The sequence below is a fragment of the Acomys minous genome, assembly GCF_964271855.1.
Source record: "Acomys minous genome assembly, chromosome: 3".
NCBI classification, from domain to species: domain Eukaryota; kingdom Metazoa; phylum Chordata; class Mammalia; order Rodentia; family Muridae; genus Acomys; species Acomys minous.
Genome location: NC_140485.1, coordinates 60,406,640 through 60,694,997, shown reverse-complemented (window position 1 = coordinate 60,694,997; position 288,358 = coordinate 60,406,640). Strand labels below are relative to the sequence as shown.

Below are 288,358 nucleotides of genomic sequence, written 5' to 3'. Positions count from 1 at the left end.
TTATGGTGCTACTCTGATAGGAGAAGTAATTTTAAATTTTTAAAGAAAAATAAAAACGTCAGATGTTTTAATTGTGGTAAGCGAGGTCATTTGAAAAGGAACTGTAGGCAAGGCATTCCTAGAAACAATGTTTTTTTTCTAGAGATAATCCGAAAAAGAAGATCTTAGCCTTCTGGAGTATGCAGATGGTGTGGCAAAGGCCAGCACTGGACTCATGAATGCATACCAACAAGGGACAGGCAAGGTAACCCTTTGCCATTGGGAAACACCCTAAGAGGCCTCCCAAAGGCCCCAACACCAAACTTGACTTGATCATTTCCTGTCAGCGTAGGAGAAACTCATCCACAGAGCAATGAAAAGATTTAATGCCTGTTGTTAGAAGCATCACTGCTCTGGGTGTAATTAAGAACAGAACAGCTTCAATAGATAAAACAAAAAATTCAGGAGAGACCAGAAAACAGGTATTTTGGCAAACAGCTATAAATGATGAGAGACCAAAGCTAAAAATACAAATAAATGGCGTTGAAATAAAATGTTTAGTAGACATAGGAGCAGATGTAACAATAATTTCACCAAAATCTTTGACTTTTCAGGAGGCTTCTAGGGACTGGATCTTTATCTCAGAGAAAACAAAGTGCAAGATGGGTCAAGTGTATAGGGCCAGAAGGACAAACAGGAAAATTAAAGCCAACTGTGGTTAATATAGCCATGAATTTATGGGGGCATGATTTGTTGCAGCAATGGAAAACACAGATTAACATTTCTCTAATCTCAGAAACAAACCATAAAATACAGAATGCTTCTGAGAAAAATATTAAAGGTATTACTAAGAACAGTCACAGACCATTCACGTGTACATAATCAAGACACAAAAGCTATTCGTCTTTCAAAGATACCAATTACTCAATTGCTCTACCTCTAAAATGGCATGAGAAAAAAAAAGGTGATTTACCATAAGCACACTTGCCTTACTACCATGATATGAAAATTGGTTTTTTTAAAGCCATGTGTCTTAATTCTATCTTAGCATGTTAGACTGTAGATTGTTCATGGCCCATGCCATCTTGGACCTCAGCTTTTAAGTTTTCTTCTTAAATAAAAAGGATATTTTTGTTGTTTGGGGTTAAGTAAATTCAAAGGGTTACTACAGTTCAAACTTGTTTTCTAAATCTCTAAGAGTTGAAATCATTTGGAGCTAAGATAAAATATTTGAGCAGGGTGGTGTTTGTTCTCCATGCCTTTGTTCTCAGCAGAGATAGGCGGGTTTCTATACATTAGTTGTTTTCTAAATTCTAGAATTACAGTGAACAAGGTGGTGGTGGTGGCGCACACTTTTAGTCCCACCACCCATGGACGAAATTCAGATTCAGATACTGCACACTAGAGAAATCACATATCATATTTAAAGATTATAAAAGCCCTTTACAGGGTTACTAGAAAGGCAGCTAATTTCCAATGGGGACAAGAACAAAGCAGCTTTTGTGATTGCCAGTAAGCTCGTCCCTGTGCATGCCAACCTGGCCAATACTGAACCAGATGATACCCTAATTATAGATATCATATCTATTGATTAATTGGCAACTGAGAACTCTTCATAAAGCAAAAAGGAGTCAACCAACATATGCCTGTTGGCTTCTATTGCAAGTGCTTTCCATATACGGAGAATAAATACTCTGTCTTTGAGAAATAAGTCTGGATATTTTACTAGTGATAGAGAACCTTACACTTAGTCATTGCCAACCAGATTGGTCTATTCGAAGGCAGAGTCCTTTGCAGGCTTAGCCATGGGATGAAAGGTATAAAGTGGAGCTTGTTGAAGTTATTTTTATATAACTGTTCTTGTTTCTCTTAGCTTATTTCTTAACCTGACTATCACACAAATAATTGAGACTCTTTTATAATACACAACACAATCTGAGCAGGTTAAGTCTGTTCTCAACTCCCTATGTTATTTTGTCTTATTCCCAGCAAACATCTCAGCAATACTTGCCCTTTGCTGCTCCAGCTCCTTCCTCCTGATCTTCCTTGGGCCTCTACTCTTGGCTGAATACCCTGCTTCCTCTCTTGACTCCTCCCCTGACTGGCAGGAAGTCCAGCCCTATTCTCTCCTCTGCTCATCATCAGGGGGACAACTGGGGAGCAGAGTTTATACCACACTCAAAGAGGAAATTCTCAGAACAAAGCTTTCAGCCAGACATATGAGGGGGGCCAGAAACTGACGTTTAAACTATGCAGCAACCTTATGCCTACAGGGACTGGTACCTATCTGGATTCCTTTCTGACCAGGACATAGTAGCAAAAGGGTCTGCGCCTTCCCACACTGAGGAAATAGCTCAGTTGCCTATAATCCCCATCCACAAACCACTTACCCTTCCCCCAAAAGACGCACCTGTTGAACTGTGGGGGCCAACAGAATGGTCACAACACTTGGCTAACTCGTGGTTTACTGATGGTTCATCAACCACTGATGGAACCAAAACCAATGCACGGTAGCAGCCTACAGACCAGGGGGATGGGATGACCAACACTAAGGAAGGAACCACAATGTCAGCACAGCACTGTTGGCTACAAAACAAACAAGTAGAAAGCTGAAGGGAAATCTCTGTCTTCTCCAATTCATGGTGCATGTGCAATGGTACAGCAATGTGGCCATCAAAATGGAAAGCCACTACCAAGCAGATAAACGGCAAAGAGATATCTGCTAAAAGGAGGCACAGATGGAAATGGAAAATCCTAACAAAACTTAACAAAGACATCAAATTTTATGTAGCTCATACAGCAGGACAGATGTAATGTCTGAAAACAATGAAATAGCGGGCAAATTGGCATCATGTTTAATTGAGATCAAAATATTAAAAATTTCCAGGGAACAAATCCAGAATAAATCAGCAAGAATGATAAAACTTGAAAGTTTATCCCTAACACTAAAAAATAAGGGGAACCAGAGAGCCAAATGAATGTGGGGTATTCCTATGAGAATAACTATTATTATTAAAAGGGATCCATAGGCAGACTGTGGTTCACACCTTTAGTCCCAGCACTTGGGAGACAAATGCCTTTAATCTTAACACTTGGGAGGCAGAGGCAGGCCCATAAGAATTATAGTGTTTTAAATTCAAAAGCTGATTGCAAAAGGTAGGCTGAAATTCAAAGTGAATGTCCTTTGTGATCTAAAAATAAATACACTTAAACCTTGAATTTATATATAAAGAGAAAGAGGAATATAAATATATTTACCCACGCATACTTAGGTATATTTAGTTTTAAATTTTCAAAAGAGTTTTAAAAAATTTCAATAAAAAGATAATATTTTTTTTTCTGTTGCCATAACCTATTTTGCTCTAGGACAGATGTAACCCGCCAAAAAAGGGACCCCTGTTCTCCTCCTCTGCTCCTGCCCAGAGTTAGGGTTGGGACAGGGTTTTGTTTTTGTATTTCCAGAAGAATAAAAATATCCAACTAGAGAATCTAGAGACATTGGGACAAGTGAAACATCTGAAGGAAAAGGACAGATCATCAAGAGAAAAATGTCCCAAGAAAAGAGAGTAAACGAGCCAAGTAGTACCACCCATCTCCAGCTTTTCTCTGCTGTCGTCTACAGACATAAGTGGCGAATGGTCTTTATGTGGTCCCAATCCAATTACAAATTAAAGCTGTATGGTGGAGCATCTTTCGGGTATATGGCCAGGAGTGGTATAGCTGGATCTTGAGGTAGCTCTGTTCCCAATTTTCTGAGCAAGTACCAGATTGATTTCCAAAGTGGTTGTATAAGTTTGCACTCCCACCAGCAATGGAGGAGTGTTCCCCTTTCTCCACATCCTCACCAGCATGTGCTGTTCACTTGAGTTTTTGATCTTAGCCATTCAGATAGGTGTAAGATGGAATCTCAGAGTCATTTTGATTTGCATTTTCCTCATGACTAAGGATGTTGAGCATTTCTTTAAGTGTTTCTCAGCCATTCGATATTCCTTTGTTGAAAATTCTGTTTAGTGCTGTACCCCATTTTCAACTGGATTATTTGGTTTGGTGGTGTTTAATTGTGGGGAGCCAAGACCATAGCCGGCAAGCATCTCGGACCTTGGCATAATACATCAAGTGGACCTGGGGCAGGCTGCTTTGCGACCTCTTTCCCTCCTTGCCTCAGAGTACGTTCCAGAAGGCTGCCTTGTAACCTTTTCCCCTACCTCAAAGTACTCTCCAGCTGTACTCAGTATTCCTGGAATTACTGAGGCCTTCAGAGGACGAGTGAAACAAAGTCTGTAGATAACGCCTTGTGGTTCCAGATGCCTAACAATTGCACCCAGCCCCAGAACCGCAGGGGCCCTCGCCCTGCCAAACTTCCTGACTTCGTGATATCTTGCGAAAACCGCCCACCCGGATCACCCCACTCAGCCTCCTGCTTCAATGGTATATAATTGCCTGTGAGAAAATAAAATTTTGTCAGCTTGATGAGACTCTGTTCTTCACGTCTCTTGTCCCCCATTCTCTTCCTAGGAGCCCGAGGGTCCCAGTTGGGTCCCAGTTGATTGTCCGGCGGGTCTGGACATTTAATTTCTTGAATTCTTTACATATTTTGGGCATTAGCCCTTTGTCTGATGTAGGGTTGGTGAAGATCTTTTCCCAGTCTGTAGGCTGTTATTTTGTTCTGTTGACAGTGTCCTTTACCTTACAGAAGCTTTTCAGTTTCGTGAGGTCCCATTTATTAATTGTTGATCTTAGAGCCTGAACTATTGATATTTCATTCAGGAAGTTGTCTCCAGTGCCAATGAGTTCAAGGCTTTTCCCCACTTTTCTTCTAACAGATTTAGTCTGGTCCTGGGCATATACTCGAAAGATGCTCCACCATACAACAAGGACATTTGCTCAACTAGGTTCATAGCAGCTTTATTCGTAATAGCCAGAATCTGGAAACAACCTAAATGTCTCTCAACTGAAGAATGGATAAACTGTGGGACATATACACAATGGAATACTATTCAGCTATCAAAAATAAGAAAATCTTGAAATTTGCGGGCAAATGGATGGAACTAGAGACAATCACCCTGAGTGAGGTAACCCAGACCCAGATAGTATGCATGGTATATACTCACTTATAAGTGGATGTTAGGCCAACATAGATGTCCTCTGAGAGACTCCACCCATCAGGGCATTGGGACAGATACTGAGACTGGAAGCCAGACTCTGGCCAAAATGCTGTGAGTTGTAAGGACTATTTGTGGATAGAAGGAGCCAGAGGGATCAGGAGCTCCACAGGGAGACCATCAAGGCTGATGGATCTGGACACAGGGAGGCTTGTACAAACTGATGCATCAACCAAGGACATTGCATGCAGAGAACCTAGACCCTGTTCGGAGGTAGCTGATGGACAGCTCATTCTCCAAGTGGAGGTGAGGACTGCCTCTGAACTCTGGTGCCCACAATTTGATGACTGCCCCTTGGCAGGAGGGCATTGTGGGCACACAGAGGAAGGGGATGAAGGAAATTCTGATGAGACTTGATAGACTGTGGCCAGACAGTGGGGGAGGAGGGCCCCCCTATCAAAGGTATAGGGGAGGGAAAAAAGGACAGAAGAGGGAGGGAGGGTGGAAATGGGAAGATAAGAGTGAGGGGATAACAATCAGGGATGTAATGTGAATAAATTATAATACATAGAAAGTATTTTAAGCCACGTGGTGGTGGCACACGCCATTAATCCCAGCACTCGGGAGGCAGAGGCAGAGGCAGGTGGGTTGCTGTGAGTTTGAGGACAGTCAGGTCTACAAAGGAGTCCAGGAAATCCAAGGCTACACAGAGAAACCCTGTCTCAAAAAACAAAAACAAAAACAAACAAACAAACAGAATTAAAGATGGCTCTAGCTAGAACTTCAAATTTTATATTGAAGAGATATGGAGAGAGGGAGCAGATTTGTCTTGACCCTGAATTTAGTGGGATTTCTTTGAGTTTCTCTCCATTTAATTTGATGATGGCTATTGGTTTGCTGCATATAGCCTTTATTATATTTAATTATGGGCCTTGTATCTCTGGTCTCTAGACTTTTATCATGAAGGGGTGTTGTTTTTTGTTAAAGGATTTTTCTGCATCTAATGAGATGATCATGCTTTCAGTTTGTTTATGTGGTGGATTACGTTAATGGATTTTCTTGTGTTGAACCATCCCTGCATCCCTGGGATGAAGCCTACTTGATTATGGTGGATGAAGTATTTGGTGTGTTCTTGGATTTGGTTTATTGAGTATATTTGCATCAGGGCTCATGAAGGAAATTGGTCTGAAATTCTCTTTCTTTGTTGAGTCTTTGTGTGGTTAGGTATTGGGGTGACTGGTTTCATAGAATGAGTTTGGCAGTGTTCCTTCGGTTTCTATTTTGTGGAATGCTTTGAGGAGTATTGGTATTAGCTCTTCTTAAAACATTTGGTAGAATTCTGCACTAAAACCATCTGGCCCTGGGTTTTGTTTTTTTTGTTTTGTTTTGTTTTTTTTTTGGTTGAGTGATTTTTGATGACTGTTTCTATTTCCTTAAGGGTTATGGGACTGTTTAAATTGTTTACCTGATCTTGATTTAATGTTGGTAAGTGAAATCTATAAAGAAAACCATCTGTTTCACGTAGATTTTTCCAGCGTTGTGGAATATGGACTTTTGAAGTAAGACGAATGATTCTTCGGATTTCCTCATGGTCTGTTGTTATGTCCCCCTTTTCATTTCAGATTTTATTAATTTGGATACTGTTTCTTTGCCTTTTAGTTTGGATAGGAGGGAAATTGGTATTCAGGCATCTCTGGGACAAGCTGGCAGCCTGTGATGGGGGAGGCTCTTGTGAAGATATGGGGGTGACCCTGGCTGAGACTCCTAGCAGCAGGGGGTACTGAGACTGAAGTGACCATATCCTGTAGCCTGCAGGATTTCCAGTGGAGGGAAGGGGACACCAACCCACCTAGAAAACCCTCAACGCCAAATTTGTTCCGCCTACAAGATGTGCAGGGATGTGTCTAACCAATGAGCTCCACCCCATGGGAGAGATCCAACCCCTGATTAATGATACTCTGCTATGTTTGCAGACAGGAACGTAGCATAACTGTCATCTGAGAGGCTCCACTCAGCAGATTATGGAAACAGAGGCAGAGACACCCAGCCAGACATTTTAGGCAGAGCTCAGGGAGCTTTGTGGAAGAGTTAGGGGAAGGACTGAGGGAGCTGGAGGGGTTGATACCACAAGAGGATCTACATAGCCAACTAACCTGGGCCCATGGGGACTCATAGAGATTAAACCTCCAACCAAAGAGCATGCATGAATGGCCCTAGGCCCCCTACGCTGTAAAAGTAACTTTTATTTTCCTTGCTCAATTATTGTCTCGGAGGATTACTATCCGTGTCTGGTGTCCTAGGCCTAGTCCTGGAAGCTTCTAGCCTCCATACAATCTAACCTGGGCATAGAATGTTTTCAGCCTGAGACTTACTGCTTAATGAGCTCACCCTTAGTTGTTCTTTCTGAGCCCTTGGATGGTTCAACTCAGCTGTTCTGGCTCAAACTCTTCTCCCACCTGACTTATTTAATCTGGCTTGTCTCTTGGCCTGGAATTGCTCTGCTTGGTCTCAAACTAATTCAGCAATCTGTTCTAATCTTCTGGATTCTTCTTATTTTCTGGCCTGTTTTGTCTTCACCTGAGTTCTCTCTCTCTGCAACTCATATCTATATTACCATCCTGGTAAAAACTGCTTCCTCTCTCTGAAAAACTGCCTGTTAAGTAGCTTCCCTTTCCTCTTTCTTTTTGTAAGAGTTGGGCATATCCTACTCTGTCAATTCTTCTCTGATTCATCAGCTTTTCTGCCACTCAATTAGACATCCCTTTCAAACATGGGTGCTTCCTTCTACAAACTAACTTTACCTTTGTTTGGGATTAAAGGCATGTATCACCACGCCTGGACCTAAACTTTTCTTTACCTGATACTTGCTCTATACTAGGCTGGCCTTGACCTCAGATCTGTTTGCCTTTGTCTCCCGGATTAAAGGCATGTTCCTTCCAAGTGCCGGAACTAAAGGTGTGAACCACCACCACTCTGTTCATTGTAACTCTAGAATTTAGAAAGCAACTGACTTATAGGGCTCTGCCTCTCACTGCTAGGATTAAAAGCTTGGGCTACTACTGCCTTGCTCAAAAAGTTTTTTTTATCTTAGCTCCAATTACTTCAACTCTTAGAGACTTAGAAAGTAAATTTGATCTGTACTAAACCTTAAAGTTACTTAAAACATTTCAAATCTCTTAACTGTGTTTTTAATACCAAACAACAAAACTATCCTTTTTATTTAAGCAGAAAATTTAGTCTTATATGCTAATTTGAGCTGAATTACCAAGCTGTCAGATAAACTATCACCTCTCTTTATTCAGGAGATCTCTTCTGTTTGAATCTGATCTTTATCAGTTTTGATGGTATCCACAGCTTTTCTTCTGCTGTGGAAACAAAGGCAAACAAAGCCTCTTCCCCCAATGTAACACAGACCCTGGTTTCCATTCTGAGGCCAACACATCTTTAAGTTCACAGGCTGATTTAATTCAGCAGTTTTTTTTCTATTATCTAATGTCTCTCTGCAGCTGTTGTTCCTTTTTCATTAGCATTTAAAAAATTTAACACTAGTAAACCACTGTATAATTTATGTCTGTGAGTCTTTAATACCCTTTCTGTTTATTAAGCATATCTTTTAAAATACAATTAGATCTTTCTATAACTGCATGTCCTATAGGATTGTGTGGTAAAGCATATCTGTAATATGTTTTATGTTTTAATATGCAAAAACCCTGTCATTTTACTAGAGACATATGCTGGAGCATTGTCAGTCTTAATTTGTACAGGCAACCCATAATAGCCATAACTTCTAGTAAATGTGTAATTAAAAAATCAGCCTTTTTCAGAACATGAAGCAATTGCCCATTGAAATCCTGAGTATGTATATATGGTATGATGCACATACTTTAATTCTTCCAAACTCTGCAAAATGAAACATCCATTTGCCACATTTAATTTCTTTGGGTACCTTTTGGATTACTTCCTGCAGGTGATGGAGTTTGGTTATATAAAGAACAAGTAGGACATTGCCTTATAATTTCCTTAGCTTGTTGTCAAGTGATAGAAAATTCCGTCTTTAAACCTTTGCTATTAACATGATGTTTTTTTGTTTTTTGTGGGTTTTTTTTGTTTTTGTTTTTGTTTTTTAAATGAAACTCTAAAGCCTCTAACACACTTCCTATCAATAGTTGATCAATTTCTTCATTACCTTGTGCTAGAGGGCCTGGTAGATCCAAATGAGATCTTATATATGTTATATACAATGGATGATTTCCATTTCTGATCACTTGTTGTAATTGAATAAACAGTGAAGTTAAGTCAGAAGCATCCTAAATCAGGTCAGCAGTTTCTGTGTACAAAATAACTCTTTCAGCATACTGAGAGTCAGTTACTATACTGAGAGATTCTTGAAAATCTGATAACACCATCAGGATTGCATATAATTTTGATTTTTGAACTGAATCATAAAGGCTCTCAACCACCTTACTTATAATTTCTGACTTATAACCTCTCCTTTTTGATTTATTGGCATCAATATAAAATGTAGGAGCACCAGAAATTTGAATCCTTTTTATTATATGAGGGAGAGTACAATTAGATCTTTTATGAATTGAAGTAGCTTACCTTTTAATTTCTCCAAAAACAAACAAATGAACAAAAAAAACCAAAAACCAAAAAACAAAACAAAAAACCCCCCCTGCAAGATCTCTACCAATGTTCATTGTCTTCCCATAATGAGGGCAGCATTAGTAGAAGGTACCACAATTTCTGTTGGGTCTATTTTTGCTAATTGATGGAGTCTCATTTTTCCTTTCATAATCAATTCAGAAATCTTTTCTACGTTGGTTTTTAATTTTTTACTCTATTACATGCTAAAAATATCCACTCTAAGATATTGTCTTCTCTCTGCATAAGAATTCCCCTGGGAGAATAAGTAGAAGGCAAAATAACCAAGATACAATCTAACTTTGGATCTAAGCGATCCACATGTGCATCCTGTAATTTCTTTTCTACCAGAGCCAATTTTCACCTAGCCTCAGCTGATAATCTTCTTGGACTATTTAACTCCTTATCACCTTGTAAGGTTTGAAATAAGTTACTCAGCTCTTGAATATTTAGTTCCATTGTGGGCTATAGATAGTTAATACCTCCCAGCAATCTTTGAAAATCATTAAGAGTTTGTAATTGATCTTTCCTGCTTTGTACTTTTTGTGGTCTAATTTTCTGTAGGCCTATTTTGTATGTTACATAATTAAAAGAATCTCCTCTATGTATTTTTTTCAGGAGCAATCAATAATCCTCAACAAGGCAAAATTCTATTTATTTCATCAAAAATATTTTCTTATACTTTTGGTTGAGAGCCTAGCCTTTAATGACTGAGCCATCTCTCCAGCCCAATCAAAAATATTTTCTAATATACTTGTATCTGAACCAGCCAATAAAGATACCATCCAGATAATGGTAAATTATGGATTGAGGAAATTTCTTATGAGTTATCTCCAATAGCTGTTGCACAAAATACTGGCACAAGGTAGGACCATTTAACATTCCTTGTAGTAAAACTTTCCAAAGATATCTCTTTGTTGAGCAGCTTCTATCAAAGGTAGGTACTGAGAATGCAAAGATCTCCCTATCATGTCCATGTAAAGGTATCATGAAAAAGCAATCCTTCAAATCAATCACTATAATAGGCCATTCCTTAGGAAACAAGGAAAGCAATGGGATTCCAGAGTGTAAAGATCCCACTGGATGATTAATTTTATTAATCATTCTGAGATCTGTTAACATCCTCCATTTACCAGATTTCCTTTTTATGACAAATCCAGGAGAATTCCATGGACTGGTAGGCTCCTCAGTGTGTTGTGCATTTAGCTGCTTCTGTAGCAGCTGTTCTAGTACCTATAATTTTTCTTTTTTCATAGGCTATTGATCCACCCATATAGGCTTGTCAGTTAGCCATTCTAAAGGTAGGGCAGTTGGTACCTTTGAAAGACCAACACCTGTTAAGTCCTGCTTATGTCCAACCTGGACAATCTGTGACTGTCCTAGATAATACCTTTTAATATTTTTTCTCAGAAGTAGTCTTTATTTTATAGGTTGGAGGAATGTTAACCTGTGTCTTCCAATGCTATAACAAATCACGTCCCCATAAATTCATGGCTGTATTAGCCACATATAGCTTTAATTTTCCTGGTTGTACTTCTGGTCCTATACACCTGACCAATCTTGCACTCTGAGATAACATTCCAGTTCTTAGAAGCTGGATATTTACTTCCTGAAAAGCCCAATCTGGATGCCAAGATTTTGGTGAAATTATTATTACATAGGAATGTCTACTAAGCTATTTATTTTTACTTTTAGCTTATGTCTCTGATCACTTATAGCAGTTTGCCAATATATTTGTTCTGTGGTCGTTCTTGAATTTTTGTTTTATCTGTTGAAGCTATTCTGTTCTTGATTACATCCATAGCAGTGATTTTTTTTTTTAAACAACAGGTATTAAATCTCTGTGGATGATTTTTTCCCTACACTGATAGGGACTGGTTGAATTAAATTTGATGTTGGGACATTTGGGAGGCCTCCTTGGGAGTTTCCCAAAGCAAAGGGTTCCTTTGTCATCTCTTGTTGATCTGCAGGCCTTAGTCCAATGCCTGTCCTTCCCACACCTTCTTCATATTCCAGAAGGCTGGGGCCTTCTTCTTGGATTATCTCCAGAAAAAAAATCGTTCTTTCTAGGAAAGCCTTGCCTACAATCCCTTTTCAAAAGGCTTTGCTTACCACAATTAAAACATCTGCCATTTTTATTTTTCCTAAGTCTTATAAAAATTACTTCGCCTATCAGATTAACATCATAAACATGAGGTCCAAAACCATGTATGTATAATCCATTCCTCTTTTGCATTCTGAATTAGCATTTTCAGAAGCCAAGGTTTCAATGAGTACTTTTTTTTTAAACTATTGAATCTGATACTATTTTATTTATAGCCGAAGTCAATCTTTACAAAAATTCAGTAAAGGCTTCTTTTGGGCCTTGCATAATTTTAGTAAATGACTCAAATCTCTTTCCGGCAACACTACACATATGAAGCTGATGGCCTGTTTGGTCCTCAAGAAAGTCTCCTAAAAATTGGAGCAGGTGCTGTCTGTGACTTGGACTCTGTTTCCTCCCTCTGGATTCCATTTCCCTCAGTGAAGGAGGAGGCACTTAGTCCTGATGTGACTTGATGTGCCAGGGTGGTTTGGCACCGGGTGGTAGGTGGGTGGGGTAGAAAGGAGTATGGGGGAAGTGGGTGGGAGGGTGGGACTAGGAGGAAAGGAAGGAAGTGGGGGTTGGGATTGGGATGTAAAATGAACAAATAAATAAATTAATGAAGAAAAAAATGAAGGCTGGCTTTGGGGTTTGATCATGGCTTTCTCCTTCTCTAAACCAACTTATGCTTCTTTAAGGAAAATATAGAAATTCTGTCTCATATAAGAGCAGCCATCTGGTATGAGACAGAGTAAAACAAAACAAAACAAAAAATAATAATGGACTATTCTATTGCCACTAATCTAATAATCTTTTGGTTTTCGTTAAACTTGAAGCACTTTTCTTAGGGTATAAGTATCTCACAATCTATAAGATTATTATGTATATAAACTTTCTGTCATGATACTAGTAGTCATACAGAGTACTAACTAATTCTAAAAATTAATATGGTATTTAAAAATTTAAGTTTCCTACAATAAACCATGACCATTCCTAATAGTAACCTGTGAGGTCTCCAAGATGATAGGGCCCGGCAATGATCAATCCACCTGGATGTGGGAAGCTAACCACTGGGGAAAACTACCCCATGATTCTTCTGCCACCAAAGTCCACTCAGTGGACACCTTTGAGTTGACTGCTGTGTTCTACCTAGCCAGCATTGCCACTAAGTTGACAAACACCACCCAGGAGCAGCTTCAACTGCAAACTGCTCAGGACATCCAAGTTGATGAGTTCATATGAGATGACACAAACATTTTACAGAACTTTGAACTAAAAAATACTTACTCTGGGGCTGGAGAGATGACTCAGAGATTAAGAGCCCTGGTTACTCTTCCAAAGGTCCTGAGTTCAATTCCCAGCAACCACGTGGTGGCTCACAACCATCTATAATAAGATCTGGTGTCCTCTTCTGGCAGGAAGACCCACATGCAGGTAGGATGTTGTATACATAATAAATAAATAAATCTTTTTAGAAAATACTTCTAATACAACTGAGTTGGTGATTGTGGAAAGCTTGGCAGAAATAGCTTTGCTATTGTAAATAGTTTTCCTGTATTACAGTTAAAAGTCTTTTCTTTTTTTAAGAAAGGGGGAGATGTTGTAGGATATTTGATCACATTGTGAACCTCTAAGGAGGAAGATCAGCTGGGTGCTTTCTCTGTCTCTCTGAGCTAGCAGGCTTTCACCCCAGCATCTGGCTCCCGACCCTTTATTCGTAAAATCAAACGAGTGAGATTTTGTTAAAAATAACACATTGAGGCATGCAGGCACACATGGTGCTGGAGAAGGAGCCGAGAGACGTCAACATCGGAAGCAGAAGGCAGCAGAAGGAGACTGTGTCACACTGGGCATAGGTTGAGCATACAAGACTTCAAAGCCTGCCCTCACAATGACACACTTCCTCCGATAAGGCCATGCCTCCTCATAGTGCCACTCTATATGGGCTTGATTCAAACACATGAGTCTATTCCTATTTGAACAGCCACAATTACAAAATATTAAGGGAGGACAGTAGTGGGCACTAACCAGATGGTGATAAAAATGGTGACAGCAGGTACGCTTCAGCACCCTTGAATAAAGGAAGCGCCAGGCACTGCTCACCCCATGAGCTGCTACACCATGGGCCTGACTAGCTACCAGCCCCAAGAGAAAAGCAAGTGGGGGTAGCTGTGGCCCAGGGTCTGTCCAGTGCTTAACTTCAGACAGCGGCTGGATTTAGTGTAAGACACGTCATGGAGAAGCAAAGCTCAGTGCTGCTGAGGACCAGAGCAAGAAAATAGACACTGGTTTAAGCATTTTAGTTTTTAAATTTTAATTTTTATTTCAATGATACCTCAAAACATAAATATTGTGGGATGCCAGGATGGTCCAGCAGGTAAAGTGGCTTGCTACCAATCCTGAAGACTCGTGTTTGAGCCCTATGACCCACATGGTAGGAGAACTGACTCCTGTACTCACATGCTGATATGTACACACACACACACACACACACACATACACACACACACACACACACACACACGCATGTGCACATACTCACACACAAAAATAAAATGTCATAAAAACTTGAAAATTTTGAGTCTGAGAGAAGGCTCAGGAGCTAAGAGCCCTCTCTGCCTTCTGGGGATGTAGGTTGGGATCCCAGTGCCCAAATGGTGGCTCACTATTGCCTGTAACTTCAGCTCCCAGAGATCTGATGCCCTTGTCTGGCCTCCATACATGCCCTCATGCACGTGTCTCTCTCGCACACAAGCACATATACACATATGAATAAAGCTTAAAATCACATAAAATTGTGTATATGGACTGGCTAATCTTTACTATTTCTACCCATGTGCAGCACATAATGCTGAGTTTTTATCTCCTCAGTAGTTTACTGCTATTGTTTTCATTTTGTTGAGAAATAAGACGAAGCAGGCCTTGCACTTACGAGGCTCCGCCAATGAGCTGCATCCCAACTCTCAAAGTTCCCACTGAAAATCAAAACCCTCCCTGGGGTTTTGAAGCTGCTGACACATTGGCCTTGTTTGTAGTCACCCAGAAGCACTTGCCTGGCCCTCTTGTTACCATCTGCTGGGAACTCAGTACCTGCTGACAAACCTCTCGCTAACTCTCAGCTTCAGCGAAACTTTTTTTTTTTAAAGTATTCTAACACAATCAAGATGCTAAGTGTTTGTCCTTTGTGGCTGACTCCACGGAATGTGACACTCTCTGCTTACATCTGTGTGGTTGTGATGGCAGGGCTTAATGCCCTTTTCATTGCCAAATAGTAATCCATCTCAAAAACTAAACCAAACTTGTCGGTAGTTAGGATTGCTCAAGGTTTAAAAGAATACTAGGTCTCTGTGACTCAGGCTGTCCAGGAAATTGCTACATTCTTCAGTCAGGCTTCAAACGTGCTATCCTCCTGCCTCAGTTTCTTCAGTGTCAGGATACAGGCCTGTATTGCACTTACAGTTTATATGTCATTTAAACATATTTATTTATTGTGCACATGTGAATGGAAGTCAGAGGACAGTTTGCAAAGTCTGTTCTCTATTTCCATTGTATAGGTCCTGGGGGCCAAACTCAGGCTGCTGAGCTTGGTGGCAAGAGACTCTACCAGCTGAGCCATCTCTAAGGCTCTGTTTGCCATTTTTAGAAAATGAAAACAAAACCTTAAAGAAAAAGCTTTAAAAAAAAACTATGTAGGGCTCCGATATGGCAAAGGGTAACTTAGGGGACATCTTCAATATATACCAGTTATGTAGAGGTCAATAAATGCAAGTCATGAGTGGAATATATGCAGAAATAAAAGTTGGCAAATACCAGAAGCACTGTGATGTTAGACTGAAACTATTGACAGGTGCAAAATGCTTAAACATATCAATCGGCGGCTAGGCTTGGTGGTACACGTCTTTAATCTCAGCACTTGAGAGGCAGAGGCAGGGAAATCTCTGTGGCAGATCTTTAAGGCTAACCTGGTCTATGTAAAGAGTTCCAAGTCATCCAGGCTTATATAGTGAGACCTTGTCCCCCCACCTCCAAAGGAAAACAACAACAACAGTAATAATAATAATGATGATGATGATGATGATGATGATGATGATGATGATGATGATGGTGATGATGATGATGCCTGGAACTCTGAACAGTGCTTGTCTAGTTAGCCTGCACAAGTCCTGGGCTTCATCCCCAAGACTACAGAAGCCTGCCATGCAGCCTTCAGGAGGTAGAGGCAAGAGAATTAGAAGTTCAATGCCATCACTGGTTACATAGAGTTGGAGGCCAGCCTGAGTTATATAGTTCCCTGTCTCAAAACAGAAAAGAAAAAGCTACCGCTGATAGGTTGTGGTTACACTGATGTGTCCCAGATGGGCAATGCGCTTCTGAACAGAAATAAAAGAAAGATGTCTTCAAGTATTCTCAGAGAATTTTGCTGAGGAGAGAAGATCCACCCTGTCTCTGGGCAGCACTTCACTTTTCCACAGCCTTTGGTCCCTGACTGAGAGAGAGAGAGAGAGAGAGAGAGAGAGAGAGAGAGAGAGAGAGAGAGAGAGAGAGAGAGAGAATCGGCTGAGCACCAGAGGCCATCACTCTCTGTTTCCTGACTGTGGATACTCGTGGCCAGCTGCTCCAGACTCCAGCCACCATGCCTTCCCCACAGTAGAATCTTTAAGCTGTGAGCCAACAAACCCTTCCTTCCTATAAAAAAATAATAAACTATGTCGGCATTATAAAAACAGGATAACAAAATCATTTCTGCTTCCTACGTCATAATCCTATGTGTGAGGAGAAAAGCTGGCCCTGGCAGGGAGCTCGGAGCTTGGACTTGGGCATTCTGGATTCCAATCTGATTCTAATACTCTGGGAGAGCTCTTTCAACAATGCTTAGCATCCTCACAAGGGTTCAGTTGAGGAGCTGAAATGACATTCGGAAGTGGAGGGGACCGCATCTTGATGACACTCTTCTGTTACATAGGATGGCAATTCTTTTCTCCAGGACCTTTTGGAATACTTAAAGACAAACATTCTTCATTCATTCATGTTGCCGTTTGCAGCGGTTAGGGGCTCGGACTTGGGGGCTGCCTGCTCTGTATAGGCAAGGCAAATCCAGCCAGCTGGAGATTGGAGCCCGCGGGGGGGGGGGTAGCCTGACATATGGAGCCATGCCTCAGGTCTCGGCAGACACAAAGTACCCTAATTAGCTGATGTTATGACTGTGTTGTCCTGAGCCCACCCAGCGCTCCTCAAAGGAGACCCTACATCTGCATTCATTAAAAAATATTTTCTATAGAACATAGGCTCAAATTAATATTCCCTCCCATGGATGAGTTGATGAACTCTTGCATAAATGTTTACGGAAGGGTAATTTGTTTTAATGAAGAATCTTAAGTCACCTGAGTGTCCAATACAGGAAGAGTGAAGTAAATCATCTTCCAATCATTCTGCAGATGAGCTCACAGCCGTAGCGATGGTAGAAATTTATGAGAACACAACAAACACAAATATCTGCTATAACATTTTGCTTGGGAACAAAGACAGACTCTTAAACAGTACACACTTTGTAGTCGGAGATCTACATACACAGTCAGAACAGTGCAAGCGAACAGTGTTACTACAGGGAGGGGATGCTGGGTGAATTTTAGCAGTGCTTTTAATGTCTTGGAGACATGGTGTTAGTGTTGGGTCACGACTACCAGTGATCCGTTATGCAGAGAGGAAAATGGAAGACACTGTTTCATTACACAAACAGAATGCTGTGAGCTTATTTGGTATCTTCAGAGGCAGTGCAAGACCTTAAAACCTGGAGAAACTGCTTAGCAGTTAAGAGTGCAGAGGACCTGGGTTAGGTTCCCAGCATCCCTATCAGGAGGCTCACAAGCATCTGTAGCTCCAGGTTCGGGAGATTCTGTGCCCTCTTTTGCCAGGCAACTGCACCCTTTCTCTGTCTCTGTCTCTGTCTCTGTCTCTGTCTCTGTCTCTCTCTCTCTCTCTCTCTCTTTCACACACACACACACACACACACACACACACACACACACACACACAGTGTGGGAGGTGGACAGAAGTGAGACACTGAAATACACATACATAACATTTTTTTAAAAAATGAAAAATTGCCTGATTTGAACTAGTGAGAGTGGTTTGGGTAGCTAGTGTGAAATTTTACATCCGGGCATGGTGGTGCACACATTTAATCCCAGCACTCGGGGAGGCAGAGGCAGGCAGATCGCTGTGAGTTTGAGGCCAGCCTGGTCTACAAAGTGAGTCCAAGACAGTCAAGGCTACACAGTGAAACTGTCTCGAAAAACCAAAACCAAAACAAACCAAAAGAAAATTTATATCTAATCAACAAACAGTATTATTTTTCAAAAGACACAGCCGTGTGACTACAGACAAAGTGAACTGTTTCAGAGGGTGACAGATGTTCCCCGAGGCTCACAAAGCCTACAGGCCCCCTTCTTCCCCTACTAAAAGGCCCAAATGGAGGGAGACTATTTTGCAGTGGTTGTATGTACCAGACGGAACTATAAGTCTGTTGCTGGTAAAACCATGTGCGCAGCCTGTTTACCTTGGTAAAGAGAAATAAAGCCTCATGGTAAAACTTATGGGGCCTGGGTCTTCAAGGCTAGACCCTACTCTGGGGCCAAGATTGACAGGAATGTTCCAGAAGCCCCAGAGAATCAGAAATCACCTGTCCTTGCCTGCCCTTATTTTTTGTTTCATTTTCCTCCACAATGTGAATATGAGTTTATGTATTCCTCTCACGGCCTCTCTAAATCCCAAACCCCAAACACCAACGCCTTGTATAATAATTTCCCTGTTTTCTTTGCGGCTGGTAATTTATCTGAAGTGTGGTTCGACTGTCTTATCTTCCTTTCTCTCTGTGACCTGTTAAATTGCTTTGGCGGGTCTCGCCTCTCCAGAGACTGGAGACAGGCACGAAGCTTCACGCCGGACCGAGCAAGGCCCCATATCCGCGTGGGCGTGGGATGAGTGCACAGGACAGCAGAGTGAGTCACAGCAATTTAGGGGACAGTGTGGAGGAGGGCTCTGGCACCTCAGGAGACAGACGCAGGTCGGGCATCTTGACGTCAGCCCGAAGCCAGTCTTTAAAAATAGTGAAGACTCATCTATGAATCAAGATGACCCTGCAGGGAGAAAATGAAATCGATGGCGGGAGGTTACATTGCTCTGCAGAAGAAAAAGTAATTTATACTTGACCTCAGGGGGGGGTGTCAAAGATACCAGTCAAACTAGACTCGGAAGTGCTTTAAGTGTTCAGAAACTCCACAAAGCAGTTGGAGTGGACTTACAAAAGCCAAAAGAAAGTTCTAGGGGCCACGCCCAGCATGAGACACACGGCTTCCCACTGCAGCAGCCTTAGGGGGTGTCGTTGGCTTCTGCCTTGGTACACTATACCACCGTCTCCGGTGGGCCCTTCTAGAAATAACTTAGGGCCATGCATCAGAATGTATGGAAAACAGAATTCACAATGAAAGCCACTATCACTAACCCCAAGAAGAGGCTGGGGGATCTGTGCGCGCTGCATGCTCACGAGGCAGGCTCAGCTTGCAAGAGCCAGGCTGTTTACCCAGGAGAGCCCAGCAAGCCAGATTTGGCCCGACTTCAGCAGTATCTGCCTACATGAATTTAATTGGTTTTCTTCTCTTGATGGAAAATAGACATTATTAACTCTTCCAAAATGCCCTTCTTTCCAACAAGAAAGCCTTTGTGGGCGCATTCTGCTATACACGAAATGGTTAAATTCTCCAGTGAGTGACCCCACACAGTCATCTGTCACAAAATAACATTTAAGCAGTCTCCAAAGCTGGACACATGGCTGACATTTAATAAATACCAAAGAGCTAGTTGACGCACATCTGTAGTTTTAAGTAGAAAATCAATTTTGCAATATAACAACAATCACCTGTGGGAAGTGGGGCGTCGGCTTCATCCAGTGATTCACAAGTCGATGGTAATAAATGTAAAAATAGGATTTACCTTAGGAACCAGGCTATTTATAAAAGCCCTACGAAGCCAATAATTAAACATGGTAGTTCTTTAAAACATGATTTAAAATTTTAGTCTCTTCAAATAAGATTTGCTGTATTTTAAAAAATTATTATTATAAAGAAAAAAAACCTAGGAGGCTGATGATCTTTTAAAAATCTTCTTTTCCCCTTTAGGAACCTGGAGCAACTTAATAAGAGAAGCTCATTTCATTTCCTGCTTTTTTATACACACACACACACACACACACACACACACACACACACACACACGTGTGTGTGTGTATTAGTTAAGTAGCTACTGTAAAGCTGAAGGCACACTTGATTTTGTGACATATTTCTCTGTCTATGTGTTTCCACTGCCCTCATATGTCACTGCGTACTACGAGTAGAAATCAGTGGACAACTTGTGGGGGTCAGTTCTCTCCTTCCACTATGTGCGTCCTTGGGCTCGAACTTAGAACTCAGATTTGGCCACAAGCTCCTTTACCCACTAAGCTATCTCCCTAGCCGCTTCGTGTATGCTTTAGTCTTCTGACATCATATTCTTGTAGAACTAAATCCCAAACAGCAGGGAAAGCAGAAGGCAAGTATGTTTCATTCTACCTTCTCTTTGCAAAGGAGGAGCAGCTACATTGTATAGTCAGTTCTGAGGCACTGTATCAAAGAGCGCAGCACCACACTGTTGCCTGGGAGATGGTGCAGCTTCATGGCACACCAAGGGGAGCTGCGTGGGGGATTTCTCTGGACCAGAACATGAAAAATAAGATACTTCAGGTTCCATTAGGCATTTTAAAGACAATTATGGGGGAATATTTAAGAAAGGCGAGGAACCTGGCTGGGTGACTGGAAGAGATGACTCTAATTCTCTAATTACCACCGAGGTAACATCTGAGAGAGCAGCAGGGTGGCATCATTGTCTCTTCAAGTGAAGACTCCCGATTCCTAGGGGGGGTTGAGGGGAGGTAAGCCACATTCTGTGTCATGCAGTAGAAGACAGGCAGTGCCCTTTTCTTCTGGAATCTTCAGAAGTACAGAGCACATTGATGACAAAGAGGCAGCTATTGGATTGAAGCAATTTGGAGTTGCAATAATTTAGAATGGGTCCATGGAAGGACATGATCTCAAGAGCGGCCTTGAGTCCTTTGGAAGTTACTCTCAACCATGGAGTCTCGTGTCAGATGAACTCTCTCAGCCTTCATCATTGCCAAAGATGTCAGTTTGGTTCAGAAGAAATAAAAAGCATCCCCGTCTGGAACACTCTTACCTTTGTGATTATAAAATATTAATATGAAGTGTTTTTTTAAATGTGTTTTTGTAAGAAGGCAATAGAATTCAGGAACTCAGTGTATTATCCACACTGTCTGGCATAAAATAAAAAAATTACCTTGCATAATAAGAAAGGATTATGAAGAGTAATCAAGGGAACCAGAGACAGTGGAAACAGACAGAATTTGCAGAAACAGGAGTTAGTGGAAAAGAACTTCAGAGCACACAACACCTCTGATTAACATGCTAAGAAAAAGAGAGCAGATGCTGCTGACACATGGAAACATAGGTGTGTGTATGTGTGTGTGCATGTGCCTATACACACATTGACATGTATGTGCACTTTTGTGTGAGGCCTCTATGCACATCTGGAGGCCAGCGGTTGGCATCCGGTGTCTTCTCTCCCTCACTGAACCTGGAGTTCACTGGTTGAACTGCTTGCCTGGCTGGTGAGTCCCAAGGATACTCCTGGGACAAAAGGTGTTTTCTGCTTCTCCTAGACTTTTATGGGTGCTGGGAATTCAAAATCAGGTCTTTATGCTCGGGTGGCACACACTTTACCAACTGAGCTACCTCCCAGCACTGCAGTATGGAGTTTTTGAAAATGACTTAGAAGATATGAAATATCTCACACTTCTGGCAATGGTTTCTAATACACTGAGAAGAGTGGGTGGTCAGCGTGGTTTGAGGATGGCTTTGGGGATAATATTGTTAAAGATTTCATCTAACTGTAGTTTTCATGTCTGGACATTGGGTTCTCTCCCTCTCTCTCTCTCTCTCTCTCTCTCTCTCTCTCTCTCTCTGTGTGTGTGTGTGTGTGTGTGTGTGTGTGTGTGTGTGTGTTAAAATCTAGGGGCTTTGCTGGGTTAGGCAGCTATTCTATCTATGGTACCGATCAGTTTCCCAGGACAGTCTTGAACTCATTGTGGTTCAGGCAGGCTTTGAGTTTATGATCCACTTGCTTCAGCCTCCTGAGTAGCAAGAGTTACAAAACTTTACTAAATGTAAGATTTCTCTAAAATCAATAAAACAAAGGTGTATCATTTGAGCTGGGTTCCCACAGCGATCTACTATTCTCTGCATTATGACCAGCTATGGTTGTCTGTCTTTGTCTACTGCAAAGAGAGGCTTCTTTGATGGGAGGTGAGCACTGCACTTAGCTCTGAGTATAAGGATACATTTTTAAAATGCGGTTAGGAATTGTGCTGGTCTAGTCAAGTGGCACTTGTGGCTTCTCTTCTAAGGTCCCTTCCATCAGTAGTTCCAAGTACGTGGTTAGGCTGCCAGTACCAGGAAGGATTTCTCTTCTGTTTAGCAGGCCTTAGGTAGGCGTTGGTTATCACTGAGACATGAGTGCCACTACTGCATCCTTAGTGATATCTTGCTGTGCTGGGTATTAGGTGTTACAACTGGGTGTAACTAACTGACTACTGGTTGCTTCCCTCCTTAGCAACTTAAATAATGACAGCTCCTGCACCCAAGGTTCAAAGAACATTGAGGAAGAGAAGGCAAGAAGATTGTAAGAGCAAGAAGGCCACAAAGTCTACTGTGAGATTGTGTCTCCTAGAAATGGCAGGGAAGCTTCACCTATGATACCTTAACAATATGGCTGCCTACAAAAAGACCTGAACAATGACAACACCAATAGACATGCTCACATGGAAAGAGGGAAATCTCAAGGGGCTGCAACCCTAGACAAAGAGCTACAGGCAACTAATGACCTTGGAAAGAGGAAAAATTAGTCTCTCCATAGTTGGTTACCCAATGCAAAAGTCAGCACAGAAATCATATAACCCAAGCCACTAAAATGGACTCATAAGATAGTACATGTGCGCGCACGCGCGCGCATGCGCTCGAGCGCGCGCGCACACACACACACACACACACACAGAAAGAGATGCCATCAATCAACCTGAGATGGAATGAGAGGGATCATGAGAGCAGTTGGAGGGAGGAAAAGTAAGGGAGAAGTGATTTAATTATATTTTAATTTTTAAAATGTAATACAAATCTTAGCATATATTTTTATTTCTATTGCCTTTTATTTTAAACATTGCCCAAGCGTTCCATTGTAATCACCTATCAGCTACTGTGAGGTGCAGTTTCAGGATTCTGATAGGCTCCTTAAATGATCACGGGCAGCAGATACAAAGAAAAGTGAGGGGCTGGAGGGATGGCTCAGCTTTAAGGGCCCTGGGTTCCATTCTTAACACCTACATGGTGGCTCATTACCATTTGTAACTCAGGTTCCAGGGGATCAAAAGCCCCTTTCTGGCCTTGCAGGCTCTAGGCACACAAATGGTACACAAATACACGCAGGCGAAACACTGATATCCATAAAACAACAATAACAATAATAAAAAGAAAGCAGGAAAACAGTTGTTTGAGAGTGTCAAAACCGATATCGAACTATCACAGCCAAGAAAGATACTTTAACTGCGCTATTGTTATCCTTTACTTTGAGCGCGGTGATGTCTGGGCTTGCCACGATGGCAAAAATTGATGGAGCTTTGGTAGTTAGCCAGCTACCCAGATGGATCCATTAGCCAGGGCTACTAAAAAATCCCTGCTGAGCATCTGGAATTTATGTCTGTCAGACATTCTGCAGTAGCTATGCTGGAAAAAGGGGAGCAGGGGCTGTACTGAGGGTGTCAGCCTGCTGGAGCTTGTCTTGCCCCTTTCGTCTACCCCTCAGCCTCAGCTGGGACAGAAAGATGATAAACAAGTCTCTAAAGCCAGACAGTGCCATGCCCTGTTTTCTCACTCTGGTAGCGGAGAAGCAAAGAAACTCTCCGTTTATAAGGTTCTCAGTAGAGGCTCCAATACAGTGTATCAAACGCACAAAAACATTTCTTTTTTTTCCTCACATCAGAGGTTTCTGGTGTCCAATTCACTCATTTCAATTTCCGGTTCTTTCCAGAGCCTGCTGTCGGGAGCAGCTCTCAAATGGAAGAGGCCATGCGTGTCTCAGCAAACACGTCAGCTACGACGTGCTGTGAAACATGAAGCACAGTTTTTCATCCGGAGCCCGGCGTGTTTTTTTTCTTGGCTCTTTACACCGCCTTCGGTGGCTCAAAGAATATTGCTACTTTGGTCTTTTCTCTGGACAGGTTTTCAGGGCTTTGGTGGGGTCCAGGACACCGGCTTCTTGTCATTGTCTTGTGAACCCAGGGTAGAGGTGAACCAGACAGACTCTGCCCGGTTTCCCACATGTGCACAAAGCCTGGAGGAATGACTGAGCTCTAAGAGATGCTCTCCTCAGGGTTGCCTGGCCCAGGAGCTAAGGATGCTTGTCCTAATGCCTGAATCCTGCTTTGCGGCACAAAAAAACCTCACATGGAACTCACATTTCACACACAGTCAGGACAGTGTTGCATATTCACCCACACATGCTGACTGTGGTGGCTTTTGCGCCACCAAGGAGAAGAGGTGTGTAGCTTTCCCTGGTGACCTTTGGGCCTGCAATGCCTAATTTGTCCACTGTTATAGATTAAACTGGGTCTCTTTTCAACGATGGTGAAGGTGCACCCGAGGTGGGAAGGGAGTCTGAGTGGAGTGAGTTCCTAGCATGCATGAGGCCCTGGGTTGCATCCTTGGCACCACCTAAATGGGAAGTGGTAACGCTTACCCCTAACTCCCCAACAGGGGGGATCCGAGGGTCAAGGTCATCTTTGGTTTTATAGTGAGTTCAAGGTCAACCTGAGATAGTTGAGAGCTAGCCTCGAAGATGAAGATACAAACCAAACAATAAAGGGGACGGCTACTGTTGTGTTCTTATAAAAATGGAAATTTTAGACTCAGGCACAGCACATACATGAAGCTGCAGAAGCTACACGTGAGGCTGGGAGTGAGTTTACCTTTCACCCTCCGGAGGAACCAGCCTTACAGCACCTTGAGTTTAGACTTCTACCTGCAGCCCTGCGAGATGCTAAGTGAATGCTGTGTAAGTCCAACTGTGGCACGTTGTTATGGAAACTAGGTAAACCAATGTGCTGGTCCAGATGTCTTTGGATGGCATCTATACCCACCCCTCACAGCTCACTGGGTCTTAAGAGGGTCTGATGCCAACCAACAGCACAGATACTTCCTCAATGTCTTTTTGTTACCATGGGTGGAAAAGCCATGGGGAGGGACCCAGGTGGGTGCTTGGGGAGAGGCTGTCCTCCCTCAGAACATTCCGGAACTCCCATGTGACAAGCACCTTATTTTTCTCAATAACAAATGAATCAAAAGCTGTCAGTTCAACTCCCACCTGAGCCAGCTTCTCAGAAAGGCTTTTTGTGAAGGGTAAAACAAGGGTGGGTGCGTGTGACTCTCTTTCTCCCAGTGTTTTCAAAAAACACGCTCCATCAGAAGTGCCCAGTGTTAACTCCTGGACTGAGAGAAACTTTTCGCTTCCCATTTTAAGATGCCCAGAGAGCAAATGAGGAAAGTAAGTGGTCTGGCTCCTCGGAAGAACTTGTGAATTTTTGGAGCAACAAAACATGCTTTCAGAACTGGCCTCAGATTAAAATATATAGCCTAGGTTGGCCTCAGACTTGCTGTGTGGCAGAGGGTGGCTGGAACACCTCATCCTCGGATCACAGGCATGAGCCGCTGTGCACTGATTTCAGTTAACAATGTTGACTCAACGTTACTGTGGCTACAAGGTTTCTGATCATTTATAGCTTTCAGATAGGCCAACTCACTTGCAGGCATCTCCGGTATGAGAGCCTAGATGTTTTTAAGACAGAAGCCCGGGTGTAGTTACTCACAAGAGGGATCGATTGCAGAGACGATTTACCGAGGGCCTCGTGGTGGCCAGTTCCGATGTTGGTGCTATGAAAACAAAAGATACGTGGAGGCACACACTCTGACTTTAGTGCATTTCTGGAATCCGTTCTCAGCCCACTTGTGGAGATTAGAAGAGCCTGCAGCTACAGGCCAGCCGGATGGAGCCTAGGAAATGCGACTGATACACTGAGCAGACTTCAGTGTCAGGAGACCACAGGGGGACAGGGATTATACTGTACCTTGAAGGAGAAGATTTAAGGGGGCCAAGGAAGGACATCAGGGCACCCAAGTGGGTACTGGGGACACCAACTCTCTAGCTTCTTGCTACAGCAGGGATGTCTCTTCTTGTTTTGTTTTTGGTTCCTTGCATGGACTCCCTACTAGCTGGTTTAATCACAAGAGACCCGGGCAACACTAACAGAAGAGACACAGCTAGAAAGCATGGGGAGTTCCCAAACATAAACGGCTTATGTCTCCAAAGACTACCTATGGAGATTCTGAAGTCAGAATTCACTTCTCATAGAAAAATTTCTGTAGCTAGCAACCAGCTTCCTGTAGAGAGCTAAGCCCAGAAGTTTGTTGAGGTGAGTTGGGTATCTGTGATGCGCTGGAAGGCAGAAAGCCCAGAAGCTACCATGGTAAACACTTGTGATGCCGCGATCACAGGTCAAGATTCTCAAAGGATTGTTGTGGTGAGAACTTTTAAGGCCACATTCCTTGGGAACACCCATCTTACTTCCTGAGGAAGAGGGAATGAAGGGAGAAAAACCTCACAGAGTAGGCAGAGCAAAGCCAAAGTCATCGCAAGACACCGGTCCTGCTGGCCCAGCCTCAGCCGTCGAGAGGAGCCTCTTCCCTGCTCAGAAGCCATCTCTAGCCCTTTGCACAGATAACACTCAAGTCAATAAACAACGGCTACAAAAGACAAGGGGTATCCCTTGGTTCCGAACCGTTGTCAGGTCTGTGTAGTTCAGAGAATACACCCCCTGCCCTGGAAGGAGGCATATTTTCTTTCTCTGGTTTTATTTCCTCACAGCAGTGTTGCTGCTTAGAAGTCTCCACAGAGCAAATGGCCTCAGCCTTCTCCGTTCTTCAGTTACTTTCTAAAAATATTTATTTATTTTTATTGTATGGATGTTGGTACCTTGCCTGCATGTATGTCTGTGTGAGGGTGTCATACCCCCTGAAACTGGGCTTACAGACAGGTGTGAGCTTCCATGTGGTTGCTGGGAACTGAACCTAGGTCCTCTGGAAGAGCAGCCAATGCTCTTAACTGCTGAGCCATCTCTTCAGCCCCTTTTAATCTTACATTTTTGAGGCAGGGTCTCCTACTGATCTTGGCTTTTAGGTTAGATTAGACTGGCTGGCCAGCAAGCCCTGGGATCTGCCTGTCTCTGCTTTCCCATTGCAGGGAGCACAGGTGTACACCCCAAATGACTGACTTCTACATGACACTGGGGATGGAACTCAGCCTGTCACACTTGCAGAGCAAACATTTTACTGGATGTGTTGTCTTCTGAATCCTTGCATTTATTTTTATTTAAAAATATAACATTGCATGTAAATCGTTACCATTGGTCACTGAGGTTTTTTAACACTTGCTTAAATTTCTTCCTGAACCAATGGCTCTGTTCTTTCAAGTCAGGCATGACTATTCTTGTGACGTCATCTGAACCATGTAGTCCATGGATCCTAGACTAGACCCTTTGCTCCAGGGGGGCCCAGGGGGGCTGACTTGTGCCCTAATCCCAGGGTACTTCTCCTCCAAGGGCATGCTGAAGACCTATACAGGCTTCTCCTCCCCATACAAGAAAACTGACCCAATCCCCCCTGCTTATGGACAACTTGACACACATGGCCAAGGAGGGCCCAGTCAGGAGTTGCAGAGAGCTGAGCCTTGGTTGAGTAGTGGGCAAGAGTCCTGGAGGGCCAGGATAAGGCCATGACATGGTGCTCAGCTACCTTCCACTCCACTGTCCATCCAGTTCCAGATGTGTGGCCACCTCTCTGCTGTCACTCATCTCTGATTGATCAGTGGTCCAGTTCCATTTTAGTTACCCTTATTGGGTTGTTAATTAATGAATTTAATTTATCTATTTATTTATTGCTTACTTTGGAGACAAAGTCTCATGTCGCCCAGGCTTGTCTCCAGTTTCCTAGGTAGTCAAGGACGATCTTGAACTCCTGATCCTCCTGCCTCCACCTCCTGAGTTCTGGAATTACTGATGTCAATCACACTGTCTAGTTTATGTGGTGTCAAGGAAGAAACCCAGGGCCTTGCGCGTGCCAGGCGAGCACCAGTAGAACTCCACCGCCACCTTATCCTTCAGTTGCCACCAATGTTGCCACTGCTCAAGTTCAGTGACCTTAAGCCAACATGTTGCCAAAGCCAAAGGGCTAAAACCTGCAAGGACTCCTGGCAACAAAACCACACCATTTCCCCAACCCCACCCCCCACCCCCGCAAATAACTTGAGGCCTCTCAGCTTGTCCACTTGTGGCTTCAACCCAATTCAGGTCCAGTGTTGCTTCGTGACTGTTCTCGGACTGAGTGGAGAGTAATACATCTTCCTCTGAATTCATTTAGTGGCGTCTTGCAGAGAGCAGACACTGTGACTTGGGCCTGTGGGGTTGCTGTCTGCTTCGCTTTAGATTGCTCCCGCTGAGAAAAAGAAGAAGACATGGACTGACTTTCATAGCCCTTTCCCGGGTCCTGAAATTGCTGGGAGTTTATCAGCTGTTTTTGGAAGGCAGATGAGAAGGAGAACAAAGGCACAGCCAGCTGAGCTCACGTCACAGTAAGAAGAGTGGCCAGGACCTCTCTGATGTGGACAGTGGTGAAAAGGCCAACAGTGGACCCAAAGTGGGTACAAGACGATATGGATGAAACGGAGTCTGACAACTTAGCGCAGGCCTGAGTCATTTCACCAAAGAAGAGGGACTCTTGCCTCCCTGCCTCTGTTGAGAAGCTCTTTGTGTCTATCAGTGCTTTTTCTAGAATCTTAAAAAAAAAAAAAAACCACACCCACAAGAATAGAAGTCAGGCAGGTGTCCGTGAAGAAGCAGCTCGGTACACCGGCTTAGGAAGTTTGCAGAGTAAGAGGGTGTGAGTTCTGCATGGGCCTGGGAGGCATCCAGTGGGTGAAATGCTTGCTGTGCAAACATAGAGACCTGGTCTGGAACCCCAGCACCTATTCAAAAACTGGACAAAGAGACAAGCTTGTGTAAGCTCAGCTCTGAGGGGTAGAGATGGGGGATCCTCAGGGCTTGCTGGCCAGGCAGGCTAGCCTAACAGGCAAGCTTCAGACTCAGTGAGAGAAGAGACCCTATCTCACAGAATAAAGGTCAAGAGTGAAGGAGAAAGACATCCAACATTGACCTCTGGCCTGCACATGTGTCCCTCTGAATGTGGGTGTCACACACACACACAAACACACACACACACACATACACACACACACACACACACACACACCTGCTTTTCCCATTGCTCTAACAGAAGCACCCCACACTGTATCCATCTTGTTTAATTTAAATCACATAACATTCTACTTTTATGCTTAAAATTCAAAATAATGTATGATATATATGTTATCTTGGACACCAAGTTGTATTTCAGAGGGAAAAAAAAACTTTGCAAGATTCCCAACAGCCTGTTTTGCACCAAGGAGGGGAAAAAAAAACCCAACAAAGTCAGTTTTCAGACTAACCAGGGTGAGCTTCCCCAATGTTCCAAAAAGTTTCTGCTCAGCTCCTCCATCTCTTATGCAAACTGGGTGGCACATGATTTAATTTCAACTTATTAAGTCAATTACCTGAAAAATAGACACCAAATTACAATGTGTACTGTTTTTTTCCCCACTCTATAGAGAATCAAAATGTCACAGGTAGGTGGGATACAACAGAATTTCAGAAGTTTTCTGCTTGTGAGTGTGATACATAATTTCCAGTGACTCACGGTACTTGTTGAGCTAAAGACTCCAACCTGGCTGACTCATGCACCAAACTGAAGCTTCCAGAAGGCTTTCCTATTCTAACAAGACTTGACCTGAGTTATCTTGACCATCACATGCCAGGCTGGGCTAGGCAGCATTGAAACAAGCAATACGGTTGCCAGATGATGTGCTTGGTGGCCTCCCCTGGTCTCTCTGCACACCGCTTCCCTGGTGGTAATGGAGTGTTCCAGCACCTTCTAAGAGCGTTTTTAAATGCAGCAGCTATTGTCAGATTCTAATGAAAAAGCGGGGCTCTTTATTCATCTGCAATTTTGAAAATGGCTTCATTTCTGCCCTGAGAACATGCACGGCACTTTGGATGCCTAAGAACACCATGTTTCTTAGAGCTGCCGTGGGAGCAATGCGAGGGTCTGGGGCTGAAAGGCCCAGATTCCTTTATTTGTTTCATTTCCTGTCTCTTCAGAGCCTGGGAGACTACACAATGAGCTTTTACTTGTGTGTCTATCCAAGCAACAGAAAAAGGAGCCCTAAATAAGGAAGACTGATTCACACTCACCGACTTTGCGACAATACCTACTTGCTAATTGGTGACACCTTGGAGAAAAGTCAGACCCTGTGCTTTTCCATGAACTGTTCTGACCTGGAAGGTGGACATTGTTCCTGGGCTCGGAACTTCAAAGGGAGGACTTTAAAGAAAAGGAGAGAACGCAAATGGAGGGAGTCGAGCCGGCAAGGTTCTATCCGCCCCTCAGTCTGTGCTCACGCCCAGGTTTTCTCAGAGAAAACGTCAACTCAGGCATCAGAAAGTTTCCAGGAGGAAGCAGGTCTCCTTTGAACAGTCTGTTTTAGAGCCATCGAGGGCTCTTATATAACCTGTCATTCTCGCCATTGGTATAGCCCTACTGTGTGACGTGAGATCCCCGAGCATGGTAAAACGGCCTGTGGCCTTGGCCTCCTTCGTCCGCGAGAAAAGGCAGATTTTGTAATCTGCAAAGCCCTCTGCCTGACTGCCATAGGCCTCACGCTCCTCTCAGCCTCAGCTCTGATGCTAGCGCACACAGTGTGGGGGTTAGAGGGCAAGATGCAGGAGTCCGTTCTTTTCTCCCACCATATGGGACCTTGGAGCTGAACTCGTGTAGTAAGGCTTAGGCTGCAAGTGCCTTTACCTGCTGAGCCATCTTGTTGGCCCTTAAGTTTTCATTTTGAAAAAAAAAAACAAACCATAAAATAAATTTAAAGTTTTCTTTCCCCCTCTCCCTCCCTCCCTCCCTCCCTTCCTCCTTGTCTCCCTCCCTCTTCTTCCTCCACCCTCCCTTCTCATTCCTTCCTCATCTTCTTCCTCTTCGTCTTCGCACTCAGCTGTTTTTAATGTTTTCTCCCTTGAGACAAGGCCGTGTGGAGCCCAGGATATTCTTGAAGTAACCATGTCACCAAGGGTGACCTTGAACTCCTGACCCTCCTGCCTCCAACTCCCAAATGCTGATGCACCAGATGCGTACAGCGAGGCTTCACTTGAAACTTAAGGTTTTCCGAACAAAACCATTTTAAAATGCAGAATAGCACATTGTGAAGTTCTAAATACACATCAAATACCACCTCCCACTGCATGTAAAACAGTGGCAATTGGAAAGTAACTCCTATGACACTTTTCTTCTTTGCTGCGGGAAACTAATGTTGAGGTAGCGCTTTTTTTCTGCCGTGCTTGGATGTGCAGAGGCTAGGTAAAGTGAGAAGGGCTTGACCCAGGGGCACAGGGCAGCCATAGCGAAACGGCAGTGGTGGCTCCTGTTCTGTTTGCTGAGTTCCGTTTCTGTGTGTAGTAGGGAGACAGGGGAGAGATTTGGGGAATAGTGTGAAAGCGACCTGGAAGCAAGGCTGGCGCTATACAGATAGCCCTGGCCCATCTTGGCCAAGACTGCATCCGCAGATGAGTGTTATTATTCCTAAGGAGCTGTACTGTGTGGAACATACACTTGTCATCCTCCTGCCTCAACCTCTCTCTACTGCTGGGACTGTAGGTATGGGCCACCACAGACACCTTATTCATTTTACGGTTGAACCTGGAACCTGGAGCTAGGGCTTCTGGGAAGAGAAGCGGTGGTGGTGGGACAGGGAGGCCCATTGGGTGGCAGTATTCCTGTATCTAGGGACTTCTGAGTAACGTCGGAGAGTCAGGGCACATGTCTTTCATCTATTCTTGTGGGTGCGCGAGTGTAAATGCACAGGTGTGTGCACGTGGAGGACCACCCCTGGTGCTGTCTCTCAGGCACAGCCCTGTCCTGTTTGTTTGCTTTTGAGACGACCTCTCTCTCACTGGCCTGGAACTTGTGGTTGAGTTAGGCTAGCTCTTCAGCAAGCTCCCGAGCTCACAGGTCTCTGCCTCCTCAGCACTGAGACGGCAAATTCAGGAACTGAATTCCCGTCAACATGTCTGGCTTTTCCGTGTGGGTTTGGGGATGGAGCTGAGCCCCTGCTGCTTGTGTGGCAGACACTTTACTGATGGAGGCAGCTGTCACCTCAGCCTCTGACCTACTCTCCTAACAGTGTAAGGATGTGATTCTTAGCAGATCACTCTCCTAGACTAGAAAGTGCCATGTTTCCTGCCAGCCTTGAGTAGTATGGGCCATTCAAGGCCCATCCTGTCCACTGAACTTGTTTTGTTCACTGAGAGCATTGTTCTCCACAGGCCAATGGTAAAGTCAGGTGTGACGCTGCCTTCGAGGGCCTTTTCCTGGGTTTGTCTTCACTGAAAGTGGCCTATGGGAGACAAGTTGACTCCACCAGCCTGTCTTTGATCTTCACGGTCACTTTAAACGTATGTAGCAGTCCCAAATATTTACTAAATCTGAATTTCGAGTGTGTTCTCAGTCTCTAGACACAATCAGCCACAAACTGAGAATTTATATTTCAACGTTAAATCAATCGAAGGTTAAGAATCAAATGGCCACCAGTGGGAAGGAGCTTTGATGAACTAAAAAGAATAGGTTCTTAATGGGAAGGGAACTGCCCAAAGGGGCTCAAATCCTGTCCTGCAAAGTGGGCAAATGGTGCAGGAACAGAAACTGCGAACCCCAGTTGTGGAGGAATGCTAAGTGAATGTATCAACTGTCAACAAAGCGCTGTTTAGCCAATCAGCTGGGCAGAAGAACAGGAAGTGGAAGGCGGGACTTCCTCGAGGGGAAGAGAAAAGTTTGATGGTTGGAGAGAGACTAGGTTTTTGATGGTTGGAGGAGGACGGTGGGAACTTGATGCGGACCGGCCCAGGGGTCATAGTGGCAAGTACTTGGAATATATGTGTGTTGTAATGGTTTAGAGTAGTTTGTTTAGTTTACGAGTAGATCAGAATCAGTTCAGACTCTGCCCAGCAAAGTGCTGGCAGCTTTAAAGTATGTTTCAGTCTCCCTGTGTTTGCTTTGTAGGCTTTCTACTCTGTAGGTGCACCAGCTGCTGTCTGGCAGGCAAGGCTTAGGGAGGAAGGTTTGCTCTGGCCAATGGGATCACAAGACTGCTGTCCATCATGATGGGCAGGCGTGGCTGCTGGGCCATCTCTATCTGTGGAGCTCCTGGAAGGTCTTGTTCACGTCTTGGCTGTTCAGGAAGCTTGAAACACACCTTGGCTTTGCCTGAAAGGCAGCAGCTTAAGGAATGATACAAGCAAATGGAAAACTGCGCCAAACACAGTGCAAAAATACTAGAAACTTCAAACACGTCAAAACCTTAACGTGTAAGGATGCAAGCGGTCTTTAACAGTGAGGAGACTGTTCCGGAATTGAGACAGGAAGTTAGCAATTACACAGACACTTAGTTCCGCCCCCTGTGGCTCATGATCTGGGTTTTATTGTTACGTAATTTCTAGATGGACTTTTCACTCTGCTCATTCCAAGATCAAAACTTGCTCTGCTTTGTGGAAATCCTGCCTCCAGTTACGATCACACGGGAAAGTGAGAATTCAGAATCGCCTCGTTTGCCTAAACCAAGTCAAAGCACCCTTTTGGGGGTACAGCCATGACTTGCTCATTATTTATTGCTTGTCTAAGTGATGCGTCTAGCTGAATGTACCCTGAAATTTCTTCCACTTTCTCCTAGTTCTTAGGAGGCATTCATTTTATTTTGTTTTTGTGGCGCTGAGGTTTGAACCCAGGTCCTTGACAAAGGTTAGGTAAGCATCCCGCCACTGAGACACATCGCTATCCTTTCCAAAGCATTTTATTTTGAGACAGGGTCTTCCTATGTGGCTGAAGCTGCCTACAAACTTGCAGCCTTGCTGAATCAGCCTTCCAAGAGTCAGCCACTTGGATGCTCCTGGATGGACCAGATGAACTGGATATTTCTTGGGAGGAAAGAAATAACCCTTTCTTTTAAAGGTAAAGGTTTGGAAACCCATCAAGATGGCTCTGCAGGAAAAAGTGCTGTTGACCTGGGTTGGATTCCTTGGACCCACATCATTGAAAGAGAGAACCAGTCATTCAAGTTGTCCTCCGCCTGCCGTATGTGCTGGGGAAGGAGCCCAGAGTTCCACTTCTTGAAAAGAGACTGGGTGCCACACTGGGTGTAGCTTGAACATATGGGACCTCAAAGCCTGACTGCACAGTGGCACACTTCCGACAGCGAGGCCACACCTACTCCATCAGTGCCACATTCTCTAAGGGAGCCCATTTTCTTTCAAACCACTACACCCTGGAAAGGCCAATTGGTTTTTTTCCCTTTGAAGCCACTTCTTTTGAATATTTGGTCTAGGCAGGATCATCTTACGTGACCTTTTCGCTCAGCTTCTTTCACTTGTCTCACTGTGGTACGTGTCCACGTTTCGCTGCCTTTTAGCTGAAGAATATTCCAACACGTTCACGCACACACCCCATGGTGCTTCACCCAGCGCTGCTTTGACTATTCACGTTGGTCCCTGCGTTTGCTTGGTTCTTTGATGGGTTCCCTTGAAGAGGAACAGGGCATAGTGGTCTCATTTTATGTTTTATTTTTAAAGAATTGACAGTGTTTCTGATTTGTTTTAAACTTCTACCAACAAGATATCAGAGTTCTCTTTCTTTTTCCACTCGCCACCAAAATGACTACTTTTTTATCTTTTTTAAAATCATAACCAATGTCCTAAATGTGTGCTAAATGATATCTCATCATGGTTTTGTTTTGTTTTGTGGTTTTTTTTTTTGCATGTGCATGTGTGTGTAGTGTGCATGGCTGTGGGTATGTATGTTCATAACTGTGTGCACATGTGCTTGAGTGTGTAGGAACCTAATGCCCACAGCAGGAGTCTCCCTCAATTACTGTCCATCTTGTCCACTGGGATAGTCTCCCATCAAATCCAGAGCGCACTGATATGACTGGCCCAGCTAGTCAGTCAGCTTGCTCCCAGGGATCCCAGCTCCTCCACCCATGAGCTAGAGTTCCAGGTGAGCTGCCAGTGCCCACCCAACACGTGTGTGGGTGCTGGGATCTGAACTCAGGTCCCTGTACTTGCATGGCCAGCACTTTATCCCCATCTCTCCACCATGGCTTTAACACACACACCTCGTCCAGCTCTTTCTTAATGCTCGCCTAGGATGCCGTCGATGAGGTAGCCTGTGAACAGCTAAGTGAGTAAGAGGTGGTTTTACATGCAGGGTTGTGCTGGACATCTTTTTACAATCCCCACATCAATTCGTTGTTTTGTTCTTCTCTTTCATGCAGCTCTCTGAACCCGTGAACTTCATAGGCACAGATTCAACCAAGCTCAGGCTGGAGATCTTAGGAGGGAAAAGCATATGTCCTAACATGTCCGTTGTCTTTGCTCCTATCAGGCCTGCCTAAATACGCGCAGCTATCTGCACAGTCCCTGTGTCCTACCAAGGAGTCCACGCGGGGGTGCGGGGGGGGGGGATGGGAGTTTGGTTGTTTTTAGTTGCCAAGGGAAGATCTAGTTTTGTGGGCCTTAAAAGTTTTTTTTTTTTACAAGGCAAAGCATCACTCACAGCCCAGCACACTCTGCCTTGAGTTGGTGATGAACTTGACCTCAGCAAGCAAGTTCACTTCCCTGTGTACCTGTGTGGATACATAACAGTTTTTACTGGGTAGAGTTACTTAACACAGGATTTCAGTTAAGATGAGACACCTCAGGATTTATGCTGCCTGGACACTTGCACCAGCCATTGTGTTTTACCAGCTGTGTTTCTTGGGCCCAAATCCTTCCCTTCCCTGTGCCTTGGCTTCTTGTGCATAAGTGAAGGCAATGATAGCTCACTATGATGATTATATTAACTCAAGTGCATATTAAAGATGCCCAGTGAATGGTTACTGTGGCATAGCACGTGGAGGGCTGGGGGTGGTGCTTCTATAGCGTCTCACTGGTTTGTGTTGTAAAACTATGTCATTTAAAAATAAAGAGAGTAAGCTGTTTGGACCGTTAGGTTTTTTAAGCCTACGGGGGACGGTCACTGGTCACATACAGCATGGAGCTAGGGATAAAGTAGCTGACATCACGAAGTTTGGTACCTGTAAAAGGAAGGGCCCGGGGGCTAGTGCTCCATTTGTACTGAGGGAAGACTACCCGTGCCCTGAAAATAGACAAAGTAAGCTGAGATTGTGGCTAGTATAGACAAATTACCTTCAAGAAAACTGATCCACTTTTCTGGCTTTCATTTGGTTTAGATTTGGGGTTTTGTTTGTGTTGTTGTTGTTGTTGTCGTCCAATTCTGAGGGTCAGTCCCAGGGCCTCTCACATTCTGGGTAAGTACAGCATCTCTGGCTCCCTTTACACCCCAGCCCTTTGCAAAAATCTCCATCTCCATTAAAACTGGTAGGGCTGGAAAGAGGGCTCAGTGGGTAAAGGTGCTTACTGCCAATCCTGACATTCTGAGTTCCATTCTCAGGATCTGCTTGAAGGAAAGAACTGAGTCTCACAAGTTGCCCTCTGATCTGCACATGTGCTATGGCACATGAGTGTCCCCACCACACACACACACACACACACACACACACACACACACTTATATGGTGAGCGTATGTAAATCTCTGACATCTGTGCATGGATGGATTTTAACATGTAGCTGACACGCTCTCTCTAGTCATCGTCTTCTTCTTCTTCTTCTTCTTCTTCTTCTTCTTCTTCTTCTTCTTCTTCTTCTTCTTCTTCTAGTTCTTCTTCTTCTCCTTTTGTCTCTATCTTTTTTTTTGTCTCTATCTTTCTTGAACCCAGTGCCCTGTGCATGCTTGAGCCACAGGCCTCCTGTCAGTCAATGGACTAAAATCATACTTTAAAATTATCTCAGGGAATGGGTGCCTATAATCCCTGCACTTGGTCAGTGGAGGCAGGAGGATCAGGAGCTCAAGACCTGTAAATAAATAAATTAATAAATAAATTCCAAAATTGGACCATCCACTTGTGAGATCAGACACGCCCTTGAAAAGTGACCCTGACTGTTCCTTGGGAAAAAAAAAAGTATTCTTCTCTTGTCAGATGATCGTGATCACCCCGGGCTTTAACCTTTGTTTAAGATGTGGTGATTTATGCAGTTACAAGTCACTGAGGCAGGTTGTCAGATGACTCAGGGTAGCCACACTTGCTGCTGAGCCTGACGTACTGAATACGTAGCAAAAAGGGTTCCTAAAACCTAGTACCATTGAAAAAATTTAACCTGTGTGTTTGCACAAGTGTGTGTGTGTGCACTCGCACACACATGGGTGCCCATGGAAGAAAGTGCTGTGTTTTCAGGAGCTGGAGTTCCAGGTGGTTGTGAGCCTCCACACGTAGGCGCTAGGAACCAAACTCTGGCTTACCAGAAGAGACAACTGCTCCTAACCCCAAGCCACCTCTCCTGCTCTTTGTTACAATTATTTTTTAAATAACAAGAGCCTATGAGAGATGACTCCCCAGGCAGGGCGGTTTTGTGATAGGACTCTTCCTATTCTTACGGGAGAATTTAATTCTCTCTTCATCTTAAGCTTGACTATCTCATAGCGAGCACGGAATGTTTTGTACTAGGAAGAACTTGCATAAGTGATCCAATAAAAATAGGAATATAAAGTGGGGATTATGTCTCTTACTTCACAAAGAGAGCCCACAGCATCAGGAATCCCAGGGGCAGCTTTTACCAGAGCCCCGCGTTTCCCACAGGGTGAAGAGCCGGATGTCGTGCTGAACAAACAAGCCGCCTCTCCAAAGAGGCTCCACGGAGCTCTGTTCAAAGACTTAAACCTCTTATTCAAATAATATTGAGGCAATTACAGTCACACAATTAAGTTACATGACTTTCAAATGCACTCAAATATACTTACAAGAAATACCATGTCAAGAAAATAAACCCACACAGTGCATTTAAATACTCCTTTAATAAACCGTAATTTGCTTAAAATCGTTAATAGGAGCTCATTCTTATGTGCACCAAGCACATCAGAATCGGATGAATTTAAGCAGGATGAGATAAAGTAGGGGACACACTTTACCCGTTTCCCACATAGACTACTGTTCAAAGGCAGTCCCTCGGGGAGAGCACATGTACTTTCATGCCATGAAGAGAATAGGTCAACGCAAAAACTTAGAAATCAGGAAAGCGCGTGACTTCCAGCTGTGTTACTAAAGACACAGTGAACTGCTCCATGCAGAGAGCAGCCCTTTGCAGCAATTTCTCCACTTGTGCAGCCGACACCAACTTTTTCAGGCGCTCTCTGGTCTCCAGATGTGTGTTTGGGCATCACTGGAAAGAGTCTGCTCTCCTGCTCCTGGCCTGAGGATTTCGGTGTGTCTATGGCATCCCAGGCAAGGTGCTCAGGTCACCATCTCAGGCTATGGGCGGAGCTCCAGGCACCATTTCTGGCTATGGGCGGAGCTCCGGGCACCATTTCAGGGTATGGGTGGAGCTCCGGGCACCATCTCAGGCTATGGGCGGAGCTCTGGGCACCATCTCTCGCTATGGGCGGAGCTATCTATGCTTGTGGTAGATGAAAGTGACCTGAACACAGGTGTGAGGAGCTGAAATCTCAGTGGGACCTTTTCAAGGACCACGGGCTATCTAGGTGGACTGGGCATAACCTCATCCAGGTATTCATCTAGAACGTCAGCGAAGGCCTGCCTAGGCTGGACGCTGAGTATCTTAGTGGCCGCGAGGTACACATCCCACTGCCCCAGGAACTAGGCACTTCATAGAATAGTGAGACTCTGGTGTGAGGGCCATGGGAGAGAAAGTGAAAGGCAGGGGCGGATAGGGGAAGAGGTCTAAGGGCACTACGTGCATGTATGAAATGTATATGTGTCTATTCATGGACAGTATACATGCTAATAAAAAGAGCCCCACTGAATTACTTTACTCTTTGTGCTAAAAATTGGTCTTGGTGGGACCACAAAGTCAACTCTGGCTCTGAGAGTCCCTTGACCACATCAGGGGTTCCAGTTGGCTTTGCGAGAAATCTTAGTGGGAAACAACTTTCGGGGCTGACTGGAACTCCTGCCCTTATCCATGTATACTCAAGCATGGCTACGTGCTACAGTTTGTACAGGAGAAGGTTACCCATAGTTCAGTGTTCCAGGAAGGGGCGGGGGGAGATTGATTCCTTAAGACAGTAACTCATTTCACTCTGTATTTAGAAGGGAGGGACAAAGCAGAGATGGCTCTGTTGATTAAACACTTGCTTGGAAAACATGAAAATCAAGTTTGATTCCAGAATCCATGTAAAAACACCAGGCATACATAGGATGTGTGTCTGGATTCCCCAAGCTGAAGAGGCAGAGACAGGTAGGTTCCAGGGGCTTGCTGAGCAGTCAGCCTAGCCTCTTTGGGAAGTACCAACTCAACGAGAGAGAAAATAAACTGGAAAAAGAATTCACTGCTACTTGCTAAGAAGCAGAGAGTACAGCTGTCTGGTTGCAGCATCTCTGCTTGTGTCTTCTGGGGACACATCATGGAGTCTCTTTGGAACATCTACAGCCGTGTCACTTACCATATTGCTTCCGAGTGCAGGCACATAACAGCACCCGAAGACAAATGGCAGCCTCGTTATTAGATTTTCACCTTTCCTGTAGATTTCCCTTGGAACACTGGGCTGACAAATCAATGACCTGTTTCACTCTAGAAATGTAAATGATACTTGCCAGTGAAGTTGAACAGATGAGCCCCGCCCATCTTCTAGACATGCCTGGGGCTCACAACCAGTGTTTTAAGTTGCAGACAAAAGCAGTCCTGAAACCAGAAGGAAAGCACGGAGGTGCCTTATCACGTTACTTTTTCTCTATAGGTGGGATAAGTCACCATCGCTTCCCTCTTCCGTCTACCTTGGCATTTATTGCAGAATAATATCATAAGTCACCGGAGACAGTGAGTTCAGGGACAGAAAACTGTTGCGAGTTGCGTCGAGATGCCAGAGGCTGGTAGGTGTCCATCTCAGCCTTCAGCTCAGTCAGAAGTTTAGATAAAGCTCTTCTAGGGCACATTAAGTGCAAGAGTACATGTCAGAGGAGCCATTTACCACCACCCCCTGCTCCTCCCTCAGGACTACTGGAGAAGTTGGCTCATCCATTAAAAACACCGGCTAAGTCAGGGCAGTCCAAATCATCATAAGGGAACGTGGGTTCTAAACATATCTACCACATAGATGCAGATTATCTGGGAATGCATCAAACCAAAAACTACAAAAATATAACCTCAAAGATACAAATTGTGATTTCTACCTGTCTGTCTGTGTATATCGGTGTCTGTCTGTGACGTGTGTGGTATGTACCAGAGGTTACTTAAACTTCTTTATTCCCCACCATGTCTTTAAAATCATTGAATTACTGTTAATTATTCATCTTGTGTGTGCATGCACGTGACATGCGTGGCACATGTGTGGAGGTTCAGAAGACAGCTGCAAGCATCATTTTCTCTTTCTACCATGTGGGTCTCTGATGGAACACAAGTCATCAACCTTAGTGGCAAGAACTTTTAACCACTGAGCCATCTCTCTGGCCTCCTCCTCCTCTTTCTCCTCCTCCTTTTTCTCCTTCTTCTTCTTGAGATGGGGACTCTCACTGAACTTGGAGCTCATCCATGTGGCTAGGCCATCTGGCCATCAAGTTCCCTAGATCCTCATGTCTCTGCTTCCCTAGCATTGGGATTGCATGTGCATATCACTATGCCTGGCTTTTAAATTAAATTAAATTAAATTTTTTTGTGGGTTTCAGGAATCTGAACCCAAGTCCTTGTGTTCATATGACAAGCACTTTACCTGCTGAGCCATCTCCTCAGCCCCTGGAGCTACGTTGTAGAACACAGGATCCAGCAGCTACAGAAGCTACTTTCAAAGATCCATGTCTTGATTACTGGTTCCTCTAAATAGACAGGAAACAAGTGATTTCACGGGCTGGTTTCATAGCACTTCCTTCAGAGCTTGGATCTGACTGCACGCAAACAGTGAAAAGCACAGGTCGGCCAGAAAGCTTATAGAGCGTCAGGTGAAATCTGAGTAGCTCTCCAGATGGTTTTTACATAGAACGAGGCAGATATTAGGTTGAAAATATAATAAATATGTACGTTTGGAATTTTGAAAGAACAAGCAGAATGCTTGCCTGACGCGAGACACTGCAACTCCAGCAAGTCTCAGTATGTGTCAGAGGTGAGCTAAGTGTAATGTAACCAAGTAGGCTATAAACTTTTTGTACTAAATTGAAGGATGATTTATGGACCACAAGAAAAGATACGACTTCGTGGCTTATTCAGGCGTGATCAAATATAATTCAAATACTAAATCCATTTCACTATGTTCAAGAACAAACAAATGCGAGCACAGTAAGAATAAAATTATGAAACTCATATAATTATTATAGTCTTTATTTATTTTTTTTTTTTGAAATGAAACTTTATGTAGTCCAGGCTGGCCTCGAACTCACTATGTAGCCAAGGCTGGCCTTGAAGTCCTGATACCTGTGTTTCTACTTCTCTGTTGGGACTACAGGTATGCATCCCTGTGTCTGGCTGTGGCGATGGTCTTAATATACCTATCTCAGGAGTGTTCTCCAATATGAGACACTGCTGGAGAAAGGCTGTTCAGCTAAGGTTGACATGCAAGTAAGTTTTATAAATAAAGTTTTATTGACACTGGACGGTACCAGCCAATTGACATATGACCTGGATTTGATTTTATGTTTCAAAGGTAGGGACAGCTGTGATGGCAGAGCCCATTTGCTTATTGAAAAGTCTAAAAAATTTCCTCTCTGGCCATTGACTAGAAGGCTTACTGACTCCTGGCTTTTACTTTCATTCTGAACAGCAATAATTCGTGGGTGCTTTAAATGTATGAACTAAAAAAAGTAAACCATTTTGCTTCTGTTTGTTTTTGTATACCCAAAACAAATTATGTATACGTTTTAGAACTCATGGCTTATCGATGCTTAAAAAACAAACAAACACCAAGCTGGTTTCCAGAACTAAACATGCCTCAAGTTGTTTTCCTAAAAATAAATGAGGCAGAGAGTAAAAACAACTTACCGTGGGTACAAATAATAAGATACCAATTCAGAGTTAAAGAGCATCCTCGGGGTGTTAGGCCAACAGTAGTCACAGGAAGTGAAGTTCCACTTGAGAACCAACCTTCTCCCTGCTCGTGCATGGTCATTGGAAGAGTACTCAGCTAGGTGGGAAATAAACCTGCATCTACCCACTTTTTTCCCTCAGAAAGAAGATATTGTTCATGGTGGAGAGTTAAATTTTTAACTCCACAGACAAATACCATCGGTTTCTAAGTTTTATGTTTTCTTCAGTACTATATATTGGTTGTACAGGTAAGGGTGGAAATAACTTTAACGGTCAAAGCATATTGTGTGTGTGTGTGTGTGTGTGTGTGTGTGTGTGTGTGTGTGTGTGTGTGTGTATGTTTTCCTGTGTGCATGCATGTGAAAGTCTGAAGTTGACATCCCATGTCTTCCTCATCTGCTCTTCACCTTATTCATTGAACCTGGAGCTTGCCACTCCACTGGACTGGCTACCCAACAAGGATCCACCTTGTTGTTCCCCACCTCCTGGTTCTGAGGTTATGTGCACACTACCACGCCTGACTCTGTGAGTGTTGGGCATCTCAGGCCCTCACGCTTGTGCGCCACACACTTTACCCGCCGAGACATCAGCCCTGCCCCCCAGAACATTGCTTCTTGTTTTGCCTTGTTTCATTCTGTTTTGTTTTATTTGAGCTACAGAGTCTCATTCTTAAGCCTTGGCTGGTCTGGAACTTTCTATGTAGATCAGGCTGGGCTTGAACTCATAGGGATCCACCTGCCTCTGCCTCTTGGGTACTGGGATTAAATGCATGGGTTGCCATGCCTGGTTTTAATTTTTAACTAGGGACAAAATTCAACATCGGAACACTTCTGTTAGGTGGGTAGAATGCTCTGGAACGGGCAAAGGTCCCCAGTCAAGAGCACCACCAGGGGGCGCCTTGCTTCTTAGGTTTCCCCAGGGGTTGTTCCCTGTGGTTTTAAGATGCCTTAAACCCTGCCTAGAGACTGGAATAGATTGATGGACTCTGAGGCTTGCTATACATTCCTAAATCAGAGTCTCATAGCCCAATGGCTCCATGACACACAGAGGACATCTATGTCCCTCAAATTGGGGAGCTTGAACTTTAGCTCACACAGCCTTCAATCTACAAGTTCTTTGAAGCTCAGTCAGGTGGAGCCCTAGGTTTTTTTCTCTAAGAATCATGTTTAGGGCTAAGATTTGCCCAAGAAAGATCTATTTGTGGAGAATCTGACGGTATAGTTTGGAGTTCTGAGGACAGGAACCCACTTGGCCTCAGCAAGACAAGTCACCTTTTGCCAAATGCCTCGTCTCTTTGGCCATCAGAGTTCCTGGTGTTCCATTTGTGGGACTGTTACAAAGAGCAGCTGGGGCAGTACCTGGTCAGTGTCTGGTACTTCATGCTATCTACAGAGCTGCCTTGGTCCTTTAAGTTTTATTTAAAAACAAAAGGGGAAGTGAGGGAAACCCACGTACCCGATTTTCCACGTCTAAGTCCCTGAGCATCTTGAGGGATTCTTTCAAAGGTTCAAGATAGCTTCCTAGCTTTGGGGAAGCTATGCGTTGGGTTTTCATTTAGTCGGATACTCAGGTCTCCATGGAGCTGAGAGGTAATGGGGACTTTCCTCCAAGTTGATGGTGATATGTTGACTGATATTCCTTGTAGGGGAAGCACTGTCTCAAGGAATTCCAACTTCTGGCCAATGTCATTATTGGTGCTCACATGGGATCTTTGTGCCTCTGTTCCTGGTCATCTCAGGGCCTCTGGCTTTCCTGCTGACTTCCAAGAGACCCTCTGTGCCTCAGTGTTTGTCACTCAACGTGACACTGACCCAGTTCCACAGGAGAGGAAGCTGGGAGCAGCATTGTGCATATCATGCATTTCAGAAAGATATTTTACCAGCACCTCTATTTTCCCTCTTAAAAAATAACTTTACTGTGTACTTGGAAAAAAATTGTTTATTGGTTAAGAGTGCTTGCTGTGAAGTCACAAGGACATGAATTTGGATCCCAGCATCGCATAACAAATTAGGTGACCCCAGAACACTTGTATACATTCATATACGCAATAAGTAAATAAATACATGTACAAAATGAAGCTTTATGGCATTGAGGCAGCGGCACAGTGTGTGACATACTTTCAGTGCAAGTATGAAAGCCTTAGCTCAAATCTCCAACTACATATAAAGCAGGGCATGGCCCTTTGGAGTCCCCAGTTGTAACGATGGCGGTGGTAAGAAGGAAGACATTGGGGTTTGCTGGCTTCCAGTCAGTTTCAGACTCAACGAGAAACCCTGTCTAGAGAGAATGTTCCAGAGTGCCAGAGCAGGGCACTCAATGCCCTCCTCTTGTCCTCACATGTGCTCAGCACACAAAAGGAAGCAATAGCTTCATTATTGAAATAGAATTAACAAAACACAAAACCAATCATCTCGAAGTGAACAGTTGTTGGCACTGAATGTCGTGATGCCCCGTAGCTGCAATATCCTGTAACCTCAGCCCCCGTATTCCCTCACAGAGGACACTCTACACCCATCCACTCTCCAGGCTGGCCCTGGCCCATCCACCCTTAGTGTGTCTGGACTGGCCTGCTGAGCACACTGAGCATCCATCACATCCGCAGAGTCAGACATCATGTGGCATCTCATGTCTCCCTTTCCAGAGACCCATCCATATTAAGTACTTGTCCTCTATATTTGGCTCCTGTTAATGCATGGATGATGCCTTACCAGTTAGTTAATGGACATTTGGCTATGTTTCAACCTTGCAGCTATCTCAAACAGGATGTTTCCTGAACAAGTTTTTACTTAAAAACCTGTTTTCAATGATTAGAGCATAGAGGCCTTGCGTGAAATGGCCATGCCACGCCACAGCTGTGTCCGACTTCTAGAGGAACTGCCTGCTTCTACCTGGTTTACCGTAGCCCTTTCTGCTGCTGAATTACAACAATTTGTTGTGTATTCAAGAGACTCCACCCCCACAATGTTCTCCACCACTGTCTATGTGTCCCTTCACATTCCAGTTCCCTTCGTCCTTTGCAAAAGTCAGGCACATCGAGGTATGCATAACCGCCTAACAGAGCTGTCCTGTGCGCACTGTTGTGATGCTAAGCTAATGAATGCCACCATATGGATGGCTCGGAAGGTACACGCTGAGTGCAGAAGTCCAAACTGAGGCTCTTGTGTGTACTAACCAGTCAGGCATCATCCTCAACTCAAGAACGTTTTTCTCAACGGCAATTGTGCGCTCAGTGTGGCCATCATACTATAAACTTTAGTTCTGTTTTAAAGTGGTAACGACCCTGGAACAGCTGAGGGTGCGGAGTGGGGGAGTGAGTTCTGTCATTTGTGCTAAAGCCACTCCACCTGCATTCTCAGGATTTTCTGCTACGCATTTCTCCTTCCTGAGTCCAGCTTGTAAAGGCATGCTTGTTTCAGACATGGACTCTGCTGTCCCTACAGGAAGGCTGGGGAATGCCAGGACGCCTGAGCTGGCAGCACTGCAGAGGCAACCTCCATGCCCATGATTTTCCACCTCTATTCTCCAACATGCAATTTAAAGAGAGAGAGAGTGTGGAGCTGGTGATAGGGCTTAGAGGCTAAAGGCGCTGGCTGCGGAGCGTGATGAGGTGAATTTCAATCCTGGGTCGCATGTGGTAGAAACAAAGGAGAGAACTGGCTTACTCCAAGTGGTTCTCTCTCTCTCTCTCTCTCTCTCTCTCTCTCTCTCTCTCTCTCCTCCCCCCTCCACCTCTCTCTCTCCCCTCCCCCTCCATCTCTCTCTATTCTCTCTCTCTCTCTCTCTCTTTCTCCCCTCCTCCCCCACCCCCCTCCATCTCTCTCTCTGTCTCTCTCATACACACACACAGGGGGGAAGGGGAGAGAAAGAGCAAGAGGCATGTACACACACACATGCACACATACAGAGTACACACAATAAACAAACAAGCAAATACAAGATATAGGATAAGAGCTGAAATATTCCTTTAATAAGGTTCTTCTCTAAAAGCAAGACAAAACAGGACTAAGGATTTATCTCTTGGTCTCTCAAGAGATAAAGAAAAAATTTTTAAAGAAACAAATATATAAGAAATAGAGATAAGAAGTAGAGACATAATCTGAATAAATTAATAAAAAAAAGAAAGAAATGTAAATAGCCTCACTCTGATGACCCTTCTGCCCTTACCTCAGAAGCATCCTTCCTGAGGCTCCCCTGTCCTGCACTTCAACCAACACCTGGACCCTTTACATGAGGAGGGTTGAGTAAATACAGGTTTTAAAACCAACTGTAGAATTTACACAATCTGTTTCCTGCTGCTGTGGCCCAATACTCAAAAACTGGGTCAAGTACAAAGAAAAGTAGCTTGTCTTGGCTCATGGCTTGTGTGGGAAATTAAGAGTATGGCCCCTGCCTGGTTCTGGTGAGGGCCTTGTGCCCTGCTCTGCCTTAGTGGAGGATGTCTGTGTCTAGAAGAGCCCCAGTTCACCCAGAGCCCTTTCTGTGTTAACTCACCGGCTTATAGATAAGCTGATAAGTCACTCAATGGTCTTGCCTCTCTGGGACCCCAGATGTGTGCATGGGGAACTGGACTTCCAGCAAGTGAAAACTGGGGAGACATTCTCAGGCCATAACAAGAGCTGGGACAAGTTATTAGGACACAGTGGGTAGATGGCAAGAGGATGTCCTCCAAATCCTACTATGAGAACAGCGGTCTGTGTTGGCAAAACAGCCAGTAGAAACGACACCTTGAGGCTCAGGCCAAATGCCTTTCAGTCTGAGTGTGGGTAAGAGAACAAATTGTCAGGGCGTGATGAGTCCACGGGCACGTGCCTCTCAGAGCTTACCTCACAACATTGAGATAATCTGTTGGTGTGTTTGTTGTCTGCACTAGACTGTCATCTCCTCAGAGGCTTGGCCAATCTTTGTGGCCTTGTTTCCATAATGTCCCTGTGATGTCTAAACAGAAAGGGTCACTTGTCATGCGTGCTCAAGGATCCCAGCTGCATCAATTTCCGCACTCAAGACAGTTTGGAAAAACAAGGTCAGCAGGTGCATGCTGTACGGCTCTCTCTCCCTCCCTCCCTTCTTTCCTCCCTCCCTCCCTCCCCCTCTCTTTCTGTCTCTCTGTCTCTATCTCTGTCTCTGTCTGTCTATCTGTCTGTCTGTCTCTCTCTCTTTCTCTCTCTCATTTGATTTTAATTTTTATACTGGGTGTCATACAGACTTGTCTTGGGCTTTCTTGAAACCAAGGATAACACTGACATTCTGGTCTTCTTGCCTGGGCCTTTGGACTACTGGGGTTTTGGGTGGGGACTACCAGGCTACACTTATGTGCTGCCGGTAACAGAACCCGGGGTTTTCCGTGTGTTAGGCCAGCACTCTACTGACTGACATACATCTTCAGTCCTCTCTGTCATTTTGTTTTGATTGTTTGTTTATTTGTTTACTTATTTATGTTTTTTGAGGTTAGGTCTTAGTGTAGTCCAGGCTGGTCTTGAACATGCCAGTGGACTTGAACTGTTTGATTTTTTTGCCTCCACCTCCTAAATTCTGGGATTACAAGCATGTGCCACCACAGCCCGTGCATGTGGGGACAAGGATTGAACCCAGGTGTTCGTACATGCTAGGCCATCACATGTAGGCTGAACCACATGCGTGCCTCTTCAGCACTTATGTCTGCCTATCATAAAATTCATTCCTAGTGATTTTTTTTCAAGACAAGGGGATACTTAGTGCTGAAGCCCTAAAGGTTGATAAAGGAGAAATTAATTAGTTTTGGACAAATTAAAATCAAGGCAAAGTATTGGGTTGGATGATGGGTAGAAAAACATTGCTTTAAAGGACATTGCGGCTTCTGTGGCAGAGGTGGCAGTGGGAGAGGGCACCACACGTATTGTTCGTTCGGCTTCCTGGCTCTCTTGTTCTTTCTCTCTCTCCCTGGTGCTAATGTAGGTAGGAGGTTTATATCAATGTAAGCCTCTTGAATTTGATAAGTGTATTGTGATTACATTAGAGGCAACCTTTCTTCCCCCTAGGAAATGCATATGGAGGTATTTAGGGATAAAAGGACGTGATGTACTAAATTTGCTCTCAAAAGGTTCTAGCAGAGAGCATTTATGATAAAAAAACAAGTGTAGTGAAATTTTTGTGATTGGTGCATTTGTGTAAAAAGGTATTGAAGACTCTGTAATAGTCTTTCAACTTTCATGTAAGTTTAAATGGTCTCCAAATAAAAGGCTAATAAAGTTGTCATTCCTAAGGTTATGAGACCTGCTTGTGGACTAGCTGTGAATAAAGAACTCAGGCATCGGGGGATGAGGATGCAGTGGCTGCAGCAGGATTTTATTTTTCATCCACCCTTCTATTTTGTTCTTCTCTTTTCATTGTATAGGTGTAGACATGAGCTTAGGGCCACTCGCTGCCTTTCCCACTCTGTTCTCTCTTACTGCTTTGGGCTGTTGTTGGGCTCTCTTACTGCTTTGGGCTGTTGTTGGGCTCTCTTACTGCTTTGGGCTGTTGTTGGGCTCTCTTACTGCTTTGGGCTCTGGTGAGGTCACTTGGCCAGATGCTGAATGGTGTTGTGCTTGGGGTGTCCAGGCCAATGGGGGATATTTTATCCATGGTTGCAAAAGCAGGTGATATACACAGAGTGGCTCTGAGCTCTGAAGCCATCGTAGGCTTTGAATGAAAGCGGAGCCTCGAGGTCCTCGCTTCCATAAATCACTTTCATGGGCCTCTCGGCAGACTGTTGTAATTTCCATCTCACAAGAGTCGTCAGGAAGTGGAGACTGGAAATCCAATAGGCATGCTGCCCTCTGACAAAGCTGGCTTCATGAGCAAAGTAACTGCTACACACGCAGGAGAACTCCCAGGGTTCACCGGAAAAGCTAAGCCTGGCAGTACAGATTGTAACCCCATTTCTGGGATTGTAGGCACAGCTGATCCATGGGCTCAATGGCTGTGCAGCCTAGCCTATTGGGAAGGTCCGGGTTCAGTGAGAGACTCTTGCTACAGCAACAGAGATGGGGAGCAAGTGAGGACCACATTCTATGTTGGTCTCTACAGGTTCATACAGATTGCCACCCCAAATCTCCATGGAACAGTAAGTGTGAGGACAGGCATTCACGGGGTGCTCTGACACTTACACCTGATTTTTCACTTAGTTCTCTGGACACTCCCAGCAGCGAGTCATTCACTTCCAGTTTCCTGTGTGAAATTGAGGCACGGAGAGATTAAGTCAGTGGGCTGAATGTTGTGAACAAGGGAGCCAGGGCGGCAGCCTGTCTGACGCCACACAGGCCGCTCTTCTGGGTTGCTGGTGGACAGGCAGGGCTTAGGGTGGCTTAGCTACTGTCACACACAAGGACAAAGTGAAGATTGGCACCTGACAGCCTAGAGAGGGGCTAATTGACATGTATGAGCCACACCATGGCTGTCATCCACATGATGTGCCATTGGTTCACAAGGTATGTTTTTGTGCAAACAGTGCACTGACATCTTACAGTCTAATATGCATGCAAATAAGCTGACTTAATAGCTTAAATGGTATGTAGGATATGGTGTGTTCAATGAGCTGGTTCACTGACATTAACTTTAACCTCATCTTTAAGAATGTAGTTACTAGAGCAAAGTAGCAAATTTGGCTTGTGTTGAACATCTCTTGGCCCAGACTCAGAAACAAAAGCATGGCACCAGGGACTTGAGTTGTCAAGATGTGGTAGCCCGACCGGCTTCAGGAAGAACAGAAGAGATGATGGCGGTTTAGAGACGAGACTCGAGGGTGCATGCATTAGCTGTCACATTCCCATGAGCGCTCTCCTCAAGGCCACCGACTCTCAAGGCTGCACAGAAACCCTGGATAATTGATTCGCATTCCAGGTGACTGAACACGTCCTTTGTACCACCCACCAGAGACTACCAGGAGCTTCTGGGCATCCATGTCCACCACCTTCACCGTGAGGAGAGAGCAAGCTCCTCGCAGAGGGAGGCCCTGCCCTTTGACCGTCAGCACTTCTCTCAACGAGAATGCACAGTGTCGGGGTCAAGTGGCCTCTAGGGATCCAGCTATGCCGGACTAAGTACCTGTGAACTCAACTGCTCACCTATAAGTTTGTCATTTGTCCCCAGGGCAAGTCTTAGTAGACGGCGGGCGGAGGGTGAGAGCTTTGACTAGCTGCAAACTCTTCCACACCTCGCCGCACCTCGATAACTTCCGTGCTGGCCTAGAACACCCACCCCCTCCCGAGGCCAGGCCTCCCTCTTCGTTTGCCCACCCAAGCCCCAGGATTCCACCATTAATCCTGCTAGAACCTCTCCAGTTGTCTCCCCTCTGGTCTCGGCTATGGTCTCCCTCGACTTGGCAGCCAGAAGGGACTCTGCTGTTTTTTTTTTTTTTCCCAATCGGATTCAGTTTAAGCCTAACTCTACACGTAGAGTAGAATTACACGTAGAGCTACACATAGTGGGTTTTTCTATAGCATGTGCACTTGGGGATGTTGCCACAACGCTGGACTTCCTTAGGTGATCGGGGAAAGACTTTCCATCAATAGACTCCTTGGGTTCCAGTCTCACTTGCTCACTGCCTCTTTCTCTGCTCTGCAGTCTAGAAACTTCGCTTTTCTGCTTAGCTTCGCCAGCAGTCCTCTCCACACCGCACACCCAGAGTCTGCCTAGCAGCTTTCTCCTCCTCCAGGTTTGAGATGAGCTCCTCTCACTAATCTCGGACAGTAGCCAGTAGACGCTCCTCACGGCTGTCTTCCTCTGTGTTCTCCTCAGACAGTGTGCAACACCATGTTTTATAGACTGCACTGAGCCCGGCTGAGCCCTGTTGCTCCAGCGGGCCCCTTCGAAGTTCAGGCTCTAGCCAGTACCACTGGGGAGCCGTCTGATGACTCTGCTTCCCTGGAGCAGCTTAGCTGGGATCCTGTAGAAACTGAAGCCCAGGCAGGTCCTGACCCTCAGTTCTGTCTGACTTCTAATTGCTCATAAAAAGGTAAAACTCCCAGGGCAACTACAATTCTTTCTAGAATCTAAACCCTCACTGTGTGTCCAGTGGATGAAGCACTGATCTTCCCAAATCTCGGGGACTGTTTTCTTCTTTACTTATCGTTCAGATGGGGGGGGGGGGTTGGTCAGGGTGAAAGTGTACCAGGGAAGGAAAAACTGGCTAGATGTTAGGGAGAAATAATTGCAGTTTAGCTGTAAAGTCTAACGCTTTAAAGTCTCATCACTTCATGCTTTTCATCATACAGCTCTTTCCAAGTATTAGTCCCAGATTAAATTTCAGTCTTTTTTTGGGAACCCAAGTAGCCACCCGAAGGCCTGACTGACTGTGGCAGGGAAACGTGTTCTCAAGGAGGTCCTTGTAAATTTCCATGCTAGGTGTTATCCTAAGTCCCACGAAGGCAGCGGGCTGGACCCTGTGCACAAGGAAGGACTGTCTGGAATCTAATTTTATCTCCAACTCTATAAACAGCCAAACGGCACCATTTATTATTTTTCATAAATCAATCCTGACACCAAAGTCTTCCTTAAATGTGCCCTTTAGTCAGTTCCAACATGGCTTCAAAAGCTTCGGGTGGCTTGAAACAGTTCTGTGGTCTCTTCCTCTAGGGAGGGACAGAGGTCCCTGCGAGTGGAAAGGAGACTCCTGCCTAGTACAACTGTCCAACAAGGCTTTGGCCACATGAGCCAAAACATCTGGGCAAATGCAAAGAGGTAACTCAATGGCGGGTCTGTTCTCAGGGTGGCCGGGTTCCCTTTCCTAGGCTCATTGAAAATATCTCTTGGAAAGTAAGAGACTGGAGGTGTGCCTTAATCACTGGTAGGAAAACGCATATGGCCCTCATCTCTTGTGATCACACTTGGAAGGCAGCTGGTGTCCTGGCATCCACAATAGATGTTTATTAGCCACAAGGCACTGATGGACACTGGTGCTAAGTGGGTCATACACTTCCTGCGGCTCTAATAGAAAGGATGTGATATTTCGCCTAACGACAATAGGGAAAATCTACTTTCTTCTTCCAGACGGGTTTTTAAAACTAATATAATATTATAATAGAATTCTCTCTTGTATAGGCCCTTATTTTTTATAGTTAAAATTTTAATTTGATGTTTAAATATAATTTGAATACTGCCTCGAGCTCTCGAGAGACAGGTGTTATAGCAACTCCCCAGAATGGGATGACTGTGATTCCCACACGGGGTTGGGTGGCAACTGGGGACATCTATGCTCCATGCGCCTTTAAGCATCAATCATCAATTTCCAAAACACTCTGTGTGCAAATCAGTCAGTAATAAAGCCAAACCACCACCACAACAAACAGCTTCTCTTCTTCCAAAGTCAGGTTCCAGGCTGGAAAGTCAACTTATCTTTTCTCTCCATACCTTCGGCTGGGAGTAAGCCGAGCAGCCCTGCCTTTCCAGTCGGCTCTGGGCTGGCTTCTTTACGAAGGGAGATCAGCTGTGACACTGACTCCTTCCCTGTCTGATTTGGATGCTGAGCCTGGGGACAGCTTCTGTTGCTTGCCTGTCCTTCTCAGTCCAGTGACTCTTCTCAAACGTCAATCCTCAGTTAATCTGCATTGCTTCGAGTTTGACGTCCATGGGTGAGATCATAAACGGCTAAGAGCTTTGAGAACTTCGCGCTTGCATGACTATAAACGCTTTCCTGTTGGATGTTTTGGTTTGCGTTCACTTATAAGCTATTAATTGGTTTTTTTTTTTTGGACACACTTTGTTTTTTAGAGAAGTTTTGTGCTCCTAGCAAAATTCAGCAGAAGATGGAGACATTTCCCATATGCCTCTGCTTCCCACATCTCACAGCTTCCTCAGTGAGCAGTGCCCCCACCATAGTGGTGCATTTGTTATGTATGACGGGGGGGGGGTGTCAGAGGTATATCACCCAAAAATTATAGCTTGTATCAGTATGTACCCTTGGCATAGTTCCTATGATCTCTGATAGATTAAAGACAGGTCTTCACCATTGAAGTATTCTACTTGGTACTTTCAATGCCCTTAAAATCCCTCTTTGCCAACCCCTGGCAAGCAGTGATCCCCCTTCCCCCTCCCCCCACGTCTGTTTTCTCCTTTCTCCGGAATGTCAGGTATCTGGACTCAAACAGTGTGCTCCTCTCCACACTGGCTCCTGTTCCCTCCACAGCTCATTTCTTTTTAGCACCGAATAAAATGTCAATGTCTAGGTGCACCACGGTTTATTTACCCGTCCACCGACGAATGGCTTCTTCCTGCTTCCAAGCATCGACAGCTATGGACAGAGCGCAGTCCGCCTCTGTGCGCGGGCTTTCCTGAGGATGTAGGTTTTCAGCTCGTGAATAAACACCAAGGAGTGTGACCGCTGGGTTGCTTGCTGTGTTTAATTCTATAAGAAGTTGTCAGGGCTCATTCCAAAGCAGCTGGGCCCATTCTCTTTTCCACCAGCACCGAATTCTAACTCCCCCTGGTCCCCTGGCAGCCTTTGGTTTTTGCCAGAGTTTGGGCTCTGGCCATTCTGACAGGCGTGTAGTGATAACTCAGCGCCATGTTCACTTCTGTCTCCCTAGCGAGGTTTTGGTTCAGCACACTTTTTAAATGTACTTACTTGCCACCTGTACACTTCCTTTAGGTGAGCTACCTGGCAAGGACTTTCGTTCATTTCTTCAGTCTAACTGGGTTTTAAAGATTCTTGGGCTGAAGAGATGGCTGTCAGTAAACTGCTTTTCAAGCAGCCGGAGGACCTGCATACGGTTCCCCAGTGTCAACATAAAAGACTGGACATGATAGTCCAGCACCGTGGAGACCGAGACAAGTGGATCCTTGGATTTGCTGCGCAACCAGTCTAGATGAATTAGGAAACTCCAGATTCAATGAGAGGCTCTGTCTCAAACACACGCATGCACATACATATACAGACACACACACACACACACACACACACACACACACACACACACACACACTTTAGAAAAATTTAAGGATACATATTACTATTAACTGTTGTCAACCATGTTGGACAATTGATCTCTTGAAGTTCATCCACTTGTCTGAAGAGAATTTGTGTCTTGCTCTGATGAAGGACACTCCCTCTACACATCGATTTCCATGCACTTGTGATCATGTTTAACCTTTTTGTTTTTGAGACAAGGTTTCACTATGTAGCTCTAGGTGTCCTGGAACTTGCTATGTAGATCAGGTTGTCCTCGAACTCATAAGAGACCCACCTGCCTCTGCCTCCCAAATGCTGGGATTAAAGATGTATGCCACCATGCCTGGATTTTTTTTAACCTTCTAATTCAATGTTCTATTACTTGGTTTTAGCATGTTGAACTAGCCTTGTAATTGCAGCTGGCTGTGATGCATAATTCCTTTATACATTATTGAGTTTTGTTTACTATTTTTTTTTCTGGTGTGCTCTGTCTATCAGCTACTGATTTTTTTTTCCCTAGTGGATCAAAGCATCTTCAGATTGTTGCTTTCTTCTCATTTGAGTGCTGGCAGGCAGACTGTGTCTTTCCAGACACTTGTTCTTTCCAGGTTTTTAAAGCGATGGGCATAGCGAGCATAGACTGTGTATTTAGAAGAGACAGTGGGGAGAGTATCAGAACACACTATATATGTCTCTGTAATGTCTGTGGGATCTGTAGTGATGTCTCTTTCATTTCTGATGCTTGTAACTTGTACTGTCCTTTCCTCTTGGTGCTGATGCTTATAAATCCTAAGCATCTTTTTGCAGAGCCAGCTTCTGATTTCGTTCATCTTCTCTACGGATTTCTACTTTTCACTGATTCCAACTCTAATTTTCATTATTTTCTGTTGCTTAAAAAAATTCCTCTGGTCTCTTTTTCCCCCCACCCCTGGCATACTGAGGAGGATGTCTTCAGCTTGCTCCTCCTGAGCCTCCTGAATCTTCTTCATCTGCTGTGCTATAAGGCTGTGGGAGGCAGTCTTCGTCTGTATCCTGGTTCTAGGTTGGAACCCTCACGTCTCTGCACACCCATCTTCTCAGGGTCACCAAGGTTCTTAGCTCTGCCATCCTGTCTGTTCTCCATCCCCAGGCCCATGACCCCAGCATCTCTCTCACTGGCCCTTGCTCCACCTCAGCAGCAACCCTGCTCCTCTACAGTGTGTGCTTCATGGGTGCTTCTTGGGGAGTGTGGGTTGGGATGGGCTTGTGTAGTTCCCTTTTCCTGGCTTAGTTAGATCCCAGTAAACCCCAGCACTGTGAGTTCTAGTACCTGCTGTCTCTCAGCGGAGGGCCTTGCTAACAGGTGGATGCTGTTAGAATGCTAAAAGTGACTCCTCTTCCCTTCCCCTGAGGGAAGCACAGTGGGGGTTTCCTCCAACCTTGAGAGAAATGGGTCCAGTTCGCAAAAGTTAGGGGTCCTAGATGGCTCTTGCACAGCTGGTTAGTTCTGTCAACTTGACAGAGTCATCAAGGATGAGGTACCCCAGCTGAGGAGTTGCCTCTGTCAGACTGTGAGCTTATCAGGCATTTGCTCCTTTGCTCTGCCTTCCCTAGGCAGGTGGGCCTCGGCTGCATAACAAGGACAGCTGAGCAAGGCAGTGAGCAGCGAGCAGCGTGCTTTCATGGCCTCTGCTTCAGTTTCTGCCTTGGCTCCCCGGCATGATGCAGATGGACTGTCGCCTGTCAGCCAAAATAACCCCGCAACCCCAAGCTGCTTTTTGCCAGTGTCTCATCACAGTAACAGGAGACAATCACAGCGGTGGTCCCTCTTAAGCTTTTTGTTCCTTGGCCTGCCCACACCACGTGACAGTGAACGCTCCACACTGACACTGGTTCCACACACGGCTCTGTGGTCATGGGTGCTGGCTCTACTATGGTATCACTTTCTATGTCTTGGCATTGGGCTAGGCTTGCTACTCACGACAACTCACTGAATCCTCACAAAGCCATCAGAGCTGAGAGTTCCTTGACCCTGCAGGTGACCAAATGAAGGCCTAGTGGGATTAAGTCACAGGTCCAGTCCCCTAAAGATATGCTACCAGGGTTTGGACCTGAAGCATCAGCTTGTGGGTCCCCACAGAGAGAAGCAGTTTCCCATGTCAGACTTACTGTGAGGTGAGCACTGTTTTTTTTTTTTCCAGGCACCATAAACACCAATAACCACCCCCACCCGCACCCTTCCCTCTGCTGTGAAGCCTCACTGGCAATGACAGGACCTGCACTCAGGAAACACTAATTGATGTTTGCGGAGTAACTGGTTTTTATGTTGCTGATCTCGCTTTGAGACTTTTTTTTTTCTTTCCTTTTTCATTTCAAAAAACCAATATTGAACTTCACGTTTACAGTTCAGGGTGTGAAGGGTTTTAGAATTTGCTACTCCCTTCTCACAACAAATAAAAAGCCGAACAAATGGAAAAGCCAAACACTCTTCTTAGATCTATGAGAAGAAGGGCCAAAGGGCAAGTCTCTGCCTCAGTAGATGTCAGGCCTGCGGGCCCTGCTGTCAACAGCATTTGCTCAGACAGCCTTCACCACACATGGGAGGCTCAATATTGGTTTTCTTAAAAAAAAAAAGGTGGAAAAAGAAAAAAGGTACTCTCAAAGTGATATCAGCAATATAAAAATCAGTTTCTCTGTAAACATCAGTTGGATGCCTCGCTTGTGCTGGGTCCTATCTTGGGGGCTGAGGCTTCAGCATAGGGCAACGTAAGGCTGTATACAAGCTCTCTCGGTGTTGGGTGGTATTGTTTACTGGCATATAGAGAGCCTGTAGATGTAAACCAGTGGTAACCCCACAATAATACTGAACCAGGCCAGCAGCAGGTTCAAATCCAGGCTGGGCTACTTGATATGAACAAGCGAGCTCGCACAGCTCAGGTGCTGATGCTGCCTGCACAAGCTCCACTCGGAAGCCTGTTCTGTAATTGACACAGGGAAGGAGAGTGCTGGCTGGGTGGCAGAACCCTTAAGCATGGCCTTGCTGAACTGAGCGGTGTGTGTTGCCAGGTGGTATGGTGGTGAGAGACGGTGAAGAGTGGTGAGGGAGGGGCCAGACCAGGGAGCATCGTTCTTCCACAGGTCCTTAACAGTAGGCCACTGACCCCTGAAGCCAGTAATTTGGACAGTTTGCACTATTTACAGTGATTAATTAATAACTTCTTATTAGATTAAATATTTCTATTGAAATAGAAGTATCTTCTTTTTTTTTACTTACAAAATCAATTTTTTTTCAGAAGGAGGTGTCATAATTCAGCTATGAGTGGCCATGAAATGACTCTGGAAAAAGAAGCAATAGCCATTAAAAATGAGACGTGTGTGCCATCTGAAGCTGGTTTGAGTCTTGCCGTGGGCCATGGATGTGCCACCTGCATGCTTGGCCTGTGTTGGTGAGTGCAGCTATTGAAAATGCTAGATGGAGGTGCAGCACCCTGATGGCTGAGAAGAAGGAGAGGCGAGACCTCAGTGGGAGTGCTGCTGGGGGGTGTGTAGTGAAAGCGCCTCAACTAGGGAGGGCTCCAGGGACAAGGTAAGACAGACGTGAGACCTGTAGGTCAACCAGGCACACCACCAGCTAGACAGAGGGACCAGGGTGACAGACTGGCCAAGGAGGACCTCCAAGTACATGGATGCCAAGAGGTGAGAAATCTCCAGGGCTGCGTGTCAAGGAAGCCTGACCAAAAGCCACTGAGTGGTCTTCTCAAGCTCCTCAACCTGTTCAAGGGCAGGGTCAAACACTTGCATTGGTGAGTAAGGCTTTCGCTTCCCTTTCCTGAACTAATCATTCATATTCTGGAGATTTAAAAAAAATTTTTTTAAGTTTTTAAAAAGGATTTTATTTATTTATTATTATGTATACAGTGCTCTGTTTGCATGTTCACCTGCAGGCCAGAAAGGGGCATCAGATCACACTACAGATGGTTGCTGGGAATTGAACTCAGGACCTCTGGAGGAGCAGTCAGTGCACTTAACCTCTAAGCCATCTCCCCAGCCCCTATTCTGGAGATTCTTAAGGGAATAAGAGTTTCCACCCCTCTCCTGCTTGGAGGGACCCTGTACAGAGCTTCTCTTCAGACCCCTAGATTCAGAGTGTTGGGTTCCTTTCCGTTATACAGTCTCTATGAACATGTAGGGTGACATCTGGTTCTCTCAGAGTCTCTGTGGGACTTGGGGCACAGGGAACCAGTGTAGTCATTGCTGTGAGACTTTGCTTCTTACATTCATATGTTTTCAAACTGGTCATGAACGACTGCAGACACTGAGAGCTTGCTGGGTGGTGGCTGACAGAACTGCCCTCATTTCTCAAGAGCTATAGCCAAGGTGTGGCATGCCTTCTGTGCAAGAGTGAGAACACGTGACAGGTCCTCAGTACTCACATTAGAAAGCTGGGCATGATGGGACATGTTTGTAATGCTAGGGAGGAGGACTCAGGTAGATCTTTGGGGCTCACTGGCCAGTCAGCCTGGCCTACTCAGTGAGTTCCAGGCACTGTCTCAAAACAACAAAAACCAACCAACCAACCAACCAAAAAACCCAAAAAAACCAACCAAACAAACAAACAAAAAACAAGATGGAGAGTGTCTGACCTCTGACTTCCACATGCACATATGGGCATGGGAAACCTCACATAGATCAATAACACACAGACACACACACACACACACACACACACACACACACACACACACACACACACATACACACACACTCCACATACTCACTTTTTATGGAAGGAAGAAAGATCAGTGCCATCAGGGCAGCTGTGAGGGAAGCAAGGCTCTGTGGAGTGAGGTTCGCTGGAGGTCAGACCCTCGGCCGACAGCAGAGCTTGCTCGGGGTCTGAGCTGGCCCTGGGGCTGTTCTGCCCCTTAGAAGACCTGAAGACCTGAGCAATGTCTAGGAGCACTTTGTTGTCATAGCTCTGAGGAGGTGCCCTGGGCCTCCAGTGTGTGTGCCTGAAGGTTACCACTGCTGTTCACCCCACAGTGTCCAGGACACTGATCAGATGTCACCTTCAGCAAGGTCGAGAGGCGCCCTAGAGGCCCTCCTGTTGCCAGTGCCCCTGTAAACCTCTACCCTACATGGATTGGAAGTGAAAGCCAACCTGACAGTCATTTGCCCTCCCTAAAGGACCTGGGCCGTGAACATAATCTTTCAGAAGGCTTTCCTTTGTGTGTAGATAATCTCCGTCTCTATTAGAACATTCTTCAGGGTAATGTGACATTCGCTCTGGGCCGGAAATGGTTAGAGTAACTTAACAGCTGTGACATAACATAACATAACATAACATAACATAACATAACATAACATAACATACCTGTGAAGTGTGCGGGGAAGATAGTGACTGGGCTACCAGGGCCTGGGAAGGCTCTGAGCAGGACGTCCCCAGTGGGTGCGCCTATGTGGAAAGCCATGGTCTCCTCCAGGGTTTTCCCCAAGGACACCAGGGCTCTGTCTGGCATCTTGCATAGTGTCTCCTAACCCAGCCTTTGGTTTCCAACTAGGTGAAGGTGGATGCCATTTGACCCCTGCTTTGGGTTACCAGGTCGAAGGTCTGACACAGAGATCTGCTCTTTGCAGAGCTGGGAACGCTAAATGGAAGACCCTGTGTTTTTTTGTTGGCTCATTCCCCCGGCCCCATCCCAACTTTCTGGTTATTTTTGTTTTCTTCTGGTTAGTCAGAGCTGAAAGGTAGCTTGGCAATGGCAGATAGACCTCAAGCGAGGAGCGTACTTGCTGTGACTCCAGGTGGTCACTAGATTGTGGCCAGCCACTTCTTCCATGCCATCAAGCTTAGGCGGCTTGTATCTGCAGGTCATGGAGTTACCCCGGGGACCCATTTACCTTTGGAGGAAGCAAGACCCCCAGTACCCATGTCTTTACTCTGAAGAGAAGGTCTGTTTTCTCGACCCTCACCCATCCATGGACCTTTCGCATGTGAAGGCAACTCAACACAGAAAACCCTGATGGAATGACTCCGAAGTCCCCACATTTGTCCTCAAGGTCAGAAGTGTGGGTACGAGTGAGGGGCCTGGGTCCTAGACACTTCCTACTTAGGGCTGAAGCAAAGGCTGGTTGGGGTAGGTTGTATAAGCCGAGGCACTCAGACAAGGACCTTGAATCCTCTTACTTGGTCCCGCATTTGTATCCCTCCATGGCACCCCAGTCTCTTTTTTAAAATCACTTTTTCCCATTCTTTCTCTAGACCTGGATGGTGTGCCCAGTACACAGTCTCCTTTCTGATCTCTGATTTGACGCTGGTCAGTTACTGACTGAGACATTATGGCACAGGATAGGAACTGCCATTCGGGACAATGTAAGCAAGGCCGGGGTTGGCCTTTCCCCTATGACTACCCCAAAAGGAGATGCTCAGGAGGGCCTATTTAGTTCAAGGGCACCAGGCCCAAGGCCTCTGCCACACGCCTGACCTTTCCCTTCCAGTGTGCCATGAGCTGCCTGCTGCAGCCCGTCATGGAATTTTGGATGGATGTGTAAGAAGGGAAAAGGTGATGCTCAGGGTAGGAAGTCACACTTGTAACCTTCTCCCTGGGGATGTTGCAGAGTTGTGAACATCAAACTCTGGGACCTTCTAGCTCCTCGTGGCCTTTGCACTTCATCTCCAGGTGCCCTCCCATTCCTTTTCAATGACCCTTACAAGGTCAACAGCACCCAACACAGAGCACATGTGTGTAAACTGCTCTGACACAGTGCTTGGGGACTCATGGCAGGACAAGGAAAGCCTGTGCATGTTTAGGACACATGCATTAAAAAAAATATGTCCCATAGGGTTGGAGAATACTCTTTGGGATGTCCCAAGTTCTTGTTCCCAGGACCCACGTTAGGTGGCTTGTAGTTGCCTGTAACTCGGGCTCTGGGGGATCTGACCCCCGCTCTGGTCTCCATGAGCACCTGCACACAGGAGGCAGACCAGCCACAGATATAAACAAACAAACAGGTGATGGTGGTGGGGGATGAAATCCGGGTGCAGAACACAGTAGTCAGGACGAAGGACATAAAGCTAATTGTTTTTCTAGTTTCAATTCTGGCATTGATTTCTCGTGTGTGTGTGTGTGTGTGTGTGTGTGTGTGTGTGTGTGTGTGTGTGTGTATGTGTGTGTGTGTGCGCGTGTGCATGTGCGCACATGTGGGTTTATGTGTGTGTTAGATAAACGTATAAAAATTGAAGCAAGGTGTAAAATCCAACGTGACACTCTGAAGCTTCAAAACGGCTACTCTAGTTGTATAGAATTCACTCAGATTTGGAGACTTTGGGTCTGGATATGTGCACGTGGTGGGGCACATATTTAATCCCAGCACTTGGGAGGCAGAGGCAAGTGGATCTTTGTCAGTTCTGGGCCAGCCTGGTCTACAAAGAGAGTCCATGACAGGCAAGGCTATTATGCAGAGAACCCCTGTCTCAATGGTTTTAAATATTGTTGTTTGGGCATGGTGTAAGGAGGGGCTCAGGAGACCCTGCTCTTAGCTGGGAAGCTACTGGCAGTTGATGGCTGCTGGGGCCCCAGTGGGGTGGGGGGCATGGGTGTTAGTTTTCTTTAAGGGTGTGTGTCCTGGTAGGTCAGCCATGCTCCAGGGGGTGGCTGTCCATGGGAGAGTATGTGAGTAGCATAGGCCTGAGGAGGAGGAGGAGGAAGAGGAGGAGGAGGAGGAGGAGATGAAGTTAGGGGGAGGTTGGGTATGGATTTGGGAGGAGTTAGGAAGAGAAGTAGCAGTGAAGATGATCAAAATACATTGTACAAGTGTATGAGACTCTCAAAAAATTAATTAAAATGTATATCAGAAATTGCTGTTTGAGTTCATAAGAAGACAGTCAATAGACTTCATTCAGCCTGGTTGGACAGAATTTCCAACAATTCCTGAGACTCCCTAAATATACGTCCTTTTAGATGACATTCTCACTCCAAGCAGTGTGGTTGACTTTATTAGCTGGTTATAAACTCAAAATATTCGTCACCCTGAAAGCACTGAAGATGCCTTATGTCCTTCAGGATCAAATATTCTGGTAGAGATTTAATTCTTTCTTTATCATCAGCATCATTTTGTTTTTTCTAAGACAAGCTGTCGTTGTCTAACTCTAGCTGTCTTGGTTGTCCTGAAACTCATTCTGGAGACCAGGCTGGCCTCGAACTTGGACATCTGCCTACCTCTGCCTCCCAAGGATGTGCCACCACCACCAGGAGAGATTTAATTCTTTATGAAAAAATAAACAAGCACATCCATCTCATTCGTATGCAAGCTTACTTTTGTCTTTAGTAAGTGGTAAACTTAAATTATAGAAAATAATTGTTTTAAAATAAATAGCTTGGGGCTGCAGAGGTGGATCAGTGGCTGAGGGCGCTTATTGCTCTTGGAGAGGATTGGAGTTTGGTTTCCCTGTAACTCCAGCTCCAGAGGATCCAGCACCCACCTCTGTCACTCATGGGCACTGCACTCACATACATAGACACACAGGCATATACTTAATTTAAACAAAATAAAAATACATCTAAATAAAATTTGTGATTTGTTGTCAGTAAATGTTTGGTTTGTAAAACATACATTTAGAAAAATTTCTCAGGGGAGAAAGGGGCTGACAGTGGAAGTTTAAGAAGCTCTGATTTAGGGATCACTGGATGTGGGGTTCTGCCAGCAAAATCCCTCTTCCATACAAACAGAGGAGCCCCTGTTGCAGAGCTCCAGGTGCTTCTGTGGCCTCTGAACCCCCAGGCCCCTGCACAGAGCCCCACAAGCATTCTGCAGGGCCCATGAGAACCAGTTTCCCTCTGTGCTCAGGATTGCCCTCCGTGCTGGCACTCACCAGAGGCCAGCCAAGGGACGACCTGATGTTCTCTTGTTTTTCTCTCTTGGAAAGCTGTGTGTTTTGGAGCTTCAGCTTCATGGGTGCTCTGAGGTCAGGGTCATGTGTGAACAGCCTCTGCCCAGGGTCTGGATGACTATGGCTTGGTCTAAGAGCAGGGCAGGAGACAGACTGCTACCCTCATTAACTATGTCTGACTGATTTGCAGGCAAAGCAGTGGAGGTCGGCTGTGACTAACTGGTGACTTGTGCCAAACAAGAGATGTTGAGCAAGGACCATCTTTGGACCGATTGCTTTGGGGACAAAGGTGATGGAGATTAAGACTCAAAAACAAGGGCAGAGTCAGGAGTCCCCTATGAGAAACACTTAACACTCACGTCCCATGTCGCCTGTGGTCCTTTGGGCAGTTGGTGTGTGTGTGTGTGTGTGTGTGTGTGTGTGTGTGTGTGTGTGAGAGAGAGAGAGAGAGAGAGAGAGAGAGAGAGAGAGAGAGAGAATTCTGGTTGTATTCACGTATGCCTGTCTCTATATACCATTTTCCATTTTACTGATGAAAGCAAGAAAGTTACCAAAGGATACAGAGCTGTCTTCCCTGGCCAACAATGGGAAATTCTGAGCCACAATACCTGCAATTATTTGAAATAAACCAATTATTGTCAAAGTGGTACTTAAAAACTTAAGAACTCATTGGAAGTTGTGAGAGGGAAAGAATATGCTCCCATGATGCCTTTCTGCATCATGAGAAGAAGTTATTAAGTGGGATGTCCTCTACAAAGGGACAATAGGCAGCCCGCAAGGAAGAACCAATGGAACTACAGCAACAGGCTCTTGCTGCCTGCTGAACTAACAACGCTGGGCGATGTTCCTTTGGTGTTGTTCACACCATCAGCTGCAAAGCTAACGGGGAGCGCTACTTGTGACCACCTGAGCATTGAGCATGCCTGAAAGAAGGCATGTTTACACTAGGTGCCCGCTGATGGGATACCATAGCAACACAAAGCACCACCTGTTTTTTTTTTCTTCACTCCTCTTATCATCTTTTCTTTCCATTCCTCCCTCCCTCCCTTCCTCCCTTCCTTCCTCCTTTCTTTCTTTTCAAGACAGGGTCTGGCTGTGTAGCCCAAGCTGCCCTGGACCTCAAGACACCCCTGTCTCAGCCTCCTGGGTGCTGGGCTTACCGGGTGTCACTTGCTACCATGCTCAGCACATGCTCAGCACTGCTTGCATTCCTTTGGCCAGGGGGAAGAGCTTGAATTAATTTAACCTGTGGAGCTCATGCCCAGGACTGGGGGATAGGATGAAGGGTAGAACTGGGGCGGGGGGGGGGGGGAACAGTCCCACAAAGAAGAAATTCTCCTAATCTAGAATGTGGGGCTTTCAGAGGACACACAAGCATGGTGTGTAGATGAAAGTGGTGCAGAAAACATAACAACCAAAACAAACCAGTGAGGAGGAAGAGGCCCCTGATTAAGAGACATGTAGGTGAACCGTAGCAAGAAGCTTCTGCAATCACCAGGGAAGGGCCCCTAAGCCTTGACGTCAGCCACAGTTCTCGCTCATCACATGAGGTGGGAAAGCATCACAGGTGGAAAGCACCATGGCTGCCCGTGCATCTTTAGTGAACAGAGATGTATCCAGGAGTGATGATGGAGAAACTGGTTTGCTTCCTGGGAGTCACCTTTAAACACTCCAGGGTTTGAGTGTTCATCCCTACGGTGGAATATATGTGTCGCCTCTTCCAGGGCTCAGGGGACATACTGGAAGAGGAGGCGGAAAGAATGTGAGAGCTGGAGGATGGGATGGGAGGAGCGAGTGCTGGGAGTGCGGCCTCCTGGACTTAGCGGTTTGCACTCACAGGCTCACAGCAGCTGTGGTCACCTGCACAAACAAGATTGGGCCCATCAGCATTTTGTCTTGTGTGGGGGAGGGGCTTGTGAAGGCTTCATTCCCCACCCTGCCTCCTATCAACCTGCCAGTGAATGGTTGCTGAGGGTGCGGGACATCATTTTTATACAGAGGGGTAGCCACTGGCAAGTTTTCCATGTTTCAGTAAATAAACTCCACTATGCTCATGAAAGTAGCGCTGACTACTAGCACACACACACCAGGACCACTAGAAAGGAGGCTCCTTGGGAGGAAGAGAGGCAGTGGGAGTGGGAGGCAGGGAGAGCGGGTAATAGGGGACGAAAACCACTAACGCACATTGTGTGTATACATGGAATTGTAAATAAATATAAATAAGTTTTAAAAATGTAAAAGCCTCCAAAAAAATAAAAAAACTTGTGTAGATAAAATTATCTATATAAGACATTGAAAACTCCCTGAAGCTGGGGTGTGGTTGAGATACCCAGTTCACTCCACTGAAGAAAGCAGACTTTTCTCTCTTCCAGTAGCTACTGATTGCAAACACCTTCTTCGCTAGGAGTCGGACTTTGTGCCTACTTGCCCAAATCTTCCCTTTCCCAACAGTATTACTGTTTCATCGGTTGGATTCCTCCTTATCACCTGTGTACACACACATGCACACACACACACACACACACACACACACACACACACACACATTCTCATACAAACACACCTTCAGTGACTTACCGCTACTTTGCCAGAGCAATTGACTCTTCAGCTACTTGCAGGGTCACCCCTGGCAGGTATAGTGAAGCCGATGGAAAAGCCAACAAGAGCTTTAAAAGAAGGGAAGAAAAAGTATGCAGCTATGCCGTAGTGCAGACCTACAATCACAGCCATTCAGGAAGCTGAGGCAGGAGGATCAAAAATGAGAAGTTGGAGACGATCACAGGCTGGATAGTGAGTTTAGGAGCAGCTGAGGCAACTTAGCGAGACCTTGTTAAAACCAGAAGTGAGAAGTGGGCCAGAGATGGAGTTGGTGGTGTAACGCCTCATGTAGCTTTTGGTCCCAGCAGTACACAAAGGCACAGACATGACTTGCTAGTCAATTGCCTTCAACAAAATCCTTTAAGACCATGTGCGTTAATCCTGAAGGCAAGCTCCTTTGTCTCATGCATGGATGCTCCAAAGCTGGGGGTTAAGGTCTTGAGGAGTATCTCAGTTTCTAGGACTCTACGCCTAAAGCTGAGCCTGGATCCAGAGGGACCACCTGTTTTGCAGAATTCTCTGTGGCAATGTTGGTCACAGTAGTGAACTTGACAGTACCATGTTTTGGGTTGTTTCTGAGGGAGTGGGTCTGTTCTCTGGCCCTCAGAATCTCTTGAGTGACTTATGGGGTAACCAGAGAACCTGCTAGCTGCTAGGGTCCTCGGGATGGGAAAGATCCAGGGGAGCCCCAAAGTGGGGAGTGAATGAACGCACTCCCACCTCTGAAATTTCAGACGATCAGCTTTTGATATCTTGAAGAAATAGGGATTTCTTGTAACTATGGAAACATAAATCTAGGCATTAAGGAGTCAAGAGAGAAAACTGCTATTGTTGCCTTGACAACCGATAAACCCCCAAGTCTTTGTTTTAGGAATAGAAGTAACATACATTCTATATTCTAGATTAATTTGCTTGTAGGAAGAACTTAGAACAGGCTTGAGTACCTTCTAGAAGCTGACCATGGTGAAAGCTGTGTGTGTGTGTGTGTGTGTGTGTGTGTGTGTGTGTGTGTGTGTCTTTCGGGAGAGTCTTTCTGAGGTCTAGCACAGAAGGTGTGTGTGTGTGGGGGGGGTGCTGCTACAAAAGCTGAGATAACCCAAGTTGGTCACATACTCTAACGGTCTTAGTTCAGGCTCTCACATAGAACGGCTGCTACTCCTGTTCTGCAGAGGTTGACTGACTCAAGCTGGTGTTGAGGGAATGTGGTTGCAAGAGCTGAAGTCTTATTGTCACTAGAGCAGATGCCCAGATGCCCTGTCCTCTCCAAGTTCCTGCCCCTCAGCATTTGCGTATGAGACGTAGGCTTTCAGTGAGATGAACTCTTGTGAGCCCAGGGCTCTATGGTTGCCAGCTGGAACTCCCGACTCCAGCCTGCTGAGGAGTGCCCGTGAGTGGCTATGGTTCTAGGCCACTTGAAACTCTATCTCCCAGAATCTTCTAAGACTTAGAATCTGTCATCATTTGGTCTCTTAATGTGGCATGAAACTTTCTGAGCTGTTGTCTGGACAAACTTTGAAGGCTCCCACCCCTGAGCCACTCTTGGGCACCATGGTGGACGGCCTCCTGCTTTCATGGGGCCAATGGCCCTTCTCCTCTTTGTGCTCCAGCACCAGCTGCCTTGGTGCAGAAAGTGGCAACCAAGACATGAGAGGAAAATGGGAGGAAGAGCTTTCTGAAGGTCATCATATTGCCAAGAGTGGGATTGCGGATGGCGTCGAGTAAAACCAGGAAGACACACATGCAAGTTATTCATGGCATGGCTGATGGGATGGACAGGTGGCAGGGCCCCCACCCAAACTCAGTCCTAATCTCCAAAAGAATTAATTCTCTTCAGTCACTTGGCTATAATATGTCGATGTGTGGAAAAATGTTGAGAAAAGTGGAGAAACTACCAAGGCCAACATTCCCTTCCACCCCAGGATTTACCACCACACCAAAGTTTAGGGGTTTTTTTTCCCCAAGAATTTCATAAATTCTGGACCATTTTGTGAAAGGACACCCTAGATAGGTGACAGTTGTACCTGTCAGAAAGCAGGAGGTAGGGCTTGGTGGTGCAACTCTTCAGTCCAAATCTTGAGAAGCAAAGGCAGGAGGGTTCTAAGTTCAAAGCCAGAGTGAAGCTACATAATGAGTTCTAGGTCAGTCCAGGATCCATGGTGAAACCCTGTAAAAACCCCTGTCCCTACAAAAGCAAAACGCAAACACCCCCTCCCCAACCAGACAACAAAAAGCAGATGAAACTTGGGAAGAAAAAGAAAAAAAGCCTTAGACCAGGCTGAAAGCAAATTGTTTACTGAAATAGCCAATTGCCTACTCCCTGACCCACGAGGTGACCCGGCCTCCTATTTTCTTGATGGGCTCAATTTCCTCATATCAAACGTGGACAAAAATGGAGCCTCGTCATGGAAAATCAGCAGGTTTGTGAATTAGGAAATGATCTAAAAAGCATTAAAAATGCAGGCGATGAATCAATTCTGACATATTGCTTTTTTGTCAACTTCGTGACCATTGAACTTGCTGCCGATCTAAAGGGTATTTCATAAAAAAGCTGCTTTATTAATACACACACACGCACAAGCGACAAGGATTTATCTTATTAAGTCTGGGATAAGAAGCAAAGCCATTCTTGGGTTACTTGGGGTGACAGTTTGAGCCACTGTTTTTCACACACCAGTGAGACAACGGAAATGAATCCTCATCAGCCCCGGGATCCATTTTGCAAGTTACTTTAAAAACTAATAAAAGGAAAGCGTGTGGACAGCCTCATGTGCATCTCATCTGTCCTTGGTGTCTCTCTTCCTGGGCTGTCATCATTTTATGCTGTGAGACACTTTCTTCTTCTTCTGTTTAAAACAATCACCTTCTTAAATAATAATAATAATTAAAAAAAACAGGTTTTCAACCCGGGGATTAGAAATTTGATTATGTAGTGACAGGCAGCTCCTGACATTTCAGGAAGTGGGTGGAAAGCGGGAAGTTTAAAGTGGATGAGTCATGGGGGATTAGGGAGGAAGCCACAGCAGCTGGAGGCAGAGGCTTCACAGCAGATCTCAAGGCTTGTTCTGAAAGGCGACATGGTACTTGCCTTTGTGAAGGCCAAATGGCAGACAGTCACTGACGCACAGAGATCAGGGGGTGGGATGGTGGGTGACAGGGTACAGACCGAAGAGGCAGGTGGATCCTGCCCTGGGGAAGAGCCTTAACCCTCAGCTTGCCTCTGAGGGCATGGCTGCTGCACAGGATGCCAGATTAAAGTTTTGTCTTGCTGGAGCACGGAGCACAAGGGCCGTTCTTCAAGTTCTTTACCTTAAAATATATATATATAATTGGTGTGTGTGTGTGTGTGTGTGTGTGTGTGTGTGTGTGTGTGTGTGTGAGAGAGAGAGAGAGAGAGAGAGAGAGAGAGAGAGAGAGGCATGTGCATCATGCAGATCACAATGGATTGACACTTGAGTGTCTTTCTCAGTTGCTCCTCACTTAGTTTTGGAGGCAGTCTCTCATTGAACCCCGAAGCTGATTTGGCTAGATTGACTGGGTGGGACCCTCTTGTTCGGTGTCCCCAGTGATGGGATTAGAGGCATGAACTTCCTTGACAAGCTTTTAGAGTACGTGCAATGCATCCAAATCCGGGTCCTCATTCTTGCGAGGCAAAGGAACCCTCTGAACCCATTTGTTTTCCGAGACAGGCCCCAGCCTGTCGTCCTGCTTGGTCTCGAACTCACGTTCTAACTGTCAGTTCTGTGATGACCCTCAGTCTCGGGCGCACAAAGCCATGCCTCTTCCGTCACCTTCCTTCTCCAGGCGTTTGTTGTTCAAACACTGGGAAGGTCTTGGAGATGTATGAGGCCATGACAGCTCACTAAGAACCCATGTTGGGGTCACTTATGTTTATAATCAGAGGGACAGGGGTGTGGCCTCAGGTGCACTTGCCATCCTTACTTGGCTGTACCCAAACTTGCCTTCTGGGACCTGGCCCTGCCATCCCGAGTTGATCAGAATGGCCAGTCTAGGCTGGATCTCTGTCACTTGCCATCATAAGAATTCTGAATTAATAGCAAGAAGCTAATACCTGTTAACTCAGGGTGGTCCTGGTGCTGTGGGAAGCAACCAGAAAAGTATTGTGGCTTTCATCACGTGGTAGAGCTGCTGGTAAGTCCCTCACTGGGTGTGAAGCTGGGCTCACTCTGACGTGCCATGGGCCTCCACAGTCTGGGGAAAGAGACAATTTCATGGCCAAGAAAGTGATGGCTCTTGTCAACTCAGGGTTAGGGTTAGAACTGCTGATGTATCTCAAATTTTTATTTATTTAATAATTTATTTTTAAGATAGGTTCTTTCAGGGTGGTGATGGTGCCTGGCATTAATCTCAGCACTCAGGAGGCAAAGGCAGGCTGATCTCTGCCATCCTGGTCTATGTGAGTGAGCTTCAGGATAGCCAGGGCAATACAGAGAAACCCTGGCTCCCAAAAAAACAAAACAAAACAAAACAAAACACCAACAACAAACAACAACAACAAACAAACACAAACACAAACAAACAAATAAATAAAAGGTAAGTTCTCAATTACCCAAGCTGGTCTTGAATTCACTATGTTGAGGCACCAGTTAGCACATCTGGTTTGTGTGGTACTGGAGATGAGGCCCAGAGCTCCTCCTGTCAGGTGAGCACTCACCAGCAGTATTACATTCTCTGCACTAAAACTTGCTGCTTTTTTAAAAAAATAGTTTTGACAGAACCCTAAAAATCTTCAGCATTTTACCAGAGGAAAAGGTTTAACTGAGAAGCAATCTCTGATTCCTCTTGTTAGTGAGTCAGCTGCTGGCCTAGCGTGAGCTCCTGTGTCTCACCTCTTGGTTGGTGGTGGTGGGGATGGTAGGGAGGACTGTCTGTTGTTTTGGGCCGTCTAGCACTCAGTGGCCTTTCCCCCTGGGGTCGAGTAGGGGACTGGGACCTTGGTCTGTGGCTCAGATGGATTGTTCAGCCCACGTAGACAGAAATAACAACAGCTCTGACTGAGGAACAGGAAGCACAGAAGATCTCTCTAGAAGATCAGAGAAAGAGCTAAGCCTCCCTAGGCCTCTGCTTCTTCTTTGCCAAGGCTGCTCCCCAGCTACTAAACTCTCAGGTCACATACAGGTGGCAATGCTCTGCCTCAAAAACAAGAGAATGAATGTGGAAGAAGGCTGGAAAGACATTAGTAACCCTCCACCCCTGATCCCAACTCTTTCCAAAAGCAGAATCTGTTTCTTTACTGCTTTCAGTTGTTCAGGCCTGGGGCTATCTAGACTGAAGAATACCAGTTTTGACAGGTCATCTCTATACCTGCAGATTCCAGCTTGTCTGCATGCCCTCCTTGGCCCTGCTACTCTCCAGGAACCTCCTGCCTTCATCTGCAAGAGCCTAGGACAGCCTACTTAGCCTGGGAAGTTTGGGGATGGAACCTTGTTACTGGAAGCCAGGTTGTCTTGCTCCAGCCCACAATCATATAGCTAAGAAAGTCTGCCAAGATGGGTGACTCACAGGAGTTATATCTGGGTACAGAGCTGATCCCAGAAGAACCATGTAGCTGACCTTCAGGGCCATGAAAAATGCTTATTGTCTGAGGTTATTAAGTTTTGGGGTTATTTGTTACTCGGCAAAGACTAACTATTACAGACATCACTCATTAGGCTTATCGAACACCAAGCAGGCCCCATTGCTGCGGTAAAAGTTGTCTAAACATAATGTAACTACACAAGCCCTGAAGCTTTGGGAGGTCACTGACGTTGAAAGCACGAGGTATTCATTCTTGTTGCCATGGATACTTCCATTGAGACATTAGAGCGCAGAGAGAGAAAACCTGGCGTTGCCTTGACAACAGAGTTGCGAATTGAAATCTGGGAAGGCAAAAGTACTACAAAAAATAAAGACTTTAAAAGCCTTTCCCCAACATCTTGCCTTCATGCCCTTAATGGCCTATCAGAAGCAAGTGTCATCCGAGTTGGGGGCTGAAAAGTGAACAACGGAAGCATTTCCCTCATCATGGTACACCCCGCAGCAGGAAAAAAAAAATGGTGCAGCCAGGAAGCAGCAGGAAGCATGCTGCCGAGTACTTCCTCTAAGAGTTTACAGTTTGTTCGTAGCCAGATTTCACTCCAAGGAGCAGAGCTTGCCCAGCAAGAGGGGGCTTAAATGACCTCCAGTCCCCTGCTCCTGCCTTCCTTTGGCAGGGAGGGAAGCAGAGACTTAGAGGCTGAAGGAAGCTGCTCGTGTTTGGTAGCACGAGGGTGGCACTCAGCCCCGAGGTCAGTCAGACCTGGACATGAGTGCAAGCAGGCCCGTTCCCTAGCTGTGTGGTGCTACGTGGGCCTGCTGGCCTCTTAACTGTCAAGGGAGCTGGGGAGTCATCATAACCTTGGCCTTGAGGAAACACACAGCAAACTTCCCACAGCCTTCAGCCTGCAGTGGGTTTGAGGCCATTGCATGTTGTGTTAATGACAGTTATTGTCATGGTCACTCTGTCCAACTCTCCAGAGTCACTGAAGCCCAAACAGAGGAGAGCCAACCTTACCCAGAATCTTTTAAGAGGGCCCTGATGGCGCCATGTTTCTGGAGCTCAGGGCTTGCCTGTCACAGCCTTTGAGTTTCAAAGCAGTTCTGAGTCTCCGTTTCCTCCCTGATGGGCGAGGAGGGGTTGGACTAGCCTAGCTTTCCACTTTGTCAAGGAAGGAATTGAGCTGCGAGGAGGGTGGAGTCAGCCCAGGGTCCCCAGGAAGGCTCTGGAACTTGAGGGTTAAACTCCCGTTCCTTCAACTGTGTCTCCTTCCCTGTGCCTCACTGCCTCCCTCGGAATGGCGCCTCCACACAGAGGGACAGCTGCTGGGTTTAATAAAGGGTTAGGGGAAGGGTGTGAGGCATCTGTTTGTGAGAGAAAAATCACCAGTCGTGTGTGGAAATCTTATGCATAGCAAATGACAGGAAAGCACCCCTGCGCACAGGCAGAGGCTCACCAGCCCTGTCTCACCAGAACAGCTAGCATGGTGTGCTTGTGGAGGTGTAGGATGTCTTCTTTGCTTTGGTGGAGGTTCTGCACAAGGCCCGGAGCAAGGATCCTGAGGCTGCCAGAGTCACCATCTTAGACCCACGGCAAAGCAGGAGCTGGTGGGCACCGTTTAGGGTGGGCAGGGAAGTCAATTCAAGTATTTTACCAGCACAACAAGGAGAAGAAAGGGTGTGGAGGTGACACAATAAATCCGGTCATGGGGTGAAGGTGTGGGCCCTAAGCCCCCCGGGGCACGGCTGGGTGCACTGCACGCAACATTCACGCGCTCTTGCCTTCCTCCTGTCTTCGCCTTGGGGCATTTGCTTAGTGGCAGGCTTCTTTCACTGAGCACAAAACCCAGTTTGAAAGGCCTGCAGAGCATATTAGAAGTGAGTGCCAGGTGAGAAGATACTGAGTTTTGACTGGAAACTAGTTCAGCTAGGGCACAAGCAGACAACACAGGTCCCCTCCTGTCAGACATCTGCCATTCCCTGTGAAGGTCAGTGATGTTGGTTCAGGTGTTGAGAGTGGAGGGCGTAGGGGAGGGAGGGAGCCCGATGCAAAATAATCTGTGTTGATGGCAACATCAGGTGATTTTTTTTTTCCCCCTGGAGGCTGAGGGAAATAAACTCTCCTGCTAAGGCTGGTCTGTTCCTAAGGTTCTGGGGTGGCGTTGAGAACACAGCTGTTGGTGTTCTATTACTTCTGTCTCCAGGGTCATTTCCTCAGGCTCCACTGGCAAAGAAAAATGGCTGCTGTGCTGCTGGCCTTGGCTGGCCTTGTGTTAGGATGCGCTGGCCGGAAGCACAGCTGGGTACAGATTCTGAGTTTGAATAAAATTGCCACCTCCTTTGTCCCTTGGCAGTGTTTGTTTTTTTGTGTACCAGACTCGCCATCTGTCCAGGGTTAGTTCTCCAAGCTCTGTGTCAATTTGGGTTTTGCAGCCATGGTTAGCCGCAGAGTCTGCCTTTTGTTGATTGGAAGCCTTCAGCTGGGGTTAGAAGCATACTATCTCAGTGAGCTTCTCAGTGGGCTCAGGTGCCTCCTTAGGCAAAGCACACCCTGGAGCATCCCCTTCTTGCCCTGGTCCTCACATTCTAATAATAATAAGAAGAGCCCATAAGGAAACACCAACTTGTAGTGATAAGACTTGGCTCTGACCCATACAGGACTCTTGCCCAAGCAGGAACTGCTGCTTGGAGTATCTGGCCTTCTTCACACTGGGCATGCAGAAAGGTGAAGCTCTCATCCCCAGGAGGCATGAATTCTGACTGATGCTTGGCCCTGGCCATCTCATGCCTTGGATTTGTGCTGGTGAGAGAGTGTCTTTGACCCATGAGACTCAAACTGATGTTTGTTGAGGGCTCTAAGAAAGGCAGCTCAGACAAACACACAAACGCAAAACAAAACCAAAGCGAAAGGTGCTCCAGGGCTGAGAAGCCGCGCTGGAATCGCATAGCTGTGGCTCGGATGCTCAGGACCTTTGCTCACAGCTGTAGCCCAGCACTGAGAGGATCCATGAAGCCACTGGCCAGCCTGGGTGAATCAGTGAGGGTCAGAGGGGAGATGGGAAGTGACCAATGAAGTCACTTGGAATTGATCTTTGCCTCCACATGCGCAAACCCACATTAACGAGTACATGTACCCTTCCACATACAACAAAACAGCACACGTGTGAATGCACAGCAGAACACGCACATATATAAGAAGAAGTATAAAAGCGGAGAGCAGTCGAGTAAGACACTTGATGTTGACCTCTGACCTCTGCACACATATCCCACATGTGTAGTCACGTCAGCACACTCACAGAGCAGGCTCTTGCCTTTGGTTGGAGGTTATGGGTGGTTGTGATGGCATCAGCTGCCTTGTGACTGTGATGACCTGGGTCACAGAGGTTACATGCTGCAATTTTAAGATCAGAGAGATAGAATGGGTCCCCAGGTTCTTGCTAGGAACTAGAGAGCTCCTGCCTTTGCCATCCCTGGTCGTGCCTTGATACCAGTATGTGACACTGCAGAAAGAGCATCCTTCTGGCCATTTTGAAGGGCTGGTTTCTGTTGTTTGGAGGGCAGTGCCCAAAGCCCTTGTTCCTTAGAATGCTCCTTGGATGTGTGACGTTAGCACCCCAGCAGCTTGGTAGAAATGTGGGTCTGAGTTAGGTATGGGCTGCACCCCTGTAATCTCTGAATTTTGGCAGGATTGCTGACAGTTTGAGGTCAGTCTGGACTACATATTGACGCCATGTCTAAAAGAGAGTGGTGGAGGGGCAGGGAGAGAAGGAGAAGAAGAAGAAGAAGGAGGGAGGGAGGGAGGGAGGGAGGGAGGGAGGGAGGGAGGACTGAGGACTGGAGCAGAGGTGGTCTGGGATCCATTCTTTGCTCTTTTGTAGGATGCTTGGGTGACTACACAGTGATGTATCTGTGAACTCCCATGGCAGGGTCACAGTTTTTGTCTCACAGGCCTATAGAGGAGGACTCTAGTTTTGACAACAGTGGGCTCACTCCCTGCCTCTTCAGGATGGAGAGGAAGGCACCGGCTGTGCGGATTGCAGTGTCTCATGGCGAGCTAGAGTTGAGGAAGCTGGAGGCCCAGCAGGCCTCGAAGTTAGGTTCTGTTGTGCCCAACTATTTTTTGTTGATTCCCACTTGGGTATGGCATCGATTTCAATCTTGAGCTGTGAGCACAGAGAAATCTCATTAACTCAGGCCTCACCAATTCTGAGGTGCTAATCAAGGCGGAGGCGGGGCTGCGGTTTATAGTCGGATGCCCTGGAGAGTGGATGGGTTTTATGGTCTTTGGCTCAAAGCGCTGGATGCAGACACGTTCCCAATTCTCGACGGCCCTAGTGTGTTCAGTGGGAGTCATTCTTGAAAATCAATCCATCAACAAACATTCACTGAGTGCTCCTTTGTGGTCAAGCCCCCAGCTGGCTGGACACGCTTCTGGAGAAGTCACTGTTTCATCAGTGCTGGAGGCAAGCTGACGGTTTTAGGAAATACAGTTTCTTACCTGGTCTGTGTCCTTGTCTGCTGCCAGCCTCCCCAAGCACAAAAGCCCCTCCCTTCCTCCCTCATCCTGCTTAATCCCCAGCCCTAACGATGTCCCTCCCCACTGTGCCCCCCCAACTATGCCCCCCCAAAGCTGCTTGTAACCTGCTGTTATTTCCCTCCTTTTAAAGAGGGAATCTCTCCAGTCTTGGTCTGGTGTCTCTCTGGCTACCCTCTTGTTTTGTTCTCTCCAAAGAGTTAACCAATTCCTCCGCCCTCACCCCACCTCCTTCCCACAGAGGGTGCTCCTGTGTGCTCCCTGTGGCCCCCATGCTGCCACAGAACAGGTCTGTGTGCTGTCCTGATGATCAGTGACCTGATCAGTGCAGTTGGTTCCTCTCTGTTCTGGAAGTGGTTTTTTGGTTGTGTTTGCTGGGAACTGAACCCAGGACCTTGTGCATGGCCAGGTAAACGCTCTACCACTAACCTATACTCCTTTCCTTGGTTTGTTTGAAACAGGGTATTGTTATATAGATTATGTGGGCTTCGGACTCATGTAGCCCAAGGTGACTTCACACTTGCAGCGTTTCTGTCTCTACCTGCCCAGTGCTGGGTTACACATGGGCTTGGAAGTGTTGTTTCTGGTTTGCCCTCCAGGTCCAAGATCTGGATTCTCCACCACCTCAGCAGTCACTCTGCTGGTCTCTCTTCTCTGTGTCTCCATGTTGCTGTGTCCGCTGACAGCGTTGCCTGGCTCCTTGTGCTAGGACCCAAGGCCAGGTTTGTGCCTGGCCTTTCCACATCGCAGCTGTCTTTAGCTTCTTTGTTCCTCAGCAGGGAGCTCCCCCACCCACATGTTCTCTGTTTGAGTCCATTCAAATGCAGTGTTTCCTGTTTTATCTGCAGGACTCTTGGGTGAGCTTTGATCTGCTGTCTCTAGTTTTCACCCTCCATCACGTCCACCAGCGAATCCCCTGGCTTTACCTTTAGGAGGTTTTCCATTGGTTGTTTCTTATCCCTCCTTTCACATCTGTGGGTTCTTTTTCTCTTCCTTCTCCCCCCTTCTTTCCTCCCTCCCTCCCTCCCTTTCTTTTTTGACACAGGGTCTTTCTGGGTAGCTCAGGATGTCCTGGTACTTATTATATAGTCTCTGTAGTCACTAGGTAGCAATTCTGCCACAGCCTCTAGATTGCTTGGACTAAAAAGATGTTTGCAACCAAGGCCGAGACTCTCTTCCCTGTCTGAGCCCAGTGAGACCTGGCCCCTGGGTGATGCCCTCTCCTTCGCCCACTCCTCAGTCCTGTCATTTTTCCAAAGTGTGATGTTGTTCAGACCTGAATCAGAGTCTCCTCCCCAGGTCATGAAAGGACCTCAAACCTTTCGGAGGCATCTCTCTTCCCTGGAGAGGGTCCCAAGCCCCCTGTCCAGCCTCTCCCTACCTCCTCGAGCCACTTGAGGCGTCTTTATCATCCTCTGACCTTCCAACAAGTCTACGGCTTGAATTCTGGCTCTCAGCTCCCTGTGTGCCCAGCGTGCTCACTCCTTCCTCCATGGCTCTCAGTTTCTTTGCTCCTAGCATACTTGCTTCTTCCTCCATGCTCAGCACACTGGTCTCATGGCATGTCCTTTTTGACACCTTACTTACTTGGGACCTTTGTAGCACAGAGTAGCTTCCAGAGCAGGCCTTGCTTCTCTGGGCTGGCAACTATGGTGTTTGTTCCTACAATGAGGACTAAGCCAGCTGCCAGGTGAGTGGATCTGGATGTGGGCTGGGCTGGCCTTCTAGCCCAAACGAGAGGAGAGCAGAGTCTTAACGTTCCATGTGCAGCCAGGCACCAAGCTAGGTGCATCTGACGCAGAGTCACAGTCAGTCCTTTGCTCCTGACACCTGAGGCTCAGGGGCCTAGTGAGGAGCACTGCGTGCCTGTGTGTGCATGTAGGTCCAGGCCACGCCAAGTGCCCACAAGCAGGACCAGAGGTGGCTAATAGTTTAGGTGACTGTTGCATTATCTACACAACAAGTGTCTCCTCCAAGATCCTACAGCCAGGACTGAGGTACCTAATAGTTTTTAAGTGACTTGTGTTATCTACTGACAGGGGATCCCCTAAGCTCACACACCCAGGGCAGGAGGTGGCTAAAATCCCAAATGTATCCTACTCTGTGTGATGCCCTTGGGGTTCATGCCTGGGCCTTAGTGACTATTTGCATAATGCCAGCCAATGGTCTTTCCTACATAGGCTTGGGAGGTGGGGCGTGGGGTAGTGAGCCAAGAGGGGCCTTGTGTGTGGAATAGAACCCAGCCAGGGTTAAAAATGAAGGACTTCTGGGGGGCTAGAAGAGACAAGGGCTGGGAGGGCAGCCCCGTTTCCACGAGAGACCTGGCCTTTGGGCTAGACCAAGAAGCACAGTCCAATCCCAGCCTGGCTTTTCATGCCTTCCCTTCATGTGTCTGTCCAACAGGCTGTGGACCAATGTGGCCATTGGGAGACTGTGAGGTTTTCTAAGTGAGAAAGACTCCCAGTTTTCAGGGTCTCACTCAACTTGTGTGGGTGTCCAGCCTGGAGCTCTGAGGACACAGACACCACATGTGGGCCCCTCATCTAACATGTGGCTGAGGTGGGAGCCAGAATACTATGCTTAAGACCGTTGGCTCCCTTCCCTCTAGGTGAATAGCTGGGCTTTATGAAGCTGCCTGTGGACACTTGTAGATGGGTGTTCCTCTGGAGATATGTAACACTCTCTTTGGCACAGGTTGACAGTGGCATAGGAAGCGAAGAAGTGCCCAGAACCCTGTTGGGCCTGGTGACATGCAGGCCTTTGGGGCCCATCATACATAGCTTTTTGGTGAGCAAACCAAGGAACTTGGGAGTTGTTTTGTAGTCTCTTACAGGACTCTGGGCTGTGGATTCTGATTTGCACTCCAACTTGTACTTGTCACATGACTTGAGTCACATGACTCATCTCTGTGGCCTCCATATTGAGATCTAAAGTGAGGGCTGCTACCAGCTCATTTCAGGTTGCTGTGGGGTCTAGACAGAATCTGGATGATACACAGCAGGAGATCAGCAAACAGGAAGTGGTTATGAATCTTCCTTGTGTGATACCTCCTATGCTAGTTAGGTCCCGGGGAACCCCAGGGGTCTGCACTCACTGTTTTTTGCACCTTCATTTCTTGCCTTCTATTTGTTCTTTTCCAGTGACACTCCTGGTCACCAACTGAGTCACCACTTCCTTACTTAAAGCTGCCTTTTTAGCCAGAATTCAAAAGTCCCAGAGAGACTAGACCAGGCCTAACAACGACACCGCAGCCAGCCCTTGTAATGATGTCCAGACTTCGGCCCCCACATGCTAATTTATATGTGGACCAAAAAGAGGCACCCCACACCTCGAATGATGGGCAAGAGGATGACTTCCCGTGCCCACTGACTGGGCTGCGCTTTCTGGACTCAACAGTGCTCTGAACTCTGCTCCTTTCTACCTCACCATTCCTGGCCCCATGGGTATTAATCCGAGTCAGGGTTCTCAGGGGACCCTAAAGCAGGAAGCCCGTTTTTCTGTATTGGCATGGTCTTGGGAGAGCGGTGGGGCAGAGGGCTCCTGTGCAGCTGCGGGGAGGTAGGAGGCTGACCCTGCCCTAGCGCAGTGAGTGTCCTTTCAGGGTTATCATTGCCCACCAGGCCTGGCGACAGCCCTGGCAAACAGTGCGGTTTGTGCTTCATCAGGCTCATTCCCTTCTTTTAAAATGGAAATGATTTTTTATTGTACTTTTTCTGATTATAAAAATGATGCACAATCGTTGTGAAGAACTCAAACCGCACAGGAAGGCATAAAGATAAAAATTAACCCCCCCCCCCCGTTCTTTCCTCATACAGTAACATGGGTCTGCTGCTCCTTCGGTGTCTCACGGCGTCTCACTGTGCAGGCACACACATGCCCCATTGTGGGAGCAATTCCGCACAAATGGGAACACTGTTCTGTAACTTGTTGTTTTTTGCTCAATAATATGATAGATACATCTTTCTAAGTAATAACGACAAGAAAGACGATGTTTTAAGCAGCATTTTCAATGGCCGCCTTGTGCTCCACTGTGTGACGGCTGTCATTTAGTCAGGCAAGCTGCTTGGAAATCTCACCCTCTCTTTTCTATTCCGGCCGAGGCCTGTTGTCACCAAACCATCCTCATGGTTAGCCACAGCGGCGCCTTGACACGCCGGCCTCCCCAAAGCGTACCCTGTATATGAGTTACTTTTCTCGTTGCTGTGACCAAAGAGAGGAGAAGCAACTTAAAGAGCAAAGATCGATTTCGCCTCATGCTTTTCAAGGCTACAGTCCCTCAGGGTTAGGGCTAGCCCACAGCCATGGCTGCTGGAGTGCTGGGGTGCTTGCCCACATCTCGGGGTGGTCGTGGTGGTGGTGAGGGGATAAGAAACCGACACGGGAAAGAGTGCATAGTGGGCCCTCTTGCTGGGCCTTACTTCTCAAAGGTTCCACATGCTTTCTGAGTAGCTGGGATCCACATACTCAAGCACGTGAGCCCGTGTGTGTGTGTGTGTGTGTGTGTGTGTGTGTGTGTATGTATGAAACCTTAATACCATGTGACTTGCTGGCCACAGGCTAGAAGCACACCTCATGTTTCACCCTTCTCAGGCAGGCGAGCCTGGGAAATGTACTTGGCTGCCGCTCTGATAGGTGAACACAGCCATGCTGTTTTATCTGCCTTCCTTAGTGGGCAGAGGGTGACATGGCTTTGCCTAGGTCTGTTATGTGTGGGGTCACGTCTTCTGGAACTGTCTTTGCTCACTCCTCCCTTCCTCTTATCCGACTGAAACGGATGCCTTGTCATGTTTCTATTTCTTTGCATGTGTATGTGTGTGCACATGCACATGTGCATATACATGTGTGTGCACCTGCAAGCGGAGGCCAGAGGTCAACCTCAGGTGTCATTCCTCAGGTACTGTAGTTTTGAGGCAGAGTCTTCCACTGCCCTGGAGCTTGTGAAGATGTAGGCTAAGCTGGCTTGCCACACAGATTTCTTCTCCTTGGTGTTGGTTGTTAAGCATGGAGCACCCTGCCAGCCTTTCAGCTGGACCCTCAGGGTTGAACTCAGGCCCCATGCTTTAGGAGGCAAGCACTTTACTGACTGAGCCTTACTCCTGCTTCTGTTCCTCCCTGTTGAAACCTCCAGATCACCAGACTAGTGGGTTAAGTTTAAGCTCTGTAAATCCTGAGCTTAGTCTTTAGCGGCCTCCAAATAGAAGGTGCGCTGTGGTGGTGCTCAGCTACTTTTAGCCTTGCTGGCCCCACGTGACATGTTGGCTGCCTTTACCCTCTAGTCTCACGTGACTGCTCCCACGTGACTGCCCTTGGTGGTCAGTTCCCGTGCTTATTTTTCTAGTAGGATAACGCACTCAACACACCGCCAAACCCTCACCTAAAGTCAGTTGCCAAGATGGTTTTAAGGCAAAAATGCAATGCTGGTCTCAACATAGCCTCTGTCAACCAAGCCAGACAGGGCCCCACCCACCCCGCCACCGGCCAAGGGACCCATACAGGTGAGCGTGAGGCACTTCACAGCTCATCTTCCCTCTTCCTGTCCCTTCAGATCTCAGGAAAACTGAGGCTCAAAGAGGGGGACACAAATTTGCCACATGGACCAGAGCTGGAGTTCCACTCTGTCATCTTCCTCTTCTCTTGTGGGACTTCCACTCAGTTCAGTCTTAGGTCCCACTACTTGAGTATTGATGCCATGAGGCCACTGCAGGGTGACTAACATTCGAGTGTATGGGGTAACTTGCTACTAAGGGCCATATATATATATATATATATATATATATATATATATATATATATATATATATATATTTTTTTTTTTTTAATCTCTGTTGTCTCCCAAGTAGGCTGAGGACTGCCCGAGTCCAGAAGCAGTGTGATGGCCAGATTCTCTCTGCAGCATGGACAGAGAGGCACTGTAACAGTCCACTGATTCCCGAATCCTCTCCGTACTGCTGTGACGGCTGGAAAATATCAGGACACAGACCAGAAGGATGCATCCATGACTGAGAAACAGCTGGGTGTGCTCTCCAAGTCTTGTTTGTTGGAAATCTGGTCACCTGGGGAAGTGACGGAACCATTAGTAGGTGGGGCTTGATGGTAGGTAATTGGATCACTAGAGTGCATCCTTAGGAGAAACCAGTGCAATTTTCAGGGAATCCTGGTCCATGCTTATGAGGTTAAAGTGAAGCCTGGACCCTCCCTAGTTCTGGTCAGGTGATTGTTCTTGAAGGCATTCCTGCCAGCATGATGCTTCAGTGTGTCACCATACCCTGGAACCACCCAGCCTGTGAGGTCAATAACCTCCTTTTCTTTAAGCTCTCTCCAGCTGTGGGTTCTTGTCCTGCGGCTAGAAATGGCCACACAGACCTCCCCATCCAGTTACTTTCCTGCTGGAATTCCCATGTAGGGTCCATCTCTTTCACTCCAGTAACCAGGACAAGCAGAACACTGGGTTAGAAAGTGCCTTAGCAGTTCTCTGAGTCAACGCTCCCTGCGCTGAAAAAGGGACCTCTATGTTCTTTCTGGAGACTCTTGAGGGAAGAAGCTTCCTAGGTGCTTCCAGGGGCCTCTGTTGTCTCACTAGCCTCAGACTGGGAGATATCTCAGTTTCTAGAAGCCACACTGCTGCCTTCTGGTCCCACCAAGAAAACCATCAGCAGTGTCAAAGGCTTTCCACACTTCGTGTCTTGTTTCCTGTCTCTTCCGCTTAAGCACAGGGCATCAGAATGGCCCCAGTGAATAATCCAGAACTTTTCTATGCTAAAACCAGCTTCATTCCATCTCCAAGTTCTAAGGCAGAAGCACCTAGGGTAAACACAGGTTAGAAATCTTATGGGGACATCATGCCTCCTCAGTAAAATATATAATAAAATAATCTATCTATCTATCTATCTATCTATCTATCTATCTATCTTATACATATATATATAGTTATATATATAAAAAAGTTATAAGCAGACATGATGATGTATTCCTATTTGTAGACTTTAAAGTGTCATAAAAGCAACATTTCCTCATTGAACGTTTCCTGAAACATTTCCCGGAAGATGAGGACCACACCCACTGAAGATGTGGAGCAAGCAGCATTGGGCAGAGCAGTAGCGGTTGAGGGACTGTTCTTGGGCACGGATGTGTTGTTCTGAGCTCTGATCCTGAATCACATCCCTGCCTTCCATTTTTACCCATCCTGGAATGTGGTGATAGGCCATCTCAGTCCATGTGTGCCAGGCCATTTGCTAAGAAGAAAGTACCATCAATAAGAAGCAGTCTAGGCACACCATTGGACTGCTGTAGTGTGTGTGTGTGTGTGTGTGTGTGTGTGTGTGTGTGTGTAAGTCAGAAGACAACCTTACCTTCCACCTTGCTTGAGACAGGGTTTCTTATTGGTTGGTGCTGCATGTACCAGGCTAGTTGGCTTTAAAGCTTCTGGGGACTCTGCTTTTACCTCCCATCTCTCCACGGGAATGCTGGGATGGCAGATGCACCAGGCTTTATGTAGGTTCTGGGGATCTGAAATCAGGTCCTCAGGCATATACAACAAGTGCTTTGTCCACTGAACCACCTCCCCAGCCCTGCACTGTACTTTTACATAGAAGAAGGAAGAGGGGGAGGGAGGGCAGTGATGAGGACAAGAATGAGGACAGTGAGGAAGAGAGGGAGGAGGAGGAGGAGGAGGAGGAAGTGGGCATATCAGTAGCAGCAGCAGTACCCAGACTGCTTCGGGTCCCTCACTCTCCTAAGCCTTCAGCATGCCCCCGGAGCACCTCTCGATTGCTTGTTTGAATGCCTCGATAAAGCACTGGCAAGACAAACCGTACCTTGCCTTCCCCACCGCGTCATATGCACTCAGTCCTCTTGTCTGTTCACTGCCAAAGCCAGGTGGGACCCTCAGGATGTCCACATGCTTCTGATGACTGTAGGCCTCCCAAAGTGGCCAACCTCAAACTCCAGCCTTGTCAGCTTTGCTTGGTGGTTCAAGCCTTCAGGGCTATCAATGCTGACAGGAAGCCGACGGGTGACTGGCACGCTTGAGTGGAGGGAGCCTTGTGAAGTTAGGCCAGTCTATAGTGTCCAACCTCAGGCTTCCAGCAGCACGTGGGGAGAGCAAGTGGCACTGCGTTGGCTCTGTGTCTTAACAATTAAACTTTATTATACAACCCAACTAGCTTACACAAGAGGGAAAAAAGATTAAAGGGAAAAAGGAGTGAACCTTCCGGTATCCGTTCCATGGGACGGGTCCCTAGGTGTCTCCCAGCAGCACTGAGCAGAGAGTGTAGGAGAACTCACTTGTGTTACTCAGGTTAATCTTTGTGGTTGTTTAAATGAGGATGGCCCACAGGCTCATACATTTGAATGCTTGGTCCCTAGTTGGTGGAACTGTTTGGGAAGGATCAGGAGGTGTGGCCTTGTTGGAGGAAGGGTGTCACCAGGGCTGGGCTTTGAGGTTTCAAAAGCTTATGCCAGGCCCAGTATCTCTGCCTTCAGCTTGTGGATAAGATGTAAGCTCTCAGCATGGCTCTAGTGTCATGGCAGCTTGTCTGCGGCTCTGCTCCCAGCCATGCTGGTCATGGACTCATGGACTCACCCTCTGAAACTGTAAGCAAGGCCCCCGATGAAGCGCTCCCTTTTTATAAGTTGTCTTGATCATGGTGCCCCTTTACAGCAATAGAGAAGCAATTAAGACAGTCCTCCTCTGGCCTCGAGTCAGACCCCTAGCCCTCCATTTTAAAGCATGTGTCACTTCTGCCCTAAGTTCAAGAGACATATCCCCCACTATCCCAGGGAGAGTCGTGAAGTCCTTTGAACTTCACTCATAGGTCGCTTGCTCTCAGAAGAAACAGATTATTTTCAAGGTCTCAGCCACCAGATATCAAATGTGCATCAATTACTTGATGTGTTTAATTATAGGACTAATGCTGAGACCCACTGTTGTATCTAAGGACACATGAAATGTATTATTTTGAAACTGTGATTAACACCGATTTAGGAGCATTTTGGAGGACAAATTCAATGACCCAGAGAGCCGTGTTCTGGTGTTGCACTGTTTGCTCATCGAAAGCACGTGTGGCAATTAGGTGTAACCCAACCATCTCATTACACATTAATTGTTTAATTCTGCCCACAGGCATTTGAGGTGATGGCTGGGATGGAGCTATGCTTTGAAGAGCAAACCCAGGCTTCGGGGTACGGCCCCTGCAGTCTGCTGACCTCGCCTTGTCTGTCCCTGTGCTTGTCGGAGTCTCCTCTCCCTCCGGCTCTGCTTCCATCTCCCCTCTCATCTTCTCCCTCTGCCCCTCTTTCTGTTGTACCCTAACTGCTCCTCTCCACGTATTTTTGGTTCCTTTTCCAAGCACATGGTTGATGGCATATTCTACTCCTCCAGTCTCTTAAAGCTGGGTATCCCTAGTAACTAAGCCACCGTGGGCAGAAGGGACATGTGCCATTTCTGGGCAGAAGCTGCAGAACCCTATGGAACCTACCCGGTTTCTTCTTCTTTGCCATGGCAACGGCAGATTTCCAAGACAGTAGCTTCTCCATCAACCTTGGTCTTGACACCAGGATGTTTGTGGTAGAGAGTACATAGTTGAAGTGAGCCTCTTCTTATTCTAAGCCACCGAGAGCTGAGGATTGTTTGGTGTAGCCCTGTGGTCTAACCTGCTCTGCCCTGTGGTATACCTTTCCTCTGCCCGCCTCCCGTGGGTCATCTTACATTATTTAATCTGCCCATTGTGCCTGCATTTCATCACTTCAAAGATGAACCTGGTTTTACAATATGTGTCCTTCTCAGTTATGCTTGCTCTTGTAGTCCCTGGCACGTTATTAACGTGATGACATAGGGGTCGGGGGACGGGGAAATAGCTTGATTGGCAAAGTCTGAGTTTGATCTCTAGATCTGTGCAAAAATAAATAAATAAGTAAACAAAGGTGAGGGTGGAGAAGAAGAGAGAGGCAGACTTCTGAGGCTCACTGGCCAGCTAGTCTAGCCTGCTCTGCAAACCCCAAGCTAAAGAGAGACCCTGCCTAAAGCCAAACAGAACCAATCAGAGCACAGCAGCACTTGAGGGATGACATATGGTTGACCTCTGCCCTCCTTGAGCCCATTGTCTTCAAGCACATACATGGGCATACACACACACACACACAGGCACATACATAGGCCTTCACGTAGTTAAATTGCAGTGTGTGTGTGTGTACATCCAAGTGTCCACACGCAGACCTGGAGTTCTATTCTGCAGCTGACGTGTACCATTCACTCACATGCCACAGGGCAGCATCAGAAGGAACAGGAAATGGGCGTGCGGAGTGGGGCTGCGTGTGAGCCATCCTGTTACCTCTGTGAGCGTCTTGGTTGTAGGAATGAGACAGGAGATATGATTAAGCACATCACTAAAGGAAACACAAAGCAGAAACACAGACAAACTTTTATTTAAGAGCCAGGCATCTATTATTCTTAACCTTAGTCATTTTCTTATGTATGATGTCTTAGTGTTTTTTAAAAATACTTTTTATTTTTACGTGCATTGGTGTTTTGCCTGCATGTATGTCTGTGGGTGTCAGATCTTGGAGTTACAGTTGTGAGATTCCATTGTCGGTGCCAGGAATTGAACCAGGGTCCTCTGGAAGAGCAGGCAGTGCTTCCCAGCCCCTAGGGTTTTCATCTATCACTCTCTGTCTTATGTACTGAGACGGGGTCTCTGTCTGGACCTGGGGCTCAGTGTATAGTCTAGGACATCTGGTCAATGAAGTCCCATAATCCTTTTGTCCCCCAATGCCTTTGCACCTGACAGACATTTCTTCATTCTTTATGAATGATGTGGGTCCTGGGATCTGAATCTCATGCTTATGTAACACACGCTCCGCAGCCTCTCTTTTAAGTCTTTTAAGGATGCTTTGAAGGATTGCCACATCAGTAGTGCTGGCAGAAGAGAGCACGGACAAACCCGCCAGGATGAGTCTGAGCCCAGAATGAAGAGCCGTTGAGCCAGTATGAAGCAGCTCTGAGGACTAACAAGCAATGACTCTGCTTGTTTCTGGCCTTTTATGTATGCACAATAGTAATGCGCGATAAAAAGGCTGTCTAATTAACTCTCAAAGAATTCTTTCAATAAGTAAAATTAAAAATTCTCAGTGATAAGAAAGCATTGTATCATGGTTAACTGGCAGAACATTTTTTCTTTCATAGGCGAACAAAAAAAAAATAATAATAATGACGCTTCTTGCAGTTGTGGGACTTGGGGCTGAGGAAACGCATTTCATCTGAAACGTGCCCTATCACGAAGACATCTGCTGTGTCACCCCACTCAGGTTCAGCTGAGTGGAAGCAAGGCCTCTGGGTGCCTGGAACACTGGCTCCTCTGGACTGCGGGGCTCCTGAGGTTAGAATACATGTGGCTGCACTGGAGAGGGACATTAATGTCCTACTTGTGACATAACTGGACTCTTGAGGCACAGCTGCTGTAAGATCCTGCCCTGGCTAGGATGGGTCCCTCATCTCTCCAAGGGGAGCCATTGCAGACCACTGTGATATGTGTGTCCCCACCATAAGTGTTTCCTCTCCTCTCCTCTCCTCTTCTCTTCTCTCCTCTCTACTTTCCCCTCTCCTCCTTTCCCTTCTCTTCTTTAATTATCCTCCCTCACTTTGTCCTCTCTTTCCTTCCTTCTTCCTCCCTCCCTTCCTTCCTTCTTTTTTCCTTCCTTCCTTCTTCCTTCCTTCTTCCTTCCTTCCTTCCTTCTTTTTTCCTTCCTTCCTTCTTCCTTCCTTCTTTCCTTCCTTCCTTCCTCCTCTCTTCTTTCCTGCTTTCCTTCCTTCCTCCTTCCTTCCTTCCTTCCTTCCTTCCTTCCTTCCTTCCTTCCGTTCTTCCTTCCTTCCATCTCTTCTTTCTTTTATGAGACAGGGTCTCATGTATCCCTGGTTGGCTTTGAATTTCATATATATCCAAGCATGACCTTGAACTTATGATCTTTCTGCTTCCATCTCCCAAGTGATAAGTGTGTTCCATGATGCCCCTTTTTCCCTGGTTCTATAGATGGAACCTAGGGCTTCATGCGTGCTTTGTTGGCAATCTATCAACTGGACTATATTCCCAGCCCTACAGTTTTCATTTTTTATATTAATAAATGATCTGAAGCATATTAAATGAATAGCTTTTCTGTGTGAAGCCTTTTATTTGTCACTAATCATAGGCCTACTGGGAATTCTAAAAAGCATCTAGAATAATCCCAGGGACCATTCACCCAGCTTTCCCAATGTCAACAGCTTGGGACAAGGTCTCAGTATGTGGCCTGAAACTCTATGTAGACTAGGCAGATCTACCTGCCTCTGCCTTCTCCATGTGTGGGTATCAAAGGCTTGAATCACCATGCCTGGTTAATGCCAAGGTTTTATGAAACTAAGTACAGTATCAACAGTAGGAAATGATCTGGGTGCCACACAATAAACTTCCTAAAGTCTTCAGTCAGCATTCAGGAGGTGTTTACAGTCTCACTTGTCCTTGTGTGTGTGTGATATTGCCACACATGTGGGGTCAGGTGATGCTGGGTTCTGTCCATCTCCAGAGCTGTCCCTCTAGGTGAAGATGTTCCTGGCCTGCAACCTCATGATCGCATCTCACTATAGGCTTGTACCATGTGACGGTCACCAAGAACAGCAGTAAGAGAGCGGAGGCAGCCAGAGCCTGGAAGACAAGCTGTGTGTGCTTCAGAGGGCAGAGCCAGAGATGTGAGCTGAGCCCGTTGGAGGAGCCCAGAGAGTCATGAGTGAATCCCAAGCATTGGGCACTGTTAGAGTTTGGTTTTGTTTTGTGACGCTGCCCTCAGTCTTCACTCTTCAGTTAAGAAAGAATTGAACTCAATCTTGATTTTTATGGGAGCCCACATTGAAAGACTCTGAGCTTCAAAAAGAGATTTTGGACTTCTAAGGAGAAATTTTAAAGAGACTAAGCTTTGAATGTGTTTGATTTTGCAAAGACTGTGGGGCTTATTTGTGCTTTTATTGTGATGTTAATATTCTATCTTGGGGGTAGATGAGAAAAGAAAGGTCTAAATTAAAAAGGGATGTGTTTGTGTGTCAAGCTGACAAGGGGTCAGTTCTACTAGTTAGTTTTATGTCAGCTTGACACAAGAGAGGAAGGAGCTTCAACAGAGAAAATGCCTCCTTAAGATCAGGCTGAAGGCAAGCCTGGAGGTCATTTTCTTAATTAGTGATTAATGGAGTGGCAGCCTATTGTGGGTGGTGCTATCCCTGAAGTGGAGGTCCTGGGTTTTATAAGAAAGCAGGCTGAGCAAGCCAGTAAGCAGCGGCCCTCCACGGCCTCTGCATCAGCTCCTGCCTCCAGGTTCCTGCCCTTCTTGAGCTCCTGCCTTCACTGCTTTTGATGATGAACTGTTACACGGAACTGTGAGTGAAACAAACCCTTTCCTCCCAGATTGCATTTGCTCGCTCATGGTGTTCCGTCACAGTAATATTAAACCCTCACCAAGACAGCACGTGTTTGTTTAACTCTATGAGAAACCCCACACTGCTTTTCAGAGTGGCTATCCCACTTTATATCCACACTGTTAGCCCGTGGATCAACAGCTTCTCTGCCACTCACCTCACCACAATGAGCTGCTGACAGTTTAGATTTCTGAGGCCCTGGTGGATGTGCTGGGTTACCTTGCCCTGGGGTTTTCATTTCACCATTAGACACAAGGTCTTGCATGTATTCCTGGTCAGCCTACTACTTGCTCTGTATCCCAGTAGAGCAGAGCCTTGATCTGTGTCAGTCCTCTTGCCTCAACCTCTCAAGTGCTAACATTGCATTTTGGGATCTTCATTTGTGGTTTGTATATTTCTGATTGTGAATGACACTGACCACTGAGTCATGGCCATGTTTACTGTTGAGTTTTGAGAGTTCTTTATATATTCTTGATATTGGACCTTTGTTGGGTATGTGGTTTGAAAATATCTTTTTCCAATTTAAAGCTTTTCTTTCCATCTTTTTAAAAATAATATTTAGAATAATAATAAAGTCTTTTTCATTGATTGTATTTTTGATGTAATATTTAAGAACTCCTCTTTAAACCTAAACCTCAAAGTTTTCTTCTTAATTCTTAAATTCTTCTAAAATTCTTACAGTTTAATTCTGTATCTATTTTGAGTTAAAGTTTGTACAGAGTAACACGCCCCCTGCCCAGCCACCCTGAGTCAAACTGTTTCAACATTCTGGTTTCTTTGTCTGAGGCTCTGGTCGAGTGTCTAAGTGTATTTCTGTACCCTTTATTCAGTGCTACTGAGCTGTGTGTCTGTCTTTCAAGCACCAGACTGACTTTGTTGCTGTTGGAATAAAGCAAGTCTTAAAGTTAAGGGGCGAGATCCTTCCAATTATTTAAAAACACTATTGTGTCCCTCCTGAGTCTTTTGACCATCTGTGTGAGTTTCGGGTTACCATTACAGTTTTCTTTAAACTAATGGTTACTATTGTAGGTATCCATACCAGTTTTAGATGTCAGGGAGATCTGCACTGTCAAAGTCACACTGAGTATGCATGTAACTATTATAACTCTGAGATTTCATCTTTAAGCCATGTGTAGCAACCTCAGGAACTGATAGATTAGCCAGGACCGCCCCATTTCCTAGCACCTAGCACCAAGAAAGCCTGTAGAATACTGATGTCTCTGAGGAAGCTGTCTTTGCATGGCTCTGTCTGACGGCCCTGTGTAAGAAAGTGACGATGGCTCCCAGTGATGGAACCTAGAGGAAGAATTCTGCTCAGCCAAGGGCCTCCATATGGGCCAAGTGAGGCAGCGGGAGCCTCCCTCAGTACAAGCCAGCATCAGCTGGAAGGAGGGGCAGTAATTGGCAGTGGGAATCTGACGAAAGCCAGGAAGAGTCAGGGCTAAGAGTGCTCAATGTACTCTCCCATGGAGAGTGCAGGCCTCTCCCATGGAAAGAACTCCAACCATGGGAAGCGGGTGTTCCCTGGGCCCTGGCAGAAGCCGTTATAAAGGAGACAGACCTACTAGGTCTGGTGCTGTCCCAGGTCCTGAGCAAGCTCTAGAGTCTCTGAGAGTTGGCTGTGTCCTTGGCCTCCCCCACAGCCCCTGCACACCGAGAAGGTGGCTTCTTAGGATCCACAGAGGAGCGAGGAATAAACTGAGCTTGGAGTGCATAAAATTTGGCACTAAGGAGCAGGACACCAGAGAATGGAAAGCGTTAACCCTGCTCAGTGAACTTAGCCCAGGGCAATGGGTGGAGGCCAACACCTGACCCTTCCTCACAGAGGGAAAGCCTCCGGGATCAGAGTCTGAGTGTGGGACTCTCAAAGCTGGATTTTAACCAGATGACTCTACTGCAATCACGGGTTCTCACGTTTTTATTTATGAGTTTGTTCATGTTTGTGTATTTGAGTGTGCATATTGCCACGTGTAGGGGGCAGAGGTCAACTTCTGATGTCATTCTTCAGGCACTGTCCGATTCCCTTAGGTCAGGGCCTCTCACTGGATTGTGACTCGTGGATTAGTTTAGACCGGCTGATGTATAAACCAGGGATTCTTCTGAGCCTTCTGTCTCTGCCTCCCCAAAGCTGGGATTACCAGACTACTGTTTTTATGTGGGGATCCAACTCAGGAGTTCATGCTTGCTGGAAGGCACTTTAGTAGCCCTGAGCTTTCCTAGTTTCCATAGTAACTTATCAGCCCATGTTTCCTTCAGCAGGCAGCATGGTGGAAGTTACTGCTTTCAGTCAACAAACTATTGACTTGTGTCTCTTTTGGGATCCTTTTTGATTTTTTATTTTTGCACTAGCGAAAGTTGCTTGGGAGTGGAGCTCAGGGTCCTCGGTGACACCTGAAGGCTTGTGGCTTTGTTATGAGGCCACATTGGGAGCTCATCCTCCAAAGTCTCTTTGTGAGTGTCTCTCACACATTCCTTCTTCCTTGTGCCTAGGTGGGCTCTTCTGGGCCTTGATGGCCTAGGCCTACCTAACTCTACAGGCTGTGTGCTGCTTGCTTGTTGTTTTTTTTTTGTTTTTTTGTTTTTTTTTTTGGTTTTTTGTTTTTTCTCTACTCGAAACAAAACAAGCAACCCTTTCTTCAGGCACTGTCTACTTCCCTTAGGTCAGGGCCTCTCACTGGACTGTGACTCATGGATTCGTTTAGACTGGCTGATGTATAAGCCAGGGATTCCGAGTTGGCACTCCTACAGAAGTTGGAAGCCAGAGTGTAGCATGGTCTTCTCTGAGGCCGCACAGTAACCAGGACATCTTTCTGTGCTGTGGCCTCCTAGTGTCCTTTGATTGGCTGTAATAAGTGTCATGTGCCAGGCAGTACTATGACTCCTGCTAGCACTTGCCTTAAAAGAAAATCCACAACGAGGCCTGCTACATTAGTGTTGGCAGCATCATCGTTCGCCTCCTCCAGAGGGAAGGTCAACAGATAATTTTCAGCTTTGTTTAAAGCCTTTTTAATGGAGTCTAGAAAATGCTCTAATTATGAACGATTATCCTCTGAAGTGCTCACGAGCTTTTTAAAGCCTTTCTAAGCTTTTCTATACCGTTTCACTCTGTTTTCAGAGTTCAATTTGTCAGAGTTGACAACTTAAGCAAGATGAGGCACTTTCTTCTTCTTCTTCTTCTTCTTCTTCTTCTTCTTCTTCTTCTTCTTCTTCTTTTTCTTCTTCTTTTTCTTCTTCTTCTTCTTCTTCTTCTTCTTCTTCTTCTTCTTCTTCTTCTTCTTCTTCTTCTTCTATCATGTAATTTGAATTGTTTATAATGAAGACTGGCTCTCTCTCTCCTTTGGGTCCCCAAATCTGGGGTTACTAGCACAGCACCACGTGTGGACTGTTGTTTTTCTGTGGGGAATCCAGCTCAGGTGTTCATGCTAAACCCCAGGCTTTTATAATTTCCACAGTAATTTACTATGGAAGAAACAGAGAGATTTTATTCCCATCCATTTCCATCCTGTCCTCCAAGTGAATACAAGCATCAGAATGACCTGGAAGTTTCTTTCTCACCTAAAACACTGAGGTTGCTTCCAGCATACCCAGCATGTTCACACCTGTTCCTCACCTGCACCCGACAAGGGAACCCACACAACACTGGTGATATTAGGGAATGGATCCTCTTTGTGGGGCTGCTGTCTGCCCCGAAGGACATTCAACAGCACTCCTGGTCTGTACCCTTGGGCCCCCAGCTGCAAGAATTAAAAGGTGTCAGACATTTTAGCTTCAGTTGCCAACAGAAGATGCAAAGCATTCTGCACAAAGGAGAGGAATCCATGTGAAGGGGAGGGGCCCCAAAGGCAGGGGTGGTTCACCTTTGACCTTATGCACTAGCTAGGTTTCGTCAACTCAACACAAACTAGCGTCACCATGGAAGAGGGTTCCTCAAAGAGGAACTGTCTCCATCAGATTGTTCTATAGACAAGACCATGAGTGTTAACCATCCCTGGGCTGGTGGTCCTGGGCTCTATAAGAAACCAGGCTGAGCAAGCCATGGGGAGCAAGCCAGTGAGCAGCACCCTTCCGTGGGCTCTGCATCAGCTCCTGCCTCCAGGTTCCTGCCTTGAGTTCCTGCACTGACTTCCCTTGATGGTGGACTGTAATCTGTAAAATGAAATAAAATTAACTGGGCAGTGGTGGTGCACGCCTTTAATCCCAGCACTTGGGAGGCAGAGGCAAGTGGGTCCCGGTGAATTTGAGGCCAGCCTGGTCTACAAAGTGAGTTCAGGACAGCCAAGGCTACACAGAGAAACCCTGTCTCAAAAAACAAAAATCAAACAACAACAAAATCTTCCTCCTCAAGTTGCTCTTAGCTGTGGTGTTTATCACAGCATCAGGAAGTAGCTAGCCAGGGCCTTGATTTTGTAGTAATGGCCTTCAGACAACTTTCAGTTCCCAGGTGGCTCCGTTTGCCCCCCACCTTCTTTCTTCTGTTGTCATTGCGGCATGGATGCCGCTGTAACCCACAGTCACCTCACTAGAATCTGGGCTGCAAGGTTCTGATTTTTCTGCCTCCTTGGAGGACAGGCTCTGATGTCACAGCTCCCAGCTGGGAGACCCTGGGAGCATCAGCTGCCCACAGTTGGCTCTGAGAAACCAGAGCCATCCATATTTTGCCATCGTCTCAAGTTCATTGACAACTGTCTGTGGCACCAAGCAGGGAGCCCATGAACTGGTGAAACCCGAGCTGTGGCTTCTGCTCCAAGTCCTCTCATTGCACACTCTGGAAAGACTGGAAACTCTGGAAGCAGAGTAAAACAAGCTTCTTTATTGCAGGACTTTTCAGAGCCTTTTCCTGCAAAGAACTATGATCTTCCTGGGCATAATGGCATGTGAACATTTGTCAAAGCAGTTTGCACACGGACTCCATTTTGTTTTTCAAGCAATACCTCCTCCCGGTGTGTTCACGGGACACCCTTTGGGAAGAGTGTCACGCAGCAGTGACAGTGTAGCTCACCCAGCTTTTCACTGGCTGGTTCTAAGGTAGTTTTGAAATCAAGAAAGACCACACCGCTTCCGACACGGAAGTCTAAGACCCTCCTCAGTTGGATGGCTTCCAGGGTCTGGATTTGGAGAGAGACCTTGGAGGTGAGAGCCTTGCCTACATGAATGGGTCCGAAGGGCTTGGTGAATGTCTTGCTCAGTGGCTCCTGCTGTACACAGTGGTGGTCATGGGGGTGGAACGTTGGAGGAGATGGGGTCGGGAGCTCTGAGGAGGGTCAGCGACCACCTTGACCTTCCTCCAGGGAAACCCTAAGCAGAGGAGAGGGAGAAAGAGTGTGGAAAGTAGGGAAGCAAAAGTTTCCATTTGTGCCCAATGGGTTTTTTTTTATCTGTTTGCAAATGTTCAGTGTAATGGTTTGAAACCCAGCCGTGAGCTGCCGCCGCCCACACAAAGCTGCCGTGGTGCTGAGCTCCGGCAGGCAAGCCATCTCCCCTGTGTCGGCCATTACCCCAAACCCACACCAGGGCAGGCTGCTCACCACCACCACCACTCCCCCGGTGTCCCTCTGCCACCCCCCCACACACACCGCCTCGGCACCCCCCCCCCACTCCCACCACCCTCCACACACACCATCCGTCTTTTTTTAACTCTCCAGCACTCGGTTTTCTCTAGAGGAGGCACAAAGAGAAGCAGAGATGGGACGAGCAGGGAGAATCCTCCTGCCTCATCAGAGCCACCAGCTTTCAGGAGAGCGCGGCAGCCCCCCGCTGCCTGTGGACTGACCACTGAAAGGTGAGAGGGGACTTTGTGGTTTCTTTATGCACCTGGGGTGCAAGGCCAGGTGACGGGCTCTGATCCTGATGCCAGGTATCTTGCCTCTGAATGACTGTGAGGCAAGCATGACCGATGCCTCTTTCCAACACACGCAGTTGTTTCTGACACAATCCCCCACTCAGGGGCACACAAGAGCTCTGGAATCCAGGGGGTTCTGGTCCCCCCTCCCCCCTGCTTCCTTCCTCCATATTCCAGCACAGCCTCCAAACCCTGAGGTGTGGAGCAGTGTGTGAGCCTGCCTTCTCCTTGACCTGTTGATTTCCGACTTAAGGCTGCTGGCCCTTCCTCCCCAGAGTGAGCAGTGACCCACACTTTGGGGGCCATATGGAATGGTCCTCCATCCAAGGGGCTTTGGGAAACTTCTTTCCCTAGTGGCCCCAAGCCAGGTAATCAGAAGCTATCAGACTCAGCTGTCCAGCTAATCTGTATGAAATAGGCTTCCTTCCTTGCAGAAATCAACAAAGTTTAAAATAGATAGGACTGTAATCGGAAACGAAGCTATAGACTTGTATGTGATGTAACAGGCAGGGGCATCCGCATGGAAAATATGAAGTACAAATGACACGGGTTAGGACCATGGGAGCCAGGAAAAGAAAGCAATGACTTCCTTGCTTATTAAGCATGTTTATGGGTCGGAGGGTAGCTGAGGGAGACCATAGCTTCCACAAGTGGAACCTCCCAACACAAAGAAAGAAGAAAAACAAAGGTGGGGAGAAAGAGGAGAGAGAGAGAAAGAGGGAGAGAGAAAAGGAGAGGGAGAAGGGGAGAGGGAGAGAGAGACAGAGAGACAGAGAGATAGAGAGACAGGGAATAATATAACGCACATGTACAGGAGAAGCTGAGAGAATTCTGTGCAGTCAGAGATGAGTCAGTTGGAAAAAGCTCTATTTTTAGTTTTCAAACTCTGCTGTTGCAGTTTGCCTGGCATTAATTAATGTCACAGGCATGTTCCATACAAAGTTCTGAAGGGCCTTGGCGTGCCATTCAGACTGAAGGTGTTGATCTCAAGCATGGACTCTCCACAAGGCCTTTCAGGCCGGTCTCTGACAAAAAACACGTGTCCAGAATGTTCTGCCCTCTGCCCTTGGCCTCTCCGGGTGTATCCGTTAGTCTCTTGGCTCCAGCTCTTCACTGCCTGGCCATTGGCCAAGGGAGAACTACAATTGTTATGTCTTGTTTTTCTTAAAGGAAAGGTTGTACAAGCTGAAATTAGTGTGTTGTTGTTGGGGTGGTGGTAGGGGTGGGGGTGATGGAGATGGTAGTGGTGGGTGGGGGTACAGCTTCGAATAAAAACGGGAGGCCCTGGGGCATTCCTACCCCTAGGAAGAGGGATGCTGACTTTGACAAAGTAGGTTTTTATACACCTCCCCCTCAAAGCCTGCTTCTGTTTCAAGAAAGTCTGTTCTTTTGAAAAACTACATCAGGGATGGAGAGGCCCCTGGCACAGAGCCATACTCTCCAGGAGAAGACAGAGGCAGTGGGCAGGCTGAGCATAGGCAGAAGGGAAAAATGGAAGGCCTGATGGCATCCAGCATCCTAGGTATCTGCCTCAGAGCACCAACATCCTCTCCAGACCAATGAGAACACAGAAGTTCATCCACCACAGTCCTATCCAAAGAGACCAACCACCCTTATGTTCTCTTCTGTGATTCAGAAGATTCTCCCACAGTCTGAGAGTAAGCCTGAACCATCCATGGCTGTGTCTTGGATCTATGGAGTCCAGCACACAGTTTTCATCCATGAATAGTTGCGTTCTGGTTGGCCAGTCTGAGGCCGGCCTGAGATGAACTCTTCAAAGTCAGCTGGGAGACATCCCATAGTGTCTAGTGGCTCACGAGGGTCCCCTCTATAGACAGAAGAGATTTGGAGTGTAGAGAAACCCTGACAACCAGGGCCAGCTTCATTTCCAGACCCTGGGGAAGAATCGCCCCCCCTCTAAACTTCCGAAGATGTTACAAATAATGAACTGAACAGAGGGCGTGGGCCAACAGGACACTGCCTCTGGTGTCATGGCACCACCTCCATTCTAGCCTGGCATTCAGATGGCGACATCAAGAACCCTGAGCTGTCCTACTCTGGATTCACAGGCCTGAGTGTTCTATCCCCTTAGACACCCCCAAGTGCCCTGGCCACTTTCCTTCTATCCTCCTCTGAAATACCTTTGGCATAGGAGAAGGGGGACAAGTGGAAGCTGGAGGCCAGGGACACTGTCCAGGAGAGGCAGAGGCAGAGGATGGGTTTCCATTGGTTATGACAGTCCCTGGTCCTTTCTAGCTGGCCATACTTGAGCCACAGATACGTGGCTAAGTCTTGCCAGACCAAACAGGAAAGTGACTCTCCAGGCCCCAGCCTCTACTGGAGGTCTGACCACAGCGTGTCTGCCTAAAACTGTCAGAGCCCCAGTGGTTTCCTTGCTGCCCCAGCTGGCATTGCTGCAGATCCACCACTAGCTCAGAAGGATGGTCTCATTGAGGCCGTTAGAGGCAGGGAAGAATGGAGCTTTGTGTTACATCATCCTTGCAACTTGCCTGCAGGGTGGGAGCCTGCCCAGGCCTCCTTTAGGGAGAGGAACGTGGAGTCAGATGTTTTTATCTGTTACTACACTCTATAATGTGTCCTCTGGTCTTAACATACAATCGCTCTTCTCTACAAATCTTGAGCGAAAAGGGCACATGTGAGGCATGTGTTTATCAGCGGTGTCCCTGGTGTGAAAATCCTGGCCTGGCAACAGCCCTTAGGTTCAGAGCTGACACACTCCCGAGTTGCCACACACGTTCCTACCCAAGGTTGGTGGGTGTTCTCTTGTCTTTCTTGGGTCTCAGGTAGTCTAGGATGGTCTGAAACTTGCTATATTGTTGAGAATGGCCTAGACTCTCTGATCTCTCTGCCTCCACCATCTGGTGTTTGGATGGCAGGTGTGCTATGTAGGGCTGCAGATCTCAAACCCAGGACTTGTGCATGCTAGGCAAGCACTCTGCCGACTCGGCCACACCTTAGTCCCCTAGCTCCTTTAATATTTGTTCTGAGTAACCAATGAGCCTGGTCTTTAAGCTCAGGTGTTGATCTTGCTGCATCCTGCTTGGTGCCGTCGAGAGTCTAGCACCAGGCCGAACTCTCTGAAGGGGTCAAGTTGATGAGTGTGAACCAGGAAAATCAGAATGAAGGCTGATGGATGGCTCTGTAGGTAACCACAGCCTTGGATTCCTGCTCCAGCCCCTGGACAGAAATAGCCTGGCCCATATGTCTCCCCCACCCCGGTCCCCAAGCTCCAACCCCTGCCATGGCTCGCCTCTTCCTCTGTGACCTACCATGGGCCTCACATCCTGTGCAGAGGCCCTAGAAACCAGCTCTGTTGATGAAAACACGTGTGCCCTTCACCACAGGAAGCATGGCCTCACGTTCGCAGCGATAACTGCCCAGGCTCCTCACAGGGAGCAGAGGGGAGCATAGTCTAGCTTTGTACCTAGATTAGGAAGCACCTCCCCCCGGACCCAGAAATTCTCAATTTGCCTCCCTTGAAGCCTCCTGCCAAGAGTAGGAAGCAGGACATTTGGGAAGCAGAGACCATGTCCCCCTGAGCACTGGAAGAACAGTGAGAAAACAGGATATTATTAATGACAGGAGGTCCTGGGCTTCAGCCCCAGGTAGGTTGTTTAGATAAAATCTAGGACATTGAATTTAAGTTAACAGCGAGTATTGTCTTGATATAAGGAGGTTGTATAGAAGTTGTTTTTTTCCCCTGCTAAAACATTGTTCACTGTTCTCTGCAAATACAAACTTTTACTGAGAGTCCTGTAGATTTAACAAGTAGTCACTGAGGCCTAGAAGACCCAATTCTTCACCCAGATGCAATTCTTGGCCCTCTGGCACAAGTAAAGAGCTTTTTACATGTTCGCAAACCTTCACTCTGGACACTCTATGTCAGGAGTTTTTGAATGGCGCTGTGTCGGTACCCATGGTCCAGAGGAGAAACCGATGTGGGGCGGTTGGTGTGAATCAGGGAAGTGATCTGATCTGCCCGCGCCTTGCCTGTCTCGATGCATAGTGTACTCACTGGCAGTGGGTGGGTGAGCGGCGGCGCCAACTTCAGAGAGGCAGTAATGACAGGTTAGCTTGGGGAAGCTCAGTGCAGAGATGGGAGGGCTGTGTCGACACATGCAAATTATATGCAAATACACTTAGCCCTCCTGGCAGGCTCACCTAGGTGGGAGATCCATGAGCAGGTCCCCTTGTTGCCCATGGGTTTCCAGCAGGGGCAAGAGTAGCAGCAGGCTGATAGCCGCTGGGACCCTGGGAGGCCTGCGTTCGCAGCGCACGTGGGCTGGGGTGAATGCACACACGTGTTCTCGCATTCTCTCGGCGTGGATGCGGATGTGAGGAGGCTGGTGTGGAGGTGGATGCATGAGGCTGTGGGGCGTGGTGATGTGTGCGTGACCTGCCACCTTGATCTGTATATTCCCAGCAAGCCACATGGCTCCTGTCTCCTGGGATAACCTCCCCCCAAAGCTCTAGCATTGCTCTATGGAGAGAAAGAAGCCCATCCTCCTGTCTGGTGTTCCTCTAAGGAGATGCCATCAAACTGGAGCCCTTGGAGAATACAACCCACAGCCCCACCACCATGCTACACCTGACCCAGGGATGAACACTGTGTACTTAATTCTCCAGGCCTGGGGTTTGTGTTGCCCTAAATGAGTACAATACAGTGGGACTGGGGACAGCGGTAAACGAAGATTTAACTCCAGAAGTTGCTCCGTAGTTTGGCCAGGTATCTGACCATGGGGGCCCAGGAGAGTGTGATATACTCTGTCCTGGCATGGATCCTCCACACAAAGAATGCCCCAAGGGAGTTCGTATCGTTTGTGATAAAGGTTATCTGGGATCTGCGCTTTTAGAGTTAGAAGAACTGGCCTCCAAGTCTCACTGGTGTTGTGTGTTGGGAGATACTCTCCTGTGCAGGAGGCTGGAGGAAGGGGCCACCCAGGAGAGGGCTGACCTGAAGTTTTCTGTCTGGCAGTATGAGGGGGGAAGTCTACACCAAAGGACACCCTTACTTTTCTGTAAGTAGGAAAATGGGCCATGAAACCTGAAGCCATAGCTGTCCTTGCTGATGTCTTGCTGGCTGGTTCAGGGCAAGCCACTTCGCCGCTGTGGGCTTCTGGTCTTCATCTGTGAATGATATATTCGTTAAGGTGCTTCTGTCTCATGTGGCTTGGAGGTCTTGGGCATATCATAGCTGGTCACATTAGTGGAGCAATGAAAAGGGACTGTCTCTCACCTTTGAAGATTTTAGAGTTCAAGCGAAGCCCTCTGCAACACAGTCAGGCAAAGATTCACCCGAGAAACTGTCACAGAGGTGGTGTTGGTAGAGTTCAGGCTACAGAAAGGTCATTTCTCTCTGGAAGAGGATTGATTCTTTTTTTTTTTTTTAATATTTATTTATTGTATATGAGTGCTTTATCTGCAGAAGAGGCCATCAGATCACATCATTGATGGTTTTGAGCCACCATGTGGTTGCTGGGAATTGAACTCAGGAACTCTGGAAGAGCAGACAGCACTCTTAACCACTGAGCCATCTCTCCAGCCCAAGAGGATTGATTCTTAAGGTCTTTCTTGAGAAGGCAGCCCTTGGGATCCGCCATGTAGGGGTATAGGCTTTGAGTGTGTGAGCCAAGGAGACTGTGGGTAGTTACAAATGGGAGGGGCAATGTCACAAGTGTGAAGGAGAAACTGTAAGAGGAGAAAGCCTTGTTTGATTGGACGCTCCCTTTTCCCATTCACCCATCCATTTACCCAGCCATCCACCAACCTGCCCATCATTCCCTCATCCACCCATCTGTCCATCATTTGCATGCCCATCTGCCATCAAGCCATCCACCTAGTCATCCATCTATCCACACATCTTTCCACTTGTACATCCACACGTCCAGCTACCCACTAACACATCTGCCTCTGGCCATGAGTATGGACAGGTGAGAGAATATGATGCCCCATGGGAAACAAGTAACAATACACTTAATAATTATCACTGCGATGTGTGCATGGGGATCTGAGATGGCTGAGGCAGTATCTAGGGCACTAGTTTTTAACCTCTGAGTCCTGATCCCTTTGTGGGGGGGAGGGGGGAGGCGGGTGTCACACATCAGATAACCTGCCTATCAGATATTTACACTATACTTTATAGCAATAGTAAAATTACATAACATAATAAAGTTGCATAATAATACAATGAAATAATTTTATGGTTGAGGGGTCACCACAACATGAGGAACTGTAGTAAAGGGTCGCAGCATTAGGAAGGTTGGGAACCACTGATCCAGGGCTTTCCTAAGGTTGTGACAGGTCAGGAGGAGGATATGAGGGACAGACGGAGCATTCCAGGCCATGAGTGTGGCTCTCTGGGGACCCCGACACATGCAAGAGTTCAAGAAGCCAGCATGTGGATTTGCTGTAGATGACAAGAAGTAGGGAGTTGAGGCAATTAGAGACAGCAAATGTAGGGCCTTATGGACCAGGGACATCACTATCACCCAGAACAACAGAGCTGTTCAAATATTTTCCCTGGATGGAGATGGAACTTTATGTCTGCACTCTTTGCTTCTGAGGGGAGAGGCGGGTGCCTTGAGCACCTTGACCAAAAATCTCACTTGGCTCCCAACACCATTCTCAGCCTTACTGTCCTCAGAGAGTCACCCAGACAGTGTCTTGGATGAACTGTTTCTAAGCTCTGTGTCCCACTTGGCTTCCCGTCACCTTTGCTTCAGAGAACGCGTGTATTGGCTCTGACCAACCAACTTTGAGTTTGTTCTATTTGAGCCAAATCTCAAGGAACTTTACCCAGAGGGAACAGGAAGTCCACAAGATGCGAAACATACTCAAGACCTACTGCCTGACTTTCAGGAAGGTCAGGGGCTGGTTTCTGTCTGGCCTTTCTTGCTGGGCTGGGTGCATCCCATGGGGTGGATCCCTGAGGAGTGAGAGGCTTGGCAGGAATTGTGTATTGCTTCATGGAGACTGGACACCAAGGCATTTGAGGTGAAATGCTTACTTACACTACACTGTCTGGCTTTTCTAAGTGTCCCTCAGCCAAGAGCTCTGATCATGGGGCTGGCAGAGTGAGTTGGACTCTCCCCTGGGCTGTCAGCGTGTTTTAGAAAGTGCCAGGCAGTGATGGTTGATGCTCCCCTCATCTCCAGAAGGTCAAGGATAGCGCAGGAGGAGACTTTGGGCACTGTAGTGTCGGAGAGCAAAATACTTGCCTAATGTTTTGTGTGGTAGTAAGATCCTTCTTAGAGAAAGTCCCGGTGTCCCCTCACTTGCAGTGCACACAGCATATGTTTGCCTGCACAGTTGCTCAGCGTGCCCATTTGGAATTAGGTGGAACATGGTAGTTGTTTGTCTGAATTGTCTAGGAGTGCACAGTTTCATGAGAGAGGTTGACCTAAGGTTCCAAGGGTTCAGAACGTGCCCAGAGCTATGAGACCCTAGAGGCAGGAGTGACTCCCTGTGCCCCTTGTCTACGTCAAGCCTTATAGAGAGGGACATCTGGGACCTGGATCTGTTTTTCTCACTTCAGGGGAGGAAACAGATGCATCCAGAAACTGGCACTTCTCCAAAGATACCCAATATACATTTCCACACATGCCGGTGACCTCTATAGAATGCACACGTAGCCCTACGGGAAATGGAACTCAGGCAGCGAGCCTCCAAACTGTTCTCAGCCAACTCCAAGCTACAAACAAAGAGACTCCATGGCGCCAGCTCTTTCTAGTGTCTCTTGAGCACTGTGAAGAGGCAGGTCCACACCCACCCTCCAGGAGATCTGCTTTAAGCATCTGTCTGTTCATCCCATGCAAACTCCAACATCCCTGTTCTTGCTCCCTCTGTCCTGACCTGGACATTTCTCTCAACTTCCCCCCCCCCCCCCACCGCCATGACTCCATGCCAAGCCCTCTACTACTTGGCAGACCATTTCTTCTTTCACCCTGGAGACTCTGGGTCACTTATCCCCTGCATGCCCTCTGGCTTTTCCCAGCACTGTCCTCACTGGCCTCTTGTTGGCTTTTGTGCCTTGCATGCAAGGCTCCATCTCAGGGTCTCTGTGCTTTCTGTCGTCTATGGGCTTCTAATGCCCTAGGGTCACTTGGGAGGTTCTCGCTGTGCTGATGGCTCTTTACAACTCTATTTCTTCCTTCTGCTCATTCACCACCACTGGGGTATATTTAATTTAATGTACTTTCTTATTTATGAATGTCTCTGCCGGACTGTCAGTCTTCTGTAGGCAAGACCCATAGTCTTTGCCACTGGTCCTCTGCCTGCTAGGAAGCCTAGGAATAAGTTTGGCTTTCCACCTGTTGAGCAAGCACATGATGGTTGAATGTGTCTTGCCTGGCACCAGGGAGAGCACGTGTATCTTCCCTCGTAGGTTCTGGTCAAGGCAGGGCACATAGATTCATGTTTTTTATCTTCTCTCACTGGTGTGTGCGCGCCTGTGTTGGCGCATCTGCTCAGAACACACCACTCTGAAGAGAAGCAGTGGAGTAACGGTGGCCGTGGAGTACGGCACGGTGGAGGGTCTGACGAGAGGCGGGGCTGCTTCGGCTTGCTCAGTCGCCGGTCACCTTCCTTCTGTGCCCCATGGCCTTCAAGAGAAGAAGGGGACAAATGGTTTTTAGCTGAGATGCTAAATCTGACTGGGAAGTGAAGGGGGGGGGTGCATTTTGGAAGAGGATCGTGTCCTACAGTATCATCTGCTTTAAGGGTCAAAGGAAGTATGGTGCTGGAATAGACTTGAGCTTGCTTGGTCAGATGACCCCCCCCCTCCCCAAAGCACGGTTGTTGCACAATTCTAGGCTCCTCTTGGGTCCTTGGTATAAGAGTTGAGTTGGAGACCCCGAGAAGAAGGGGGATCCCCCATATCCAGGGCTTGACTTGGCAAACATCAGAGGAAGCCCCTGTGGACAGTGGGAGGTGATTGTCACCTGGAGGAATGTCACTTTTCCTCTGAGTTCTCAGAACTAAAAGTAAAGTCTCTAGAAAACCTTTATGCACTGGATAATTTGGAGGGTACGCACAGACCTGTGCAACCTTCACACCATGAAGGCGATTAGAACACCTACGGTTTCCTCTGGTGTCTTCTATCTCTGTGACACTGGTCCACCCGCTAAGAATGTCTCCATGGGCACTACAGGGCCATTGGCTGCAGTGGCCGTCTCGAGCAGACCTCCAGAATGTATTCGTGGTGGTTGAAATTGATTATCAAATCCAAGTATCCAAGTATTGTAGGTGATTCCGGATCAGTTACTAGACTCGGCATCTGGCCATGCCTGTGGGTTACTTTCAGGATGAGGGCTATTTGAGTGAGAAGGCAGTGAGTATGGGCAACACCATTCCATGGTCCACGCTCTTGGCTGTAGCAAAAAGGAGGAAGCAAGCTGAGCACATGTGTGCGTTGCTCTCTGCTGCCTGGCCTGACCTGCAATGTGACGGATGGACTGCTGCTTTGGGATGCTGCCCATGTGGCTTCTTCCACCAAGAAGGACTGTACCCTTGAACTGTGGACCACAGAAGCAGGAGGAGCAACTGCTAGCTAATTAAGTAATAGAGCATCCATCCCTTTGACTGCTTCCTCCATCGCCCCCTGCTAATCACCATTTAACTCCCTTGGATGAGCCTCTTGCATCCCCCCTGGGACAGGATGCAGGACTTCCTGGGTTTTATGGCTGGCTGGCTTCTCTTAGTGGGTGCCATCAGTGTCTCTGTACTGCTGTGAAGGCCAGAGCGCCTTCTGGTTTTTGTTTTTTATTTTTTTTTTTAAAGAGTGAATGACTGTTTCCATAAAGCACTTTTAATGAAGAATAAAAACATATAAAAATAAAAACAAGATCCTGGTGGGAGGCAGCTGGTGAGCCCCATGCTCAAGGGAGGAGAGGGGCTGAGGTCAGGGCAGCTTTTCCCTTCTTGCTGGGCTGTGTTTCTGATCTTTGGCTTACCAGCCAAGCTGAGTAGCTTTTGATCTCAGTTCTGCCTCTTTCCAAAACTGGGTTTGAAGGGACGCAGAGCTAGAAGACGGCCAGAGGACAGGCGGTGGGCTCAAGAGACCAAAGTCCCAAGGGAGGTCATCAAGGTCCTGTTGTCAGCTGGCTTCACAGGGACACAAGTCATCTTGGCTTGTAGCAATGGCTGGCTCAGGCTAACACACGAATTTGTGGTTTTGTCTGTTTATTGAAATGTTTAAACACGACACTTTTATAAGTATACCCAACAGGCAACAGTTAGCCAGCTCCCCTACTGTACCATGGTGGATGTGTGGCAGGGGCTCAGCCACAGTTCCAGCCTAGGAAACTTTGGAAACATACAGAGGGAGACTAAGGTTTTGCTTGTTTGTCTGCTTTTGCTGAAATTTCGAGATTTTTTTTTCTCTCTCTCTTTCTGGCCTGAAAAAATTTAATCTTCCAAACAGTGGGTGATGCCAAAAAAAAAAAAAAAAAAAAAAAAAAAAAAATCACTTCCGGTGCCGAAAAAAAAAGAAAAAGACAATTTCATTTTTACACTCTGTGATTAGAAATGGGAGAGCCAAGCGCTCAGGAGCCATATCACAGCTTCCTGAACAGGGACATAATCTTAGGGAAATAAGTGTTCTGCTTTCCCCTGGCTTTTCGGCTGCCACTCATTCCGCTTTGATTACATGTGGCACTGCGTGAGCGCAGCCCGCAGCGATAGTTTGGGCAATTACCTGCAGAAGAACATTGGTGTACCAGCCCTGGGAGGTGTGCCATTCTGCCTTTCCCCCAGAGCACCAGCCACAGGCTTCTTGATGGAGACAGCTTTGCCAACGGGAGGGGAACTGTTCCAAAATGAGCCCTGGGGGGAACAGCTGTGGCTGCCCAGGGGCAGGATGGGGCCATAGGTCAGAGGAGGTGAGAGGGCACATGGTGGCTGTAGCTGTCTATATTTGGGTCTGAAGGATCCTATCTTTTGAGGTTCTACACATTCTGGCCCCCACCCCCCCCAACCCCGAGACTCTGGGGTAGCGATGTGGAATGTCAGTCTCTCTGTTATTTGGCATCATGGTCCCTACAGAGATCCAGGGCCAGAGAAGCCAGCTCTGGTGCAGCCCACCTGGTAGTTTGATGGATGGGCAATCTCAGACGTGCAGGTCTAGCCTGACACCTCTCAAGACTGGTCTGCAAAGCCCTATGGGTACATGGTATATTTTTCTTGTCTTTTTTGTTTGTTTGTTTGTTTGTTTGTTTGTTTGTTTTTTCAAGACAGGGTTTCTCTGTGTAACCTTGGCTGTCCTGGACTCACTTGGCAGACCAGGCTGGCCTCGAACTCACAGTAATCCACCTCCCTTTGCCTCCGGAGTGCTGAGATTAAAGGAGTGTGCCACCACTCTTGGTGTCTTTTTTTTTTTTTTTATAACTTTTTTTTAACTTTAGAAGGGACTCATACTAAAAACAATGATAGTTACTATTATCATAAACAAATTGTTATATTACTAAATATAGAGGTTATTATTTATTATTCTTTGAATAAATTCTTTATTAGGAATTGTTTTAGATTTACAGAAAGCCAGCAAGCTTCTCCCAGGTGTCCTTATTATTAACTCTTTGTCACTGTGACCTTCTTGTGACATTGGCCACAGCTGAGAAATGCACAGGTTGAGGCCTAGCCTTCTCATGAGTGCCACCAGCCCTGCAGGGCCTTCTCATGTGTGTCACCAGCCCTGCAGGATGTTACCCTTTGGTTCTTGCTCCAAGCTGGGGTTGGTGGCACCTTTTACTATACAACTTTTTAAAGAGGTGTGATACTTAAAGCTGGGGGTGATGGCTCAGTGGGTAAAGAGCAAAGGCTGGAGATCAGATCCCCTCAGCAGCATGCAGAATGCCAGGCATGGCGGAGCGAGCCTGTAGTCCCGAGAGCTTGTCGGCCAGTCAGCCGAGCTGCTTCACTGGTCTCCAGGAGTAGTGAGAGGCCTTGTCTCAAAAATCAAGGCGGAGAGCTGTTGGAGAAGATACACAATGTTGACCTTTGTCATCTACATGTGCATGCAAATATGTGTCCAGACTGGGTCCTGTGGTGTAAGCATCAGCACTGACACAAGACAGAATGTCCCCCGACTCCATTCATTTTTTGAAAACATACTTTGAAGGTCATGAGTTTGGTTCCTCAAAGAGTGGGAGAGACAGTCAGTGACAAGGTCGGTGACTAAGCCCTGGGAGGAGCCTTAAGGTCACCGGAGATTTGATTTATGGAAACACCAGAAGACTTGCATAGTCTGTGAGTCTGTCTTGCGTCCCCGCACTTCCTATCTGCCCATGTGGGATTAGGAAAGCCTTGCAGCTAAACCCGAACCTCCAATGGCAAGGGCGCCATCCCTCCTCCTGACATGGCTGCCTATAGGGATGAGGGTACCATGATGTACTGGGTGCTGGTATTCAGTTGCATACAGAAAAGTGCAGCCCCCAAAGTGTGGTTGGACCAGCACCCCATGGAATCACCTGTCTGAATGTCCTCTGGCCACACACATGATGTTTTTATTTAAAGCACAGCCTGGCCCTTGAGCATGCTTTCTCCAGCTGTGAACCTTGAACTTGGGGCGTCTTGGCCTCCTCTCATGGTTTGCAGCTAGCTCATTTGGCTGCATTAAAGTCTTACCTTTAAAGACAGTCAATACAAACTGCAGTTTGCCCAGAGAGCCTCGAGCTAAGCACGGAGCAATTTATCTTTCTTGTTTGTTTCCTTGAGAAAAAGAAATGGCCTCGGGAAGCAATTTAGCTCTGAAAATTTATTTTTGTTTTCCTCCGATGACTACGCCATCACAGCTTCTTGGGTGCCTGTTGCTCACTGTGGGTAAGCTCTATCGTAATGTTTAGAAGAATTGCATAATATTCTGATAGAGTGTAGACTGTGCAACTCGCCCTTTAGTTTTTATTATTTTACTTATCAGGGTGTTTTAGATAGAGTCTCATATATTTCAGGCTGACTTCAAACTCACTATGTAGGTAAGGATGACCTTAGTGTCTCTTCCTGTCACCAGCTCTTGAGTACTGGGACTACAGATACATCATGCCACACGCATGCATTTGCTATACCCTGTACACATCTCCCTCCCTTCCTCCCTCCCTTCCTCCCTCCTTCCTACCCTCCCTCCCTCCTTCCTACCCTCCCTCCCTCCCTCCTTCCTACCCTCCCTCCCTCCTTCCTACCCTCCCTCCCTCCTTCCTACCCTCCCTCCCTCCGCTGCCACCAATGAATCAGAGAGGATGGTGGTGTAAGAACGTGGATGGCTGCTCAGGTGCTGGGCTGTGGAGGAGACTGGAGCCTCTTGTGAGACATCCTGTGGCTGCTCAAGGCTCTGTAAGCGGGCCTGGGGTCCTATCCCCGGCCCTGCGGCTTCTTACCCTTCCCATCCTGACTTCCCATCCCTCGGGCCTGTTATACCCGTGGTGACTTGCATGGCTCTTGCCAAAGGCCATGGGGATTTATTAAGTCTGATTCTTCCAGAGTCCAGAAGAAACACCCCCTCCCCTAGTCTAGCTGAAAACAAGGTAGAAGCTTGCAACCGACCACCTGGAAATTACTGATGTCAAAACGCAGCAAAGCAATGGCCGTCTTTCAAAGTCATGAGCCGTCAGCTTGCAGGAGTCCACAGTCAGCAGGCTTTCTTGGTTCCTTCTCTGCCTCTCAGATTGCACCGCTAGAGACACCCTGATGCTTGAAGGCCAATAGAGTCCTCGGCCCCTTCACTCCTGCCTTCCCCTCTGTCAGGTTAGAGAGAGCAGAGTTGGGGGCCTGAGCAGAAGACTCTCCTAGTAGGGAAGATTATCTCGGTGCGACAGTCTAAGACAGAAACGATTGCAAACATAGCCATTTGGAACAAATCCACATGTTAACTGAAAATGGCACCCCAGTGATTAGGGGTATTGTCTGCTCCCGTGCCACGGCCCACCTACAATGGAAATACTCGTGCTGAGCCTCACGTCAACCCTGTCTCACAGAGGACCCGCTTCCCTGGCTCTCATTTAGCCCAGAACAGCGTCATCTCTAGAGCACAAATGTAGCACAAGGACTGGCTGGGCCTCTTGGGTTTCCAGATCAGTAGTCACGGTCCCCGAGGCTTTTTAAGTCTTTGCTTCTCCGCTTCCTGTGTTCTAAGTGTTGCTGCCGTCCTGTGGAGTAATGCATAGAAATTAATTTACTTTCTTTTTCGTAGCCAGGCTGAGCTTCGCCTCCACTGGAGTGCCCTCCAATTTTCTCAAGACGCCTTGCTTTGTTTTCTTCAAGGGAAGCATGGAGTTGACTCAGATTTCAGCTCCTGGGACCCCGTGTTGTTCTCTTTCCTCCTTCTGTGCTGAGGTGTTTGGAGCAGAGCTCCATGGGCTGAGAACATACCACCCTTCGTAAAGGTATGTGAGCGCTGCAGGACTCAACGTCTAGAAACGTCTAGTCCTGTTTTTAAACAATGAACTCTTCTGCCTCTGGTGTGTCTACCGTGGCAGCTGCATCTACCAAGATGTTTACTGCAGCTCGTAATGGTTGTCAGAGACCAGGCCCTCTGCCTATGTTCTGCTGAACAGAAAGGGACAAATGAGGCGGCTGCAGATGTCTCAGCAGGTCAGAGCCCTTGTTGCTGGGCCAGAGGACCTGGGTTGCCTTCCCGGGATCCACAGGGCAGATAACAGTCATCCACAACTCCTGTTCCAAGTGGCCCAATGCCCTCTTCTGTCCTTCTTGAACAACAGGCACACACAGGGTACATATACATGACCCTGTATTGGCAAAATACTCACACACAGAAAATCCAATAGTCTTCACTTGTAAATGGTTACTAAGAAAACAGGTTGCTTTATAACCTGGTGTTCACCAAAGGTGGCCTAAGTAAACCAAAGGCGTGAATTGGCTGGAAACATATATTAGCTCAAGAGTTTTGAAAATATATCCCTCCGTAATGCACCCCACATCACCAGAGCCACCCCTAAATGTCCACACATTTGAGAGCAGTGTTATTTACAGCTATTCTCGACAACCACTTGGAAGAGTCATTTTTTTAGTGAAAGAGTAGGAGGAATCTCAGAGAACACTGGGTAACACGCCCCTCCCCTCCTTAGAGAAAGTTCAGAGTTTAAGGCTGAGGTTCTATCTGCTGACCCAGCAAGGTACAGGAGGCAACTTGAGATGTGTGCCATCAACTCAGCAGGTACAGTAAATGTCTGGGCTGGTTGAAAATAATGCTGTGGTCCCTAACCATCCTAGCTATCGTCCCTGCTAAGAGCAAGTGTCTGGGCTAACAGGTGAATGCCCATCAGAGTGGACCTTGAGCTTGGGTTGCAGTCTCAGGTCTGCAAGGAGGTTCCAAGGCCGGGATGTGAATCTTGGCTTCCTTCTGCACTTGGCTGTGGAGCCAGGGGAGGGACAGTCACAAAGGAGGAGCTCCCTGCTTGCAGGGTTCCCCAAAGGACCTGAGAGACTGCTGCACAGCTGCCTGGGGGAAATGAGCTCACAGCGAGGGGTCAGGGGTCACCAGCCAGAGACACCGTTTCCCTGGCAGAGGCCACAGACATTGTGTACACAGAGGCGGGCCTGGAAGAGGAAGGTGGGAAGGCCTTGGCTTGATGTGGGACAAGCCAAGGGGGAGCAAGCCTGGGCTCCAGTCACAGCTGTTGTTTCGCCCGACCCTTTGAACAAAGGCCCGAAAGGCTATGGTGAGGCGTGGCAAATGCCTCCGAGAGCAGAAGCCTCAAGGATTGTAGGCAGCAAAGATGCAAGAACTGGGCTTATCTCTGAGGTGTCGGGATTCTGTCACCCCAGTGCATAGGTGTGGCATACAGATGGTCTCGGGATAGGAGTGTCTACATTTCTCAGCAGGCCTACAGTGCAAGTTAGGCCATGGCTGACTATTCTTCACAGGGCCTTGAGTGTCTCCTTCACGACAGTTGAAGTTTGTGATGGCTTCCAGATCACAGTCACCCTGAAGCATTTGTGTGTGTAGCAGAAATTAGGAATTTACTTTCAATATAAGGAAACGTAGAATGGAAAGTGTGCCAAAATTTAAAAAGCAACTGAAGCCGGGCATGGTGGCCCAGACCTTTAATCCCAGCACTTGGGAGGCAAGGCTGGTGGATTGCTGTGAGTTCGAGGCCAGCCTGGCCTACAAAGTGAGTCCAGGACAGCCAAGGCTACACAGAGAAACCCAGTATTGGGAAAATAAATAAATAAAAATAAAAAGTAACTGAAAGTGGGGCATAGCATATGCCAGTCATTCTGGCATGGGAGCTTGAGGCAGGAGCATCCTAGGAGTTCCAGACCAGCCTGGGCTATAAAAACATCCTGTATCATGGAAAATGGCCAGTCAGAGACAGTCAGGGGCACTCATGGCTCAGAGGGCAAAGCTGAACACCCTGCGGACATTGCACTGAACAGCGTGGGCTCAGCGGGAACTTTCTTTTCATTTTGTCCCTTTTTATTAACTTGTTTTTATTTTAATCATTTAGTCTTTTCTGGAAATAATTGTAGATTTGTAAGAAATGAACAGACTCTCCCTGTGTGTTCATCCGGGTTCCCCACTGGCAACGGTACAGGACTTTTTGTCATGTCAAGGACTTGCTAGTAGTCAGCTACTCTAAGTTCCCATCTCCGGCCTTCCTCCCAGCCTTGGTTGAGTAACCGCTGCCCTGTCCTCTCGCCCTAGAGTTTGTTGCTTTAGGAATGTTTTATCCTGGCATGGTGGGGTGGCCCAGCACGTAAAAGCACTTGCTGCCAAGACTGACAATCTGAGTTTGGTACCTGGGACCCGCATGGCAGAAGGGTTTCCCTCTGGCCACCACATTTGTGATGTGGCATGCTCACACCCACATGCCTGCACATATGCACACAAGCGAAACACATACACAGACAAACAAATGAATGAGTTTAGACTACGATTCTACTTCATAAAAATTTAAAAAGGATATTTTTGTAAAGAAAATTACATAGTGTATAGCTCTTGAGGTCTGGTTCTGCTCATTTGGCCCTAGTCTCTGGAGAGTCACCCAATTTATTATTTCATCTTATTTTTTATTTCTGTTTTTTAAACCATTTTTGGTGTCTGTGTTCCTGTGTGTGCAGGTGTGGGGGGCCATCATGCACATGTGTGTACATGTGTGTGGAGGTCAGAGGTTAAGCTCAGGTGTCGTTTACCTAAGCTTAAAATACCTAAGCTCACCATACCTTCTGAAATGGGATTACTCAGTAGCTTAGAACTTCCCAGGTGGATGAAGCTCACTGGCCAGTGAGCCCCAGGGACCCTGTTGGTCTGTCTCTCTGGTGGTAGGATTGCAAATGTGTACCCCCACACCCATCTTTCTTCAGGTGGGTTCTGGGATCTAACGTGAGCCTTTATGCTTGAATGCTGGGTGTTTAGCCGGCTGAGATACCTCCCCAGTCTCCAGCTTGAGTCTTTTTGTGGCTGAGTGAGTGTCTATTACACAGCTGGCTTAAGCACCTGCTGAAGATCTGTTGGGCTGCTGCTGGCTTGGGCGATGTGGAACAAAGCTGTGTACAGAGCAGACTTTGGCGAGGGTGGACTTTTGCTTCGTATTGCAAGCTACATGCTTGTAGCCACATGGTTTTCTAGAGAGCGCACAGGGTTGTCTGCCAAGGATACACCTTCATCGACCTGTCTCTCATGCTTTTCACTCATTTTCTACCTGCACTAATATTGGATGTTTATTTATTTTTTCACTAAGTTTCCATGGCTCTTTATAAAGTCTGATACTCGTCCTTTGGCAGCTGCGTTGATTGCAGGGACCTTTACAGAGCCAAGAGCTTTCGTTTTGATGAGGACCAGCCTTGTCTCAGGATTCCCTCTGTGTGACCTTTTCCCTCCGACTCTTCATAGTTTCGAGTTCTGTACTGGAGCTTACTTTACACTTTGAGTTCATTTTTGACTCAGGCTGGGATTTCCCTTTTTGCTCTTGTGGACTTGAGTAGACACCTACCCGCATCACCCCCAAAGGGTTGATTCCTCAGGACCGAAGAGGCAATGCTAGGTTTTCTCTATTAAACTGTCCCGGAGCTTTTGGTTAAAAAAATCACCTTTCGTCCTGTGCCGGGAGGCAGAGCTGGTGCCTCTCTGTGATTGGGAAGCCAGCCTGGTGTACACCCTGAGACCACATCTCAGTTGAGCACTTTTATGCAGGTCTGCTTCTACTTTTTGTTATGATGACATGTCTCTGACTGGTATGTCTATTGTCTGGACAACACGGCCTTGGTTACCATGGCTCTATAATGAGTTTTCAAACCATGTGAATCAGGTGTTTTTCTCTTTTGCTGTCCCTTTAGATTTTCAGAAATTCTTACTAAGATTTTAATAATATTTGATCTACACCTTACAAATTAGGGTGATAATTGACATTTTTGCTAGGTTGAATCTTTTAACCCAGGGACTCAATAGGTCTTTTTATTATTTACATTTTCTTTGAGCTATTTTGTCAGTGTTCAGTAGGAATGCAATCTGTGAGCTGTTGGCATGTTTCGTTACAGTTTTATATAAGCAGTTTGGAGTATAAATGACATTGTAATTTGAATCTTGATGGAATTCACAAACTGCATAAAAATATAATTAATGTTTATGTATTGATCTTGTATATGTGGAACTGCTTATCTGAAACTTTTAAAGGCCTTTAAAAAGTCTTTAAGAATTTATACATAGATAGTCATGCTACCTGCCAATAGGGACACTTATTTCTTCCTTTGTTGTCTGTGTGTGTTTCCATTGCCTGTATTTTGTACCTTTTTTTTTTTTTCCATTTTAGTGCACTGAGGCTTGAGAAATCCGTTGAGTCAGAACAGTGGACAACTTCCCCTCCCTCAGTATTTCATCTTACTGGCTAACTTTCTCCTTACAGTGTTGTAAATGGTACACGTCACACTGAGAAGATGGCTAACATTCACTTTGCAGTGTTGAGAATGGTACGTGTCCCACAAAAAAGAGCACTTTCTTCCGTGGTGGGTACTGGGGTGCCTAGAGCGTCTTCCGAGCTGGTTGAGGTAGCCATGCGGTATCCTTCTCTACTCTGCAAATATACTGGAGCACATTTGGTCGTGGTGTGTAGTTCTTTTTATGTATTAGTATTCAATTCATAGTACATTGCAAAAGGGTTTGTGTCTAGACTCACAATGGGTGTTGGTCTATGCTTGAGTTTTTTCATACTGTAGGTGTCGGGATGATATCTGGGTTCATAACATATTCTCTCCTTCCCAGTTTCTGTCTAGAGCTGGTATTAATTTCTCTGTGACGTTAATTCTCTACACCAGCACCTGGAGACTTCTTACTTGTGAGTTTTGAAATCACAAATTCAATTTGATAATAGTTAGAGTGCTGTTCATGTTATTGATTTCAGATGAAGTGGATTGTGGCAGTTTATGCTTTCTGGAGAACTGGTCTATTTCATGCACGTTATTGAGTGTGTGGGGGTTGAGCGATTCCCTTGTGAGCCTTTCGAAGGCTGTGAGGTCTGTAGTGATAGCCCCTGGTTCATTTCTGATATTGATAGTTTGTGTCTTGTCTGATTTTTCCTTCGTCTGTCTTTGAAGAGATTCTAAATCAATTTTATTAAACTTGTCTAAGCACAAGTTTTCTGTTTCATTGATTTTCCTCTGTTATTTTTGTCTCAATTTTATTGATTTCTTCCCCAACCTTTATTATCTTATTCCTTCTGCTTGCTTAGGATTATTATACTTTTTTTTTTTTTTGCTACATTGCAGAAGGAGCTTAGAGCTTTCACCTAAAACTTTCTTTTCTAATGCAGACATTTCATACTACAAATTTCTCTCTCAGAGCTCTCTTAGGTGTGCTCCACACATTCTGAGCTGTTGTCCTTTTGCTTTTATTCAGCAATGTACTTTTGATTGCCTCTGAGACTTCTTCTTTGACACTTAGGTTATTTTCAAGTGTGTTGTTTATTTCCAAGCATTTGAGGTTTTTCCTGTTTCTTTCCTCTTATTGATTTCTGGCTTGATTCCATAGGGTTTAAGAACACACTTGGTCTTTTTCAATTCTCTAAATCTTTTTAGGCTATTTTATGACTTAGGACCCAGTCTCTCTTTGTGCAGCTGTATGGATCTATTCAAGGTCCAGTGGCCACATCTTAGTAACACAGGAAACATTTAATGTAACCAGTTCATCAAGAGCCAGTATAAGACACAAGAGTGTTCCCAATGGAGGACAAACAAGACCAATGAGGTGACAGGATGCAGCCCCTGAATGGTGGAGCTGTTGGCCTGTTTAGCCTAGCTGCAGCTTGTATGGGGTGGAAGGTAACATTCCAGACTGTGGGGTGGAGACAGCCCACTTACAGCTGGAGACACAGGTGTGTGCAGAGAGTCTGGGTATCAGGACGCGGGTCTTGAGAGTTCCCAGGTCACAAGTGAGAGCAGGGCTCTTCTCCACAGACGTGCATGGGGAGAATACACAGAATGGCAAATGTCTGTGAACATGTGGCCCTCAGGAGGCTGCTGGGGCTGAGGTGAACTCTGTGGTCTGTGGTGTGGGTGCTATGGGCAGGCTGTTTCTCAGGTGAGGCTGCCATGGTACTGAGGACATGTGATTTGAGGCCTGTGGCTGGCGTGGTTCCATGGCCAACCCCATGCCCACACCGCTGACTGCCCACTGCAACTTGGAATGTTTAGAAACGTCTTTCCCTTGAAGTATCCCTCCAACATCCTCTGTTGGTAAAACGTAGCCCTGTGCACAGCGTAAGGGAGAATGCTGGGTAGAACTGCACTGTTTCCCATACAGGGCACATTGAAGGGTGTGTAGGGTGTTGACCATTTGTAATTGACACAGCTATAACAGACTCAGCCGTGTGTTCCCGTCTACGTGTTGAGCTTCCTTACAACTGCACAGCTCTCTGCTTTTGACTCACAAGAAGCATCCTTACTACTGAAGAGGCTTTTACCTGTCTCCAAGGTGAGAAGGTGGGAGTGATGTGTGCTGCACAGGCTGTGGGCATCGCTCTTCTAATTCGATGAGGGTCTCACCAAATACTTTCTTCGCTGAAGACCAAGTCATAAAGCTAAGCACCAGAATCTCACATATAAAACTAGAGGCCAAGAAGTGCATCCCGGCTAATAGAGACAAAGATATCCATGCGCTGTGTTCACAGAGAACCATACAAAGCCACCCCAGTAACTGCTTATCACCTACAGTTCACTGACTTGATTTCCTTCTTCAGCAGCCATCCCATAATTTCCTCTGTCCTCCTTCAGCTGTTTACCTCTTGGAGATCCTGGTAATCCCTGAAGAGTCTGAGGAATCCCTCTTCCGATGCCACAGGCATCCTTTGTGAGGCTTAGGGCAAGAAGCCTGTGTGTTTTGTAGCCCTAGAGGGCCTCTCTCCAGGGCAGTCGAGAGTCCGTAGATCTGTGACTCCGTTCTGAGAAGGCAGGTAGGTGAAAGCCATAGGTTCCTACCGGTGGAATGGAGTCAGATTCCTTGTTCTTGAGCTAGGGATGTAATTGTACCAAGGTACTGAAATCCTAGCAGGCTGACAATTCTTCTGCTGCTAGGCACACCATGGCTCGGCAGTTGCTGTCACAGAGGTGTCCATGTGGAGAGAGCTCGCCCTGTTGGTGTGCCCTTGTTACTTGTGATTGACACACCCATCTTGCCTACCACACAGGCTCTCCCTCCACTGTTCTGGGGTCATCTCCACCTTGTGTTGATGGCGCCAGCCTTCATGACGGCATCACCCACCGTTCGTTCTCCCTGTCCACAGAGATTTGGGGGAACGTGGGCGCTCCCCTCAACTTCTCAGCACTCCATCAGGCGCAGTTACAAGTCCTCGTGAGAAATGCCGTTGAAGTAGGCCTTTGGGTTCCCTTGTCCTTGTCATGTGAGAGAAGTCCTGGTGCTTGAACCTCATTAGCCGGAGGCCACCGTCACATCCAGACCATTGCTTCCCAGCCTAGAACACAGTTAACGCTGTATCTTGCTGTGTAAAAAACACATTAAACCGAAGAATCTATGGGAAAGATACCTGTGTCCCTGAACTCTTGGGATCTCTGTTGTTTGGTCCCTGTCTTTCCTAGTGGAAACCCTCAGACCCATTGCATATGGTGCTTGGTGTCTGCTGGTGGTGTTACCAGCTTAGGCTCCCTGGTTGTGCTGTCTCGTTCTTCCTGGGGCTACACTGAGTGCTTCACCCTGGCCACACTGCTCGTGAGTGTCGGCACAACAGGGGACAGTCATAGTGGGCTCCATAGAGGCTCAGCCATCTCTTACAAAGTATTTGGCCCAGGTAAGGGTCTCATAGGGATCCCCAGCTGAAGGTAACTCTTCTAAGACATTGGAGGAGACACTGGAGGGTTCAGAGCAGCTGAGTCAATACGGTTCTTTCTCATGATTCTGAGACACCCTTATTCTGAGCTTCGGGGTCCCGATTGACCCCACCTTACCTTCCATTCTCACACAGAAAGCTTGCAAGGCCCTGCATGCATCAACTTGCACCAGTAAATTCTGTGTTCGATTTTTTTTTCAGTATGTCAGCCCCACAGCTCCAAGAAAGAAGAGGTTCTTCAGGGCTGTCAGGGAAGCTACCTGACTTTCAGAGCATGACTTGAGGTGGGAGTTAGTGGAGCTGAGACTGTCATTTTCTCTCTGTAAGCACTCAAGGCCACTTAGGGAAATCCACTTCACACCAGTCTTCACACTCACCGCTGCTGCTGTGCACACAGCTGAGCCACTCTAGCTCCCAGGACACCTGTTGTAGTTGTCACTTTATCTCAGTTGACCCCGATTGACAGCTTGATTAATTGGGATGCTCTGGCAATGCCAGGGGCCGCAAGACTCAAATTTCTTCCTGGAATCTCTCTCCTGAAGGGATCTCTTCTTGAGTACACATATCCAAGACCAAGTGTGTAGCCATCTGTATCCAATCAGGACATAAGCACCATCCCGGAAGCCATGCTGGGAAGTATAACACAGTAACAATTCATGAAAAATCAAAGAGTAGCTATGCCAAAGAGCTCTAGGTAGTACTGCCTCCTGAGTGCAGGGACTAAAGGCCTGCGCCATCACTGCCCAGAGGAAGCCTTTTCAGGTGGACTTCCTGGCCACAGGAAGATGTGTGGTACGGATTGTCACTGATCTGAGGCTAAGGGCAGATGCATCTCACTTGTAGCCTGTAGTTTGAGAGGTCTCAGAGGATAGTCGTACACCAGTGACGTGGTTGCTGTAATTATCATGTTAGGTACAGTCTGCCCTTTGAAGCCATAAGCTTCTGCATCTGTGGGTTCAAATAACTGTGGATAGGACATATTTGAAGATCTGGGGGGATAACTCTGTCGAAAGAAGGAATAGATAGCCCTGTGGGCACAGTGCCTCCTAGCTACCCATGAAGATTTGACTTTGGGTCCCCAGAATCTATGTAAAAAACCTGATACAGCCATACCTGCCTATAATCCCAAGAGTGGGAAGCAGAGACAGGCAGATCTCTGGAGCTCACAGGCTGGACATCCTAGAAAATTGATGAGCTTCAGGTTCAGTGAGAGAACTGGCTTTAAAAAATAAGGTGGGGAATTTCTAAGCAAGATACCCAACATCGACCTATGGATGCTGTGTTTACTCATATATGTGTTCACATACACCAGATACACAGGAAGCAAGTAAGAGCTGAATCAGTAAAGACTTCCTCCTTCCTATCAGTCTGAAATGAGACAGCACAGTTTATGTGGTGGCTACTTATGCTAGCTATTGTAGGTCATCTAGCTATCACCTAAACGTAACAAGGGATGTGGATGGCTTCTACACAAAGTGACTCTGGTCTATAGGAGGGATTTGAGCATCCCTAGACTTGGGTACCCTTGGACCAATCCCTGTGCACACTGGGGAATGGCTTGGTCTGCCTGTGCGCAACTTGCCACAGTGGGTGGGTGTCACTGTTGGAGTAAAGTGTATAAACCTCTATTTATTTTTAACCTTTTGGTGTGTGTGCTTGGTGCAGTGTATATGTGCATGCACGTGTGTGTGTGTGTGTGTGTGTGTGTGTGTGTGTGTGTGTGTATGCACATGCATGTGTTATCATGCAGATGTGAGGGCCTGAGATGGACATCAGGTGTCTTTCCTTGGTTGCTCTCTGCCTTATTTTTGAGATCAAGTCTCTCAATGGACCAGTCTATCAATTTGGCTAGATTGTCTGGCCGACAAGCTTCAGAGATTTACTTGTCTCCACCACTCACTCCCCAAAATTTGGGTTACAGAAACACACTGCCTTGATCAGTTTTTTATGTAGCCTTTGAGGAACAAACTCAGGTCTTCATGTTTACACAGCATACACTTTGTGCACTAAGCCAGCTCCCCAGCCTGCCCCTCTCTCTATGTCACCACATTTAAATCACTTTCTGCACGTATACTTAGAACCATGTCAAATGATATTATAATACTAGTCCTAACCATCAAGCATAATTTAAAGGGTCAAAGGTTAGTGTATGTTACCTAGACTTTACTTTTCCTTCATTCTTGTTCCTTTCTTTAATTCTATTATTACTCATTTCTACTCCTTTTGAAGAGCTTCTAGCCCACTAGTTCTAAATCTTACTAGTGCTGCAACCCTTTAATACAGTTTCTCATGTGGCAGTGGCTCTCAACCATAGAATTTTTTGTTACTTCTTCTTAACTATAATTTTGCTACTGTTATGAATCTTAATGCAAATATCTGATATACGACCCCGTTGGGGGGGTCTTGACCCACAAATTAAGAACTATTCCTCTAACTTGTTCCCTTATTTGAAACCATCTTGTTTCTTTTTGGTCCAGAAGAGCCATGAATACGGGGGTTAGAGTTGGTTGTTATTTTTCTTTCTTTCATCCCACGGAAAATGTTTCACACTTCCTGTTGGCCTCTGGAGTCTGAGAAGCTGCTGGGCTGTTATTTCTCCCATGATGCTTCACCCTGTCCGTGCTCAGATCTCTCCATCTTTAGAGGCAGAAATTTGATGCTGGTGTGATTTGGTGAGGAATTCTTGGGGTTAAGGTTGGGGTTGAGGTTAGGGTGGGGATTGAGGTTGAGGTGAGGGCTAGGATTGGGTTGGGGTTGGGGTTAGGGTTAGGGTTGGCTACTAGTTAGTTATTTTTAGCGTTAGTTTTTTAGGATAGGGCACAGGTTAGGCTTAGGGTTAGATCTGGGTTATTGTTTGTATTTAATATTGAGTTAGTGTTCACTTCACTTTGTATAAATATAAGTTTGTGCCTTTTGCCATATTGGAATTTCCATTATTCTCTCTTGAACATTTTTTTTTGTCTTGTTTTTTGAGAAAAGGTCTTGTGCCATTGTCAGGACGAATGGTGCAGTTAAAAATCCTCCTGCCTCGATCTCTTAAATGCTAGGACAACTGGAATTCATTATTAGCTTACTTCTCTCAGCAGTTTGTAAATGAATCTTCCTTTGTTTGATGTTTGTGTGTGCGCGCGCACACTGCTGCGTGTGAACACAGATGCTGACATGTTATGGTGTGCCTCTGGAGACAGAGGACAACCTGTGTGTCACTCATTGCTTTTTTTTTTTTTTTACCTTGTTCGCAATAGCATCTGTTTTGTTCTTTGCTGCCTTGACCAGGCGAGTCAGCCCTCAACCTTCCTGTAGTTATCCTGTCCCCATCTTGCCACGAGAGTGCTAAGGTCACGGATGTGTCCCCACACCCAGCTTTACACAGGTTCTTTACACAGGTGGCTTCAAAATTAGGTCCTGAAAAAAAATTAAAAAAAAAAATTAGGTCCTGACATTTGCGTGGCAGGCGCTTTTACCCACCCCGCCATCGCCCCAGCCATCCATCAGCATTGTAAGTCCTACCTTCCTTTTCCTGTTTTTCCAGATTTCTGATGTCACAAATGTCAGATCCTTTTTAGTCTCCTGGGTCCCCAACACTCTTGTCTCTATTTCCTTACGTGTTTCTTTATGTTGTCCGGAGCGGTTAGCTTTGATTATCTTGTTTTCAGATCTCTAGTTCTCTGTGTGACTGTTGGTCCCTTCCTTTTCCTGGTGAGCCATGTATAGAGTATTGAAACTTTTGGTTATGGTATTTTTTTTTCTTCTAAAATGGCTGATTTAAAAAAAAAATCGTTGATTTCTTTGTTAATCTTCCCATTCTCCATGCGCTCAAAATTTCTCTGCAAATGTTCACTGAGACACTCTACCATGGTTGGCTTTCCATTGGCCAGATAACTGACACGTCTCATCTTCGGCATTGGCTACTCTGGATCTCTGTCCCCATTCGCTGTGAGGTCTTCCTGGGCCTTGACATGACTCGTGCTTTGTTGAGCATTTGGGGGATTCATCTGGGAGAGTCTGGGTACACCGAGCCCTCTGTCGTAGCTGCTGTGACTCACTTTCCACCCTTGGCCTGATTAGATCATGAAACGTGTGAGCTATTAGGAGAGAGGCCTTGGGCACATCTGGGAGGGGATTTCTAGAGAGAACAAGCTCAGGGTAGAAGAATGGCCTGGATATGGGTACCACTGTCTCTGAGTGGAGATACAGGGGTCTCAGCCATGTGATCCCATTGTCATCACTTCCCCCATGATGGACAGTGCTGTATAACAGCCAGCCAGAGCAAGGCTTCCTCCCGTAGATTGCTTTTGGCTGGGAGTTTGGTCACAGCAATAAGAAGGGTAATGACGAGGCCTGTCTTCCTTTGACCTGCAGAGGAAGGCTGAGCTGCAGGCTCTATACTCAGCTGCTGTGGAGCTCAGCGGCTGCTTTCGGAGGGCAGCTCCTCCACCTCTTGCTGTTATACCTTCATCCACGCCTCCTGTCTGAGACCCACGTGACCTCCTCTGACACTGCAAACACACTTCAGCATGGAGTTACACTTGACAATGAAAAGGAGTGGGCTACTGAAGCACGCTACGACGTGGGCAGGTCTCAACAGCATCCTCTCAAACAGCAGGGGCTGGGTGGAACAAGCGACATCGTCCACATTTCCAGTACAAGACAATCTAGAAAAGGCAAGCATTGAGCCTGGGAACAGATCTTTGGTCCCCAGGAGCTGGGGTGGAAGGAAGGGATTCACCACAGCATGGTCGAGGGAGTCTTTGGGATGGATGTTCTTTGTCTTCATTATGTTGGAGGTTACAATACCTCCTCAAAACACACAGAGTTGTATCCCAGAAAAGGCATGCTTCATTGTACGTGCGTGGTGCTTAAAATTTAAAGAGCAGCCTTCTGTGGGGTTGGGGAAATCTGAGGAGCTGGCTGGCTGTCTCTCTCAGTCTGCAGTCAAAGGATGCTGGTTTCAGCTTGTCAAACGTAAACCTTCAGCTCCCATGATCTGTTTCTGTGTAACAAAGTAACTTAGAGGAGAAATGATTTATTTTGGCTCCGTGCTTGAGGGGTTTGGTAAGGCAGGGCAGCAGGAGAGAGCAGCTGCCTGCTCACATCTGGATACCTCAGAAAGCAGAGATAAACAAATGCTAATGCCCCTTCCTCTCCCTCTCCCTCCCCCCTCCCCCTCCCCTTTCCCCTTTCCCCCTCCCCCTCCCCCCTTCCCTTTTGTTCAGTCTTGAGACGGTGTGCTCCCTGCACTTGGGGTGTATGTTCCTGCCTCAGTTAGTCCCCTGGAAATGTCCTCAGAGGTGCACCCAGAGACATCTCTCCTAGATGATTCCAAGTCTAGCCAGAAAGGCAATGGAGGTCAACTACCCCAGCCATGCTTCCCAGCCGCCCATGCAGCTAAGAGCTCTCTAAGGCAGGAGTGCCCAGCCTTTGGGCTGCGCGAAGCCCACAATTACTGTAAAAGCAGCTCCAACTCGCTTGAAACATTAGACTTGATTGGCCAGTTTTCTAGTTTGTAGATGACAACATGGCCCAGACAGCCAGGTTTTTTTTTTCTTAATCTAATCAAGGTGACCTTGGAAATTAGCCGCCATTGGGGGCAGGGTGGGGGGTGGGGGTGGGCCGTGGGCGCATGTCAACTCTTCTGGAACTCTGACTCACACAGGCTCTGGGGACTTTTTCCCTAGCTCCCTTTGAACTCAGCATGCTATCTGTTTGCTGGTTTCCTGGCAAATTATTGTAATTATATAAAACAATAACCATCCCCAGTACAGCTTTCTGAATTACATTATCTCCCATCCCAGCAACTCTGTTTATAACCTAAGGCAACTGGGAGCAGCAGCATTTTATCGGACATGTTCTAGACTGCAGGAAGTACAGACAGCCTCCAGCTGCCCTGAGGGTCTGTGAGGCACAGCGTTCGCTGAGGAAGGAGAGCTGCCCTGGCTGGTCTAGAGAATAGGAAAGCTTCAGAGGTGCCTTCTCTCTCCGCTTGCCACACAGGGCAGTCACCTGAAGGCCAAGGCCAGTCCCCTCCCCTGGCATCGAACAGAGCACAGTCTTCACTATCTCTCAGTTCAGGCCATTTTGTACATGGAATCTTCTTTCCTTCTTTCTTTCTTTCCTTCTTTCTTTCTTTCTTTCTTTCTTTCTTTCTTCTTCCTCTTCCTTTTCCTCCTCCTTAGTTTTCAAAGGTCCAGAGAAATAAAAGACTAGCTCAGAAGGAGTCACAAAATATTGCCAAGCACCTACAAACCCAGCTCCTTCGCCTTGGAGGGCCAAGCCCTAGGACCAAGGACGCAGCACACTGGAGCAGCACTTGCCTAGATTGTGTGAAGGCCTGAACTCCCCGGGACTTGATATATGTATATGTTTCAAACCTGTGAGGCGTGCTCCTTGCTCCGGGCCTTTGCGCTGCCATCTGTGTTTGGTGTAGGGTCTTCTGTTTGTCTCTCCTGGCAGGTCCCTGTGTGTGCTCCTTTGCCAGGGTCTCCACCAGGTTTGTTTCAATCTTCGCAGGGAGACTCGGCCCACCCATCCCATTTAAAACTGCTGCCTTCAAGGCCCTCCTTCCCTCTCACACTTCCACCATACCCTCATCATTCCTTTCCCATTATATATTTTCCAATACATTACATAATTATTTTTTAAAACAATCTCCTGCTGCTTAAATAAAACAAAGTCCCACAACACAACTTTTTTAATTTTTAAAATTGTTTTATTTTTATACATATACTTTTATATTATATATAATGTATATACATACATACATACATACACACACACACACACACACACACACACACACACACACACACTACATTACCAATGGCAAGAAGAACCGTGACACAATCAGGAATTACATAAATGTTACATTCTTAGTGTTTTGGCTATTAGTATTTGACAGCCTTGAAGAAGACATCTTTCCTATCTTGGTGCGTCTAAATTTCTGAATGTAAATCAATATCCATCACATATTGTCATTATCAACTTAGAGCACCTATCTAGACCTAAAACATCTTAACCCCTAAACAATTAAGCTTCATTGTAAAACTAGGCTACCTGGTCTTCAACTCCCTCAGAGACTTGATAAGGAATAAACTTGATTGCCTGAGTATGCCAGGAGTGCAGGTTAGTAGCTTTCCAAATGAAAAGATGATAGAGACAGTTTTCTACCTGAATAGTCACCCAAAACTCTCTATAACATTGGAGCATCTTCTTCAGCCTTCTGGGCCAATATATCTGACAGACATATTTGTGAGGCAGGAACTGTTGAGGACTTGCTTACCCTGTCTTGGCAGAGTTTGGCCATAAGCAAGCCAATGGACAATTTCTTTTATTATTTAGTGATGCCCAGTAGTGCTACCGGGGCCAACTCATGGACTGACAAGTCCCTCATCCTTGGAGTACCGTCTGTCCTAGCAAAAATGTGACCCACAACTGTCGATGCACAAGGCAGTGCTTTGCTCTAAGTAGCCACTCAGCAAACATCAGAATAGAATGGATGGATTTTTTTTTTTTAATAGGTGAAGGCTAAATTGGCATAGTCACCTGGTTTTTATGAGTTACAGGTCTGGCAAACGTCTTTCTGAGTGCATTTCATGGGCACTGAAGGGCACGAGTTTTCTCTAAATCTACATGAGAAAGCTGGACATGGCGACATGCATTAGTAACAGCAGTGCTGCGGGAGGCAGAGACATGCAGATCCCTGAGGCTTGTGAGTGAGACGAGTGAGTTCAAGGAGAGACCATGACTTGATGAAATGAAGTGAACAGTGCTTGAGGAACTAAATCCAAGGTTGACTTTTAGCCTTCACGTGTGTGTTCTTCCACCTGGATGCACACATGCACACACAAACACCACCACCACCACCACCACCACTGTCACCACTCAAAAGGAAAAAGGATCTAAGGGATTGAGCCAGATGGAGATTAGAAACCAAAGAAGAGAACTTGCCTGATTTCAGTGCATCGCAGTGGCGTGTCCACGAGCCTTTAGGGAGGCAGATGGGGATGCTCGGGCTGCCACACTGGGTTCCCACAGGCTGAAGAAACTCTGGTCAGGCTCATGCTGTGCAAGGACCTTGGAGAGCTGAAGACATGACAAGCACATTGCCATCCCCAAGGGTCCAGGGCCTCTCAGACCTGATGATGTCTCTAACATCCATCAGTCCATGACCCATCTCGTAATGCATCCTGGGAAAGTAGGTGTCAGCTGGTGGTAAGGCAAAGACACTGCTAGTCCAAATGACCCTTTGATGTTCTTAAAGAGACTGTCCTCATGCGGCTCATCTCCAAACGTGGCTGTGTGGAATGGCCACCTTGTGTGTGGCCTGTGAATCTGTGTAGAGGTTTAGACTGGCTTCCCCAGGCTGTTGTCCTTGTGTCACGGGCTTATGAGTATGTCTGAGGTTGAGGCGTGTCTGCTGGTGTATCACGTGGCCCACTTACCACCTATTGCACTAGCCGGGGCTAGCTCTTGTGGCCGAGGTGGGGGAGAATGGCATAAGCATCTCCATTCCTAGGCATAGTGTTATGGTGCTCATGGCTCCCTCAGCACCAAGCAGTATTGAAAAGGCCACCACGTCTGTGCCAGGGGCAGCTGAGCCGCAAGATGGAAATGGAGGACTGGAAGGACGAGGCTGCTCAGAGTTGACTACACATGGTAATGTTTTCAGTCCTCTGACCCAGCCGGGCTGCCCTCCATGCTGAAGTTTACCATGTTCTTCTTTAAAGCATTTTTTTTTTCAGTGTGTTTACACACTTCAGTGTGTGTATGGGGGTGGGTCTCTTGTGTGAAAGTAGGAGGACGACTCGCAGGAATAGCATCTCTCCTTCTACCAAGTCAGTCCTGGGCACTGAACTCAGGTCATCAGACTTGATTGGCAACAGGTGCCTTAATCCACAGAGCTATCTGGCCAGTCCTGCCCCATGTCCTTGTCAATTCAACAGATGCGGTGAAGACTCATGTTGGATGAACACTGTAGCGTGAACACTGTGTATGCTGGGGCAGCACTCAGAACATGTGGTGGATATGGGGAAAACCATGTGGCTGAGCCCACTCAGGGAGCCTGGGCTGGCACCTCCTCTTTTCCTTTCGCTCTGTGCTTACTGGCTGTTGACTAGGGCACTGCCCAGTGGAAATGGCTGTTTCGTGTGTGTGTGTGTGTGTGTGTGTGTGTGTGTGTGTGTGTGTGTGTGTGCCTGTGTGCACGCGTAAACGCAACTTATGGATGAACTCTGGGAAATTCAGTTTGCACTACTGCTGTTAAGTTTGGGTGTTCAGGGAGCTCAGAGATGAGAACGGTGTGACTCCATTCATACCAGGAGCACCAGCCTCAAGGAGATCATGGCAAAACTGAACATCTGGTGGGGAGGGGGCGGGAAGCAATGTGTGAATGGCTGTCAGATGACCACTCCCATTTGGCTGTGATGGGTAGGCACTTTGGGAACTCCCTAAGGCTCCAGAAATGTCCTGAGCCACGCAAGGCAGTCAGGGACTGTGCTGGTTGTCTCTTTGCTGTATGAAAATGTCTGACAAAAAAAACTCCAAATCCCCTGTATTTGAGAGGCTACACATCTGTCACAGCAGGAGAGGCACGGTGGCAGGACATGAGGCAGTTGGTCACACCGCATCTACACTCAGGAAGCTGAGAGAGGTGAGGGCAGCTGCTTAGGTGATTTTCTTCTTTTGATGTAGTCTGGCACCCCAGCCCTTAAGAATAGCCCCACTCACACTTCAGGCTGGGTCTTCCCACCTCAGTTGACCCAATCTAGATAAGCCCCACAGAGGTTTATCTCCATTGGCAAGCAATCTGCACAGGGAAAAACTGGGATTTGAACTTAGGTTTTTGTTGTCGCTGCTGTTGTTTTCTCCACTAAGCCCAACCCCCAGGCCCTGCCTAAGGCAAAGCCACCTGGGCATCAGGCTTTCTCCTCAGACCTCTGCACCCTGGTGCCCACCTCCGAAGGAGCCAGGTCATTTGTGTGTGAAAACTAGGGCACTGCATGAGTTGCCTGTGCTTGGACTCCCCCGCTCATGCATGCTTTCTGCACATTGTGTCTTTGTAAACTCTTTCTTGGCCTGCCCAGTTATCTTAATTTGTTTAAGCAAAACATAATTTCATCTCCAAACAGAATTAATTTAGGTGAAGCTGTAGTCTGACTAACAAGTGATTGAGCCTGACAGGTCCTGGGCAGCCTTGGAGATGGGTTCTTGTGTTCAGGGCATGGCATGCAGAACCAGGAAGTCCCGCCTCTGTGTAGACCCTTCTAGGTCCTTCTTGACCATGACAAGAGTTACAAAGGCCCCGTTTCTGTGGGAAAATTCACACATACATATAATTTAAGTTGCAAATTCACTGTGGGCCCTGGAAGGCCACACACACACACACACACACACACACACACACACACACACACACACGCACACGCACACACACACAAAGAGGGAAGGGAGGAGAGGTGTGTACTCATGAGTGGTTTGCACAGAGTGGGCTTGGCTAAGGGCTGTGGATGCGCAGCGGGCAGCAGAGCTGTGGCGGAAGGGAGTTGTCATCTCAGAGCCATGATTAGGAAGAAGTGTGGCCTCTAACAGGGGCCAGAAGTGATCAGAGCCAGGGCCCAGCTTTCTCCTTTTTACCTGCAGGGCCTCCCACAGAGCAAAGCCAGCTGGTGCTGCCCGACTGACTGGGGAAGCCCTTGCTACTGCTACTGTGGGGGGCTGGCAAGGAGGGGCCTTGGGGGCGTGTTCAATGAAGGGAGGAACTAAGGGTGTCCCAGGTTAGGGTTAAATTACAGAAGGTGTCACAAGAGCTCATGACCACATCCTGTGGTCCCTGAGACACGCACTTAAAACAGTCTAGAAGCTGTGTGTTTATGTCAGTGGCCCCTCCACTGATGAAGTCCAGCATTGTGGGGCACCTGCACGTTGTTTGTAGTAAGGATGGCCGACCGTTCCCATGTAATCCCCCCTAAACATTGCTTGGATTGAAAAAAATGTTAGGTGCTACACACTTGCAGAGCAGTTTTAGGCCAATTAAAAATTGACGGGGGCAGGGGGGCTTGGGAAATGGCTTTGTCAGCGAAGTACTTATTTCAAAAGCCAGAGGGCTTGACTTTGACTCCCTACATACAAAACTGGATGTGGAGGTTCATGTTGGAGAGTCTTGTAATGCTGGTAGCAGAAGGTACGAGGGTGGGAGGCAGAAACAGGCAGGCCCCTGAGGTTTCACCGCCAGCTGGCCTGACTGAGTACGTTGAGGTCAGAGAGTGATTCTGACTCAAAAACTAAAGTGAACAGTGATTGAGAAACACACTTGACCTCTACCTTCTGTTTGTACATATACACAGGTGCATATGTACATGCACACCTACGTGGACACACGTGCACATGTCCATGTACGTGTGCTCGCACACACACGTAGAGAGATGTGGGTTTTGTGACTCCTGTTTGTGACCCACATCACAGAACTCCATACTTCTCTGGGAGTCCGCTCTTCCTCTGGCATACTCCATGGGTTTGGGTGTGTCCGTGCATGTGGAAGCCAGAGGTTTGGTGTCAGGTAAGTTTCTTGGCTGCTGTCTACCTTATATTTTGAGGTAGGTTCTCCCACCAAGCCTAAATATCACCAATTTGGTGACAGCCTGTCACCAGGGGTCCCAGGGGTCTTCCTGCCTCCACCTGCAGGCCTCCTGTTGGGATTACAAGTGGGCTCTGCCATGCCTCATTTTATTTTATTTTTAAAATTTTTATGTGTATTGGTGTTTCCCTTTGCACGTATGTCTATGCGAGGGTGTTAGATCTTGCAGTTACAGACAGTTGTGAGCTGCCATGTGGGGTGCTGGGAATTGAACCCTTGTCCTCTGGAAATGCAGTCAGTGTTCTTAACCACTGAGCCGTCTCTCCAGCTCCCCATGCCTCATTTTAAAGTGGCTTCTGGGAATCCAAACTCAGGCTCTCATGCTTGCAACAGCAAATGCTTTTCCTCTGCGTTACCTGCCCGTGCTCTGAGTTTTGACAATGGTGTACTGCCTGGTACCCCTGGACAGCATCACACAAGATGGCTTCACCGGTGCAAGTGCCCTTTGGGCTGTCAGTTCACCCCTCCCTCCCCTCCTGTGCCACTCACAGGTCTTACTGTCCCTCAGTTGTGTTTGTTCTAGAATGTCCGCAGTTGGAGTCACACAGGAAGCAGCCTGTTAGGAGTGGCTTCTTTCACTTAGCAATATACATTGAAGGTTCCCCATGTCTCTTTGTGGCTTGATGGCTCATTTCTTTTCATTGTTGAACAATACTCAATTGTCTGGCTGTGCCAATGTTTGTTTATTCTTTCTCACACTGAAGGACATCTTAGGCGCCTCTCTGTTTTCACAGTGATGAATAGGCTGACGTTCATCATCTGGGGGCAAGTGTTTATGTGAACATTAAGTCTCCAGCCCACTATAGAACGATGAGGTTTTCATTTTGAAAGTCACGGTGCAGGATGTACAGCCTAGAAGGGTCACATTATGTCCACGCTCTTATACACCCCATTCCTTCTTAAAAATGAGGAATTAGCCAACCAAAGAGGGGGTTTATGCACGAATGGAAGGATATCAAAGCCAAGAGTGGGGTACCCAAGCAGGTGCCAGTAGCACAGATAGACTGAAATTAGGTAATGCTATCACGGAAGCCACAAGCTCTGCACCCGGTTCCTTCCGGGCACACTTAGCCACTCACTGGGTTTCCTCACTGGCCCCTCTTCCATCTCACCTTAAACGTGAACTTTGTAAACCCACCTTGTGTTTTATATTTTCTTTCTGCCCTGGCTGTTGAGGGGCTGTTTTTGTTATCGAAAGCTTTGGAAAAATCACCATTGCTACCTTTTCCCTCCATGTCTTCTCGTGGAGCACTGGTCTTCCATAAAGTTGCATCTTTGTACTGGAAAATGTGACCCTCAGTGGGCAGAGGCACATAACTGGCAGGGCAGAGGTGGGAGCCCTGCTTTTTGGGGAGGCCAGCAGCAGAGTGCACATTGGACATTGGGTCTAAGTGACTGGGAAATCCGGATTCGTCCTTCCTTCTTATCCCATCCTCCTAATTTCCCTATCAGTCCAATGGGGGGGGGGGGGTGGTGCAACTTACCTTTCCTTGTTAAATTCTCTGTCCTGTGGAGTTTACCCTGGGCTAGACTGGTGGTCCCAAGAAAAGGATCTCATTTGTTTGGTCCCAGTAGGGAAGCAGCTATGAGAGCCAGACTGTAAGGGTGGCAGTGGGTCTGCTCTGTTTCCAAGGGCTGATGAGCCTCCTACTCAAGACAGTCATTTGTGCCTGGGATAATTGTTAGTCCTGGTGATGGGCTTCTGTTTGTTGCAGCCACCGGTTCTTGGCCTTTGGCTCCCTAGCTACCTGCTGAGACTCCTCCCCCTTCAGCAGCACCTTTACCCCGCTCTGCAGGGGTACAGCACTGTAGGAGGACATAGGTCCAGAACTCTGTGGGTTGTCTTCCCCTCTCATCAGAACACTTGCTCCACCTGTGCAGCTCTTTGCAGACTGCCTAGCATGGGGTCCCACTTACCTCTCCAGCCACCCCTACTCCCCATGAGGCAGGCAGAGGTGGGAAGCACTCCTCCCTTCCTTCTGGATCCCCTCCCATCCATTTCCTCCCCTCCCCCCCCACACCAGCCCACTGAGACTATCAGTGCTAGTAGCTCTGCTTTGCTCAGTGCACTTCCTTCCTTAGGATTAGGGCTCAGAACTCAGATGTCTCGACTCTTTCTTGGGGACTTGAGCAGAAGCCTCGCCCATCCAGTTTCAGACATCATTTTAGAACCAACTGGGTCACCCTTGCCTGCTAGGGAGGAGGCACACCAGAGCCGGCCGCAGTCCTCAGGTGCCAGGAGACTGTCTCCCAGGGCAGTCAGCCCCATATTTGCGCATGCTCCCTGTGGAGGTCCCCTTGGTTACCCACGGTGGGACCAAGGGGTGACGGACACTCAATGGCCTCTTCTATTACGACCTTCCCACTCCTTTTGAGTGTTTCAGAAACTCACCTTTCCTTGGGACCCACACTAGAAACCCACCCAAGCAATGGAAGGAGGTTGCTGTGCAGATGGGGTGGAGGAAGAGGCAGGGGTGGGAAGAATCACTGGATAATAACTCAGACTATTATGGTATGGTACTGAAAACGCAAATGAATCAAACTCTTCTCCGTGGTAGGTGCAGACAGCACTCTGTGTTTTCACATAAATTATTTCATCTACCAGTCCTGGTGGTGCACATCTGTAAATCTCAGTAACCAGGGAGCTGAGACGGGAGGATGGCAAATTCCAGGCCAGCCTGGACTACGCAGCAAAACCTTAACTCAACAAGACAAAGAAAAAGAAGAAAGGAAGCCAGGATGAAGAGAAGTTAAACTGGCAGCGGTGGCACATGCCTGTAATCCCAGCAATCCCGCAAAGTCAGACGGAAGACGGTTTCTCAAACCAAACAAAACTTGATGAACCAATGAGCTTATTGGGGTGGCAGTAACATAGGGACAAAGGCAGCCAGGTCACCTAAGAGTCCACTCTAGCATGGGCCGTGTGTGGGGAAAGCTGCCCACCTGGAGCTCTTGTGCAATTTGCAGGCAGCTCCCCCAAAGAGCCTCCTCCCCCAGCACTGTCACTGTGTGTATAACTTTACTGTGGGCCCTTATGACTACCCAGCTCTGCCTCTGAGGAACCGATTCCTTTCCTGCAGGAGAGAGTATTCGAATTCAGAGGAAATAGCTGCATGGGGTTACTCTTACCAAGGCTTGTTATTTTCAGTTTATTATACTTAGTGCACCATGCTAGTGAGTGGGAAATTATTCCAGTGGCTTTTTTTTAAGCTTATATTGAGACAGGAGCTTCCTAGGTAGCTTAGACAAGCCTCAATCTCGGGATCCTCTTATTTCAGCCTCTCCGGTGTCTTTGCTTATTTAATTACACATTTATTTATTTATTTACTTGTGTATGTGTGTGTGTGTGTGTGTGTGTGTGAGAGAGAGAGAGAGAGAGAGAGAGAGAGAGAGAGAGAGAGAGAGAGAGAGAGAGAGAGAGAGAGAGAGATGGATGATGCATGTATGGAGGTCAGAGGATTATTTGAGGGAATCAATCCTCTTTCACAAGTGGACCCCAGGGATGAAATTCAGGTCCCCTGCTGTGGCAGCTAGTGTCCTCGCCTGCTGATCACCTGTATACATGCGTGTAAAGGCCAGAGGTCAAGACTGGGTGTTTTCCCCACCCTCTCACCTCTTTATTGATTTTCATGATCTTGCGGTTTTTTATTTTTGATTTACTTTTACTATGTGAGTGCATGTATATTGGGCAGTACTGTGCATGTGCCACAGGGTGCAGAAGACAACAGTGTGGAGTCAGTTCTTTCATTCCGCCGTTATGTGGGTTCTGGGCTTCAGACTTTAGGTTATAGGCTTGTGCAGCAGGTGCCTTGCCTTCTGAACAGTACTGCTGGGCCCTCGGCCTTAGTGCAGCACAGCTGCTCACGGACCCCGGAGCTCACAGGTGCAGCACTGCACCTGGCATTCACGCGGGGCCTGAGGGTCCAGATGCAGGTCCTCAGTCTAAGTCTCATGTTACACTTTCTCCCATCGGATGGCTTTCTTGATAGTGTTCTTAATACATAAATATTTCAATGAGTCAAATTTCTCTCTCTCTCTTTCTCTCTCTCCCTCTCTCTCCCTCTCTCTCTCTCTCTCTCTCTCTCTCTCTCTCTCTCTCTCTCGGCTGGCTGTGCCTCTGGCACGTATCTTGGAGCCGCTGCCAAATCCAGTTGTTCAGGTTTAACTCTGTGTCCTCTAAGAGTCTCACAGCTTTCAGGATTTCACTGATGACTCTGATCTATTTTGGATTGTTCTGCGCGTGGCATGAAGAAGAGACTAACTTTGGTCTTCTGTACATACATATCTAGTCGGGAGGCCTGAAGTTATAGAATGTTAACAGGTAAAGGGGCTTGCTGTGAAAGTCTGGCATCATGAGTTCAATCCCTGGGACTCACATAAAAGCAGAAAGGCAACTGGTTCTACAGAGTTGCCCTCTGACCTCTCTGTGCCCACAGACATCGTGCACATGTGCACACACATTGATAATTGTTTTTTTAAGTTATGTAGTTGCAATATCTTTTCTTTCAATGTAATTATTTCATAGCATATTTATATATCTTCCTTTTTGTTTTCAATGTTTTGTTTTCAATGTTTTAAGACAGGGCCTCGCTGTCTAGCTCAGGCTAGCCTGGAATTCACGGTCCTGCTTTAGGCCCCCAGTGCTGGGGTTACAGGCACGCACACTGCATCTAGCCCAGTGTGATCTTAAGTAAGGCTATGTTTAACAACTGGCTTGCAAGCTTCCTGGGACATTGAACATCAGCTTTCCTGTCAGCAAGTCAGTGCCTGCTCACACCTGCCATCCCAGCATGGTGCTGCCTTGAGCATGGGCAACCCGCTGGAGACCAGAGTTTGGTCTTTCCTTGAGGAACTGTTTGGGGGGGGGGTTGGGGGGGTGAGGAGTTGAGGGAGAGTTGGGGCGCAATGTTCACAGAAGCTCAGGTGGGAGACGGTGTCTACCTAACTTGTCCCTCCAGCATCTGGACTTTCCCTTGGTGACCTGAGGAACAGAATGTGATCTGGTTCTAGTTTATCTACTCTTCCCCTGCTGAGTGACCGCTGACTGACTTAATCTCAGCTGTATGTGCAGAGCTTTGAGGAGAGACCTAAGCTTCATCCTGAGGTTGAATAAAAAAACACTCCCTGTAGCATCATGAGACCGAATACAGGGTTCCCGCTTACATTTGAACTTGACAAGATCATAATGTTTTAGCATAAATATGACGCTTTGGGCTCTTGGGGACAAGCTTATGAGAATTCATCAGGCAATATTTGGGCCATAGGTTCCATACATTGTAAGTATGATGCATCCAGGCGTGGCCACACACAGCTTTAGTCCCAGCACTCAGGGAGGCAGAGGCAGGTGAATCTCTGTGAGTTCGAGGCCAGCCTGGTCTACATTGTGAGTCCAGGACAGCCATGGCTACACAGAGAAACCCTGTCTCAAAAAAAAAAAAAAAAAAAAAAGGCTGATGCGTAATTTCTCTGAAATTCAAGTTTGTCTCACAGCCTCGCATTTCAGTTTCCCAATCTCAGAGTCCCTCCACCAAGCTCAGCTCTGGTTTTTACTGAAGTCCTCTTGCTCTAAGGCTCAGAACCTCAAAGTGAGAAGGGCGTGGCTCTGGACACTTCACATCTAGATATGACATCGTAAGCAAGCAAGGGATTTAGACTTGTTAGCCACTGTGGACCTCAGCCACCTCAACAGGGTGCTCACCTGTGTGCATGTGTATGTGTGTGTGTGACTGTGTGATTATGTACGGTGTGTGTGTGTGTGACTGTGTGATTATGTATGGTGTGTGTGTGTGACTGTGTGATTATGTATGGTGTGTGTGTGTGACTGTGTGATTATGTATGGTGTGTGCGTGTGTGTGTCTGTGTGATTATGTATGGTGTGTGTGTGTGTGTGTGTGTGTGTGTGTGTGTGTGCGTGTGTGTAACACTGGGTATTCAACTGAGAGCCTTGTTGCTTGCCAGGCAAGTGATCTATCACCAAAATACAACTCTTTTTCTTTCTGTATATTTTATTTTGAGACAAGGGCTAGAACTTGTAATTCTCCTGCCTCAGTCTTTTGAGTCAGGAGGCTTAGTCTGGCAACATCTCACCTTACTTAACTTGGGGACAAGAGTGCTGGGGGATTGTTGCTTGGTGTCTTCTGATGGGGAGAAGAAAGACACCCATGGTAAAGTGTGGTTCTCACCCACAGGTTGACAGAAACCCTGGGCCACACAGACGATGAGGAATGGAGCCTCCAGAACCCGCTCACCCTACCCCGTCTACCAGGGACCAGCCAGCCCCTGCACCTGGCATTCCAGGGGGCCCAGGTACACAGGCCTCACCTCGTTTGACCCTGGGTCCTGTCATCTTGCCACCGGAACAGGGTCTGCCTCCGACTCTGTTCCTGAAGGCCTTGCCTGTCCCGCTCTACCACACAGTACCTCCTGGGGGCTTTCAGCCACGTGCACCCTTGGTGACAGGCAGCCTGGAGGGGGCCAGTGTACCCTTCATCCTCAGCCCCTTGCTGCAGCCCGAAGGACCCAGTCCCAGCCAGGTGGGCAAGCCAGCCACCCCAGCCCTGACCGTGAACATCGTGGGCACACTGCCCGTACTCTCGCCAGGCGTGGGCTCCACACTGGTCAACCCAGGCAGGTTGAAGAATGCTGGTAAGCATCTGTGCCCGCACTGTGGCCGGGACTGCTTGAAGCCCAGTGTTCTGGAGAAACACATCCGGTCCCACACAGGTGAGAGGCCCTTCCCATGCTCCACTTGTGGCATCGCCTTTAAGACCCAGAGCAACCTGTATAAACATAGGCGGACTCAGACACACCTCAACAATTCCCGAGTGTCCTCAGAGTCTGAGGGGAGTGGGAGCAGCCTTCTGGAGGAGGGAGACAGGCCAGGAGAGACTGCCTCAGTGGAGAGCCGGGGAGAGGAAAGAGCTCCAGAGGGGGCCCTTTCTCCAGGTGCCCGGTCCCCCCTTGCTGCTAAGAACAGGGAACGGAAGGTGGAATCGGCTCCCTCTCTCGTGGCCGCCCTTTCCCACGGGGAGGCCTCTGTGGACCAGACCCAGTCAGTGTCACCTGAATTCTCACTAGCCAGCCCGCAGCCTAGGCGGAAGCTGCCAGAACCAAAGCCCTGCCCCCTGCAGCGGCAGCAGGAGACATGCTCAGAAAAGCCCTGGGACCCCAAGGCTCTGGAGGGCCAGCTGAGGAAGTGTGAGAGCACAGACTCTGGCTACCTGTCTCGCTCGGACAGTGTGGAACAGCCTCCTGTCGCCTCGAGCCCACTGCACAGTCTGTCCGAGCACAGTGCAGAGTCTGAAGGGGAAGGGGGCCCCGGCTGTGACTCTGCCAGCAACAGGGCCGAACCGGCAGCATCAGGGGCCAGCCTGGAGATGGAGAAGAAGAAATTGGAGGAGCGCATTGCCCAGCTCATCTCCCATAACCAGGCGGTGGTAGACGATCCACAGCTGGACCATGTACGGCCCCGCAAGACTGTGCTGTCCAAGCAGGGCAGCATCGACCTGCCCATGCCATACACCTACAAGGATTCCTTCCACTTTGACATCCGGGCGCTGGAGCCCACCCGCAGGAGGATTGCCCTCAGCCCAGCTTGCTCCACCTTCACACCCCTGGAAAAGGCCAGACCCATCTTCTTCCACTCTGTCCCCACACAGCTCTCCACCACTGTTGAATGTGTCCCAGTCACCAGAAGCAACTCGATGCCCTTCATTGAGGCTTCTAAGCTGCAGCCAGAACCACAGGGCCCACAGGATACAGTTCCCAGGATGCAGAAGGCCCTGAGCCCCAGGCTCACCCCAGCCCGACCGGGGTGCCGCCCAGGACTGACCTTGGCAGGCATTCCCAGTGGTCACCCTCGGGCCCTGGTGAGACAGGCTGCTGTGGAGGACCTGCCATGTACACCCACTGGAGACCCCTCGACTATGGCTGAGGACCTAGATGGAAAGAGAGCTGGGGTACAGGAGGGGGCGGCGTGCAAGGGCAGAGCCGGTAAGAAGTGTAGCCAGAGGAAGCAGAAGAAGATGTTCTCCCAGGAGAAATGGCAGGTCTATGGGAATGAGACGTTCAAGAGAATATACCAGAAAATGAAGAACAGCAACCAGGAAGGACAGAAGCCCAGGGAGGTGAAACAGGGCCAGGGGACAGAGCTGGACCTTTCTTCCCAAGTGGTAGCAGGGAGTGAGAGTGCAGCCCTGTCTCAAGATAACAGGGTCCCTATGCTTGGGGCCACTACAGCAGGGGCTGAGCCAGGATCTTGGGGAAGCCGTCCATCCCTGGAGGACTCACTGGAGGCCGAGCCTCCTAAGCAGCTGAAGGTGGTGGCCAGAGCCAAGTCGTCTCCTACCCTTGGCAGCACAGACGGCCTCTGTGTGAGTTGCAAGAGCCCTCTGCTGTCTTCGAGTCAGGAGTTGGATCTGGGATGCCAGCCTCCTACAGTGTCTGAGCCCCACCAAGGAGGAGATTTAGAAGCTCCTGAGACAGCTTTGCCAGACCCCAGCGGCGAGGCTATACAAGAAACCAGCCCTGGGGCCCAAGGTGCCCTCAGACGGTCCAGTGGTGGGTCTGTGGCTCCCCAGATCACAGAAGACAAGTTACCCTCAGAGAGGAAGAGGCCGAAGGTGGAGGGGTTGCATCGTCGGGAGCAGCCAGGGCCTGTGGAAGCTGAGACCCCAGGTAGCTCTGTGCAGGCTGACCCCCAGCCACCCCAGAAACAGGACATTGACCCCGAGAAGGTGCTGGGTAGCTCAAATGAGAGTATCCTACATGTGACCACAGCCCCGGAGTCCTCTGATGCCTCCTCAGCTATTTCTACTGTTGCCCTGAAGTGGCCAGGGCTGGGGGACAAGGATTCCCCATTGCCTTCTGTACCTGGGACTCCTGGGCTCCACCCCCTGCTGCCTGCCCAGCCTTGGGATCCCAGTGTCCCTGCTGCTCTGTCTGGTGGCTTCTTTGCTCCCAGATACCTCCTCAGGTTACCTCAGGGAGAGAACCCCTTACCACCTGTTGCTCCAGGGCCTGGGAAAGGCCGAGACTCTCTGTGTACAAATGCACAGCCTGCAGAGCAGGCCCTTCTTGTTGGATCAGAACTGGGGGTTCTCCGGCCACCTGGAGCATACTCATGCCCAGGTGAGGCAGGTGGCAGCCCAGAGGACTCTAGCGGGTCCAGGTCAAGGGATGGAAGAGAAGAGGCACAGATGGGAAGAGAGAAAAGAAGAGGCAGCAGCAGCATCCCAGTGGCTGAGCATTCTCCTGGCCCCAGTTCCGGCACCATCCAGGAGATAGCCTCCATCCTGCCTACTCACACATGTGACACTCATGTGGCTCAGGATGTAGTGAGCGAGACCCATGCCACCCATTGCCTCCGCACAGACAGCCTGCCAGCAAGAACTAGGACACATGGGAATCTTTCGAACCCTTGGACATCATCCCAGAAACTGGGGACACCTCCTAAGAATGCCCTAGAAGGTCCTCCTTTGGAGACCAAGGGGGGGTTGCCTGCCTGCTTTCTCTCTCAAGCACCCTGTCTCCTCACATCTTTCACGCGGTCCCAGGGTATTTCCTTGAACCAGCAGAAACTGGGCTTGTCACACCTCTTAGGGAGCCCCAGGAACTGTGAGACCACAAACTCCTTCCCCTCACTTAAGGCTGAGCCCCAGCTCACATGGTGTTGCTTGGGCCGTGGCCTGCCCCTGCCTGCAGAGCAACAGAAGGCACCTCCTGGGCACATGGCTTCAGGCTTGCCTGATGGAAGCCTCCAGGGTGAGAGTGACAGAGCACTGGCCAGGAGCAGTGGAGGAAAGACCAAGATAAACCCAGGAAGAGAAAGGCCTACGCAGGCACCTGAGGTAACACCAGCTAGGCCTGGTGGGAACTGGGGGAACATGAGAGTGAGACAGGAAGACAGAGAGGGAGGGAGAGGAGGCAAGTGGGAAGGGCGAGAGAGAACTCATGAATCTATCGCTGTGGCTATCACTACCATTATGAGATCATCTGCTCCCTGGGACGGCTATGGCTGCCACACATAGGGTGGGAAAAGTAAAGGCCCCAGATATGAACAAAATTCATAAAAAAAATGACACAGTAAAGATCTGTAGTGTACTGGGGTCTGGGTCATGGCTGACTTGGTGAAGTACTTGCCACGCATTTAAAGTACTTCACTTAGAGAATACTTGCCACAGACATTTAAAACGCTAAGTATTATGGCAGCCTTTCTAATCGCAGCACTGGGGAGATGGAGCCGGAAAGCTCTAAGGGGGCTCGCTTAGATTAGCCTAACCAACGAATTTTAGGCTAGTGAGAGATCCTGACTCAAAATACAAGCTTGATGGCTCCTGAGAATTGATACCCAAGATTGATCTCTGGCCTCCACCTGTAGGTGTACACACACACACACACACACACACACACACACACACACACACACACACGTACAGGCACCACACACCACATACAAAGAAAGAAATATTTTACTACAGCATCCAGGTAAGATATCTGTGACTAGACATAAAACTTCATTCTATTCCTGGTAACAGAGACTATGTATATATATATATACACACACACACATACTGCCTAGAGCTCTTTAGGTCTTCTAAGAATCAAATACTTTTCTTCTTCTTCTTCTTCTTCTTCTTCTTCTTCTTCTTCTTCTTCTTCTTCTTCTTCTTCTTCTTCTTCTTCTTCTCCTCCTCCTCCTCCTCCTCCTCCTCTTCTTCTACTTCTTCTTCTTCTTCTACTTCCTCCTCCTCCTCCTCCTCTTCTTCTTCTTCTTCTTCTTCTTCTTCTTCTTCTTCTACTTCTTCCTCCTCCTCTTCTTCTTCTACTACTACTACTACTACTTCTTCTTCTTCCCCCCTCCTCATCCTCCTCCTTCTTCTTTCTCCTCCTCCTCCTCTTTCTCTCCCCCTCCTTCTCCTAAAAACCACATTTATGTTCTGTTGTGTCTGTGGGATACTTTTTTCACTGAGCAGGACATCAGCTCCTCTGGAGCTGGAGTTACAGGCAGTTGTGAACCACTTGACGTTAGAGCTGGGACTAAAATTTGGGTCCTTTGCAAGAGGAGCAAGTGCTCTTAACTACTAAGCCACCTCTCCAAAAAACTAGAAAGTAAAAACTGGTATTGACAGGTAAACCACAGGCAGAAAACGGAAGCAGGACAAAAAGAAGGATCAAGTAAATACTCTTAAATGAAGATGTTCATTATCCCAGCACCACGGGGGTGGGGGTGGGGGAATAGCTCCACTATAATCAAGATAACCAGACTCAGATCTAACTCTGAGGTTCTTAGAAGCAAAGATAAGAAGAAAAATGTGGTGAAGTCTTAGTCCTGTTAGGAGATGGCTTGGGACAGGGAGCTGAAGGGAGTCCTGAGGCCTCTGTTAAAATTGGGTTTGTGGAACAAAGCCAAAGGTGAGAGCCGAGATTTACAAACATTCTTGCTTCTCCCTAGGGGCTCGGGGTGGGGATCCAAAGTCTGGCTTAAATCTTCTCCTTCCAATCTGTAGCTCTGAGGGGATATGGATTGTAGCTCTAATTAACTTTCCATTCACATCAGAGGTCCAACATTACCGCTGGAGGTCTAGCCTAGGCATGGTTCTGGAAGGTTCCATGTGGCACACAACCAGTTGCCTGGTAAGAATACCTCACAAGCTCAAGCCATTTGGTAATACAACATTTGGGTGATTTAATTTCTCTATATAGTCATCCTGTCTCGAGAAGAGAGAGAGAGAGAGAGAGAGAGAGAGAGAGAGAGAGAGAGAGAGAGAGAGAACTCATCAAGGTTCTCCAACATGAGGGCTTTGAGTGACATGATACCAACATGCTTGGTATTTTCAGCTCCCCTATCCAATAGTCCCAGGGATGAGGGTGCAAGACCAGGTGTCCAGTACACAGTGGAAGAAAGGACTGTGCAGTAGGAAGGTGAAGCCATCTCGTGAGAACACCAAGCAGAAGAAAATGATGCTTCATTCTAAGAGGTAAGATATATGGCTTCGTCTTCTGCTTCCCTGATGGCCTGGTATCAGGAACCACAAATGGCTACCTTAGTTAAATCCCCACAAACTGAATGTGGCATTCAAATGGCACCTCAGCTCCAGAGAGAGGTGCCTATTCTGTTGGTCTGGAGTTCTGTGGCTCCAGATATTCCTCTGTTTCCCACAGCCCCTCCAGCACGATCCCACTGACCATGTGATTGTTTACCAGTATATTTATAAGGCAGGCCACAGTAAATATTTGAGATAACCAAGTGGGAAATACATCTATCCAACTTTAGTGCTGAGAGATTATTGCTTTTAAAGACATTTTTAATATTTGCAAGTAATGTATGTCTTTTGCGAAAAAAAATCCAGAGAAGCAAAGATAATGTCTCAACAATTCCAAGATTTGGGGGGCAGGGTAATCTTCTGAACATTCAGAGGCACTCTTTTCTAGAAAGGGCCAGAGATATCTTTCAGGAGGCCTTAAGAGCTCAGCAGTAGCTCTTGGGACGAGTGCATCAAGCCAGGGGCTGTTCAAAAATTGCAGCCACATAATACAAATCAGATTCCATACAAGTGTCTATATTTCCCACTCACATCAATCTATCAGAAGTTTTGATGACACAGACTTGCCTTCCTGAGTGGGCACAACTTGCCAGAGAGAAGTAGTAGGTGAGAATTGTTTGTTTGGTTGGGGTTTTTTGTGTGAATATCTCAGTCCCCATGTATCTTCAGCCTGAGATATTCAGCTGTCGCGCCTCGCTCGACCAGCAAGAAAGACGCGACCACCAGTTCTTCTCTCAAGTGGTTTATTCAGGCTTTGTTTCTTCTTTCTTGGAGAATCCCCTGAGCCACTCCCGTCACGCTCATTTATACCACCTAAACAGCCAGTCACACTAAGCCACATCTCACACGCTGATAGGCTCGTAGAGGCGGAGCTAATGCAAGTAGCGGGCGTCTTCCAAATAAGGACTTGTTTACCTCCACCGAGGCAGCTCTGGCTGCATGTCAGGCGACATCTTGGGGCGAGGTCCACAAAAGGTTCTGTGGCTCTCCACAGTTCCTCCTTTTTGTTTTATTAGCGCTGACGCAACAGGTGAGAGTAGGGGTCTGATCTCCAGGAGGACACTGATGTATAACAGCCCACAATCTAAGCTCTCCACCAGATTGAGTGCTGAACCCATCCTGTTGAATGGACACTGATGTACAACAGTACTCAGCCAAAGCCCTTCACTTGGCTCAGCACTGGACCTGTCCAGTACCTTTTTTCTGGAGGTGGGTTCTGGGGGTACCAACCCACATGCAATCAGACTTGCTCCCCAGGAGGCCATTGACTGCAAACAATGTGCCTCCTGTGCAGTGCTCTGCCTTGCACCCTGAGCGTGACGAGGTAATCAATTCTTCAGGACTGACATCCACACTTGAGGAGATTGCCCCGCCTCAACTGCTGCAAATGCCTGAGCCATCATAACCTGAGTATGCATCTGAGACGCACGCAAGCGACAAATACACCAAAAGCATACCACACATACTGCAAGCATCACGAACCCCAGGGCTCCTATCCCCGCCCATTCTTTCAGGTGGTTCATAGCTGCCGCCATCCAGGAGGAGAAGCCCAATGCCATGGGAGGATCCACTCCCGTTGAATTCACAGTGACAATGCGAGGCGCAGATCTCTTAGGGTATGTTCAAACTCTGCAGACCAGTTCCCCTGGAGATAAGCTGAAAGACTCTTAGACAAATTAGCAGCTCGTGTAAAGTTGTTATATGGCACAGATGTAATGCATAACCCTGACATTTCCATTCACATCCGAGCTGAACCACCTGTAACATGATATCTACTTGTTCTGGTACCAGATCAACGCGTTGATTTAAAATCATGATGCCACCTTTCAAGTGTGCCTTTATGTTGGTCTGAACCTCTAAGGCAGTGGCCAAATGCATACAGGAGTAGGGCCAAAAGAAACATTGCGTCCTGTAGCCACTAAAGCATTAGAAGTTTCAAAAAGGTCAGATGTATTCCAGCTGAAAGTAGTATTACCAAATGTTCCTCCATTAATCATGGCCATTGGCGTCAGCTGCCATTGACCCCTCAAAGGAGCCAATTGTTAAAAGGATTGGACGGTATCGGGAGGTTAGTTGACCTGATACAGCAAACCAGGGGGCTATGGTATCACATTCTGACAAAAAGGTTTCCAAGGTTTGTCTAAATCGAGGCGGCTCTGGCTGCATGCCAGGCGCCATCTTGGGATGAGGTCCACAAAGGGTTCTATGGCTCTCCACATTCAGCTATGTTTCTCAGCTGTATTATATGCCTATCCCCACAGATGATTGAATTTGAAGATCTTTGTCTTCGTAGTTGGCCTTGTGGGAGCCAAGAAAGGGCATCTTCACCAGGGAACTTCTCTATAAGAGCCTTAAAGGTGAACATGTAGAGTTGGTCACAGGCAGGGGTAGGAAGTTCTGAGTAAGGGTCTTGTTCCTTTTCAATTGCTTGATAAAACACCATAACCAAGACAAATTATAAAATAAAGTACATAACTTGGGGCTCATGGTTCCAAAGAGTTAAAGTCCATGAACATCTAGGTGGGGAGCATGGCAGCAGGCAGGCAGGCATGGCACTGGAGCAGTAGCTTGTCTGTTTATCTATTTATCTACCTATCTACCCATGGATAAGTTATCAGTTATCTATCTCATCCATCCATCTCTCCCTCCTCCCATTCACCCATCCTTCCATCTGCCTGCCCGCCCATCCATCCATCCATCCATCCATCCATCATCTGTCTTGCTGTTTCTCTGTCTACTTACCTACCTATCCTTCTTCCTGGAATTTGTTGTGAAGTGTTATTTCATTCTATGAGTGAGGTTCACTCTTCTTCAATGCTTGTTAATGTTGGCTGTTTTCAACTTTAAGTGATGAATATAATTTATAGAATCATGTGAGAGTCTAGATAGTATAGATTCTTTACCTGCTAAAAGCTGTGTGTGTATTCTTCTGCCTAGCATTTAGTTCTGAAAGCCCATTTATTCATCTTGGCATAAGGAATTGACCTATACTACTCTTTCATTTCTGGATGCATTTTGAACCATCCTGATATTTTCTTTCACTTAAAGCATGAGTTCAGAATTCCTGCAGAGAAGAAGTTTGCCTTGGGTGTCATCGTTTTGAAATAGCTGCATTTCATCCTGGTGATGGGAAATATTCTACTGGCTCTAGGTAAACACTCTTTTCCTCCCAGGGCACCAAAGCTCTGTTTCCACCATTTTTAGTTTCCACTTTTGGTGGAGAAGTCTGCTGCTTGACACTTCTCTGTCTGTGGAATGTCTTTATCTCCAGCCACTGTTGAAGCTTTTCCTTTAGTGTTTGTGTTCCATCGTTTTACTGTGACGCTTGGAGTTAGATTTTGTTTTTTATGTATCCTATTAGGAATCCACTGGACTTTGATGATCTTCCTAGAGAATTCTCCACCTTCATTTCTCAAGCACTGTTTCCATCCCCCTCTCTCCTCTCTTTCTGAAAACAGGAAAGTAATGTATCTTAGACTTTCTCTCTTGTGTGTGTATATATGTGCACACGAGTGTGCATTTTCTTGTGTGTGGTGCATATGTATGCACATTCACATGTGTGCCTGTGCGTACGAGGGCCAGAAATCAATCTCAGGTTCTTCTCAGGTCCACCTTTTGTTTTCCCTGTGAGGCAGGGTCTCTCACTGGCCTGTACCTTGGCCAAGACTCTGCTTATGTCTGTTTCCCCATGCTAGGATCCCAAGTGCATGCCCCATTTCTGTTTGTTTTGGGATTTTGTATGCAGGTTCTGGGAATACAGCTCAGATATTTGCACAGCTCATGTCTTCATACTTGTGCGACAAGAACTTTGCCAACTGAGACATCTCTCCAACTTTGACTTTTTGAAATAGGGGCTCACTGTGTAGGCCAGGCTGACCTGCACCGGTGATTCTCCTGCCTCAGGCTCCTGAGGGTGGGCTTAGAGTGTGCAGCACCAGGCTCGACTTGCACGTCTTCTGCCTTTAGTAACTGTGTGGATACACAATGTGGGTGCATTGTCCAGCGGTGTCCTTAAAAATTTATCAATTTTCTTGGTTCGTTAAATAACTTCTTTGTTGAAGCTTTATTGAAATGTAATTGAGTTCTAATAAATCCAACATCTTAAAGATATAATTTAGTTAATTTTGACATATGTGCTTCTGACACCAAGAGTAGAACTAAGATCATAGACAGATAATCACCCCCAAAGTTTCCACCGCTTCTTCCTAATTCCTCTCTTCTATCCACTCTGTGCCTCCTGTTTCCAGTGAACCTTGAATATGTTTTCTCTCGTTGTAGATTTGATTGCTTCTTCTAGACTAAGAGAGAAACCAACTTACTGTGTGTGTGTGTGAGTGAGCGTGTGAGTGTGTGAGAGTATGAGTGTGTATGTATGTGTGTATGTGTGAGTGTGTGAGCATGTAAGTGTGTGTATGTGTGAGTGTGTGAGCATGTGAGTGTGTGTATGTGTGAGTAAGTGTAAATGTGTGAGAGTGTGAGTGTGTGTGTGTGTTGCTCTTCTCTGGGGATAGCTCCCACACACCTTGATTATCCTGTGGGTCGCCTGTTCACTTGGTTTCATTTCTGTAGCTAAAACATGATAAGAATAAGATGATGCCAAAAATCAGCTTAAGGGAGAAAGAGTTTATTTCAGGTCACAGTTCAAGGCTACTGTCCTTCATAGCAGGGAAGCCAAGGCTGCAGCAACCGGAAGCAGCTGCCGCATGACACCCACAGCCAAGAGCAGAGAGAAAGGAATGCATGCTTGCTTGCTCTCTTGCTTGCTTGTGCTAAGCTTGAGTTCTTCACTCATACACAGCCCAAGACCCAACACCAAGAAATGATGCCCACAGTGGGCTGGCTCAATTAACATAAGACAATATCTTATAGACACATTCCTGGGGCCAACCTGATCTAATCCGTTTCTCATGTTGATGCTCTTCCTAGGTTATTCTAGGTTGCATTGAGCTGCCAGTTAAAAGTAACCATCACATCCATTGTTGCTTGCATGCTGATTTCTGAGTAGTGTGCCTCAGGGTGGCTAGGTCACCCTCTGCATGTATGTTCCTGGAGGAGAGGCATGTGACTCATTCAGTTGGTGCTGTCATAAAGAAGGTGACTGTAAATGCTCATGTCTTAGTATGCACAGATGCTCTCAAGCCTCTGGAATAAAGCCTGAGAGAGGAGTGGATGGCCTAGGAGTTTTTAAGAATTTGGGCAGCTGACTTCTGAAGCTGCCAATCACTTCCTGATAGGTTATCTCCGCCAATAAAATGAGCAATTCAAGCAAAATTCCAGTATATAAAGGCAGGCTTATTGGGAGTAGCAGCTCTGAGGGGGTTGGTTCACTGGTCCCAAAGAGGGGGGGTAGAGAAGGGGGGTAGGTGGAAAGAAAGAGTGTGCACATGCAGAGAGTGAGAGAGAGAGAGAGAGAGAGAGAGAGAGAGAGAGAGAGAGAGAGAGAGAGAGGATCCTTGGGTGCTTCTCTCCCATTTGATGTCCTCAGTGAACTATCTGTCCACATCTTTTGTCCGTAGAGAACACTTTGCTCACACTCCCGTGCAGCATTTTGAGAATTCTCTGTACATTTTGACTAGACATATCCCTTACCAAGTAGGTGATGTTCCAGGATTTTCTTCTAGTGTTCAGCTTGTCTTTTTGTTTATTTATTTATTGTTAGGTTTTTTTTAATTAAAAAGATATAATTTTACCCTTTCCTTTGTTCCTTGTGAACACTCCCATATAACACTCCTTGCTCTTTTTTTAAATTCATGGCCTCCTTTTTTCATTGCTGTTGCATACGTGTGTGTGTGTGTGTGTGTGTGTGTGTGTGTGTGTGTATGTGCTTGTGTGTATGTGTGTGTGTGCATGTGTGAATGTGTGCATACCTGTATGCATGCACATGCATGTGGAGGCCAAAGGTTGATATGCAGCATCTTCCTCAGAATCTGTCCACCTCATCCTCTGAGGGGGGTCTCTCACTGGACCTGCTGCTCATGAATTCAGCCTGGCCATCTGGCCAGCACTGCCAGGCATCCTTCTGTGTCCAGCTCCCCAGCCCTGGAATCGCAGACTCCCACCACCCATGTGTCTGACTTTTTGTGATGGTGCAGAGTTTCTAAACTGTGCTTAGCACAGCAGATACTGACTTGGCCATCTCTTCAGGCCCCCAGTCCTTCTCTTTTTAAGCCATGCTTTAGAGTTTCTCTTGCTGTTCCCAGCATTTGAAGTCCCCCATGGCTGCCTCTGTTTTACATATTGGCTCTCCTTGTGTTAATGTGTGGGTACACTGAGAGCTGGGGTGAAAGCGCCATTCTTGGGGTGCTAATGTTTCTGCTAATGACCTGCCAGACTCTCAGTGAAGCTCTTAAGCAGGTTTTTTTTCCTGTGGTCTCAGTCCACAGGAATCAAGGAAGGTGTCTTCTCTGTATGAAGCTGACTGCAGGGATTTCTTCCCTCTGGGGCAGGGTGCAGGGCTGGGAACTCTCACTTCTCAGTGAGCTGTGTGGTGAGTTCATAGCCTGCTGTGGCCTCAGCTCTCTGCAGTAGAAACAGACCCCTTGATATCCGCCTAGATCCTGTGTCACCCAGCTGGGGAACATATACAGAATTCACCTGCTCAGGTTTTCTTTATTTTGAATTTCAGCTGTTTTGTACCTTCCAGTCAGACTATCAATATACTTGTGTATATTTAATTTTTAAGAAAACGTAATTGTAGTTTTAGTTGTTTTCGGCATAGGGAGAGCTGCCATGGAAGTAGAGAGTTAGTTAGGTCAGGGCCTGGTGGGAGACAGAGTTCCCATTTAACCTGCTATGCCTTACTGTTGGGAAGCTTTTATTCCTAATGTTTTCTAAGCTGTGATGTTGCTAATTTGACCAGCCTGGTCTCAGACTTTTGATCCTCATGTCTGAGCTCCTGGGAGCTGGGATGCTATGTGAGAGGTTGGACACCTTGGTGTGTCTGCGAGGGTAGCTTCTCTCTGTGGTCTTATCAGAGAAGGCTTTCCTAACCTCAGGCTCCCAGGGTCAGAGCATATAAGGACTTCCTGTGATATTTTTCTACTATACGTAAACATATGCACTCATGTATATGGAAGGGCTGGCTTTTCTGTTTGTCATCTAGACAGCCGCGGAGCATGGGTCGAATGCGATTATTTTAATTTGTTTTAGCAAGTAGGTATGACTTTATGTTCTTGAAACTACATATATGCTTCTATATTACTCACGCATGTCTCACATGTAGAGATTCTATTTGACTGGAAAACTCTAAAACGTTATGTAGAGTTTACATTTAAAAACTCTCGGAAAGTTACATAAACCAAGGGTCCCTCACCTGTTTGCTGCTTTTAGCTCCCTGTTTACACTTTAAGTTCATTCCAGGGCTTTCCATTCTGTTTCCTCCCTCCCTCCCTCCCTCCCTCCCTCCCTCCCTCCCTCTCTCCCTCTCTGTTCCAGCACTGTAATGAAAATGGCTGTTTCATTAATGAAGCTACACGTGTTAAAGGATAGGGTGTCAAAAGTGCAGGGTCCACTTTGAGAGTGGAATTGGAAACACATAGAAGCTTCACGCTCTCATGCCTAATTACATCGGTGTTAACTCAGGGCCGAGAGACTCACAAGGTTCTCAGAATGCATCTGTGCTGCACCCACAGCAAGCACTGGACCGTGGAATTGGGTTTTATTGATTAATCTGTGGCTTCGGACAAGCATAAAGTCCTCAAAGACTTGACTGAGGAAACTGCAACGTAATGGCCCCAGGTGAGGGGAGACGAGTGGGGCCGTGTGAGAGAAGGGCAGTCCTAACACGCACATTTAGCTGGAGGACAGGACTCTCTCCATCCCGAGGGTCTCTTCCCCGGGTCAGCACATGTGAGGCCAGCCTGTCCAGCAGCCTGCCAGGTCTCACCTTAGATCCCATGGCAGAGTGTTGTAGAGCAACAGGGGAACGGAGGTCCTATGCATTTCAAGCAACGTCAAGACCCATAACCACAACCTCAGCGCCCCCCTCTCCTGAACTCATGGCCATGAGCACATGACCTTGATGCACCAATCTTCAGGGATCCCTGCTGCACTGACCTGGGCAAACAATGCTCACCATGACTGAGCTCTGGAAGACTGGGGTACACAGGTGTCATGAAATACATAGGAAGGACCCAAAGAAAGCAGACAAGAGGCTTGCATGGGGCCCACAAGTCCAGTTCGAAACCCAGATCTTAGGGGGCTTCTCTCTAAAAGTATAAATGAGAAAATGGGTCATCTCAGTGTGGCAAACCAGACATGAACTTCGAAAGGCTAAGTTGATCTTAAACTCAGTCACGAGTAAACAGAATGTGAGAGAGGGAACAGGCCCAATGGCACGTAGTGGAGCTGACATGCCCTTGGTATCGCTCACAGGCACACTCGAGGTCCTTCAGACTGAAGCAAGCATTCTAGGAGAACACTCACATCAAACCCTGTCGGACTCTTTAGAAATGGAGCTTGGCATGAGGGTTGGAAGCGAGCTCTTGTGAGGAGGCTTCAAAGCGGCAGCTGAGGGCCGGGGAAAGGCCATAGAGACATGTTGTATTGACTCTGGCCTCAGCCTGGGCCCAGAGGGCCTCTTGAGTGGGAATTGTACCATATAGATTGTCCTACTTAGAGGTGAGTGTGTCTGAACCACCACATCCCACACCAACCAGTTATCTACAGGAAGTGAAGGTGAGGTAGGAAGTTTCCCAGGCATGCACAAGCAAGTCCAGCCCCCACTGGCCCAGAGGATATGAGAGAGTCCCCAACAGCAACAACAGGGGTAAAGGTGGTGGCCCTGGGGAGAACTGTTAGACGGTCCTCACCGCACCTGGCCTGTCTTAGGGACCCCTGAATGACAGGAGATGAAAAACTGCCCAACCAGGCTAAAAATTTTTTTAATGCAGCTGCTTGTGGGGCTGGGGGTGGGGGGGTCCTAGCTCTGAGAGGATCAAAGACAGATAGGAACAGGCCCCAACCCACGACTAAGTAAAATGCTGCTTCAAAGACACACCAGGGTCCATATAGGCCCACAAGAATGACAGGGTCCAGATCCCACTTGGGTAAGACTGGCTAAGAGAGGTCCAGGAAGTCTCCTGACAGGCCCCCTAGCCACTTTGATTGAGTGAAGTCTCTGAGGTTCAGGTTATGTGCCATTCTTAACTCCTTCAAGCCAGCTGCAGTCCCCCGCGGTCTCAGGGCAAAGGTGACCCTGCACACTTACTGGCAGCGTATTTCCCTCAGGTCTCACCTCTCTTCCTTCCTTTGTCTGTGTGCTTTTGAGATCACTCTGCAGGCACTCCGGTGGGTCCAGGGGTTATGAAGAGTGAAACAGCAGCCTTCCCTCCCTGCCCTGATAGCTCTTCAGGGAATCCGTGGTCTTGACAAATGACAGGGAGGCTTCAGGGAAGGAGGTGGGGGTGCGGGGTGGGGGGGCGCAGGGAACGGACATCCCCACTCCCGGGGGATGACAGCTCCTGCTGCTGGCAGGGAAGGCTGGTTTTTTTTGTTTTGTTTTGTTTTGTTTTTCAAATGTAGACATCCAGTGAAGATGAACAAAAGGCCACGTTCTCATTGCTGATGCCAAGAAAAGGCAACATCTGAGAGGGTGCTGTGTTCAACTTAAAGTTCTGCAGTCAGCCCTGGTGACTAAGTCCTACGGGTGGGTCTTGGAGTAAGCGCAAACACACGAGGCAGGAAAGTGGTTAAGCGCGTTACCTCTTCCCTAGAAGGTCCCGTGGAGCTTCATGGTAGTCAAATGCTTGGAAACCTAAGCCTGTACAGGAAGGTGGCTCCCCCAAGTATCTGCAAACAGGGCGAAGAGCTTTCAAACACGCTTAAGGCATGTGGCAGCAAACCGTCATCTCGGCTTGCTCACCTGGAGGCTGTGGGTGCTAGACTAGACGGTTGGTCTACTCAGGGCTCTACTTGCTTGTCAGTAAAATAGTGTGAGCCTGAGCTCTAAGAAACAAGTACAAGTCTTTGTGCAGATCACGCATCTACTTGCATTACCAGGGCACACGCCAAGACAAGTGCCATCTACGCGACAGTCAGTACAAGTGAACTGCCCTGTTCTCCTTCAGCCTTGTGACGTCTTCCTTCTGGGGTGTGAGTGACATTTTGTTTTGGGGACCACTAGATCAAATAAACTGGAAAGGGTCTCTGATGAGGCATCTGTGCAGATTCCCCAAGACGCAGGCTGCCAACATCGCTTCTGGTGGTGGCGAGTGACCACGCATGGCTCTTAACATCAACTGTAGTTTATGTGTCAGTAGGCCCAGGAGAGTAGCAGCTACCATGCAGATCAGTGCTGACGATAGAGCATCTTCATCTTTGTTCAAAGTTCTATCTATCCAGCAAACTGTTTAGCAAGTAGCCAAGGCCCAGAATTTAGTATCAATATCTAATGGCAGCATCACTTTCCTAAGCAGTTGCTAAGCAGCACAAGGGACATTTAAATATGTTCTCATGATGGGGATGTGCCTCAGTGGTCTGAGTGCTTTCCTCACATGCACGGAGACCCAGGTTCCAGCCCCAGCACTGCAAACACAGGCCATGGAGAGCTGCGATTCCAGCTCTCAGAAAGTAGAGCCAGGAGGAACAGATGTACAAGACCAGCCTCAGCTCTGTTGCAAGTTCAAGGCCACCCCGGGCACCATGAGGCCATGCTCCAAAATACCACCTCACTGGGTCCCCACGCAGCCTTGTGGGCTGTGCTATTCCGATCCTTGCACCCCAGAGTAAGTAGATGAGCTTGGAGAGGGGGTGGTTGAGTGAAGGGCTGCTCAGAGCTGATCAACTACTTCAAGTCCAGCCCCAAGTGTCCCAGTCACCCACACAGCGTCTTTGGGTCTCTTGGCACATGCTCTTCCACACGGTGACTGTGTACACGCTGCTCTGCTCCCACAGGTGTGAAGGGAGTTTCTGGCAGAGAGCCAAACGGCTGTGCAAGCCACACTGGTTGCCGAGAAGAAGCTGTCTCCCCCACCGACTTGTGGGGTTAGAGCCACGAGGGACCCTCGAGAGAACTTCAGGAGGAGTGGCAGGTAACACTTTCCTCAGTGGTGAATCCAGACTGAGCTAGCAAAAGCACCAGGCTCTGGCATTTATGTTGTGATAGTTGTAGGTGTGCAGGGCAAATCCAGTCGGGCCAGGTGTACGAAAGGCTGTGATGAGGTTTGTATCTGGAAGACAATCAGCTCTGGTCTATGGAAATGGCATGAAGTAAGAAATCAAGATGCCGATTCTACCAGCGTAAACATATCTCCTGCCCTGGCTACAATCTGTATGGATACAGATTCCCGCTGGGATCTGGGATTGCATACACCAGGACTCCAAGGTGACTCCACCTCCTTCGTCTCTAGACAGAAGTACGCTCAGCTCTTTCCTCAATCCCATCATTGTAAGGCTCGGGGCGGCAGGGGGTGTCAGAGCCCACAAGCAATAGGCAAGTGTTATGGTTCTGTGAGAGGCATGTGTCCAGTGCTTACCTGGGCAGCAGTCAGGACAAGGCCCAGAGAGAACAATTCTCAGAGGCCGACAGATGTCCCAAACTCGTCACCCTGAAAGCGAGGGCAGTTCAGTGAGCTCTAAGGACTCCAGCCTCAGTCTCGCCTCCAGAGGGTTGACTGGGAAGGATGGAGCCATCTTTGAGAGAATGTGGGGCCCATCTGGCCGGCAGCATCTGAATTACCATGTCTGGTTGTCAACCGACTGGCTCAAGGGCTGACCCTAGCCTTTGTCTGGGGCCTGGATTTTGGCTTTTACTCCTCCTCTGTGTAGCTACAGCACCCCCTACAGGCAAATGGCACTTGCTCCACCCCTATCCCCCTCCCCCCTCCCCCAGTCCCCAAAGTCTTCTCGCCAAGTAGAAAGGAAGATGTTTGCGACTCACAATTGAGCCGATGTAGGTACCCAGTCTTCCTGTTGGACGGCCCTCTGTAGAAGGCAAAATACTGTTCTTGTTAAGGCATCTCAAGGGTCTAGATCCGGGAGTTGGAAAGGCTGGGGCACAGAAGGATGAAGGAGCTCAACTCGGCTCTCTGTGAGTTGCCCTCTATTCGGTGAAATCAGCTACTGTGGTCGGTGGTACCCTCTGTGGAGGACAGAGGTAGACACCAGCCTGTCTGTAAACCAGGACAAGAGAGAAGTCTCCCATATAAGGGCCAGATGATACTGTGCAACTATGCTTTCTCAACGGGCCTCCACGAGACAGTATTGATGGCATCTCTGTGCTTTCTAGACTCTGGAGCCTGGCTCTTCCCATTCCTTGTGAGCTTCTTCAACTTGCAAGCCCATTGCTGGGAACCCAGAGCTTGAAGCTCTGGAAGGCGAAGGGCTGCAGGCACAGGAGCCCCACATCGGAAGGACCCTCATGTGGGCACCATGGCACCTGCCAGCTGGCGCTTCATTCTTTCTCTCCATGTGCCTCATCCTCACATGTCTCCATCAGGGTTTGGTTTTAGAGCTTTCCTTCATGGCCCATGGAGCTCCAGTAACAGCCCTGATAGACTGCTGATGAGCTGTCGGGGAGCTGACGTGGGCAAGAGGTTGCCAATGGTCAAAGTTGAAACAAGTGCTCTTTTTCCTACCTATCTCTCTCTCTCTCTCTCTCTCTCTCTCTCTCTCTCTCTCTCTCTCTCTCTCTCGTATGCCTCCCCCCTCACCTTCTCTCCCCATGCTCACTTAATAAACCTCATGTAATCTAAAAAAATTTAAAAAAAGTTGAAACAAGTGGGACCAACTGGACTCTGCCAGTTGCCCCGCAGAGCGGAGGTCTCCAGCTCTTCCTGTAGCAGCTTTGGAATGGTGAATCCAGCTGTGTTGAGAGCAGGTCACAGGCCCAGGCTCTGTGCTGTGCAGATGGCGGGGGCAGAGAGAGTCTTTGTTCTTAATAGTAAGGGAGACAGGTTGGCTGGCTACTTGTCCATCTTTAACCAAACCATACTAGGACTGGCATAGGTGAGCCGTTCACATCCCTATAGAGGGAGGATTCTGACTATAAAGCTAAGACAGATGTGCTCTGACCTACAGACCCAAGGGCTCAGTATGAGATCGCTTCCATAGCCTCCGGCTATAGCCTTACATTTCGGCTTCCAAAGCAGCCATGATGCTGATGGTTAATACATGTTCATGTGTGAGGGTGGCATGTGCAGAGTACGGAGTGAAAGAGAGACCCTTGGTGACCAGTGCCTGTGCTGATAGGAGGAATATGTGGCCACTCTCGTGAGTCTTGGGAGGAGAGTCCCTTTGGAGACCAGGGCCTTTTTATGGAAAGGTGGGTGTGGCTTTCTGGCTGGGTGTCTGTTGGGCACATGGAGGAGATTGGCTAGGAAGGAGGAATGCAGGAAAGGTAGAGAGAATGCAGGAGCTGCCCTGTGGGATGGCCCAGTAAAGGGTGCGTCATCACCCAGCATGCCTATTGGACGGAGGAAGGTTGCTCTGCTTTCCCACATAATGTAGCCACAAACCTGGCACGTTCTATCCCCATTCAGTTCTCCTGGGAAGCCTTGGGGCCTCATTTTCCCCAAAGGTTCAGAGAGAGCCGTCTTCTTCTTCTCTCTTCCAGCCCTATGATTCCAGTTTCTTGGGCTTGTGTCCTCAACTTTCCAAGTATCTCATTCCATTGTCTCATGACTTTATCTCCTGTGTCACCATAGGCAGAACCACTGGACTTAGAGTCCTCTTTAACTAGGGTCCATGTCCTCTGAAGAACCATGAATTATGAGTCTTGTGGATTGTTTGCCATCATCACTTTCATAGATCCCAAATGTTGGGAAGCCACTGCTCACCTTTGTCACTCACCCACATCCGATCCCACATAGGTGATTGCACCTGTGTCTCTAATGAGCAAAGGGCACAGTACGTGCGGACATCGATGTGCAGACAGGCTCATTACTTGGGATCTCCTTGGTAGTAAACGCGTTTGCCGGCATGTGGCAGTTAGCTTAAGCCATGACCACACAACCACAGGGCTGGAGAGATTGCTCAGCGGGTCAAGCACACGCCTGAGTGCAGTGCCCTGAGACCCACATGGAAGGCGGGGCATGGAATCTCAGCACTGAGGAGGGGGAGACAGGGGCATCTCTGGGGTTCCCAGAGAAGGCAAAGTGCTCAAATTGTTGAGCTACAAGTTCAGTGGGAGACCCTATCTCAAAAGATAAGATAAAGTGGTGCCTAATTACAGGTGGTATTTGACACTACACACACACACACACACACACACACACACACAGAGAGAGAGAGAGAGAGAGAGAGAGAGAGAGAGAGAGAGAGAGAGAGAGAGAGAGAGTCCCTTCACTCATCCCTCCTTAGCAGCAGGCTCTGTAATATTTTGGGACTCTCAGACTGCAGGCAACATCGCAGTAACAATGGTGTCCATCAGTATCCCTTTAGTGAGAAGACTTGGGCAGCCCCAGGCAAGGCCTCTCATGTGGTTTTGTGGGCTGTGCAGAGATTCAGCTCCATACTCCCCTAGAGTGTACCTAGCCTCACCCTCTAGCCCCAGCCATGGCATGATGCCTGTAGCCCTTCCCAGGCAGACCTAGGAGGCGCTGGCTCTGCTCATGGGTACAGTACTGGCTTCATCATAGACCTAAGGGGTCCTAGGATGACCAAAGTGGCCTTAAGAGAGCCTCTGATGTTCTCTGCCTCTTTCATCACTTTGAAAGCTTCTCTTAACCTCAAGGGAGGGACTGCATCCACCCAGCTGGATGTCTGAGAGGCTCCAGACACCCCCCCCCCAATCCCTCCACTTGGAGGTAATCTCCTCTGTACAGTCCAAACTCAACAGTAGCCTTCCATGGCTTTGTCACAGACCCATAAGCAAAGTTGCGAGCTAATGAATGAATAAGACCAGATCTTAGTAGGAACAGAAGCCATAGATGAAAGGCACTAAGTTAACTTCCCTCTGAGAAACCAGCTGCAGGTTTGCACCCCATGTAGGTAATAGTACCCTGAACACCCCGCAAGTCTATCAGACATCCAATCTCTCTGTCTGATATTTGAGCAGCAAGCTGAGCCAGAGGCAGGGGTCCCTAGTGCCTATTGTCAAAGGCTTCCTGTCCCTGCAATTAGTCAGAGCTGGAGGCATGGCCACTGCAGGGCAGGTGTGAGCCTGCAAGGCACGGTCTACACACTGGCCTAGGAAGAATTAATCACTCTGTGTCTTTATTGAAGTGTCAGAGAGGACCTCAGAAAGGGTGGCCGGCAGAGTATGGTGGACATCTGAGCTGGAGGGTGGGAAAGCATGTCAAAATAAATACAACTTGGAAACCAAAGGGCCAAAGGGTTGCATTACTGCTGCTCACCAGTATGACCATCTCAGAGAATAAAAGGGCACTCAGAGGTGAAAGGTGTTGAAGACAAAATGCGCTAACAAAGGAAGCCAGGCTGGGCTGTGGCGGTCTGCCATTTATAAACGACAGAGTAGGTGCTGGAGGGAGAGATCTGAGCTGATTCCCCATAATCAAGATGACTTGATAATATGCCTTTTACTATGTGTACAACTGTGGTGTGTGAATACATGCAACTGTGATTATTATTATGACTGTGTGTGCCTGTGACTGTGTGTGCCTGTAACTGTGTGTATCTATAACTGTGTGTGACTGTGTGTTTCTATAACTGTGTGTACCTGTAACTGTCTGTGCCTGTGTGTTTCTATAATTGTGTGTACTTTTAACTGTGTATACCTATAACTGTATGTGCCTGTGGCTGTGATTGTACCTATAACTGTGTGTGCCTGTGGCTGTGTATACATATAACTGCGTATACTGGTGACTGTGTATGCCTGTGACTGTGTGTACCTATAACTGTGTAACTGTGACTGTGTTCACTGTGGCTGTGTTTACTGTGGCTGTGTGACTGTGTGTACCTTTGGCTATGTGTACTTGCAACTGTGTGTGCCTGCGATTGTGTTGACTGTGACTGTGTGTGCCTGTGACTATGTGTACCTGTGGCTGTGTGTGCTTGCAACTGTGTTTACTGCAACTGTGTGTGCCTGCAGCTATGTGTACCTGTGCTTGTGTTTACTGTGATTGTGTGTGCCTGCGGCTGTGTTTACTGTGACTATGTGGTGCTACAACTGTGTTTACTGCAACTGTGTGTGCCTGTGGCTGTATGTACCTGTGACTGTGACTGTATATATCTGCGACTGTATTTACTGTGGCTGTGTGTACCTGTGACTATGTTTACTGTGACTGTGTTTACTGTGGTTGTGTGTACCTGTGACTGTGTTTACTGTGGCTGTGTGTGCCTGTGACTGTGTTTACTGTGACTGTGTGTTTACTGTGACTGTGTGTACCTGTGACTATGTTTACTGTGACTGTGTTTACTGTGGCTGTTTACTATGGCTGTGTGTACCTGTGACTGTGTTTATTGTGACTATGTTTACTGTGACTGTGTTTACTGTGGCTGTGTGTACCTGTGACTGTGTTTATTGTGACTATGTTTACTGTGACTGTGTTTACTGTGACTGTGTGTTTACTGTGACTGTGTTTACTGTGGCTGTGTGTTTACTGTGACTGTGTGTGCCGGCTGCTATGTGGCTGTTTGAAGGAGAGGGAGAAGAGAGCTGCATCCCAGGGCAGAGCAGTATGTAGTGGTTTGTTTAGTCCAAGAGGCTGTAATTGGAGAAACTTGATGCAATCAAAAGAAGAAATTAAGAATCCTCATTACTTTGGAATGAGGGATTTGCCAATTCTAAGGTAGGAAAGCCATGGGTTCTGGCCCTGGAGGCTCCCAGAAAAAGACATTTCTAAATACTGGTCAAGGACACACAAATCCAAGAACAAGGTAGAGCTAATAAGATTTTCTTTTCTTTTCTTTCTTTCTTTCTTTTTCTTTTTTCTTTTCTTTCTTTTTTTTTTTTTTAGACTTTCCCTGTCAATAACTTGGGATGAGACAGAGTGAGAGGATGTTTTTTAAAAATGTTTTTAAAGATGCTTGATTTCTCTCCAAACCATTCCAATAGCTCAGAGCGAATCATTCAGCTTAACAGATGGTGTGGTGATGAAGCTGTCTGTAAGCAGAAGGCCAGGGAAATTACAAAGGATGGAGACCCAAGTCACAAGATTCTCACTGATTACAGGCTGTGAGGTACTCTGAGAACAGGGTTTTGTTTTTCCTAAACCTAAACCCAATAGTAACTCAGCCGACTTTTCGGCAAGACAAGGAGGGATCTAGAAGTTTCTATGTATATACCAAGACTTTCTGGACCTCCCAGTATGGAGTATGAACACCGTGTGTGTGTGTGTGTGTGTGTGTGTGTGTGTGTGTGTGTGTGTGTGTGTATCACAGAAAGCAGTAATGTAGATTTAATCCTGCAAACTTAAACTGCCTCATTAAAATGACTGGCTTTTAAATAGCAAATCACCAAACATACCAAGAAAACAAATGTCTACCTCATAATCTAGACAGTTGGGATGCCACCAGATGATGATTGGGGTCCCGCCAGATAACATGAGACTGGCTGCTTAGCTGGCAACAAGGTAACCGACCTTCCTTCTTCCCTGCTTCCCTCCTATTTATCTTCCTGCTTTCTCATCTCTTCTGCCTCTCCTCTTTGTCTTCATCCTGCCCTCACACAAGCCCTTTAGAATGATTTTTCACAGTAGACTCCCCTTCTCCACAGACATCCCTTCTGATGTTTCCATTCCCTATCACCTAGAGTGGCGGAAACTTCTAGGAATAAACAGTTTGTAAGTTCTCAGCCACTTTTATAGCATTGTGTTGCTATAAATATTCAATTTTATTTCTAGTTATTCTCTTTGTGGGCCTAGTTTATAAATTAAATGCTACGGTGTGGGCAGTGGTGTCCAGGTAACACAGAGTCTGTTTGGGGCTTGGTAATGTCTGAAGTCTCGGTCCCCCATGGTGGGTTTTGACACATATTCCCTGTGAGGACGGGGACAGCTGTGAATTGATTGTTAAGTGAAAATTAGAGCCAGGATGTTGAAGGTCGTGGAGTTGATGGCAGTGACCATGGGAAGCCTACCTCATTCACACTCGTGGGGGGAGGCAGGCCAGGTGAAAAAAGGAACAGGAGACACCCAACAAGGACAGCAGTGGGGATGAGACTCGGGGCTCAGGAAGAAATTGATGAAATCTGTAATGTGTTTATGATGAGAAAGAATAAAAGCTTCCAGGAGGACTTGCTGTGGAAGCCAATTGAAAGCAAGTGTTGGTCCTTGGGCACCTGAGAGTTATGTGTCAAAATGAACCCCAAGTTCATCAATGCCTAATTGGCTTTTTATTGATATTCCCAGTTAAGGCAGAGCGTGTCGCTATAACCTCTAACAATGTGTTAACTACCGTTTTCTCTTTGTAGGCTCATCATCTTGGGTTTCCTTTTGCTGGGTCCCCCTGGCCCAACTTTAGGCTTTACTGTTTTCAGGATAAGCTCTGAAAGTTACTCTCTTCTACTTACAGTGAGCTCTTGTTCATTAGTGTATCTCATGTGCTTACTCAGTAGCTATGACCTCAGTCTGGCCATGCCAGCGGGCTCTGCCTTCAGGTGCCTAAGGCTGTGGTGAGTCCTTGTGGTCACAGAACAAACAGCCGAACAAAGCATCTTCATCTGAGTTCATTCAGAAGCTATTTTCCAGGCCTTCAAGACTGAGCAGGAAGGACAGGGGTGTAGCTAGTGGTAGAGCCATTGCCTAGCATGTACAAGACCCTATGTCGGATCACAGCACAATAACAGATAGATGGATGGATGGATGGATGGATGGTTGGATGAACAGATGGACAGACAGACTGATTAAGTCAAACCAAAGTTGCATATGCCAGTAATCCCAGCACTCGGGAGGTAGAGATAGCAGGACCAGGTTTTAAGACTATAGATAGCCAGTTTGAGGCCAGCCTGGGATACAGGAGGTCCTGCTACCAATAAATAAATAATTAATGTGTAAGTAAAAGTGACTAAGACCAAGCATAGGCTTGGACATTTGGTTTCTGGTTGTGACTTCAAGTTGTGTCAATGGTGGGAGAATCCCGGCAGCAGGCGTCTAGTTTGGAAGGCAGCGGGAAGACCGGCATAATTCAATTTCGCAGAATCATACTCTTCCATCTTAGGGCGTGTCAGCTGTCACCTCATTTTTTTACAGATGAAAACTCTGGGGGAGATGAAGGTAGCTAGTAGGAGCGAGCGAATGCTCAGTCCTTTCCCATCATGTAATGGAGACCAAAGTCTGAAAGGATGGGCTCGTCCTTTCTAAGGTCAACCCCTGAGGGAAAAAAAAAAAAAAAAAAAAGATCCATGAGGAAAATTATCTTTGAGAATTCTGAAAAATCCATTCTCAGCTATGATTTGTGTGTACAGGCCAAAGCAAAAATGCACACAGGCAGTGTGTTGGCGGACAAGCTAAGAGAAGGAAGCAGAAGGCCAGCGGGCCATCCACCCACCCAGCCTGGCCTGCAGATAAGCAGCAGTCCATCCACCCACAGACGGCAGGATGTGAGGAGTTCTCAGGTGTCCCTGCTTCTCTGCCAGGCCAGGCGTGAGCCTTCTGGTTTAGCACTAAGCCTCAGAGAGGCATGTGACATCTTAATGGATTGGTTTGTTGTGACGAGGATTAGGCAAAATAATAGAGCTGCAGTCTTCCCAGGTCAGGCGAGGGTGAACCACAGGTGTCACACGTCACTTACATGCATATGTGATGCCTTTTCCCTGGCACACCTGGGTCTTCCCTTACCAGCTTGGGGACAGGGCGGGGAGGAGGGGGCCAGTTTTCTACCAAGTGTCAGCTTGAGTCAGATGGAACCAGTTGGGGCCAGGTAGCTAAAGACCGACCTTTCAAAGACGTGGGGAAAGTTCGCCAACAAACCTTGTTCTGAAAGTGATTTTTTTCACCACCGTGTTTCCCAAGTCAGGATCTCACCCAAGGAGAAGCATTTCAGGTATAACTTGGGCGTACACAACAGGCATCCAACCACAGGCTCTTGCGTCATGTTCCCATTAGGAATAAAAACAACTGAAGGGGCCGGGGAGATGGCTTAGTCAGTGAAGCTCTTGCCTGACAAGCATGAAGACCCAAGTTCAAACCCCAGCTGGGGCTAGGACTAGAGAAAGAGGTCAGCACTTAAGACCATGGACTGCTCTTGCAGAGGACCTGAGCCGGAGTCCCAGCATGCGCCTGAGGAAGCTCCCTGTTGTCTTTAACTCCAGCTTCAGGGAATTTGACATCCTCTCTGGCCTCTGCAGGCACCTGCACTCACAAGCATATACCATGACACAGACATGTACACATTTTTCTTTTCAAAGCTAGGTGTGACAGGGTGTGCACCTACAATCTCAGACAGGAGGACTTCTGGTCCTCACTGGCCAGCCAGACTAATTAGGGCCCAAAGAGTGACCTTGTCTTAAGAAACAGAATGGACAGTACCTAAGGTTGACCTCTGGCCTTCTTGTGCATACATACACGTGTACTTGCACACACATACACACACACACACACACACACACACAAACACACACACACACACAAAGGAAAAAAAAAAGAGCAACTGAAAACCCCATAAATCTGTACAAGCGAAGGGCTGACCCCCGCCTGAGCAAGGCCGCCACGTGATACGCTGCTGTACCCTCGCTTTCAGAACATAATAAGGGGGGAGGAGGTGGGTGCCACATCCCTGGGACTTGTTTGTGTTTCCCGCGGGACATTCTCTTCTCAGTGAGCTGGAGACGAAGCCGCTTCCAGTCTCATTATCATTCGCCTGATATCACAGTTATTGACCGGGGCTGCAGAAAGAGCCTGGTAATTAGCTTGGCCCCATTGTTGTACTTCTGTGTGCATCTCTCTCGAATGGATGACATATCCGCTTTGATTACTACTATTATTATTATTATTGAAATTCCTTGCGGTAAAAGGGTCTGTTCCATTAAGTGAGCCCTGTCCTGTTTACTCGGAGCTGGCCTGGGGTACATTAGAACGTTCTGTGGTAGAAAGAGTACTCATATATTTCCTTAGAAACGAGTTTTGTGGAAGCGAAGAGAGAACATTGATGTAATGGAGGTTAATTATTTTGAGTTTTCTCCGGGTGGATTGGAAGGCCTGCCGCTCCTCTTAGTACACAGACTAAAATTGGAACATTGAAGGGGGACCGAGTGTGGCCCCATGCCCGATGACACATCTTAAGTCACACTGATTGAAGGAGATGTTTTATGAAATGGAAGAAAGCACACCGGGTTTATGGGCTGCTGTTTCCGGCAGGCAGCACGGTTTCCAGCTGTAAACATGGTGATGTTCTCGCTGTGTCTCTGAAGGGAATCTTTACTCTCTCAAAACGAAGCTTAGGATACAGCCTCCTCCATCTAGAAGGCTCATCTGTGTCCATACCGCTAAACAAACTTGGGAGACATGACTTTGTCCTTATTGTGCAGATGGGGACACTGAGGCCCAGAGAGAGGCGTGTGCCTAGCAACCTGCACGCAATCACTCAGATAAGAAATCTGCCGGCCTGCGTACCTGCTAGTGGGCTTTCCTCAGTACAAACCACTCATGTGCGCTCAGGGTTTGTGGCACAGACCTGCAATCCCAGCTGTGGTGAGGCTGAGGCAGGAGGAGAGTTTGAGACCAGCCTGGACTGCAGAGCAAGGCACTATCTCAAAAAGCAACAAAACAAAAGAGAAAAAGGAAAAACAAACAAACAAAAACAAATAGGGTTGCATCCACATGACCCCTAAGTAATTATTTACTCACGTTCTCTCTCAAGATCACTCAAAAATAAAAATAAAAATAAAACATAAGCCAGCCCAAACCAAACAAAACCAACAAAACAAAACAGACACAAAAAACAAACAAACCTTGAATAGATTTATTTTAAACAGCCCACCATTTCATCAAGAATAAGGCTAGTATGGGATGACATAGACAGCGTAACAAAGACGGGGAACACCACAGACAAGGCTTTTCGGTGACTATATTCTAGCTAGAGTCCTGTGAGCTAAGGCCCATGAGCTTAAGGTGCAGTGCACCTCTGAAGAATGTGCTGGTGTGGGGAGCGTCAGAGGCTGGTTGACAGTTTTCTGTCTGATCTTAGTGTTAGGAGAAAACAGGTCTGTGCAGGGTGCAGAGTGGTGTCAAATTAGGATATGAAAACATTCCCGTTGATGGAGGAATACTGCTCTCCCCAAGGGCCTGAGAAACAGATGAACTCAGAGTGGGTCCAAGTCTTTTCAACAGCACCTGCCACAGAGCCTCAGACTGCTCCCCCTTAGTAAAACTTCTCTTCCTCCGCTGCAATCCCTGTGTCCCTGATCTAGTTGTGTTCTGGACACAAGAATCTGGAAGTGACAGCATGTGCTCCCTGTACCCCAATTTCTGCCTGTAACACTGTCAGTGCTCATGACGTCACCAAGCACAGATGTTCCAATGGAGCTAGAGGAGCTAGGGTCGAGACCTTGTCTTCCAATTAGAAGAACAAACAAACAAACAAACAAACAAACAAAAAACAGAGAGAGAGAGAGAGAGAGAGAGAGAGAGAGATGACTTTCACAGTCATGGGTACTACCTCCAGAATATTGTAATGTAATAAATGAGGCTAAGGTTTGGGAAGCCCATCAGCCCATCCAACACCTCCTCTAGTGAAACTGGAGCTTGGAGCCATCACACAGGCCCCAAACTCCAGAGAGATCACATGCCGCTAGCATGGAGGCCAGAATTCAATGCTTGGTCTGTTTCCCACCTTATTTTTGAGACAGGGTTAATCACTGGGCCTGGAACTTGAAGATTCCGCTAGGCTGACTGGCTGGCCAAACCCTCAGAGAGTTGCCAGTCTCTGCCTCCCCAGAGCTGAGGTTGTAGGTGCAAGATTTTATGCTTGGCCCTTGTGGTTGTGAGCTAACCACTGAGCCATCTCCTCACCTCCTGTTGCACATTTTCAGCAGAGACTTCTGATTTGCTTGCTAATTAGTCTCTGCATACTAGGAGATTGACCTTGTCCCTCACTCATCTCAAGCAGCGGGTGTCCTTTGTCCCTGAAATGTGGTGCATGCTGCCTTTGGAGCCCCATAAGGCCCAGGCCTCTCCTCCTGTCCACTTGCTTTTCTCAGGGTCTCCTCCCAGGGTCTGAGTGGTGAGTGTTGTCACAGGTAGGAAATGGAGAGACTGCTGCTAAGAACCTTTTTCTGTTTAGATCTTAGAGAAGTTTCTCCTGACCAAACTTGAAGTCCACTGGGCACAATTTGATGTTCCTTCCAAATATTAATTGATTTGTTCTCCGGCAGAGGCATGACGTCTCAGCCCTGCTCAGGGACAGCCTTGTCACTGCTAAGGACACAGATCCACGCAGGACTTCCTCTGTGCCTGGCCAATTCATTAGACCTGGTTAGCAATTTGCCAACGAGATTAATTGATTTGCAGCTGCTGGGCCCTGAGTGTTAGTCAGCTCCCACCCCTGGGAACTCAAGAGAGCCGAAAGCAACATGGAAGGCTGTGTGCAAAGACTGGGGGCGGAGGGGGGGTGCCTTCCTTTGTCATAACAGGAGCTTAGACATGGTCTCTCAGTCCCTTCTGGGTCAGGGTGATATGTAGGGCCACAGTGGGGACTTCTGGGATAAAATGAGAAGGGTGGCCACAGAGAAAGTGTGTGTGTGTGTGTGTGTGTGTGTGTGTGTGTGTGTGTGTGTGTGTGCGCGCGCGCATGCGCGCAGGTGTACACATACTCTACTTTTTGTGTGTTTGTTTTGAGAGACAGGGATCCACTATGTAGCTCTGGCTGTCCTGTAACTCACAATGTAAACCAGTCTGGCCCTGAGTTCACAGAGATCCACCTACCTGCCTCTGTCTTCCCAGTCCTGGCATGGAGAGTCTAACACCATGCACGCTGAACCAGTTTCTTTCTTTTTAAAATTTTAATTATTGCACGCTTGGTGTGTGTATGTGTGTGTGTGTGTGTGTGTGTGTATGTGTGTGTGTTTGTGTAAGAGGAGAGGAGGGGTGGGGAGAGATGGTGGTCAGAGGGCTCTCAGATCCCCCAGAGCTGGAGTTACAGGCACTTGTTAGCTGCCTGGCAAGGGTGCCAGGAATCCAAGTGCCTCTGCAAGAGCTGGCTGTTTCCCTAACCACTGAGCTGTCTCTCCAGTGCTTTCAACCTTATTTTTTGAGACAGCATCTCTAGGCTGACTTCCCAGGAATTCCCCTCAACTTCTCCTCTCTCTACTTCAACACTGATTTTTTTTTTATGGCCTTCATGTTTGAGGGTAGCATGAACTGAGCCATCTCCTATGTCCCTCAAAGCTTTTATTGTCCCCAACTGACACCACGATGTCTTATTTAGAAGACTTTACATGTATACCTGTGTTAGGAAGATTTTATTGTGAGGAAAGTAGATGTTTGTCTACACACACACACACATGAACACATACATACACACATACAAACATCTACATACACACATATGAGAAGGGGATGGCAAGAAGAGGAAGGAAAGAGCTGTTATCTTATGTAGGGAAAAAAAAAAGCCTGGGTGTTTGTCCTGAGTCCAGCTTCTACTGATGCCTGCTGGGCTCAGTCACTCGGTCTCTAGCCATCCAGGAGCCTCCACAGCCTTCCCACGTTTCTGTGACCTCAGCTACTTGTCCCAGTCCCTAACCTAAACCTCTCAGGCCTAATCTAGGCCACTACCTGTCTTTAATCCCATCCACAGAAATGGCTAGGTCAAGTGACCCCCCCCTCCCTGTGGAGAGTAAAGGAGAAATGGCTGCCTAAAAGAGGAGGGGCCAGACAGGAGGTGCTCATCCATAGAAACTCAGGGGACGGTGCCTCACCCCTCCGCAGGCTAAGGCAGTGTTCTTCGGAGCCTTGACACCCCACAAGGAGGGAGAAGAGAGGGGGGAGGTGGAAGATGTCCTGAGCTCTCCTCAAGGTGCTTAGGGACTAGCTAGGGGGACCGTGCCGCCTTTGTGCAGGAGATGAGTCCTGAGGTTTGCATGCAATTACTGGGCCCCGCTGTGTGCCCGGCAGTGTGTGGGAGCAGGAGACAGGCAAATGAGAGCGCCGCATGGCCCTCGTCCTGTGGGAGAGCTGGGTCTGGCGAGGGGGAACTGATGGAGACTGGTAAACAAGTCATTACAGATGCAGCGCGGTGAGCTCTCTGATGTGATTATGCGCCTCTGAACGAGGGGTCCTGACAAGGCCGGCTGGAGGAGGTGGAGGAGGAGAGCCGTGGAGGCACAAACAGGAACTGGAGGAGGGCTGCAGCCGGTCCGCACCTGTCCCCAAGGCCTCTCCATCCAGCCCCCACTGCAGATGGAGGGCGGTGGAGGGGGGCTGGGGAGAGCTGTAGCTCCGTCCTCTCTCTTCCCTCACTGAATCATAGATTTTGTAAAAAAAAAAAAAAAAAAAAAGAAAAAAAATCAAAACCAAAACCAAACAAACAACAAAACATACACGCTAAAACAGTAGCATAGCACGTAACCACTATTTACTTGTTTATCTAAACTGCTGTTTCCTTGGCAATCACTAATAGTTTTGTTTACTGAGGTGACTGGTACCCTGGCTGTCGTCTCTCTTTGTCTCTGACTCTCATTTCTGTCTCTTTCTCTCTCTCGGACTCTCTGTGTCTGACATGAGCTCTGTCTCTTAACTCTGTGCCGCTGTTTCTGTCTGTCTGTCTCTCAGTCAGGCTCTCATGTAGCCCAGGCTGGCCTTGAACTCCCGATATAGGCCGGCATAACCTCAAACTTCTGATCTTCCTGCCTTCACCTCCAGAGAGCTGGGCTGACAGATGTGCACCTCCGTGCCTTGGGCATGCTATGCCGGGGATTGAACCTGGGGCTTTGTCTATGGCAGGCAAGTACTCTACAGACTGGGGCACATCTCCAGCCCTCAGAAGTTTGACTGCGGCCCCCCCACCCCCACACACAGAAAGTAGGGTGGCAGAAATGCCATGGGTACTAATGACCAGATCAGCCGGGGAGGTGGGAGTCGGGTGAGGGATTCTGAAAAGTGGCTGGCGCGGGACTACATGACAAGCTATGTGTATATGGAGACAGGAGGGGACCTGATCTTGGGGGATGAGTTTTCTTCTGACAGTCTCTCTACAAACCACCCTTCCAAAGATACTACAATTGAAGTCTGAATTTTGTTCTAGAATGTTCTCATGCAAAAAGTTAGAACAAGCAACCAATTGGAAACAGAAGATGGAGTAGGAAGAGAGAGTCCAGCCCTCAACAGCACTCTCATCCCCACCCCCTCCTTTGGGTCTTCACTCCCATCCCCCTCCTCCACCCCCACCCTCCAAATCCCAACTGCCCCTTTTGTTCAGAACTTTCAGGATTAATTCTAACTAAGGTGCGAGCAGAGAGGCCAGAGAGAAAACGTCCGCAAAAGTGAGTCCCCGGAGGAGACGTGTTAGGTGATATGCCACAACCGTAGGTGACAAATCACAAGGAGAACAGAATTTGCAGTTCAGTCCTTTAAGCCCCTGATGATGTCATGGAGAACCTTTGATTCTGATGCTAATAGCCCTTTGCCACCTGCCTAACCTTTTCCTAATCCCTTTGCATCGAAAGGAGTTAGCTGTCCACATCTGGCTGGGAGCTGACAGCGAGGTTGTTTTGATGGGACTTGTTTTTGCCGGAGCATCTGTTCTCAGGCCCTGCCGTGTATGTACCCAGCTCACCTGCAAAGCTGAAGCCGCTGCCCTCCATCTCCTGGCTTCCTGTGAAGCGTGTGTGTGTGTGTGTGTGGGGGGGGGGGGTTTACAAAGAGCGGTAATTTCATTTGGGGGCTTAGAATTCATTTGTTTCTAAATCAAGGGGCATCTGTCTCTTTTTGCCCGAGGCCTTCATCTGTAAAATTGAGTATAGCTACTGCCTCCGTGATTCATCTGATCGGGCTTCTGTGTAGATTTGACTCACTCCAAGGGGCGGGGGAATAGCTGAGACGCCCACCTAACAGGGGTCCTCATGGTCCAAGTAACGTTACAAAAGCACCACTCAGTAGCCTGTGACCACGGTGGCAGAAGATAGGGGGCGCACTACTGTTTTCACCCCGCATCTAGAGAAGACGTCTGTAGGCCACAGGAGTGAGGATCTGTGGAACCTCACTCTGCTACGGCGGGGGTGGGGGGTACCTAGCAAGACACAAGGAAGGCCAAGGTAGTCATGGTTCATGAACGCTTCCGATGACTGGAGCCCTGCGCAGCTGAAGGTCCCCAGTCTCCAGACAGGCGCCCCACTCCTGCTGGCCTTCACCCCAACCTTGGATGCTGGCAGGGAGGTCGGAGATTCAGCTCCAACAACAAGCAGCTTCCTGCTTCCGCGTTTGAGGGTTTCCGCCAAATGTTTTCCTTCATCTTGATTTTCAGTATGGCCCACCAGGGTCAGAGGTGACTGTCAAGCCCCCTGTCTCCTCCCTACCCGCATCCTCACCGCCCCAAGTCGTGCCCAAGTTCATATGTGGAGGAAAAGATAGATTCCTAGATACCCCTCCCCACCTTCTGCTAAAACTCTTTAAATGTTGGCTTATTTCTTTAACTTTCAAAAAAAAATATATATGTGTGTATATATATATATTGTCCCAGCCTCAAAAGCATTAGTGTTTGATGGCTACGAGGCACCTGGCATGCTGGAGACGGACAAAAGCTACCTCTAAGCACGAACATTTGAAATTATTAAGTGTTCATTAAAGCACCCCGGGTGCACAGCGCTCTTAGGGATGTTTGCTTCTCAATTTTCTATAATTTCCTTATTTTTCTCTTCTAGCTAAAGGCGGATGAAAAACGAACTCCGCGCATTTGAGTCTCTGAATCATAGTTAATGTGAGACGCCCCCTCCCTTAACTGCACTGTTTCCCTCTGCCTCCTTCCGTCTCCTTTCTTATCAATCTGATAAACGTCTCATTCCTTTTAACCCCTGCTCTGACTGCCACCCGGGAAATGCGAGCAAAAGCCCCGACCAACTCACATGAGCCCCCCCCCCTCATCGCCCCCTACCCCTCCCTGTCTCGCTTTGGGGGAATGGGCTGCGGGCAGGAAGCTGTAGAAAAATCGAGAAAGCTGCAGCACTGCAGCCTGGCGCGGGCAGGGATTGGGGGCAGCTGTCTGGCAGGTGGCTGCAGTCTGGGGTGCACAGCACACCCTGGGCAGCCGCCCACGGCCCCTAGCCCCACCGACTGACTTCCGGGGGGCACTGGGGGAGCTGCGCTGTGCCTGGAATGTTCTGGAAAAACACAACGCTCCAAGCCCCCTCCCGTCCGCTCTCCTGTGACTCTGGTCTTACATGAGCAGAGAGGGAACAACAGCAACTAAAAGCTGTTTTTCTCCTTCCCTTTCTTTTTATTTTTTTGACAACAACCTCACATAACCTCAAAAAGTTACCCATGAATTTACCAAAAACTTTTTATGAAACTATTTTAACCTCTGGTGGGGGTTAAAAACAAGCTCTGTGGATTTATTACCCGGAAAAAAAAAAAAAGAGAGAATCGTGACTCTGTATTTGCTGCAAAATCGTCTTCCAAGCTTCAACGGCGCCCCCTACCGCCGCCTGCGAGGAATGGCGGGCGCCGACTGCCGCAGGAGCTGCGGGCTCTGCCTGGAACCTGTTCCCCAGCGGGTGTCTGGACCCCCACCACTGCATCCCAGGTCTGCTCCGAACCCGGACCCCTTCTGGGCCTTAGTTTACATTTTTCGGAGTTCCAGTGGCTGAACAAGGAGCAGGCTGATCGCCAGCAGGCTTGTACTGCAAGCCTGGGCTGGACCCCTGCAGAGCACAGGCGAAGCTTACAGTCTGAGCACGCAGGCGACCCTTGCTTGTTTATTCCTTTTCGCTGCTTTCACGTAAATGCCACCCAGATGTACTAAAGGAAGACTGATGACACACACCCCCTCCCACGAGGGAAGAAGGACACGAGTGCAGGCAGGGCGCCTCGGTGGAGGCTGAGACCCAGACAAGTTGAGCATTGCAGAGAGCAGGGTGAGACACAGGCAAAGAAAGAGAGGACCAGAAGACTCACAAGGACGTGGGGATGGAGTGAGGGTCCCTGTGAGGAGGACTCCCCAGCTTGGAAACATACCAGTTCTCGCTCAGAACTAGGCATGTGTTTACAAAGGACACAGGGTGTTGGGCTGGGGCGAGGGGGGGGGTGCGGGGGGGGGGGACGACGACACCAAAACCGTTTAGAAAGCAAATGAAAAGCAGAGTGAGAGACAGAGAGACAGAGAGAGAGACAGAGACAGACAGACAGACAGATAGAGACACAGAGAGACAGAGAGGAGCCTGTGCTGCAGACTGCCCAGTAGAGGCAGCAGCAAGTGGCACACAGGGCATCTCGGCCCTCACAACCTGAGTCCTGTTGCTAAGGACTGTTACTTCTGTGCTTGGTGTTCTGCCTGTGAAAGGTTGACAGTAGGTAATAACTCTGATACAGGGAAAAAGCCAGCTCTGCCTGATCTCTATGGAAAAATCTAGAATTTGACACTAAATAGATCTTCCGGTGTTTACATGATAGTAATTCAAACACACGCATGCGCGCACGTGCGCCTGAACACTGTTAGAGATCTGTATTACTGAGGTCACGGTGGGGGGCTCACGGTCATCTCCCCCTGTCATCTAACACCCACACATCCAGCATCGAGTTCAGGAGAGCCAAATGCCAAACCCAGTTTGCCTGTAGCTCTTTTGGATTGGAAGGGAAACAGTTCTTTTTCCTTTTCCCCACTGGCCTGCGAGACTATAGGAAGACAGCACCCCCAAGTCTTTAGAAATCCCCTGGGGCATGTGGTGGCACTTGGGGAAGGGGGACTTTTTCTTCTTATCTCTGAAAAATCTGTACCTCCCCCTCCTCTTGGTGGGTGCCCCTCTCTTCCTTTCCAGCTTCTCAGTGTACCGGGTCCATTTTGAGTTTGGCACTTGGATCCAAAGGTACATTTGTGGTGTGGGGGCATCTTCTCCAAGATGGACTTCCTGGGTATTGTGAAGGTTCCTGTGCTGAGGCATCAGACAGCAACGCCCTGGTCCACTGGTCCAGCCTAGGCTGCCTCCGGCCCTCCTAATGGCAGGACCTGATGTTTCTTTTTTCTTTTTCTTTTTCTTTCTTTCTTTCTTTCTTTCTTTCTTTCTTTCTTTCTTTCTTTCTTTCTTTCTTTCTTTCTTTCTTTCTTTTTTTTTGAGACAGGGTTTCTCTGTGTAGCCTTGGCTGTCCTAGACTCGCTTTGTAGACCAGGCTGGCCTCGAATTCACAGCGATCCACCTGCTTCTGCCTCAAAGGCGTGGGCCATCAGGGCCCGGCAGGACCTGGTGTTTTGATGCCCCTAGTGGTAGACTCCAGCATAGCACCCTGTTGCTTTAGAACCACAGACCAGCTTTCCTGCTTTCTCCAGTAGCTATTTCTTGGGGGTGGGGGGTGGGGGGCAGGGGAAGCTGCTGTAGCTTCCACTTGTTCCTTCCTTATTTTCCCTCTTGACATATGATCTGGCTATATAGCCCAGGCTGCCTCAAACTTGCAGTAATCCTCCTGCCTCATACTTGCCACCATGCCAGGCTTTACATGCCGCTTCTCAAAGGGCAACTCAATATTTCACTGTGTCCTCATTGTATTTTTTTCTTATAATTTATTCAGATTACATCCAGGTTGCTATCCCCTCACTTTTATCTTCCCGTTTCCCGCCCCCTCACTTTTTCACCCTATTCCCCTCCCGTAGGCCTGTGATAGAAGGGGACCTCCTCCGCCGCATATGATCACGGCCTATAAGGTCTCATGGGGATAGCCTGCTTCCCCTTCCTCTGAGTGCCACCAGGCCTCCCCACCAGGGGTAATGATCAAATACAGGTACCAGAGGTCATGTCAGAGGCAGTCTCCACCTCCCTACAACCATGGAGAATGATCTTCCATTGGCTAGATCTGAACAGGCAGTCTAGGTTCACTGCATGCATTGTCCTTGGTTGGTACAGCAGTTTGTGCAGGTCCCCCTAGGTCCAGATCTTCTAGCCTTGATGGTCTTCTTGTGGGGCTCCTGGACCCTCTGTTCCTTCTCCCCCCCAACCCCCACCCCCAATTATTCCATACCCCTCTCACTTGGAGTCCAATAGCTAGTCCCAGAATCTGTCCCTATCCCCTGCTGAGTAAAGACTCTCAGAGGACATCCACATTGGGCAAATATCCACTTATAAGTGAGTACATACCATGTGTGTCTTTCTGGGTCTGGGTTATGTCACTCAGGATGATCATCTCTAGTTCCATCCATTTGCCTGCAAATTTGAAGATGTCCTTCCTTTTTAATAGCTGAGTAGTATTCCATTGTGTAAATGTACCACAGTTTCTTTATCCATTCTTCTATTGAGGGGCATCTAGGTTGTTTCCAGATTCTGGCTATGAAGAATAAGGCTGCTGTGAACATGGTTGAGCAAATGTCCTTGTTGTGTGGTAGAGCATCTTTGAGATATATTCCAAAGAGTGGGCATATATCTGGGTCTGGGTCTTGAAGTAACTCTATTTCCAGTTTTCTGAGAAAGCACCAGATTGACTTCCAAAGTGGTTGTACAAGTTTGTACTCCCACCAGCAATGAAGGAATGCTCCTCTTTCTCCACATCCTCTCCAGCATGTGCTGTCACTTGAGTTTTTTTTTAAAATCTAGATCCATATTTATCACTATGCACAAAACTCAAGTCCAAGTGAATTAAAGACCTCCACATAAAACCAGATACACTAAATCTGTTAGAAGAAAAAGTAGAGAAGAGCCTTGAACTCATTGGCACAGGAGACAACTTCCTGAACAGAACACCAACAGCCCAGGCTCTAAGGTCAACAATTAATAAATGAGAACTCATGAAACTGAAAAGCTTCTGTAAGGCCAAGGACACTGTCAATAGAACAAAGTGATGGCCTGCAGACTGGGAACAGGTCTTCACCAACCCTACATCTGACAAAGGGCTAATATCCAAAATATATAAAGAACTCAAGAAATTAAACACCACCAAACCAAATAACCCAGTTAAGAAATGGGGTTCAGAGCTCAACAGAGAATTCTCAACAAAGGAGCATCAAATGGCTGAGAAACACTTAAAGAAATGCTCATCATCCTTAGTCATCAGGGAAATGCAAATCAAAATGACTGTGAGATTCCTCCATCTTACACCCATCGAGGTGGCTAAGACCTCATTGCATCTTAAAACGTTGAACGTTGCAATGGAGACCATAAGGAGCCACAGACATAGATGCATCTTACCTCTGTTCATGCGATTTAAATAGAGTATATTGTCGACTCCCACAAACCCACACGTTAATGGCTCAAATGAAATTGGTGGTATGTGTTTTAATCTGAAAGCAATTATTTTTCTTGTACGGCTGCTTCTAGGCTCTGCTGGATTTTCACTTCTGTAGTTTCTGCTCTGCACCCCGCCCCCAATGTAGAGGAAGATTGCTGCATGCTGCCAAATGGCAGAGGAAGCTCCTCGTTTTCAGTTATTAATTTCTATCTGTTGTGTGCTGTTGTATTTCATTTTAATTAATTGAAGTGACATTTCATTAGAAATGCAATGCATAATTTAAAAAAAAAACCCTGAAAAATGAGAAAGTTCCTTAGTCCATTCTAAGTAACTGTGTTTGGAAGCTCGGAACTCGCCCGACATGTTCTGGAGGGCAGGGTTCGCCGGCTCGCTCTGTTTGGTTTTGTGTTTACTCTCCCTGTCACTCACTGCCTTTCCCGCAGCTGGGTTAGCCAGACTCTCATTGTTTTCGACAGCTTGAGTTTCCAGAAGCTCATGAGGACACGGGCCATACTGCTTCACTCCTCATCTCGCCTCGCCGTAAATTTGAGGATCTGCCATGCAGCCATCTGAGGCGTTAGATGAGGAAGGAATTGATGGCTTCTCTGTCGCGTGCAGAGCAGAATGGGAAACTGGTGGAATCGATGCAGGCTGGAAACGGCTATTTCTAGAAAAGACTAGCTCATTCCATCAATCTGTGCTTTGTTCCTCACAAGCAGGACCCATTAGACCTCCTGGGGGACAGGCTGACGCATCTGCCATTAGGTACAGTTAGGTAAATCTTTCATTCCATCTTCAGTGTGAGCAGCAGGGTGCTGGAGGGTCAGCTGGCATTCAGAGTATATACCTGCCTCATCCTGTGGGGAGTCTCAGGAAACTTCAGTGTCCCCTTGGGCTAGGAGAATATTCGAATAGCCATCCCTACGTCTGGTACCGAAAGATTAAAATCCAACTCAAAAAGACTTAGGCCCCAAAGCACATACACTTGTTTTGAGGGTATTCAGCTGGACTGGCCACTTAAGCAACGGCCTCACGTGTCATTCCTAGACTCCCAGGCTATCCCAGATGGTTCACAGTGGTCCCATGTAGACCCAACTCACCTAGTGATTGCTGACTGCATTAGGAAGATGATTAGTCAAAGTCCCAGCATGTCTACCTCAGGGACACCTGGCTGTGTGTAGCCTTAGGTCCACTCCTGGGCCAGGTGGGAGGTGATAGCCAAATGGATGGGGTGCTCTCACCTCCAAAGAGGTGGAGGAGAGCGAGAGTTTTCACAGCCAGTGAGTTCTGTTCTGTGCATACCATGGTTCACCTGGCAAGGGTCTTAGTGGTTGCTGGGAGTGCTGTACACTGACCTTCTTCCAGAAAGTTCTTATCTCCATATCCTGTCTGCAGTCTCACCCCTCTGACGCAATGGCAACGGAAGCCATTTCTCTCAAGCTTCTTATTGAACTGTGTTTCTCCCATGGCATCTACAGAAACTCATCTCCAGGAGAATTTCTCCCCCAGGGCATCTTTAGAAACTTATCTCCAGGAGAACCCCAGACACTGGTTATCTGTAAGGTCCAAGATGGAGGCATCAGGTACCATCTAGACCCCTTCAACACAAGGCAGAGTCTGGGGACAGCCTAAAAGATACACCTAGAGATACAGGTGAAGCAGGCCAGTTCCCACTACCCACATTTAATTCATCACTCTCATGGTCCGGGTCCCTTTAAGTAATCGTTACATAAAGTCTTGGTTTGTGACAGGTGCCTTGCTCACATTTCACGAGGCAGCTGAGCTGAACTTGCAGCGTGCGTCTTTAATAACGTCTTTGTCATCACCGGAGCCGCTGGCTTGAGTCACCTAATGTGGCTTTCAGAGCACAGCTCTTCGCTTTCATCCTGCCTCTTTGAGATTTAGTACCTTTAGAACCCGAGGACAATGCCGTCATAGAGATTTATCCTCAGCCCTAAGAGCCCATTTTCACTCAACATTAGGACAGTCACTTTCATTTTTCCAGTAGATGCCTGTTCGCAATTTTCACAAAATATGTTCCATTTTGCTTTTTCTAAGGCAGTCTTTAAGAGATTTGTTTACAGCAACATGTAGGGCTTATAATTGTATCCCAAATGTCTGGGACTAATGACTGTATTTGTGTTAAAATCACCCCCTATTACCTTTTCCAAAACTAATTTTGCCAGATAATGTCTCTGAATAAACCAAACCAGCGTCCATTGGCGTCATATCAGGCTAATGTGTTTTTCTGAGTAGCGTTTTGTAATTCAAAGTGAAGGACTCGTGTTCCTGAGCTCGGGGTGGGGCCGTGTCCTGATACGCCATGGCTAAGCTGAAAACATCTAGAGCCCACTGTGCACTGAATTCCCACCTTACCTCCCACCCATCCTGCCATGGGACACCGTGGGGGGTGTCAGTGTCCTTCATGGTGGGGAGGGATGACAAGTGGTTGCAGTCATCACAAGAGTCTTGGAGGAGTCCACAGAGTCAGCACCGAAATGGACGGTGCTCCCGTTGCTGCTGAACACGTGTCCGTTGCTGCTGAACGCGTGTGGCTGTCCCACCAACATGAACCATGTGGTGCCTGATGACCTAGGTCCCTTCGTTCTAATGTAAACAGAAAGCCTACCACCTAAGCAGTGCCCTGCACATGCCTGTTTAGCGTCAATTTTACTTCTATGTGTTATTTTAAATAGCCCTCCATCTTAACCTTCATTTAAGAACGAGTGCGTCCACAGGGCTGGCGCACCTATGGACTCACAGACACACCGTGGCAGCACGCGCGGGGCCTGCACGGGTCTGCACAGGATGTGGTCCTAGACCTAAAAGGAGAGAAGAGCACATGGTCCCATCCCTAACCCACAAGCTACCTCCAGTTGATAGCCACTTGATAGCCACTTGCAAATGAAAACTTACTTTTCTCCAAAGGTGTCTCACTGGGGACCTAGTGCACTCTTAAGGGCAGGCCCCATGCCCAGCAGTAGATGACCAACGCCAAATAAACTCAATGTCATCTTTGGAGGTTCTTAGTTTCGTATGTTAATCCAGGACATTAAGAAAAAAAACTTTACAGGATTTTTTATATACATTATGGCTTCCAGCTTGGTGTTTTTTATGGGATTCCTGCATATGGGAACTTTGTGCTTTTTCTTTGCATCTTTTTCTTGTTTCTCGGTGCTGTCCTGATTTGATCATTTTTTTTTTGTTTTATCTTAGCTTATTATCATTCCTTAGATACTTGTTTGTTCTCTAAGGAGAGACAGAAAGTGGGTTTGGAAGAGAGGCACGGTGGGGAGGAGCTGAGAGGAGTAAGGGGAGGGGAGCCATAATCACGGCATAACGTGTGAAGTGGACGGAGGGTATCTTCCTCATAGTCCACACCTTAATATTTAGGATGAGGCAGCTCACAGGATGAACCTTGAACTTGCTGATGCCCTTAGACTGGCTCCTCAGTGAGCCATGGGGCATGTCTCAGCCCCACCAGTGCTTGCTCATAGACCGGAGATTAAACCTAAGTTCTCATGCTTGTACATGGTCCGACCCCCGTTGAGAGTGCCTTTACTCGAACAGTTCAACGCCGTTCACTGTTTAGTGGTGATGTCATCAGTTTCTGCTCTCTTGTATGTCCTAATAAAGGTCAGGTCAGGGGTCCTCTTAGCTAACACCCAGAGAACATTTACTACAGACTGCCCTATGAGTCACTTTTAACCTTTTTGTTTCCAATTTTGCTTTTATTTTTATGGGTTACGTGTGTGTGTGTGTGTGTGTGTGTGTGTGTGTGTGTGTGTGTGTGTGTGCATAAGAGTGCAGTTACCCACAGAGGCCAGAGGAGGAAGGAACATCAGATTCCCTGGAGCTGGAATTACAGCTGTTTGGGAGCCTCTCGATGTGGGTACTTGGAACTGAACTTGGGTCTGGTGGAAGAGCAGCAAGTGCTCAGTGGTTAACTGAGCCATATCTGCTCTTTATAGCTTTTCTTTTGGACAAGCACACGAGTGCTTTAATGAGACTCCTTCTAAAGATGAGAAACTGGCTGGTACAGCTGATGGGCAGTCTCACCAGTACCCCAGCAACTCTCTGCACCCCTGTGTGATATGGTCCGTTTCCTATGGGTAACAAAGTCACTGCTGCCCCTAGAAGCTCCATGCTTGTGTGTGAGATAGGAAAAGGAGATGAGGCCGAGGAGCTAAGCTGGCCATGCTTGGCCACAAGGAAAACTTGGGTTTAGCCCCACAGTGGTGCACCACTGCTGGGGGACAGCTTTCTGTAGCACCTCCAGCAATTCCTACCTTGTCTGCTGTCTGGATCTGGCTAGGAGGCCTCCTGGCTTCAGTGTCCAGAACAGAGCTCTAGAAAGTTCCAAACAGCTTTGGGCTTCTGTTGGCCAGAAAGAGGATGGGTAGGAGCGGAAAGATAACTGTGACCTGATTCAAAAGTCTTTCTCTTAAGGCCAGGTACAAAGTTTGATTGTAAGTAAACTTTTTTGGGGGGCCCAGAGTTATATAACTCAGTTGGTAAAGTGTTTGCTATGAAAGCACAAGGACCTGAGTTTGATCCCCAGAAGCCATGTTAAAAAGTTGGGTGTGGTTGCATGGGATTGCAACCCCAGCAGTGGGGAGGCATAGGCAGGTAGGTCTCTGGGGCTCCCTAGCCAGCCGGTCTAGTCTACTTGGGAAGTTCTCGTGACCCTGTACATAGGAGCAACACTAAGTGGGTTCAGTAGCATATCCATAGGAATCTCTATATATTGACATAGAGATCTATAAGAAGAAGCCATGTATCTGTCAGGGAGTACATGGGAAGGGTTGGAGGAGAGGAAGGGGTGGAGATGGTGTAAACACAACTTTTTAAAAGAAGATTTATTTATTATTTATACAATGTTCTGCCTGAATGTGCAGCTGCACACCAGAAGAGGGCACCATATCTCATTATAGATGGTTGTAAGTCACCATGTGGTTGCTGGGAATTGAACTCAGGACCTTTGCAAGAGCAGATGGTGCTCTTAACCTCTGAGCCATCTCTCCAGCCCCACAATTTTCATATATGATGTTCTCAAAAGATAAATACAGCTAGTGAAGGTATGTAGTTTCTGAAGAATGACACCTAAGGTTGACCTCTTGCCTTCACATGCACTCATGCACATATATACATGTATAATCACACCCAAAAAATGTCCTCACATGCACACATGCGTGCATACACACACACACACACACACACACACACACACACACACACACGCAAATATTTAAAGAAAAAGAGATTTCAGTAAACCTTTGGGTATAATTACCTAGGTCAAGAGTTGACAAGCGTCTTCTGTGAAGACCAAGTCATAATAACTTTTGACTTTGTAAACCCCACAGCCTGTATGGCAAGCACTCAATCACACTGCTGCTGGAGGCATCTAGCAATGAACAGATGGGACAGTGTGCCAATAAAACTTTATTTGTAAGAACAAACAGAAGCAGAAGATCAGATTTGGCCTTCAAACCATAGTTTGCAGGTTGCTGGTCTAGCTAGTCTACAGATATGATGGAATGATAAGGGTTTGTATTTGGGGATCATCAGGCAGGGCATATTCATCAAGGATATATGGGGATCGTGGTATGTAGGGAGCAGGCAAAAGGTGGAGCTTTTACTGATGTTCTGCATTACTGTGGAATTAAATATGATGAAGTCTGGGCTTCTCTCATAAAAACCAAAACCACAATGGGTTTAGGAAATTTTGTTTCTCTCACAAATGATCATTGGGGTATAAATGGTCTAGGCCTTGCCCAGGGCTCCATGGTGTGCTGTGGACCTGACTTCCCTCTTCTTCTTCTTAGCTCTCTCATTAGATTTTCTTTTTCATCCCCTCCAGTGGCTGCAGTAGCTCCTGCTGTCAGATGTGTGTTCTAGGGAATGGGACCGAGACAGGAAAGGGCACGCGCTCTCCTGCGAGAGGCATGCCTTGTAAATTGTCTACTACTTGCTCTCCTACCACCTGGGCAAGAACTAAATGGGCTAGCCATGCTCAGCTGCAGAGAAAGCGTGCCTCACCCCAGCAGCCCTGCACACCTGCCAAGGGGAGAGCACAGAAGGAGGCCTCGCAGAGGCTGCCCCGCGAATTAAAGTGCAAAAAGAAGGCCTGAAGAGGCTCTCTTTGGTTCCTTAGAGGGGACTTGCTCAGCAACACTTTCTAGATGGACTTGCCACTTTTACGTCTACCTTACTTCCCATCTCTTTGGCTAACACTGTGAAGTCCTGGGCCTCATTTCCTTCTGAGCACAGCAAACTTCTCCTGGGGACAGTGAGGCTCACATTGGGTGTGGGGGGGGATGGGGGAGAGAGAGAGAGAGAGAGAGAGAGAGAGAGAGAGAGAGAGAGAGAGAGGAGCTTTGAATCTCTGCTCAGGAACGTAGTTGTTTCTTTGACATCTCTTTAAGAGTCCATGTTTTTCACAAGCTGGTGGACCCCTATTTCCCTTCCTCTGCCTTTCCTCCTCCATCTGTCTCTTTCCCCTTCTGTGCCCCAAGGACTGAACTCTCTCCTTGGTCTCCGACTTGCCATGGTTGGTCTTGGCATTTTCACAAAGTTGCTGCTACTTCCCGCAGTTCCATTGATGAACCCTCAAATCCGAATCCGAGGTGAGGAGGCGCAGTAACAACAGCAGAGACATGTCTTGCCATTGTTTGTGTGGAACAAAGGCATGAGATCCCATCAGAAACTCCAGGAAAGCATCCTATTCTTCTTCTTGTTTACTTCTCCTTCCAAGCCCTCTTCACCCATCACTTGGGGACAGTCTGCTGGAGATGTCCACATTGTGAGGGAACTCAAGGAGGCCCTTGTCACCAGCACCGTCAGCAAGGATGCCACAGGCCTAGGTGGGACCACATTTCCCGTCCCAGCAGAGTGCCTGCTGGCAGAGGGTAAATCACAGTGCTCTTCAAAGTGCCTCCAAATGCGAAGTCTGCTACCTTTACAATTCTTCTTTATCCTTTGAAGAAAACTACTTCTTTAAAAGAAGGAAGAAAAACAACAACCACCCTTGATGAATGCACACTGACGTTAAATGGAGTTTGAAGGGAAAAAAAAACCAGGTTTATATTACAATTATAATTAATGAGAGGAGAGGGACCTAGTCCATCATTATTTCTCTCACTCACAGAAGAGAGAGAATAATAGGAAAATGAGATTTTCTCTAATGCTGGTCTGACTATGGCTCCTCCTTGGGCTCCCTCAAAATCTGGGTTCTTAGTATACCCCTGCGATGAGCCTCCCCAGAATCTACAAGTTGTGATAAAGGGATGGAGGTCAGCTTTATCAAGGGACTGGACTTGGGATTCTGAAAATAAAAATTTCAAGACAGGCTAGTTTACACACAGCAAGTTGATTTAACCGCTTTAAGAAATTACATTTCTGTATTTATTTGTGGGGGTGTGGTGGGGGGTGGCCACTCGCGTGCCACAGCTCACATATGACAGTCAGGAGACAACTTTCAGGACTTGGTTCTCTCCTTCCATCAAGTGGGTTCTGAGGATAAAACTCCAGTCCTCAGCCTTGGGGGCGAGCACCTTCACTCTCTGAGCCATCCATGCCCCAGCCCTTGACTGCTTTTGGACTCGCACCTATGTGGGGAACTGTGTTGACTGAGACCAAGCACTCTAGAAGCTGTTGGTGAGCTAGAAGGGAAGGCCTTCAGGTGGCTGGTGATGAGGCTCTCGCTGAAGAGTGAGGAAGAAAGTGCCGGTGTCAGCTCCACGCGCTCCACCTTGGGTTTGGATGCGAGAGTTATCATCAGTCACTAACCTGACAGAGTGTAGAATTTCCTGGCTGTGTGTGTGTGTGTGTGTGTGTGTGTGTGTGTGTGTGTGTGTGTGTGTATGTGTGTGTGGTGTTTTGTGGTGTGTGTGTGATGTGTGGTGTGGTGTGTGTGTGTGGTGTGGTGTGTGTGTGTGTGTGTGTGTGTGTGTGTGTGTGTGTGTGTGTGTGAGTGTGTGTGTGTATGAGTTTCCAGACTGGTCCAGACTGGGTTAACTGGGATGGGGAAGACCTACCTTAACTGCTGATGGGCGGAGACAAAGTGACTAAAAGGCAGCAACAGTCTCCTTTCTCCACTTCCTGACTGTGGCTGCCATGTGACCAGCTGCGTCCAACTCCTGATACCATAACTCATCTGCCGTGATGGCTGCTTGAACTGTGAGCCAAGATAAACCCTTCCTTAGCTTGTGCTTGTATGACGTTCTGTTGAAGCAAGCAACAAGACCAGTACTGAGCACGTGTACCCAAGAGCCCACACCTCTGCGTGGATGGCCACAGTTCTCCCTGCTCTTCTCACGCTTCTGCTAAACGCTGACTATGAGGCAGGGGTCCAACCTTGGAAGGATGTCCAGGAGTCAGAAACCACAACTGGACTCATTCGTGTCTGTTGCCGATGACTTAATATAGGGCCCATATCTGTGGGGCTACAACCGCCCCCATCTTCTGAAAGAGAGTAGAGGAGAATTACCCCACTGTGGTGTGAAAAAGTGTCAGGAGAGGAGTGTCCTGCCCATATACCAAGTGCTCTTGGGTCATTTCTTGTGCTTTCTGTTTTCTTGATTGGCATGGCTTCATCATAAATAACCCATCCTTTCTATCTTAGCTGTCTCAGGGGTACGTCTGAGGCTTACAATAGGTTTGCTGGATTCTTGCTGATTCAGTGTGTGTGTGTGTGTGTGTGTGTGTGTGTGTGTGTGTGTGTGTGTATAAAGGTGGTGTGAGTGTGCAAGCCAGAGATCACATTAGATATTGCTCTTCAGAAACCATCACTCTGTTTTTTTGAGACAGGGTCTTCCACTGGCCTGGAGATGTTCACGTAGGCTAGTCTGGCTACCCCTAAGCCCAGGGACCTTCCTGTCACTATAATCCCTGTGTAGGAATTGAGCACATACCCCGTGGCCATCTTTTCTACGTGGGCTGTGAAGCTCCACCTGAGGTCCTCCTGTGTACAAGGCAAGCACTTCGCCAATGAAGTCATCTTTCCTGCCATGAAACTCTTGCTGCTTTTGGATAAAGGCCCCACACACTTGCTGTGGGAGCCCTACAGGCTAGTTGATCCTAACAGCACAGTTTCCCTGAGGTTGCTAAAGGAGATGGCTAACAAGGAAGACAAACAAAAAAACCAGTTGAGTGTTTATTTCAAATATCATCAGGGAAGGAGTGACACTTTGTGATCATATCTTAGAACAAGAAGGAAATGTGGACTTCTGGAAGGTTCTCAGAGTCTGCGTTTCTGAGATGGTCACAATTTCCTGGTTTTGACTTCTCCCCACAAGAGAAAGGGGTTTGCATATCCCATCAAAGGACATTTAGGGCCTTGGGTTGTTTTTGATCTTTAAATATACTTTTAGAGAGAAGCTGTGGAGGCGCTGTGACGTTCTATTTTCTTGGTGGCCCATGTTGTGGTCATCTACTGGCGCATGGTAGTTTGGGGACAGCTAGTGACATTCTGTTAGCCCAGGATCATTAAGAAGCTTCAGTCTTCTCCTGGTCACAGAATCCCATCTGGAATGCCACATGACACATAGCTGTCTCTCTGGGCTCCCCTGGCTAGAACCGTTCTCAGAGTGTCTCTGTGATGGTGCTTGGAGGATCTTCTAGGATGGCCCTCCACCCCAGCTTGCCTGATGTTTTTCTCATGATTAGACGGGGCCCATGTGTGCTAGGAAAGGGGGCCTCAGAGAGGAAAGCCATTCCACCAGCTCTGTGATTATGGGCCCCGACAGCCTGGCCAAGGTCAGACTTGTTGGGTTCTCTGTGGTCAGGCTTCTTATACTCAGTAATTCTGACCTTTTTTTTTGTGTCCTAGACAGAAACCATCCAATGCCAGATTCACTCTCCCTCATCCACAGCTGCCCCTCAGAGGCACATTCTGTGGTCCATGCTGGGGGTGGGGGTCTGCCGTGCACCCCTCTCATGTTTCCTCTGACATGAGATTGACTTAGTATCCTGTAGCAGAGCCAATACTCCGTTTTTCAGAGCTCCGATGTGAAACTGAGGTCGCCACAGTTTTTACCAACCCAAACTGTGACTGGAGAAGTAAATTACTTATATTTTCCTTGAAAATATTTGATACGAACTACATTAAAATCCTCAGTGAGAAAATATACCCCCAAACCTATAATCAGAGAGGAGATGATGTCTATAAAACATAAAGAACCATAGGGTACGTTTCTGTGCAAAAACCTACTTTAAAATTTTATTATTTGCCCCGTACTATGTCATCAGCTGCCGGCTTCTCACTCCTTATTTATTAGAGGTGGGTGCAGCTCTCTCCCTCAAATAAACACCCTAATAGCGGCTCATGAGCAGATTTTCTCCCAGCAAGCGGGACCCAGTGATATTTACTGCAGAAAGATGGATAGCCTTGGGTCTTCATAAGGAGGAAAGACACATTTTGGAAGCAAATAGACTAATACTTTCTTAAGATGGGGCTCTTGAAGGCTGAATTTATATACAAAAGTTTCAAACGACCCAGGCAGACACCAGGTTAGGTTACTGACTACAGAACACTGACTTTTCCTATCCTGGCCATTGGCCAATTCTTAACTGCATCTACCATCAGCCTATTGTGGCTTCACGAGTCTGTCTGGTATCAGTTTCTTCTCTCCTCCTGGGCCTGCCCAACGTCCCCCTAAAGACATTGCCATGGCTTGGTTGGACCCTTTTTTGCATATACATAGACACAAGATGTATACATCCGAGTCTGCCTGCCCCGGCCTAGCCGTACTCCACTTTGTATCACAACTTTCTCCTCCCTTCTCCCTCCTCGAGGTGTGGAAGAAGAAACAAGCAGCGATGGGCCCTGGTTTGTTCAGAGAAGTGATCTTATTCTGATCCCTGGGAGAGTGGGTGCTCAATACTCAGAGCAGGCTGGCCTTGAACTCTCAGCAATCTTCATGCCTCAGCCCCCTGAGTGTGGGGGGATTACAGATGTCAGCCACCAGGCCCGGCTAGCAGGAAAGTCTTGACTTAGCCTTTCAAAGACTTTTTCCTCACAGCCTAAGTCTTCTCCTTCCTGTGAGTGTGGGGGCTTGCTTTAGCAGTCTCTTGACCTCAGATGATGAGCAAAGGTGCTTCTGGTGGGTAAAGAGCAGCTCTTGCCTTTCTCTGACGTGCATGCTGTGGCTCTCTGCTCTATCACCAAAGTTTGTGGGGCTTATTTTTTCTTCTATCCTAGTTTGAGAGAGAGAGAAGGGGGGTGGTGGTGAGTGAGCTAGGAGCATAATAAAACTCTCATACAGAAAATGTCCTCAACCCTGCAATGACTGGAGCGTGGCCGCCTTGTTGAGAACCTGCGGGCTTGTTTCTCCCTAATGTGCCTTTGAAAGGTTATCATTCTCATCTGGCCTCAGAGGCTCTCTCATCCTTTCCCCGGAGTTTGGGGGAGGCTGCGTCGGGCTCTCCACCTGAAAGAACCTTCAAAGTAATAGACTCTGTGTAATGGTCTCCTAGTGGTTAGGGGGCCATCTGGGAAGAAAATGGATAGCCTTGGGTTCTTCAGTAATGGCAGAACAGAAATGGTTTTTTATTTACTTTTTTTTTTTTTTTTTTGAGATCAGGTAGACTAATCATTTTTCAAAAAGGACTTTTTGAAGGTTGTTTTTCATGCTGATCTTAAATACACATGTGTATACATGCACACGTGTACCGCACACATGCACACATGCACCACCCCGAGAAAGGACTCTGATGCTCATGCACCACTCCACCTTGGTTTTTGCCCATCAGCGCAGTGCTGTGAGTTTCTTGGTACCCTCTCCATAAGCTCTTTTCTTCTGAGGACTGTCAAGGACCTCTCTACTTAGGGGTATTTGTGAAGTGCCCCCTTCAGTAAAGGAGTATTTATTGATACACAGGAAGCCTCAGGTTAACAGTCCCCCAGTGGTACAGAGCCTGGAACATGGGCGGGAGCAGTGGTTAGCTATCCAACACAGTCTTCAAATAGACTTCTTTCTGACCTGTGTCCTTCCATTCTAAGGTAGGGTGGTCAGGATGCAGCAAGTAAAAATACCAGACACCAGTGAAAACTGATTTCTAGGTGTTAAATTTGAATTCTAAGTGGGAAACAGCATGGACATATTTCTTCTTTAAAAATTAGATTTATTTATTTCATATGTATGAGTATTTTGCCTGCTTGTGTGTCTGTGCACACATTCCTGCCTGTGCTCCTGGAGGTCAGGAGAGGCCATTGGTTGCACTGAAAGTGGGGTTATTGAATAGCTGTGAGCCACCATGTGGGTGTTGGAAACCAAACCCAGAACCTGGGCAGAAGCAGCCAGCGCTCTTTACCACAGACCCAACCCTCCCCCCTGGCATATGTGCTTCTAAGCATAAACGTGTTCCAAATATCATATACCATAGAACCGTGTTCATAATGACCTGTTCCATGCCTGGGATTCGCAATGGACCAGGGATCCATATTTTCTAGGCAGCTCTTGCCTACATCAACTCAGAAGGCCTGGGGCAGCATCTAGCATCCCTTTTGCGCAGCCATCTCTGTGGGGAGTGATTTCTCTTGCGCATGCTGGTCAGTTGGAGATTTCTCTCTCCTCCTGCTCAGGCCGCCTGGGGCCCTTCTTCCAGCCAGGTGGATTTTTAAGCTGTTATTCCAACACTTACCTGATTACCTCTTATGAGACAGGAAACTGGTCTCCACCTGCCGGCCTTCTGACGTCCTGGGGTCTCTTAAATCAGTGCTTTTTGAGTCTCTCTCTTTTCTGTCCACCCGGACAGCTGGGCGCTGATGAGCTTATTGCCTGCTCAGGACGTGGCCACCTCAGCAGGGCATCAAGGCTGGCCAACCGACGGAAGATGTGTGCCTGGGAAAGGCCGCATCCGTTTCCTTTCTCTCTAAAAGCTAGTGTGCTGAAAAGAAAAGTCGATTGCCGGTTCTCTGAAATGGATGAAGAGGAGACATCAAAGGTGTGTGCCTTCTGGCTGAGGACGACACTCAGAGGCTGCAATCAGGGACTGTAATCACACAGGCAGCAGGCATCTCTGTAGAAGAGCCAAGGCTACACTTTCTTGTCCACCCTCGCACTAGTTTATCTCCCCACACCGTCCCCACCCTGTGTTTCTTAGAGCCCGGGTGTGGATTTCTTTCTTTCCTGGACGGAACTTCTGCAGCAACGAAGTGTGCTTGACAGTTATCCGCGCCTCACCCGGGGTTGGGGGCTGTTCTTCTGAGAACGGCTTCTCCTTGTTTTCTTCTGTAGGGGACAAGTAGCTGGGCTCATCTAGACTAATCTCTGCTTTACAGGAAGTTGGTACTTGTTGAAGTGGCAAGCAGGCACGTAGGGAGCAATGCCATTTTTACCTCATTGCCCCCCCCCCCCCCCCGCCCAGGCCTTGGTGTGTCCTTCCCACTTTTCCTCCATAACTCTTGGTCCCAGTCTCCATGGGGGTGGCGGGGCTGTTTTGATGTTCATAAGGGGCCCAAGTGAGGGAGCTTAACCCAACCCAATCTCCGTGTTTCCAGACCACATCCCTTGATGGATGTTCATGCAATTTTCTCATTACACTTCCGTCAACACTCATGCAAACAGTGTAAACTATTTTATTTCAAGACGGTTGTGCTAGTTTATGACACCCTACTTGGTGTGTTCCTTTTCTGGGTTTAATTTATGACTCACACGGTTTAAAAACCAGGAGAAGTCTGTCGATGAAACCTCATTTGGCCATGTCTGACCTATGGGTCTTCTTCCACTGCCTTTATGACCTTCGACAGAGGCCAATCGGTTGTCAGTGTTCTCTGAGAGTGCTGTTGAGGCCCCTGACGTCCATTGGCAGACATATTTTGTGTATATGGCTGGCTCTACTTTGTACATTCAAGTAGACAGGTGTTTGGAGTTAAAGTGAGCCCTGCCCAAGACCATCCACAGGAGAGGATTCTGGGAGCAGCTTAAAGTCTCTCATAGGTGCCTTCTCTTTCTCTGGGAAGGCCTGAGTGTTTGTTCTTTTTTTCCCATATGCCTTCAGTTTCTCTTTATAGTTTCCAAGATCTCGCTTTCTCACACCTGCCCAGCCCCTCCCCGAGGAGAACAGTCTGTGTTGTCTTTACTCTTCCACTAGGGAGAGAAGGCCTCTCCAATCACAGAAAGCACTCCAATTGGTGAGTTTTGGAGTAAAAAATCTTTTTGAGAAAATCAGACTTTAAAAAAAAAAATCACATTTAGTTATTTGTGAGGGTGGAGTGAGGGTCTGTCTCATGCCACAATCTATCTGTGGAGGTCAGAGGACAATTGTGGGAGTAACTTCTCTCCTTCCACCACTTGGGTTCCAGGCTTTGAACTCAGGTCAGGCTTGGTGGCAAGCACCTTTACCAGATGAACCATTTTGCTTGTCCTAGATTGATGGATTTTTTTTCATGCCTCTGATGCCTCTTTGCATATTTCTAGGTGCCACTCATATGTCAATTGTTGGTCTTTGGGAAAAAAAAAAAGGAAAGGTCTATAAATAAGTTTATAATTTTGCTTGTTAGGTAGAACAGTGTGTGTGTGTGCTTGTGTACGCGCTGTGTGTACACCTCATTTTTGTGCTCCACTGACTTGGAGCTGGTTAATGGGCTCCAAAGATCAGATCTGCTGCCTGTCTCTACCCCACGTAGTTCTGAGATTACTAGTTACTACCATGTCAGGCTTTTTTCTTTTCTTTTTTTTTTTAACGTGGGTTCTGGGGACCAAATCTCACCAAGCATCATGCCTCCCTAGCCTGGGACACTTTCTTTTTGACCCTCTCTCTTCACTTTGCGTTGCGTCTCTTTTCCCACCTATATTCTTGGGTTCACTTGCAAACTTGTGAGCTATTGAATTTTTTGGATCGAAAGTGGCATTTAGCCAGACTGAGTGCATTTAGGATGAGTCTAACAAAGAGCTCCCGGTGTAAGAAAGCACTCTACCTCCGGTTTCATCCCACAAAAGAGAGAGTTTCTAAAGCTGGTGTGAGGCTGCAAAGTGACTTTGTAGGACTCTCTAAGAGTTGAGTCCACATGCTCCATTATCACTCTTGCTTGGTGACTCCCACCCTGGCTTTTAAGCAAAACGTATAACCTCCAGGTTCACGACCATGTGATCCGCTCATAGCCTGGCTAAGCTGATCTGACAGGCTCCTCTCCACTGTGCTTTGAAAGAACTCATGACTGCCCTTTATATTTTTATGAGACTCTATAGAAGTGGCACCAAGCGTCTGTGGAGAAAACACTACTACAGTGGGTTGCTGCACAGCTGTAGTGCAAGATGAAGCCAAGCCGAAAACACTTCAACCGCATTTGTCTACCCGCGCACTTTCCCATAGGTCAGAAAGTTCTCTTGAGTCAAATTTGCCATAAGCACTTCTTCTTTTCTAAAAAAAATTTTTTTTTGGCCAACTTGTGTTTTCTTACCTTTGTCTCTGTCCCTCACTTTTAAGAACGTTGCCCCTGCCCTTCCACTGTGCCATTTGGCGGAAATGTCTGTGTGCTGGCTTTCCCAAGGCCTCCCTCCTACAGCAGAGAAAGAAGGGATGGCAGAGGGCCAGAATCTTCTGTGAGGAAAAAGGATGTCACCGAAGTGCTACGCTCAGAAGGTGTGAAACCATGGCACTCCCACCCTCTTTGCTTTAATGAAACTTGGGATCAATCAAAGGCTGTGACTTTCTCTGAGGATCTCTCGTCTCACAGAGACTGCACCTAATTTTGTTTCTTCCTCAGGTGACTGGAAAACCAAAATGAGGGAGCCAGCTGCCATCTTTTCTTTCGTGTCTCTGCTTTTCCTTAGACATAAGAATGTCCCCCACCCCTGCCTGCCCTCTCAGGATTAATGGGGGAGAGCCAAGGAAAGCTCTTTCTCTGTCTCTTAGCATTGAAATGGATCAGTTTCTCCTTTTTAAGGATGCAAGGAAAAATGAGCTCTCTCGAGTAACTCAGTTATGTTTTGAGAAATGGACTGCCTTTGACAGGCTCATTCGGTTTGTAAGACATATTAAAAAGTAATGTTTCAGAGTCAGTGTATGTGCGGTGTGAGAGGTGTGTGTGTATGTGTGTGTGTGTGTGTGTGTGTGTGTGTGTGTGTGTGTGTTGTTTCTGTACGTGAACATGTGCATGTGGGCACATGGAGCTGAAAGACCACCTCAGGTGTCGTTCCTCAGTAGCCATTGTGTTTTGAGATAGGATCTCTCCCTGGGACGTGGGGCCCAGGCATCAGGCTGGAGAACCAAGCTACTCGGCTTTGACATGCTAACTCAGGCCCTCGTGTTTGCAAGGCAATCACTTTAGCTTGGGAGCTTTCTCTTCAGCCTGGGGTGGGTCACTCGAATTCAGTCACGAATATGAGTATTTTAAGAATGATATTTCTGCTTCCTCTTCCCCCCTGGTCCTCCCTTGTCCTTTTTCTTCTTATCTTCTTCCCCATCTTCTCCTCCTCCACCCTCCTTTCCTTATATTTCTAGGTGCAGGTTCTTATTTGGGCAAGAACTTTAATTTGAGGACTGATTTTGAACATGACTTTACGTACACCGGCATGTCTTTGAGAAAGAGAGAAAAAAATAACCTTCAAAAGAGAGATGTTACATTAATTGGTTTTCGCCAAGGAAACAGCAAGGCACTGGGGACCACTAAGAAATGAAGTAAAAAGCCTCGCTACTTCAGAGAGACAAACTTTCAGAAACTCACCATCGAAGAGGGAGGTGGCCTGCTACAGAATGGGGCTTTGACAACTGTGTTTTCTTGCTCATTTGGCCCCATCTCTAGTGGAGCTGGGGTTGAGGCTCCACGGCTCTCCTCGAATAGTTTTGAGAGGTGACATTTCCGTGACTCCTTAGGCTGTCCACTTCTGACATTTGAGCCAGATGAGATGCCCTTATGGCATAATTTGCATGCCATCTCTTTGTGGCATTTACTGTGGCAGCAATCATTGTATAATTAGGCTCTATTTCCTTTTCTTCAGCCAAGAGAACACTACTTCGACTGTGCAGAACTTAATTCCTTCAATTACTAGCAATGAACCTGTATTTAACTACAGGACAGGGCGGGGTGAGGGATGTCATCTGGCCTTACTCTTTGTATGTCTTCTTTGGAGTCTTTACATAACTGAAGTATTTTAACAGCCTTGTGTGCATGTATGTGTGCGTGTGCGTGTGCGCGTGCGCGGGCGTGTGCGTGTGCGTGTGTGTGTGTGTGTGTGTGTGTGTGTGTGTGTGTTACCACCTTGTGTGTTCCATGAAGAAATGGGGGTTATGGGTAGAGGCCTCTACTCCAGAATGTTTTCTCTAAGAATCAAGATGGCAGCCTGAGCTGCAGGGCTCTCTCACCCACGGACTCCCTCCTTCTTCTCTGAGGAGAGCTAATGGGTCTGCAACATTATTTTTCCTGTCAGAATTAATAGGAGATATTCTTTTCCCAAAGCCATTATTTAAGTAATATTGCTTACAGAATTGCTGAAGCAGGATAACACGTCCTTATGCAGAGTGTAAATCTTCAGAAACGATGAGGCAATGGCTTAAGCACATCAATTATATTCCAAAGCCTGAACTTTTCTCTCTACCATTTTCATTTATAGTTAAGAAAGTTTGAAATTAATGACCCATAATGTAGATTCTCTTGAATTAGTTTTGGCACTAAAGAATTCAAACAATATTAACAACTCCCCCCCCTCCTATAGTTTTCTTTCTTTCCACAAACTGTCCTTTATTTTAGAGCATTCTCGTATTGTCTGGCCATGATTAAAGTTTTGGCTTACCAAAATATTTTAAGTATACTTCCCCACTCACATATGGGTTTTGGTTGGTTGTCTTTTGCTTTGCTTTGTTTTTGTTTTTGTTTGTGTTTTTGGCAGAGCAGGAAGAAAGCAAATAAGAAAGAGGCTCAAAGGTGGTCCAGGAGATGCAAGGTTCAAAAAAAGCTGTGCAAAACCACTACAGATTTGGTTAGAGAATTTAAAACCCTCTTTTCCTCTCCTTTTTACACTCTACTCAAGCTAAACCTTCATCAGTTGCCTGTGAGGGTCCATCTCCCACTCTCAGCCGTGTGCCCTGACCTTCTGGTGACAGGGGCGGCTTGAGTTGGCATCTTAACAGGCGTGCGCACACGGTGGGACGAATCTTCATCATTTCAGCCCAAACCTTAGCGGCGACCTCATAATTTGCCTTTTAGTTTTTCTTTCTAACAAGCAGCAATGACAAGTGGCAAAAAAGGGCAACAACTCACCCCACAACCACTAGCATAGCCAGCTTGATGCCTGTCCTTCCCTGCCTCTCTCCACATGGGCGGAAGTGTGAATGCACACTGCACACGCATTCAACACGAAAGCATCACACCACACGTAGTTATAAGCAGTGGGGCGGTGAGTGTGAGTTGTCAACTTGACAAGATCCTTTAAATGAATTCTTCAGTGGGGTTAGGGTTGGGGTGCTTGTGTGTGTGTGTGTGTGTGTGTGTGTGTGTGTGTGTGTGTGTGTGTGTGTGTAGGTATGCCTGTTACAGAGAATATGTAGCCGTCAGACTTGTAGCAGGTCAGTTCTCTTCTTCCATTATGTAGATTCCACGGATTAACTCACGCATATTTTACTGGTCCAATATCACATACACACACACACACACACACACACACACACACACACACACGCACACACATACACACGCACATGCACACACATGCACATGTCCTGGAACTGTGAGCCAGAGCCAGCCCTTCCTCCTCTAAGCTGCTCTTGTCAGAGTGTTTTATCACGGCGGCGACAGGGAAGGAAACGGAGAGGAGCAGCAGGCAGCAGTCCCTTCCTTCTTACACATCTTATGCAAAACTCTCTCCATGAGGGGCCCGCCCTCGACTCTGTTACATAGAAATATAGCCATTTCTCCCTACATGTTGTGCTAGCCAGCAGGCCTGTGCACTGGGTAAGGGCCTCTGCCCTTTCCTGTCTCTCTCTGCTGCATCCGAGCGAGGGTCAGGACTGCGTCTCCAGGGGTCTGATCCCGATGTCCCTGCACGCAGGCAGCCTTTCTGGATGTGCCACTTGTTAGTCTTCCCCTAGGTGATGCGCGCCTTCATCACCTTCCGGTGGAGAATTGCTGTTATACACAGGCTATCTGGAATGGCTTTCCTCAGTAAAACCTGAGATAAATATTCCCAGAAATGGTGCCTCAGAAGGTTTGATTATTTTACCAACAGGGCTGGATTTGATCCCACAACTAAGTTTTAGAGCATTTCCATAGAGCTGATATGAGCTGAGAGGGTCACATGACCCAGATATGCTGGTTCACCGTGGGACCAGATTTGTGGATGACGGCAATAGCAGGTGGCCCCAAAGTAAAGATTTTTCTAATGACATACACATGAAAAGCACAGTTTTCTAAATGTGTGTGGAGCGGGCTATGTAACACTGGTAATAAGCCATACCCTACCTTTGTTGACGGCTGGTTTTTGGATGGTTCTCTTAATGGGCTGTGCCCAGGCATCTCACTTGACCTGAGGCCCAGGGCTTGGGCCTAGAGTTCTATGAGGTTATTCTCAGGAGGGGTTTCTAAGGTATGGAGGGCCTTCCCTCTCTGACAGGCCTTCCTACAGTTCTTTTAACAATCTACCTGCACATTTTTTATATTATTATTAGGATTAATGGAGGAGTATTAATTCTTTCTCTAAAGCTCTTAGTTAAATCACAGTTCTCCAAAATTGCTGAGACAGAATAATTTCTCCCTGTTCTTGGGTGTGTAAATCTTACAGAGTGATGAACCTCTGTCTCAGGCATGCTGATTGCATCCCAGGAAGAGACCCACACACCATTTTCATGCAGCCACAAGACGCTTTAAAAATAAAGGCTCTAAAAAGTGCCAGTTTGCGTTCAGCCTCAACATTTAATGGTCTCGGTGACGTTTGTTCCTTTAATCACCTTCTAGTTCTTTCCTTCCGTGATTTTAGAAACCTGTTTTGACTTCGTATTTGGAGGGTACAGTTTCGTAGAATGGACATGTTAAAAAAATTTTTTTTTAAAGATTCAAGACCAGATTTTAAGAACCATTTTGTTCTAAACATAGTCAAGGAACAAGATGTCTGTCAGGGGAGAGCACTTGGCCTGATTGCCTGTCATCAGAGCGACCAAAGCGAAGTGATGAGAACCACTGAGAAAGAGACTGCTGTAAGAAAAGTTTTGTGATGACTCTGAGGAGAAATACCAGACACCCCCCCCCACTCCCCCGCACCTTAAACACACTTTTCTGGTCCTCTCTTGGGTCCCTCCTGCTGGGAGAAGCTGGAGGCTGAAGCTGCCTCTGCCAGCTTTCCCTCCACCCACCGGCTTCTGGGCCTCCCATTACTTCCTGGCTGCCTTCAGCGTCCAACACTGCCCATCTTCTCTGCCTGAGAGGATTGAGGGCCGTCTGCCATCAGTTTGCACCATACTGTTTTCCTGAAGGGATCGCATAAACAGTAAGATGTGGATAACAAATGGAGGTACCCTAAGATGATGCGCCCGCTATGCAAGAGGGGCTCCACGAAAATCAGGCTGATAATTACATGGCAGAATAATTCAGGTTTTTTTTTTTTAACTGGCACAGCCCTGGAGACAGGCACTTTCTGGATGGCTTCAACTCTTTCTGTGAACAGAAGTGGGGTTGGGACATCACTTTGCAGTCTGAGCATCTTCCTGCTGTGTCTTTCACGGTGCTGATGACATCTGCTTGGTTACGTGTGTGTGTGTGTGTGTGTGTGTGTGTGTGTGTGTGTGTGTGTGTGTGTGATTATGGCTCAGTGGGTAAAGGCGTGTACTGTCAAACCCGATGACCTGAGTTCAGTCCCAGGAACCAACACAGGAAGGAGAGAACTGACTCCTGAAAGTTGTCCTCTAAGGTCCACATGTGTACTGTGGCATGTGTACCCCTCAACAATAGTAATTACAAATTAATAATAAAATTAAATCTCTGTCTACATTAGATAGTAAATTTCCAAGATGGGGGTATGAGTGTCCCTTACCATTGGACAAACACCTTAGCCCTTGGCACACTGTTGATGGCACTCGGTGTTTGGTCAATATTCAAGATCAAGATCAATAGTATAGGCTCAAAAATATAGACTTAAAATGGATTCAGCAAATACTTAAATAAATGGGCAAATAACCGTTCACAGTGGGGGTTAGTTTTAAAGACACGCCCAGCTTTGCTGTGAGTGACTGCTTGTTATAATTGCCAGCATGGGGTGCGTTCTTAACGGCAGAGACACTTTTGAACAATTTAATCTCAAATCAATTACAAGGTGCAGAGATGAACCCAGCTTCCTGTTTACAATCTCTACTTGCTTAGACGAGTGGCTAGGCTCATCCTGGAGGCTCACGTTTCTACTTCACGTTTCTGAGTCTGTGGAGTCCACATGAATGGAGTTTGGGGAGCTATTGGGAAATTATTCAAATTATTCATATTTTGAGATAATGATATTTGAGTAATACATTTATTAGCATTTTAATAAGGCCTGGAAATGAGACAGCCAGAAGCAGGTTTGACATTAGAGAGGCCGATAATTCCACTGTCACTTTTGTCGTGTTGCCTCTGCCTGCGTTTTCTTTTTAATTATTTTACAGTTTCTTATAGCCTCTTCAAGAGGGCTAAATTTGCAATCGCTGTAACCGCTTAAGCAGTCTCTTCCTCCTGACGTGGCATGGCAATTATTTCTGAGAGAAATTATTAAAAGTGCGGCCTTTAATCAGGAGAAGAGCACGCAGCAGAGTGCCTCCGTGAGAGACGATTCTCTAATAAGATTCTTGTAATTGAGTGTGGGCAGCCGGCTTCTGAAGATGCGTGGAGACGGCAGAATCTATAATTCTGAAGGTGGGGGAAGTGATTCATAGCGTGTGGAGCAGCAGCCTAAACAGGATGGCGTTTTGCACTTTTAGAATTTGGCCAGGGCACGACTCACTTTTTGAGAGGGGCCATTCATTCTGAAGCGAGTTAGTGTCCTGCTTCAATAATCCAAATTAGTTTAACACACTTCAGTGACATTTTTTTGGGCATCTTTCACAATTATCGGAGATAATTCACTTTTCTCTGTAGACTGTAGGGTTGAAAGCAAATTAAATCAATAGATTTTCTTCCTTTGCTCTCTCGGACGAGCCGGAAGTTATTGGTCAAATGTGCATACGACCTTTCTGCTTAAGCTTAAAAACCCAAACAACCTGTTGGGAAGACGTTTGGCCAATCTGATTATTTTCTCTATACTAATTGGTTTTATTTCTTCATTGAATTGAATGAATTGCCTGGCCATCTTGTCACTATGGGAATGAAGCTTGATCCGCTTAGACTGAGCGGCTGTCCTTGGCACACCGTGGAACCACAGGGCATGTTGGCTGTTGTGACAGCTCCCTGGTGACACCTCCCACGTGAGAATGAGAGCAGATCCTGAGTAGACCCACTTTCTCCACTTTGACTTTCCCTGCCCTGGTGGGGACAGAAAATCCGGGCTTCTAGACGACCCTAGGAATCCGGAAGCTGGTCTCCTGCTTCTCATACTTTCTCCCTTCGAGCCAGTCTTCAGGTGGCATCAGCATATATCCTTGAAAAAAAAGATACTTGTCCCACACTGAAAACGTTGGCTTCTTCCCAAGAGGCACCCGTACTCTGAGATGAAAGTCCCCATTGACATCCCTCCCTTCATTTCAGCTCTGCCTCTGTTCACAACTTCCTTTCGCATGGGTGTCACCGGCCTAGCTCTAGTCTCCCAGTGCCTCGGTTCTCTCCTAGTGGGACCTTCGCCTTTGTTCTTCTTTCTTCTGGAACATCTTTCACATATGGACAGTGCAGTCGCTCTCAGCTGTTTTCTCACACTCAAAACTTCCTAAACCTTTGTGCTTCTCTATTTGTTTTCAAAGCTGGGAAGCTGGGTTGCTAAGGATCAGTGTACACAGGAAACCTAGCAGCTGACCTGTGGGGATAGAAGACCTTCTTAGGTGTTTGTGCTTTAATATAAGGGGCGATATGTTTCTCTACATCCTGTTTTCTTTCAGAAGCCCAGGAGAATTTAGATGTCAAATGGGTTTACAATATCCATGTCCATAGGAGATGATCTGGGGGTGGGGGGTGGTGATACCATGTGTGGAGACAGGAGTGGTTGTTGTTGGTGATACCATGTGTGGAGACCAGGGTGGTGGTGGTGGTGATACCATGTGTGGAGACCAGGGTGGTGGTGGTGGTGATACCATGTGTGGAGACCAGGGTGGTGGTGGGGGTGGTGGTACCATGTGTGGAGACCAGGGTGGTGGCGGGGGGCTGGTGATACCATGTGTGGAGACCAGAGGACACACCAGATGTCATCTGCGTTGTTTATTTGGAGGCAGGGCTTCTCATTGGCCTGACGTTCACTCGTTGGCTAGGTTGGCTGGCCAGCAAGACCCAGGGATCCTCCTGTCTTTGCTTCCCCAGTGCTTGAATTGCAGTTGCATAACACTGGATCCAGTGTCGGTTTTAGGTCTCTAACTTACACCCTATAATAGTGAGGCCTACAATGGAAAACCACCTGTGGAGACCACTAAATTGTTTTTTTTATTTTATTTTACCATTTCTTTTCTGTCTTTGTTCCTCCTTCATTCATTCTTCCCTCCTTCAATTTCCTGTCCCTTTTCCTCCTCACACTTTTTCTCTCTTACTCTTTCCCATCCTTTCCCTCCTTCCTTTAATTTTTGTTTGAATTGGAAAAAAAGAACCCCCCAAAATTACTACATGTTTAAGGCATGAGTTTTAGCTTGTCCAGAGAGAAATTCAAACCTTAGACCATTGGGGAGTCTGGGGGGGGGTGATTTTAATATGTTCCTAGAAAGGTAAGCAGAGTCAGTGGTGGGGGCCTCAAAGCGTCAGTGGCGGCGCGTGTGCGCCGACACAGGACGTAGGCTTAGACTAGCCACCCACACAAGGTGTGCAGTCAGGGATATGGGCATGTGGGTTGAGAGAATAGAGAAGTGCGACAAGTATGCTGTGTGCAAGGGAGCTAAAGTCTTGGAGGAATAGCTGCTCTCTTCTGGCCTTGAGGGAGGTCAGAGGTCAACCTATAAGCATAGATGTGTGTGTGTGTGTGTGTGTGTGTGTGTGTGAGAGAGAGAGAGAGAGAGAGAGAGAGAGAGAGAGAGAGAGAGAGAGAGAGAGAGAGAGAGAGAGAGATCTGAAGACTCCAAAATGAAAAAAAAGGATGGTTGGGTGGGCAGAGGTTGCTAGCTTTCCTAATAAGCAGGAAAGTTTGAGGTTTTCAAACTCTGTGCTTGTATAACTTTAATCAAAACAAGAGCAGGTTTGACAATGTGCCCAGTGCATCTTCCAGCAATCCAGGCATTCTGGGTTTTTGTTTTTTAGTTTTTGTTTTTTGTTTTTTGTTTTTTGTTTTTTGTTTTTTGTTTTTTTTTTTTCAGTTTATCTCATAATGCAGTCTAACAGCTTGGAAAGGACCACCCTGTTGGGTTTTTTTTTTTTGGCCTGATTGTGGGTCTTTGTGAGGAAATGGAGGTGAGGGTAAGGGGGGACAAGAGGGAGCAGGTGTGAGAGGTTAGTCTGTCCCTTCTTTTCTCGTGTGGAGATGGCTGCCACAGTAAATGACAGTCTCCCAGGTGCCTACTCCACACCCTGCTGCCTGGCACTCTGGTGGAGACCAAGGCCTGTCACCACCAAGGAGCCCCCCTCCCACCATGGTCTACTGAGTTCTCTAATCTTACCACCTGGATCCAGGACCAGGGGACACAAAGTGATCTAAAATTAACCCAAAGGAACCTGGGTGAAGGCCGACTCTGTGGTGAGAACAGACACCACTTGGAACATAATTTACAGTGCATATGGTCATGGGGTCATCGACTTGGGGGCCTGGTTCTGCCCTTTTCTTCCTTGGAGGAAGCAAAGGCAATGCATTCAGCTGAGTGTGAGCCGTTTGGAGAACGACAGTGCTGAGCACACCCTGTGAGATGGGGCTGGGGCTGGGGGCGGAGCCTCAGACAGCCTCTCTGTCACTCTTGCCTTACTTCATGATTCCAGATGTCTCTAAGCAAACACGTTCCCTCTTTCAGGTCTAAATCTGCAAGGAGAGCCATCTTGTGCCAGTACAGACTTGTCCATTGGCCATAGGAGCAGAGAGAAGGAAAGTGACTGCAGACAGACCTCAGACCCCATCTCCGCTGGCACGAGCCCAATAGCCATCTTGGAAATAGACAAGTCAGCTCTGAAGGTGGGCACCGTCATGCCAAGGCTGTGATATCTCACTGTCATCTAAACTTAGCCCTTCATTCCCATATCACTCCCCATGTGGTAAAATACTCTGGTCTTCTTTTGGGGTACCCCAGAACCCTAAAGCCAGACAAAAACACCCCCAAACATTCTCCACTGAAAAATTACCCAACTTTGGAGCTGTGGAGATGGCTCAGTAAGTAAAGTCACCTGCTGGGCAAACGTGGGGACCTGAGTTCAAATCTCAGAGCCCCAACCCCCCCCCCCTCAACGCTGAGTGTGTGTTATCTTGAGAGTCTGTAACCTCAGCACTCCTACAAGGAGATGGGAAGTGGAGACAGGAAAGTCCCTAAAAGTTCTTGAGCCAGCTAGTGTGGCGTATGAGTGAAAAACAACAAAGAGAGCCCGTCAAGAGCAAGGTGGAAGGTTGGCTCACACCCAATGCTGTCCTGTGACTCTCATATGTCATGGTAGAATCGGCTGGATTTGGTTGTGAAACTGTTGGGAGTTTCTCTTGAGAGCCTCAAGCCTGTTTGACGAATGCCCACAGAAGAAGATGCTACCATATTTCAGATGTTCCTGTAGTGTGAAGCTGCCCCAGCCAGATCTGTGTTGAACCCACTTGTCCCCTTGACCGGCCCTGCTGGCTGGAGACAGGAGTGTGGGACCAGCTGGGTAGTGGCATTTTCTGCCTTTATGTAGAGCCACATAAGAATACACAGTGGCCTGATTTGTATCAGTCGGGAGCTTGGCCAGGGGTCAATGTGCTTATCAACTATTAATGGAAACTTATTGAGGGATCGTGTTGAGGTCCACGCTCAGGAAAGAGTCATCAAGACCTCAAGACCTTGCTTTCATTGGGACCATGTTTCTGATCACAGTGTTTTTATGCCAATTAACCTTTTCCCCTATTTCTTTTCCTTTGCACTTTGTTGTAGGATATTTCTCCACCTGCTGGTGAGCGCGATGAGCCTTCTCAGGAGAAGGAGCGGGCAGATGGGTCAGGACTGTCTCTGCAATCTCATGTGCACTTGGAAGGGTTTCAGGAAGATCTACTGCCCCAGGACAAGGCTCTTGATGCTGGACCCCCAAGGACTCGACTGCTGCCTTCCCAGGATCAAGTCTCCATGGTTCCCAACTTGTGCACTTCCCCAGACATCTCAGAGCCACCTTCCTCCTTTAGATCCAAAGGAACACTTCCTCACCATGACACTGCTACCTCTGTGGCTGCCGTCTGTGTTTCTGTGGGGATAAGAACAGGACACAAAACACTGGGAGCTCACAGTGCAGAGTCCTATGCAGAGGAGACTTTGACACAAAGCTCCCCAGGCAGAGAAGCCACACCAGACAGCATACCTCAGGTGCTTCTGCCAGGGAGACCTTCACCTGGTCAAAGGTCACCTGGAAAAACTAATGTAGACATGCCACATTCAGGACCTTGTTCAGTCAGCTCACGCCAGGAGGAAGGGAGATCCCAGGCAGCTTTTCCCTCCTGGGGCCAATATGGATGTGGGGAAATGGCCACCCACTGTGCTGCTTTAGGAAGTGAGAGTGGGGCTTGTCAGGGTGAAGAATTAAACACCCCCAAGAGTGCCACAGCTCCTTCTGGCCAAAGACAGCCCTCAGAAGTCTCCGAAGCCCCTTTGAGATCTCTCCGAAAGAGGAGTTTGGAAGGAATGAGGAAGCAGACTCGGGTGGAGCTCAGTGACGTCAGCAGTGATGATGAAGACAGACTGGTCATAGAGATATGATATGCTTCCAGAGAAAGATGGCGGTGATGTAGCCGAGGGCCAGGATCTTCTGAGCTAAACATCAACGAGTGTAACAGGCACTGGACTCTCTTTATAAAACATCTACAGACTAAGAAAGCCATCTGAGATTTCTTCAAGCCAAATCCAGCCAACACCATGCCCACTCAGAGCCAGCCATACCTTCCTTTTTAGCTTCTCTCAGATAGATCTTGGACTCTTCCATATTTATCTGGAAGAGCCACAGTGGCTGGAAATGCCACCTCAAGAGACTCCACATACACAGCTCCAACATGATGCTGTAACCCCCACTGCCTCGTCTAGTAAAATGACACTAACCAGAAGAGCCATATGCAACATTGTTCCTGACCAGTGAGACCCAACATCACCATCACTAAATTAAGAGTGGCAGACACCTTTGGGGTCATTGGGGTAGCTTGAGAAAAAAGGATGGGTACGAAGGTATGAACTGGGCGCCAAGATGTTTCTACACATTTCAGAGACTAACTCTAGATGCATTAAAAAACTGGTCGGATCCAGCCATCTTCTTAACTGACACTGTAAATATACACATGGCAACGGCTAAGGCCCTGTTGTATGTTGCACAAATGGTCAATACTTGTTTCTAGTCCAATAACACAAGCACGTATGGCCCTTGTACTTGGTGCCTTTTCTGTGAGACGCCCCCCCCCTGCAAACAAAGTTTTGTGGTTTTTTTCCTTTTTCATTTTTTAGATCTTGCAAAGGAAAATTGCATTAAGTCAGTAAAGTAGTCACTGCAATGAGTCATTTTTTTTAGGGGAAATTTCATTTTTTTTCCCTCTGATTCTTTTTGTCATATTGGGCTCTGAGCAATTTCAATTAGAGGGTTACATTTTAGTAATCTGTGCAGCTTGAATTGATGCCTGTTCCTCGTGATGGAACCTTTCAGCCTTCCTCCAGAAACTTCCATGACATAAAACTAATTGGAGTTTTGACGCTGTTTTATATCTTGGTAATTTTATTTTGGGGGCTTGGTGTTACTTAGCTGTCAAATTAAATCAACGTTTGTACTGTGCATCTCAGAACAGCACAGATCAAATCTCCCAGCATTCCAAGCTGGTGTGCCTCTGTGCAGAGGCAAGGTCTGTGTCAGCCAGCCCACTACGCAGGCCTCAGGTGCCCAGCCTCCCTCTCCGTCCCCTTACACAGCAGAGGGACACCTCAAGAAGTTTACACAGCTCATTTCCTCTACGGTTGTCTCCTTACTTTGGTATCACTCTGTACAGTTTATGGTTTCTAGCTGAGCTTTTGGCTTAACTCTGAGGTAATGATACTCACATGACATCTGTGTTTCCAGGCCAGGCAGCCAAGACAAGCCCCTCCTCATACATGCAAACATACTTTCCTAAGTCTTTACCTGTGAGGAAGCATGGCCCAGTTTCCAATATTTTCACGTGACCTCTCCAGTTTTGCTGTTATTCACAGAGAACTTCAATGCAAAAATGCCTTCCCCTTATTATTTAGCCTGTGTCTGTGGTTATTGGACATCTCACCTATTGAACCCCAGGCAACAACAGCACAGAGGAGTTCAATAGACCAGGCATTGCCTCTGTCTGCTTCTCAAACCAAATGAAAGTGATGTGGTGAGATTGGCAGCTCTTTGGATGACCTGTGCCTGAGAGAGAGAGGCATGGCAGAGCGACTTTGGCTGGGAGAGCCTGGTGACAGCCATCTCTGTGCGTACGGCATGAGTGAGAGCGAGACCTGGGCAGAGGAGCTGAGTGCGACTCTGGGAGGCGGATCCAGGTGGGAGTGACTGATAGAGCAACCACGGCCTCCTTTACATCTGCGTTTTCATAGCTTGGATGTGTCTCCCACGAAAACCGTTGCCCCAGATTTGTCCCGCAAGATGCTGAAGAACATTTTGGGAAACTGAGGGCACAAATTCTGTTAGGATACTACTGCTACATAGTATATGAACTGAAGGAAGAGCCATCTAAGCCAACTCATACCTCCCGCCCTCAATTCCTGATTTTGGAGTGCAATCACCCACCTTATAAATCAGAAATTATATTTTATTTTATTTATTTTGAGATAAGGTTTCTCTCCGTAGCCCTGGCTGCCCTGGCACTGACTCTGTAGACCAGTCTGACCTTGAAGTCACAGAGCTCCGCCTGCCTCTGCCTCCTCCCCAGTACTGGGATTAGAGGGATATGTCACCACCACCAGGCTAAGTCAGAATTTATTAAAACAAAAAGCATAACCTCGAGTGGAAGAGCATATGTAGGTGCGACTGGCTCCTCTGCCCAGGAGGTAGAGTGCAGCAGGGGCAGGACTGCCTTCTAGAGCAGTGCTTCTCAACATGTGGGTCACGACCTCTTGGGGGGGGGGGCCAAATGACCCTTTCATAGCCGTCACCTAAGACCATTGAATTTGCATTACGATTCATAACACTATCAAAAGTATAGTAATGAAGTAGCAACAAAAGTAATTTTATGGTTGGAGCTCATCACAACCTGAAGAACTGTAGTAAAGAGTCACAGTGTTAGGAAGGTTGAGAACCGCTGTCCTCAGTCCTTATTACCAGGTGACTGCTCGAATGTAAGAGCATCACCAGGCCCAGGTCATAACATAGCTCCGAAGAAGCACAGCGGGGGCTCTGCCTCCTCTGAGCCAAGATGTCTAGCCACGACCCCCAAGCCTGGATCCAACAGGGCAGGATACTGATTCCAACTCTTTCCAAAACCAGGGAGCTCGCTGCAGACCCAGGGCCAACCTGGGTACTTGGTGCCAATCTTCCCAGGGGTCATTTACTTTAAATCAACATCAATCTGTGAGATCTTTATTTCAATAGATTTTTTTTTAAATCAAGAAAATAGTTTAAATGACTTTGGGAGGAGCTAGCTACTAAAACATATATATAAAACATATATGTGTGTGTGTGTGTGTGTGTGTGTGTGTGTGTGTGTGTGTGTGTGTGTGTGTGGTTTTGATGGAGAGTCCTTTTTATAATGTCACAAATAGTCACTAATCTTTATAAATCTAATTTTCTTAAGGCAAAATACAATGATAAGAAAGCTTTACCCATAAAACCCAAAACTCAGCTTGAGTTATTAAAATAAAATTCTAGTATTACCAGTTGATCATTCCTGCAGCTTGACAACACTACAAGTGCATCTCAAATGATGGGTTAGGAAAAGCACGCTCAGCGCTGAGCGTGTAGCTCAGTGGTATAGTACTTGCCAGGCATGCGCAAGGCCCTGGGTTCAATTCCCAGTACCACACATAATAAAGTATTTTACAAGGCCTGTACATTGTTTGGCATGCTGGTACTCTTATGTGCCTTCATGTAGGGGTCTTAAGCAACTGGTGCCTCAACTTCCTCCATGGAGGAATGTAAGAACAGAGGCTTTGGTGGTGTCTGACACTGGCCAGTGACAGTCCCCCTAACGGTTGTGCCTGGACACATTTGGAGATGCATGGAGGACCAAGGTCTCACCTCACCACTTGGCCAAATCTTAAAGCATTATGAGTCTTGGTGGCCAGCCTGACCTTCCTGTTGTAAGGTGTCGTGGGAGCCGCTCTTCCCTCCCTCTTCCCTTGGCATCTCAGAGGAAGCCAAGACTCAAGATTCATGGCTCACAGCTCTCAACCAGTGGCTTGTTTGCAGAGTGGTGGGGGAGAGAGGTGGGAAAGAGAAAGAAAGAGATTGAGGGAGGGAAGGGATGGGGAGGGGGGAGGAGAGAGGGGGAGAGGGGGAGGACAGTTAGATAGACTGATCTGGATTGTAATAAAAGCATAGCCTGGATGACTTAGCTGAGTAACTTAGAACCAACTGGAGCTCCTCTCTTCCTCAAGCGCTGCCTTCTAAAGCTGGAGTGTGAAGGCAGCTTGCTGCAGTGCGGCCTGAGCTCTGTCCTCAGCATGGGACATAAACGATTCTCAGCCTCATGCCAGAAAGGCCGTCCTTGCGTTTGCATCCATTACTTTGAACGATTGCATTATTCATTTCTTTCCTGGCATAGGAATTTGCATTTTGCATAGAATTTACCTGGTGCAGCAGATTGTTATGGTTACGGGACTGAGCTGCTGCTTTACTCCTTGTATGCTTGTATGCTTGTCATTAAGCAAGGCAGAGGGAGGAGATGAGCTGTCTCCAACAAGAGGGGCCTGGGTGGTTTTCTTTCCTGCAATTGTTAGTTCCCAGTCCAAGAAGCATTGGCTTTTGAAACACTGCATTTGTCTATCTCTTTCAAAACTCATTAAACATAGGTGTGAGGGCCTCAAAGAGTCTTGAGTGTTAAATTTCAACCCTCTTCATACTCTGCATTGATGTGGGAATATGCATAATTTGGGCTTAAGGGATATGCGAACGTATTGGGTGACCATGGGGTGGTGGGGGGGTGGGGGGTGAAAGGAGCCAGGGAAAAGTCAGTCGTGGCCACTGGGAGCATTAGAGAGTGACTCGATTGCTCCCACGGGCAGCCAGCTCCCAGGGCTCACTGCTCTACCACTCCCTCATGATGGGGAAGTGCTTGGCTTCCTGGCTGATGAGTTCCCCTTTCTTTATATGGTTACATTATTTCGTTTTGATAAAAAAATAAAACTTAAAAATGAAAGTGTCTTACGTGGTTGATTAATTTAACCCGAACCACCCCCCCATTAAGTAATACGTTGCCATGACACTCCCCTTCTCGTTACCCACAACTTGTTAACCAGACACTCAGTCTGCCATATTAGAATTCCATTCCAGTCAACGGAAGGAGGAGAAATAGCAAATTGCCCTATCTTCTCTATTATTACTGTCCCTCCCCCAGGGCCTCTTGTGTCACGTGGCCTGCCTTACTTTACAGTTTTTTTTAATGTAGAAATGCTTTAATAATTCTTAAATGCAGCTGAACTTTGGAGCCACATCAGGGTACTCACTGTGCATAACACAACAATCCAAACTCCCCTCCTCAAAGCCGATGTTACCCATCAACAAAGAAGACGTTTGTACATCCAGTCGTGACTCTTTATGAGGGTAGTGCTTTCCACTCCAGCGCAGGGTCACCCTTGTGCACTTACGGCCTCATGAAGTCCGATGCTTTGGAAGAGAGTCTTGGAACACATGAGCTAATTGATGCCTCCTACCTGCTTATTTCCTAACTCCACAAACTGTAAGTTGTAAGAAATGACTCCATTAGTTTTCCAACTTCAGTCGTTTGAAACCCACCTTGATGTTTTTGCCCTATGTTTCAATACGACACTCAACGGCTATCTTATTTACTTAATCTTCTTACTGAAATGTCTCCGCAGCACAGGGAAGATTATCGCTCTAAGCAACAGTAGCTGGAAAATAGCTCAAGTTTGGGTGTACCAGTTATGTATCCTTTCTAATATACATTTAAACACAGCATCGTTAAAGTCATCCATCCATGTATCGTATCATCTTTTATGCCACCGACGGTGGTGCTCACTGCACTTGAGGAAACCCTGAGAAAATCTAACGGGTGTAGGTTCTGTCTCCAACTATCCGGGTTCCTCTCATTCTTTTTTTTTTTTTTCTTTCCTCCAAGAGACTGAAACTGAAACTGATGACCACACACGGGATCGTAAGTATACAGCTAAGCGTTCTCCCTCAAAAGTTACAGCTAGGATGCTAGATTGATGGGTCAGCAGTTAAGAGCGCTGTATTGGCTTTATAAGGACCTGAGTTCAAGCCCCGGCACCCGTGTTAGATGGCTCACTACATGGAGTTCCGTGCTCCGTAACTCCAGCCCCAGGGAAGACATGATGCCCTCTTCTGGCCTCCACTGGCACCTGCACTCACGTGCACATACACGGCCTCACATGCATGCATATGGTTAAAAATAAATAAACAAATAAATAACTGAGTGTGATAGTGCACGCCTTTAATTCCACCACCCAGGAGGCTGAGACAGACAGATCTATATGAATTCCAGCCAGTAAGATAGGGTATATAGTGATGCTCTATTTTAAAAAAAAAGTTGATTTTACCTTGTGGCCCATTATTATCTTTGGGGCAGGTTGTGGCTAGGGGATAACCTACTGCTATTATCCTGCTAAAGGAGCTGAGCGCTAATACTGCTCATAATGACATGCTGCTGTACCGACGAAGCAGTGCATTTCTCAGCCCCATCAAAGAAGCTTCTTCTCACAGCAGACGGTAGTGAATACGGAGCCCCATAGCTGGACAATGTCCAGAGCTCGAGAGACGTTGGAGGGTTTAGCCCCAGTTGGGATGTGCTTACCAAGCCCCGCCCCCTGGGCTTCAGGGACCAATGCCAAAGAGGGTTAGAAGACTGTAAGATGCAGGGAAAAGAGCATCTCTAGCCTCATGGAGACTGTGGTGGCACACACAAGACCTACGCCGGCTTAAACCAGACAAACCGTCAGCATGGATCAGGGGACACGGGGAAATAGTTCGACTTGGAAGTGATTTACACTTGCTAGCTGCTGGGAGAGGGGAAATCAGTTTTCTCCCGTGGCGTGTGCTGTGGTTTGAGTAAAAATGGCTCCTTATGCTCACATATGTGAGTGCTTGGCCACCAGGGAGTGGCACTAATTGAAAGGATTAGGAGGTGTGGCCTCGTTGGAGCAGGTGTGCCACTGGCGGGTGGGTTTTGAGGTTTCAGAAGCCCGTGCCAGAGCCAGTCTCATACTCTCTCTTGATCTATGGGTCAGGATGTGGTTCTTGGCTACTTTTCACATCTGCTTGTCACCATGCTTCCCACCATGAAGATAATGGACTAAGCTTCCCAAACTGTAAGGCAGGCCCCCAATTAAATGCTTTCCTTTGTAAGCGCTGCTATAGTCATGGTTTCTCACCACAGCAACAGAACAGTGGCTGTTTCTATATGGTTAGGGTTCCTATCGCTGCAGTAAAACACCATGACCAAAAGGCAAGTTGGGGAGGAAAGGGTTTATGCGGCTTACACTTCCAGATCACGGTTCATCACTGAAGGAAGTCAGGACAGGAACTCAAGCAGGGCAGGAAACTGGAGGCAGGAGCTGATGATGCAGAGGCCATAGAGGGGTGCTGCTCACTGGCTTGTTTCCCATGGCTTGCTCAGTCTGCTTTCTTGTAGAACCCAGGACCACAAGCCCAGTGACAGTACTGCCCACAATGGGCTGGGCCCTCCCCCGTCAATCAGTAATTAAGAAAATGCCTTAGAGGTTTGCCTATAGTCTTTAGCCTGTGTCAAGTTGACATAAACCCACCCAGCACAGGGAATAAAACAGAGTGTCTCCGAGTGTATCAGACACACTCCAGGGCAGGCCCTGTGCTCAGGAGTAGATGAACAACACAAAATGCAGAATGTACTCCATGCTTTCTGCATGATTTTTCTTTAGTTAGGTTTTGTTGTTGTTTGTCTGTTTGTTTGTTTTTAATCTTTTGGGGTTTTAATTTTTTTGTTTGCTTGGGTGAGAAGGGAGGTGGGAGAATCTGGGAGGAGTTGGGAGAAAGGAAAGGATATTATCAAAATATTTTACATAACAAGTTATTTTAAAAGCCAATAAGTGAACTTCAGGTCTCTGCCTCTCCCTTCATTCCTCCAAATTCTGTCCCTCAGTCCCATCGCTAGCTCCACAGCAGACCCTTTCCTCCCCTTCCCCTATCTCCAGTGAACGACACAGGTCTTCCCCTCCTAACTCCCCCCCCAATACATATTGCTTTATTCTAGCCCCCACTTCCTGCAAGTATTTCCCTGGGATTATTCAGGCCAGGGAAGCAGGTTGGCTACTTGCAGATCTTCACCTATACCTTCTCTCCTCCAAAATTGTTCTCCTATTCTTACCCTCATGTCTGCAGGAGACCACCTGCTGTGGCCCCTTCCTCTCTGCCTCCATCTCCAATGGACCATGCAGATCTTCTCCTCCAACCTTCCTTCACACTCATCCTGTAGTTGCAACCCCCATGTCCATCAGGCATTCTCTGGGAGCCCAGCAAACAAGTCTGCTAGAGAAGAGCGGCCAGCAAAATAGGCAGGTGAGCTTCAGCTCTTAACTCCTCCTCCTCCTCCTCCTCCTCCTCCTCCTCCTCCTCCTCCTCTTCCTCCTCCATAGCCCCAGCTCTGCTGTTGTTGTGGTGCCTCTGCTCACTCTCTGCTCCCATTTCCAGGGAACCAAACAGATCCTGGTGTAACACCCTGCTTTCTTTCCCTTCCGTGGGCCCCCTCAGCACCCTTCCTAGCCCATTTACATCCCTGTCAGCTCCCAATACCTAGACGCGCATTTTATCCGGAAGCTTCCCAATGGCTATGCCTATCAGGATCCCAAAGAATTCTCAACTGGGCAACACACAGCCATTACAATTTCCTAGGAACCAGAGAGGGCAACAGAAGCCAAGGAACAAACTCCCACCCAACAAAGACAAGACCAGATGTCAGCACTTAGAATTACAGTCTTCCCAACCCAGATGCCTAGACCCCAGCATCAAAGTACAGTCAATGACAGCCAGGACAGTGTGCCTCTGCTACAGCCCAGCAACCCTGCAACAGCCAGCCCTGGGCAATGCAGTACAGCAAACACAAGGCAAAGACTCAAAACAGCCTTTGTGAGTATGACAGATGCCTTCAACAAGGAAATGAATGAATCTCTTAAAGAAATCTATGAAAGCACACACAAACAGCAGAAGGAAATAAATAAAATAGTTCAGGACCTGAAAGTGGAAATAGAATCAGTAAAGAAAACCTAAACCTGGAAATGAAAATTTTAGGAACTCAAAAAGGAACCCTAGAAGAAAGCCTTACAAACAGAATATAAGAGATGGAAGGTAGAATCTTAGGTATTGAAGACACAGTAGAAGAAATGGATAACTTAGTTGAAGAAAATATTAAATCTAAAAAAAAAATCTTACACAAACAGATACCAGCACAAACTACTATACCCAGCAAAACTTTCAATTACAACAGATGAAGAAAATAAGACATTCAGTGATAAAACCACATTTAAACAATATGTATTTACAGAAGGTACTAGACAGAAAACTCCAACCTAAAGAGGGTAACTACACCCAAGAAAAGATAATGAATAAATAATCCTAGACCAGTAAATCAAAAGAGAGCGCGCACACACACACACACTAAGAGGATAAGAAGAATAAACAAACACTGCTCATTGATATCTCTCAACGTTAATGGTCTCCATTCCCCCAATAAAAAGACATAGACTGACAGAATAGACATGAAAACAGGATCCATCCTTATACTGCAGACAAGAAACACACCTTACTATCAAGGATAACCATCACCCAGGTAAAGAGTTAGAAAAAAGATATTCTCAGAAAGTAGACCTAAGAAACAAGCCAATATAGTCATTTTAATTGACAAAATAGACTCCAAGCCAAAACTAATTAAAAGAGATAGGGGAAGGACAGTACATATTTATCAAAACAAAATTGCACCGAGAGGGAATCGTAATTCTAAACATGAATGCACCAAACACAAGGACATCCAACTTCATAAAATAAATACTACAGCTTAAATCATGTACTGACCTTCACAAAGTGATAGTGGGAGACCTCAATACTCCACTCTTGTCCTACAGACAAAATAAAAAATAGAGAAACGTTGACACTAACTGACATCATAAACCAAATGATTATAGCAAGTACATAAAGAACATTTCACACACAAAAATAAATAAATAAATAAAGAAAAAAAAAAAAAAAAGAACATTTCACACAAACACAAAAGAATATACCTTCTTCTCAGTACCTCATGGAATTTTCTCCAAAATTATGTATATATGGGAAACAAAACAAGTCTTGGCAAATATAGTGCCCTGCATCCTATCTGACCACTACAGATTAAAGCTGGGTGTCAACAACAACAGAAACGACAGAAAGCTTACAGACTTGTGGGGGAAACCCAGCTTTTTACTGGATGAAAAATGGGTCCAGACAGAAATTAAGAAAGAAATTAAAGGTTTTCTAGAATCGAATGAAAATGAAAACACAACGTACCCAAATTTATGGGACACAATAAAGGCAGTTCTAAGAGGCAAGCTCATAACACTAAGTGCCTCCTACAGAAGGAAAGCCAGAGAAATCTCACACTAGTAGCTTAGCAACACACCCAGAAAGCCTAGAACAAAAAGAAGAAATCACAAACAAAAGTAGGCAGGAAGAAATAATCAACTCAGGGATGAAATCAATAAAATAGAAACAACAACCACAAAATCACAAAGAATCAGTGAAACTTCACTTTTGAGACTTCGATAAGGTTGACAAACATTATCCAAATTAATTAAAAGGCAAAGAAAGAATATATCAAAATGAAGAAAACTAGAAATGAAAAGGGAGGAACAACAACAACAAAAAGACCCCAGGGAAATCCAGAAAATCATAAGGACATACTTTAAAAACCTGTCCTCCACCAAGTAGAAAATAAAAAAAGAATAATTTTCTTGGTGGTCACCACTTACCAAAGTTAAATCAAAAGCAGATAAACAATGTAAACAGACCTATAGTCCCTAGTGGAATAGAAGTAGTCATTAAAAGTCTCCCAACCAAACCAAACAACTCTGCTCCTCCCCCCCCCCCCAAAAAAAGGGCCAGATACTTTTAGTGCAGAATTCTACCAGATTTCAAAAAAGAGTTAATGTCAATACTCTCAAAATTATTCTACAAAAGGAACATTTCCCAATTCATTTTATGAGGTCACAGTGGCCTGAGAACTAAACCACAAAAAGAACCAACAAAGAAAGAAAATTACAGATCAATTTCCTAATGAACATAGACATAAAAATTCTCAATAAAATACTTGCAAACTGAACCCAAGAACACATCAAAAAGATTGTGCACCACGATCAAGTAGGCAGCATCTGAGCAATGCCAGCATGGTTCAACATACATAGTTTTTTAAGCATATATAAATTGATAAACATAACCCACCTGAAAGAAAAAAACGCATGATCATCTGATTAGATTCGGAAAAGATCTTTGACACAATCCAACACCCTTCATGATAAAAGTGCAGAAGAGATTAGGGATACCAGGACTGTACCTCAACATGATAAAGGCAGTTTACAGCAAGCCGATAGTCAATGTCAACTTAAATGGAGAGAAATTCAAAGTAATCCCATTAAAATCAAGAACAAGACAAGTCGTCCACCCTTTCCATATCTATTCAATATAGTACTTGAAATTTTTATCTAGAGAAATTAAATAGCTAAAGGTGATCAAGGGAATAAAAATTGGAAAGGAGGAAGTCAAAGTATAGTTATTTGCAGATGATATAATAGTGTACATAAGTCATTCTAAAATTTTCATCAGGAAACTCATACAGTTGATAAACACTTTCAGAGAAGTGGATGGATCCAAAATTAACTCACAAAAATCTCTAGCCCTCCTGTACAAAAATGGCAAACAGACTGAGAAAGGAAAAATAAAGGAAACAACCTCTTTCACAATAACCCCAAATAACCAAGCAAACGAAAGACTTGCATAATAAGAACTTTATGACATTGAAGAATGAAATTAAGGAATATATCAGAAGATGGAAAGTTCTCCCATGCTCATGAATCAATCGGATTAATATAATAAAAATGGCCATCCTACCAAAAGCAATCTACAGATTCAATGCAATCCCTATCAAAATTCCAACAGATCTTCACAGATCTTAAAAGGACAATTCTCAGCTTCATGTGGAAACACACACACAAAACAAAAACAGTATAGCTAAAACAAATCTGAATTATTAAAAAAAAAACTGGTGGAGGAATCACCATCCCCAATTTCAAGTTGTACTACAGACAGCATGGTGTTCACACAAAAATAGGTGTGTGATCAGTGCAATCAAGTTGAAGACCCAGACATAAATCCACATGCCTATGGATACTGGGAAAAGAAAGCATCTTCAACAAATGGTACTGGTCAAATTTGAATGGCTGCATGTAAAAGAATCCAAATAGTTCCATACTTATCACTCCAAATGGATCAAAGACCTCAACATAAATCCAGACACACTGAACTTGATAGAAAAAGTAGGGAATAGCCTTGAACCCATTGGCACAGGAAAAGACTTTCTGGACAGAATAAAGTTAGCACAGGCACTAAAATCAACAACTAATAAATGAAACCTCATGAACCTAAAAAGCTTCTACAGGCAAAGGACATTGTCATTCGGACAAAGCAGCAGCCTACAAATTAGAAAATGATTTTTTTTTTAACCAACTATGCGTTTGATAGAGGGCTACTATCCAAAAATATATAAAGAACTTAAAAAACTAATTTCAAGAAAATATTTTAAAATGAGGTACAGACCTAAGCAGAGATTTCTTAAAAGAAGAAACTCAAATGGCTGAGAAACATTTAAAGAATAGTTCAACATCCTCAGCCATCAGGGAAACGCAAATCAAAGCTACTTAGATAGCCCATCTTACACCTGTCAGAAGCTAAGATCAATAAAACTAATAACAGCTCATTCTGGTGAGGATGTGGAGTCAGAGGAACAGTCCTCCATTGCTGGTGGGAGAGCAAACTTGCACAGCCTCTGTGGGAATCAGTGTGGCAGTTCTTCAGGAAGATGGGACTCCATCTACCTCAAACTCCAGCTGTGCCACTCTTGAGTATAAATGGAATGAGCTTTTCATCCTATCCCAGGGACACTTGCTCACCCTTTCTCATTGCTGCTCTATTCATCCTAGCCAGACACTGGAAACAACCTAGATTTCCCTCAACAGAGGAATGGATAAAGAAAATTTGCATATTTACACAATGGAGTACCACTCAGCCTTTTTTTTAAAAAAATGAAATAACGAAATTCACAGGTAAATGGATGGAACTAGGAAAAAAAAAAACCATGAGTGAGGAACCCAGACCCAGAAAGACAAATACAGGATGGTAGGTGCTACATTTTAAACTCTACTTTATTTGGGGTTCCTTAATGCCTCGACCTCCTTTCCAAACCCTCAACACTAGGTAGAAGAGAAGAGAAAAGGTTAGAAGGGACAGGAGCTCTGGCTGGCTAGGGTCATTGGGTTTTCGGGGGGAGGGGGGGAACGCCATTCTCAGTCATCAGGCCATCCAGCAGTCCAGCATCGTCAAATGACAAATGCAGCGTGGTATGTGTTCACTTATATGTGGAGATTAGCTTTTAAGTCAACAATAAGCAAGCTCCTCTGCAAAAACCACAGCGGCTAGGGATTTGGGAGAGACAGCTAAATCTCCCTAGAAAAAGCAAATAGAATAGATAGTTATAGATAATAGGATAGATAGTTGTGGGGGTGGCTGGAACGGGGGATCAAGTAGGGAAGTGGAGGGACAAGAGGGCGGTAAGGGAGGGACTATTGGAAGAAACAGCTAAAATTAGGGGCCACTTGAGGGGTAGCTTGGAAATCTAACGTGGAAGAAACTCTAAAAATACATGCATACATGAAAGCAATCTAGGTGAAGTGGCCACGCAATGGGAAAGACAGAGCCCCACCTGCCATCTCTTGTCGCCAAGTGAAGGTCCCAGCACTGGGATTGGGTCACGGATAATTGAGGTTTTGGCCAAAGGGGTCCCATGGGAATGTCGTTGAAGACGACACCACACAACGCATTGAGCATGGAGAAGAGAAGCTGGGGCCTACATATCACCCTCACTCCTCTGCCCTAGTGTCTTAGATACAGGAAGGTGCTCTCCATGATACCAAAAGCAATGGAGACACCACGCCAGCCACAAACCCACAGACTCTACACGGTGTCCTGTTCACAAGATACGCCAGGGCAGTGGTGGCACAAAGCTCATGGAGTAACCGACCAGGATCTAATTTGACTTAAGGTCCACTCCAAGAGATGGAACCTATAGTTGACACTGCTTGGGTGACCAAGAACCTGAGACTAAAGAGCCCAGGAACCTAGGGTAAAACCAAATACTAAAAAACAAAAACAAAAACAAAAACAAAAAAAACAAAACCAACATGTAGCAATAAAATGACTCCTAGTGACATTCTGCTATACTCTAGATGAGGAGCCTTGCTCGGCCATTGTCAGGAGGCTCCCACCTACAGCAGATGGCAACAAATACAGAGACCCACAGCCAGTCAACATGCAAAGAGCAAGAGACCTTGCAACACTCAGGTAGGAATGAGATGTCTCCATCAAATCCCTCCCCCTCAGGGCTCAGGCAACCCGGCAGAAGAAGAGGCAGAGAGAGTGGAAGGAGCCAGGGTAGGTGGCCAAGAAAACACGTCCTGTAAATCAACCTGAGTGACGCATGCATGAACTCACAGAGACGGAGGCAGCATGCACAAGGGGCCTGCACAAGTCTGCACCACATGGGGCCTGAGAGCTGAAAGAAGTGGACGCATGCCCCGCCCCCATCCCTAACCCAGAATTAACCTCTAATAGATAATGACTCGCAGATGAAAATTTAGTTTTCTCCAAGGGAGTCACACTGGGGAAACTGCATGCCCATCTGTAGATGCCAACAGAAAACAAGCTCAGGGTCATCTTTAGATGTTCCTTATCTCATAATGTGGTGTCAGGAATTTAGATTTTTATCTTATTACATATCTTCTCCCTCCCCCTCCCCCTTACTGGCCCTTTGTATATATCATGGCTTCAGTTTAGCGCTTTTAAGAGCTCTCTCAGTTCACAAAGGAGTGAGTGTCTGTTTCCTGTTCCTTCTCTTAAGCTCTTTCCCTTCCATTTGTTTTGTCCAATTCTGATGTGTTAGTTTTTGTTTTATCTTACTATATTTTATTTTATTATCATCGTTGTATTTTTCTTTCTTTTTTTTTTTTCCAAGACAGGGTTTCTCTGTGTAGCCTTGGCTGTCCTGGACTCACTTTGTATAGATCAGGATGGCCTTGAACTCACAGAGACCCACCTGTCTCTGCCTCCCTGAGTGCTGAGATTACAGGCGTGTGCCACCATGTCTGGCTGTTATGTCTTATTTTATTATTATCCTTTAGAAGCTTTGTGTTGTGTAATGAGAGAGAGAAAGTGGGGGGTATATCTGGATGGGAGGGGGTGGGGAGAACTGGGAGCAGTAGAGGGGGAGAAACCATAATCAGCATATATTATAAGACAAAAAGGTTTGTCTTAAAGTAAATAATAAAATAAATAAAATAAAAGGGGGAAAGCAATAAGTAAAATAAATAAGAATAAATAAACAAACAAGCAAATAAATAAAACTTACAGCTGGATAAAGGGCTATTCCAAATCAGAGTGATATGACACTATAGTCTCAAAGGGATACCAGGCTGCTTAAAGATAGGATTTCTTTTTGCTAGTGAATGCAAGTCGTTCGGTTGGCGAATGCAAAGGGACTTCTAAGGACAATGTAATTAGGTGCTCAGGCTCACACCGTCTGAGGCGACAGTGCAGACATGCCTGTCTCCAAACTTCCTTTGCAAGTGGACTTGGCCGCACTAACAGCTGTGGAGAGCAACTTCTGAGCCTCCCGCTTGGTGATGGCTTGGTGATGGCGGGACTGAGACACTGTGAAAGAATCGCGCTACGGCATCTGGGTCCTTCGTCCCCCAGTGTGGCAGACTTGTTTCAGTCTCCTTCGATTTCTGCTAGAGGCAAAATCGATGGCCTTTCTCACTGAGCGCCCCAGGCTTAGCTCACGCTGTGTCAGCTCGGAGGTTGGTAGATTATTATTCCGAACCCATTGTGGTGAGCGAGCGCTCCGTCAAGGGGACCGTTTTCATCCTGTCTCCTGGGAGAGACTGGGCCTGGCCCACCCTTGGTGTATACGTTGGATGCGAGAAGAGAGTGACAACAGCACTAAGGTTTCTCGGCTCATCTTGCTTTTCTAGTTAGTAGGTATGAAGTGTAGTAGGCGTGAGGACCCAAGAGTGAAAAAGACGGATGAGAATGAGTGAAATGTGGGCATGTCCTTAGCCTAATCAAAACATTTAATGCCAAGTAGCCATTCTCTCAGCTACGAGGGAGCATTCGGACCTGCCCCTCCCCTGCTTTGTGCCAACACTCTCAGCTATCCTCAACAGGAGCCGAGAAGATGGCAAATGGCACCTGGCACGCGGAGTCTTAATGATCCTCCTGGGAGCTTCAATTTGTTCCAGTGGTCATGGAGAGGCCCTGTGTGGTGACCCAGAATTACTTTGGTCTACGCGCTGATTCCCAAGGACCAGTTTGCTGGAGCCGACATCTCCTTGAAGCCCTCGGTAGCACCACCCAAGGCCTAACTTCTTGAGCAAAACTCAAGTGTTTGGTTCTCGGTGTGCTCCTTTCTAATTCTTTCCCCCGAGGAAGGCTGATGCCACCCTTACAGGTCATGCTTGTTAAGAGGGAGATACTGTATCACCCAGAGGGTACGGGGCAATGTCTGCACGCAGTGCAGTGTTGATGTCACAGCACGGGTGAGGAGGTGCTTTGGCATCCTGCAGTTCACAGGAAAGATGGCCCAATATCAAAGAAGAGGCTGGAGTGCGGTGCCCTTGGTGATGAACAAAGACGTCCTGGTGTAAGGAGGCAGGCTTACAGTAAACAGCCCCTTCCATACACTCCAGAGTGTCCAGGCTCCTTGTCTATATATAAGCCTAATCTCCACCAATTCCCCGTTTCCCACTATCCCCTGAGGGGGAAAAAAGTCAGGAAAAAGGAAGGTAACTCAAAGGTTATTTGTTGTTTCCCCATCACTGAACACAACTGACGTTGCTCATTAGCTACTGTCCTGTTGCCGTGACAGCGACAGCATATCTGACAAAAGCGACTTAAGGAAGGGTATATTTTGGTTCCCATCTTGAAGGCGTGATCCACTATGGCAGGACAGTCCAGGCAGCGGGATGGCGAGGCACTTGGTCACATTGCCTCTGCAGTCAGAAAGCCCCGAGAGATGGGTGTCGGGGTTCGAGTCCCTTTCTCATTTTTATTCAGCTCAGGCTCCAGCTTGTGGACTGGTACTGTCCATATTCAGGATGGCTCTTCTCAGCTCCACTTGTGTAATCTAGAAACCCAAGCTCCCTCATAAAATCACGCAGAGGGTTGTTTCTTAGGTGATACTAGACCCCGTTAGGTTGACAAACAGTGGCAACCATCAAACATTAAATAGACATGCCTGACACGTCAGAGGACCTGATGGCCCCAAAAAACAGTGTGCAACTCAGTCTATACAAATCTATTCAGTCAAACGCACATAGGCAAGCTCTGGTCCTGAGCACCTCTGAGTTCTTTGGTTTGGTCATGATGACCCATGTCTTTGGTTGGTACCTTCCTCCTCTTAGGGGAAACTGAGGCCAAGAGGGGAAATTTCTGTGCCCCGAGTCTGAGACAAAGCTGTTGCTGACACCAGGGCAATAGTCCTATGTCTACGATTTCTACAGAGGCTAGATCCACGCTCCTAGATTTTCCACTGTGTCTTGCCATCCTTGTTAGAAATGGAAAGAATGACAATTTTTTTAAAGAGATGTTCTGCTTCGAGGTTTGAAAATATTGATGGATTTCTGGTTAACAGGAAATTACCCAGAAAATTAAATTATCCAGCCTCTCTCCTGCCCCCAAATGTTCCAGTTTGCCCAGTTTCATTGTGTTTGTTTCTTCAAAAAAAAAAGTTTTCTGAAGACATTTAGACTCAAGGAGGTGCCCATGGCTCCTACATGGCTCCATAGTTTATGAGCTCCAGTTGCTATTGCTTGGGCACTTTAGCAGAGATCACAAGAAGACAAAGGGAGAAGATGTGGGGAGGAGGAAGACAGCACCAGGAAGCCTTCAGAAGACAGATACTCACATCTTCAATTATGAGACAATCTGATGCTGAAAGAACATAAATTAATTTTAAAACCTCCTGCACAAAGAAAATAATGGAAAAATACATCTCAGGTAGTTATCCCTTTTTGTGCTAAAAAAACAACAACAACAACAAAAAAAACCAAAAAAAAAAAAAAAACCCCCAGTGAATTGGAGAAAATAACCACACAGGGCTTGATAGGTTCATCTTATTATCTTTTTCTGGTTTTAAATTTTTAAAGGAAGAGCAGAGAACAAGAAAAGAAGCCTCCATTGTTTCAACAAACATTGATTGGATATTTAGTATGTTACCAGGCGCCAGGCTATACTTTTTTGTGACTTTTTCTACTCTTAAAATTACTTTCAGCGATGAGAAAGAAACTTCTAGATATCTCATTACTGATTCCAGAAGTGATCCCAGAAAGGCCATTTCTTCTCAGTTGTTGTTGTGGTTTTTTTCTTCTTCTTCTTCTTTCTTTCTTTCAAAAGCATTATGATTCTGCTCCGGGGTGCAGCTAGGAATATGACAGGCTGCTTTTCTCACTTGGAGTCTTGTTGGGGGGGGGGATGGTTTATCCTAGACCCTGGGGAGCATCTATTTGCAAAGAAAGTGCCCTGGGTTACTTAAGGGATTCATAAGTATTTCTGGTCAAGTTTCCAAGGAATAAGGCTAAAGTGGAAGTCAGCATGTCTGTGAGTTTTACTGGGGAGCTCACCCCACCCACACCTTAGCCATGGAGGTTGGGGAAGCAGGAATGGGTGAAAAGAGACTCAGCTACAGATAACCACCACCCTTTTGGCCAAGCAAGGATGTTTCAGAATCTACATGGCTCTTTAAGGTGGCCAAGCTTGGACTTCAGCCCTCTGCATCTGCCACTCATAGGAGGTGGGCTTTCCAGAACTGCCCAAGAAGATCTGAAGGCCTGGGGAGGCAGCCTTTCCTATTTGAAGAAGTCAGTGGCCAAAGGCAGACTGCAGACAGCACTCTCAGAAGCTGAGGCTGTGGTCTGTCCATAAGGGGGATCCAGGTGGGATTTCAACCCTCCTCCTTCCTCCCTGAGTTTTGATATCCATCCAGTATCCACCGAGTATCTGTCATGTGCCACCCAGGCACAGCCTGATGGAGGCCCTAAGCACAGTGTTACGCTCCGTTTATTTGCAGTATGTGATACATTCTAGGAAGAGACCCCATCACGTGAGAGCAGAGGAGCCGACTGGAGGCACCCACAGTGCCAGGGGCCCTTCAGGACTAACTCTGAAAAAAAAAGGGGGGGTTAAGATGAAGGGAATGGGCTTTCCAGGTGGACGGAGCTTGTAACTGGAGGAACTGGGAGAGCGGCATGGCGCAGGTATAGTGCAAAGGAGAGAAAGCAGAGGTGGATTTGCATGGATGAGGACCAGATCTGGAGGACTTCGAGGGCAGAGTCAAGGACAGTTTTATCTTAAACACTGTGACCAAGACTTTGAACCGTTATTGGGAGATCTGCAACAAAGGTTTTCCTGAAATTGGAAAGCTAGAAGTTAGCTTCAGGTCCATCATTTTTAGTGTTGCGGGGGCCTTGCACACTCTCTGTAAATAACATGCTCTGGCTTGAACGTAAATGGGCATTAACCTAGAGGGAGCACAACGTTCCTGGGAATGGATGTAGCTGAGCTAAAAACATGTTCATCCAGTGTCACTGGAGGAGCTGAGCAGAGTTCCCCAAAGACCCCTTTAGGTTTTTGTCTTGCTATCTCATGTATGCTGAGCTGTGTAATTTTCACAAGAGCGCACTTAAAATGGAATGCTCTAGATGACAGAATGAAACTCATTCAAGCACAGGGTTTGAAATGCACAGTTCATGAGCCACGAGACCAAGGAGCAGACGGCTTGTGCGGCCTTGAAATTTTCACCTCTGTCTGTATGAATAGATGAAAAGGCTCCTCTGACACCTAAAAGATTCCAAATGGCTGGTCAACAGTTGTGTCTCATAGGACTCACAATGTAAGAAATTTCTCTGGGCACTTGCAGACAGAATTTAAGCGAATTGAAATCCAAGAACATTCTAGAAGCTTACACTCATATTTGAGTCTCTATGCCCTCTGTTGCTCTTTCCTCAGAGAATGGCAGGAGAAGGTTTTGAAAACACCTGTTTGTGGTGGGGAAGCCAACCTTGAGGGTTTGTGGTCCTGTTTGGGATTCACTCCGTGCCCTCACTGGCCCGATTCATTTTGTTCAGCTCAGACTTTATTTAACATAGATTTAGGCTTTGAAAAGCTTAATCTTTTCAATTAGTAGCTGAGCTCTCCCCTGTGGAGATCATCCAATTAAAAATCCAATTCATAGGTCAGTGTCTCTGGCTGGTCTTTTATTTGGAGCTTATCAAAAAAAAAAAAAAAAAAAAAAGTCCACATCCGCCAAGGGGCTCATGGGGAAAAGTGCTTTCAAATGTGCTAGCTTTAGGCTGGTAAGGTAGCTCAGCAGGTGAAGGTGCATGCTGCCAAGACTCACAACCTGAGTTTGATCCCTAAGACCCACATGGTGAGAGAAAAGGAGAATGGATGCTCACAATAGATGCTCACGAGCTGTCCTCTGACCCAGCCACACTACACACACACACACACACACACACACACACACACACACACACTTCTGTAACTAAAGGAAACTGTTGAGAGTCCAGATGTTTAACATCTTAAACCACCAGTGACCACTTATGCAGCCGGGCTCAGTGTCCCAGCCTCCAGGTCCCCCTGCCTTAGGCTAGAACAGCTGACCCAAAGCTAGGTGCTCCCCGGTGGGGGGGCGGGGCTTATAAGCTCTTGCTGAGGTAACTCAGTTCTCTCAAGTGGCAATGAAAGTAAAGCTTAGGTCGCCTTCCATGGGACCCATCTGCCACAAGGCAGCAACAGAGCCTGAGATTGCTTGTAGCCCTTAGCCTGGACCAGGCCCACATACAGGGGCACGGGTGAGATCCCCGAACCACCGGAACCTCCGCTGTATAGATTTCATCCTCATTTTATCTAAGGAGACGGAACTTGCAGGGCGGGCGAACACTACAGGTGATATAGTCTGGCTTTATAATGAGTCCTTTGGAAATTGCAGACAGATTGAATAAAACGATGGGCTGTAGAGCAGCAGGGAGGCTAAAGGTGGAAATTGCATAGACTGCTGCCCCAGACCGAGAAGCTGAGGTGGGTCGGGGCTGTGTTATTACTCACCACGGTGGGCTCTCCCTTTTGGTTTCCTACACAGCAAGAGGAAAACGTAGCTTTCAAGTGCGGACACATGAATTTCAAATGAGTCCCTGGTGTACTGGGGAGGAAGCGCGCAGCCCTGAGTCTTGGCATGATCAGAGCTGTCCGTCCTGCGAAGGGTGGGTCCAGTGAGAGGACAGCGGTGGGTGCCGCTGTGAGGGCCCCAGTTTGCCAGTGCCATATGGACGAATGTGGGATCTACCCTTCCTTCCTACAAACTCTTGCAGTAACTCTGGCCTGAAGACTTTTCACATCTGCCTTGAGTACAAGCACCGTAGGTTGCCCTCAGCCATTTTCCTACCCGGAAGTCACAGGGACAAGAGGCAGACTGTGTCTGGCTTTGAATGACATTCAAGAGGTCTCAAAATGTCCAGATAAGTGTAGCATGGTTGTGCTTTTGATAATTGTGAATTCTTCTCTGTTAAGCTTCCAGAATTTTCCTTGTGTACATACAGATTTCTGTGACAGAGTTCATTCTAAGAGTGGATGCTGGCTTTCTTAAATGGTGTATGAGTGCTGTGTTTTCATGCATACTGGGTGTGAGGCTGGCTCTGACCATCTGCCTCAGTTTCTCCCCCAGTGAAAAAGAAACCAAAGAAATGTCTTCCAGATTGAGGACATCCCTGTGGAAACAGTTGAGGTCACTGACACCCTAAAAAAAATCAACCTCAAAGAGTGTCAGTTTAAAAATTCCGTATTGTAGGTCATCTTAAAATTATTAACGAGGAAAACATAATATCTAAAATCTCTATTATAAAATAGCTACCCATGTTTATTAGGCTACAAATTAAGCATGTAATCCTGTTTGTTAATCCATTTTGTACTAACAATACTAAATCCACTGTATATTTTAAAACAGAAAACAACACTCTCCAAAACACTTTCATGAAAAGACGAACATTGCCACTGTGTTTGCACATCTCTTTATTTTTTTGTCTTTGTTTTTGATGTACTTATTGCTTTGTTTCATGTGTGTGAGTATTTTACATGTATGCATGTCTGTGTTGTGTGCATGTAGTAGTACCCTCAGAGGCCAGGAAAAGATGTCAAATCCCCTGGAACTGGGGTTACAGATGTGAACTGCCATGTAGGTGCTGGGAATTGAACCTGGGTCCCCTGGAAGAGCATACAGGGCTCGAAAGCACTGAGACACCTCTCCAGCTCCTGTACTTTTATGTAACGTCTGTTGCAGTTTCCTGTTCTGCATTGGCTCTGGGAGGCATTCTGTGCATAGACTAAACACCGCTTACTTCTCTGGACAGGTGGGGAACCCAGTTCCTGAAGGGACCTGGGGTGGAGCCCACACCACCCCTTTAAGGATTCCTGTGTTGTTATTTAAGGAGGAGCGAACTGTGTGCCCGAAAGGTTTAGCTTCAGACCTTGAGAGGAGGAGCAGTAGAGCTGCCTTTGAACCCAGTTGTTGGCAGTTAAACGGAGGTCTGGGTTCTTGTAAACAGCTGTGGTAGCCGTGAAACACAGTGAGATCTTTCTGCTGTGGAGATCTGAGGTATCCCCCACCGTTCCTCAAGAGCCCTTCGTGGCCAGTAGTCACCACTGTAGCACTTGGGACTTGGGATTCATTAAGTGTCAGAGCATTTATTTAAAGACCTGAATCCCCGCCTGAGCACATCTCCTCCACAGCGGAAGCCACTCGGACAAGTGGACAAACATATCCACCTGCCCAGCCGGAGAGCTTCAGAGACCCTGGCCACTACACAGCCTCTTCCCTGTCTTGCTTTGTGGAGGAGTCAAAGTGATGTGTCCACAGCAAACGAAAGAAACAGGTGTGCTGAGGCTCAATGAAATGGCCGGTCCAGTGAGGAACTCGGATCTTTCTCTGGCCTGGCTTTATGGATGAAATGACTTGTACCTAGGGGTACATTTGGAGACAAAGCCCCTCCCTCCCCTCCCTCTTCTCCCCCTCTCTCCTCCTTACTCCCCTTTCTCTCTTTTGCTCCCTCTTCCCTCACACCCTTCCTTCTCTCTTCCCCCTCTCCTTCTTCCCTCCATTTCTCTCCAACAGACCATTTATTCTTTTTTTTTTTTTTCAAGACAGGGTTTCTCTGTGTAGCCTTGCCTGTCCTGGAATCACTTTGTGGACCAGGCTAGCCTCGAACTCACAGCGATCTACCTGACTCTGCCTCCAGAGTGCTGGGATTATGCTGGGATTAAAGGCGTGCGCCACCACGCCCAGCCAGACCATTTATTCTTTAGGCTCAAAGTACTTCGCAGCCTCTGCACCTTCCATGTTTGCATTTGCCAATCAAAAAGAAAAATAGGAGAAGGGGGAGAGTTACATTAGAATTCATAGAAAAATGAGATTGTTTTCCAAACACTGGCAACTGCCTTTCTTTGTTTTATTAGCATAAGCAAATTATTTATTCAGCCCAGAAAAGGCATAGATCTTTGTCACATAAGACACTATGCATCCCACCAGAGACTTTCACACACCGGGACAGTGATAATATCTTTCTCCATTTGCATAATGCTTTGCAATTTATGAGGCCCTGTCATATACTCCATGGATTTAACTTTGGTAACTATGTGGAATAGAGTTTTTGCCCTAGGTGAAACCCACAAGAAAGCACGGGGATTTTACCTCATTACCACTGTGCCCCAAACATGAGTCAACACTCCAGATTCAATCAGTAGCACCTGCAGGAAAAGTGCCATTAATATTTAACATGTAACATTTTTTATTGCATTCCCAAACACAATCAAACTTCTTTTTCTTTCAGAATTGGCCTTGGAGAATGCAGAGATCTGGGCCTAGCTTTGGGGAGTGACCCTGCAAATTCTCTTTCTAGTTAATAGGACTGCTGTTGGCTAGGATTCTCAGTACACGAGCACATGCACTGGTCCTTTGCCTCTGTTGTTGTGATATGCAGACACACAGACACACGTGCAAGCAGATCCAGGCACATCCTGTGTTGGACTTCCCCTGTCTACAGGTGCAGCTCTACTCAGGTCAAGATACAACAGGCCTCCAGCTTCCAGAATGCTCCCTCATGCCCCTCTCAGTACATTACTCAGAAATAGACACTTCTTTCTGGCTGTCATTGTACAGAGAGAGAGAGAGACGGGGGTAGGGGGGAAAGGGAGGGAGAGAGAGAGCTTTTTTCTTTTCTTTTCCTATTTTCATGTGTATGTGTGTTGATGTACATGCATGTGTTTGCATGTGTGTGGATCCATGTGTGGAGTGTGTATGTGTGCACATATATGTACATGCTTGTGGAGGCCTGAGGATGATGGTAGGAATCATCTTGATGGCTCTTCCACTTTACTCACTGAGGCAGGGTCTCTCAATCAAACACAGAACTCATGGATATGGCTAGTCTTGCTAGTCAGCTTACTCTGGGGACCCCATCCCTGCTGTCCTGGGCTGGACTTGCAGGCAGGTTCTCACACCAACCCTCTATTTACAGGAGTTTCTGTGAATCTGAACATTGGTTCTCACATGTATCTACCAAGTGTTTAAAATGGGCTGAATTCAAGGGAGACAGTGAGCTGAGTAGCAGCCCTCATCTCTCTCTGCTTCCTGACTGTGGATGCACTGTGGCCAGCTGCCTCACAGTGCTACCATCATGCCTGCTTCATCTAGTTGCATGGCACCTTCAAACTGTGAGCCAGAGCAAATGCTCCCTCCCTCCCTCCCTCCCTTATTCCTTCCTTCCTTCCTCCCTCCCTTCCTTCAGTTGTTTTTGTAGGGTGTTTTTCACACAAATGAGAAAAGTAATTAATACAGGTGGATTTCAATGCATCCAGTTTCAGAAACCACTTACAGAGGTGTGTGGACAGTGCTGTTGGAGCCATGGGCGACCCTTGCCGAACTGGATGTGGAGGGGAAAGCAGTGCAAAGGCAAAAAAGGCCTCTGCCTCCACCCATCTGTCCCTGAGACCCTGGAAGCCAGCCCTTCAGGGCAGACTCTCTGAGGAAGCAGCAAATCCTCCTCATCCTGTGTAATTTTGGAAAGATCAGGAAGATTCTACAAAAGAGGATTTGGTAGCTGAAGATGATAGCAAAGGAAAATAAATGAATAAAAGAAAATAATCATCACTTCCCCCAGAACAGCACAAACAACATCAACACAGCCCAGTAATTCAACCCAGATGAGGAGAACATCAAATCCAGCCCTGGGCCGCTCCATCTGGCCACTGTGACCAGTAGTAGACTTCTTGGAGGTGGAGTGGACCCTGAACAAGGTGCCCAGCTCTAAGCATGTGTCCATTGGCAGACAAGTTTAGAAGTGATAGAGCTGTGCCCAGGAGTTGGGGAAGACTCAGCTAAATCTGTCTTTCCTCAGCAGTGAAGTAATTCGGGGTGGTGGCCCCACCATCTTCCAACATTTAGTTTCCCTGTTTGTAAAAATGAATGTGAACCACCCTTGCTGCTTAGAGCAAAAGACATTCAAGGCTCTGGCATTCAGCAGCGCCACCCAGCCCCACAGAACCAAGCTTTTGTTCTGATTTTACAGAACACAGCCACATGGTCCCATTGGGTAGAAGCCACTTGCTGGGGGCTGATGCTGGAGCCATTGAGGTTGGTCCACAGTGATATGGTTGCACTTGTATCCCCCCATGGGATGCATTTATGACACAGGTGTCTGTACCTAAGATGCTTTTCTGAGGCTGTGTCATGGGTAGTAACAGTGACAGAGTAGGAACAAGTGAATGTTCCCCCCAACAGGGCAGCATTTGCTGTACACGGTGTAATGAGAAAGTCTGCAGCATCGCATACAATGACTTGATGGGTAAGAGAGCAGGGAGCTGTGTGTGTTGCCGCTGATGCAGATTTTCTCAGATTGCACTGCCACCTTCTTGGCCAATGAAGACCACTTCTGCGACTAGAAGAGGCAGCACCCTCTGCTAACCTGGTAAAAAGCAGGCCCTGGTCTGCAGCCACACAACAATCTGGGATACATTGCGGTATGTCAGGGGTTTAGCCTTTTGCTAAAGAGCTCTGGGATTCTCCTCTATTGATGGCAAATGCCAGAAAACCCTGCTGGTCTCATGTTCTCGTTGCTGCCTCCATCATGGTGTGGGCTTGGAAATGAAAGGAGGGGGAGGCAACTTCTAGCTAAACCTTGGGGAGAGGAGCTGGTCTGCGGGTGAGTGGGTGGGGAGTGACAGCCAAGTTACTGTGGACAGAAAGAAACTAAGTGTTTGGGAGGTGCAACCATTAGGCTTCCGTGGTAGACACAAGTGCCAGGGCAGAGGGGACTCCTGAGGAGACCCTGTGGGTAAGGATGGAGGCATCTGAGGACATGGGGACATAGGCCTTTGGTGAGGGGAGGAGGTGCAAGTGAGAGCAGCCAGGATCTTGGAAGGACATGTGTGTTTTTACTTGCACTGGGGCGAGAGAGCTGTGCTTTGAAGCTCCAGCAAGGGGAATGTGTGAGGACGCAGGGCTCTGGTAGAAAGTTGGACGTCCTGATTGGAAGCAGCTGTGGGCCTTTGACTTCTTGGAGGAGTGGACAATTCGGTGTCTTTATGGAGTTAGAGGTTACTCCAGATGACTTCCTGCCAACCCAGAGCCCGCTGAATCGTAACTGTTTTTCAACTTGCTCAGGCATCCGGGACTTACCTAGGTTCTAGGCGGTGGTGATGGGGTGTCCCTCTAAATCACCATCGTGACATTTCTCTCCCCGGGGATCACTTTGATGATTGAATTACCGTGAGAGACTCAGCACCCAGACCCTACAGATGGGTTTCTGTTTTTTTCCCTCAGAGCAATTTAAGTTGCTCGGGCTTCTGAGCAAAGAGGTTGCCTGGGCAAGGTCTTTCTTTCTTTCATGATCTAATGCCTGCGAGCCCCGCCCCCAGGGGTAGGGGTGGGGTGGGGGGAACAGAAGCCTCTCTGAGCAGGGTCTGAGAAATTGTTGGATGATAATCAGGTTAGGAGACAATGGTTTGAGCTCCCCTGGATTGTCTGTTTACCTGTCAATTAGGGTGAAAATAAGCACCTTCCTTTAAGTGCTATATTATCTTGTATGTATGTTTGTCCATGTACAGGTGTGTGCGCATGTGTGTGTGAATGTGTATTCAGAGACAAGGTGTGTGTGTGTGTGTGTGTGTGTGTGTGTGTGTGTGTGTGTGTGTGTGACCATCTATACAAAGGCCAGAGGTTCACCTCAGGGCTTGCTCCTTGGGTGACAGCCACTTTTTCCCTTTGAGACAGGCTCTTTCGATGAATCTCTCCAAATTCCTGGCTCTGCCTACTCGGTGCTGGGATTCCGGGCACACCATGTTCAGCATTTGAGTTTTCTCTTCTTTTATTTACTTGTGTTGGAAGGTCATGCTCTGGTCCTTGTGCTCACAGGGCATCTCTTTCCTGGCTGGGCTAGCTCTCCATCCTTGAGGATTCAGTTCTTCAGCAAATCATCTTAAAATCATCTTATATTTGCAAAATACATTGCAGAACCAAGGCAGGCAGCCAGAAGCTTTCCATCCAGTCTCCTCTGCTGACAACACCTGCTTCTCTGAGATGGATCTGCCACAGACTGGACAAAAACCTAGCCTGTTCCTGTCAACCGAACAGTAGAGTGTATCTTCTTGCCCTGTTTTTTTCCCTAATGTCTCTCTGTCTGGTCTGGGACCTTGTTCAGGACATCATATTATATTCAGGTATAATGTCTTCTTAGATTTAGCTAGTCAGTGACCATATTTTTTTTTACATAATTTTCTTAGTTTTGGTGACTTATTTTGTTAAACTTTTTGGTGCTGTGACACCCAACTCAGGAGCACTTTTAAGGGAGAGAGGTTCTTTTTAGCTCTTGGTTTCAGTTTTCAGTCCACAGGCAGCGGCATCGATTACTGTGGGTCAGTGGAGAGGCCAAAAGACATCAGGCCAGAGAGTAGAACTATTGACCTCATGTTGGCCAGAGAGCAGAGATGGAGACATGACGCAGGCAAAGGTAAAGGCACACCTTTCCTTGGTATGACCTATGCCCTTCAACCAGACCCCACCTCCTACTCCACCACATCCCAGTAATGGTCCATCCTCTCGCCAGTTCAGAGATTCCATGGTTGAGTCAGGTCCGGATCCACCATCTGGGGACCAAGCCTTCAGCACACGAGTCTCTGCTGTAGGGTAAGGGGACTCTGTATGCTATCCTGACCATGACATTGAAAATGCTGAGTGAGAATGGTCAGGTTTGCCTGATGTTTCACCGCAGGGCACTGGGCTTCAAGGCTGTGGGGAAGAAGTGACAGAGAGACATACCCATTTATGCTGTTGGTGATCCTACTGGAGACAGTGGTGTGCGTGAAAGAGGCTAAGAAGAGCACGTATCGAGCCCATGATGACTGGGTGAGCGGGCCAAGTGGGTTTGGTGACTTTTTCAGGTGACCATGTCAGTTTCAGTTTCCCACAAAGATGAATCAGACTGACAGCCCGGACCCCAAGGAACCCAGAAGTCAGGGACTGTGCGGCGCCTTAACCTCCATCCCAGTGATGCTCGGTTCTCTTGCTTTGTTCAGCAGCTCCTGAACAGTCATCTCTGCTCAGGGGGAAGACTGGAGCTGTGGGCTCCCGGGGTGTGTGGGAAACCAGGATGTGAAACAGCATGGCAATTTCTGGCCAGGGATGAACAGCTCAGAAGACAAAAGACAGAGGGCTCCGAATGACAGCTCAGCGTGTGGTGGGCACAGTAAGCCACAAGAAGGGAGGCCCTTTGTGTAGCAGAAGCACTCTCAGGAGAACAGAGAGGCCAGAGAGGACATCACTGCGGCCTAACTTCTCAGAGCACTAGGGGAGAGTCTGGGCCAAGCAGCCCGGGTCCAGGCTTCCTGGCGCACAAGGAACACTTTGTCACCAGGTTTTCTGCCGCCTAAGTTGAAATCCAAGGCTTTTGGTACATAGGGAAATGAAAACAAATTCCTAGCCCTGCAGATACATCAGTAGTAAGTCTTAGAAGGCACAAAACATGTAAAAAGTCACTTTGAGAAATAGGAGATTTTGTGCAAATGGAACATTGAATGGAAGAACAGGAGGCCTCATAGTCCCGTGACGGCCCCTTCTCACTAGGGTGGTGTGTCAGTGCCCCAAGTCATCTTTGACTAGAAGGCTCTCTGCAGGGCACATAGCTCTATACCAGAGTGGCCATCAGAACACAGTGAACAGCCTTACCTCCACTTTTACAAGAAGTGAAGGGTTTCTAAAAGACCAGCTTCCTGCCGAGACACATGGTCTGCCTGCCTAACATAGTTCAAGTCCAGTGTGTCTGCCCTCAGGAGATGGTCCAGTGACTGTTTCGGCACAACAAACTCTATTGTCTCAAGCGCATCAAAGCTACACTGTCATTCCAGAACCTAGGAAGCTGAGGCAGGAGGCTCACAGGAGGCTCGCTGTGACCTTGAGGGCTTGAGGGAAGCCTGGATGCAGAATGAGACCAAAAAAAAAAAAAAAAAAAAAAAAAAAAAAAAAAAAAAGAAAAAGAAAGAAAGAAAAAAAGAAAGAAAGAAAAGTGGAAACACCTGTGCTTGCAGGCTCTCCTCAGCGCACAGTAGAACAACATCTTGGTAATGAGCTGATGTCAACTTGATGAGATTAGAGTCCCCTAGGAGACACATCTTAGCTTGCCTGTAAGGAAGTTTCCAGAGAGGTCTAGTCTAAGAAGGAGATGCATCCTGAATGTAGGTTGGCACCATGCACAGACTAGGGTGCCAGTACTGATCACAGGGGGAAAAAAAAAAGGAGAAAGTGGCCCGGAAGCTAGGCTTCATCTATCTCTCCTCCCTGACTGCAGGGGTAAGCAGCCAGTGGCCTTGTGGTCACTACCTCCCCCTGCATGCTGGACCCCACTTTCAAACTGTGAGGCACAACAAGGTTTCCTTTCTTTCGGTTGCTTCTGGGGGTTCTTTTTTTTCCGGCTACCGGAACAGTAGCTAATACTCATGAGTCGGAAGCTTCTGAGTTGCCAACCAATCCTCTTAGTGGAGCCTTAACTCACGTTAGCCTCAACATGGACGAAATCATCTCAGCAGGCTATCACATCACAGGCTGTAGTGCAAGGGAAAACAGGGACTCCGAGAGATGGCTCAGGGGTCGGGAACTTGCCATCCGATCAGGAAGATTTTAGATTTTTTGCACCCATATTGTGCATCTCACAAATGCCTGTGACTTAAGTTCCAAGGGGCCCAGCACTCTTGTCTGGCCTTCATGCCTCCCCACCTCCAGGGACACACACAGACACACACAGACACACACAGACACACACACACACACACACACACACACACACACACACACACACACACACATGAAATGGAGTGCTTGTTCTGAGTGCTTGAGGTACACTTTTTACCGAATACCCTACCTTCAAATGTTTTCTAACTCACCTCAGTCCCACCATTGTCCACCAGGCACTGTCCCCTTTGCTTTGGGAGATCTCTCATTCTAAAAAATTCAAATAAGATTTCTATCCTTGACATAAAAGCAGCAAATGTGCGAGCTGCCTTTTCTCCCTTCAAAAGCTTCTATTTTAAGTCATATTTTCCTATTCATTAAAGAAGATCTCATGGTGTATCTGGTATTATAAAAGAATTCTTGTTTATCTGGTGGGGCTGGGCAGAAGGATGACCCCACAGTGTAGTGGACCCAGTCTCTCAGGACTTGGGAATGCTCCAAAGCTTACCAGATTCTCGCTCAGCTCTGTGCCCCTCATCAGGGCTGCTTCATAAGGCACAGTGTGTCGCATTTATTTTTTTACACGATTTCCAGGGAAAGGTCCAAAGCCTAGACAGACAAGGGGAGGAATTCAGGGTCAGCTTCTGCTGAGAAACAGAAGCCTCTTGCCTGGGTCAGACGGTGCCTTCAAGAGGGCGTGGCACACAGAAGACATGCCTACTGCACTTTAGTCCCCTGATGTGGTGGCCTGTCCAAGCACCAGGCCCACTGACTACAGAAGTCATCATCAAGATGAGAGTGGCTGGGCACAATCGAGTCTGCTTAGGTGGTGCTCAGTCCCTGTCCTCCCTCTGTGTGTACCCAGAGCCTGGAATGCAAAGTAGTGCTCACTTTGCAAAGTAGTGCGAGGTTGCCACCTAACCAATTAGATGCTGTCCTGGACCAGGGCTACACATCTTTACCCATAGACATTAGGTCAGATGCCTCTTTGTTCTCTTCAGTGTGACGTGTTCACAGTATTCCTGCCCTCTACTCATGAGATTTCAGCAGCTAACAATGCCCAGGGATATGGCAGTTCAAAGTCTCTGATGTTGCGGACTGTCCCCAAAGGAGCAAACCACTGTCACAAAAGCATACTTAGAGTATGTTACTATGAAGAACTGCCATATAAGTGCACGTATGGCTGCATGCTGCCAGGAAGTGATTTCTGGGGCAAGGGAGATGGTAAAGAGCTGACCACACAAGCATGAGGACCTGGGTTCAGGTGTCCAGCACCCACTTGAAAATCTAGGCATGCTAGCACGCCGCTATAATCCCAGAACCAGGGAGTCAGAGCAGTACTACTCCGTGGTGAGCTCCAGGTTCAAGAGAGATGTATCTCAAAATATAAGCAATGGAGACAAACAACTAATGTTGACCTCTGGCCTCCACATGCATGCACCCATGTATGCACGCACATGGAAACATCTGCACACATATACCACACTCACAAAATAGGTATAATTTCCTGCACGTGTTTCCAAAATTCCTATGCAGTGTGTGCTGGGGGAGGGCGGGGGAGATGGTTCAGCAGGTAAAGTTAGGTGATTGTGGAGACCAGGGTTTGCATGTTCAGAATCCTTTGAATGCTGTGTGGTTTAGTAGCTCACCTGAAATGATAGTGCTGAGATGGGCAAGCTCGCTGGCTAGACTAGCCCTATCCACTAACTCTGGGTTCGATTGAGAGAGCCTGCCCCAAAGAAGAAGGTGGCAAGTGACTGGGGAAGATCCCGGACTGATGTCATCCTCGGACTTCTAATGCATGTGCACACTCAACACACACCCACATGCCTGCAAACACACACGCACACACACACACACACAGAGAGAGAGAGAGAGAGAGAGAGAGAGAGAGAGAGAGAGAGAGAGAGAGAGAAGGTACATAAGAAAGAGGAGGGAATGGTGACAGTGAATTGGAGTTCCTCACAGGAAAAAAAAAACCATAAAATCAGATGAGAGGCCATGCCATGGGAAGGACACATCTTGCTCCCACTGTTACTTAATGGCTTATAAGAGTGTTACACTGTTACTGGTACACACAAAAGCTGCTGCTGACTCAGCCACCTGCCTTCCTGACGCTTCTGGGAGATGCATTGCATTCATTCCTCCCAGGCGCTGTCACCATTTCCCTGTTGGCCTGCTTTGGCTCATTTCCTCTCACCCTTCCCACCGCGGCACTCTCATTTACACTCGGCCTGTCTCCCAGTAAAATGGAGAGCTTTGGTGAGGAAAGAAGTTTGCTTATCATCTTAATAGCGTTTATTTGTTCGGAATGTCAAAGTCCTCTTGAGGTGACAAATTCGCTCTGTGCCGAAGGTACGTGACGGGCTGTTTATAACAGACCCTGTAATTAATTGGCCCCTGTCACGGGGCACATGTCCTCCCATCTTCTGATTGGTGTGTGTAAAAGTCTCAGAAGGGGCCTCGCAAGACAGATGCTTCCACCATGGTCACCTGAAGAGAGCAGACCTTTCGGGCCAAATCTCTGACACCTCGATGTTTTAATTGGTTTCTGGTGCAGGTGCTGCTTTCCTCCGCACAGCCCCATCTCCTCGCTTGAACCTGCATGCTTTGAGGGTCCATTGCTCCGTATTGCTCCCTGCACAAATCCCAGCAGATCTGAGACTTACTGTTTTCCCAAGTTTGTTTACACAACCTCTGGCCTGCTTTCTGCTTTATGTAAGTGTTTTCTCCTGAGCCCCACGCCTTGTTTTCCCAAGTGTCTAAGGCTACTGCTCAACATGAAGTCTTACTTGGGATTCCATTGTGAGCCAGAACAAAGGCCCTGGGTCAACACCACCTCAGCGGAGGCAGAAAGTGTCTCCAGGCCCACCCAATCCTTTCCCACAGCACTTTTCTGTTTCTCAGAAAAGTGTCGTGAACACAGGACGTCCTAAACGATCTCTGTAGCTGACAGCTTGCTCGCAGCGTGGCCTTTAATCTCATCACATCCACTTTGCTGAGACTCTTCTGGATCCGGCCGACGTTCCAGCCGTCCTTCTGTCTCCTCGTCACCTGAAACACGACGTTTGGGTGAAGGAGCAGAAGGGCAGTGGTCAGAAGGAAATGTCACAGTCGAGTCCTGTGCGCCCCAGTGACAAGCCAAAAGGTTGACTTTAAATTAATTGAATCAGGTGACTCAGGAGGACAGCCTTACAAGACTGATGGCTCGGTGTGTCAGCTCTGTAAACTGAGCTGATCAAATCAGTGGGTGAGCACAGGTCCTGCCTGGAGGAACCCATGCAAACATCTATTTTATAAAAACCGATTTATTTTCAAGGAAATCCGAGGAACCGATACAGAACGGTTAAGTTAAAAAAAAAAGTGTAAATAGCATAGAGTCTTTTTTCCCTGCCTCTGCCAACTCTCTGGAACAATTTGCCATTTAATTTCTTTGAACATCAAAAGAATTCCTTAACTTGAGATATTTTCCAAAAAAAAAAGTTATTAAATGACATATTTATTCCAAACAAACATTGAGCTGGAGGGAGGCCTTCCGTTATATATGCACCCAGTAGGAATTAAAATTCTCTCCTAGAGCCCAAGGTGTCTCTGCTTGCCTCCCCTCTTTCTCAGCCTCTCCCTTATTCACAGATTGCAGCCATCTTAATGCTCACAAAGTCTCGTTGGGGATCCCTCTAAATTGTTTTTAAAATAACATTTATCTATAGGGTGGAGGGCGTGTTCCATAGCTGGCTTGTGGAGGTCTGAGGACAACCTGGAGGAGTTGGTTCTTCCATCAGCTGGGCTCCAGGGAACGCAGGCCATCAGACAGGCCACCGGGCGAGCGCCTTTGCCCACTGAGCCATCTCACCTACTCTCATTTTAACTTGTATTTCTCTAAGGCTTAGGGATAGCCATGGGTTTTTCCATGTGTTTATTGGCCAACTCTATATTTTATTTGGGGGAAAGCAGGTCTCTGTAAATTGTTTGTCACTTCTGAGTTTGCGTTGTTTCTGAGTGGCCAAATCTATTGGCACGCTGTTGGGTATCAACTCCATTGAGTAAGTGTCAGCAAATGCTGGCTCTTGTTCCGTGTCTTGCCTCTTCACGCTGTTGGGAAGCATCTCCCCGTGCATCAAGGGCTTGGGGTTGATGTGGGCTGACTTGGACATTTCTGCCTTTGTTGCCTGCATGTTTCCTTCTAAGAGATTTATGGTTTTAGTTTTATAGCTTTGTAGTATGTCTTCAGACCTTTCATACATTTTGAACTAATTTTTAGTATACTTTATTATTTTGAGCCTTTTACCCACAAAATACAATGTGCTTTAATCATGTTCACCCCCATGCATCCCGCCGTCAAGCCACACTCCTTCCCAACTTCCTGTCCTCCGTTTTTCTCTGTTACCCCACTGATTCCAATTTGTGCTGCCCACATACTCTTGGTTTGCGGGACCAGGGTTGACCTAGCCAAGGTCACACCTTCAAGGAAACTAGGGCGGCAGGCTTGTGAGCACTTTCTGCCTCCACAATGGAGTGTTGACTGGATTGCTCTTGCGCAGGTCTTACGCAGGCAACCACAGCTGCAGTGGGTCCTCTCTAAGCTCTGACTCTTACGATCCCTCCCGATTCCCTTTTTCTTTGATGGTCTTTAAACACTGGTGGGGTGGGGGTGGGTGGGGCGTGACACAGATGTCCCAACTGAGACCGTGCACTCCATGGGCACGTGCTCTCTGCACCTTAGCCAGGTGTGAGTTTCTGCACAGAGGGGCTTCTCTAAGGAGGTCTGAGGCTCTGCAGACAGGAATTTAAAGTGCACTTTGGTTATCCACGTAGCAAAATAACAGCTCCCTGGGGCTTGGGAGCTCCCTGTACAGCGTCAGGTGTGGGGTTCCTCCCATGGGTCAGCTCTGAAACCCAAGTGGAAAGTCTTGGTCACTGTAATGTTTTGAATGAGGATGGATCCCATAGGCTATTTAAATGCTTGACCCCGCCTCCCCCCCCCCCCCAGTGGAACTGTTTGGATAGAGTTAGAAGGTGTGGCTTTGTTGACGGAGGTATGCCAGTGAGGTGGGTTTCGGGGTTTCAAAAACCCATGACATTCCTGATTAATTCTGCTCCCCCTTCTCTCCTTTGCCCCTCCCACCTCACTTTTGGTTCAGATACAAGCTGCTGTTTCAGCACCAATGCCTGCCTGCTGCCGTGTCTCTGCCACGATGGTCAGAGACTCAAACTCCCTGGAAACATGAGCCCTCAAATTAAAGGCTTGCTTTCATAAGTTGTGTTGGTCATGGTGTTTTAGCATAGAAATGAATATAAATACAAATAGAACTAAAGGCTAACTTAAAAGACAGTTATCTCTGTAACACTCAAGCCATTGTTGTAGCTCCGGGAATACCTTGCCACACTGGCCACTCTAGAGCTCATAGGGTTAGACTGATTTTGACGTGGGGTGTCAGTAAAGGCCCAACTTCATTCCCACGCACAGCGATACCAATCTGACGAAAGCCTTGTCCTTTTCCATTGAAAGTTCTTGGCACTTTGATAAGAATAGTTCACCCATCTATTATTGACTGATGTCAGTTGTAGGTGCAGAAATAGAGAGAGAAGCTTGCCAAGACGCTAATCTTCATTTTCTGAAGGACCAGAGGGGTCCAGCCTTCTTGGAAAAGGCTGACACCCAGCTAGCTCATTTTATTTACCTTGTTCAAACATTATACAGGGTTAATTGGGGCTGGGAAAGGTTCCAGCCACTAAAGTTACCTTGCCCTTGCTGCCCGTGAGAACAGGCAACCCACACAAACCCCCAGTCCCTTTGGAATCTTAAAAGCGTAATACAATAGGAAGCCACATTCCGATCACTTTTCAATTTCATTTGTTCTCTCAATAATTCTAATTGATGATTTCCAAAGAGTATTATAGTTTTTCTCAATCCAGCTATTGCATTAACTATGTCCATATCTATCTTACTTTACTATATATAATTTTCACTGCAATCTATCTCTTCGAGGCTTCCTCTTTTGGCTTGTGCCCTAGGACCTCTGGTTGTATTAGGCTTCTTTTAATTCTCCCTTCATGGATCCCAGAAGAGACCCATGTCTACCTGGTGCTCCCACTCTGCCTGAGCTGAGAATGGTGCAGGATTCTCTTGTTACTTTGTACCTGGGTGTTACTGAGCTTTTCCTCTTTCTATTTGCTTGAGTTAATTTGATGAGTGTTTTCAGGCCATGTTACCTGTTGAGTGTGATACAGTAACCCCATGTACTTGGCATGCTACAGGCAGATAAAGAGCCATCCTTCAGGATCATAAGGATTTATCTGACAACTTTCTCACTCCCAAGTGTGCTGATATCGTCAGATGCTCAAGTCTTTCATACACAATTACACAGGAAGCATAGTACACACTGTGCACATAGTACGCACAGGAACGCACAGTATGCAACAGTACACAGTTGCACATAACTGATGTACACCCTCTTGCATACTTTAAATAGTGTAGACTGTGCTAACATCTCACACAATGACAATGCTACATATATTGTGATCATACTTATTGATTATAGAGTAATGATCAGAAAAGGTCTGTCTGTATTCACGATGGTTGCATTTGCCCTCCAAACACTCTCATCCATGCTTGGTTGAACCCATGGATGTGGAATCCACAGGAAGTGTGATAACTGTTCTTTCCTCTAGCTAGGGAGCATCAGGGTGGGTGACCGCCCAGGGCTCATTCCCTAACAAATTAAACAAACAAATGAACCAAGGACAAATGGCCATTGGGACAGTGGAAGCAGCCACTGGTGTGAGGATATGTCCCCTCACATCCTGGAGCCTGGTAGGGTTGGGTCACAGCTGGATTCTTCTCTTCAGTCCCATTTTTCTAGATCTCTTTCCTGTTCCTCAGGCCTCTGCCACCAGATGTCTTTTTCTTCTGAGTTGTTGCCAAGTGAGCTTGTCCCGGAGCCTCATGTGAGATCTGTCTGCATGCAGATCCTAGTCAGAGTCTCCGACCCAGCCTCTCCCGTGCTTCTCTGAGGTGATTCCGCTGGTCCTTTAGTTTCCTTGTCCGTAAAAGAGTGAAAATGATTGACCATGCTGCTGTGTACAACAGAGGCCGGGCTGTCATGCAGGGCACCCCAGAAGGGCTCAGCTGAGGCACCCCTTCAAGACCACTGGTATCATCAGGCATTGCGTAATGAAGGGCATCGCAGAGGCAAGGAAGGCTAGAGTGTACGTGCAGCAGTTCCGGGCATCTTTTGAACCCTCTGTGCAGAGCAGGTACCTCTGAGTGTGAAATGTGTGTTTTCACACTCATGCACATTCCTCTATCCAGATGTTTCGTTTGCCACTTTCTTTTGTGTCCAGCAATCTTAGGTGACATTGAGAGGGTTTCACAAAGCTAATGCGGGTACTGATAAGAGCAGGCAGGCTGGTGGGAGTTGTTAGGTTGTTTCCTGGGCCAAACTTGGGCCTAATTTATAAGGCATGAGAGGAGTTCAGTGGGTGTAAGGAGGGGGCACAGAGGTGCAGAAGCTCTGAGTAGGCCCCTCAGCAAGCCGGGCTCTGCTGCTGGCCTTCAAGAACTCCTTCACTCTCTTCTCATGAAATCTCTTCTCTGTGCATTGTGTTCAAGTCTGAAATAGAGGCCAGAGGGGCCCAATCTAGTGTCAGCTGCTGTGTGTGTGTGTGTGTGTGTGTGTGTGTGTGTGTGTGTGTGTGGCGGGGGGAGGGGGGAATCCCCTCTGCTCACACAGCTCACATCTCCACAAACTCCCTCAGCAGTCCCTCCTCCAAATGGCCTTCCAATCCTAAAAGCCGTTCTGATTCTCTCTGTACCATCTTTTCTGCCTCCCAAGTTCAACCCATGCCAAAGTCCAGCTGCCTGGGTTCTGCCCAGTGCTGACTCCAGACACGCCACCAATTGCTCCCGTTTTGTCTATACCAGCATCCCAGTGGCTTCCTGCTTAACTCTTCCACCAGGACAGTCCACTCTTACCTACAGCTAGAGCAGCGGCTCTCAACCTGTGGGTTGCGATCCCCTTCGCGGGGACCCCCAAGACCAAGGGAAAACACAAATATTTACATTACAGTTCATAACAGTAGCAACATAACAGCTAGGAATTAGAATCAAAATGATTTTATGGTTGCGGGGGGAGGGGGGGTGGAGGGGTTGGGGGGGACGGTCACCACAACATGATGAGCTGTATTACAGGGCTGCAATGTTAGGAAGGTTGAGAACCACTGCCCTATAGTGTTGAGTGTTTCTGAAAGCCACCAAGTATGGGGTCTGGCCCAGCAAGCAAGGCTGGGGACTACTGAGGACTAAATGACCTTAACCAAGACTGGGGTTGTTCTTACATCAGGGAAAAGACAAAGGGCAGGAAGGAAGAAGCCAGGCAGGGATGAGGACAAAGATTAGGGTGCTTCTGGAGCCCCAGAAGCTGGATATTAGACAGGAAGTCTCTGCCCTAGGACCCTTGCAATGAGCTCGATTGTGGAGACCTTGGCTTTAGATCTCTGCCCGTGGGAGAAGCACTCTGCTTTGAGGCACCAACTGTGTGCCAGGGCTGCTGACAGGTTCCTTCCTCTCTTTCTTCTGCTAAGCCAAACTCCACTGACTGGGTTCTCCACACTTGCCGTTCCTTTCGCAGAGAACACCTTTGGCAGATATGCCGATTATTGGCTCCTCCGACTTAGGGATGAACGCTGGGGAGGTCTTTGCAGGTGACACATGAGCCTCCCTCAGCTGCTCCGTCTTCCCTCAGCTACTCCATCTTCAGTCTGTGTCTTCTTTCCACGTTATCTACCTGCCTGTTGCCTGTTTTCTCTTCACCATCACCATGAGGACTCACAGGGCTGCTTTGCCTTGCTACCTTGGGCAGTGTACAGGGCTGGGGGATCCTGGGGGCCTATAGGGCCTCCACCTCCTCACTGGGCTCTGTTCTTTCTCATCTTTTTTCTCCCCTCTTGGCTATGGGCCATTTTGTAGGGACGCAGCTGTCCTCTTCTCCCACACTCCTGTCACTCATGGTTACTTGAATTCTGACTGACTGTAAGTTTAGCGAGGTCACATAACATGTTGCTTGCTCTTAGTCTGTGTGCTGGCTAGTTTTATGTCAACCAGACACAAGCTATAGCTATCTAAGAGAGGGATCCTCAGAGAAGAAAATGCCTCCATGAGATCAATTGTAGGCAGGCCTATAAGGCTTCTCCTCAGTTAGTGATCAATGGGGGGTGGGGGGGGAACCCAGCCCATTGTGGGTGGGGCCAGCCCTGAGCTGGTGGTGCTGCGTTCTATAAGCAAGCAGGTTGAACAAGCCATGCTGAGCAAGCCAGTGAGCAGCACCCCTCCATGGCCTCTGCATCAGCTCCTGCTTCCAGGTTCCTGCCTTGCGTGAGTTTCTGCCCTGGTTTCCTTCCGTGATAAAAAGTGATGAGGAAATGTAAGTAAGATAAATCCTTTCCTTGGCAATTTGCTTTTGAGAAACTCTAAGAAATCCTACCTAGCCTTGGTCAGGTTTTCAATTCTTCCTCTCTCCAGGCACAGGATCCGGCAAGGTCCAGACCACCTTATTCAAACTAACGAGTTACTGGTCACCAACCTCCATTTTGTCCAAGACTGTATAGCTACGTGTGTTGAGATGCCACTGCCCAGCACCTGACTGAGCTGGACACCACAAGAAACAGAGCATCAAATGCCGTAGATGTTTATGCAGGGTGTGAACCTGCCTGAGGTCATGACTCACCCGCCTTTTATCTCTGGGATAACCTAGGCTGGCCAGGAGTGGGAGGGGCACTGACTACCATGGAACCATGGTTCGGTAGGCAGTCTTACAAGCAAGTGCACCCTGGGGAGTCCCTGGCATCCCCTGGTGGCATTGCAGGTTCCCAGCCTCTGCACCCAGAAAAGTGCTTGTAATGAGTCAGCTCCAAGTGGAGAAAGGGGCGAGATTATCCTCCAGGCCCAGGGAAGGTCTTCAGGGCTCCCAAGGAGGCACTAGGTTCACTTGGATTGTTGGAACACATCTTACCCATGTGCCCTCTACCTTCACCTTTCAGATGTCAGCTCAGCTCTATGAAAATCATCCAGTGAGCTGTCAATACTGACAAACACTGGGGTCATCATGGTGACAACGGTTAGGCCCCCGCCCCTCAAAGAGGTCCTTTCCTGTCAGAGGACCAGGGTTAAGTGACCACAGAGAGGGAGGTGAACAAACATGGGAACCTGGCAGCAGACAGGCCTAAGCATCTCACTTCTTAACACTATGACCCAAGTCCAGTCACTTAGCCTTTTATGCTGCCTTTCCCTGGCGTGAGCATGTTCGTGAGCATTTGCTCTGTGTAGATGGTGGAGGGGAAGGATGGCTAAAAGCCAGGGCTGCTTTGGAGAGGTTGTTTGTCTCCTAACACCTGACCTCAGCTCCTGTCACCTGTGCTCATTTGCTTAACAGGGAGCTCTCTGTAAGCAGCATGGATCTTCAGGTGCTGGGAGCAGAGGCAACTGTGAGACACGCCCCAGCAGCCCTTTGGAACCAGCGCCAAGCAGGCATGTGTGGACACGCCCTCACCTGGGAGGCCCCTCTGGCCTCACCCAGAGTGGAGGGCACTGGGCCCAGAGATTCCCCAGGACTCAAGCTGAGAGCTATCCAGAGGCGACCACACTGGGACAGCAGTTTGTTAGACCTGGTCTCCTATTGGCTGCCCCTGGCTGCTCATTTGGATGCAGGATCCTTCCTCTTCCTGGTTCTCCTTCCATGGCAGCACCAGGGAATGAGCTGGGCCTTTTTCTACTTCCACAGAAGACACTGCCTTGCTGAACTTTGCCCAGGCTAACACTGCCTTCCTGCTAAAGTGTAGGCTCTTAGAAGGCAACTGAGTTACTTGTTAGATGGCCAAGGACTGCCTGCCTATGTTAGATAACTGAGGAATGCTGCTGGAGCTCACAGCTGCCACGCCGCCGTCAAGCAAAGGCAGGAAGTCTCCAAAGATCAGCATCGACGTTGGCCCTGTGGCAAAAAAGATGATGGCATCCATATGTGGAGTTATTTTGAGGAGCATATTATCACACACATGTCATTTCAGTTAAATTCCTCCCAACATTTTTGTGAGCCACTGAGGCACTGTTATTGCTACCACTCGCCCCCCCCCCACCCCTGTGCTCCCCCATCCCAGGAGGAAGCCAAAACTTGCAGACCTGAGCCACATGCACAGGATACACATTCAGTGTGACACCCAAATGCACCAGAGCTGGCGAGCTGAGGCCTTCACCCACAGTATCTCAAAAAGCAGGTGGAAAAGGCCAGCTAAAACCTTAATCTTTAGCACACAGTAATACCCGGTGAGATGGCTGGTGGTCACGGTTTGCTCTTTCATTGTATTTGATTTTATAATTCCTTTCTGCTTATTACATGTGAGACTGGTTTCCATTTGTGTAGCTGATGCCATCTCTTTCGAAAGCAAACATTTTGATGGGATTTTTTTTTTCTTTTATCAAGTAAAAGACAAACGAAAAAATGAGCCCAGGTCGGAAAGCACTCGGTAACAGCAAAACTCTGATAGATTGTAGAAGACAGCCAGGTCCCAGTGCCTGTGAGGCCTAGCCTCCACCAAGTACCTCCTGTGCCTGAGGTGTGGCCTAGCCTCCACTGAGTACTTCCTGTGCCTGAGGTGCAGCCTAGCCTCCACTGAGTGCCTCCTGTGCCTGAGGTGCGGCCTAGCCTCCACCAAGTACCTCCTGTGCCTGAGGTGTGGCCTAGCCTCCACTGAGTACTTCCTGTGCCTGAGGTGTGGCCTAGCCTCCACCAAGTACCTCCTGTGCCTGAGGTGCGGCCTAGCCTCCACTGAGTACTTCCTGTGCCTGAGGTGCAGCCTAGCCTCCACTGAGTGCCTCCTGTGCCTGAGGTGCAGCCTAGCCTCCACTGAGTCCCTCCTGTGCCTGAGGTGTGGCCTAGCCTCCACTGAGTGCCTCCTGTGCCTGAGGTGTGGCCTAGCCTCCACTGAGTCCCTCCTGTGCCTGACGTGTGGCCTAGCCTCCACTGAGTCCCTCCTGTGCCTGAAGTGTAGCCTAGCCTCCATTGAGTGCATCCTATGCCTGAGGTGCAGCCTAGCCTCCACCGAGTGCCTCCTTTGCTACTAGAGACCCCACTGCCTTCTAATCATGTTCATCTCCCATAGTTCCCCAGAAATTCCCCCAACTCTCCCTTCAGTTCCCTGGCAAGCCGTGGCTTTTAAAGTGCAGACTATGTCACACCTCTGCACAGTGCTCTGGAACCCCTGCTAATCGATGGGTTCATCTCTGGTGAGCCTAACTATAGTCACGTGACAGCACCCTGACTTCTGCATCCAACGTGAATTAATCATTTATTCACAGCGTTGAGGAAGAAGCAAGTGCCAGGCTTGGAGCTTATCACGGGAGCCACCGGGCATCCTTTCCCTTTAAAGGCTTGCCTTGGGCCACATGGCTAGGGTAGAGGTGGGAATGGCCAACTGAGCAGGGATTCTGGGGTTGGCGGGAGACAGAGAATGAGGGGAGGGGAGGAACCGATGGTATTCCTCCTAGAAAACATAATGTGCAAGAAGCTCTGGTAAAATACGTATCTAACGTCTTAACCCACTTTGTATCTTAATTTCTCTGGTAAAAATAACCCTAGTGGTGATGGCCAACCCCAGGATGGCACAGTAGGGAGAAAATATACATGCTTTAGTGTTTTCATAGGCTGAAGTTGGCTCAGGGTACAAAGACAGGAGTGTCCAGATGCATGTGGACTTCAATCAAGGCTTGATCTGGGTCCTCTATCTGTGTCACTGAAGGTCCAAGTCTCCCCTCTCTCCGTTCTGTTGTCTATGGTGTTCTGTCACCTCCAACCCCAGGTCCCAAACCTAGAGAGCTGTCTACTCTTTCCTGAACATCCAGTTAATGCCTCCCAGCATCCAGGGTTCTACCTAAGCCATGTGCCTGTCCAGAGAGTGAGATGTGTTTGTTGGACATTGGAGTCCATAACACCTAGGTTGGAATGGCACCCCAAGCCCACACCACCATCTTTCTAGTCAACTCACCTCCTCCTGCATCCTGGTTTTCTTACTTGAGAAATAGGAGGGTGATGGCATCCACTTGGTAGATGAGTTTGAGCAAACAGAGAAGTATCCACTAAGTGTCAAGTTTAGAGGTGGGGATCACCTAGATGTGATCCTGGTCCCTAATAATATCACAGGGAAACATTCTTACTAATGGTCACAGCAACTGGCAATTTGTAACAACTCTGAAGAATCTATTCCTTTTCTTGCCGCTGTAATACTTAACAAGAAGCAACTTTAGGGGGAGAGTTTATTTTGGCTCACTGTTTGAGGGGACTCAGCCCATGACAGTGGTGAAGGATTGGTGGTAGAATTGTGAGGTAGCCAATCACATTGTATCTGCAATCAGGAAGTAGACAAGAGGCATACCTTCTCTTTCCTGAACATCAATGCCTTCCCGCCACTGGAGGTGAACCTTGAGGTTTTATAACCTGACTCCATTGAGGTCCCTTGAGGTACATGCTCCCTGGTGGTGCTTGCCTTGGTCTTCACTTTCACCTTGGGGGTTCCCTTCCTTTTTGTTCAAAATGGGGCCCCTCTCTTCACCTCACTCATATCTCTCCACTCCTTCTCTGCCCAGCCCTTTCTTCATTACCACTCATTCAGAAGCTCTGATTAGAATATGAGGTATCCTTCCCAAGGCTCATGGGCTGAAGGCTTTTGGTCCCTGGATCATCAGAGCTCTCTTCTAGCCAAAGGGTTAACGTACTGATGTAGTCACAATTTGATAACATTGTTGGGAGACTTTAGAAACCAATGTGGGGGTGAACAGGGTGGAGGTGAGACCTAACTGGTGGGAGATCACTGTAGATACAGCTTTGTGTCTTCAACTCTCTCTTCTGGTTGGATACTGCCATGAGGTGGGTCACTTTGCTGGATCCTGTCTTCCCTGCCCATGATGCTTGGCTTACCACAATGGGCCCAGGAGCATCAGAGCCTAGAGACCATGGCCCGAAACCTCAGAAACCATGAAAACAAAAGCCTTAGTCTCTTTACTTTTCTTCTCAGTTCCCCATCATAGCGAGGCACAGCCAAGATGCCAGCCCTGGCGTCGTGTTAATTAAGTATTTGTTTTTGTCTCCTTGCCCCTCTTTCTTGGGGTGCTTTTTGTTCTAGTGCAGTGCCAGCTCCCTGTAGGTACTTAATGAAGAGCTGAATGAATAAAGGAACAAACACAGAATCTGCCTTTCCAATCCATGTGTTTTCATGGTGACTCCGGTTGACAGCTCTGTAAACCAAGAGTTTAATCCTAAGGTTTTAAGAAAAATAAAACCAACCTCTTTCTGTTTCCTTGCGGCTCCTTCACAGAGCCTGGCTGGCTCCCAGGATCTGAGAAGGTAGCAGGGCAAACCCTGCCCTCGGAATTTCTGAACTTGAGTTATGACTTCCAGACTGAGCAGCATCACTGCTTTGTCTAACCGCTGTCCTGCTGAGGAGATCGCTCTAGCCTTTGGAAGGAAATGGTTTTCACACGAGAAAATGTGGAGCTCATTAAAAGTGCAATTGTGAAATTTCTTTCAGAAGAAAACTTGTCAGGCCCGTGGCTTGAGACACTTGGGGGAGCAACTAGGTCTGAGTTTTAGGAGTTCCAAAATGAGCTGCCATGTAGGATTTTTATCTTGCCTTCTGCCTCTACCTCCCCTTCTTCCTGCCAGCTGTTTCTTCCAAAGCCCTGAGCTGCCTCTCAGGTGTGAGGTACATCTCAGTAGGAAAACTAGGTATCACTCTCTCTCTTTTAATTAAAAAATTTTATTACTTCTTTGAGAAGTTTATACAATGTATTCTGGTCATATTCACCCCTTTCCCAATTCTTCCCAGCTCTACCTGTTTCCCTATCCACACCTCTCAGTGCCTTTTTATTTCTGCATCAAGTTCAGTTTGCGCTCCGCATATACTCCTGGGATATGCCTGGTTGACCTACGAGGACCACATCCTTAACAAAACTGCCTTTCTATCTCCCAACAGCCACCAATTGCCAATAACTCTTCAGCTAGGATGGCGGCTTGCTGCCCATCTCAGCATTCCATGCTGGGATTTCATCTGCTTGGGTTTGCATGGGTCTCGTGTGCTGTCACAACCACTGAGTTCCTATGAGCAGCTGCCTGCTGTATCCAGAAGACAGGTTTTCCTTGTCATGTCACCCATGGCCTCCGGCCCTTACACTCTTTCTGCCCTCTCTTCCTCAATTACCCCATAGCCTTGGGAGGAAGGGCTATGTCATAGATGTCCCATTTGCTGCTGAGCATTCCCATCTCTTATTCTTGTTGCCTTGGAAACAAACACACAAACAAACAAACAAAAAAACTTTAATGGTGTTATATAAATGTATGAAACTAGCCATGGCAGGAGACACCAAACATACATTTCAGTAGCAACAAGTCACCTATAGCCTATACATTCCTCTATTTTTAGCCACCGACTCTGATGTTTAACGTTGGTGACTTAAGTGTGGGTGGTTCCCAAACTCTTGTTTGACTCATCCAACATTTATTTGCAGATGGATTTCCTTTGTTCAATATCAGCTATAGGATTTCATTTCCTGGTTTAAGACATTAGAGGTGGGCCCAGTTCTTCATAATGCCTCCCTTATCACGTGATCATTTCTCCTTCATGTCTTCCTGGGTCACAAGGGGTTGACTATAGGATATTCGAGAACATGGCAACCGATGAACTTGCCCAGAGTGTGTTCACTTTGACTTTTTGTTCCTACTGTCTGTTAAGGGCACTCCTGGGGAGCCTGCAGAGAATGAAGGGTACAAGCCACAGAGCTGGGTCATTCTTGTCTCTTTCAAGGTCACTGTGGGTCCTCCAACAGCTGATATCCAGATAAGTGGGCTTTTGCTGTGTCACTGGTCCACCCAGCCAACAGATGCTTTGTTGACCATCACTACTACACTGGAGGGCATTTTCAATGTCCATTACTGTGTCAAGAGACAACCAGAGCCAGTGTGGTGGTACACACCTGTCATCCCAACACTCAGGTGGTAGAGGCAGAAGGGTAACCAAGTTTGAGGTCAGCCTGGTGTATATACTAAGATCCTGAATCAATCCATCAAATGAACAAGAAACAACTAGCATACCATTTTCAAAGGGCACCCAATCCAGTGGAGGAAACACATCCCCTCAACTACAGCTGCTGTAGCTGCTGCCACTGCTGGGTAGATGCTTACTGAGTGCTTCTTTTATTTGCTCTAGGTTTAACTCAAAACTTTGCCCATATACACTCATTTAGTCTATACAACTCTCCTAGGTCCACGCTACCATCAGCCCATTTCATGCACGAGGAAACAGACTGGGAGAGGCCGCACAGCTGGGCAATGGGACTTCATGAACTGGGTTTTGGAGCAGCTCTGGGTAGGGTTTCACGCAATGAGGTGAAAAGCAAGAAGCATGTGCATGAATGTTTTTATTCGTATCTGACAGCTGCTGGAATCAAATTTCCAAAATCCAGTGACTGGCCTCATTCAGGGGGCACAGGAATTCACCAGTACATCAAGCTCAGAAAGATGGAGTTTGTAAAAAAAAAAAAATTCCTGTGATAAAAGCCAGTGCTGCCTCAAGGAGGTGAAGCAGTCAGGTGTGTCCTGTTGACTTAACTTCCTCAGAAGCATCCTCTCAATGACCTGCTGAGATGCCTGAAATTCTCACCTTTACCCGAGACGCCAAAGGTGCCAGCAAGAACGTAGAAGTGTTTGCGGTAAGTTGAGAAGAACAGTGTGTGTGTGTGTGTGTGTGTGTGTGTGTGTGTGTGTGTGTGTTCTTGCATGTGCATGCATGTGCACATCTATGCATAAAGTCTGAGTGAGAAGTGTGGTGTGTATGCGGGTGTGCACATGTATGCATGAGGTCTGGGTGCACGAGCTGCTTCCTGGGAGTACTGGAGAAGACAGAAGTTGGAGACACTGCTGAGGAAAATCGCCCTAATTAAACCCAAACTGCTCCCTGCAGACGTTTCTTCTAAAGGCTGTGTCCTTATCCGTGGACAGCTGGGAATGGCCCTGTCTGGCTATGAGTACTTGTGCCAGGGAGTGGCGATTCTGTGGTTAGCTCAACACTGCACCTGGTGGCCCTAGGATACAAAAGGCTGAGGTAACCTTTCTCTCTCCCCTAAATAGAGTCACATCCCACAGGAAAGTGTTCTGAAGGAGCTGACCAGAAGTTAGCTTGTAGACATTTTAGAACTGCGGCCAGTGCGTCTCTTTCCTGTGTGCTCATCCTACCTCCTCAGACAGTTTCTCTCCAGCATTTACTTCCTGTGGTCCTTGGGTTCCAGACAATCATAAGGTGGGATAACCACCGCAAGATGCTTCTGAATGCAGTGGAAGTACCCCAGCAGAGTGGGGAAAGCAAAGAGGAGGGTGTCTTGGCTGAATGAAAAGTTCAGTGAAGCCATATTGGGTCCAAGGACTAATGCCTTATTCTGTCTTCCCTACTGCACCTCTCTCTCTCTCTCTCTCTCTCTCTCTCTCTCTCTCTGTGTGTGTGTGTGTGTGTGTGTGTGTGTGTGTGTGTGTGTCTGTCTGTCTGTCTGTCTGTCTGTCTGTGGTTTGGGGGATAGAACTTGAGCACTCACATATATATATATATATGTATATATATATATATATATATATATATATATATATATATATATATATATATATATATATATATACAAAGCAAGTGATGTGCCACTAAGATATACTCCCAGGCTTAAAAACAAGTAAATGAAAGACTGAGTTACCCAGTCTGCCTGAAACTGATGGTTCTCCTGCCTCTCTCAACATGCTAAGAAGCTATGCTTCTAGGCTGCAGTACCAAGTCTGGCTTGTGATGGCTTTATTTCAATGGACCATAATTGTGATGTACATTGTTTTTAAAGCAAGATATTTGGAGCTTTAGGTGAGTCTCAAGGTAGACTATCATGACTAGGAGGTACAAAGCTAAGTTTGCAGACCATGAAATGGGACTTAATTTACTGACTTAGGAGCAAGTCCCGGGTGCTTCAGGTTGGGTAGAGGAAGAAATTTTAGGATGATGGAAAACTACAAAATGTCTTTTGTTCCTGTCTCTTAAATCCCCTAAATTTAAGGGAAAACAATCTTCAAAAGAGTCATAAAGTACAGGCAGAGGCAACTGGAGGGGACACTTAGCTGAGATAAGCTGCGATGTTCTCAACCCTGGATTTTGAATCAACCCATGAGAAGTGCAGAGTCAAAGCAATGGTCGCACATCTGCGGACTGGGAGGAAGCAGATGGGGAAAAAAAAAAAAACAGAGCCGCCAAGGCCTGCTCTCTCTGAGGCTCAGCGGTGTCCTGATTGATGGGCCCTCTAAGGACACCGTTGATGGCAGAGGCACTCACGGAAGATCGAGGACCATCGGTGGACCTTGGGGAGGGGGACCATTCATTAATGTCCTCTGTAGAGACACATGGTTATCATTCCCACACTTGGCCTTTCTTGAGAGATTCTGAGAATCAGAAAACTCAAGAGAGCCAGAGCCAATGACTCGCCGGGAACACCCTGGTTAGGAAGGAGTCAACCGTCAGCTCAGGGTGTAAGTTCAAGAGGTAGCACTGCTTGACGGCTACAGACTCTGCCCTGGAATGAGCTGGTGCTGAATTCAAGTCCAAACTGATAATTAGCAGGGGCGGGCCAGACAGTCTAAACATTCCGAATGAAGTAAAAAAAACCCTCGCTGCCAGTTTACAGCTGAACTGTCTAAGTCTCCCGCTTCCTTTATACCTTTCTCGGCCTGGACTCCTGGGGAACGGGACACACTCCAGCTGGGATTTCTCTCATGGAAAGTGATAAAAATCCACAGGAGTTGGGAAAGCCACCAGCCATGTAGGTTTCAGGTTCAGCTGGATCTGGGAGCTTTAAAAAGGCCCCAGAGCTTAAACCTGGTGTCTCTCTCTCTTGAAGCTCACTTGCTCTGTGTTGAGGTTGGTTGGCCACACTCAGTCTGTCTTATGTCTGTGGTGTGTGTCCTTTCTGCTCTGTAATACCACTGAATAGAGAGCTTTCTTAAGGGTTCTAGCCAAAGTCTTGAGTCTCACTCTGATTTGCCCAACATGGTCACAGGCCTAATCCAGACTTGAACTGTAGCCAGACAGCTGTGTCTGTTTTGTATCAGTCATCCAGATCTCAGTTGTATCCTACCTTAAAACGCAAGACCAGGGTGGCACAGAGGACCTACCTGAACCAACCAGGGGGTGGGGGTGGGGCAGAGGCTTAAAGAGGAGCCATTAGATGTAACTCTAAGGGACGGAGAAGATGTTGGGTGGACAGTAGGAAACAAGGCCCACCACTGTGGCCTTCAAGGTGACTGATAATAAGCCAGCGGGCTGCTGTGTCAACAGTGTTGCTACAGCGGGGACAGGATGGTCCAGCGGATGGAGGAAACACTGATTGGTCCACCTTCTTCATCACAGCCCTCAGGTTGTCTAAAACACAAAGAGTGAGGGTGAAGCCTATGATTACCCAAGGAAGCCTTCCTGAGCCTTCCTGGGCCAGCTGGATCACTAGCCTGCTGAAGTTCTTTCATACAAGTCTGCCAAAATATAGTAAGTGTTTTGCTAATTTCTACCAATTCTGAGGGTCTATTAAAAAAAAAGATGTGACTCCGCTTCCCCATGGTGATTCTCTGGTGGCAAACACTGCTGCCTCAGGGACACTGCAGTGAGTGTGTCCTCAGCACCATCTTCTGTCCCCTTCACACGCTTTGTGGACCACCTATCAGAACCCAGCATCCCAGGAGTTGGTGGCAGGCAAAGCAGCTTTGTGGTTTTGCCACCACGCCATTTGAGCTACAAGTTGCATCATGTTCCAATTCAGATGACTTCTCTTGACTTAAGGAAATTAATTTAGACAAGAATGTTCTATCTCTACCACACAAGGAAATCCTGCGTTGATTGCCATAAATAAATAAAAAAAAATGAGCACAAAATTAAGAGTAGTGTTGTACAATGCTAATAAGTTCCAGCCAGACTCCAGTCCTGCCCAGGGCCCAGCCACTTCCTGCTCTCCTTGGGTACAGAGACGGCGGTGCTGGTTGAGAAGCCATTGAGGACAGGCCCAGTCTTCTCCTGAAACAGCAGCAAGAACAGAAGAAGAGGAAAGAAAAGGCCTTCCGGCATTTCTCCATTGTGCCCAAGTCACTGCAAGGACCAATAAAAGTTGGGCTTTTTCTGAGGGCCAGCTGCCTCCTCTCTGTCTTCCTTGTTATACGACGTCGTGTCCACCTTTAACCTTCCTTATCTCGGATGGAGTGAAGACCCAGGGCACACATCGATCCAGGCAGTGGTTCGCTTTGGCCCCACCCACAGACACCAGTGAGGACAACTGAGCTGTCAGCGCCCTCCATGGCAGGTGGGTAGTGAACAATAACACATCCCTTGACCTGGTGGACTCCGAATTACCAAGGCAACTGTGGTAGGAGATGGGACCTTAGAGGTGACCAGTTCACAAGGGCGGAGCCTTCAAGAATAGGGTTTGTGAGGCATGTTCTGTTAGGGACCATAAACAAGGCCTCAGGGAACACCTCGGCCTCCCACTGCAATCCACCACTGAAGAAGAGCCATCCCTGAGCCATGACAGACATCCCACATGCGTGGGCTTCTGAGACCCCAGAATCGTGAGCAGTGCGTTTCTGTTTTCACGTGATGCACAGCAGTCCAAACCAACTGACCTTGAGCTGGAAGCCTTGAAGGCAGGTCTGCATCATTCCACTTGCTCCAAGTCAGTGGCTGATGGTGGCTTTGAGGCCTCAGTTTCTCTTCATGTAGGACCCCCATGGAACCTCTTTGCCTGGCTGGTTTGGGCTTCCTCCTGGCATGGTGGCTGTGTTCTGCAGGCCAATGCTCTGAGAGGCTGAGGCAGTTTAGCAAAAGCTGTTTCATGGCTTGCCTCATGGAAGCCACCTGGGTCAATCAATCTCTTCGGATTCTACCTTTTAGAATGCCCATCATGTGAAATATAGGGAAGAGGCTGGAATGGCCTTGAAACCCATGTTTTATGACTGGAGGTTTGCAGACCCATTAAACTACCACGGTGCTGAAGACACCTGTGGACAGTTGTTGACAAGGATGAGTGTGGTCTCTGGAGAGAGATAGAGAGAGAGAGAGAGAGAGAGAGAGAGAGAGAGAGAGAGAGAGAGAGAGAGAGAGAGAGACACGCCCCTACCCCTCACTGAAGGGGGCAGTGAGGAAACGGGACTGCCCAGGACCACTACTTCACAGGGAATGGAATCTTTGTAGCTTTGCTTTAGTCCCACTGCCCCATCTGCCACTCGGAACTTCCAGAGGCAGGGAGCTGGCTGGGGCACCCATGAATCAGAAGTGTAAAGTGCACCAGCGCCTTGGCCGGCAGGCAGGCCCTCAGCAAGAGTATGGTCATTGGCGAACAGATCCTTTCCTTCAGACTGATTTCAAGCTAACATGAAACCAGCAGCCCCTCTGTGCAGCCCTTTCAAGCACGGTCTTGGTGCTCCTGGGGTGGGGTGAGGTTGCTTTGGGCTGGGGAGGGGCTTGCATGTGTGAGTCTAAGTGGAAGGATACAGTGTGCACTGGGGCAGAGGGTGGCCTTTCGGCAGCTATTGGGGAGGGGGGCACCCTACCCCACCCAAGGGGAGTCCCGCCTTTTGCGGGCCCTGGTTGCGCCTGGGGCAATTGTGCTTCTGGCCCCTACCGCTCTTGGAAAGCGACCCCCGTGAGCCGCAGGTTCAAAGGCCCGGCCGGCAGCTCCAGCCCCTCGGAGGGGCGGGGAGCCGAAGGGGGTGGTGCGGGAGCCAGAAAAGCCTGAGCCACCGCTGGCCAGCCCTGCACAGGGATGGGCAGCGAGCTCTGAAAGTTCGTGACCGCCGCCTCCAACTAACTCTGAGCCAGGACGCACAGCTCAGGCAGCGGCAGGACTGTACCCTGCCTGTACCCTGTCCCGGTGCCCTTTCGCGGTCACAATCGGACACCCTCCAGGCCGGGTGCTCCCGCGCCTGATAGGGGTTCATGGAGCCCGGGCTGTGGCTCCTTCTCGGGCTCACAGTGACCTCCGCGGCAGGTAAGCGGGAGGGGCGGGGCGGCGCGCCTCTCCACGCGGGAGTGCACACAAAAGGAACCCAGGCGCGGGTCTGTGTTGCGGGGAGTCTAATGAGCCTGGCTCTGCACCCTGAAGTATCCCAGGGGCGGGCAGAGGGACCTGAATAGTGATTGCTTCCACAGGGTCTGGGGGTTTCAGTTTGGGGGACTTAAGAGTATTCTTTGGGCACTTTTCACAAACTCCAACTTCACCCAGTGAAGAGCAAATCGCCTTCAGACTTCCCGGGGACTGAAATAACTCAACAAGCTTTTACTGGGTGTGCACAGAGCTTTATAAACTTTTTAAGGCGTTTGGCTTAGTTTGAAGACTTCAACCAGCCCCCAGACATTGCAGAAGTTTGTTTGATTCTCATTCTGGTTTGGGGAGGGGGGGGAGGGGAAGGGGGCGAAGCGGGGTGGGGGGGGGACGGGGTAGTGGGTGCCAAGAACTCTGTGTCAGCAGCTTAGGAGCCCTTCAATTCTCCTCCCGCAGGATTTGTGCCTTGCCCCCACACTGGGGGCTCTGGCAGAGCCAGTGTGTCCCAGGGGGCCCCTGAAGCTGGATCGGAGGGGGACTGTGAAGAGACTGTGGCTGGCCCTGGTGAGAGGACAGTGGCCCCAACAGTTGCACAGCCGCTGCCACAGCCTGGAAGAGTTGGGCAGTACCGGGGAGCAGGCAGGTATGGGGAGCAAGAGACTGAGGGCGTCCCTGCACACCACCGTCCTAGGCGCTGCACGTGCTTTACGTATAAGGACAAGGAGTGCGTCTATTACTGTCACCTGGACATCATCTGGATCAACACCCCTGAGTGAGTTACCTGGGGGTTAGGGAGTGAGGCTCTGGGCCCAGCCTGAGCCTTCAGGCCTTTTGCATGAACCTCAGGCCACCTCATTCAGACCCCTGAATCTGCCTTGGGGGGGGGGGGCAGAGTTCAGCTTTTGCAGGGACAACCTGCTTCTCCTCCTAGACCTCAATCCTGGATTTGAGATGATGCGGTGGCCAGGGGCGTTAGCTGCTTTCAAACTGTTTAAGCTCCTGCTTCAGCGGCCAAGTGGGCTAAGTCTTTCCCCTAACCCTCCTTGGAATTCCCTGAGAGCAGCTTTGGGGGCTGGGAGGCTGGGGGTGGGGTGGGGTGAGGGTAGGGGGACAGAGCAGGAAGGTAGGCTTGGCATACCCACATAGCATCCATTCTGTGAAATGGCTTTTTTCTTTTCTGCCTATCTTGGATGCTAAGCCAGAGTGACATATGTATGTCACATGGCTGCCATTCCCCAGGGCTGACTCCAGTGTCCACAGCCATGGCCACAGAGAGCCCCCTCTGTTCAGCCTTCAAACCTCCTACATGTACCTACTAGTAGGGTATGGATGCAGGGTAGGGTCAGCCTTTAGAGAGGAGCACCGTTCCTCAGGGCCGTAGAGAGCATTTGACTGTCTTATCTTCCACTTAATTCCCACTCAACCTCTGGGATCCTCCTGCATTCATCAACATAACTTGTAAGGCGACCGATGGCTTGACCTTGTTCTGGCCACTATCTCCGTGGCTTGTAGCTTGGAGATGGCTAAGCATAAACCCTCAGCCTGGAAAGGCAACTGATTATTCTCCTGTGTGGTTTCCTTTCTCCCGGAAGCCCATTAGTCTCAGAGACCTCTAGGTAGTAACTTTGAGGAGTCACTGCCCCATCTAGACATCTCAATAACGAAGCACACTGAGAAGGGGGTACTCTGAGGGGCCCAGTGTCTTTTGAATCTGGTGACAATACCTTTAACCACATCCAGGTAGGTCTGAAATCTCCCCAATGTGCCAGGATAGCCAGGCTGACAGAGCTGGCTTCATGGATGAGCCACCTGGACTCCTGCATAGGACCTTGGGCTCAGGGGGACGCTGAGTTTGTTTAATCATGGCCCTCACTGTCCTGCGACTTGTCATCCCTTACTGAACCCACCAGTTCTGTAGCTGATCCAGCTGTGTCTGATGAGGCCCTTGTACCAACTGTCAGCCCACAGGGGGGAGATGGGAGGATAACGGGGATGCTGATTGGAGTGTCGTGGCTTGGTTCCTATTCTCAGTGTCTCGGGCTTATCTTTTCTTAGAATCACCAGCATCCTGAGTGCTGTCCTCCTTGATTTCTAACCTTCTACCACCGTGATCCTACCAAATGAGCACTGCAGAAAGGGGAACACCGGGCAGGGCAGTCAGTAGAGGCCCTGGGCCCTGGTTTTGCCTAGAATCCAAGCTGCAAATTGGAGGAAGAAGAAATTCAGACATAAGGGACAGGATAGGATCAGGAACTGGAAACTCTCTTAGGTCTCTGCCTGCCCTCCAGTCTCCTGAGCACCACTCAGGCAGGAACTGAGTACCTGGGCCATGTCCCAGAGGCTCCATTAACATCCAGACGTATTTGAGGTCGCGTGTTGGGCTTTTGAGCAGTCTTGGGCGGCTCGAAAGGAAGCCATCAGCGCCTGGAAGAGGTCCTCCTAGTGTCCAGCCGGTCTCTTCCTCTCTTCTCACACCTTGTTTTACTCGACCCAGTGGGGAGGAAGGGGTAAAGCCAATGTCCCTGCGTCCCATTCAACCACTCGAGAAACAAAAGTGACAGTTGCCAGACTTGGACACTTTGACTTCAGACAAGATAAACATGTTAACAGGGAGACGTTTCCTGGACCGCCTTACTCTCTTTCTGCACGCACAACCCCCCCCCCTTCATTCCTTTCCTCATCTCCTTCCTTCCCTTAAGCAGATCCTTTTGCTATCTCTGAAATATTTGGAATAAGATTACAATGAGAGAAAATGAGCTCACTGGGCCTCGGATGGAATGGAAGAACCTGAAAAAGTACTGGCTGGCACACAAGGTCCCCTTCCCTAGTCTCAGCCCCTTCTCTTCAGTGGTCCCTCCTTCTCACGTTATCTCTGTCCTAAACAGATCTAATCTTCTCACTCCCCAAGTGTCCCCACCAGGATGTGGCTGTTCCTTGTCCATGTGGGCTGGCTGCTCAGGTTGAGGAGGAGCCTTGATCCTTGTCACTAAGCCAAGGACCTTGAACTTTGGGTGTTTCTGCCATCTCATGGTGTCCCTCTTCCTGTCCGTTCAGTTGTATGGAGATCGAGTCCACCCTCTGACTTTATCTTTGAAGGACACTTGTCATGACTGTCTGAAGCCTGTGTTGAGTAGGCTTGGTTCTACAACCCGAGACTCTGCAGTAGTAATGTGGAAAGCTACCATCCAGCCCATCCACATCCTCATGGGAGGCTGACTGCCTAGTGTAGGCGCCAGGGACCTATACTCTCAAGAATCTCCCCAACAGAAGATCTGAGATCCTTTGGTTTTTCCTGAGCTCATACCCTGAGCTCAGTTAGCCTGCACTCATAGCACTCAGCACACTATAGACACCCCATCTCTGCATCTAAGGATGTTGCACCTACAGATCTATAGATAGATGCTCCATCAATGTTGACTGACTTCTGGTTAAACCCTGAACTGGTTTTTGCTTTCTCGCTTTAACTGTTGCTGTGGCTCTAGTCGGAAAGGCTTTCTCTCTCCCAGGAGGCCTTTCTGTCCAGAGTGTGTGGCCCTCTTTAGGCCCTGCACCCCACTGTATTGTGTTGGTGCATGTCTTCCCAGTTGCTACCCCCCAAAAAACTTTTCTCATGTTTTCCAACAAAACCCACAGCTCCAAAGAAGTACATTTGTCCTTAACCAGTTGCACTTCTTGGCATCTGAGATCACAACTAAGAGATGGCATAGTTTAGGCATCCTCCTAAAACTTGCTTCAGTCATGTGAGGAACCCCAACTTCCCACAACCCGTAGGCAATTCCAACATTGCCAACAAAAACAGAAACAGAATTCAAACCAAGAAAAGCCCATCCCTTCTTGTCCTGGAAAGTTCACAAAACCTATGACAGTGAATGGGGGGTGGTGGTACATGAGATGTCATGTGTGTGCACACTTGAGTGGGGAGGTGGTCATGGGATATCATGTGTGTATATACTTGAGTGGGGAAGTGGTCATTGGATGTCATGTGTGTATACACTTGAACAGGGAGGTGGTCATGGAATGTCATGTGTGTACACACTTGAGTGGGGAGGTGGTCATGGGATATCATGTGTGTATACACTTGAGTGGGGGAAGTGTCCATAGTATGTCATGTGTGTACACACTTGAACAGGGAGGTGGTCATGGAATGTCATGTGTGTACACACTTGAGTGGGGAGGTGGTCAGGAATGTCATGTGTGTACACACTCATATGCTTGGTGCTGCTCTGTCTGCAAAAGTGTATTCAAAAGCTATGCCCTACTTTCAAGGCAGGTGGGGATTGTATCACTCAGGGCACCAGAGAGTCAGAAGAAATAGGGTACCATATGGAGACAGGGAAAATACTGTTATATGATCATAGCTGAAGCTATGGCTGAAAAGTCCAGTGAGAGATGGTGACACAGACTTGAGATCAAAGGGAACATAGAATCACAATTCCGTCTTTGTTAGAGGACCTCAGTCTTGAATCTGCCAATTGGCTAGACGAAGCCTACTTAGGTTGTGGATAGGCAATCTGCTTTGCTCAGAGGGTAATGAATAAATGGTAATACCATCTGGAGAGACCCTTGCAGCAGCTTCTAGTTGATGGTTGACCAAACAATTGGGCATCAAAACAAAATTAACCCTTTCGGGACACCGGGCCTAACATGCTCCCCCAGAGGCATGTTCCTTCTGAGCTGGGTAGTTGCAAATGACAACAGAGCAGCCAAGACACCCAGCAAAGAGCCCTGTGTATGTTTCCCCACCTCTTCGCCAGGGGACCCATCTGTTAATCCCTTAGGGACATCTGAGGGAGCCACTGTGACGCTGTGATGGTGACCGTGTTTCCCAAACAAAAGTCTGAGCCACATGGCTGACAAGCAAGAATGTATTTATGGAAAGACATTGGGAATCGTGACTGTGGTGTGTCGGAGAGACTGATGGCATCTCCCATCTCGGTTTGCCTTTGCATTCCAGCGATGCTTCTCTGTATGGCAGGAGGTGCCATCAGCTCCCTGCTTCCCCTGTGTAGGGTGCAAATTTCTGGTGCAACTGTGGGGAGGTGATCAGGGGTCCCCCTGAACTGCTTCAACTGACGTCTCCTTAGGACGTCCAGCTTGCTGCCCAGCCTTTGCCAAAGCATGCCATACTTACTTAATCCCACAGGAATGACATTTGCTTTGTAGACTGATGATGATGATGATGATGATGATGATGATGATGATGATGATGAATAATAATAATAATAATCACAACATTTGAACTTGCATTTTCACGTCATCTACTGTGGAAAAGCAGAGTCCCGCTCTCACCATCAGTGTCATTTAAGAAAGGCATCTTAGCAGGTCTCTCAGAGAAACTGCCCAACTGTTAGAGGATCACAATGGAACTTGTGGGCCTGGGGCCCTGGCTCTAAGCAGACTGGAGCCAGCTGTGCACCCACCATGAGATTTGGGGATCCCAATAAAAGTTCCCTGTTCTGTGAGCCAGCCTTAGTAGGATCATTCCCATTGATGCATTTATTCAGAATAGAAAGGACAAAGCCTTTGTGGCCATCCTTGTTTTGGGAATGTGTCACGGATGCTGACTACAAGGACAATGTGGATTGGTCACACATCCTTCTGTGAGAGTTACACAACTCTGTTTGTGGTATGTATATGTATGTGTTCTCCATAGTTTGCAGGAGACCGAGTCATTTGCCTGGGGTTACAGGGACCCTCACCTCAGTAGTGTGGCTTCTGGATCTGCCCTCTCAGTGTCCCTTCCCCTTGCTTCATCTTTTCTAGCACAGGGCTCCCTGCTGTAACTAACTCCTGCACATGTGCATGATACTGCACACACCCGTGTGTATGTGTGTGTGTGTGTGTGTGTGTGTGTGTGTGTGTGTGTGTGTGTATGTGTGTGGTCATATGTATATGGCTACATGTGTGATTATGGGTGGAGGCCAGAGGTTGACACCATGTGTTGTCATCAGTCATTCTGTACCTTAGTTTTTGAGACAGGATCTCTCACCAGGGCCTAGTGCTCACTGATTCAGTTAGACTGACTACCCAGCAAGTCCCAGGGATCTCCCATCTACACTTTCTCAACAATGAGATTACAGACACACACCACCACACCCAACTTTTTATGTGGGTGCTGGGGATGCAAACTCAAGTCTGCAGGCCTATGCAGCTTCACTGACTGAGCCATCTCCCCAGCCCAAGGAACACGTGTATGGACGCCATGTCTTCATGGCAGTGCGTTGGGCTCTGGGACGTAGTTCTCATCTCTGGCTGCTTCTGTTCTTCGCAATGGTGATATTGACTCACATATGTGACTCTTTGGACTAACACATCTGCCCCTTTGCAGGAGTATCTTTATAGACATAAAGACACACACAGGCGAAAGCACAAACTGTTCGTCCGTCTCTTGTCCTCTATTTTATTCTGGAAGCATAGTATTGACTTGAGAAGAACATGACTCTTTGTTGGCCATCAAGAGCCCTGGGTAGGTCCTAGAGATGGTAGTGTGCATGGTTGGGAGGTTTCGCCTGACTGCAGAGATGCTGGGATAGACAGGTGTGGGTCTCAGGGGTTCACGGACCACTGATTCCATCCTTTGAATGGGAATTTTCCTTTTCTGACTGTTGCTTCATGACCTCTCACTCTCTAAGTCCATGCCCTGACCTGCTTCTCACTGCCTGGTTCTATGACAAAGGTTATACGTAGACGAGAGAGATGCATTTGCTTAAATTAATCCTTCCTTACTGTCCAGATTGTCACACAGTTTGGGTTAAGGACTCGTGACATTTAGAGAGAAAGGGACACCATGGTTACCTCATGTGCATTTTATACAGGGAAGCAGACCCACCTGTCTTCAAAGACCTTAAACTTGAGGATCATACTATGTCATTGGATATTATGCTTTGAAGATGTCCTGTGGGTCTCAGTCCCCTGTGTGCCAGTAGGGAAGTGAAGGTAGCCAGGGCAAGTATTCCAGAGACTGGTCAGGATGGGGCTTTGGTCTGTCACCTGCAAGATCTTAAAAATGCAACCACCACAATCCAGGACCACTTCCTGTGGAAACCTCTCTCCACAGAGTGGCTGTCTTACCTCTTCTGTCCCATGCTTGGAAGGCATCAACATCTAGAAAATTCCTTCTAGATCGACTTCTTGGACCATCAAACCTTGGTCACTCTCTTCGCCAGGACTGCCCAGCTGCAAATGCTCTCTCTCTCCCTCTCTCTCTCTCTCTCTCTCTCTCTCTCTCTCTCTCTCTCTCTCTCTCTCTGACCTGCAGCGTTTCTGGAAACTCTGTTCATGTCTGCCGGTGTCCAGTTAGCATAAAGGACAAGGCGTGTCTGACTGTCCCAGTGACTGATAAGCAGCTAGATAAAGGCACCTGTGGCCAAAGGTTGTTGTAGGTGGAATGGGATTTTTTTGTCCCGCCCTCTTCTGTTACTTCCTGTTGCTTCTCTTTGGTCTTGGCTTCGAGACTGGGGCATAGTGCTCCGCGAGATCCCTGGTACAGGTCTGATGCTTCCTGAGGTCCTGGCATAGGCTCCCTTGGTACAGTAGGCAGCACCTTGCCACTTCAGGGAAAGGTGGAGGCTCTGTCTGGAGGCTGTTAAATCCTGTGGAGAGTTGAAAGGAAGGTAAGGCCTACCTTTTTACCTGGGAGAGGCTAGCGGAGAGCCAAGCAAGGGATTTGGAGCTGATAGCTGCCCCTCCTCCACTGGGGGTTCAGAGAGCTTTGTTCTCCATCTCACTCCACACCCAGGCCCTGAAGTGGGGACAAGAAACTGGGAGTTACCAGGAGTGATGCATACACGGGGGAGAAATGATTCCATGGCATGCTTTCAGGAAGGCTGTGTAGAAGATGATGAGAGCCAGAAGCAGCGGTGCCAAGTTCAAGGTTCTGGCTGCTCAGAGTTGCCTATCACCCCTGAGCCCGTGTTTTACCATGTGTCCATTTCCACCTCTTCCTTGGGAGTCTAACTCCTTGCCTGTCAGCTCTGAGTTTGAATAACTTAGTTCTTAGAACATCTGACAGGAAGATGCTTCACTTGAGAGCCAGGGGGGGTGGGGGTGGTAGGGGGGTAGGGTTTAAGAGTAGGTTGTGAAGGTCACCCCCACAAGGTGACTTCTCCCTGGAGTTCCCACTAGCCAAAACCCGCCAGAGTCAAGGAGGAGAGATGCCTAGAAGTAAAGTTCAGGCTAGGCTGGGATGCAGCTGAGCCCTGCAGAGGCTCCTGGGCAGCTTGATTTGAAGCAAGAAGGATTGGTAAGAAGAGGCTGTGACCCTACGTGACCCCAAGGGAGCATTTGGGTTTCTGGTAGATGAAAGGGGTGTTGCAGCTAGGAACTTGGCCTTAAATCTGAAGGCCTTTGCAAGTCCCTGACATCTCTGGTGTGGTTTATTCCTACAAGAATTTAAAACAAAGGAAACTGGGAGGTAAACAATGTTTTCCGTAAGGAGGCTCTTTGGCCATGGCTGGAACAGAACTGACTTCACTATTCCAGCCCTCAAGCCCCGAGCTGCACCCTTGGCGTCTCAGAACGTCTGCTGGGGAGCTGTTAAGAGGGTCTGGTCCACATCTCAGGAGACCCTGTTTAGAGCCACTACTCAGTGACACGTGAGGAAATGGCCTGCTCTTGTTCTGTTGGCACAATGGCCCTGAAGATGAGAACCACATACATGCAAAGCTCACATGTACATGTGTGTGCCCAACATGTGTACATGGGTGTGGACACCTGTGCCCCTCCTCTGGCTTAGAATGAACTGTCCTCAAAGTGAACACCGACTTCCAGAATGGCTGTGTGTGATGGGTGACAGGCTGCTTGTCTAGGTGCACTTTAGGAGGCTAACTTCCCAGCAGCCCACAGGGCTCCCTAGCATAGACTGACAGGACAAGATCATCCTTCTCAGCCCTGACATGGCTTTTAAGAGCCAAGCGCTCTTGTACAACTTGGCAGCACCCGGCCTGGCCTTCTTTTATGGCCTTCTGAGGCTGACTTTGTATGAGGCTCTAGTTAACACTGACCAGGGGCACTGCTGCTCAGAGCCCCACATCCCGACCCAATAAGTTAAAAAAAAAAAACACAGAAACATATTTGTTTCCTTGAGTGTGTTAGAAAGGTTCAGAGACAGGGGTGGCCAGAGGGACAAATGGCCTACGGTGAACAAGGGAGGGGAAGTTGCTTTGCTCTAAGTTCGAAGCAACTAATTGAGACTACAGATCCGACGTCTGCGTGTCTCCTGAGTGATATAGAATGGAGACCAGAAGGTGCTTCTAGGTACAGATGCTCAGAGGCACCAGAACCTTAGCATGGGAAGGCAAGGCTGTTTTCATAAAACCTGAGTGAGGGCAGAAGTCTGTACCTACAAAGTAGAAACAGCTTCAATGCCGACCTGCAGCCTGCTTGTCCCACCTCGGTTTTGCTCCTTCCCTTACTTCTCATTTGAGGATAAAGCCTGCCTCACTAACAGGCACCCAGCTATCTCAGATTGAGGGAAGTGTTGTAGTATTGGCACCGCCTACACAGCACCACGCAAGGCCACAAGCAAGACCTTGTTGTCATGGGTGCGATGGCATTGAGCAAGCCCAGTCACCAAGACCTTTTCTGTCCTGAACAGGCACTGTCCTGAAAAGCAGCCCAGCAGGCTTCACTCACATCCTGCAGGTAATTCAGAGGGCCATGTGACGGTGTCAGCATTTTGAAAACCCCCTCTACAGGGGACCCCCCCCTCCTTCCAATACCTGCTCTGATTTGCCTCTCTGGGCCCCACGTCTGGCAGCTATTTTGAGACCCATCTGTCTGCAGCTTTGCATAAAGTTGTAATGAAGCCAGCTCAGATAGGCGAGGGTGTTCATGCCTCCATCTGACTTGGAGTTCATCAGGGTCATGTGAGACTGGAGAGAGAAACTCTAGCCCCTTTGACGCCTTTGGTCGCACAGAGCAGAGGGGAAGTTAGCCACTCCAAGGATTCTTTAGATGCCTTATACTCTACACACGTTATTTCTCTTAACTTTTCAGGGAAGGATAGAGCCGTTAACTCTTAGGCTTCCTCATAAACTGGCCAGAGCATTTCCTATGACCCTCTGTTCCTCTGACCCTTGGGTGAGGAAGGGAGAATGGCTTCTGTGTTCCAGCAAGTTGGGAGATGATGGTTTCTGTGGCTTTGAGTTTTGTGGGAGTTTTGCTTATATGTTGTCGAAGGCCCAGATGAGTACAGGCTTTCTAAATATGGTTGGCGAGATCCTGGGAACCTCTCAGAGAGGTGGAGCAGGGGAGATACTGAGTTGTGGCTTTCCTGTTGGAGTCACATTCTGGGGCTTTCCCTAGGGATCGAGAGGCTGATAGTGCTTGTGCTGAGGGCTCTTGAAAAGCTCCAGGTGGGATGTGGAGCTGGGTGGACCTTTCCAAGTAGCCAAACAACCTTGCAATTTTCAGGTCCTCCAGTGGGGGAAGAGACTCACCTAGGATCACCACCTGAAGCCTGGGGCCTCCCTCCTGAGGGCCACCTCCAGCCTGGTTCATGCCCTGTCACCATAACAATCATCTAAAAGAAGGCTGTCATGATCAACATTGTTAATTGGTTTAGAACCACCTAGTCTAGCTGAGAAACTTCTAGCATGCCCATGAGGGAGATTACAGATTGGGTTAGCTGAGGCAGGTAGACTCTCCCAAAATGTTATCAGCACTATTCCATGGGCTGAGGAACTGGACTTACTAAAAAGGAAAAGGCTAGCTGAGAACCAGCACTCACCTCTCCCTGCTCCCTGACTGGAGATGTGCCGCATGCTCACCTTGCCATGATAGACTGCATGCCCAAGCTGTGAACTAAATAACCGCTTCTTTCCCTAAGTTGCTCTTGTCAGCTCTTTGATCACAAAGAGAACGGGTACTGAATGAAGAGGAAGGATTTATTTAGGCCACAGTTTCAGAGGGGTGGCATTGTGGTGGGGAAGACATGGCAGGCCACAGCAGTTCATATCATAGCAACCAGGAAGCAGAAACAGGGGACTAGGAAGGGATCAGAGTAAGACACACCTCTCCCCAGTGATCTCTTCCTCCTCCTCCTCCACCACCTCCTCTTTCTTCTCCTCTTCCTCCACCAGCACCACTACCACCACCTCATCATCATCATCTTCCTCCTCCACCATCATCACCACCACCACCACCTCCTCCTCCTGTTCCTCTTCCTTTTTTGAAATAGGGTTTCTCTGTGTAGCCCTGGCTGTCCTGGAACTCACTGTAGACAGGCTGGCCTCGAAGTTGGATCTGCGTGCCTCTGCCTCTCAAGTTCTGAGATTAAAGGAGCGTGCCACCGCCGCCCGGCTGAGTGATATACTTCTTATACCCAACTCAACTCTCAGTGATGCTGAGATGCTATCCTTCTGTGACTGCAGCCAGGCCTTCATCCTCTGATTAGGTCAGAGCCCTCATGACCACTAATCCCCTAAGGGTTTGTAATCCAATAAAGTTGACAGTTAAGATTAATTATCACAGCTTGGTGTTGTAGGACTGTAATCTCAGCTTCTCAGGGGGAGCTGAGATGAGAAGATTGAAAATTAAAGGCAATTGAATGATTTGAAGGCCAGAGTAGGCAACTTAGTGAAAATAAATGGAGAAAAAGAAAGTGAAACCATGGTTGGGGTGTGGGGTAGTGATAGAGTATTTGCCTAGTTGCATGAAGTGCTGGGTTTAATTCCCAGTGTGCAGGGGTGGGGGTTGCAGTGAATTAATGATCATGTCTTCCAAAAGAGGTGGACGGAGGGCCAAAGCAGTAGAAACCCACTCAGCTAGTCAGGACTCCTGTCCATGCAGGAGACAGTTATGGAGAGGCATCACCCTCCTCACTTGAGACCTTGTGATAGTGTTGAGTGAGGGTACGAGCCAGGCACTGCAGAGGTGGGCAGCCAGACAGTCGAGGGCTCAACTGGACCAAATCCTGCTGTTCTGACCCCAGGAGACTGTGTCAAGGCTAGTCCCCAAGGATATCATAGCTTCAGAGGGAGATATGTCTCTTGAACTTGGGACTGATGATGAAGGGTCAGTGCCCAATAGTGAGAAATGCTTGGGAATGTCTTAGAAGTCAGCCATCAACCCCAGCAAGGGACTGCTCTGCATCTCATCACTCTTCAGTTCTCTAGTCTTTAGCTCTTTGTGGCTGTGAGTGCCTTGCTGTGGGCTCTCCCAACACTGATCTGTGAGGGTTTTCTGTAGCTGAAGCAATGGAAGCTACAGATGGCCAGTTAGTTCCCTAGCCCATTTATGAAACACGAGGTGTGTGGGAGATACTATGCAGCCAACAATGTGCTTGGGGACTGAGGACATGGGGAACCCAGGCTGTCTGACCCATTTCATCCTCGGAGGTCGGAAGAGCACCCCCGGGGCTGTCTGGCTTATGGCCTGGCCTGTAGCTGACTTTCGTAAGTGCATGATAAGTAAGGAAAAAGGATAAGTAAAATCTAGGCTCTAGGCTCCTGATTGACTTGACCCATTGTCTGGAGCTGAGCTCTGGGCAGAGGGACCGAGGCAGGAAGGTTGTTTCCTTCCACCTGCTCAAGGATGGCACAAGTCAAACTTGCCATCCCACCATGGGCGCGAATGGAAGGAAACTTCAGCCGACTCCATGTGTTGGCCTTATCCTGGTTCTTTAGCGCGCAGTGAAAAACATCTCTGCCTGGAGACGTGGAGGCTTTCCTGTCATACCTGAGAGTGTGCTAGCCACCTCCTAAGTATAGGGCCCAGGCCCCGTAGGAGTTTGAGGTAACAAGCAAGAGACGCTTTGTTTAGACATGATGCGTGGAAGGAGACGGGACCCTCCCCCCTCAGATCAGAAGGGATAAACACCCCAGAAAGCAGGGCTGCTGCAGGGTGGGGGACCTGGAGGGGCAACTGATACCTAAGGCAGAACAGAGCCACCTGGCACGGGGCAGCCCCACAATGCCCTTTGAGCTTGTGTCCCTTCATTAAGAACCTTGGAAGAGAGACAGGGTGGCCCATCTGTGGAAGGGGCAGGGGAGACTAAGGCAGGTGGCTGGAGGGATGAGAAAAACGGGACACTGGATTCAAGAAGCCAGGAACCTCTGACGCCGGCCTCAGGCTCCAGATGGATAAGCCCCTTCTTGCTATCTTTGACGGTGGGGAATCCTATCTCCAAGACTGCCACCCCCTCCCATGCATTTGTACACAGCAGGCATCTAATTGATGCTTGTTGACTTGAAGAGTTACTTCCTGGCACATCTGTATTTTGTCGCTCAGGAGAGGACACGGTTCTAACTGGCTAATGTTTCAGAGCTAGTAAGCAACAGGGCAGACACCACCTTCCTTGCCTGAAGAACTAAGCTTAAGATGATGGCCCAGTGGTGCCATCTAAAGAAGGCTTTCATGGACTCTGGAATCCAGCCATGGTGAGACAGCATGCCAGGGTCTCAGAGCTGTTTGTCTGCAGGCTGGTGAGAGGGTATATCCAGTGATGGCTGACACCTCTGGACTACCTACTAGCTAGTGGGAGCCATGTTTCTCCTGTCTTGGCCAGCGTGGTCCCCAGAGCGCGGTGAAGTGCATGCTGGGCTGCCCCGAGGTCTTTGCTTGCCTGCTGCAGAAGGAAAAGCATCACTAAGTACAGGGCAGATCATGAACTTGACACATGTTCTGAGGTAAAAATGAACATTCCCAATCCTGGGGAGACATTCAGCCAGCGCTTTAGCCTTTTCCCTTAAAACAACAGCTGTGTGTATAAAGTAAGACAATGAGAGATACAAATGTTGTCCGTGTTTCCCTCTGCCTGGCTGGCTTCGCATTACTGAGTCCCAGGAGCTGTAAACGTGGGTGCTCCTCATAGCCAGATCCATAACAACCCGGCAGAAAGTGGCAGGCACAGAACTATTGCAAGTCCTGGAGCCTTGGAGATGGGTGGAGAGCTCTCTTGCAGCCAGCTTGAGGCCAGCACTGCCGTGGTGAAATGTGGGGCTGCTGCCCAGACAACCGTAGTTATGCCAGAGAAGATGAACAACTGAACAACACATGGTTGGATGGAGGAAACTGGCCACGCCAACCTGCTAACCTGTCCGTGAACCCTTGCTTCGTGTGCAGGACGTCCTGTCCACTTCATGGTGTCTGCCTAGACCCTTCTCCTGCAAGTGTTGCTAAATGCCATTCAGTGGGGGGAGATGAGGGGCGATCTCTCTTTCAGTTTGATCCATTCTCCCAGTGGTTTAGAACTCCACAAGTGAAGGCCTTCGCCTGATTCGCAGCCGGGCCCTTGTCCTATCCGTGTCTACCTCTTAAATGCCACTGGCAGCTGCATGGTTAGATATTCTCTCTCTCTCTCTCTCTCTCTCTCTCTCTCTCTCATTTCTCTAGGAAAAAGTCCTAGAGCCAGGGTGTGTGTGTGTGTGTGTGTGTGTGTGTGTTTTTTTCCTAAAGTCATTTTCCTTGTTTAAAAACTTTTTTACAGAGAGATAAATGAAGGATGCTCAGTGTGGCTCTGCAGATGAAGATGAATGCAGGCGACTCTGGAGTTTAATATTTAATAACATTTATATATGACATTTGGGGAAAACTTGAAAAATAAAGACGCTGTGATAAATAAGATTCTGGCATCCTCATCGCTGGTTAAATAATGAGTGTTCTTGGTACATAAGTTGAGAGGTAATTTATCATACAAACACACAGCGCACCAGACACTGCATACGTAGGTGTGATGGAGAGGGTTTTGTTTATCCATCTCTTCATCTGCTTCCCTTGTGTGGGGCTAACTGGTATACCTGACATCAACAGATGGGGAGACCGCCTGTCTCTACAAAGAACTCTCTTATCTAAACCCTACCGCTCCACAGTAGGCAGTCGCAGTCGGGTTGAACGTACTAGCCCAAGGTTCTCAGCCAATTTAATTCCATTTTCATGGAATTTCACTATTAAGTACGTGTTGCCCATTCAGGGAATGGTGACAAAGGGCAGCAATGCAAATGAAGGACAGATTCTCGTGTGATGGGCGGTGGTGTGTGGCCTGCCTGCCAGAAAGAGGGAGGGGCAGGGAACAGCCTTGTTGTGGTCCTTTATTGCTTAGTCACACATCACAAACACAGCGTGTCTGATGAGTGGAATTTTTCTTCTGATGAAACAACTTCTCAAACCAATTAAATAATCGAGGGACCTAATTTTCATTCACCGCTAACTCTTTGCTGAGTGTGTCCCCATGCAGCATCTTGTTCCATCAAATGCCTGACAATCTTGTTTTGTACCCTTGAGAGGGTGGAGTGCTGGTCACATAAGCGCTTTACAACGTAATGGTGGAATTACCAGGTGATCTTCCTGTACTTTGTGTGCTTTTTCTAGGCCTGAACATACAGGCCTGACGTTTCTCCTGTCTCAGTTTTTGATCTCCCAGGAGCATGTGTATTCTTGGCTGTAGGCTTGGATGTATCTCCATCTCACCCTTAAGATAATCCTAGCTACAAGGTGGATGCTCAAGAGCCCTCAAGTTCTTTGTAATGATGCTTTCCACGCTTGAGATCAGTAAGCTGCAGAGAATCCGGTCTTGTCAGGCTGGATTACCTCACAATTAGCAGTCATAGGCGCAATCAAGTTTTCTTTCTTTCTTTTGGTTTTTTGTTTGTTTGTTTGTTTGTTTGTTTTAGTGTTTCTATTATTATTATTATTATTATTATTATTATTATTATTATTATTATTATGGTTTGTTGTTTTCTTGCTACAAGGTCTCATTCTGTAGTCTGGCACTCACTGTGTAGCTGAGGCTAACGTCTAGCTGTAAGTGATCCTCCTGCCTCAATTCTAACTCTATTCTCTGTAGCTCATAGGTGGTACAAAAGAAGTAAAGGCTCAGCTCCCTGCTGATTTTGCTTGTGGTTTTGTTTTTTGCTTTTCAGACAGTCTTATAGCCTAAGTTGGCCTCAAATTCATTATGTAACCAAGATTCCCTTTGGCTGCTCAGTCCTCAGATGGCTACCTCCCAAGTGCTGGGATGATAGGTGTGAACCCCGACACCCAGCTCTGCTGTCTGCTTTTGGGGAGCAGGTATTCAGCAGTCAGATGGGGGCAGAGAACACCCAGGCCTGGCTCTGAGTTAGAGGCCCATCGGTGGCCTACCTTGGGCTATGCGTCTTCTACCCATTGCCGAGACTTTCCAAAATGAAAGCACCTTTCCCTAGAGAGTGTTCCCCAGTATTCTGAGTCCTGGATCCCCTACCTGAATGTCCCTGAGCCCAGGAATATATTTTTCTAGTGTCTGACAACCTGCGTGGTAGGTGGTTGTAGGTTGGTGCATAGATAGGTTGTGGAAATAGCCTGGGAATAGATGAGGCTGCCCTGGTGTGGGATGAAGCAGGTGGGAAGGGAAGGAAGCTGCCGGTGTCGTTTGGTTGCCAGATTTCATCGGAGAACTCCAAGGAATAGCTGGGCCCTAACGTAAGGCTGCTTCTCTGAGCGGTTATAGTGTACCTTTTCCAGGTTGAGAGACAGAACTCTCTTAGAATATTATCTAATCGATCAATAATCTTTTAATATTTAGACCTGGAGTAGGTGGGCCTTCATGTTGAGCTGATGTTCCAAACCCTATACATGTTCACCGGGGCAGGACATACCAAGGAGATCTGGCCAGCTCCTAAGAGCCTTCCATCCCTTAGGGAGGGGGCTCTTCTCCATAAACACTCTTTGAAGCTGTCGGGGGCGTTTGTACATGGCAGTTTTTTGCTCAAGGCTGCTGAGGAAGTGCTAACACATCTCTATTAACAAACGCCCAGTCTTATTTCCTTACTTAAAACACTTTAGGCAGAATGTTTTGCTTCAGCTGAGTGGCTCTACACCCACCGATGCGGAATCAGCTGACAGTTTCAAAATTGCGGGTCTCGATGTTGATGGAGAAATGGGAGCATCCATGTTCCTCGTGGGTAATTTTCACCAAGAAACAGAGGACTGGCTTTAATGTCAACACTTGGAGATTTACTGTAATCCTGTTACTGGAAAAATATACCTTCAGCCAAATCTGGACCCAGAACAATGGCCACATTATTCTTCTCCCCGTCCTCATCCTCTGGTCCTGAGAAAAGATCCAGCTCTCAATAGGACTGGACCCATCATCTCCCTCCACCTTGTTCAGAAGCTGGGCCTGTCTGGGTTAGCAGAGAACCTTGCTCTCGTGCCTCTTACAATGCTTGGTAGGGATGAATTGGGGCGAAAGGACCATGGGGCTGAGCAGGGTGCTCTTCTCTGGTCTCCAACCCAGCATGGAAAGCTGCTGTTCCAAGCATCTGGTCCTACAGGCACCTCATTTGACTCTCTTCAACACCCTGCCCCTCCCCCCAAGACTTCATGGCTGTGTGGTTCTAAGGAAAATAAATTCAATTGATTTTATTTTGAAAACAGAGAGGATGGTGAGGCCACCCTTTGAGGTAGAAAATTGCCGATGCTCTGTGGGACTCTAGAAACAGGGACGAGCAATAAAGCCCAGAGTTACTGGAAAGGGGCCTTTGGCCCCATAAGTTCCCTCAAGTTCTTAGTAATTTGTCTCTCAGAGCATTTTCAGTTACATTAATGAATTAAGCATGTGGTTTTGACTTCTCACTCTGCTCTAGAAGCCTTTTCTCCTTGGAGAATGGGTCATGGTTGGGCACGGTTGGGCTGTGCTCTCTCTTAAAAGCAGACTCCAACATTTATTGCTCTAGATGACACGCCTCCTAACGCCACCATAACCACCATAAGTGGTTGCTCACTTCAGACAGCTTTTGCTGCACAATAGGACCGTCCCAGGATGAATTCTGTGCTTAGCCGCCCCACTGAGGTGGTGGCGACAGCTTCTGGAGAGCACCAAGCATACCCGCTGAGGCTTGTCTCTTTGAGGACACGGCATCCAGGGGCTCGGGTGGGTCTCTAATAATTGTAATTGCATCTGCCCCATTTCCCCTAGTGCCAGCTGTGAGGCCTGCTGTGTGCTCTGCCATGGAGTTCAGTTAGCACTGAAGTTGTCAGGGACAGCCTCGGGCATGGAAGGCCTGATAGGTACCAGGTCAGGCCCCAGATAAGGAAGATCGTATGCATCAGGTAAGGTCTCCTTGTCAGGAGCTTTGGGTAACCAAAGGACAGGCTCCTGGAGTGTTCATGTGTGTGAACCTCTGTTCATACATGCATGAGGGCCAGCGATCAACCTCAGATGCCACTCCTTACCAGCCGTCCACCTTTTTTATGAGACAGGCTGTTTCACTGGCTTAAGGCTGGCTGGCCACCAAGCCTCAAGGACCCTGGTGTCTCTACCTCCCCAGCACTGGGATTCTAAGCACAAGCTACCACACACAGCATCTTCATGTGCAGTCTCGGGGTTTAACTAGGCTTCTCCTGCTTGCAAGGATTTCATTAACCAAGACAGGCTGAGGATTAGCTAGAGGCTCAGGCTGGCTTCTAAGGGCCTCCTCTGGAAGAGGTAAGCCTGCATGATTTGAGCTGGAAAAGAGAAAAAGCCAACTGCGTACCGGAGGAGCTTGGAGCCTGGGACATGTGGCACACTTGTGGCTTGAGACACCCCAGGGAGGCTGCGGCCTGGCCTTTACCCCCACTCCCACCCCCACCCCCTGAGTGCTCATACTTGCCTCAGCTCTTTAAGGCTGCTAGAGCAGTCAGTCAGCTCTTCCCTAGGCCTCCTGCTAGTCTTTCCGTCTCAGCAGCCCAGTTCACTCTGGACAGTTCTCGGCTAGCATGCTACAGTGGGGTGCCTCACCCTGGAGTGGCTAAATAGACCCCCTCCCTGATGTTTCTTTGTGCTCTGCAGACAGACTGTGCCCTATGGACTGTCCAACTACAGAGGAAGTCTCCGGGGAAAGAGGTCCTCTGGGCCCTTTCCAGGAAGCTCCCAGCCTTCTCCATGGACACGCTCGCGCTGTGCTTGCATGGAGACAGATGACAAGGCCTGTGCACACTTCTGTGCACGTCCCGCAGATGTCACCAGGTATGGCACATCTCCTAGTCCCACTCATATTTAGGTACAAGTCACTGGTGGGAAAAGCTAAGCCAGGGCCTTTACCAAGGTGGGTAGAGGGAGCTCAGCCAGGTCCCCAACCTTCCTTGCCTTTCAGAGCACAGGCCATAGCCACAGCCTGTAGCTCTGTGCACAAACCAGAAGTTGGGAACATTTTTTAAAGAGTGAAGACCCCATCCATCTCCATGTATATTTTTAGCTTCTTTTCAAACAGCAATCAGGAGTTCGTTGTCTCACCGAGTGGTGAAAGCCACCATGCTTGCCCCAGGGTGGCCACTTGGACCCCTGTTCCCTAGACAGGTGCCATGAAACTCTTGGCTCCTCTTTCCCTTCATGTTGGGCTTATCAAACCAGGCAAGCGGAGCAGCTAGCACCAGATTGAAGGAATGGCTGAGTGGGGTGTGGATGGGACTCCCGTGGTCTCTCGTATGGGCTTAATGATCTACCTGGCGGGTGAGCCCAAAGCAAGCAGGTGTGGTGGGCTTGAGGCTCGGCTCCGCCATCTGGGGAACCTGGTGCTTGCTGCATTGTTGTTCTCAGCTGAGGCTCTCAGCATCCGGTGAGAAACTAAGCAGTGTATTCGGCGCTTAGACATCTACCCACTAAGCCTTCGATCCAGTATTTGGTGCCTGGGGCTTGGTCCTTGGGGAACACACGAATGGGCTTGTTGGTGGGGAAGAGGAAGTCATAATTTGACAGCCCCAAGCTAGCCACATGGAAACGCTAATTCCTGAAACCTGATGTGTGCCCACAGTGATTCCAGAAGAGTGCAAAGACTGGCTGCAGAAGAGAAGGGGGAAACTGGAGGCCCTCCTCAAAGGTGAAGACGGGGGCTCTCACTGGAATGTCCAAGCAGTTGCCTGCCACTTTCCCAGCTCCCCAGGGGTACTCAGGGGCACAGGGTGGGTGGAGAGGTGGCATCTGGTCTCCATAAGAGGCCAGTGGGACTCCAGAGCTCACAAGGGTCCTTTTGGTCTGTCACTTCTGGGTATATATGCTTACTGTCACGCCTCTGGTCCTGAGTAAGCCTTCTTGTTTCCGGAGCACATCCACCCCATGTCCCTCTTAAGTCCAAGGTAATGACAGCTGGCTTGGCTCTCACTGGAATGGCCAAGCAGTTGCCTGCCACTTTCCCAGCTCCCCAGTCTGAGCCATCGAGCCCACCTTGGCCTCTACTTCTGTCACCCAGCGATCCCAATTAAGTCGTTTCTTCTTGGTAGATATGGGAGTGCCACATGAACAATAGACGACCACCCCCACTCCCTCCCAGACCATTTTTAATACCTGCTTTGTTTTATGTTTGGTGTGTGTGTGTGTGTGTGTGTGTGTGTGTGTGTGTGTGTGTGTGTGTGTGATTTTTGGTTTTGGTTTTGTTTTGTTCTTGATGTGAGCAATCCTGAGGGCTTCCTGCAACCAAGCTGAGCTTACCTGTCACTCTCTCAATCTGAAGTCACTATTATTGACTCACTCAGTTGCACGTCCGCAATGGGGTGATAGTTTATGTTCATAATGATAGCCTGGAGGTGGCTTCAGCTCCCGAAGAGGATGATCAGGGGAGATTCACCCAAGCCCTACACACAGGCATTTCCTAAACCCATAAGATGGCTTCCAGTGCTCTAGAGGAAAGGGAAGGAAGCAGAGAGGCCAAGGTGCCCGCAGACCCTAAAGAGTGGGTGCCAGACCCCAACTGACTCTTACTCAACCTCCTCTTCTTCCTCTCCCTCTTTATCCATTTTGCTACCCTGAACTTCCGCTGCGGAGAGCAGGGTGTGACTAACTCTGTCCATCACTTGTATCATTTGTTGATTTACTCAAGCCAAGATCTGTTACTCACCTGGCACGTGCTGCATCCTCCCTACTCTAGACATGGAGAGCACGAGGCCCTGGGTCTTCCTTAGCAGACAGCAGACAGACTCACACGTGCAGTACAAAGTGAGGGGAACAAAGGAAAACAGTAGATCCAGGCTAGAAAGTGCTGGGGTGGCAGCGGTTTACGATCGGGTAGACAGGAGCCATCTCACCAGCCAGGCAAACCTTGGCACAGAGATCTGAGGGATGGGTGGTGTGAGCTCCATGGACGAAGGAGGGAGGGTTGTGTCAGGCAGGGGGCACTAGGGAGTGTGGATGTCCCATGCACACACCACTCAAGAATGTGAATGTTATCTGAGGAGCAGCCACCAAAGGAGAGATGTGCAAAGGAAGCACTCAGGGCCAGCCTCCCATGCTGCTGCCGCTCTTCGGATGAGACTGAGATGCTGGAGAGAGGATGCTACCGTCAAGTGCTTGGCTCTGCGAGCGCGAGAGTGAGTGTGATCCCAGCACCTGCATACAAAGCTGGCTGTGGTGGTCGGGTCTGTGCCTGGGACTCTGGTGGTGGCTGGGGTGCAGAAAAAAAGCAGCTCTCTGGGACGCCTTAGAGAGCTAGCCCTGCCGAACCAAAGTGCCCCAGTGAAAGACACGGTTTAAAAAAAAGAAAAGGAAAAAATAAAAAGGTGAGTAGTCCTGAGGAATGGCACGTGAAGTTGCCCTCTGACCTTCACAGGCATGTGTGCACACATGCCTGTCTGCCGCTCTGCTCACCCCATCCACACACCCAGTCAAAATGACATTGTGTTTGGCAGCAGCTGTCCCACTGAAGGTAGCCTTCCAGAACCTTCTGATTCATGTGAAATTCTTAGAAGACACTTTCTGCCGGAAGAAAGTCTTTAATTCTGCCAGCGCCCCTCACTGCTTAGATGTGAGTTAGTAATGGCCAGAGTCACACTCGGAGTGGCAGCTCAGCTCCTGTCATCCTTAGCTTGTGGTTAAAAAGAGTAAGGGATTGAAGGCCACACCCACGCTGCTGTTCTTCTTTTCTCGCCTCTGCACGCAGCCTCTGAAACTGCTGAGTGCTTCAGTGAGGGGCAGCTTCCAGGCGTGGTCAGGGTCACTTCTTCCAGAAGAGCCAGTGTGCTGACTTAACGTCCCTCTTTTTCTTTTGTCTTCTTTCCTTAAAATAGGTTGACATCAAGGAGAGAGAAAGGCCACCGCCAGCCTTAGCGGGCCCAAGCAGGCCACAGCCAATGCTTCTTGCTTCCTGCAGTGGACTTCACCCTCGCTCTCCCTGCCTGCCAACTGCCTTCCAGGACAGAGCCACTGTGCTTGTGCTTTCACAGTTCAAGTTTCCATCTCTTTAGGGACAAGGGGGGAATTAGCCCAAGGCCAAAAAAAAAAAAGAGAGAGAGAGAGAAGACCCACCCAAAGAGCCCCCACTTACTACTGGTACACCCTTACTCCAAGAATGCCCAAGTCCAAAAGACTCCAGCTTCTCTAATGGGTAAAATGATCCCACATGTGCCCTAGGGGCCAGATGCCTGCAGCTCCAGTTTCACAAGGAAATTGTTGGTGAGGTATGTTAAGTCAGAAAGCTACTTACTGGCTTTTGACATGACGCCTCTTGGAAGTAAGTGGACACCAGGCTGGCTCTTTACAAACGTAAACACGCATCCATCTCCTAGAAGATGCAGGACACCCTGCTGGCCTGCAGGGTGGGAGCAGGCCTGCTTCTGCAGCTCGAGTGGCCTGTGAATGTTTAAGCCAGGCTGTGAGTAATCTGTCTGCTTGAGACCTGGGTCCCAGCCGTCCCCGTAGTCTATGACTTTGCACTTCATAGGATTGACAGACTTTTCAGCTGTGCTTAGTGCTCATCAAAAGAGTGGACCTCAGAAATAAGAAGAAAAACAAAACAAGGAGAGAAGCGGGAGAGAGGGGGGAGAGAAACACTTTTGATGGTTCTGAACACTCTGGGCACACAGCAAAGAGCTGTGGGTTCTGCAACAACCTCTGCGTTGGAGCTTCCGAGGCTGCCTTGCAGTAAGCTGCCCTGAGGACAGCTCTGGCTCAAGGCTGTTAGGTTAGATATCTGCTTTCATGAATATATATGTGGATCTTTGGGGAGTGGCTTCAAAATAAGCTGAAAACACAAACTCTTTGTGCATTATGTAAATTCCTGTGTATCTATATAATTGGCAACAACTGGGAGTTGTAATTCCTGATGGCTCAAAACTCTCTTTCAGCTGAGCTCTTCCGCTGTGTTCATGGTGAGTGTGGGGGCAGAAGGGGGCGGGGCAGACTGTGAGTTCCCTTGAAGACTCTGCTTTGCAGGCCCATCTGGGATAATCTGCCCACCTCCCCACTGGGCCCCCACAGCAAAGAGAACCTGTCTTTGGGCATGTGCCAAGGGCACCATGCGGAGACACTTGAGTGTGAAGTGGGGCTTTAACCAGATGGTAGACTTCAGAGGATTGTCTCCTAAGTTATTACAGCCTGCCTGTTGGGGGGAGGGGGGGAGGGAGAGGAAGAGTGATGGTTTGCTGGGGGAGGGATGTACAGCTTAGAGAAGTAATTATTTATTGGGGAACTATTTTCTACTTAACTCCTTTATAGGCTCTCTTAAAAGTAAATGCACTGTAGATAGGTAGACAGACAGACAGATTTTAAATTGTGTTCAAGATCCAAGCTCATATCCCTTAGCACATGTTCAAAGTGCATACACACTGCTTGACACAGTGGCCAGACAACCCACCCACTGTGAGAGCGCTCAGAAGATACGGCCAATGCATAATAAAAAAAAAATCTAAACATTTGCTCTGGTTTGTGGGCTTTTCCTTGCATTCACTCTCCGTAGGTCTCTGGAGAAGGCAGAAGGGAGCTAGAGTTCCGGAAGTAGAATTCGTCTACAGAGAAAAGTATAGAGCGAGGCACAGGCAGCTGTGGGGATACTAAGGAAGGAGAGGAGTTTGGGGACCATCTGAGAAGATAAACATCAAGGCATCTGGGAAGAAGAAGGTTAGGATGGAGTTGGCAACTTCCTTGGCACCCCTGCCCTTCCCCCTGGCACCCACACAATCTTTGCAGGGAGACAATTGTGGGCCTGTTGCTTAGAGCATTTCAGAATTATCTCTAGAAGTGACTCCAGCAGCAAGGCCACACAGGACATAAAATAAAAGGGAGGCTGTTTGATAAAAAGGAGGCAGGAGGAAAAGCAGGAGTGAGCAAGGGGATGAAGGTTGTCGAAGCGTCTTAGGACAAATGCCATTATAAAAGTGCCACTATGTGTGAGCCATGCTAATAAAATTTTTTTTTAAAGATTCAAAAGTGTCTATAGCAGCGGTTCTCAACCTGTGGGTCACAATCCCTTTGTGGGGGTGTCACAGATCACATGCCCTGCATATCAGATATTTTCATTACTGCTCATAACAGCAACAGAATTACAGTTGTAGTTTATGGGTAGGGTGGTCACCACAATATGAGGAAGATGAGGAAAGTTGAGGACTCTGGTCTTTAAGGTCTGGGAGCAATGGACTCTCTTCCCTGTCTCTGTGCCCCACTTTTTAATCCAAACCCTCACTCTTAGAGACAACCAGGGAAGGGAGTTGGACCAAGACAAAGACCCAGAAACACCCCATCCCTCACCCCCATCTGAACAACCCACCACCCCCAAGAAATCCTGTGTTTGGAGTAGCCCGGATCACTATCTAATCTGAGAAAACCCAAGAGCCTCTTGTTTTAATTAAACCCACTTTGGAGAGTTTTGACTCTGGTGAGTTGAGAGAGTTGAGCACTGATTTACCCTGCGGGGTGTGCAGTAGCGCACAGCGGGGACTATGGCATGCCCTGGAGGCACTTCAGCCCTTGGGGAGGCGGCAGGACTCAGGAACAAACAGGCCAGGAGGTCTAGAAGCTTCCTGTGAGCAGTCTGGTCCAGGCAGGGTGTTCTGGCATGGAGAGGAGCAGTGGAGGGGCCATGCACAAGGAGGGCGCTCAGGGCTGGCTACAGAAAGCGTGGCACCCTAGTTCATAAGGGGGAAGGATTTCAAGATGGCAGCAGCAGAGAGCCAAACCAGTTGGCTGTTGTTTCTGAAGGGCTGCCCAGGTGGCCTTGAGTCTGGAGAGTGAGTTTGGCTGTAAGCTTCCAAGTCAGACTGGTCTTAACCAACTGTAGCCTCAGTTCCTTTATTTCCTCTGCCTAACTCACAGATTTCTCAAGATGTCAATCAAGGATTTATGTCGTCCGTTGATGTTAATTTACCAGTATGGCCTAATAATGTTTATCATCAGGCCTATAATTATAATTACTGCAGTATTTTCTAACCTGCTAGCAATCAATCAAGACACAGAAACCTGTTATATTTTAAAATAGCCTTAGTTAGCCTGGGGCAGCGCAGACATTAACCCTTTAAACTACTTCCCATAATGGTGTAGGTATGGGATACTTGCCCTAATCCCATGCCATCTGCTTCTAATAATTTCTATCAAGCTACCTCCCATCCATAATCCCAAATAGTTGCTAATGTTCTACATCTGGGCCAATTCTCCATCCACGCCGGCCATGCACTTCTCCTCTACCTAACCCACAATGGTGTAGCCTGCTCTTCTCTGGTCTCTCTTCTTCCTAAGATTCTGTCTCCCCAAGCCTGGGAACCTTAGTCATGCCTATCCCATTTGCCTTGCCCAGGTGTAACAGCCTTTTATTAATTAGCATCAAAATACATCAGACCAACAGTCGTCACCACCAGCTCCCCCCTCTTTGTGTGTGTGCGTGTGTATGTGGGGGTGTGTGTGTACATGTATGAACAGCTGGGTGTGCTCACAAGCACCTGAGGCTGGAGATTGACGGCAAGTGTCTTTCTCAGTCACCTCCATTTTATTTTTTGAGGCAAGGTCTCTCACTGAGCCTGAAGCTCACTAATTGTGCTAGCTGGCCAGTGACCCCCCCCCAGGGATCCTGCTGCCTACCCCCAGGTACTGGGTTGCAGTACTATGTCTGCCCTTTTATATGAGAACTGGGGATCTGAACTCAGGCCCTGTGCTTGCTTGGCGACCGCTTCACTCACCAAGCTCTCCCCAGCCCCTCCTGAGTTTTGTTTTGTTTTGTTTTAAATGAAAAGTTTCTCACAGAACCATATGTTTGAGTTTAGAATGTACCTTAAAGTAATGGAACTACTTTTGGTATTGTCCGAGCCATCACCCACCATCCCCCCCACCACCACCACTCCTGGAAGATGTGAGTTCTCCAAATCCTTGAACTAGTTGATGAGAAATCTTTTTTGTATAAGACTCTTGCATTTCAAGCTACCTGTCCTTGGAGCTTTGTAAGCCCACCCTGACCTCTCCCTCATGGGGCATCTGGTTCCCTTCCTAGCAGGAAGGCTGGGAAATCATATGACTTAGTGACTTTGAACACAAGGACCCTTCTGCTTAGTGTGCCTCCAGAAGAAGATGCCAAGGTACGAGAAGAGCTGGGCTGATAGACACGATCCTGTGTGCAGGGAGGGTGGACCATGAACCGGAATTTGTCACTTCTCCCATCCACCTTTGTTTTCCATCCTCCTCTCCCTTCTGCCATCTTTACTGGTGTGGATTCATCACAAGATGCCATACGCGAGTACCTGCTTGCCTACATCACTGATAGGAAACATCAGGGTCCGGTTTGCTCTCAGTGATGAGTATTCAGTATGACACACAGGGACTGACAATCTCTGTAGGGCCACCGTGTCTCTTTCCCACCTTTCTCTTGTGTCAGTTCCTGCTTATTCTCATAGTGAATGCTCCTTTGGCTATTTATTTGCCTTTTTAGTGTGTGCATATGGAGGCCAGAGGGTAACCAAGGGTGTTGTTCCTCAGAACTCATCGCCCCTAGCTCCACCCCATACTCTCCCCTGCCCTTTTTTTTTTTTTAAACTGGGTCTCTCACTGGCCCCCGATTAGGCTTGGCTGGTTGGCCAGAGAACTCTGGGGAATCTGTCCATCCCTGCTGTCATAGTTAGGGTCTCTGCTGCTGTGAAGAGACACCATGACCATCTCACTCTGGGAAAGGAAAATATTTAATTGGGTCTTAGAGTTCAGAAGTTTGTCGTCATGGTGGGAAGCATGGTGGCATACAGACAGACATAGGTTCTATGTCGGGATCCAAAAACAGCAGGAAGAGAGAGAGAGAGAGAGAGAGAGAGAGAGAGAGAGAGAGAGAGAGAGAGAGAGAGAGACACCAGGCCTGGCTTATGCATCTGAGACCTCAAAGCCTGCTACCAGTGACACACTTCTTCCAACAAGACCCCACCTACTCCAACAAGGCCTCACCTCCTAATAGTGCCCATCCCAGTGAGCGTATGGGGCCATTTTCAGTCAAACCACTACACTTGCCTTCCCGGCCCTGGGATCACAAGTACACACCACTGCACAGGCTCTGGGAGACGGAAGCCCTTTGACTACTGAGCCCTCTCACCAGCCACTGTCCTGGTTTTTGGATGTGTCTAGGTCTGGAAAAGGGACAAAAACACAAAGATAAGTGTGGGAACCAGGCCTGACTGGGCTGCCTGCCTGTCTTGCTGTTTCATGTCCTGTTTTTAGCAGCTTCCATGTCTGTGTTTATGTTGGTTAGCGAGTCATGTTTACTGCTCTGAGAACGCACCCCTCCCTTCCTCGAGACTTTTCCTCCTGTGTGCAATCACCTCTTGAGGCATTCCTGTTTTGCTGCCTATAAAAAGGCTCTTTGGACACTGAATAAAAGCTGCCGCTGCTGCTCTCTTAGCATGAAGAACCCGCTGTTTTAAGTGTGTGTGTGTGTGTGTGTGTGTGTGTGTGTGTGTGTGTGTGTGTGTTAAATCCGCAGTCCCTTGCCCTTGACTTGGTACTGCAGTGGTGCAGGCACCACAGATAAGTATGCACCAATGAATCCAACACTTCACATATTGCTTGTGACTGAGAACATAGTAAGCTGAGATAGAGTCATGGCAAAAGAAGGGGTCTTAGGCCAGTGTGCAGGTGGAGAATCTCTTAGGGTTTATCAGTAACAGCCTATGCAAAGGTTTGGAGAAAAATAGGGCTCTGAGTCCTTCAGGGTCCAGTGAGAGGCAGGCTGAGACAGCAAGAGCAGGAGTGAGTCTGTGAACCTGGGGAATGAGGTGGGAAGCTAAGCTGACCTGGTGACCTTTGTAGGTGTGCCCCAAAAGAGGAAGAGTTCAAACTGCTCACTGTGTGAAAGACATAAGCTCATGGGGAAACATACCTGGCTTGTGTTGAGGCAGACTTTCTGTGGGACTGTCTCTAGACACACCCATCCTCCCAGGGCGGGCCTCCTGCCCTCTTCCTGGTAGTACCTCTTAAGAAAAACAATGGCCGTCTAGACCGACCTTTTGGGTTGCTGACCTTTGATGGAATCTCTGGTCTTCTAGGACCCAGCTGTCCAGGACCCTGTGCATGTCACTGCCCCTTACAGGGATGCTAGTCAATGAATGGCTGTGATCTATTTTATAGAGACCAAGCTCTAATATATAATTATATATTATATTCTATTAAACTTTGTCTCTGTGGGACTGGTGTGGTTTGAATGTGAAATACCCCCCATAAACCCATGTGTTTGAGTTCCTGGTGAGCAGTTAGTGACGCTGTTTAGGGAGGTAGTGGATCCTCAAGGAGGTGGAGGCCTGGTGGAAGAAGTGAGTCACTAGGACAGGAATCCTTGAGGCGCCACAGCCCAGCTTCCTGTCCGACGGATCTCTATTTCTCCATCCAAGGCTATGTGAGAAGACTCAAACACCCCTACCACTGTGAACTAAGCTCGCTTTCTCAGTCCTTTAAGGCATATTCCCTTAAGCCACGAGCCACGAGCCACATGTCCTCTCTTAAGTTGCTTCCTGTCAAGCTTTCTGGCACAGCAGTGAGAAATGGCACTAGTAAAGTGAACAACTGTGGTTAATAAATCCTTTATTGCTTTTGCCCATGGCAAATAACTCTTGGCACTGGGTCTACATGGTGCCCATTGCAACCTGTCTGCTGTGGAGACTCATGGCAGCCATAGGCAGTACGTGAGTTGCTGGGCCTGCTCAGGTTCTGTTTTTCTGACTTTACCCAGTGAAGCAAGTGGCTGGTGAGCTAGGACAGCACTCTGGGTCATGAACTTCTCCGTCTTTGTCTGCCTGCATGCATAATACTTCTTCATCTAGAGCAGTGTGTGAGTGAGCACAGCAGATGTCAAAAGACATCTGTTGTTAAAAGACACCATCCTGCCTGGGTGTTTCTTTTCTCTGTGTGTCCCTAAACATGTTTCTTCTTATCCTTGATACCCTGCCCGAGAAGTGGCTAGGCAGGGCTTGTATGTTGTACCATCTATGCCAGGCAGCACTTGGGATGACTTTCCAATCTATCTCTGGGAGAGTTTTGGCTCTGCCACCCAACACTGGTACTCCACCACTCTCTCAGTACCCATTGGTTAAATTTCACCTAAGTGTTTGCGTTCTTTCCCTTGAGTTTGAATTTAGTATTAAAAATCCAATGATGGGACTGGAGAGATGGTTCAACAGTTTCAAACACTTGCTGCTCCTGCAGAGGACCCGTGGAATGGCTGGCAACTGCTTATAACTCCAGCTAGAGGGAATCTGACACCCTTTTCTGACCTCTACAGGCACCCATATGTATGTGTGCCTATACACACACACACACACACACACACACACACACACACACACTGCAAACAACCCTTTAAAAATGCAAGGCTGGCTTAAGCAGGCATTTATCTGGGGACAATGTTTTGTATCAGAACTGCCCATTATTCAATCCACAGATGTTCTTGAAGGGCTCATCATGTGCTGTGTGTGGGAGGAGCCGGCCACACATGAAGTCTTTTATTTATTCAAAGAGTGCACCATCTGATCAATAGCCCCTGAGTATAATTCCATGATCAAAGGGCTGCCATGGTCTTCCTCTTAGGAATAATAAAAGCTGGGGACTGAGAGGTTGGCTCTTCCATAGGCAAACAGCACCCACCATGGACCCTGTCTTTACGTGCACACATAGACACAGTGCTCTCTTGTTCTGTGAAATATAATTAGCTAATGCAAGTGACCATAAGGAATTAGGGCTGCTGCTGCTGCTTCATACAGGTGTTGCCAACCAAAAGAGCTAAGTAAAAGCTCTTACTTGAGCCATACATCGAAACTACTCTATAACTCTACATACAGAAGCTGTGGTCCCAACCCTGTCTCTGCTACACCATCTCACTCTTGCCTGTAGACATCATTTTGTGGCTTTTTGGACCACCTGTCTCCATCTTATCATCGAAGGATGAGACAAGTATCAATGCTAAGAGAAGTCTGCCTTCCAGCATGACACAGCCATAGTCACCTTGAAACTCAAGCAGCTGTCATTACCCACAGCCATGAGACCCTTGCAAGACCAGCCCTGTTAATAGACCCTCATCAGAGAGCTTTACCACAGGTCATAGAAGGTTTGTGGAAGAGGTATGCCATGCATGCAGCTTCCGGGAGGTCATCTCCAGTTCTGGGATGGGACATTGAACCAATGCAGCTGTTCATGGGTCACCCGTGGTCCTATAAGTAACTCCTCACCCATGTCCCAGTAAGTGTCCTTGGGCTGGATTTGGATAGATTGGCATCTGTAGTTTGTCACTGGTTCCCTATCTAGGGTGAAAATGCATTTGCTCATGCCTCCCTAGTAGGAGTAATGCAACACCTCGTCCCACTTTTCACTTCAGAAAAGTTAACGAAATGACATTGTTTTCCTTCTGCCACAGAACACATTTTTTTTTCTCCCCTGACATCAGCCACACGCTGTTTTTCTTCACCAATTCTCCAAAACCACTGGGTGTCCAGCAACTCAATTCAATTCTGATGTTATCTGCCTGGAAGTGGCACCTGATCCCACAAGATAACATCTCAAACCAAGGCAGCCTCCCGATGTGGACATCAGGCACAAGTGGGGTCTCCTTGTGATCCGTGTTTCTACCTAGCTTCCCAAGGGACACCCCCATGTCTGATAAGTCACTCAAGCAATTGTGAGGACAGAAAGATCTCTGCATATGATCTTAGTTTTGTTGGGCAAAATGGGGCACATTCAGGGTGGTATAGCTGTAGACTGAGCCTTATTAGAAAGGAGACACCTTGGAAGTATATACAAGCAAGAGTTCTATGAGATGAGATCTATAGCAAGATGGCATGGGACTTTCTGACATGCCCTGATACGTTCACCAAAATGGCAGCCCTTTGAACACAATGTTTAAGGGTTTCACCGAAGTTCACCACTGACACTGGTTGCTGAAGTCAACCTCAGAGGTTAGTGCAAGGGAACAGAAAGTTACAACCCTCTAGCCAACATCTTTCTGAGGACCTGTTCCACTGAAAACCTACACCCTGCTCTATTAGTCACTCCATTAGGAAACAAAGCACTGAAATTTTTCAGGGCTTCAGGAGCCCTTGCTAGGAACCAGGGAACAAAGATCGTATTTGTATTGTAAGACATATTTTTTTTCTTTTATGTGTCTATGTGCTGTGCCTGTATATGTTATGTGTACCATATGTGCGCAGGTGTTCACAGAGGCTAGAGGAGGATGTTGGGCACCCCTAGAACTGTAGTTACAAGCAGTTGTGAATTGCCAGGTATTGGTGCTGTGAACTTAACTCAGGTTCCTCTGCAAGAAGTGCCTTCAGCACTCAAAGAAAGAATAAGCAGGCTACCAAGATGAGACTTGATAGCCTATGACCATATAGTAGGGGAGGAGGTCCCCCTCGGTCATAGACCTTGGGGAGGGGAATAGGGTGAAAGTGGAAGGGAGGGAGGAATGGGAGGATACAAGTGATGGGATAACAATTGAGTTGTAACTTGAATAAATTAATAAAAATTTTAAAAATTAAAAAAGAAGTGCCTTCAGTACTTAAAATATGTAATATATACATATATACTTATGTATACATACATATGTATATATGTGTGTATATACATAGATGTATGTGTATATATATATACACACCATAAAAACATACTTAAAAAAACCACTTTTATGGTTTTGCTCAATGGTTTTGCACTGGGTGGATAGGACATAGTTTATTCAACTGGTATCCAGAGTTAGCCAATGGCTATTCCCACTATTTTGTTAAATGCAATTAGTACAAAAGCTAAACCTGGAACACTATTTCTGCATGTGTGGGTCTATCTGAAAGCTGCATTCCCAGCAACGAGACTGAAATATCAAAAGGTAACTACATCTGTACTTTCAACAGACTTCGTCAGGTTCACAAATGCATGCCTGTCATCTTTATCTGTAGATAAGTTATCTGCCTGAGGCTCAAAAGGTGAAATATTTTTCCCAACATGATTTCACTAAAGGGAAGTTGAAATAGACAAATCATTAGGAAGTGGAAAGAGTGGGAAATGCTTTGGGGTGCAAAAAGGATGAAAGTTTTTTGTTTGTTTAAATTCTATGTGTTATTTGGAGGGGGGGAATTGCTACACACCACACCACACATGCCACTGTGCCTGTGTGACAGTCAGAGGACAACACGGTGAAGTCATTTATTTCCTTCCACCTTTGTGTGGGCTCAGGGATCATTCTCATGTTGCTGGGCCTGTATGACAAGCATGTTTACCCACTGAGCCGTCCTGTCAGCTCCTGGGACGAGGTTTTATGAACAGGAGCCATGCGATAGTGGATACCTCACACCCAAGAGTATACAGGCAGCAACAATTGAATTTGGTGTTTGTTTGTTTTTTAAGAGGAAAATACAACGTTGGGAAGGGGGGTTGGGATATGACGAAATTATATTACACGAAATTCTTCAAGGTTAATAAATTTATTTTTAAATAGCAAGGAGAGAAAGAGGTAGAGTCCCATGAAGTCTGCTGAGAATCTCTCCCTAACGCACGGTGTCCTGGAAGTCATCCTTTTGAGTGGTTTTGATAATGAGGGAAAGGGCAGTTGAACCACTGAACCAGGAAGTGTTTGTTCCTTCCCACCATTAAACCAGGAAGTGTTTGTTCCTTCCCACCATTAAACCAGGAAGTGTTTGTTCTTTCCCACCATTAAACCAGGAAGTGTTTGCTCCTTCCCACCATTGAACCAGGAAGTATTTGCTCCTTCCCACCACTGAACCAGGAAGTGTTTGTTCCTTCCCACAACTGAACCAGGAAGCAGTTGTTCTTTCCTGAAACTGAACCAGAAGTGTTTGCTAGGGGGTGGGGAGGTGTGTGTGTGTTGCAGTGGAGTGGGCCTCACTACGTACCTTCTCAGAGTGGACTAGCCAAGTTGGCTGTCTAGGACAGCAGCTAATTTCAAAAGCTCCAGATTCCTGTCCTAGTTAAGTTTCTACTGCTGTAACTGACAAACGCCAGGACCAATCGCAACTTGGGGAATAAAGTGCTTATTTTACCTTACACTCCCAGGTCATGATCCATCACTGAGTGACAGTGAAGAACTCTAGACAGGAGCCGGGAGGCAGGAACTGAAACAGAGGCCATGACGGGGAGATGGTTCCTAGTTTGTTCCCTGTGGCTTTGCTCAGCCTGCTCTCTTATACAGCCCAGGACCATCTGCCCAGGAGCGGCACCTCCCCAGGGAGCTGGGCCCTCTCGTGTCAATCATCCATCAAGAGAGTGCTCTATAGACTTTCCTACAGGCCAAACTGATGGAGCATTTTCTCCAGTTGCGTTCCTCTTCCTATATGATTCTAGCCTATGTCAGCTTGAAAAAAGTTTTTTGGGTTTTTTGTTTTTATTTTTCAAGACAGAGTTTCTCTGTGTAGCCTTGGTTGTCCTGAACTTACTTTGTAGACCAGGCTGGCATCGAACTCACGGTGATCCGCCTGCCTCTGCCTCCCGAGTGCTGGGATTAAAGGCATATGCCACCACCACCTGGCCAGGTTGAAAAAAGTTAACCAGCTCAATCCACATCTTAGGTGGAGCAGCATCTGTGCCTTGTGTGGCATCTGGGAGCTAGGGAGGCTCAGGCAAGAAGATCATGTGCTCAAGGCCAGCCTTGACTATGTAGCGTATTGAAGGCCAGTCTCATGTTAAGTGCAACACAAGCATGGAATTCCGATTTGGATCTCCAACACCTGGGGAGAAGCTGAGCATGGTGGCATGGGTCTATAATCACAGCACTGGTGAGGCAGAGACAGGGGGTCCCTGGGGCTTGCTGAAGAACCTGTCTATCTGAATTGGTGAGCTCCAGGCTCAGTGAGAGACCCTGTCACAAAAAAATAAAGTGGGCTTGCAACTAGGCTCAGCAGGTAAAGGGGGTTGCCATGTAAACCTAAGTGTGATCCTTTGCACATAAGCTAAAGGAAAGAACTGTCTCCACAGAGCTGCCCTCTGACCTCTATGTGTGTGCCATGGTACATGTATCCCCACAGGAATTATTCTCTCTCTCTCTCTCTCTCTCTCTCTCTCTCTCTCTCACCAAGAATATCTATTTCTGATCAAAAATACAAAATACAAAAGACCAGTTCATATCCAAGGACATCATACATTTTAAGTGCTATCTATAACATCTCTTTTAAAAAACATTTTACTCCTCCTCTCCACGCACACCCCATCCGTAAGTTGAATCTCTGTGACTGACAAGATGGCGAAGGATGCACTACATGATGTCATTGCTCTGGCCTGATTGGGCCAAAGTTGGGTACCTCAAAAATCTGTCTTCTTGGAGTTTAGAGGTAGATTCATGAGTTAGCTGGTTCCCGTCTGCACTGTACACAGAGTGGAAGGAACTTCAGAGACTGAGAGGGACGAGGAATCCATATACGTTGAAGAAACAGGACAGCACAGCAGGCATGGGAGAGGGAGAAGAAAGGGAACCTCCTTGGTCCTTGGTGGCTCTTCATCTCTGGCTCATCTCCCTGAAAGACTGGTTCTGTTTTATACTTTGGTTTAATGCAACAAGACGCTTTGCTCTCAGCAAGGCCCTCGAAGGCCCTCTGTTCCTGTAAATGGTTAACAGCCTCAGAGTGGGCACCCTCCTCTAGTTCACCAGAGAACCCACTAATGGCTAGCTTTTATTGCTCCAATTCCAAGGCAAAAAGAAAAGTCGTCCTCAGCCGTTCCCAGACAATCCTGGCTCCACTGTAATTGGGCCAAACTGGGTCATATGGCCATCTTTGAACTACTTGCTGGGTTAGAAAGCCACAGGGGAGGAGTGGGTGCGGGTCTGATATTCAGTCTTCAAATCCAAAAGATGTTTTTCCCAGAGAAGGAAATGAGTGACAGCCAGAAAAGACCACCAAGAGCCCACTGAAGGTGCCTAGCAACACAAGAGCCTTGATTAAGACATCATTCCTGTCTTGAATTAAGTGGAGTGCTTCTGCAAAATAAAAAATAAAAAAAAATAAAAAAATAAAACCCATGGTTTTCATCCATTTCCAGACTACCAATAGGAAATGTATTCAGACTCTTCGTTTAAGCACGCATCTTTCCAAGGTTCCTAGAGATCCAAAACATCTTCTTTATTTCTCTCCCCATCCCATGGTACATGAGATAGGAGCGGGGAGGGATGAGTCGGTAGGGAAGCTCACACTGTGATGGGAGGGGCAGCCCCTCCCTCAGTCACAGAAAAATCCTAAGTCAGGGGCCAATGGCATTGTTGCCCCAAGCCCATTTGTTTACAGCTGGGCTCCAGGCACCCCTGGGATCAGAGTCTCTTGGGTTTCAAAACTGACTTTTCACGACCCTGAGTATTTATTTAATCAGAAGTCACACACCAGGGGAAATATTTTCCAAGTCAATTAGTGATTTACTTTGGGGCCTAGGATACAGGAGCCCCAGTTCCTAGTTGTAGACAGGATCTGGAAACACCCCTGGTCTTTGCCACTGAATGTTGTCCAAAGCTACCTGGCGGTGACAGAGATCATCCCGTTGGGTCTTTTGACGAGACCTAGGGTGGGTGACATTTGAGTGGCTTCTTTTTGTCACTTGATATCAAGTCAGGATTTAAACTCAAAGGCCACTCTTAGGCTCTTTCTTAGGTGCTCCTGAGCTGACGAGTGTATGAACCGCCCCCCCGGGTGGCTACAAGGCCCAACGTGATCTGCCCCCCAGCTTGGCAGTACTTCAAAATCCCTTCCTTACAGTTTCTTGAATCCCAACCCATCTCCCGACCTTCGCCTACATGGTTTCCTTTTCAGAATGTTCTCCTCTTTCCCCCAGTGCCACTCTGCCCAGACTATGTCTATTCCATTCCTACCCAACCAGGCTTCATGTGGCTTCATGCCCCTATACCATTTGGGTGGCACCGTCACCTATGCAGTCAGAGCAAAGCCATATCTGGAACAGTTCAGCAATCAAAGGCAGCTTGGACAACCAGCCATGA

The 288,358-nt window shown here is 47.4% G+C and overlaps 2 protein-coding genes across 6 annotated transcripts; both read left to right on the top strand.

Moving 5' to 3' along the window:
- The first annotated feature begins 94,761 nt into the window (after nucleotides 1–94,761).
- ZNF831 (zinc finger protein 831) lies at nucleotides 94,762–200,698 on the top strand. 4 transcript variants are annotated; one of them, XM_084776988.1, is made up of 7 exons: nucleotides 94,762–94,939; nucleotides 109,268–109,389; nucleotides 135,121–138,780; nucleotides 140,771–140,910; nucleotides 151,870–152,006; nucleotides 198,189–198,346; nucleotides 199,284–200,698. In XM_084776988.1, exons 3-7 carry the CDS (start codon nucleotides 135,157–135,159, stop codon nucleotides 200,094–200,096), a joined length of 4,872 nt encoding a protein of 1,623 aa, XP_084633114.1. In that variant the 5' UTR covers nucleotides 94,762–94,939; nucleotides 109,268–109,389; nucleotides 135,121–135,156; the 3' UTR covers nucleotides 200,097–200,698. The 4 variants fall into 4 exon arrangements, with proteins under 4 accessions (XP_084633114.1, XP_084633113.1, XP_084633112.1 ...); XM_084776987.1 differs by having other exon boundaries at nucleotides 109,201–109,389; XM_084776986.1 differs by having other exon boundaries at nucleotides 109,197–109,389.
- A 51,255-nt stretch (nucleotides 200,699–251,953) lies between these two features.
- On the top strand, nucleotides 251,954–275,529 carry EDN3 (endothelin 3). 2 transcript variants are annotated; one of them, XM_084775974.1, is made up of 6 exons: nucleotides 251,955–252,215; nucleotides 252,726–253,041; nucleotides 271,021–271,197; nucleotides 271,982–272,047; nucleotides 273,402–273,530; nucleotides 274,227–275,529. In XM_084775974.1, the coding sequence occupies exons 1-6, from the start codon at nucleotides 252,164–252,166 to the stop codon at nucleotides 274,264–274,266; spliced, it is 780 nt and encodes a 259-aa protein (XP_084632100.1). In that variant the 5' UTR covers nucleotides 251,955–252,163; the 3' UTR covers nucleotides 274,267–275,529. The 2 variants fall into 2 exon arrangements, with proteins under 2 accessions (XP_084632101.1, XP_084632100.1); XM_084775975.1 differs by lacking the exon at nucleotides 273,402–273,530 and having other exon boundaries at nucleotides 251,954–252,215.
- Nucleotides 275,530–288,358: the final 12,829 nt, after the last annotated feature.

Coding starts and splice junctions, on each gene's coding strand:
- EDN3 (XM_084775974.1), top strand. CDS start 252,164: ATGGAGCCCGGGCTGTGGCTCCTTCTCGGGCTCACAGTGACCTCCGCG. Junction 271,198..271,981: donor CGTCCCGCAGATGTCACCAG/GTATGGCACATC, acceptor GTGTGCCCACAG/TGATTCCAGAAGAGTGCAAA. Junction 273,531..274,226: donor TTGGCTCTGCGAGCGCGAGA/GTGAGTGTGATC, acceptor TCCTTAAAATAG/GTTGACATCAAGGAGAGAGA.
- ZNF831 (XM_084776989.1), top strand. CDS start 135,157: ATGGAGCCTCCAGAACCCGCTCACCCTACCCCGTCTACCAGGGACCAG. Junction 140,911..151,869: donor ATGATGCTTCATTCTAAGAG/GTAAGATATATG, acceptor CTGCTCCCACAG/GTGTGAAGGGAGTTTCTGGC. Junction 198,347..199,283: donor TAGACAAGTCAGCTCTGAAG/GTGGGCACCGTC, acceptor ACTTTGTTGTAG/GATATTTCTCCACCTGCTGG.